At 44.0% G+C, this 215760-nt stretch overlaps 2 protein-coding genes and 1 pseudogene across 2 annotated transcripts; 2 read left to right on the top strand and 1 right to left on the bottom strand.

Annotated features, from left to right (window-relative positions):
• The first annotated feature begins 3688 nt into the window (after positions 1 to 3688).
• CCL25 (C-C motif chemokine ligand 25) lies at positions 3689 to 21706 on the top strand. The gene is made up of 5 exons (XM_036750008.1): positions 3689 to 3749; positions 12761 to 12878; positions 13942 to 14081; positions 20714 to 20812; positions 21660 to 21706. Exons 1-5 carry the CDS (start codon positions 3689 to 3691, stop codon positions 21704 to 21706), a joined length of 465 nt encoding a protein of 154 aa, XP_036605903.1.
• Positions 21707 to 27491: 5785 nt separating this feature from the next.
• FBN3 (fibrillin 3) lies at positions 27492 to 128986 on the bottom strand. Its single transcript, XM_036767837.1, has 62 exons — positions 128823 to 128986; positions 127493 to 127575; positions 126842 to 126940; positions 118698 to 118793; positions 106977 to 107174; positions 106271 to 106396; positions 103573 to 103725; positions 103002 to 103199; positions 102319 to 102462; positions 101821 to 101940; positions 100887 to 101012; positions 99219 to 99341; positions 90317 to 90592; positions 89807 to 89860; positions 88921 to 89046; positions 87875 to 88000; positions 86762 to 86881; positions 86482 to 86619; positions 85595 to 85645; positions 84810 to 84935; positions 83895 to 84119; positions 83659 to 83784; positions 82484 to 82612; positions 77441 to 77566; positions 77221 to 77346; positions 76056 to 76178; positions 74199 to 74324; positions 72673 to 72798; positions 72383 to 72505; positions 71846 to 71968; positions 71369 to 71494; positions 70918 to 71040; positions 70082 to 70204; positions 69301 to 69462; positions 67756 to 67824; positions 66231 to 66356; positions 64818 to 64943; positions 63571 to 63720; positions 61103 to 61174; positions 60552 to 60677; positions 59484 to 59609; positions 58429 to 58554; positions 56434 to 56550; positions 53276 to 53404; positions 50973 to 51092; positions 50180 to 50305; positions 47779 to 47931; positions 47018 to 47083; positions 45728 to 45853; positions 43973 to 44092; positions 43492 to 43614; positions 42557 to 42688; positions 41249 to 41374; positions 40375 to 40581; positions 39171 to 39296; positions 38005 to 38127; positions 37153 to 37269; positions 34154 to 34282; positions 33687 to 33806; positions 32375 to 32603; positions 29958 to 30129; positions 27492 to 27830 (listed from the first exon to the last, which is right to left on the bottom strand). The coding sequence occupies exons 1-62, from the start codon at positions 128984 to 128986 to the stop codon at positions 27492 to 27494; spliced, it is 8355 nt and encodes a 2784-aa protein (XP_036623732.1).
• Positions 111695 to 112197, top strand: LOC118853896 (annotated as a pseudogene).
• Positions 128987 to 215760: the final 86774 nt, after the last annotated feature.

The raw sequence follows: 215760 nt of genomic DNA, 5'->3' as shown, positions 1-215760 counted from the left end.
GGTGGCAGGGAGGACAGTGGTGCCGTCAACAGTAATAGGGAAGTTGGGAAGAGGGCAGGGTTTGATGGAAAGATAATAAGTTCAGTCTGGCATGAGTTAAGTTTAAGATGTCTATGGAACATCCATTTTGAGATTCTAAGGGCAATTGGACATGGGAGACTGGGGTTAAGAAGAAAGGTTAAGGCTGGAAAAATAGATTTGAGGATCATCAATATAGGAGAATGAAATCACCAAGTGAAATAATATCAAGGGAAAAGAGAAGAGAGTCCAGGACAGAGTCTATGAAACACTCACTTAGCAGTGTGACACTTTGCGTGTAAATAAAACAGAAACTACATGTAATTTGGCCCTGATGATAAAGCCAAGGGCATGTTCTGGCTTCTTAGGAAATCAGGAAGCATTCGTTCCTTCACTCTCTAAACAGTTGTGGACGCCTGCCACACTGGCAAGGCCACTCGGGGATTCCAGGACAGCTGAAGACAGGGCAGAACAAGAACAGTGTATAACGTATACACTTGAATAGAAGTTCCAGGAAAATGAAGAGTCTATGGAGCTGACTGGAGGAGAGAGCTGGAGGACAGGTTCAGATGGGGCTCAGTTCTTGGCTGGGGTCAGGGCTCTGTCCTTTTCTGTGTCAGGGCTCAGAGTTCAGTTTTTGGCGGGATTAGGGCTCAGGTTTGGGTAAAAATTCGTTCCTTAGCTGAGGGTTGGGTTTGGGTTGGAATCGGGCCTTATTCTAGGTTCAGGGCTTAGTGTAAGGTCAAGCTCAAGTCTCTGTCTCAGAATAGGAACTGGATCTAGAATTAGGACACAGTCTAGGGTTAGGGTTTAGACTGGGGGTGGGGAAACAGAACCAAAGAGAGCTGAATAGCCTTGAGTTTGGCCTCAATTGTATTGAACTTTAATCTCTGAGGTATAGGTAATCTGAGGGTTCCAGATTCAAGTTCTGGGCCAAATTAGGCCCCTTAGACCTCAGGGATGAGATTTTTCCAAATATGTTTTATTTTTTCCTAATTAGTTGGCACTGTATAATAGAAAAGGTGAGGGCAGAGAAGAGAAGAGAAAAGGCTAGACACGGCCAAGCGGGACAACTTTGAAAGCTACAAGCTGAACTCATATACTTAAAAGAAAAGCAAGCTGTGCATAATAGAGATCAGAACAATAAAGAAATCTCTGAATTTGTAATTAGGAGAAACCTGCCTCTGATACTTACCATCTCATCCTAGGCAACTCATTTACCCTCTCTGAGCCTCAGTTTTTTATCTGTAAAATGGAAATCATAGTGTCTGCAGTACATTCCTCACAAGATTTTCGTGTGCCCCAAATGAAACCTTAAAACACTGCCTCATTGTCACCGTTTCTTACCCAGGTGTCCTACTTAGATCAACCAATAGTTTTCATTGAAAGAGATTGTGAAGTCAGGAGGACCTGAGTTCAAATCCGGCCTCAGACACTTGACACATGTACTAGCTGTGTGACCTTGGGCAAGTCACTTAACCCCAATTGCCCTGCCAAAAAAAAAAAAGAAAGAGATTGTGATAATTGATGGAGTTAATTCATAGGGACTCCCTACATGTGGATGCCAGATCTCCTGACCCAGGAGATGATGATGCTGTAGCCTCTTCACCTATAGATTTGTTGGTTCTGGTCTAGTATGTTGAGTCAAGAAGGAGGGGGTTGAATTCCAATTCTGCCCCTGACTCACTGTGTGACCTTGGGCAAGTCAGTTCATCTCTCCAGGTTTCAGTTTCTCCCTCTGTAAAATGAAGGGGTTGGGCAAGATAATGTTAGTCACTGTTTAACTTTTGTATGGCACTTTAGGGTTTGTGAAGCACTTTAAATATTGCTTGATACCGTGCAAAGAGCACTGAATTTAGAGGCAGACTACCTGGGCTCTGTCAGTCAATAAACATTTATTAAGCCCCTACTATGTTTGAGGTACTGTGCTAAGCACTAAGGATACAAAGAGAGGCAAAAGACAGTGCCTGCCCTCAAGGAGCTCACAATATAGTGGAGGTGGTGGTGGGGAACAGCAAGCAAGCAAATGTGCACAAACAGGCTATATACAGGATAAATAGGAAACAATGAATACAAGGGAGGCAGTAACATTAAGAGGGAACAGGAAAAACTCATGCAGAAAGTGGGCTTTTAGTTGGGATGTGAAGGAAGCCGGGGATTTGGGGAGGCAGAGAAGAGATGGGAGGGTATCCCAGTGGTGACTGTCACTACCTGTGTTAACTTGAACGAGTCACTTCAGCTCTCTGGGTCTCAGTTTCTTTGTAAATGAAGGGATTATAGTAGGTAGCCTCAGAGACCCCTTCCTTCTCTAAATCCAAGATTCTATGACCTCATTTGGTCATTTACGTGATTGCTTGATGTGTGTTATGCTGTTAATGACATTCTATGTCCTAATGATCATCCTAGTTGACATTCAGTGTGTGGAGCAAGTACCTGTACACAAAGCACCTTGTAAACCTTAAAGAGCTACGTAAATAACAGACAGTATTGATCTATTATTAGGATTTCTCATGTTCTAAGGATCCTCCCAGCTCTGATCCTGTGTTCTAAGGACCCTCTCAAACCTAACATTCAGTGTTCTAAGGGCCCCCTCAGATGACATTCTATGTCCTAAGGACCCTCTCAAACCTGACATTGTATGTTCTAAGGACCCCCAACTCTATTTGCAATTGTGTGAGGCCCTTGTTCTGACTGAAAAAGGGAGGCATAAAGTTCCTTCTTGTGGGGGAGCCAGAGGCCAGTGAAAGACAGGTGGTTTTGTCCTTCTAGGCCACTCACATCTCCACACTCCCCTTGGCATGGCTGTAGCACGCACCCATAGGCGCACAGGTTTACAGGTGGCTTGTACAAAGTCTTCCCATCAAAAGCTGCCTTTTCTTGGAAGAGAAGAGGGTCAGCTGCTGAGGGGAGGGCCTTTGTTTGCTGGGACCTGTTAGAACAGAGTCCATGGTGGGTGGGAAGCAGGGGAGGGAGGGAGGCCCTGCTTATAAGGAGGAAGCCTCCGCTAGTACCAGCTGCTTCCAGCCTCTGGGTACGGCAGGTAGAGATCATAGTCGGCTACGAGGTCCAGGACAGCTCAGAGCTCTTGGTGAGTATAGTGGCCACACAAAACTCAAGGGTTAGAGGAGAAAATGTGGCATGGTGAGGAAAACCACAGTTCAAATGCTGACTGTACCTTACTAGCTATGTGACTTAGGCAAATCCTTTTCAGATTCTTGAGCCTTGGTTTTCCTCATCAGCAAAAATTAGAGGGTTGGACAAGATTGTCTTTATGATTTCTTGTAGCTCTGAATCCTGGTATTTCAAGGACTTAGCATGACTGTCTGGGAGTTTCTGTCACATGCCCATGTAGGCAAAAAGCCCCAAACTGAGCAAGTGTTGAGGAGGGGGTGAGTAATCAGGGATATAGAGCAGGGGCACCCACTTTCATTTCTCAAGCAATACTCTAGAGCCCAGGAAGACTTCCAGGATTTAGGTCCTTATTTGGGGGTGATGGGATGGGGGATTCAACCTTACCTTCTCTCTCTCTCTCTCTCTCCCTCTCATCTCCCTCTCCTCTCTCTCTCTCTCCTCTCTCTCTCTCTCTCTCTCTCTCTCTGTGTGTGTGTGTGTGTGTGTGTGTGTGTGTGTGTGTACAGGACTGTGAATTCTTCTCCAGGGAGCCATCAGAATGAATCTCCAGCTGCTAACCTGCCTTCTGGTGGCATTGGCCCATGCTGTCAGCAGTCAAGGTACCCATCCCCCAACAGTCATGAAGCAGGGGAACCTACTCCCTACCACCTTTTCCTGGGACATCAGAGTCTATGTGAATCCATTTGGCTATTACCCCAGTGTAACCTCACCACACCTGACAGTCACCAAATGTTAGACTTAGGGGAGGAAGAACTCAGAGGGCATCTAGTTCATCTTGGATTCATATAGGACTACTACTCCCTCCCTCACCCATGACAGATGCAGTATGGTATAGTGGATAGGGGCACTAGACTTGGCATCAGGAAGACCTGGGTTCAAATCCTGCCTCAGATACTTAATATTGCCCTAGGCAAGCCATTTAACTTCTCTATGCTTCGGTTTTCTCTGTTAATTTAATCTGTTAATTTAGACCTGATGGCCTTTCTGGGATCTATGATCCCAGAACAAAAAACAACATAAAGTAGCTAATATTTGTATAGGATTTTGGATAACAAGAAGTCATTAAAACTCAGCCTGAAGACCTCCAGTGAGAAAGACCCCCCCACACACACACTTTTGGACCTCTGCAGTAGGCTGCAAGTCCCCCCCCTGCCCCCCACCACATCAAGCCTCTTTGCATCTTCCCCCAGCTGAATCCTGGTCTTCTCTTTATCCCTTTGCCCCTGCTCCTTTCCCCTGCTTTTCCCCTGCCTAGCTGATCAAAGCTCAGCCACCGACCCTTGGAAGCCTCTCCCCATTTTTACCCCACCCTAATTACCCCATAGCTTTGGACTCTGTACCACCTCAAGTTATTTGGTGCAATTTGTTCACACCTCCCCCCTTCCCTGCTCTCCCCCATCCCCTTCGACACCCTCAAAAGACTTTCATCCCCTCTCCTCCTTCTCCAATTAAATGCACTCTGGGCTTTGGGGCAAACAAAAAGAGGAGAGGATGCTGGGAGGGAGTAGCTGAGAAGCAGAAGGGTCCCCAACAGCCATTTAGTTCAATGCCTTTATTTTGCAGGTGAGGAAGCAGAGACATGGAGCAGTTAAGTGACTTACCCAAAGTTTACTAGCGTAAACGACAGAAGCAGGCTTTGAACCCAGACTTTGTGCCTCTAAAGCCAGGGAGGGGCTTTCTATTGTACCATACTGCCTCTCAAGTCAGGAATCCTGGGTTCTAGTCCTAGGTCCCCTCTGACTTGGGGCATAGCTTTGGCAAATCCCTTCTGTCTTTTTTTTAAATCTAACTTTTCTTTTAACTTATGTTTATTTTCTCTATCTTCCCCACTAGGGAAAAAACAAAGCAAATCCTTTCTTAATCTATTACCCCATCTGTAAAATGAGGTGCTACAGAGGCAGTGAAGTGGAGTGGATAGTGCTGTATATATTTTGTAATTCATTTTCCATGTATGGTTATTCTCCCGCTAGTAGTATATAAGCTTCTTGAGGGCAGGAACTGTTTTTTTTTTAAATCTTTGTATCTCTAGCATCCAGCACAATACCAGGCACATGGTCAATGATTTAATCCTTGTGTCTCTAGCATCTAACGCAATATTGGGCACATAGTCAGTGCTCCAATCCTTGTATCTCTAGCATCCAGCACAATGTTGGGCACAGAGTCAGTGATTAATAAATGTTTATTCCAGTGAATTGGATAGCACTTGGAGCCAGAAGACCCAAGTTCGAATCCTAGCTGTGATATTTGCTACCTCTGTGACCTTGAGTGGATCGTCTTGACTCTCAGTTTCTTTATCTGTAAAACAGGGTGGTTGGATTATGACTTTCCAACTTTAAATCCAGCATTAATGTTCCTTCCAGTTTATTCACCTGTAGCTCAGTGATTCTTGCTGCTTGGGGGATTGATACTTCAGTGGGGAGACTAAATGAAAGCATGAGATCCAGTGCTAAGATATAGGCAGGGGTCACTGAGAAGCTGCCTGGTGGGTGAGAGTCCTGCATTTGGAGTCAGAAGAGTAAAATTTTGAATCCTAGATCTGTACTTACTGATTATGTGAATTGAGGCGAATTCTCCCTCTGGGCCTGCTTCCTTATCTGTAAAACTTGAGGTGGTGGTGTTTAGACTAGGAGATCTTTAAGATCCCTTCTAGCTCTGATATTCTGTGGCTGCCTCTGATTACTTTGGGCAAGTCCCTTTAACTTCTCTGGGCCTCAATCTCCCCAGTTTCATAGGCTTGAGGGTCCCATGATCCTAAGGGTAGCTTATCCCATGAGATCCTGAGAGGCAGGAGGAGGAGTGACTGGTGGAGCTCAGAAGGTAGCTGCTAACCTAATTCCCTTTTGCTATATTTCCTCAGAGCCATAACCCTAGGGAAAACCAGGGACTGAACTTCCATTTTATACATGGCGCCTGGTATCGCTGGGCAGCCTTACTTGTTCCAGGTCCTTGGGGCATAAGCTCTATCCCTTCTTTCCTCTCTGACCCCAGCTCCCCATTTTCCCTAGGTTTCCAGTGCCTTGTCCCAGGACCTTCATGGAGGGCAGGAAAACCCTGGTTTAGGGGACAGGCCTGAGGAGTTCTTGGATCCTTGACTGCTTCTTCCCTTGGCCTTTGATCAGGGTAGCGACAGGGGCTTCTTATCGGGCCCAATGTCCCCCATTCCCCCTCCCCACAAGTCTTATCATCAGGTGAATTGCTGATTATAGGAGGAAGAGCCCAGAGAATAACTTTAAATACCTTTGATCCTCCTAAAGGGAGGAGGGGATGGTCTCTGAACCCAAAATACTCCTCAGTGTCTTGGAGTGAAGACTAGAACTCATTATTACTGTTATAGAACATTTATAGGCCTCCCGCTCAGAGGTCGTGAGGCTGATAGAGTCTCAGTCCTCCAGGAGTTCACAGTCTGATAGGGAGGCCAGGCTCATATAGAAGAGAAAAAGTAGCCACCAACACTTGGGAACATGGAAGAGGCAGTACTGTATAGAGTGAAAGACCATGAGTTCTAGAGTCAGAGGCCCTGGATTCAAATCCTGTCTCCAAAATTAATTACCAGGGTCACCTTCTATCTCTTGTTCTCAATTTCTTCATCTGTAAAATGGGCTAGTTAGACTAGTTCAGAGGTTCTCATAGACCCTTTGGAAGTCTGGTGAGGCCCTTCGCAGAATCCTGTTTTTACCCAATTGAAGGGAGTATTAAATTTGTTAGAGGTTACTGAAAATAAGGATCTAATTTCTCCCCATAGAAGTTCTCCTAAAAATCTGGCATCTGTGGACCCAAGGCCAAGAACCTTTGGACTAGATGGTCTCTTTAAGTTCTAGATAATAATAGCTAGCATTCATATGGTGCTTTAAGGTCTACAAAACGCTTTATATGTATTGTCTCATTTGATACTCACAGCAGCTTTGGGAGGTAGGTGCTATGATCATTCCCATATCACAGTTGAAAAACTGAGGCAGACAGAGGTTAAGTGACTTGCCCAGGGTCACACAGCTAGTAAGTGTCTGAGGCTAGATTTGAACTTAGGTCTCCCTGACTCCAGGCCCCAAACCTTTTCTACTGCACCATGGTCCTGTGACTTATGACCTTAGAACATAGGACCAGAATACTACACCTGGAAGAGACCCCAGATATTCCCTAGTCTAACTTTTCCATCTTACAGACGAGGAAATTGAGGCTGGGATGTATGTGCCTTGACAATGGCAGAGCTGGGATTAGAACTCAGGTTTTCTGACTCTAAGTCAGGGTTCTTTCCTGGAGACCAAGTGTCCTGGTTTCATAGAGGAGCAGGAGGGACTTGACTTGGGTCTCCTGAAGGAAATTCTTGTTCTTCACTTAACCACCTCCCCTCTCCTCACCTCTCCCCTCTTCTCCTCCCCTACCCCTCCCTGCCCCTGGCTGGAAACTTATCTGAGTTTCAGGCCTTTTCCTACAAAGAGCTGAAGGAGCAGCTGTTGGGCAGTCCCTTCTCTCCCCGCCACCCCCTCCCAGTATCCCATTATTGGTTGTAGGAGATGATGACTTGGGGACAACTTCCTTATTCCTACCTATATTTTAGCTCCCCTCGGTCCAGAGACAAGTCTGGAGGACAGGGCTGAAGGAATGAGGCAGTCTTGACCCTGACCTTCCTTGTGTTCTGGCTCAAAGACCTAGAGTATCTACCACTCATCCTTAACCCTACTGGGTCATAGGATCATAGATTTCAACCTGGCAGGGCCCTTAGAGGCTATAGAGTTTACTGCCTCCCCCCTTCCCCATTTTACAGATGAAGAAACTGAGGCAGGCAGAAATTAGGTATCTTGCCCAGCTGGAGCAGGATTTGACCTCAGCTTTTCCTGACTTTAGAGTCAGAGCTATATGCACTGGTCTATCTAGCTGCCCTCATAGTTCAGATGGAAATCAGAGCTGGGGAAAGGGAGGAGCAGTAGGGAGCTTTGGGGAGGCTTGTAACCAAGGAGTTAATTCAAGAGAAAACAGTGGGGTAGAGCGGAAAGACTAGACCTGGCATCAAATACTGCCTCAGCCACTTAGTATTTGTATGATTCTGATTGAGGCTCTTTCCCTTCCTGATCCTTAGCTTCCTCATTTATTTTTTTAATTTTGTTTAATTTTTTTTAATTAACAAACTTCCTTATTTACAAGTCAGTATTCCCATTATCCTAATTCTTTGAAAGAGGACTGGTTTCCTCCTGATCTTATGCCCTAAAGAAGAGACAAAGTTGGCGCCTGGTATCGCTGGGCAGCCTTACCTGTTCCAGGTCCTTGGGGCATAAGCTCTATCCCTTCTTTCCTCTCTGACCCCAGCTCCCCATTTTCCCTAGGTTTCCAGTGCCCTGAACACAGGCATCAAAGACTGACTCTGACTTGGGTCACTTTGCTATATAGTCTCTCTTGGGAAGGATGGTCATGGAGGGGTAACACTAGGGAGTTGAGAGGATGTGAGAAAATGAAGATAGCAATGGACCTAAAAGGAGGAAACCTCGCCTGAGATCACAGCAAGATCACAGTTTTGGAGCTGGATTTGAGGTGTCTCCCATCTGTTCCCTATTCTGACATCCCGGCAGTGTGGTCCTGGGCGAGTCACAGACTCACAGATAGAAGGAACCTCTGAGGTTATCTATTCCAACTCTTTATTTGAGCGAAGAACAGAAAACAGAGACATGTTAAGAACTTGTCATGGGTTACACAGCTGGTAAGTATCTGAGGCTGGATTTGAACTCAGATCTTCCTGACTCCAAGTTCAGTACTCTATCCACCATACCAGTGGTGTTAAACTGAAATGAAAAAAGAAAATCACAAACTAACATTATCTATGTTGTATTGTATTTTTATTTATTTTTGTTAGACATTCCTCCATTACATTTTAATCTGGTTTGGGTGCCACTCTAGGACTTCTACATTATGATGAACTTTATAAACATCCCAGTGCAAGGATGTAGGAATTCCTTCATAGGCATCACTGAGATATGGTGGATTGGGACATGTGACCAGGGTGTGGCTCTGAAAGGATGTGTCTTATTAAAAAAAGATCAGAAAAGAGATAAAAATACAGCATTGCATATTAAGAAAATATTCTGGGGCAGCTGGCCCTGGAGTCAGGAGGACCTGAGTTCAAATCTGACTTCAGACACTTGACACACTTACTAGCTGTGTGACCTTGGGCAAGTCACTTAACCCCAATTGCCCCAACTCCCCCCTCCAAAAAAAAAAGACAGAAGAAGCTTAATTAAAAAAAAGAAAAAAAGAATAGTAGCCGGGGTGTAAAAGTTCAGAATGAGCAGAGGCTGGTGAAGAATGCTAACTATACCCCCAAAAGGAGTGGTGGGTGAGGGGAAGAGGATTAGATGTATTAGGGGACAGGAGGATGAAAGAAAGCTTATTGCTCAGGTGAAATGGTTAAGGAATCATGAAGAGATTCCTTCTGTTTTCCTGCCAGAGAGACTGATGCTTGTCCTAGAAAGGATGGAACAAAAATGGCTAACAGAGAATTTGAATTCAAGACAAGAAAGCAAACACTAAGAATGCCCCAAGGGCTGCCCTGGATGAATTCAAGTTATCTGGCCCAGTGGACTGAAAAGATTGGCACATGAGATCGTTGAGCTATTGTTGGTGACCTTTGAAAGGTTGTGGAGAAGGGACACAAGTGAGAGTACAGAAGGGCAGCTAGGTGGCACAGTGGATACAGCATTGGTCCTGGAGTCAGGAGGACTGCGTTCAAATCTGGCTTCAGATACTTACTAGCTGTGTGACCCTGGGTAAGTCACTTCACCCTGGTTGCCTTAAAAAAAAACTGAAACAAAACATGATAGAGGGCACATACCTTTATTATCCAAAAAAGATAATAGTAACAATAACAGCTCACTTGTACTAGGTCTTTAAGGCTTAGAAAATATTTTACATGTATTATTTTTTTGGACCTTCACAACCTTTAGGTAAGTATTATGGCCTCTTCCTGCCCCCGCTTTTATAGATGAAGGATCTAACGTTTAGAAAGGCTAAGTAAACTTCTCCCAAGGCCAGCTAGGTATTCAGTAAAAGCAGCAGGATTTGACCTCAGGGGTCTATCTGTTATGACGTTCTGTTTCTCAAGAAGAAAGGAAGAGAATGGGGTCTGGAGACTATAAGCCACTGAGTTTGACTTTGATCTCTTGGTGAAATTCTCCACAAAATTATTAAAGAAAAAGGTGGAGAACATCTAGAAAAGGAAGCTGGATTCACAAAGAGCCTATATGGTCTCATCAAGCACAGGTTATAGCAGACTAATCTTATTCCTTTTTTTTGAAAGGCTTGGCCTCCGCTATTTAACATTTTTATCTGTGACTTGGATAATTGCAAAGTTGGTGTATTTATCAAATTTACAGATTACACAAGGTTAGGAGGGCTACCTCCCACATGGGATAACAGGATATGTAAAGCGCTTTTGCAGTCTAGAACAACAGACCAAATATAATAATTTAATAAGGATACATTTAAAGTCTTACACATGGGTTAACAAAACCAATCCCACATGTTGAGGCATGGCTAGATAGCAGTTTTCCTTTAAGAAAAAAGATCCAAATCTAAGACAATTCCAAAAGACTCATGATGGAGAATGCTATCCACACCCAGAGAAAGAACTACAGAGTCTGAATGCAGATCAAAGCATAATATTTGCTCTCTTTTTAATTTTTTTGTTTCTTCTTTCTTGTGGTTTTTCCCTTTGGCTCTAATTCTTCTTTACAGCATGTCTAATGTAGAAATATAATATGATTGTACATGTGTAGTCTATGTCAGATTGCATGCTGTCTTGGTGAGGTGGGGGAGTGGAGGGAAGGAGAGAAAATTTGGAACTCAAAATCTTATAAAAGTGCATGTTGAAAATGAAAAATAAATACATAAAATTTTTAAAAAAGACATAAAAAGATCCAGGGATTCTAGTGGGTTCCAATTTTGTTTGGTTATATTTGTTGGGTGTATTAAGAAAGGAATAGTGTCCAGAATGAGCATAGGGTTTTAGTCCCTCTGTCCTAGTGATACCTCTTCTAGAGGACTGCATTCAGTTCTTGGAGACCGTTTTAGGAAGGACCCAGATAAACTGGGGAATGTCCAGAGAATAGTGACCAGAATAGTGTAGGACTTTGAGATCATCCCATATAAAGGACAGGTGAAGAATCTAGTGATTTAACCTGAAGAAGAAAAGACTTGGGGGTGTGGCAATCAGAGGATCATAGATTTAGAGCTAGAAGGAACTTAATAAGTGCCTTATTTGGCAAATGAGGAAATTGAGATTCAGAGAGGTTGACTTATCCAGGCTCACATAGCCAGTAAGTATATTCTGAATGGAATCTGCAGGAGTTCTCCCCACTATGCCAAACTGCCTCACAGCGGAGTTAGACCCAAAAGGAGACCTTAGAGGCTATTGAGTCAAAACTCCTCATTTTAGAGGTCAGAGAGGGTAGAAGTTACTTAACCATGGTCACATAGCTAGTTAATGGTGGGATTTGAACCTGGGTCATCATGACTCCCTGTGTCCATCTCTACCCTATCCACTATGCCATGCTGACTCTGTTATCAAACATTGTAAAGGCTTTCATGGGGAAGAGGGTTTAGCTTTGTTCTGCTTGGCCCCAGAGGGCAGAACAAGGCACAACAGGTGGATGCTGCAGAAGCAACTCTGAATTCCTACAGAAATAGTGTAGCATAGTGAACAGAATGGTGAACTTGGAGTTAGGAAGAAACGGGTCCAAATCCTGCCTCGAGAACCTGTATAGTCATGGCTGAGCCTCGGTTTCTTCACATGTAAAATAGGGATTAAAAATGTCATCCTGACTTCACTTTATTACGAGGAGCAATGAGAATGTATGGAAAAGCTTTGTAACCTTTGGAATGCTATGTAAATTACACTTGTTACAAAGAAAAAAAAAGATTTCCTAATCATTAGAAATATTCAGAAGTAGAATGGCAGTGAGCTGCCTCAAGAGGCGGTGAGTTCCCCATCGTTGGAGGTCTTCAACTGAGAATTGGATGGTCATTTATTGGGAATAATATCCTGGATCCATTACAGGTTGGACCAGTTAGGCCCTAAAGCCCAGGTACCTCTGCATTCCCTGAGATCCTATGATCTTAGCTTTTGTCCTTGACTCTTGTGTGACTTTGCCCAAGTCCCTTCCCCTCCCCGAATCTCATTTCCTCATTTGTAAAAGGAGGTTTATTGGACCAGATGGTGTCTTGTCCCTTTTGCCTCTGAATCCCACATTCCCCTGCCTTCTAGGAATTGACAGTCAGAAGCCTTAACCTGGGGACATCTAGGTGGCACAGTGAATAGAGCACTGGCCTTGGAGGCAGGAGGACCTGAGTTCAAATCCCACCTCAGACATTTGACACTTACTAGCTGGGTGACCTTGGGCAAGTCACTTAACCCCAATTGCCTTGCCTTCCCTCCCTCAAAAAAAAAAAAGAAGTCTTGATCTGAAAGTCAGGAGACCTGGGTTTTCATCCTATTTCCACTATGTGAACCTTTTCAGGACTCGTCTGTAAAATGAATGCGTCCAACTATCTATTTCTTCTCATTCTGACTCTCTGGTTCCATGGTTCTAACCAGTGGTCCCTGGGGGGCGGGACATGTTGTTCATAGGCACCTATGAAGACTGCTGTTTGAAATATACTAAGCACAGGAAACCTGCCCTCTTACGGCACATCAGGCACTATAGGATCCAAGAGGTGAATGGGAGCTGTAATCTTCGAGCTGTCATGTGAGTGCCCTATTGACTGTGGGACCTTAGGAAATTCCTTTCCTTCTCTGGGCCTTTTTTCTTACCTGTCTAAAGTGGGGAATGGAATCAGTGATCTCTAAGAGTCCTTCTCCCTTGGATTGATTCTACAACTCTAAACCTGCCTATTTAGTTCTAGGACGGCAGAGAGGGATTTGGAGTAAGAAAGGGAGAAGGAGGGAAGTCCAGTGACGGGCACAAAGCTGCCTAGGCTGGTGCCTGCTCCAGTACAATTCAAGGCTCTGGGGAAGGACCAGAGACTAAGACTCCTGCATTTGTAGGTTGGTCTGGACTGGAAGAAGAAACTTTAGTTTGTTTCAATGTTATAGTAAGGCTTCCTTCCCCTCCCTACCATGCCCACCTTCATCCCAGACTCAGAAGAGCCCTTTTCCTCCCTGGTTCCATCCCGGAGGTTAGATCCCTCTCTGGGAGACTTATGGGCTTATTCTCCGCAATCAGAGCCCCTCAAATTTTGATCACCTGATACACTGGACCCTTCCTTCTAGACATTCAGATGCCAGTTACTGGTTCTCTAAGTCTCTTGGCATATAGCCCCTTGACACTCTGCCATGCTGCCCCTCCCCACTTTTGTTCTCCTATACCTTGGACTCCAGACTCCCAAGCCCCAAAACTTCCTAGGCCCAGCCCCTGATTACTTGAATTATGATTCTTTTGGCTTCAAATCTCTCAGTCTCCAGACTGCCAGGCCTTGTTATTCTTGTCTTCCAGATCTTCAGCCTCCAATTTTCCTGACCCTGATCCCTGGTCTCCTCGGTTCCTCAAATCTCCAAGTCTTTAACCCTTTGGTTATTTTGTGTCTTTGACTCCAAGCCCACAGTATCCTATCTCCCAGTTGCTAGTGCTCTAAATCCCTACCCCCTTGCTTACTGATCCCCAGAGTCCCAATTTCCCTCAGCTGTCCCTCGGGTCTCTAGGATGCCATTACTTTGCCTCTCAAACTCCAGACTCCAAGTGATCTGGTTCCATACCCCTGATCCCCATCCCTAGGCCCTCCCATGCTAACGAGTGACTCATTTTATTTCAGCTTTGAGTTTCGGAGGAAGAACAACGTCATCTGTGGCAACCCTGATGAAAAGTGGGTTAAGGATAAAATCAGAGAGCTGCAAAGCAGAAACTACTGGGCCTACTGGAAGCTCAGAGAGGAAATCAAGAAGGACCATGGAGGTGGGAGAGAAATGGCACTAAAGGGCCTAAGAAGAGAAGGGTGGAGCCTATCTTTTTTCCATTCAGATCCATGTTTAAATTTTTTAAAATTTGCCTCCTAATCTATTGACATCTATCATTTTTATATTCCATTAGACTGTGAACTCCTTGAAGGCAAGCACTCTGCTTTTGCCTTTCTTCATATCCCCAGTGCTTAGCACAACGGCCCATTAAGAAATGCTTAGTGACTGACATATCCCCTTCATTTCCTAATATGTTCCTCTCCCCTCCTCCACCCATTGGGCTATCCCTCGTAACAAAAGGATATTCATTCCTCAACCATCGTACTCCATTCCTGAGAAGAGGGAATTGAGGTATTATTTCTTAACTTTTTTCACCCCATGGCCGACCTTAGTCATTATAATTTCATAGCTCTGAGATTCATTTTTTCCTTTTCATTTATATTGTTACCCTATTTTCTTGGTTTTGCCTACTTTACTCTGCGTCAGGTCATACATCTTCCCATGCTTCTCTGGATTTTTCATATTCATTATTTCTTATGGCATAATAATATCAAATTATGTTCATGTGCCAGTTTGTTTAGTCATTCCCCAATCAATGAACATTTACTTTTTTAGTTTTTGTTTTTTTCCCTATCATCTCTCTTGAGAATCCTTGATTACTTAACTATGAGGCTAGGGGAACAGGGTGGAAGGATTATATATTAATTTATCCTTCCTTCTTTCCTTCCTTCCTTCCTTCCTTCCTTCCTTCCTTCCTTCCTTCCTTCCTTCCTTCCTTCCTTCCTTCCTTCTTCTCTCCCTCATTCATTCAACAAGCATTTATTAAGTCAAGTAAAGAAAGCATTTATTAGGTGCCTACTATGTTCCAGGCGTTGGGGATACAAAGAAAGGCAAAAGACGGTCTCCTGTTCTCAAGGAGCCCACGATCTAATGGGGGAGACAACAGGCAAATAATCATGTACAGAAAAGATTTGTACAGGGCAAACAAGAAATAATAGAGGGAGGGCACTAGAATTAGGGGGAAATGGGAGAGGCTTTGTGCAAAAGGTAGGATTTTAAAATGAGACTTAAAGGAACCCAGGGTAGGCTGAAGATACAGGGGTCAAGGTAGGGAGTAAGGTGTAAGACTGGAAAGGCAGAAGGGGACCAGATTATAAGGGACTTTAAAAGCCAGACAGAGGATTTTATATTTGGTCCTAGAAGTAATAGGGAGCCACTGGAATTTTTTTTGGAGGGGAGGGTGTTGCCTATGTGACATGATTAGATCACTTTGACAGCTGAATCAAAGATGACTCCATTTTTGAAGTACCTGATGTGTGCTGAGTTACTGGGTTCACCGTCCAGTGGACCTGATAAAATGTATACATGATGCAAATTAGGACATGATCACTGCAAAAGCGTACAGCCTGCTAAGAAGCTGGAGGTAGGAAACATCAATTCTGCCTGGAAGGTGGGGGTGGAAAATCAGAGGCAGTGACATAGGCCTAAGTGGTCCTTAAAGTCTTTTCTGTTTCTAAATCCCATGGCACCCAGAGAGAATAGGAAAACGTGGCCTGTTAGTCCCAGAAGGCTTCCTAGAGGAGTCAGGACCTGAAAATCCACCTCTCACTTCTACTTTTGGCCAGATACAACTGACTTTCCAGTTTTGAGCCAAACGTAGAACTGAGCTTTGGGAGCACATATTAGCAACTACTGGGGTGGAGAGGAGGAGGGTAGATGAAAGAAGTTCTTCCAGGCAGGGTGCCAGTAGACCTCTGCTCCTACCCACCAGCTTCAGGAAGGAAAGTAACCACAAGGAAATTGCGAAATGCTGGGAGAATTCATGGGGCCCTGGGTATAATGGTGAAATAGATATGTGTAAGGACAAAGAGACAAAACCAGCTCCTAGTCCATTTACAAGGACTTCACGGGACAGAGAACTTTTCTATACGTGGACTTTTTTTTGTTGGAAGGGAAAAGGGCATTGGCCTCCAGGTCAGGAGATCTGGGTTCAAATCTCCTTGAGCAAATAATTTCATCTCTGTGGATCTCAGTTTCCTCAGCTATAAAAGGAGCTTAGCATGGTGCCTGACGCATAGAAAGTGCTTATTAAATGTTTTTTGATTAATCGATGTGGGGTTTGGATTAGATGACCTCTGAGGTCCTTTCCTCAGGAAGAAATGCCTAGAGGTAGCTGGTGGCTCAGTGGTTAGAGCACTGGTCCTGGAGTCAGGAAGACCTGGCTTCAAATTTAGCCTTGGAGACTTATTAACTTTGTGACCCTGAGCAAGTCACTTAACCTGTGTTTGCTACAGTTTTTTCAGCTTTGAAATGGGGATCATAATAGCACCTACCTGCCAGGATTGTTGTGAGGTTCAAATGTCATTTTATAAAGCTCTTAGTGAATGGCACATAGTAGGCACATTAATCAATACTTATTCCCCACTCCCTGGATTCTCTTTCCAGCTTTATGATCCTTGAAGGACACCAGTCAGCCAAAAAAGGAGGAGCTCCGCATTCCTGTTTCAAAGGATGACATTATTAAAGACCAGGGAGCCAGTGTATGTAGGATATGTTTCAGGGGATGGTGAGGAATGCAGCTTGGCCTGAACGGTAGGGTGTGGTGCAGAGCAAGGTTGGGGCAGGAGCTTGGAGGGCCTTGAACACCAAGCTAAAGAGTTTGGACTTCTTTCTGAAGACTATGGGAAGTTAGGTGTCTCAGTGGTTAGAACGGTGGGCCTGGAGTCAGGAAGAGCTTAGTTCAAATCTGGCTAGCTGTGTGACCCTGGGCAAGTCACTTAACCTCAGCCTGTCTCAGTTTCCTCAACTGTAAGATGGGGATAATCATGGCATTTATGTCCCAGGGTTCTCAGGAGGATAAGATATTTGTAAAGTACTTTGCAAACTTTAAAGTGTGTGTAAATGCCAGTGATTGCAATGATAGGACAATTATGAGCAGAGGATGGATGTGATTATATGGGTCCTTTGTTTGAATGCATCGTGCTTTAGATCTGTCTGAGGAATGCAAACTTGGGACATATTTTCACCCAGACTGGCTTGTTGGGGTCCTTTTCTTCCCCAAGGATCCCGTAGACAAGTCTCCACTGACCTTCAATCCTCTGTGCCTTTTCATGTTCCCAACTGGATTTCTTCTTCCTGGCCCCTGCCCAGGGAACATAATGGGAGACAGATGGATAGACAGACCCCCAAGGTGATCTATAGAGATGCCAGGATGACCAAAGTGTCACAGCTCTTCTTTGTCTTCACCGGGAGTGAAGGGGGTCAGAGATGTTAGGCCTTAGGTTTAACCCCTGCTTAGCTTGTTTTCCTCTTGGCAGGGGTGGGGGGGCAGTGTTAGTTCTTAGTCATTCATTTATTAATTCATATATTCATTAAATAAACATTCCCACCTACTATGTGCAAGCCCTATTTTAGGAATAAAGGGAGAGTCGATGTTTCACTACGACCTGGTCTGTGACTTTAGGATCTTTAGGAAGGAGGGGTTCTTTCTTAGTGACTGCACTTAGGTCTTTTTTTCAGGAGACAGTGAGACACCATACTGAATTGTGAAGAGAAGGAATGAACAGAGCTGCAACTGATCATGCAGTGTCCAAGACTTGCCTGGGGCACCAAGAGTGACTAGCAGAGTTGTATCTCAGCCAGTATGTGTCTGAGCATAAGGCCATAGATTTAGATCTGGAAGGACCTTAGGGGTCACCTAGACCAACTTTCTTATTTTACAAATGAGGAAAAGGAGTTCTAAGAGGTTAAGTACTTTCCCCCCCGTACCACAATGTTTTTTATAATGTGTTAAGGTCATAAGTCATAGATCTAGAGTCATAGGGGACCTTAGAGGTCATCTAGTCCAACCCCCTCATTTTATTGAGGCTAGAGAGGTTAAGTGATTTGCTCAGGATCACACAGTAAGGCAGGAAGTGTCTGAGCCAGGTTTTGAACCCAGGTCTTCCTGACTTCGGGTCCACTATTCTTAATACAGATGAATGACCTTAACCTAGCCTGAACTATCTCCTAGGACAGTTTAGTATGCCATACTGACTTTTCATTGGTAGTAGGAGTCCCTCAAGCATGTGAGGCCACAGTTCTGGACTATAAAAAAAGAGAGAGAGGGAAGGAGGGAAGGAGAGGGAGAGGGAGGGTGGGGAGAGAGAGTGGTGTAGGTCAGCCAATCAGTCAGTAAGCATGTATTAAGTGCACACAACATGCCAGGACTGTGCTAAGTGCTGGGGATATAAAGAAAGGCAAAAGACAGTCTCTTCCCTGGAGGAGCACATAGTCTAACATGTAAACAAATATCGACAAATAGGATATATACAGCAGAGATGGAGATAATCCACAGAGGGTGAACACTAGGGAATCAGGAAAGGTTTCTTATGGAAGATGGGGTTTTAGATAAGACTTGAGAGAAGCCTGTAGGAGGGAGAACACTCCAGGCATAGGGGTTGGCCTGGAGATGGAGAGCCCTGTGGGAGGAAGAGGCAAAAGGCCAGTCATGGGATTAGAGCACATGGGGGAGGGTGTAGGGTGTAAGAAGGCAAAAAGTAGGGGGAGGCAGGGTTATGAAGGGCTTTGAACACAAAACAAGATTTTATTCTCAATTTAGATTCTGGATGTGATAAGGAGGCAATGGAGTTTATTGAACAGGTGGATAATTACCTGATCTGTGCTTTAGGAAGATTCATTTGGTGGCTGAGGGGAGGAGGAGTGTGGAGAGACACTTGAGGCAGGAAGACCCACCAGCAGGCCATCGCAACAGTCCAGGCAGGAGGTTATAGAAGGCGCACTGGCCTGAGAATTAGGAGGCCTGAGAGCAGCGTCCTCACTAACCCAATGCGTAAACTTGGCTAGATCAGCTTGCCTTTTTGGGTCTTGGCTTCCTCATTTGTAAGATGGGGCTAATCCACCTCTCAGAGGTGTTGTGGGAAAGTGTCTGTAAACTGTAAAGTGCTGCATAGGAAAGTGAACTGCTGTGATAAATGTGAGTTACAAACCCCAATCCCAAACCCTGGCTAGGGTAAGCTTTAGGCAAATCACTTCCAGAGCTTGTTTCATAGGATCATGGGAACAAGACCACAGACGCCTTCTAGCTGAAGGCTAGAGGCTTCGAGTGTTTAATTGACTTGTTTGATGTCACACAGGCAGTAAGTACCAGAGACAGGACTTGAACCCAGGTTCTCAGATTGCAGGGCCAGGGCTTATTCTACTGTGCCATGATAGGGAGTTGGGCTAGATAACCTCCAATGTCCCTTCCATTTATTTATCTATCTATTCATTCATCTGTTCATTCCTTTATCCATTTATTTATTACCCTGTCTATCCATATTCTTTCTATCTATCTGTCTGTCTGTCTGTCTGTTTGTCTGTCTGTCCGTCCATCCATCCATCCATTTATCTATCTATCTATCCATCCATCTATCCATCTATCATCTCTCTCTCTCTCTGTCTATCCATCTATCCATCCATCTATCTATCCATCTATCTATCTATCTATCCATCTGTCTGTCCGTCTGTCTATCCATCCATTCATCTATCATCTATCTATCTATCTATCTATCTATCTATCTGTCTGTCTGTCTGTCTGTCTGTCCGTCCATCCATCCATCCATTTATCTATCTATTCATCTATCCGTCTCTCTCTCTCTCTGTCTATCCATCTATCCACCATCCATCCATCCATCTATCTATCTATCTGTCTGTCTGTCTGTCTGTCTGTCTGTCCGCCCATCCATCCATCCATCCATTTATCTGTCTATCTGTCTGTCCGTCCGTCTATCCATCCATTCATCTATCATCTATCTATCTATCTACCTATCTATCTTCTATCTATCTCTATATATCAATTATCTCCCCCTTTTTCTATTCTGAACTTAGCAAACACCAAACAGAATGGACATTTGTATATATATATATATATATATATAATATATATATAATATATATATAATGTATATATATATATAATAGAACAAAAAAAGAGAAGATTGCACAGGATACTGTAGTTTTCCATTTTGGACAGCTGGCTTTCCTTAATAAGCATATAATAAACTCAACCTAGAGCTTTCAAATCTGTTCTGCTTGTCTGTGTGTGTATATGTATATATGTATACATATATTATATATATGCATATGTGTATGTATATACATATACACTCAGAGCTGGTATTTAGTGCCAGGCCTGAGGTCAGGAAGACTCATCTTCCTGAGTGCAAATCTGGCCTCAGACACTTACTTGTTGTGTGACCCTGGGCAAGTCACTTAACCCTGTTTGCCTCAGTTTCTTCATCTGTAAAATGAGCTGGAGAAGGAAATAGCAAACCGTTCCAGTATCTTTGCCAAGAAAATCCCGAATAGAGTCATAAAGAGTCAGACAGGATTGAACAACAACAAAAAATATATATACCTCATTGACCTCCTTTCTTTTATTTTCTCCTCTAATGCTTATTCCCATTGGACCTCCCACCCTCTTCCCATTGAGCCTCTATAAAGTCATTTTTAGCTCTAAATCTCAGGGTTTTATGACCTTCCATCGTCCTTGGCATCATCATCACTCCACTCTGATGCTAGATGCCACTTCCTCTCCTCTCCTCTCCTCTTAGGACCCTCTGTCCCTCACTTTGTCCTGTGTCTCCCCAGGAAACATCAGCAACTCAACCAGGCTCTTGGCCCAGGGTGTCCGGGCTCATCAAGCACATCGTGCTGGAAGGAACCAGACGAAGGTGGAACGTGTCTCAGGTATGCAGAAAGCTGGGCAAGGAGCTGTGTTGGGAAAGAGCAGATTGTGAAGTTTCTATTCGAGTGTCGGACAGGTTGCCAGTCCTCATGCCTGGTGGGCCTAGATGTTTTGACCCCAACCAGCTCAGGTTATTTCCCATCCTGGATCCCTATATGAGAAATGAGAAATGGTTATGTTTCCGTATTAGGAGACTGAGTGATAAAGAGGAAGTAGGTTAGGGGAGGGGAGTGCCAAGAATTAACTGGGTACTTCCAAAAAACAGGAGTGAAACAAAAGTCAAAGACAATTTCTACTAAGCATGCTTAATAAGGGTAATGCATATTAATGTTCATGTCCTGAAGGAAGAGTTAAGCGCCACTTTTTGAACATGAGACACCTGAAGCAGGAGGGGGCACATGTCAAGGGGAATCTGTAGTAGGCATTCCAGGAAGTCTGTGAACTATGCTGACTGCTACCAATGAGAGTCAGCTAGGAGGGACATGTGGCCGGGTATAGGGTTAAAAGGCTTACTCTCACTTCTATAGTGTGTGTGTGTGTGTGTGTGTGTGTGTGTGTGTGTGTGTGTGTGCAAGTGCTCATCTCAAGTCCCGTACCCGATTCCTACAAGAACGTAATAAAATTTTAACTGCTTCATTCATCCTGTCCAACTTACTATGCGGGTTCAGGCACAAGAGGCTATTTCTAACACCTGCTTTCTACCTCAGGGGTAGAGAAAGAAAGGAAGGAACCTCCCCTGGAAAGGATAAGAAAGAGGCCTGCGGCAGCTATGGACAGTCAGGGTGAAGGAGAATTACTGTTACTCACCTTTTTCTCTCTTTTCTCTTTATTATTTTTTTTCTTTTGCAGGATCCATGAAGTTCGCCCCTACTCAGAAATCTTCCCTGGCTCCCTAGGGAAAGGATGAGCCTGGCATTTAAAGTCCTCCACAATTTGGTTTCTGCTTGCCTTTCTGGACATTTAATATCACTCTCCTTCATAGTATTTACAATGAAACTAGCCCATTTACTGTTTCCTGAACACTAGATTTGGGATAGAAAGACCTGGATTCAGGTCCTGACTCAGACGTTTTCTAGTTGTGTAGTAAGCATGTTTGTTGAAAAATTGATTGTGTCTCATCAGAATGGATACATGAGTTAGACATAAAGGGATAAAGACAAGAGATAGAGAGCATTATGGGATGTAAAATGGATAATTTTGATTACATTAAATTAAAAAGTGAATACACAAACAAAACCAATGGAGCCAAGGTTAGAAGGAAAGTAGAAAACTGGGGGAAAATTTTACTCCAAGTATCTCTAATAAAGGCCTCATTTCTTAAGTATATAGATAACTGAGCCAAATTTGTAAGACTACAAGTCATTCCTCAATTGATAAATAGTCAAAAGGTACGAACAGGCAATTTTCAGATGAAGAAATCAAAGTTATCTGTTGTCACATGAAAAAATGCTCTAAGTCACTTGATTAGAGAAATGAAAATTAAAACAACTCTGAGGTACCATCTCATATTTATCAGATTGACTAGTAGGATAGAAAAGGAAAATGACAAATGTTGGAGGGAATGTGGGAAAATTGAGACACTAATCCACTGCTGGTGGAGTTGTGAAATGATCCAACCATTCTGCAGAGCAATTTGGAACTATGTGCAAAGGGTTATACAACTGCTCATACTCTTTGACCTAGCAATAGCACTGTATCCCAAAGAGATTTTAAAAAAGCAAGAGAAGGAAAAGGACTGATATGTATACAAGTATGTCTAGCAACTCTTTTTTTGTGTGTGGTGGCAAAGAATTGGGAATTGAGAGGATATCCCTTAATTGTTGAATGGCTAAACAAGTTGTGGTGTATGACTGTGGCAGAATACTATTGTACTATAAGAAATGACTAGCATGATACTTTCAGAAAAATCTGGAAAGACTTACATAAACTGATGCAAAGTGAAGTGAGCAGAACCAGAACATTGTACATAGCAACAGCTATATTGTAAGGATGAACTAAGACAATTCTGAAGGATTCATGATGAAAAATGCTATCCACCTCCAGAGAAAGAACTGTTGGAGTTTTAATGCAGATCGAAGCATACTTTTAAAAAATCCCTTTTTTCTTTTTATCTTGGTCTGTGTTTTCTTTCAAAGCATGACTGATGTGGAAATATGTTTTGCATGACTGTACATATTTTACCTATGCTAAATTGCTTGCCTTTTCAGTAAGGGGGGAAGGGAATTATGGAGAGGGAGGATTTGGAACTCAAAATTTAGAAAAACAAATGTTAAATTTTTTACCTGTAATTGGGAAAAATAAAAGACTTTTAAAAATTAAAAAAGGTTGATTGCATTAAGAATCAGTAGAGTAATGAAAAGAAATGCTAGAGAAGGTGGCCTAGCCATACCAGATATTAAACTGTACTACAGAGCAGCAGTCATCAAAACTGCCTGGTACTGGTTAAGAAATAGGGGTGTGGATCAGTGGAATAGGATAGGTACACAAGTAGGAGAAATCAACAAGTTTAGCAATCTACTCTTTGCTAAACCCAAAGAGTCCAGCTTCTGGGCTAATAATTCACTATTTCACAAAAACTGTTGGGAAAATTGGAAAATGGTAGGACAGAAACTGGGCATAGACCAATATCTTACACCATATACCAAAATAAAGTCAAAATGGGTTCATGATTTAGGAGTAAAAGCTGATATTATAAGTAATTTGGGAAAGCAAGGAATAGTTTACCTATCAGATTTATGGAAAAGTAAAGAATTCATGACCCAACAAGAGATAGAGAGCATTACAAAATGCAAAATGGATAATTTTGATTATGTCAAATTGAAATGTTTTTGTACAAAAAAAGCCAATGCAACAAAAATTAGGAGGGAAGCAGAAAATTGGGAGATAATCTTTGCAACTAGTATCTCTGATAAAGGCCTCATTTCTAAAATATACAGGGAACTGAGCCAAATATATAGGAATACAAGCCATTCCCCAATTGAGAAATGGTCAAAGGATATGAACAGGCAGTTTTCAGAGGAAGAAATTAAAGCTATCTATAGGCATATGAAAAAATGCTCTGGATCACTACTGATTAGAGAAATGCAAATCAAAACAACTCTTAGATACCACATCTCTCCTGTCAGAATGGCTAAAATAACAAAACAGGAAAATGATAAATGCTGGAAAGGATGTGGGGAAATTGGAACATTGTTACATTGCTGGTGGAGTTGTGAGCTGATTCAGCCATTTTGGAGAGCAATTTGGAACTATGCCGAAAGGGCTATAAAAATGTTCATACCCTTTGACCCAGCAATACCACTTCTAGGGTTGTATCCCAAAGAAATCACACAAGCGGGAAAAGGACCCATATGTACAAGGATATTTGTAGCGGCTCTTTTTGTGGTTAGCCATGAATTGGAAATCAAAGGGATGCCCATCAATTGGGGAATGGCTGAACAAGCTGTGGTATATGAAGGTAATGGAATACTATTGTGCCATAAGAAATGGGGATGATACGGACTTCGTAACAACCTGAAAAAACCTACATGATATAATGCAACGTAAGGTGCAAGGACAACTCCAGGGGACTCACAATGAAGAATGCTATCTTCATCCAGAGAAAGAACTGTGAAGTTTGAATACAGATTGAGGCACACTACATGCTCGCCTTTTTTCTTCTCTTTTGTTTTTGTTTTTGGGTTGGTTTTTTTTTTTTTGGTTCTGTCTCTTCTTTCTCATGATTCGTTCCATTGGGCATAATTCTTCTCCACAACTTAACTAGTGTATAAATTAATTCAATGCAAAGTTATACATGGTAGTTATATGAGATTCCATGCCATCTTGGGGAGGGAGGGGGGAGGGAGGGGAGAACATCTGGAACTCAAAATTATGTAGAACCGTGTGTGATAAACTAAAAAAAAAGAATCAGTAGAGTAAATGCCATCTATTTGGGGTCCATCTGAACCAGGGACCATGGCAGATTCTGGCCCCTGGGTTCTAGTCCTAGTTCTGTCCTATACTAGCTGTGAAACCTTAAGCAAGTCACTTAGATCCCAGAATGTCAAAGATCTAAGGGACCTTAAAACACAGAACACAAAAAGCACCCTCTTTAGGCTACCCACCCAACTTGCTCTCAAAGATTGAGACCCCAGAGAGTGGTTGCTACCTCCAGTTTGAGGGTTAAGCCTTTTAGTCTGCACTCTTCTAGTTCATGAGCCCCACTTGGTGTGCTTCCCATCAACAGTCAGCCAATAGACACAATTAGTTCTTGGCAAAGGCATTTACTAAGGTGGCGTAGCAAGGATAGTAAACTATCAAATGTCCTGCTCATCCCAAACTGGGTTTCTTTCACCTTTACAAAAATATACATAATATCTGTGGAAATAGTAGGCACAGAACAGAGTTGAAGTGAGGCCAGCATATGGCCAAGAATGTTCATTCTGCCCGTATGGCTGTGCCCCAAAGTCCTTTCTAATCTTGTACAGTATTTTCTGTAGCCCAGCTTTCAGTTGCCAGGGCTAGCTTTGTTTTGAGTCTTGTCTCTTTTCTTTTGCCTCAAAGCTGTTTCCTCCTTCCAGTGACTGCCTATTTGTATCCATGTCTGTCTAGAGTGTGTCTCCTTAACTGTACCTCAAATTCTCTTGAATGAACTCCTCAGCAGTTGGATAGGGTATCTTCTTCTGGGTGAGTAGCTCCCAAGGGTCAATGGGGAAGGAAGAGAGAAGAGAGTTTTCCTCTTCCCCCATTCATTATCCCCCGAGTGAAGAGTTGACTTCCTCCCTGACTGCTGTCTCCTGCCACCAGCCTCCAAAGTTGGAAACTCTCTAACTCTTCCAGTTTTAGCTATTTAAAGCCTTGCAAAGACACAACCAATTTTCACTAATGACTGATCAGAGAAAGGGGTTCACACCTCACAAAGGGGTTCATACTTCAAAGAGTTTTAATGCTTAAAACATTAACACATTAAAACTTTGCGACCACATCCCAAGTGAGCTGGGGGAGTAGGGAATCAAATTCCCCTTTCCTACAGATAGAATGCTGGAGTGGAAAGGGACCATTGAAGAATTGGAACACAGGCACACTAGATCTGGAAGGGACTTAGAACATATTAGAGCTGGGGACACCCTTGGAACATATATTCTCCCATTTGGAAGGGGCTTCAGAGGTCACCTAATCTCACCCATATCCAAACAGGAGCCTCATCCTCAACATACTAAGTGATCTCCATGCCAGATCATCTCCAGTCATCCTGGTGAATATCAAGCCACCGGACCCAGATGGCTCTGGGGGAGAAAGTGAGGCTGATGACCTTGCACAGCCCTCCCTCCCTCAAATCAAAGTCAACTGCAAGTCATGTCATCATTTCCCTGATGTCATGGTCCTCTTCGAAAACGAAGAACAAATGCAACAACCACCTGTAGAGACAGAGAACTAACTTTTTTCCTTCTGAGTCAGCCAATATCATTATCGGCCATTGGATGGGAGACAACAAATGTTGGAGGTAGTGAGTGGAATGATGAGGGCAGGGTACACAGAGTGAGATCAGAGGCTTCACCAAGAACTCACAAGTGGACAGAATTAACCCAAAATAATTTTATTGTTGCCATTTCTTTTAATACAAAACAGGGTCCCCAGAGCCCTGCCCCAGCCTTCCTGGCAGGGGAGGGTTAGGGTGGGGGGTGGGAGATGGGGATGGGGACATACATGCCCCCAAATCTGGCTTCTTTCGCTAATAGCCCGATGCCCCAATCCCTACCCCCAGCTGCCTTGAGGAGCTCCCAGGACTGGCATTCACATGAAGCTCCTTTGGTCTGAATGAAGCTCCCTCAGAAACCGGCCCCTGACCCTCTGACTCCCTGGGGCCGGCCTCAGTGCGATACAGACATTTTTCAAGTCTGAGAATAAACCAAGATACAGTAAACACAGGTTGGATAAGGATGAAGGGACAAACTGGTGAGAGATGGGAGATGGATGGGACCTTTGGGAGGAGAGGAGACAGCGTAGGTGTATGCATGTCTGAGGGAGGGCAGTGATGCTTGCAAAATCGGGGGCTGCCTTTCGGAACTCCCAGATCTTATGGCTGATGTCCACTGGCGGGTGGTGGAGAGTCAGGTCCTCAGGAATATTGGGGGATAAGCACCGAGATAAGAAAAAAGTGGAGCCTGGGCTGAGTGGAACTCAAAGGCCTGCTCTTTCCCCCTGGCAGGAGCCTGGATCCACATTCCCAAAGCAATTTAACATGGTGCCCTCATAGCTCCAAACTGGGCAAGGGGATAGAGGCTCCCCATAAGCTATAGCCTCCAGCCTGGCCCTGTCCAGCAAGGTGGGCAGGGTGGGTCTCTCCAGAAGCCCGGAGGTAGCCTCTATAGCAAAGAGGGAGGCCAGGTGGTTTGGGCTCAGCGGGGTGAAGGTGGTGGCCAGCAGAGAAAGGACAGGGTAGAATAAAGGGAGTGGCTTGCCAGGCAGGAGAGAGGGCCAGGGGCGGGGGAGGGGGTTAGGCTGCGCTGTGTGCAGTGGGCAAGGATGGTGCCCAGGCAGAAAAGACAGTATGGAGTAAAGGGGGAGGGCAGTGCCCAAGATTCACAGGGGTGTGTGCGTGTGTGTGCATGTGTGTGTGTATGGAGAAGGGGACACGGATAATGTGGGCCAGGGGAGTCAGGGTCAGGGTCAGGGTCAGGGCCGGGGCATGGGGCCTCCAAGCTAGTAGAGCAAAAGCTGCAGTTTCAGCCTCAGAACTTGGCCTCCCTCCCCAGCCGGCTCTCCCAGCTCATCCCCTGGCGGCCTGGGCACACTCATGACCTCCAGCTGGTAGGCACCAGGGCCAGGCTTCTTGCGACCCAGACGCAGGTAGCTGAGGCCCTCCTTGTGCTGCATGCGGAAGAAGCCTCCCTCGTTGCCGTGAGCAATAATGTACAGCACCCGGTTCTCCAGGGCCTCCAATGCAGGCAGCAGCTCCAGGATGTGTTCTCTGGGGCCCAGGTTGGAGAGGTTCAAGGCCATGGCCAGTGGGGCCTCTGTGTCCACACTGGCCATGCTCATCTAGAGGGGAGGGAAAAAGAGAAGCCAAGGGAGTCAGAGAATAGGCCCTGAAGATGCCACAGAGAAGACTCAAGCCCAGACCTTGGTCCCAGTCCCAGCTGTGTGAGCCTGAGGCAAGTCACTTTCCTCTTGGGTCTCTGTTTTCTGTTCTCTAAAATGGGCTGTTGTGAATGTGCTTCACACATTTTTAATCACTATAGAAATGAGAATTATTATCATTAACAACATATGATAGTAGTAGTGATAGTGGTGGTAGTAGCAGCCGCAGCAGCAGCAATAGTTATGGTGGACTTTGAAGCACTCTCATCCAGTGGAAAGTGTGCTGGATTTGTTGTCAGAGGTTGCTACTTAGGACCTGTAAGACACTGGGCAAGTCGCTTGCTCTCTGGGTCTCTGTTTTCTCTTCTGTAAAACTGTGACCTTGCTGTCCCATGATACAACAGTCTGTTCCTGTGCCTTTGTCAGCCTGTCGCCCTCTTCTCGAATGCTCTCTCTCCTCTTCTCTGCCTCTTAGAATGTCTAGCTTCCTTCAAAATGCCACCTTCTATGTGAAGCCTTTCCTGATTCCCTTCTCCCCTCCACAAATGACTTTGTGTTTGTTTTGTCTCTCTTTATATATATATATATAGACAGGTTATTTCCTTCAATAGAAGGTAAGCTCCTTGAGGGCAACAACTGTTTTGTTTTTATCTATGATTCTCAGGGCCTATGACATAGCAGATGCTTCATAAGTGCATTTAATGGATTGAAAATTTTCAGTTTTAAAGTGGGACTTCCTGTTGTTATTAACAACATAGGATAATTACAAATCTTCAGACTTTCTAGAAATGTGAGTTGTTATTAACAGACTGTGAGGTCCACAAAGGCAAGGGCCATACCTTAATTATGTTCAACTATTATGCATAATTATGCCAAGCTTAATTATGCTCCCCTGAGTGCTGGGGACAGGGCTCTTCTGCACACAGCTGGCACTAAATAAATGTCTGTACAACTTGAATTTCAATTTAGAGAATCAGACTGAACCACATAGACCCCACCCAGGGCTGACACCCCATGAGGATGAACTAGAAACAATCTTTGGACTGGTTTCTACTCATCTGAACTATAACCAACAGTCTGTTTCCCCAAATTAGAGTTTCTAAGGGTGTTTGGTTCCTTGTGGGGTGTTTCTGCCCAGAGAGTGGATTTGTAAATTAACCCAAGAAGAAAGACTATAAGTAAGTGATACAAGGTGGGTGCTAAGTAGGATTATAGCCCTTGAAGGGCATCAGGTCCAGAACTGACACCCAGAGATGGTAAGTGACTTGCCCAAGGTCACACAGGCAATGAGTGGGAGGCCCAGCATTTGAACCCAGCTCCTTCCACCACAACAAGATGCCCCAAACATTTTACATATCAATACTTTTCTGTGACAGAAGGGAGATGGCCCCAGCCTGTCCTTCCTAAAGTGCTAGGATTAAGATGATTTCCATATGTTCTAGATGGGCTAGGGGCCCTCTGGCCTGGGGACAGAGATGTGACACAGCCCCTTAGGGGTTCAGTGGCTCCCACTTCGGATACCACTGATTTAGTCCATTTTTATAGTTTGGGGAAACTGAGGGCAGGAACTTGCAGGGTTTTTGGCCTTTCTTTGTATCTCCAGGGCATAGCATAATACCTGACACATGGTAAGTGCTGAATAAATACTTGTTGAAAAGACTCTGAGACTCCAAGTTGCAGAGTTGGTGCTAAACTGTGTTGGTAGAAGGCGAGGAAATAAGCATTTATATAGTGCCTACTACATGCTTTACACTTTACAATTAGTGTCTCATTTATCCTCACAACAGCCCTGGGAAGTAGGTGCTGTTATTATCCTCATTTTACAGTCAAGGAAACTGAGGCAGAAGGGGTTAAGTGACTTGCCCTGGGCCACACAGCTAGTAAGTGCCCGAGGCTGGATTTGAACTCAGGTCTTCCTGACTCTGTTCCCAGTGCTCTATCTACTGCACCACCTAGCAGCCTGGGGGAACTGGAGAAATCACAGGTCCAGTCCCTACCGCTCACCTCTCTCCCCTTTCCCCGGCTCCTAGCACAGTGGCCGACACATAGCAGGTGCTTGTTGACTCCTCCCTCCCTCCCTCCCATCACCTGGTGCCTCTGGGTCCCATTGGTGTGTCGTCGCTGCCGGCTTCTCTGGGAATAGCCATTTATCTTGCACTCGTAGCAGGTGTCAGGAGAGAGCAGGTTCTCTTCATCCTCCTCCCCAGCGAGGGTCGGCAGATAGGAATTCTTGTCAAAGCCAAGTCCTGAGATGCAGTGCCTGGGACCAGAAGAGGCAGCTGGGGTCAGAGGAGCCTCCAGGTCCTAGAGAAGCCAACCCCTATCCAGCTCAGACACCACTATTACAGGCCCCTCTTCGGGTACATTCAAATTACCCCCTTTTCCTCTCCATACGCTCTACAATCCAGTCACACAGAACACTTTGCTGTTCTTTGTACACAATCTCCACGTAGGTGCACCGGCAGTCCCTCACCCTTGGAAGGCTCCCCCTCCTCACCTCCACCTCCCGGCTTCCCTGAGGACTCAGCACAAATCCTGTCTTCTGCTGGAGGCCTTTTTTCCGGCCCCCAGCTGCTGGTGCCTGCCCCTCTGACATCACCTTCTGTCCATTCTGTACGTATCTTGTATGTAGATAGCTTTTTTTTGGAGGCATTAAGTGACTTGCCCAGGGTTACATAGCTAGTAAGTGTCTGAGGTTGGATTTGAACTGACTCCTGCGCCAGTGCTCTATCCACTGTACTTCCTAGTTACCCCTACATATAGCTTTTTACATGTTGTCTCCTCTATTAGAATATAAGCTCTTTTGGAACTGGGATTTTCCCCTCCTTTACCTGTATCCCCAGGGCTTCACACAGTGCCTTATACATAATAAGTCCTTAACAATGCCTTTCGACTAACTGTGAATTGGAAGCTCACAGATCTGGCCCAGGAAAGGAAGGGAGAGAAACGCCGAGGATGGAAACACAGAGAGGGGCCTCCTTCTGGAAATGTTGAAAGAAGCCCCCTGTATAAGCAATGCTCATGGCCGCAGAGGGAGGGTTTGTGTACGTGTGTGGGTAAGCGCACAGGCCTGTCCGTGGCTGTGTGTGCGCATGCACACGGGTGTTTATACCTGCATACATGGGGCCGGTGCAGGTCATCAACTGCACGAATCTAGAATCATAGAACCTCAGGGTCTCAACCCTTTCTACACCATCACCAAATGGTCACCCAGCCTGCAGCACAGGGGACAGTGTTCTGAGTCTGGAGTCAGGCAGACTTGAGTTCAATTCCTGACTCATGTTTACTAGCTGTGTGACCATGAGCAAATCACTTAACCTCTCTGAAAGTCAGCTCCTTCATCTATTAAGTGAAGGGAGTGGACTATATGGCTTCGAAGGTCCCTTCCAGGTATAGATCAATGATGGCGGTGATGGCAACTAGCATTTCAATAGAAAGAGAAATAATAGAAAAAGCACAATCGTGCTTTTATGTTAGCAAAATGTTATGATCCTATGGCTGCTCCAGGGAGCCAGTTACACATTTGGGCAACTCTAGTGACTAGGACAGGGGAGATCTAGTTAGAAGACAGTTTGCTTAAAGATCTAGGGGTCTTAGTGGACCCTATGCCCAATGATAGGACAAGGTGGATGAGATCTTAGATCTCTACAAAAGGGAGATAGTGTCCAGACCAAGGAGGTGGTCATGTGTCATACTCTATTCTGGTCAGATCCAATCTGGACTCCTGAGTGTGGTTTGGAGGACACAGCTTAGGAAGAATATTGCCAAGTGGGAGAGCACCCAGAGCAATGAGAATGGAGTGGTGAAGGTCTTGAGTTCATGCCACATAAGAATTAGTAAAAGGAACAGGGAATGGCAAAAACAGGGGAAGACAACACTCAGGTCAGGATTTCTTAACCTGAGGTCTATGTATGTGTGTGTGTGTATGTGTGTGTATATATATACATACATGTATGTATATATACATATATGTATATATTTTATAACTGTATTTTAATACGTTTGGTTTCCTTAGTAATGCTATAAATTTTATTTGATGTATTTAAAAATTGCTTTTGAGAAGGGTTCATCAGACTGATTGCCCAAAGGGTTTAGGACACAAAAAAACTTCAGACCCTCTGGCTTAGGGGGATATTGTATTTCTCTTTAAGCATATGAAAGCCTGCCATAGGGAAGAGGGGCTGTATTATTTTCTCCTTGGCCCTAGGGGCCAGGACTGGAAGCAGTTGGTGGAAATTGTAGTGGGGTAGTTTGGGTTCAGTGTTATGAAAAGTTTCCTAATGATAAAGTCTAGCCCAAAGTGGAGGGGGCTCCTTCCTGGCTGAGGCTGTGAGCTCCATGTTCATGGAGGCCTCTCGGCAGAGGCCAGATAAAAAGGATGTCCTAGAGTTCTCATATGGGATGGGTGGGATTAAATGACTCTCATAACTTTTCTATGGGTCTACGTAGGAGGACCTGTGTGAGTGTGTGCAGACACACATGTTGGAGGAGAGAACGCTACTTACCCTTGCCCTGCGCGGAAGTAGCCACCTGGGCAGCCACACAAGTAGCCCCCATTGGTGTTGGAGCAGCCGTAGCTGCATGGGCTGCCCCCCATGCACTCATCTACATCCCGGCAGCCCCCAAAGGCCTGGTCGAAGTCGTAGCCAGAAGGGCAGACACACTTGAAGCTTCCCAGGGTGTTGTAGCAGGAGGCTGAGCCACAGGCTGTGGGGCTGGAACACTCATTGTCATCTGGAAAGAGGAGGCCGAGTTTGGGACAAAGACCAGTCTCAGGGCCAAGGACAGGGCCAGGGCCGGTACAGAGGCTACCCAACCCAGATGGACTCTGGGCAAAGAAGCTAGTCCCTTTGAAAGGTAGGGTCCAGGAAGATGAGGACGGAGTAAAGGCCATTAAGGGACCATGGGGAGTCTCGGGGAATATAGTTTCACCAGAGCTATAACTAGCAGTTTTGGTGCCCAGAGCAAGCTTTTTTCAAACTTGCCTGAGAAAAGCATCATGAAATGTACTGCCTTGTGGGAGAGGGAGATTGACTCCAGGAAGAGACCTGGGGAGCACTCAAGACTAGGGGATGAGGTTTTGTACTCATTTTCTTTCTCTTTCCTGCCCCCGCCTTAATGTCTTTTCTTCTCTGGGATAAATTTCCCCAGTTTTTCTGGCATGATTTCCCTTTTTTTTTTAAACTTAAAATGTTTTTTTGAGGCAATAGGGATTAATTGACTTGCCCAGAGTCACACAGCTAGTAAGTGACCGAGGCCAGATTTGAACTCAGGTCCTCCTGACTGTAGGGCCAGTACTCTATCCACTGTACCACCTAGCTGCCCCTCTGGCCTGACTTCTACCCTTCCCACCCTATTGTCCTCCCATCAATATCCATAAGTATTTTGGTTGCTTTCCTCTGATCAGAGCTTAGTTTGTCAGGGTCCCTAAAGGGCATATCATCTCTTCCAGCTTCTTTTTCTTTTTCGTTTTTAAAAAAATTTCTTTTGATGCTTTTTATTTTGATACATTTTCTAATGTAGATTGTTCCCCCACCCCCTTCCCACCCCAGCTTCTAACAGGCAATATTGTAGAGTAGAAAAAGAGCTCTTAATTTGGGTTCTGGAAACCCAGGTTCAGATCCCAGTTCTGCCACAGACGTCCTGTTTGACCTTGGACAAGTCTCTATACCCAGCTGGAGGCCTCAGTTTCCTCCCCTGGAATATTAGAGGGTTTGACTTTATGGATTAATTAATTCCTGAGATCCCTTACTGGCTCTAAATTGTACCATCCCAAGATGTCTCCTCTTCCCAGGACCTGGGGGACCAGCCACTCACCCACACACTGGTCCCATTGGGAGTGCGGGGTGAAGCCGTTGGGGCAGCCGCAGCGGTAGCTGCCCACCATGTTCCGACAGCCGTGCTGGCAATGGTGACTCCCGTCACATTCATCTATATCTGTAAGACAACCGCCCATTGCCCCATTCAGCCTAAGGCTGTCCTAGCAGGCCCACATTCTGCCATCAGAGGGCTTTCTCCATCCCTGTCAGGCCCTGCTAGTGCAAGAGAGAGACTCCTGAGCCCCAACTGCAGAGATGAGGTCCTTGCATATGTGATTTTGTTTGCTATTCACATCTTGGTAGGATGTCAGAACATTCAGAAAGTTCTCTTTTTCTGGTAACAAAAATCCCCTTTTCCCCTAACCCCCAGCCCTTCTCAAGTCTCCATTTGCCCCTCCCTGGTCTCCAGCTCCCTGACTAGGTCCCCAGGTCCTGATCCCTTTACAAGGACCCATCCCTCTCTACCTTCACAGCTGAGGCCCGTGCTATCCAGGGAGAATCCTCGTTGGCACTGACAGTTGTAGCTGCCCGGAGTGTTCTCACACTGTCCTTGGGCCCCACAGAGGCCTGGCTGGGTCATACATTCGTCACTATCTGCAACAACAGAGATTTGAAGGCATCCCTGAAGGGCCAGGATGGGGCTCTGGGGATGCCAAGAGAACTATGGAGATGGCCCTGTGTCTCTGACCAGGCGATGGGGCAAGCAGTCAGAGTTTTCTCTCTGTGTCTCATAGAATGGATATACCAAGTGTGGGAGGGAGGGGAAATCCGCATGCAGCCTTCTCCTTCCCCCTTTGGAGGATTGTAGCTTGGAGGTCCATAGTGGCTAAATGGTAATTGTCCCCGCCCCGAGAACCCCAGGTTCTTCCCTGCCTCCAGCCTCCACACCCTCTACCTCTGACTTGAGGAGCTTAAAATAATGAAGTTTAGGACCTGCTGCTATCCATGCCCCCATGCTTGGCTCTGCCTCATCCAAATCTCTTACATCCATGCCTTCCTCTTGACTCACTTAGTCACCAACCTAGATCATGGCCTCATCCCCTCTCATCTTAACTATTAGAATGCTTCTATACCTGTCCTTCACACAGCTGCCAAATTAATCTTCCTAATGACCAGGACTAACCATATTGCTCCACTCTTCAAAAATCTCCACCGGCTTCTTATTGTCACTAAGACAAAATGTAAACTCTACAGTCCGGCATTCAAGACCGCTCCACAATTTGGGCTCAACCTTTCTGGCCTCATCTCATGCTACTCCTATTCATGGTGATGCTATCCTGGTCAAACTGAAACACTCTTTGTTTCCCGATCTAATCCAGTTACAGCCCCCTGTGCTCCTAAGCCTGGAATGCACTCTCTCCTCATCTCTGCTTTGGGGAAATTTCTCCTTCTTTCAAGGCCCAGGTCAGCTGTTATCCCCATTATGGAGCCTTCTCCGATTTCCCCTAGAACTGAAAGTGCTTTCTCCCTCTAAAGCTTTCCTTTAAGTCTGCATCTTGTCTTTGTCTCTATGACAGCCTATTTTGTATTATATTTATAAATATACAAGCCGTAATTTCCCTAGTAGATTGTAAGCTGTTTGAGGGCAAGAACTATATCATCTTTCTAACTCTGTACTCCTAGACTACAGCACAGGGCCCCATTTATAGTAGGCAATTACTTGATTATCTATCTATCTATCTATCTATCTATCTATCTATCTATGCCTATTTATCTGTCTATAATTCCATCTCTATTTCTGTCTATCTATCTCTGTCTATCTATCATTCTATCTTTGTCTTTCTATTTCTAGCTGTCTCTATCATTCTATATTTATGTATCTCTGTCTATCTATCATTCTATCTTTGTCTTTCTATTTCTAGCTGTCTCTATCATTCTATATTTATGTATCTCTATCTTTCTGTCTCTATCATTCTATTTCTATGTATCTATCTCTGTTTGTCTATCTATCTATCTATATCTTTCTATCTATCTAACATTCTCTCTATCATTCTGTCTCTATATATCTCTGTGTATCTATCATTCTATCTCTATCTATCATATCTATCATTCTGTCTCTATTTATCTGCCTAATCTATCTATCCAACCATCATTCTATCTATCTATCTATCTTTCTATCTAAATATTCATACACATACATGAAATCTAGAAATATCTGCATCTCTATCTCTATAAAGCTAGAGCTAGAATGGACCTCACAGACCATCCAGTCAACCCCCTCATTTTACAGATGAGGAAACAGAGGCTCACAGTGACTTGCCCAAGGTCACCCTGATGGTAAATGGTAAATCTGTAATTCAAACTCGGCTCCCCTGACTCCCAATTCCATGCCCTTGACCTTGTATCCTGCTGTCTCCCCACAAATGTCTGTTGCCTTGAACTTGAGGGAGGAGAAGCTGCTGTGGCAGAGTGGGCTGAGGAAGCGCTGTAGTGGACAAGAGATCACATACTGACTGTGCCCTTTGCTCCCCATAGGACCCCGGGCCAATGGCTTATACCCTTCAGGCCTCTTCTGGGAAATGAGGGGTGCTGGGCTGGAAGGCTTCTAAAGTGCCTTCTCATCCCAAATTCCGAGATGCGTGGCAGATTGCTATGATCCTCATTCAGGGACTCCAAGGACTAATCTCACTCTAGGGGCAAAATTGGAGAATTCTCATGGAAGTTTATGGTCCAACCTCTTCCGCTTCACCCTACCCCAGCTCCTCAGCTGAAGACCATGGGCCCTTCCCTCCTGACTCCCCTTCTCTGGTCTCCAGCTCCCACAGACCTCCAAGTTCCTGCCAGTCTGCCTGGGCCTTGGCCTTAACTGTTTAGTCTCCTCTCTACGTTCTCCTGGTTACTGTTTGGTTATCTGATCTCTGACCCATGGATGCCTTGTGAACCTTGCTTCTCTGTTGCTGGTGGCCTCCCCTCTTTACACACTAAATTATCTTGCATTTTTGGTGGTTGGGAGGGGGAGGACTGAGATCTCTGATTTCTTCAGCACCATGCAGGCGCTGCTGGTGAGGGACCTCCACTCTCCATGCAGATGAGCCCGTGCTCTGACACTGGAGGGTCTTTGGGGGTTGCCTGGGTACATTGGTGTACAATGTCTTACCCAGGATCACATAGGTCTTGAAACAGCTAACTCCGAAGCCACCTTTTTACCTTGCACTTTCTTTGGACACATCTTCTATATGCTTATATGTATACACACATTGTTCCCCAACAGAATGCAATTCTGAGGGCAAGGACAGTTTTGTTTTTTTCTTTGTATCCCTAGCACCTAGAGCTGTGATTGGTGTGGAGTAGGCGCTCCATAAATGTGTGTTGATTAAATGATAGAGTGGTCAGCTGGGCTTGACCAGCTTAAATAATAAAGCTCTGAGGGGGAAACCAGGCCCGGAGGGCATGGAGGCAGTGAATTCCACCCTTCCCCTGTTCCTCCCCCCCCCTCCCCCCCGCCCGGGTGGTGAGTGACTCACCGAGGCAAGAGTGGTGATGCTGTGTGAAGCCAGGGGGGCACTTGCAGGTGAAACTCCCCACGGTGTTGACGCAAAGGAATTGACAATTGTGTTGTTTGGTGGCACATTCATCAAGATCTAACGAAAATCATGATAATGAGAATAGCCACTGGAAGTCTTAAAGGGCTACACAAACACACCCCATTGTACACTAACATGCTCACCAGAGGTTTAGAGCCGGCACAGAATTCAATCCCCTCATCTGTAAGATGAGGAAACTGAGGACCAGAGATGGGAAAGAGGCCTGGCTTCCAGTGTCAGAGCCAGGGTTCCAAACCCAGGTGTTCTGAGTTCAAGTTCAAGGCTCTTGCCACACTCCTCAACCCCATCCTCCCTTCCTATCCCCCTACACCTTCATTACACCAAATTGTGTCTAAGGCAATGAACGATCCCCATGTCGTCTGGCCTCTGGTTCCAGTTGCTATCCTCAGACATACCTAAAGAAGGCATGTGCTCAGATGAAAATGGTGGAACTGAGACATCCTAGGGGAGTGGTTTGGGTATCCAGAGGGGGCCATGTGTAGATCACTCTCATTTCCCGGGCCTAGGTGAGGGAGTGGGGGCAGTCCAAGAGGAAAAAAAAACCCTGGGCAGGAATGGGCACACAAATCCTCCTCCCTGTGCCCTTCTACCAAGTGTTCCATGGGACCCCCAAGGAACAGGGCCAGAGAGGACTTCCAGGCCCAGGAACTTCCTGGGAGGTTGGAGAAGAACAAACGACTCTTATATCTAATTGCCCTTGTCCTTGCTTTTCCCTCCTCCTAGGTCAAGGCCCTCCCACTGCCCTGCTCAGGGGAGTGAAGGTTCAGTCACCTTTACATGTCTTGCCATTTCCCTGGAGGAGGTAACCCCGGGGGCAGGAGCATTTGAAGCTGCCCTCCGTGTTTTTGCACAGGAAGTTACAAGGCTTTGGAGATTGTTCACACTCGTCCACGTCTGGATGGGGGTGGAGGAGGGATGGAGAAATCAGATCATTCAGGCACCAGGAGGAGCTCCTCCACCCCACAGGCCTCTGTCCCCCTTCCCTGGGCTCATCTGTGACTCCCCTATTCAGAAATCTCCGGTGCCTCCCAAGCTTGGCATTTAAGTCTGGCACTACCCTCCCTTTTTATTTTATCTTATATTCCTCCCTTCCATGCACTCTATGCTCTAGTCAGACTAGATCACTCTCTGTCCCCCAAACATCCCCTAAACTCTCTAACCACTTCTGTGACTTCATTCACTCTATTTCCTACGCCTGGAGTGCCCTCCCTCTTTCCCTGTTAAAATACTATGCAAAGCCTATCTATCTATCTATCTATCTATCTGCTTTCTCTACAACAATCCTGGGAGGCAAGGAGTGCAAATGTTATCACCTCCATTTTATGTTTTTTGTTTTTATTTTTTAGGAGAAAATTAAAAGGAGTTTATTTAAAAACACCGAGGTGAAAACACCTTGTGGGATGGCCAGGAGGGCCAACGGGGGCCTCGAACTGCCAGCTGCTTTTTAAAAAAATATATAATTAATTAGTTAGTTTCAGTTTTCAACACTCACTTCCATATGATTTTGAATTTTAAATTTTCTCCTCCTCCCTCCCTTTCCCCCAGGATGGCGTGCAATCTGATATAGGCTCTATTTACACATCAAACATCTTTTCACATAAGCCATGATTTAAAGAAGAACTAGAACTAATGGGAGGAAACATGAGAGAGAAGAAAGAAAACAAAACAAAAGAAATAGTATGCTTGCTTCTGCATTCAGACTCCAAAGTTCTTTCTTTGTCATCTCCATTTTATGGATGAGAATACTGAGGCTCCGAGAAATTCAAGTGATTCGCCCAGTTGGTAAATGTTAGAGACAAGGTTTGATTTTGTTCTCTCCTGACTCTGAATGCAGTGCTTTTCCCTCTACGCTGTGTTTTCTGGCCTTGTTCTCATTTTCCAGGATTCCTAGCCTGGACTGGTCAGCTGGGGATGGAGCCCACCGGGCTAGGACTTACCCACACAGGCTGTGCCAGCGATGTCGGGGGTGTACCCAGCCTCACAGTGGCAGCGGAAGGAGCCGATGGTGTTGATGCACTGACCGTTTGGACAGAGGTTGGCAAGAACTTTGCACTCGTCAATGTCTGCAAGGAAGAAGAGACTCATCCCGATTCACCTGCCGTACCATGGCCCCCATAATCCTCTGGGGATCCTGGCATGAAGTTCCAGGCATGTAAAGAATTCCCCCACCCCCACCCTCCTACTTCTGACCTTTAGAAACTGAGGTTGAATTTCTAAGTAGATTTCTACCATGGCTCTTTCTGACCTGACCTGAGTTCCCAGCTTACTCTCCCATCCCCCAATGATTGCTTCTATTGGAATAGTGAATGGAACTCAGGTCTTCCCAACTTCAAGTCCAGTGCTCTATACAGTAATCTAGGGGTGGGGAGCTTGAAGCCTTGAGGCCACATGTGGCCTTCTAGGTCCTTGGGTGCAGCCTTTTAACTGAGTCCAAGTTTTACAGAACAAATCCTTTTATTAAGGGGATTTGTTCTGTGAAATTTGGATTCAGTCAAAGGACCGCACCTGAGGACCTAGAGGGCCACATGTGGCCCTGAGGCTGAAGGTTCCCCACCCCTGCTAATCCATACTGTCTCTTGATGTAGGACGTGGCCACTGATGGACAAGTGATGTCTCCCCAGAGATTTTCCCATCCCTAAGACACATAAACAGGACTCTCTCTCCTGGGTTTCATTCTCCAAACTGAAAGAACAGCAGATTCCAAAACCACCGACGGTATAGAAACTGCCCTAACTTCTCAACCCCATTTCAATTTAGCAGACATTAAAGAGACCCTAAGGATTCATCAATTGATCTGGCATGTCTTTGAAGAAAAAGAAGGCAGCCCTCAGCAGTGACGAACATTAAAGTGGCTTTTTGAATGGGTCTATAATCATCCCTCTAGGAGTTCGCTGAGGGTCTGTTTCTGTGTGGGTATCGACCCTGGCTGAACTTGCTGTCCTGAATTAATCTTGCCTGAATAAGAGACCATAGATGGGCACTGATGTGTCCCCAAGGCAAGAATAGTAATAACCCTTTCTATAATAACTGATGATTTCCAAAGTGCTTTCCTCTAATCAGGAGGTACGCAGTGCAAACATTATCATCTCATTTTTACTGAAGGGGAAACTGAGACTCAGAGAGAGCCGGGAGGCACCTAACCTCTGCCGTCGGTGGTATAGCCAGGACCATGGGGGCACATCTTCCTGTAGAGGGCAGTGCCGGGGAGGGGGCAGAGCTCGCAGAGGGAGCCCCAGCCTCGGCCCCCATCGCAACAACACTCGGCCTTGGTGACAGGGTTGTGGTTGGTGGAAGACAGCTGACATGTGGTCTGCAGTACCTCGGTGAAGCAGGAACCCTGGCGGGTGTCTGGGAGGAACCAAAGGCAAAGGGCGGGAGAAATGAATAATGACGCTCCACATTTCTAAAGTGCTTTTTTTTTTTTAAACAACATACTTTCCCCCAAATAGCCTGAAGTAGATAGTATATTTTTTTGGAGGGGGGGATGGGGAGCTCTGGGCCTCTGGTTTCATCTACTCCCAGTGTGGAAACTCCCTCCTATGGATACGGATTGGCAACTTGTCTTTGACTTGTATTATGAGAGGTAATACGGCCATGGTCACAGAGCTAGAATGGGTCAGAGGCAAGCCTTGAAATGAAGTCTTACTGACACCAAAGCCGGTTCTCTTTCTGCTACACTAAGCTTCCCCTACTGTAGGGATAACAGTACAGGTCATTAGTGTACCCATTTTCCAGACGGAAAAATCGAGGCCCAGAGAGATGAAGTGATTTGTCCAGGGTCAAATAGTGAGTGACAGATGGGTGTCAGAGGTGGGGACTTGAACCCAGGTTCTTTGACTCTCAAAGTCCAGAGTGCTTTCTAGGACCATGGCGGCTTTTCAGGGATCACTGAGAGGCAGAACTGGAAACATTGTGAGGGGAAGAGGCTGAGTTGGGGGAACCCTGAGGGAAGCCGGCACCCTTGGAGATCTGTCTGTCTCTGGTGGGGGTGGGGGGAGCATTCAGAGGCACCTACCTAGGCACTCAGTGCCTGTGGGGCTAGCCTGGAAGCCCTCATTGCAGTCACAGTGGTAGCTGCCCACGGTGTTCACACAGCGGCCGTTGGAGCAGAGGCCCGGCTGGGTTCGACATTCATTCTCATCTGAGAGAGGAGAAGACACCAACCCGCGGTCACCCAGACTCTCCCATCCCTGATCTATTCAAGGTCTTTCCTCTGCTTTTAGGACAGACAAACAGCTCCCATCTTGGTTCCCACGTTCTCTCTTGGCTGCCCACTAGGGTTCAAGGGGTTCTTCCTTGTACCCGGCTTTAACGAGCCCCATTTTCCTCTGGTTCTCTGTCTTCCATAGACACGGAAACCAGCTGCTCAATGTCTCCTTCAAAGAAACTCTTCCTGCGTTGGAGGATGGTGATGATCTAGACCTTTATCTTTCCACAGGGAATCTGTCTCCTAGCATCTGGGTCCCATCTCAGATAAATATTGCCCTCCAGTCTAGGAGAGGGGGTGCTGGGTGCGAGGAGAAATTAGATGAGAGCTGTTCCCTTGGAGCTCATGGTCCAGGAAAGGGGTATGCCACATCCATAGATAACTAATGTCTGCTGGTATCATGTTTAATGATAGACTAGTTCTCTGTGGAAAGGCTAAGGGTCTGGACTGCTTTCTCTGAAGAAGAGAAGGTTGAGGGCTGATGATAAATGCTTATTTGAAGGGATGCCAGATCTCATCCTCTTCTTATCCCCCATTTCTCTGTCCCCCATTTCCAGTCCTCAGCCTTTTGTCCCCCCTGTTCCTAGTTCTCCAGGCCCTGAAAGCTCAGTCAGCCACCCAGCATTTATCAAGCGCCTGCTATGTGTCAGGCACTGCTCTGAATGTTGGGGTGGGTTGATAGAAAAGGTAGGGGACAGAGATGGGCAAGAGAGAAAAGGAGGACAGGGCTACGGGGATTAGGTTGGGACAGAGATAGGGTGAGGGGATGAGGGGAACAGAAAAATGGAGAGCAAATGTTAGAGGGACAGGAATGAGACAGAGATGGTGGACAGAGTTAGGGAATGAGGACAGGGCACAGCGATGGGAGATCAGAGAAGAAGAACAGAGGGGAAGTCCAAGGAGGGGAGTGGAGCTCTGACCCCAACCTGTGCAGGGGCCCTGGGCTATCGGCAAGAGTTGGGAGGGGGGCAGATGGGACCAGGGGTTGCAGGGCAGAGAAATGGGGAGAGAAGACTAGGGGGACAGGGATGCAACAGAGACTTGGGGGCAGGGAACAGGTCCAAGGATGGGAAGCCAGGTGGTGTACAGTGAGGGGTCTGGGGCTCTGGCCCTTACCTGTGCAGCCTTCGCCATGGGCCCGGGGCTGTAGGCCAGGGGGACAGATACAGGTGAAGGTGCCTATCAAATTCTTGCAAAGCATTCCCCGGGCTGGGCAGTCATGCAGGCCCTCAGCACACTCGTCCAGATCTGCAGTCAATCACAGGGCTGGGTGGGACTTTTCCTCCCCTGCCTGCCCTTACTTCCCATAGCTGTATCCATCCATCACACAACCACGCTGCATGGGTGCAGCCCCAGCTCCAGTTGTGACTCCCCATGGGAAGGGGTTCTCCCTAAGGAGCTGTTGGAGGCTCTGGGCTTCCTGAGGGTCTGACCCGTCAGGCAGGCCTCTCCCCTCTCACTAGCAAACAATGCCAGAAAATCCTGGCCAAGCTCCCCCATAAGATTCTCTTGTCCTAGTCCACCCTGAGGGACTAAAGTGACAACCTTGTGAATGGTCTGAGCAAGTTCTGCCTCTGTTCCCATGAAATATCCTCTTCACTGGCAGCCTCCCAACCCTTCTCATCCACCTCTCCGTCAGGCTCCCCTACCTGCAGCTCCCTCACCTCCCATCTGGCCTCCTTCTTATACAACCTCCTCACTTCCCATCCAGTCTCTTTACCTCATCTAACCTCCTTTCTCACTCAGCTTCCTCATTTCCCATTCCTCCTCATTTCCCACTCAACCTCTCAATGTCCAGTCTAGCCTCTTTTCCCTTTCGGTCTCCTCACCTCCCTTCCAGACTCCTCATCTCCCTTCTAGCCTCCTCACCTCCATTCCAGCCTTCTCACCTCCCATCCAACCTCCTCATCTTCCATCCAGACTCCTACTTCCCTTCCAGCCTCCTCACCTCCCTTCTAGTCTTCTCATCATCCATCCAACCTCCTCATGTCCCTTCCAGCCTCCTCACCTCCCATCCAGGCTCCTGCAGCCCCAAGAGCTCCCAAACTAACCTTTACACATGACTCGGTCCTCTCTCAGCATGTAGCCAGAGGGGCAGGTACATTCATAGGAGCCCTTGGTGTTGATGCAGCGGAAGGCACAGAGCAGGGGGTTCAGGGAGCATTCATTAATGTCTGTGGGGACAGACATTATGGGGAGGCCAAAGGGAGGCTGGGGAGGAGGTAATGTCAAGACCAAACCAGCCCTAGAGCTGCCAAGGTCTGAGCTGGCCTTCCCAGCCTCTAAGCAATCTCAGAATCTCAGACCATCAGAAAGGTCAGTTGAGTGCAAACTCCTTGTACTAGAGAGACTGAGGGTCAGAGATGGGGGGTGGTTTGCCCAAGGCCACATGAGTCAGTGAACCCAGGTTTCCTAGCTCTGGATCACTGTACCTTCTCATGGTGGGTGTGCTTGCCCTCCCCAGGATGCCCATTAGACCCTTTCAGGCTGACCCTCCCTCTCCCCTCCATGGCCCCTGGGTCCAGTTCTTACCCTCACAGGTCATCATGGGCCCTGGCTCAAAGCCCTCATCGCAGGTGCACTCAAAGCCTCCCACAACGTTTGCACACACTCCATTCCCACAAGGATTTCCAACCGAGCACTCATCCATGTCTGTGGTTGAGAGGGATGTGTTAGCTGGTGTGTAGAGGTATCCAGACTGCCCAACAGCCCACCCTCCTGCTGCTATGGAGTTGGGAGGGGTGGGCATAGGGGTTATTTCTTGTGGGCCCACTTGATCCTGATTTATCAGGGTTTGAGAAGCCTTTACCCTGTACCCAATTCCTGGGGCAAGAGGGGATAGAGGAGGGATCTCCTAAAAGTCTGTGATTACAAAGCTAGAATGAACCTTAGGACCTTTTCTACAACTCATTGATTTCTCAGAGGGAGCACCTCTCACTCCTCCCACCCTTCCCAGTTTTCCCTGTCCATCACTTCTGCTTTGGCCTCACTCTATTCCCTAGTGAATACTAGTGAGCTTTGCAAAGCAATCCTTTTGCTTGTCCCTTATTCATTCACCAGCACACCACCCTACTTGCTCTGTTCTCCTACCGTGACATTTCTCCCATCTATCCCCTTCTCTCAACTCATATGTCTACTGGCCCTCATCAGGTATTTCCTGGATTTTTGAACTAGCCTCCTGGTCGGTCTCCCTGCCTGGGGTCTCTTCCTTCTCCGAACCATCCCATCTAACTTTCCAGATGGGTTCCACAATGCATTCCCTCATACACTCTCATGTTCCCCTTAAGTCTTCTGTTCGCTAGCACAATGTTCCCAGTTTCTTCAACTGAGCCTCATGTAACAGGGTCTCTCATTCTTTCTCCATCCTGATTGCCCTTCTCTGGACTGGTTCTAGTTTGTCAATATCTCTTCTACATGTGGTCCGTGGATTGAACACAACACTGTAGGCCTGGTCGAGGAATCATAGGATTTTAGAGCCAGAGGAATCACCTGGTCCAATAACCTTATTTTACACTTGATTAAAAGAAGGTTATGACCAGGACAGAGGACTCTGGGACTATCACTTAACTCATTTTGAACATTATATCTCTATTAATGAAGCCTAAAATGGCAGCAGCTTTATTGGTGGGGGAAGGGCAACCTCAGAAAGCACTGTTAGCTTGTATTACAGTAAGACCCTCAGATCGTTTTCATATGAAAAGATGTTCCTTTCATATATTCAGTAGGGACTCCCCCAATCTATTATTGGGACTACTCCACCTCCTCATCAGCCTCCTTTCCCACCTTGAGTGGCCTTCGCTGTGGGGCCTGTCCTTCTGACTGATGAGTCTCTGGCCAGGATTAACATTTCATGAGGGGCCCCTCATGAAAGTGAGCCAAGCTCACTTCACTGCCACTAACACTCTGTACTTCTCCAGCTCTTCATCAAGCCTTGAGCTCATGCCAGTATCCTTCTCCCAACCTTCCCCTTCACTCACATTTTCCAGCACCCCTTTATGTTTTATACTCTCCAAATAGAATAAAAGAGCTCTTTGAGAGTAGAGACTATCTTGTTTTCTTTTATTTAGTACTTAGCAAATGCTTAATAAATGCTTGTTCTCTCTCTCTCTCTCTCTCTCTCTCTCTCTCTCTCTCTCTCTCTCTCCCCCTCGCTCTCTCTCTTTCTCTCTTGCTCTTGCTCTCTCTCTCCTTCTCCTTCTCCCTCTTTCTCTCCCCACTTTCTGCCTAAAGTGAGATTCTAAGGATCCAAAGTCTGAGGATACAGTAGCAGAAATTGGAGACACTAACCCACACAGTTGACACCAGTGTAATCCAGGCTGTAGCCAAAAGGACACTCGCATCGGAAAGAGCCATCTGTGTTGATGCAAACCCCATTGACACAGATGCCAGGGTTCTCTGAGCACTCATTCACATCTGTAGAGACAGAAGGACAGAAGAGGAGACAGTGAAGATCACTTGCCAAGAGCCTCAGCCCCATAGCACATTAAGGGATCCAGCGTAGGTGTATATGGGCAAGGAGGGCAGATTCCAGGGAAGAGCTAGATCCAGCAAAGGCAGGGACACATCCTCAAACACCTTGTTCTGCCTTAGGTGTGGGCTTGGAACTTGGTCCAGGGCCACAGAGAAAGCTCTGGGAAGAACAGGATAAGTTACAGGTGTGTATAGGCTCAGAACTTGGCCCCCTTGGCTGAACTCCCCAAATTAGGGCACCGGGATGAGGATTGTGGGAAGAACAGCATGGCCCAATTGCCAATGTGAGGGGCTGCAGCCTCCCTAATCCCATTCTTTTCCCTCTCTACGATGGATAAGGGTAGAGCTGCCAACAGAAAATTCTGTCTTGAATGAGTCTGTGAGCTGCCATCATCCTAGGCTATCAGTCTCTGGTTGGCTTTCTTGGCCAAGACATATGTTCTTGGGTACTTCCAGTGCCAATGGTCTCTACACGACCCAACACAATTCCTCTGGAGAACTCTACTTCTAAGAAACAAAGGTCAGATATGCCTGACCCAGACCAGCAGTACCCTTGCTAGCCACAGCCAGAATAGGGATGAGAGTGTTGGCTACCCAACACTTCAAGGAATGAGGAGGTCCATCCAGCAAATACTCATATGCAGACTCTGAGCCCAGAGCCTGAACAGACTGAGACAGCTGGCTCCCAAGTGATGAGCATGCTGGGCAGGTCTCCATCACTGGCTCTGCCTGTGCCCAGACATGTGGAGCCACTGCTCAAAAGCTAAGGGGCCCATTTGTCTGAAGGATTCAGCCTTGGCAACACCACAACCAACATTACAGTGGTTTGCCTAGAGGGGCCATAGACCATACAGAACTCTCATAGACTCATATATAGGGAAGGGCCTTAGAAACCACTGAATCGAATCTTTTTATTTTGTAGAATGGGAAACTGAAACAGAGAAAGGAAGGCACTTGCTCAAGTTCACAGCGAGTCAGGGGAAAAATCAGGACTAGACCCTGGGGCTTCTGATTCCCAGCCAAGGGTTCTTCTCCATACATGGTCTTGTCTCTGGACTCATGAAACAGAGATACCAAAAATTATTGAGGACTGAAAACAGGGCTTACCTTCCCGTGAGTCATCTGGGCCAGGCACAGCGCCATGGCCAAAGGGACATAGCTCTTGGAAGGCACCTGGAGGACAAGGGACAATAGACACTGTGAAGATCCCAACTCTCTGGGTCAAATTGTCCAATTACCCTGAGGGGCACCAGGGAAAGTCTGGGAGTTTCTCAGAAATTCTTCAGATCTCTCTCTGGAATCCAAAGGCTAAACCGAACTCTGAAATGGGCCCTGGTTTTAAGTTCAAAGAGCTCTCCTAGATCTGATATTCTATGTCCTAAGGGGTCTCTGAAATTATATATATATATATATATATATATTTCTATCTATCCATCTATACATAAATGTATGTATATATGTATATAAATATATATACATATAATATTTTATTTTTCCCCAGTTACATGTTAAAACAATTTTTTTAACATTTTAAGACAGTAAGCAAACAGATATAGGTTATACATGTGCAGTCATGACATTATATATTCTAAATGCCCTCTCAAGTATATTCTAGGGGCCATCCCAGTTCTGACATTCTTTGTTCTAAGGGCCCCCTTAGCTCTGACCCTCTTCTAAGGAATTTCTACCTGTCCTTAGACAGCACCCTCCCCTCCCCTCTACCTTCCTCATATATTTATCTAAATGTCTGAGGTAAATATCTGGTGTCAGAAAGGTGCATCTTCTGCTTCCTCTACTCCCTCTTTTGGCTCCCCCCAGCTCAGCTCCTTAGGGTCTCTGATCCACAGGGGTCAATAAGGGCTACTCACCACTGCCCTCCTGGGGACACAGTTCACACGGGTCCCCCCATCCTTCTCCAGGCATCTTACTGCAACAGCATCGGGCCTTGGTAGTGTTGAAGGCTTTGGGGACTGAACACCTCCCATTCTCAAAGCGAGTGAAGCAAAAACTCTGACGAGTGTCTGTGGGATAGATGTCTTGATATCACCCCAGGGATGTGGGGGAGGATGGGAATGGGATGGGTCCCATAGAGCCAATTAGGCAGGGGTTCTTAATCATTTTGTGTCCTGGAATACTTTGGTAGTCTAGTGAAGCCTATGGACCCATTCTCAGAATAATGCTTGTAAATGCATAAAATAAAATATATAGAATTACAAAAGAAACAAAATATGTTGACATACATTTATAAAAATGTATTATAAAAAGGTTTGTAGGTCCCAGGTTAAGAGTCCCTGCAAGAGAGAAGACACCCACTGTTCTAGAGAGAAAGGACCTTCATCAGAGAAAAGCCTTCCTACTATGGAAAGAAACCTCCCATAAAGACATACCCCACTCTCCCCAACTGAACTCTCCTCTAGCGACAAGGCCTATCTACCTTGGAAAGGAACCTGCTCCCCAGGACCACTTCCTGCACCCCACAGTGCCATCCTGCAGTCATCCCTAGAGAAAGGTACCTTCCCTACTTCTGAGAAAGAAACCCCTCCCATGGAGAGGAGCACTCTCAGAGAAGATTCTCTCTGTGCTCCCCCCATTATGGAAAAGCATCATAGAAAGTCCTCTCTCTCCAACCAGAAAGGATCCTCCCTGAGACAATCCCCAACTCCCTACCCTCAATAAGAAACCTCTTCCTAACAAGAGAGCTCTCTCCACTCTTCCCTACAATAGAAATTTTCTATCAGAGAAAAGGCTCAGCAGGTTTGCCTGCAAAGATTAGAATTCCTACTTAAAATTCCAGGAAACCTGATAAGATGTGGACAGCTTCTGAGGCCAAGGGGAGAAGACTACTTTCAAGGCACAGCCTAATTGGATCAGACTCATTTCAGTGAGTGTCAGTGAGGTGATGACAAGTTCTCTGGCCTCTGTCCCTTCCTAGGGGTAGAGCCAAGTATGGGAGGGAGACAGAGCACCACTCCCCACCCCCACCCCCCACCCCCCCGGCTTGTATCTTCTGAAAGGCATTGGCTCTTTGTCAGGTCCATGGAGACTTACAAATGTCACTTTCTCTCCATTTACTCTGTATATACCTTGCTCTCTTCTCCATTAGAATATACACTTCTTGAGGGCAGGGACTTTTTGCCTTTTTTTGTATCTTTGGTGCTCAGCACAGTGCCTAGCATATAGGAGTTGCTTAAAAAAAATGTTTTGACTGACTGACTCTCTATTCCACATTTAAGGAATCATTTGCCTTAAGACCTGTGATTTCTTGTCTTCATGTCAGTCAATGGTACAAGGGTAGGGTAGAAGAGCCACACTTAGGCAAAAGTTCATGTAAAAAGATCTATTGGTCTTGTGACTCAACCATATAAAATGGCAGCCAAATAGAGAGTCTTGGCCAGAACTGGGAGAAACAGAGTTTAAAATGAGGGAGGTGATGTAGCCCATCAGGCCACAGCTAGACCAATGTATTCAGTCCTGGGTGGCCTACCTGACAAAGTGCATTATTGACAATCTAGAATACAGTCAGAGGAAAGCAGTCTTGGAGGTTCAGGGCTTGGAGATCAGGCCATACAAAGATCGAAAACTGAGGATATTGAGTCCAAAGAAGAGGAGGCTCAGGGTGGAGGTGGGAAGGGGCATGGGTGCTGTCCTGAAGTCTTTGAAGGGCCATCATGTACAAGAGGGATTGCATCTGAGGTTGCTTAAGTATGGGTAGGACTAGATGGCATCTGAAGTCACCTTCAACTCTTTGAGATTTTGGTCCTCACCTCGTATGCATCTTCTTCTCCAGCAGTACAAAGGCTTAAGTGGTTGTTTAGAGAGGTACACACTGAACTGCCAGCGAACCCCCTTCCTTAGCCTCATCCCACATCCGGAACCTAGGGGTCACCTCCAGACACTCCAGTCTCGGGGTATACATGAGGAAAAGTCTCAGCATCTTCTGACCTCATGTTCCAGGCTTAGTCTACTGCTAATTGTCAGCCTCACCCATCGCAAAGCATTCATAATAATTTATCCACCTACCAAGAGAAAAAAGCTTGCTTTTTGTCCCAGAGGAGAGCTAGACTCAAAACTCCTGATTCTTATTTTTTGAGTAACCTCAAAACCAAGCTCCAGACATAAATTCACATTACTGGCTATCAGGGAACTTGGTCCCTTCTCTTCTCTCCTTTTTTCTTCTGGTTCTGCCTTAGACTTCTGGGTTCTTCCTCCTGCCCACTGCCTGCTTGCCTTCTCTTTCATCCAGGCCCCCCATCAAGACCAGGTTCTTACCAAAGCAGCGTCGTCCATTGTCAGAGAGGACAAAGCCGGGTGGGCAGAGGCACTGGAAGCTCCCAGGGCTATTGGTGCAGGTGCCAAATAGGCAGAGATTGGGCTCCTCCTCACATTCATTGATATCTAGAGGAAGGGGGACATTGGGGTGGCAGATCTGTTGGCCTTTTCCACATCCGAAGGTTGATGGGATGGGTGCCTCCAGCACACGGCAAAAGGTAGGGTTAGATTGGGGTGGGGGATAGCCTCAATTGAGCTCTTGTGTGGAAGATTTGGGCTTGAGTCTTGGATCTAACACTTTCTGGCTGGATGACCCTGGGGTAAGCCAACTAACGTCTCAGTCTGTTTACTCATTTGGCAAATGTTGACAAAACCAAGGGAGAAACATATATTTTCAGGTATGGCCAGTGTGAGAATTTGTTTTTTTTTCAACTACGTATGTTTATGATTAGGGTCTCATTTTTGGTTAGTTTTTTTTGTTTGTTTGTTCAATGGAGGCTGTGGGAAGAACAGATTATAAATGCATGCAAAAATAAATTTTTAAGAAAGACTTTTAAATGCTTGACCCATCAATTGATTATATAATTATGAGTTATTGTATTCTTTTTACATGCGATTTTGGGAAAATCCCTTGTCCGCTTTGGGTTTCAATTTATCCTCAGTAAAACAGGGAAAAGATATTGAGTCAGATGACTTCTAAGATCCTCTGACTGAAAATGCCCATACCCAGAAGCAGCCGTGGAGATCAGGCCTCTGGTAGGTTCTTTGATAAGGGTTTGGATCAGGGACTCACCTATGCAGCTGTCATCTTGCACTTGGTAGCCAGGAGGGCAGATACAGCGGAAAGCTCCATCCAGGTTCTGGCAGGTCCCAGGTGAACAGGTGCCAGGAAAACTCACACACTCATTAATGTCTGGCAGGGAGAGAAGCCGCTAGCTGCTTTATGCCCAGAGTCAGAGGGTCAGGGTCCTCTGCTTAGGGATTCCAGGATGGTGAAGAGCCCTAGCCTCCAGGATACCTTCCATCTAGGAAAGTCTACACTGGATTAATATGAGCTAGAGGCAGGTTTTAATGCAAGGAGAGAGCCCACCACCCAGGATACAGCTGGGACTCTGGGGAGCACCCCTCTGCGTCTATACACCTCCAAGCAAGTTGCACTGTGAGCTCTATGAATCTCAGAGCGGCAGGAAGAGAGATCGTTCTTTCTTCCCCAGGCCACCAGGTGCCAAGGAGAAGAGCAAACACTGACTAGAAGTCCAAATCACTTCCTTTGGTTGATTTTTGGGGAGAAAAATGAAACACTGATTTTTCAAAAAAACAAGGAGCTCAATCTCTGGTTAAGAAATATAATTAGCAACTGAGAAAAATACAGATTTCTATCACCTCCTGTTAGGTCTTCCTGGCTTTGAAGTCAGCCCTCCATCTACTAAGCTACCTGCCCCTCTTATTTCTGAAATAAAGGCATATTACTCCAGAAACAGGCTTTGCACAGAGCAGGAAGGACTTTTTATTTTAGCTGTGGCTCTGCTACATGGAATTTCCATTTAATGCCTGATGGTGACATATGGAAACAACATTCATTTTATTGTTTAGACTCAGCAGGGGTGGGGAATCTGCGGCCTCGAGGCCACATGTGGCCCTCTAGGTCTTCAAGTGCAGCCCTTTGACTGAATCCAATGCCAAAAGGCCACATTTGAGGACCTACAGCTGCACTTGAGGACCTAGAGGGCCGCATGTGACTTCATGGCTTCAGGTTCCCCACTCCTGGTTTAAAGCCTTCCCCCCAGTCTCACTCCTAAAATAAAACTCAGTGCTTTGGTCTATCTAGGCCAGGGATTCTTAACCTTTTTTGGGGGGTGGGAGTTGGTGGGTCATGGACCCTTTTGCAGTCTGGTGAATCTTATGGACCCCCTTGCAGAATAATATTTTTAAAAACTTAAGGAAAAGTATATTTCAGTTAATAAAATTTAGTGAAAATAGAGATACAATTTTTTCTATCCAAATTTACAGACTCCTGGAAATCTATCCATGTATTTATGGGGGATTTGTGGACTCCAGGTCAAGAATCCCTGATCTGGGCCTAGAGGATTCTCTAGAATTTCTGTATAGGGGTAGAGGCGAAAGTATGGCAGGGAATAAAAAATCAAGCCATTAGAAGTTTGTTATGGCTTATAACTTTTTGGCTGCTTTTATTGGATATTATGTTCTAGAAGGGTCAGCAACAGCAGCCCTTAGTGGAATCATGCCCTGTGTTGCAGTGAAAACTGCGGATTTAAATATCTGAAGGATCACCTCAGACCCTGAGAGGGACAGCCCAGGACCCTGAAGCGTGGGAACAGAAAGGCTTGTAGTCCAGTGCCCTCAGCCATCCTCCTGGGAAGCAGCCCTTGTGGACATGCAGCCTGGCACCTGCTCATGCAGCTGCGTTCTTGTCTCCAAAGTCCTTGACATTGTCAAATGGCTTGACATCAGATCATTTGATCAGTGGAAATGACATCACAGAAGTGGCATTACCATTACCATCACAGAATCCCTAAGGATTCTAGGACTTTTCCATCAGACTTGCAGCCGAAACCTTCTATATGTGTTGTCTCCTCCATTAGAATGTGAATGGAGACCGGCTTACTTCTCTATTTGTATCCCCAGCATAGCACTTTACTCATAGTAAGAGCTTAACAAATGCTGTATTCATTCATTTATAGAAATAAGATTAGGCTTGTTCCATATTGCAGTCAGGAGAACTAGGTTTAAATCCCAGCTTTTCCACTTCCTAGCTATGTGACTGAAAAAAACCCCACTGAATTTTGCTAAATCTCAGTTTACTCATCTCTAAGATGGGGATAACAATACCCACCCTTCAAAGCATTACTGTTAGGAAAACATTTTGTAAACCTTAAAGTGTTAAAGAAATGGGGCCTGTCATTAATATCATCAATATTCTATTTATTCCCACACAAAAACACGAGGGCCAGTGGTTTAAGAAGAAAAAATGGTAGTTCTGGCAACTAGCACTTCGCTATCTATAACCATGAGCTGGGCCCACTAAACTGAGAACTTGCTGCCATGCCAGTTGGCACAATGACTGCCAACACTCACCCACACAGTTTTTGCCATCTGCGGTCCTTTCATAGCCCTCATGGCAGAGACACTGGAAGGAGCCAATGCTGTTGATACATTGTCCATTTCGACATACTTGCCCCGTGAGGGAGGTACACTCATCAATATCTGCAGAGACACAAGATCCCAAGATCCCAAAGAGTCTGAAGGATGCTGAGGATAGTCTCCAATTCAATGCAATTACTCTGATTGAGGCCCTGATCAATCACAACTTCAGAGGACTGATCCTCCTCTCAGAGAAGGAATGGTAGGCTGGAAGTGTGCATGGTTGGACATGGCCAATGGATTAATTAAATTTGCTTGATTATACCTATTTGTTACAAGGGAGAATATTATAGGGTGATGGACCACATCATTGGGTAGTGATAATAATAACAAAAAGAAAGTAAAGAGCATCAATAAAACATTTAAATAGAATAAAAAGTTCAATTCCATTTGGAAATGAGCAATTGGTTAAGAAGCTGGCATCTGTAAAGAGGATTTGGATTTCTGGACCATGAATTAAAATAATGATGGGCTCTTGGTTGGAGATAGAGTATCTCAAATAACGATGTACTTTTAAAAAAATGTATTTGCCTACACTCTTTCAAATCAAATTCAAAGGATCTGAAACTGAGAAAAAGGACCGAGGAAAACTGGACTAGTTATCATAGATAGTTGTTGTAGTGTAGGAGGAAAAATAATGGTAGAGATTCCCAGAAATACACAGGAGAAAAGATATCCAAGAAAAGAGCCTTCAGTAAAACCCATAGTCTCAGGTATCTATGAGAATATGCAAAATGTGGGTAATAAGCAAAGTGAGCTAGAGATCATAATAAAAATATGCAAATAGAGCTGTAATGTTTTTCCCATCCAAGTTCACAGATCCCCTGAAATTTCTCGGGTATATATTACTAAGACTGTGAGTTCCTTGAGAGCAAGAACTGTCCTTTGCCTTTTTTTTGTATCCCCAGCACTTAGCCAAGTGTCTAGGACATAGCAGGCATTTAATAAATGTTCACTGACTGATTTACTTAACGAATTCTTACTGACTAAATGATTGAATTCATAAAGCTCACCACAAGCCCGTAACAGAAGTATGATGTCATAGGGATAGGGAAGACCAATTGTCCAGACATCTGCTAGAGTTCTTTCTTGTCAGAGCAGCAAATAATTCCATCTCTCAAAAAGTGGTAGAAGTAACAAAGGGATTTGTCATTCTGAATTCGTAATTCTGAACCTAACTCTCACCAGCAAAGAGGAACTTGCTGTTAAGGCAGAAATGAAGGGAACTGTGGTGGAAAGTGACCACTCTCCACTGGAACTGGTGATGGAGAAGGAAAGAAAATTGGGGCAGAGTTTGAAATGAATCCCAGACTTGGAGAGAGCATTTTTTAAACGGTTCAGAGAAAGGAAACATAGGATGTCATGGGCCAAAATTACACAGAAGTTCACTTAGGGGGAATGGGAAGCTCTCAGGAAGGACATTCTGATAGGAAAACAAAAAGGAACATCCAAAGTAGGGAGAAAGAGGAAATTGTGTAAAAAGGTCCATGAGGCTGCATAGGAAATAAATCAGCCAACAACTTCAGATTTGTAAAGTGCACGTCTAAAGGACAGAAGATGCGAAGGAAGGGCACGTACCTAAGAATGAAATCCAAAGCGGGGCATGGGCAGTAAGAATAGGGCCAGGAATGCCAAAGCTCCGAATGAGCTGAGTTAGCGAGGAAGGCTAATGACAACAAAGAATTTTTATTTTTTAATCTTTTTTAAAGATATATTGAGGGAAAGAGGAAGATGAAAGAAGGGGTCAAAGCAAAGTGGATAGAATGATGAAAATAGGTGACACAGAAAATGCAGAACTACTCAACTCTTTACTTATTTTTCTTCCTTTCTTTCTCCCTCCCTCCTTCCCTCTCGTTCCTTCCTTCTCTTTCTTTCTTTTCCTTCCTTCCTTCCTTCCTTCCTTCCTTCTCCTTATCCTTCCTTCCTTTCCCTTCACAGTTCCTTCCTTCCTTCTTCTTTCTATCTTCTCCTCTTCTCTCTCTCTCTTCTTTTCCTGTCCTTCCTTTCGCCTCTCTCAGCTCCTCTTCTCTACTCTCCTTTCCTTTCTCTTCTCCTCTCTCTTCTCTTTCTTCCTCCTTCCTTTCCTCTCTTCCTCTCTTTCTTCTTTCTTTCTTTCTTTCTTTTCTTTCTTTTCTTCTTTCTTTCTTTCATTTCTTTCTTTCTTCTTTCTTTCTTTCTTCTCTTTCTCAAAATAGGGGAAAGTGGCATAATAGGAGGTTGAAAGACCAGATAAGGAAGTGACTCTCTAAGAAAACACCTAGCTCACCTTGATGAGTTCAAGTTACAAGGCCCAGATGTATCAGCATCTGTTGAAGAACAACTGATGTGACTCGTTGAGGTTGTCCATGATTTTTGATAACTAATTCGTCTCATTAGGGCCAGCTCTCAAGCCCTCTGCCCTCACACAGATGATTATAATAATGGGCAGGATGTGATGGTGATTAAGGAAGGATCTAAGCAAAGACTGCCAGGGAAAATTTGAAGAGGGAGGATTTACTTTGAGCTGGGAGGAATGAGAAGGATTCTTGGAGGAAATGGCCTTTGAGCTAAATCTTGAAAGAAGAGTAGGATTCCAAAAGGCAGAGAAAAGGAAGGAGAGAATTCCACAGTTAGGGAATGTGCATGTGCAAATGTGTGGAGGTGGGAATTATCAGGAGTCTAGTTTGTCCAGAACTCGAGGTGTGTGAAGAGGAGCAATGTGAAATCAGGTTGGAAAGGAGGGTGGGTTGGACTCTGTGCTGCAATCATGGATTTAGAATGATGATTGTTGATTGATTGCTCCCCACCTTTCCCCCACAGCCATTTCCACATCCCTTTATCCTCCCATTAATCCCCTATCCTTCTCGCCCACTTCTCCATCCCTTCTCTTCTTCTCTCATCTTTCTGTTTCTATCACATTCCCTACATCCTCTCAATCTCCAGTCTCTGGACAGAAGAAAGGCCTGGGGCTCCTTAGTGGGCAGAGAAGATGGCTGGATTCATTCCAAGAGGAAGACCTCAAGACCAAGACAGGGGAAGCCTACGCCTGAAGGTCTTTCTTGAGCTCCAGGTCTCCAGGCCTTCCCGGTGCAGAGCTCAGGGGGCAAGCTTACCCATGCAGTCACTGTTGTGTGTGAGCTCGAAGCCAGGGAAGCAAAGACAGTTGTAGGAGCCCACGGTGTTCTTACAGGTCCCATTACCACACGGCTGCCGGTCACACTCGTCAATATCTGTCCAAGCAAACCACTGAAACTTATTCCTCCACTCAGCTCTGTATCCCCTGACCCCCAGTGATGGGTAGATGGCCATCCCTCTGTCTTTCACTCTCTTTGGCTCTGTCTGTCTTTCTCCAACTGGGTGTCTGTCTCTCTTCTCCTCTATCTTTTATCTTTGCATCTATTTATTTTTCTGTCTCTCTGGGTGTGCAACTCTCTTTCTTCTATTTGTATCTCTCTGTCTTGATCTTGATCTGTCTCTCTCCTTCTCTTTGATCTCTCTCTTTCTCTGTCTCATCCTCTGTACCCCTCTCCTCTCTGTCTCTCTCCTTCCTCTCTACCTCTCTCTATCTTTTGTTATCAATATCTTTCTCTCTTTAAACTCCTTTTCTCTGCCCCTCTTCTCTTTCTTTGTCTCTTTCTGTCCGACTTTGCATGTGTGTCTCTTTCTCTTTCTCGATTCTATCTCTGTTTTTCTGTTTCTCATTCTCTCTATCTCTCTTTCTACATCTCCTTCTATCTCTGTGTATCTTTCTTACTTTTCTTACTTTTAATCTCTCTCTTTCTGCCTTTCTCCTGTCTACTTGTTTCTCTCTCCTTCCTATTTCTGCCTTCTTTGTCTCTTGTCCTCAATATCTCTCTAATCTCTCTTTCTTCTCTCTGTTCTCCTGTTTCTTTGTTTGTCTTTCTGTCTGTCTCTGCATATCTCTCTGACTTTCCATGTCTCCATCTCAAGTCTGTCTTTCTCTTTGTCTCTTATTCTCCATGTCTCTGTCTTTCTGCCTTTCTCTGTGTATATTTCTGTGTCTCATTCTTTATGTCTCTTTGTCTTTCTCCTCTCTGTTGTTCTCTCTCTGTCTCTCTGTCTGTTTCTCTTTCTCTCTTCTCTTCTACCCAAGGGCTGGCCTGAGTCCAAATAGGTCACAATCTGAGGATTGGAAGCCCCTGGGGGGCAGGGGATGATGGGTGATAGCAGAACAGACTGGTGTCTGACACAAAAGGAGAATCAAGGTCAGACTGACTATGTACTGCAAATGTCGCATCATTCCTCTCTTGGGCTTTTGCTTGGGTGTCTCTCCTCTCTCTGCCCCCTCCCCTTCTGCTCTTTTTTCTTTTTTGTCTTCCTGGATTAGAAAGTAAGCTCCCTGAGAGGAGGACATTTCTTTTTTACTTGTATTTGTATACCCAGCATTTAGCACAGTACCTGGCACATAGTAAATGTTTAATGAATGTTTATTGCACTGAGTTGAACCCAGAACAAAAGGGGAACAAAGGAAAATCGGGATCTGTGCCAAGACAAACTTGCACTTTAAGATGGGGACCTAAGATGGGGAGCAGGGCAAGAACTCTGGGCCATCTGAGTGGCACTGGCTCCATTCCTCCTTGACTGGGGGAGCTGGCCCCCTCCTGGTGGCAAGGGTCTCATTCAGCTAATAAAGTGCTACTGTTTGCGTGGCCAGACCCCACGTCTCAGCTCCATCTCTCAGCACAGACCCAGGAAGATCCATGTTTGACATGGGTTAAAACAAGAGCTCTCATTTCTCTTGGGTTTTAACAAAGAAATTTCCTCACACTGACCCCCTCAGACATATTAGCTCCATTCTTAACAGATGAGGAAACTGAGGCTGAGCAATGGGGAGATCATTTCTCTAGGTTACACAGCTCATAAGCACCAGTCAGAGTTTTGACTCAGGCCTCCAGACTCCAGTTCCAAAGCTCTTTACCCCCGTAGCAGAATGACTTTCTCATTTATGGGAGGTACCTAAATCTAGAGCAGTACTCAAGTTGGTAGGGGCACCCATATAGGAGAGGATTGTTGGTAAGGGACTGTGACTAGTGATCTTAGCCCCCCTCAGTGATTTAGCCCAGGGGGACAAGTGAAAGGATGCTTACCCATGCACATAGTCTGGTCTGCAGTGGCCTTAAAGCCTTGGTGGCATATGCAGGCATAGCTTCCCTCAGTGTCCACACAGTCACCATGGCTACACACGTTTGCAATCTCTTGGCACTCATTCCGCCCTATGGAGACAGGAGTATGGGTGAGGGAGGTCCAGGCAGAGAGGGCTTTAGTCAAAAGATGCAGGGCTGGTTACACTGGGTTTCTGCCCCAACCCTGGCCAGGGGAGGCTGAGCCTCTCACAGAGCCATAAAATCACAGAGTCTCAGTCAGAAAGGACCACCTAGTCTAGCTTGTGTCTAAACAGGAATCCTCCCTACAACATCCATGACCAACCTACATCTGCCTCTTCACCAATCCTTGCTCTTGGTTCTGCCCTCTGGGACAAGCAGAAAGAGGCTCCCCCCTCAACCCTTCACTCCCCTGCACCACAGCCTCAAACTCCTCCAAGACAACCATCAGGTAGTTGGCTTCTCTTCTCCAGGTTAAAGATCCCCAGGCCTTTCAATTTCATGCCCCCTCATCATTGTGTCTACTCCCCCTCTCTCAACATAATCCAGATGGTCAAGAGCCTTCCTCAGATGAGGTCCCAGAGCTGAAGAAAAGGTAATGGCCTGAGAAGACTGTCTCCCATGTTACTGAACTTAGGCTTCTATTAATCGCAAGATAAGATTAACAGTTTGGGTTTCCATGTCACACTGTGGTAACTCATATACTTTAAATTCCCTATCTCTCCACCCCCATCTTCTTCAGATAAATTGCTGTACAGCCATGCCTTCCCCATCCTGTATTTAAGAAGTTGATTTTTTGAAACCAGGGCAGAACTTGGCATTTTTCTCTATTATACTTCATCTTATTAAATTAGACCCAATATTCTAGCTTGTCTAGATTTTTTTGGATCCCGATGCCGTCATCCAATGTACTAGCCACCCTCCTATGTTTGTGTTATCTGCCTATCTCATAAGCACACCATCTGTCCCTTTATCCAGGTCATTGACAAAAACTTTAAATCAATAGATACCCACACGGTCCTGCATCCTGGCTCACTCACCCACACAGGCTCCGCTAGGGGAGAGCTTGTAGCCACGGGCACATTCACAGCGATAGCTGCCTGGGATGTTGATGCAGTCAGCATGGCGTTGACACGGACTCTCCCCGCTGCTGCACTCATCCATGTCTACAGGGGGCAGAGAAGATGAGGGGGAGTCCTCTAAGGTCCTACCAGGACCCAGACCCAACCTGTTCATTTTATAAGTGGGGAAGCTGAGGCCCAGAGAAGGACCCAAGATCAGGCAGCAAATCAGGGGCAGACCCAGATCGCCTGCTTCCCACTGCTGTTCCTACTAAACCCAGTTCCTGAGTTTCTGGGAGGGACAAGGAGCAGCAGGGAAAGGTCAGATATAAATGAGACCAGGGAGGAAAATGCTGCTGAGAACCAGAGAGGGTCCTTTGTCTGACAGCTGGCAGCTACAGAGAATCCCGCTCTGTGTCTAGGTGCTTAGAGATCTAAACACCCACAAATAGGCTCCTGTGATTTGCTCATTAACTGTAGGACCCTGTGAACCTGATCAATGCCTAATTAATTACTGTAAAAGTATGCTACTAGTCCTTGTCCTGGGAATTAGGATTGTCTCTGTACTAATGAGAATGCGCCTCTGTGTCCCTTTATGTGTGTGTAGGAGTGCCTGTTGGAGAGTTCTCCCGACCATTCCCTCTTCTAGTGTCACAGGGTACACTTGGCAACAGCAGAGGTGTGAGAGCCCGGGGGTGGGGTATCTTCCTTGAGGAGGAGGAGGGCAGAGGCATTCCCTAGAAGATGGGGTGGGGGAATCTCTTGGGGGCAGGGAAGGATAGGGAGAGTCTCCCCTGGGCATCCCTGTGGGATTGTTGAGGTTCCCCCAGAAAAGAATAGTGGGAGAAAGATTGGGGGGATTCAATGGGCAACTCCCAAAAGGTCTTCCAGGTTGGATTGGAAGGATCTACCCAGGGAGTAGGGTCAGGGGATTGGGGGGAAATCTAGAAGACTGGGGAAAAGTCTCCTGGGAGGCTGTGGGTGCTTAGGGGTCTTTTTCTTGGAGAGGATGGGTTTGAGTCTCCAGAAAGGGGGGAGCTCTGGTACCCTCGCAGACAAGCAGGACACTGTTGTAGCTGAATCCAACAGGACACTCGCAGCGGAAGCTGCCGATCTGATTGATGCAGACGCCGTTGGTGCAGATGGCTGGAATTTCGCTGCACTCATCGATGTCTGAGGATGAAGCAGGGAAGGGGAGTAGTGACTAGTCAGGGGCTGGTCAGAGGCATGGAGCAGCAGAGCCCAGGAGTGCCCAGGCTTGGAAAAGGGCCAGGTGGGAGGCCCTGCCTGAACCTGGCAGTTTTGCCCTCCCTGCCTGGGAGTTTAGACATGCAGCTCCCTTGGTACATAGGCCTGGCACAGCCAGGAAAGCCTGGGTGAAGATCAGGATGGACAAAAGCAGGCAACAGGCTGGGAGAAAAGTAGGCAACAAAGATTGAATGTTATAATAAAAGGCAGAAGACCAGAAAAACCAACATCATCATCATCATCATCATCGTCATCGTCATCAACCACAAAAACAAACATTTGGCCAAGTGGCCAAACATCTCTGCTTCTTCAGAAAGACTCTTACACCCAGGCCTGCTTGGAGTACTCACCAATGGGTTTCCCTGTGTGGATGTCGATGATGAAGCCAGGTGCTTGGTTCCCACACAGGATCTGGTACTCAGCTGGTGAGAGAAGAAGCAGAATTGTGGGCCAGAGGGCTCAGAAGGAGACCCCAGCCTCTCATCAACTTCACACTGATTCCCTCCCTCTTCTTTTTGGAGTTGCCTCACCCACCCACCCATGGGACCCTCCGTCAGGCTTGTGCTTGCTTTCCAGAAACACACAAGAATCCCTCTGGGTCTCAGTGTCCTTGTGAGGGGGTTAGGCTAGATAACCTTTAAGGTCCTTCCAGCTCTATATTTATGATTCCGGGATTAAGACTTAGTCTCTGCCCCAAGAGTACAGAGGAGATAAGATAAGGACATGTGAGGAGTAATTAAAGCCTGAAGAACAGGGCAAAGGGAGAGAGGTAATATAGTGCAATGGAAGACCTGGGTTCCTGGCTCTGACGCTAACTCATTGTGTAACCTTGGTAAATGTCACTTCCATTTTTTGTGCCTCAGTTTCCTCACCTGTACAATGAGGGAGTTCGACTAGCTGATCTTAAAAGCTTTCATGTTTCTCTTACTCACCCAAATCTTCTATCTAGGTTATCAGTGTCCTTCCTAAAATGTGGTGCCCAAAATTGAACACAGTATTCCAGATATAGTTTGACTACAGCAAGGAAACATAGTACTATCACTTACCTCTTTCTAGACACCCTGACTCTCTGAATGCAACCTAGGATTGTACTGAGCTCCTTGGCTGCCATGTCACACTCCCAAGAACCTAATATGTTTTTCCACACAAACTTTTTTCTTTCTGTCTTATACTTGAGAAGTTGGCTTTTGGAACTCGTGTTAAGACCTTACATTTATCCCTGTTATGTTTTATTTGACAAGATTTGATCCACCATTCTAACCTGTCAGGACCTTTTTGAGTTCTGATTCTGTCATCCAACTTGTTACCTATGTTTCCTAGCTTTGTGTCATCTGAAAATTTGACAGCCATGTCATCTCTGTATCGATCCAGATCGTTGCTAAACATGTTAGCATGAACAGCCGCAGGGGAAAGGACAGATCCCTAGGGTACTCTACTAGAGGCCTCCCTTCAAGCTGACATTGATCCATTAAGGACTACGCCATGGGGTCTAGTCATTAGGCCAGGGAGGAGTTCCCTGACTAAATTCAACTGGTTCTAAATTTACCTAATTATATTATTATCCTGTCCACTTGTCCACAAAGGTCACTTAAAATACTTCATCAAATGCTTTGTTGAAATCGGGGCAAACTGTCTACAGCCCTCTCCTGTTTGACTAGTCTTAAAAATCTTTATCTAAAAAGGAAACGATGGTGGTATGGCAAAAACTTATCTCACTGGCCCTTTGTGATCACTGCTTCCCTTATTAAATGTTTACAAACCATGCCTTTAATAATATGTTCAGGAATATTTCCAGGAGCCAAAGTCAACATTTCTGACCTATCAGCTTGTACATTATGTTCTAGATGTTTGGTTCTCCATAATGAACTAGCATCCACTCATGGTAGTAACTTACATTTCTAGAGTACTTGAAAATTTACTAAATGCTTTTCTTATGGCAGGGCGGTCCAACCTTAGGTTTTTATTGAAACAATAGACAATATATTTTGATTTGCCATTTTAGTGAGAACTCCATGGTAGTTCGGCTTCGTTTACTAAAGCCTTTATGTAAATTTCTATGCTTGTAGGTGGGCCACATAAATCATGTTGCAGGCTGCATTTTGGACAGCCCTGCTTTATTGTGTACTTATGAAATAGGTAGTAAAAAATTACTATTCAATTTAGATGTGAGGAAGCACAGGTTCAGAGCTTAATTGACTCACATCACAAGATGTGGCTTGGAGATAGGATTCAAACCAAGAGGTGCTAACTCTAAGGTCAAAGTTCTTTGCCCCATATCATGCTGCCTTTTATATTTATTTTTATGTTTCATTTTATTTATATTTATACATTTTATATATTATATATTTTTACATACATTTTTATATGTAGTAAGCTTGGACCTTCTGAACCATTTAAGACAGGTCCACTGAAAATGACAGATATCTATGGCCTGGCTACATTTTTATTTAAAAATACAGATTTTGTACTTTTAAATTCTTCATCAGAATAATCCACCCACCCATCACAGACACCTATACCCTTGATTCTGCTCCTTCCCATTCCTACTCAATATCTCTCCATTTCTCTCTGCCACTATTCCTGCCTCTCCCTATCTCTCATTGGCATTTAGAAACAACCTTTGGCCCAGACCACAGATGTTAAAGATTTCTTGTTCCTAAGGAGTTTATCTTATTCTTTCATGATGTCTCCCCAGATAGCTCCTGAGGGGCAGGAACTGTTTAATTTTTGCCTTTATATCCCTAGCACTTTGAACAGTGCCCAGGACATAACGGGTGCTTAATAAATGCTTAATGAGGGGGTGGGGCTGCTCACTCACAGCTGGCTGGAGCAGGGCAAGGCTCACAGGGCCGGTTCCAGGCCTTTCCAATGTTGTAGGAGCAGCAACACATCTTCCTGGTCATGTTGAAGGCCAGCTCGTTCTCACACGTGTCATTGTGGTGCCGGTAACACACGCTCTTCCGCACGTCTGCAAAGCCAGCAGCCCAAATGTGGTTCTAGCCAGGGTTAGGGTAAGGAGCAGGGTGAGGCCAGAGAGAAAGGGGTGGGGGGAGAGGGTCAAGGAAACAGAGAGAAACAAAGGGAGAGGAATGGGGAAAAGATGGGAAACAAGTCAGGGAGAGACTGAGAGAAGTGAGAAGAAAGGGAGGGAGAAACAGGGAGGTACTGAGGGAGAGGTAAAAGGGGTCAAGGAAGACAGGGTAAGAAAGGTCAGGGAGAGGATGAAGAGGAGAAAAGGTGAGGGGAAGACAGGAAGGAAGAAAGAAGGGGAAGAAGAAGAAGTAGGGATGCAGAGAGATGGAGAAAGATGAGGAAAGAAAGAGTGATGGAGGAGGACAGAGAAACCAGGAGAGGAGAGAAGAAGAGGGGAGAGGAAAGGAGAGGTAGGAAGAAACAAGGGTGAAAAGCAAGAAATATGGAGTGAGAGAGAGAGGGATGGGGAGAAGGATGAAGGGAAGAAAGGAAGAGGGTGAGAGAAGTAGGCAGAGAGAGATGGGGAGAAGGAGAAGGGAGGTGAGGGGCAGAGACGAGGGAGATAAAGAGAGAGCAAGTTGGAGGTAGATGTAGAGAGAAAAGGAGAGGAAGAAGCAGAGAGTGAAGACATGGTGCCTGAGTATAGAGAAGGAGATGAGAATTCAGGAATGGAGCAGAGATGGGGAAGGAAAAGAAGGAGGACAATCCCACAGGCGAATCCCATGGGAAACAGGCAGCCAAGATCTGAAGAAATTATCACAACCAACTTTCTTTTTCTCACTCTCACTGCTGCCCCTGCTCTCCAGGGGCCAGGCCAAATGGGCTTTGATTTGTTCTATTTGCTAGTTCTTCTGCTGGGATGACCTCCCTCATTCCTTTCTCCTTGCTGGGGATCACAACCATGTACCCACGCTCTGCTCCCTGCCAGTCCCCCTGGTGATCACACACACTCCAAACTTAATGCTGGTCTCCTGGCTGATCCCACTTCATACTCACACATAGCTCCCTGTAGTTTTCCCTCTTGATCCTGTGATTATACTCCATCCCCACACCGAACCCCTTTCTGGTCCCCCTGGTGATCATACTTCTTACCCATGCAGTTGTTACCACCGTTGACCTGCATGTACTCTGGGGGGCAGACACATGTGTAGTTGCCCAGAGTGTTATAGCAGGTCCCAGGACCACAGATGCCAACATGGGTGGAGCATTCATCAATGTCTGCAAGAAAAAGGAAACAGACCAGACCTTCCTTTACACCTTAGAAAGCATTTTGTACCTCTGTTCTGTCCTATTCATCGTCTACATGATGGCATAGTTATTCAGCACCATCCATCCATCCATCCATCCGTCCATCCATCCATCCATCCGTCCATCCACCCATCCATCCATCCATCCATCCGTCCATCCATCTATCTATCCATTCATTGCAAGGGACAAAAACTCTGCTCTGGCAGTCACATTTGAATTTAAATCTTGGCTCTTTCACTGACTCACTGGTGACTTTGGGCAATTCTTTCCCTTCCCTGGGCCTCTATTTTCCATTCTATACAATGAAGGGTTGGGATTTAAGGATTTCTAAGGTCTCTTCCAATTCCAGGATGTAGGAAATGGATGATTCTTGTTACCCTGAGCTTATAAAGGTGATGGGGAACAAATGGGGAAAAAGTGAACAGTGGCCCATGAATGGAATTGGACCATAAGAAATAACAGATATGAGGAATTCCAGGAAATCTTAGATGTACTGTGTAGACTAATGCAGGGTGAAATAAGCAGATCCAGGGGAACAATTTATACAAGGAGTAGGATGACGTAAAGGAAGACAGGACTGAAAATGACACCAGGACTCTGATCAGGGAAGCCATTAATCTCAATTTCACCCGACTGCCAGTGAAGTGTATCTCTTGCCTCTTGGCCCAGAGGTAGTGGACAACAGGTGTGGAGTGAGGCATGCTTTGTTAGACACAGCAACCGTGGCAGTTTGTTTTGTTTGGCCATGTTTCTTGAGGACAAAAGAGGTTCTATTGGGTTGTGTGGGGGAGGGTTGGTTATTGGGAAGTCACAGATATGCAAATTAAAAATAACATCAACAAAACATGATTAAAAAAAGAGAATAAGGGCTCTAGGCTAAAGACATTGATAGTAGGATCATAGATTTAGAGCTGGAAGAGATATTAGAGGTCATTGTCCAACCCCTTCATTGTGCAGAGGGAAGCTGAGGCATAAATGGGGCTTGTTCAAAATCACACAGGTGGTAAGCAGTATTTGAACTCAGCTCTTCTTGACTCTGGGTCCAGCAGGCCATCTCTCTTCTCCTACTGTGTCATTATTCAAGTTTCACACACGCCCCTCCTCCAAGACTATAAGGTCCTAACCCTTGATTATAGCTGGATAGGAGCGATTTTAGCCCCACGGACCAGACCAAGAGCCCTGCTAGAACCCTGGCCTCAGCCTCTTTAATTGCCAAAAGCCTGGTGCCCCAGAATGGTCTAGGCAGACAGCACTCACCCTCACAGATGCGGGTATCTTCATTGAGGTAATAGTTCAGGGGGCATTCACACTGGAAGTTGCCAAAGGTGTTGACACAATCTCCCCCTTGACACAGACCAGGGAGCTCTTGACACTCATCGATATCTGCAGGGGAGACTCATGTCATATTTCCCAAAGGCTGAAGGCCCCTGAGAGACCCTGAGCCTTGGTGCTTCTGGGCAAGAATACTCATGCTTGGTAGCTGGGAGTAGGGAGAAACTGGGGAGGGGCAGCAAAGAACACCCTCCTTAGTGTTCTGCTGCTCTGAGGGGCTGTCAGAGCCCAGCATTGGCTCCTCCAGGGGCTTGGGGCTACAGGCCAGTCTCCACCTGCCCTTGCTTCGCCTCTGTTTTGAGCAGTGTGCCCAGACAAGGGTGAGGAGAGCCCCAGGTGAGCCGAAGCCTAGTTAGTCTCGAGTCTCTCTAATTAGTTTCACTGCCTGGAGCTTCTCTCTTTTTCAATCCATCTTTCACACAACTACCAAATTGTTGTTCCTCAAGCACAGTTCAGACTGTGTCATTCCCTTGCTAAGTGGACCCCAGGGGCTCTCTATTATCTTCAGGATCAAATATAAACAAATATATACCTTTCCTGCTTGAGTATATATTATTCCCCTTTACACGCTCTCGGGTGGAGTCATATTGGCCTTCTTGCTCTGCCTTACATGTGGCATTCCATTTCCCACCTGGAGCATTTGCCCTGGGCCAGGGGTGGAGAACCTGCAGCCTTGAGGCCACATACGACCCTCTAGGTCGGACCTAGGCTGTCCCCCATGTCTGGAATACTCTACCCCTCCCCCATCCATCTCTTAGAACCCCTAATTTCCTTCAACATTCACCTCAAATACCACTTCCTACGTGAAATTTTCCCAAATCTCTCCCAGTAGCTACTAGTCCTCCCCCAAATTAATTGCATTTTTGCATATCCTTTACATGTACTTAGTTTTGTACATGTTGTTTTCCCCAATAGAATGTAAGTTTCTTGAGGGAAAGGATTGTTTGGTTTTTGTCTTTGGATCCCCAGCTCTAGCACAGCGCCCAGCTCAGAGAAGGCATTTAATAAATGCCAACTGATGCCTGCTGGAGACAATGGCTTCCTCTGGTTCCACTGCACCCAGGTTGGTTTCCTTGGGTTCCCATTCACTAGCCATGCCCTTAAATATCCCTGTGGAATTGCACTAATTGCTCTCCTTCTCAGTTACTGCTCCAATGGGGAGTAGTGGGGAAGGAATGTTTCCTGGCAGACAGAGATATCTGTTTATGTTTTCTTCTCTGAAGTCTGCAGCATCTCAATCTCTTGATGGCCTTCCCAGTAATGGGAGTCACATGCTCCAACCTCATTCCTCTGCTGTCTAACAGGTGGGTGCCATATGCTGTTTTCATGCTCTGAGAGAGTCAAGACCCTCCCCCCACCCCACACCTCCAGGGGCCACAGAATTGCTTCCTTCTGCCATTCAGGGAGTCCCACCACTCCTTTTCATTGGAGAAGCTGAGTCAGAACTCACCCTCCAGGATGACTGTGATGGGGTTGGGTCTGAAGCCTTCTCCTCCAGGGCACAGAGTCTTATATTCAGCTGTAGGAAAATGGGGATCAGATCAGGGGCCTGAGGCCCATAGCTAGGAAGGGGGGCGTGAGACTGAGCCCAGCAAGGGAAGGAAGAATTCAGAAAGAGATCAGGTCTCCACAAAGTTCTATTGGGCTTCCTGCCTGTTCCCCACTATCTCTGTGTGTAGCCTCACTCCTCCCCTGACCCCCACACCCTCTATGTGCAGCACCCCTCCCCACCTGTGTCCCCACTGCCTCTATTTTTAGGCCCCCCTCCCCATATGCCCCCACTGCCTCTAGGTATAGCTACCCTCCCCACCTGAACCCCACAACCTCTATGTGCAGCCCCCCTCCCCACCTGTGTCCCTACTGCCTCTATTTTTAGGCCCCCCTCCCCATATGCCCCCACTGCCTCTGGGTATGGCTACCCTCCCCACCTGACCCCCACACCTTCTATGTGAAGCCCCTCTCCCCATTTGTGTCCCACTGTTTCTGTTTGGGTGTAGCCACCTCCTAGTTCCCTCAGGGTTAGATGCCATACAAGAGCTTACAAAAGAAGAACCATATTCTAAATTATATTAAAATTGCTTCCATTGGGCCTCAGATATCACTTTGTGACTGTATCTCTCTTCTAGGGACATGTTTATTTACATGTGATCTTTTTTATCCCAAACCCACTTTCTGTCAAAGGCACAACCATTCTTGTAGACTCCCAGGCTCAGCCTGGACTCCTCCCTTTCCCTTCCCTCCCATATCCCATCAGCTGTCCAGTCTGGCCTTTTCTACTTCCCCCAAATCTCTCCCATCTGACTTCTTCCCTCTACCTACAACCATCACCTTATTTCAGGCCGTCATCATCTCTCCCCCAGATAACTGCAGTGGCTCCCTAATTGTCCTCCCTGCCACAAGTATTTTCTCATTCTGGGTTATCCTCCACAAAGCTGCCAACTGGAGTTTGCCTCCATGTAGATATGACCACATTGCCACCCTACTCAACTCCAGAGGCTTCCTATTATCTCTAGAACAAGAGTTTTTAACCTGGGGTCCATCAATCCCCAACTGATTTGCAGAGAGATTTCTGGGGGTCCATGAACTTGAATGGGAAACAAAGTTACATCTTTATTTTCATTAACTTAAAAAAACCACCATTTATTTATTTTTAACATTTATTTAAACATTTTTTGAGTTCTAAATTCTTTCCCTTTCTCCGGCCCCTTTGAAAAGGCAAGCAAGATGCTATCAACTGTATGGGTGATTTCACTAACTTCTAATGGAAATTTTGCATTCCCTTCATTTATTTAAAAACCTTATTTTGAGAAGTATTCTCTAAGTCTACCCAAGGGGTTCCTGATAAAAAAGGCGAGGAGCCCTTACTGTAGAGAGAAGATGACACCCCATAGGGTGCCTTCCAGCTCTGAGGTGCTAGGATCCTCAGGTCAGTCCTCTATGGGAGGCCGGGCTGCTGGGCTGGGCACAGCCTGGCAGAGACTTTGCCTATACTCACTTGTGTTCCCTGGAGGGCAGAGCTCACAGGGGTTGCCCCAGGCCCGACCTAAGGAGCAGCAGCAGGAGGCCCGGGTGACACCGACTCCAATCTCTGCACTGCAGGAGATGCCCCCATCCCCTCGGTCCTGAGTGTCCAGGAAACAGTTCCCGACACGGGTATCTGAGTGGGCAGAAGGAGACAGGTGTGGCAGGAGTGTTTTAGTCAAGAGAGAACCTGCACCAATGCTTGGCTTCAGTGATGGGGGAACTGAGCTCCCAAGACCAAACAGGGGATCACAGAGCTTAATTTAATCCCCCCGCCCCATATCAGGAATCTGAAGTCCAGAGATGTATATGATTTACCTAAGGTACCAGTGGCAGTCATGACTAGAGCCAAGATTTGGCTCCAGGTCTCCTGACTTTGGGCAGTTAGGTGGTAAAGGAGAGAGAGTGCCAGGCCTGGAGTCAGGAAGACCTGAGTTCAAATCCAGCCTTAGCCACTTACTGCCTGTGTGACCCTGAGCAAGTCACTTAATCATGTTTGCCTCAATTTCCTCAGATGTAAAATGAGCTGCGAAGCAAATGGCAAATGGCAATATTTTTGTCAAGAAAACCCCAAATTGGATCATGAAGAGTCTGAAATGACTGAAAAGCAACAATTTCTGGTTTCAAATCCAGCTCTATTTTGACTGCTCAATGCCTCTGGGAATGGACACAGACCAGTTTTGCCTTCATTGTAGTTGAATCCTACTGGTGTTTGGCTGCCAGGAAGAACAGCAAGTTCTGGATTGACCACTCACCCACGCAGCCCACACCACTGGGGTTCAGTTCAAAATCCTGGGGGCAATTGCACAGGTAGCTGCCTGGGGTGTTCACACACAAGCCATTGATGCAGTTGACAGGATCCGCACACTCATTGATATCTGTGAAGACAAGGAGGGGCTTTATTAAAGGAGAACCAATCCCAGGAGCCCACCTTGGCCTCCTCTACAGATGCCCACCTTCACCTTAGATTCCAGTCCTAGCCTCTACCTCACGCTCCCACTAGACTTCAGCTTGGCCTCTGCCTCTAGTATCCCAAACCGAGAATACTCTCCATCTCTCAGATCCTCTATCTCCCCCCATTCTGGCTTAGCAACTTGACCCTGGTTGCATGGCCTATCCTATGCAATGCAGTGTTAAGGCCTTCCCCTGTTGCCCTACACCTGCCAGTACTCCTGAAGCCTAGCTGCAAGACTACCTCTCCCCACTGAATGATCATGACACTATAACAATAATGATGGTGATAGCTGGTGTTTATGCATGGTATTAAGATTTGGAAAGTGCTTTATGTCTGTTTTCATTTGAGAATGCTCCTCTGGGGGAGGTACTGGTATTATCTTCATCTTACATATGAGGGAACTGAGGCCAGGGGAGAGTGACTTGCCCAGGATCACAAAACTTATAAGGGGATGAGAATTTATTAAGTACCTACTATGCACCAGGCCCATTTTACAAACGTCATCTCATTTGATAATTAGTATCTGAGGTGGGATTTGAACCCCTGTCAAGCCCAGCACCCTACCCTCAACATCTCCCTTTCCAGAGCACCACCCCACCCAGGACCTTCCCCTCCTCACAGGAGGGCCCTCAGGACCTGTGCAGTTGCCTCCACTCCGGTCAAGCTCATAGCCATCATCACAGACACAGCGGAACATCCCAGGTAAGTTGTGGCAGCTTCCAAAGACGCAGATGTTCTGGAAGGTGCACTCATCGATGTCTGCGGGGACTCGGTGTCACTGAGGCCCTGGCTCTGGTCCTGGCTTTGGCCAGAGCTGGGCACAGTGATGACTGTCCTCTGTCCATCCCATGTTGAATATTCCCATCCCTGGATAGGCTCTAGCTTTCTTGTCCATCTCCCAGGGAGGGACCCACCAAGGCTAAACCACAGTTACCATCTCCCACCATCGAGGCTGAGATATCCCAGGTTACAGTGGTACTCCAGCCCTTAGGGGGAGGGAAATTGGCCTACCAAGCTAGAAGGGATAGACTTCCCCTCCCTGCCCTTTCCTTGACCTAGCTCGGCCCAGTACCCCAGAAGCCCTCACCCTGGCAGGCTCTGCTGTCTTCAGTGGGGTTGAAGCCCATCTCACATTCACATCGGTAACCACCGGGAGCATTGAGACACTGCCCATTTTCACAAAGGTTCACGTTGTCAGCACACTCATCCCTGTCTGAGAGTCACAGGGTCATGTACTCACCGTTTAGGGTGACACATCCTGATCATTCAGGGACACCCCCCGCCATTACCCAGGCTCCTCCAGTCACTTGGGGCTCCCCAGTCATTTACGGCATGCTTTGATTACTCAGGATCTCCCCTGTCACTCTGGAGGTCTCAATCACTGAGTTTCCCAATAACTCAGTCTCCCAGTCAATCAGGAAGCCCCCAAAGGACTAGTTCAGGCCCCAGCTTCTCCCTCTTGTCTCCATTCTCCTTTCCCCCAAAGCCCCCAGAAGTCAGGGTGTAGGGCTAGGTCCCTTAGGGTGAGCCAAGGGACAGAGGAGGTTTGAGATCCATCTCTCACCCACACAGGAGAAGCCATCCCCAGAAAAGCCCTCTCGGCAGACACAGCGGTGGGAGCCAGGAGAGTTTACACAGTCAGCATTTACATGGCACCCGTGGTCTTCTGTGGCACATTCATCCAGGTCTGAGGGAAAATCACACAATGAGTGAATGAATACCTTGAAAGGGGCTTAGGGGCCATCTCTTCCAACCCTCTCAGGTGTCAAGGAGAAACTAAGGGATTTGCCCAATGCACCCAGGTAGTACATGGCTGAACTCATGTCTTTTGACACTAAACAAAAGCTCCCTTTCTACTTTCAATATCACATTAGTCCTGTCTTGTCCATCCCAACTTGGCCTATGCACAAGGAAGGAGGACCCATGCCTCCCACTCCCCAGGGTGCTCTGTGTTCAGAGATGTGGACAAAGAGACAGGGGTAGATAAGCTCAGTGCCACCCCATGCCTACTGTTCTCTTTACCCATGTAACCTTACATCCTGATAACTTCTCCCTGCCCACCCACAATCATGGCTCATCTTGCCAGTCTCTCAAAACTTACCATGGCACTTGAAGCCATCACCAACCCAGCCTGACTGGCACATACAGCGAAAGGTGCCAGGCACATTGATGCAGGAGGCCCGGGCATCACAGTTGTGGGCCCCAACGGCACACTCATCGATGTCTACAGTGGAAGGAAGAATAAGAAGGGAGGTAATGATATCCTAGGGCAGAGGGCCCAAGGCTATAAGGCCAGGACAGGAGGCCCTTTGACCAACCTTTGAGGGTTGTTCCCCTGAGCTTTGGATGTTGGCTGTGGTTGCTGGCTGGTTCCAGCAGGGTCTCACTTACCTGTGCAACCTGTTGTGCCCTTCTTGACAAAATAGCCCAGCTGGCAGTGGCAAATGAAGGACCCCTTGCTATTCTCACAGTCTCCATGGAGACAGATGTTGGGATTCAGGTCACACTCGTTCACATCTGGGAGAAAGAGTTTCTTAGTTTCTTGCTGGAAAGTCTCCTCTTTCCCTGCCCTTCCCCCCTGCTCTGGGGAAATGGACAGGACCCTTAAAGCCAAAAGAAGAGATATCCTGGGCCAGGAGCATGGGGTACCTGCAGCAGTATAGGGCCAGGTATCCTTCATGGAGGGTGGGAAAGGAGGCTAGGGGGTGGGAGGGGAGGCAGATGGGATAAATGGAAAGTATCCTAGAACCCTAAAACCACAAAGATAGGAAGTACCTCAGATGCTGCCTAGTTCAACCTCTTATCCCATGCAGAAAACCCCCTCATGGCTTTTTCAGCTTCTGCTGAGATACCTAGTGACGAGGAGCTCACTCCTTCCTAAGGCAGCCCATTCCACTGTGGGACAGCTTTAGATTTGAGTAAATTTTACTCCCCTTCTAATGAGATGAAATTGGCTTGCCTACAACTTGTCCTTATTGTGTCTAATTTTGCCCTCTGGGGCCAAGCAAAATGAGTATAAACTCCGTCACTGTGATAGCTACTCAACAGTGATCACCCCCTGACCTAAGCTTCAGGCTCAGTATCCCCAGTTTGTCCAATGCCCTTCTTCAGTCCCCTTACCTCCCTGGCTGACCTCTTTTTGCTGCTCTACAGCTAGTCTATATCCCTCCAGAAGTGACCACAATATTCCAGGCACATTCTTACAGAGTAGCATGGCACTATCTTTTTCATCCTGGCCTGTGTCTCTCTTAATGAAGACTAAGATTACATTAGGTTATGGGGCTGCTGTGCCATACTGCTGACTCCTACTGAGCTTGTGCTCACCTAGAACCCCAAGCTCTTCTTTCTTATTTCTGTTAAGTTTTGATTCCCTATCAAAGATCCTAGAGCCATTTATGCTCCCATGGATGGGAGGGAGGGGAAGGGGCAGAAGAAGAAAGAGGTGGGGGAGAGGAAGACAAAGTAGGTCATGGGGAAAGGGGGAGCTGAGAATGTATAGGCAAAAGCTCCAGAAAGGTCTCCTGCTGGTCTGTGGGTAGTTGAGTAGAGGTTCCCCCCTCTGCCCTCCACCCACTGAGGTCCTGTAGGGCCAGAGTCAGGGTAGAGAGCAGAGCTGGGAAGACTATTCTGGCCATAGCCAGGATGAGAGGCAACAGGAAATGCCCCAGATTGTGAGCCAGAGGAGCTGAGTTTGAAAATGAATTCTGTCTCTGACTCAGTGTATGACTTCTCTTTTTCCCCATCTGTAAAATGGGGATAATAAACCTAGCCCAGCCTCCCTTCTGTTTCAAAGCCAAGATGAGAAAATGAAGGTAAAAACCCTATCCAAAGACGGACATTGGAGATCTTCATTACTCCTGGAGCCTCCCTCCACACCCTCCCCACCCTCCCCACCTTCCCCATCCCCAAATCCTCACCTATGCAAGTCTTCATATCAAGGGTGGCCATGAAGCCATCATAGCAGAGACAGCGGTGCTGGCCAGGCACATTGGTACACTGGCCCCCGTCGCAGATGTCTGGGTTCTCCTCACACTCATCGATGTCTGGGGTGGGGGAAGGAGGACAGAGGTTAGGGCTGGCAGCTGGGGAAGAGGCTAGGTTTTGGGAATGAGTTTAAGGTTGGAGCTGGCCAGAACTTGAACTAGGGCACAGCCAACAGTGTTTTGCTCCAGGGTGAAAAATTTAAGGGACAGCATTTAAACTCCTTTAAGGAAGGAGATGGGTAGGAAAGAGGTATGGTGTCCCAAAGCCAGTGACAGGAGAGTGAATGGGGGCAGCTTAACTGTGGCACCATCTCAGGAGCTGCATCTCCATAGGTTCTTTCTCCATAGGAGGAAAGAGAGGGGGAGGCCACCACTGAATCACCAGAATTCTAGCCCAGAATAGCAGAGGGGAAGGAAATCCAGTGCACCTCAATGTCAGGGGAGAGGAGCTGCCAGGATGCCCAGGAGCCCAAGGATCAGTGGCAGGTTGGGGAACATTCCCCACTGGCCCCCAGAGAGGAGAACCTTTTAGCAAGGCATGGCTGGGAAGGGGAGAGTGTACTTCAGCCCCTGTTGGAGAGCCATGCCTTCTCCACTCTGGGGTCTTGTTCTGGAAGTCTTATCCTCTCTGGCTTCTCCAACTTTCCTGAGTCTGGGCATGAGTAGGGGGATTGGTTTGAAAGGTGGTAGAGTACCGCATGAGCCGAGATAAGGAGACAGTGGAAGGGTTCTCTGGGGGGGTGGAAGGGAGGTAGATCACTGCCTCTGGTCTCAGAATTCTGTTGTCGCCTGTAAGTACTGTCTATCCTGGGAGAAAGGGCAAGGATGGGGGTGTAAGTTGGAGCAAGATCCAGGAAAGGAGATGAAGTATCTTGTATGGGAATCTTGTCTTTTAACTTTAGTTTTGCCTTCCCCAGCTTCTTATGCTTTCTTGCTGAACACAGCTAAGCATGGAGAGGTCCATCTGGGGCCTCAGTGGGTATGCCCTCACACCCATTCCTCTTTGGCTGCTTGTCCTGAGTCACAAAACCTCTGGGAAGGCCTACTCCTCACCCTCACCTCAATGGAGCCAACCCCTTACCTCCAGCCCTGGGCCCTCAAAGAAGGCCAGATTCCAACAACCCAGCTGAAAGACGGCTGCACTTGGCATAGGGGATGGGGGCAGAAACCATAGGCACATAGGTTTAGAAGGTGGAAGTTTCAGATACTAGGCTCCCACTCTGATTCTAACTGCGTATTTTTTCCCTCACTAAGGTCACCTCTAGCTCTAACAAGATTGTGGGAGGGATCTGGGGGTAGTGGGAGGACTGGTTTTGAGTCTTCCTTACCTTCCTTCCCCCAAAGATCTTATCTAGATCTTGGCTGGAATGCTCACTCCTTTAGCCCCACCCATCCCCTGCAATCAGGTTTCCTGGATGCCAAGTGTGAAGAAACAACTGACCTTAGCACCCAGTTATCAATAATAAACATTTAAAGTTGGAAACAGCCAGATGGGGTTGAGGGATAGGGTAGGGTCAAAAGTTGTCAGTTTACTCGAGAAGTGGCTTCTTGGTGTCCTGGGGTCACCTCCATCACGGCCTATAAGGGGATGTTCTCACACATCCCTTCTCCCCTACAACTATCAAGATGACTTTCATGCTGCTCAACCCAAGCACAGTTTATGATGTTCCAGGTGCAAATACACTGGTTCTGGGACATGGGATGGGCTGGGCTGGGGCAGGATTGGACTGAGGAATCACACGCAGGAGGGCGGCTCACTTTCCCACCGAAGGCCAGCTCCAGGCCACCTACCTGCACAGGCTCTGCCGTCAGGCATCAGGGCATAGCCCTCCCCACAGCTGCACTGATAACTGCCTTCTGTGTTGGTGCAGTGAGTCTCACAGCCCCCATTTCCTACGCTGCACTCATCGGTGTCTGTGGGAGACAGAAGGTGGGGCTGAAGCTCTTTGGAGCCAGGTCAGCAGAGCCATTGTCCAGGCTGATGAGGAGAGGGGAGAGAAACTGAGAGAGGGGGACGGGGACAGGAGTGGGGAGGGACAGGGGATGAAGATGGGGATAGTGGGAAAATGATGGCTTTGAACTCTGAAGGTAGGGATTCCTCTGCTTTCACTTCAGCACCCTCAGCACCATGGGCAGCACCTGGCACGTAGTAGGTGCTTAACAAACGCTTGTAAAAACCAAACTGAATCCTGTGAAATTAGAATAACCCAACTTGGCCCCATAGGAGAGCTTTAAGAATGGCCCTCCTTCCCTTCTTTGTAGATCGGGGGAGGGGGGATGATGGCTGTGGAGTGATGCAGATGTTAGATTTGGCTAATGTTTTGGCTAGTTTTGATGAATTGTTTTTTTTTTTCTAGTTCTTTTTTATAAAGGATGGATCTCCTAGAAGAGGAACAGAAGTGAGAGAGTTGTTGGGAGATACATGTGATATAAAAGCAAAAGATAGCAATGCAAATTAAAATAAATACAAAATTAAGTGCTTGTTGAATTAGACTGGGATAGACTGGGTGAAAATGAGGATGAGGTAGACTGAGGCAGGCTTGGTCATGGGATAGACAGCTAGAGATGTCAAGATGAGGGGATGGGGTGGATGAACTGAGTTAATGAGAGGAAAGGAGATGGGGATGGGAAAGAATGAAGCAGATAGGACAGGGTAGGGGTGGGATGTGGTTAAATTGAGGCAGAACTGGAGCAGAATAAAGTGGAGCAGGGATGGGGACAGGATGGAAATAGGATAGACAAGGGGTAAACTGAAAAAATAAGGTATATGATGATAGGAATGGAACAGAGACAGTCAGAGATGAGGGAAAGACTGAGCTAAGGATGAAGACAGAGATGGGACGAGGATTGACCGAGGCAGGGATGGTGGTTGGGGCACAGTCCTGTCATATGTAGGGCAGAGGGTAGATGATCTCTGCCTGGGTCCTGAGTCTTCGGGCTCAGGAGATAGCCTCACCTATACAGCCCTGTCGGTCCAGGGTAGACTGGAAGCCAGTGTCGCAGGCACACTGGTAGGTGCCAATGACGTTCACGCAGCGCCCATGCCGACACAGGTTGTCTCGGAGGGAGCACTCATTCACATCTAAGAAAGGAGCAACCAACAGCTGGGGTGCCAGGGCAGGGAGCAAAGGCCTCTTTCCCCAACCCCCTGCCCATGTCTTGGTCAGGCCACTCACCCTCACAAGCATTGCCATCAACTGACAGCTCATGGCCAGGAGGACACAGACAATGATAGCTGCCATCACTGTTGACGCAGGTCCCTCCTCTGCAGAGCAATGGGTCCTGAGCACACTCATCAATGTCTGGAAGGAGAAGCAGACTTAGTCAGGGGCAGAGTGGGTGGCTGTCTGCAAACAGGCATTTATAGGATGCCAGGTCCGCCCCCTGCCTCAATGTACCTGCACCCCACTCCCAATCCCATCTGAGACATTCCTTTGGGTTAAATGACAAAGGGCCTTCCCTCCCTGGAGACTTATTTCCTTGTCTGTAATAATAGGGGCTTGTACAAGGTGGCGTGGGGGCTTGGAGCCAGAAAGTGTCGAGTTCAAATCCTGTCTCAGGCACATCCTAGCTGTGTGACTCTGGGGTAGTCACTTAACCTCTCTCGGCCTCTGTTTCCTTAAATGCAAAATGGGGATGATAATAGTACCTACCTCTCAGGGTTGTGAGGATCAAATGAGATAATTATTGTAAAGTCGTTTGCAAATTTTAAAGGGTTATAAATCTCTCTTTCTTTCTCCTCCCATTCCCTCTCCCTCCTTCCTCTCTCTTCCCTCTCCTCTCTTCTCTTTCTTCTCTCCTCTCTCACTTCTTTCTCTATTCACCTCTCCTCTCCTCTCACCTCTCTTCGCTCTCCTCTCTCTTCACCTCTGCTTCCTCTCTTCTCTCATCTCTCTTCTCTTTCTTCTCTCTCTTAACCTTCATTTCTCCTCTTTTCTCTCTTTCTTCTCTTTTTGCTCTCCTCTCTTTTCTCTCTTCACCTCTCCTCTCTCCTTTCTTTTATCTCATCTCTCTTTTGTTCCCTCTTCTCTTCTCTCCTCTCTTCTATATCATCTCTTTTCTTTGTCTTCTTTTCTTTTCTCTCCTCTCTTCATCCCTCCTCTTTCCCCAACTGTTTCTTTTCTTTTTTCTTTCTTCTCTTTCTCTACCTCTCTGTTCACCTCTCCTCTTCCTTTGTCTTCTCTTCTTTTCTCTCCTCTCTTCATGCCTTCTCTCCTCTCCTCTCTCCCTCATCTCTTTCCTCTCTTTTTTCTTTCTTCTCTTTCTCCATCTCTCTCGTCATCTCTCACTCTCTCTTCTCACTCCTCTCTCTGTCTCTTTGTGTGTGTCTGTCTCTGTCTCTCTATGTGCCTGTCTCTGTCTCTCTGTTTCTGTCTCTGTCTCTGTCTCTCTCTCTCCCTTCTCTGCTGGATTATCTCTAAAGTCACTTCCAATTCAACCATTCTGTGAAATTCTGAGCCAAGGCATTAACTGTGTGACCTTGGAATGCACTTCCTACTCTAAGCTTGTTCTCTCATCTGTGAAATGAAGATAATGTTTGTACCACCTACCTCATAGGAATGCTATGAGAAAGTGCTTTGTAAATCTCTGTTTCCTGTCTTATTTCATCTTATTTTCTTTCACGAACTCTGTGTCCCAATCAAATTGACCCTCTGGCTGCTTTCGGGGCTGGCTCCAGCCTACGTTGCAAAGCTTACTGTACATTACTCACTTTCACACATTCTACTTTTTAGCCAAATGGAACATTCCAGTTTAGTTGGAATAGAGAGACCAGGAAGGGATGTAATAATGTAAAATCAGTCTGCAAAGAGAGGTTGGAGCCTGATTGCAGAGGGCTTAAAATACCAAACAGGAGAGCTTGGATTTGCTCCTAGTGGCATAACGAGCCGTGGAAGCTTCTTGAGTAGGACAATGACACAGTCAGAACCGTGCTTTAGGAATATCAACTTGGCACCTTCGTGAAAGATAGAATGCAGAGAAAAGAAACCGGAAGCAAGAAGACCAATCAGGAGGCTGCTATGACAGCCTGGGTCAGAGACGATGAGGGCCTGAACAAGGGCGGTGGCTTCGTGAAGGAAGAGAAGGGGGCAGGTACAAGGAAAGCGGAGAGAGAATCAATAGGGTGAGGCAATTGATTGGCTGCGGGGCCACGGTGAGGAGGACTTTCTTGGAAGGAATAAGGGATGAGGATAAAAAAAACCAATAATTACTCCCGTTTCTATGTAATTTTAAATTGATACGGTGTCTTCCTCCAGTGGAATTAAGAAGTTGTCACCTTGGGAGGCAGAGCAGGGACCAGGAAGGCACGAGGGATTATAATGATTCGTGCTAACATTACTAACAGTAATAACAGACATTCCCACGGCGCCTCAGAGTTTACAAAGCCCTTCGAGCGCACACACCGCTCACTTGAACCTCACGATGACCATCTAGAGGAGGAAGCAGGTACAGGCTTTATTGTGCTCTCTGAGTCTCAGTTTTCTCTTCTGTAAAATGGAGTGGGTGAGTGCACTAGATGACCTTCCATCTCAAAATCTGTAATATCCAGCATTATTATTTCCATTTTGCAGATAGGGAAACCAAGGTCAACAGGGGGGAACAAACTTGTCCAAGGTCACACAGTTAATTAGCAGCAAAGCTGTTGTTGGATCCTGTCTCCTGACTCCAAATGCAACTCTTTTCGCTGCATCAGAATCACAGAAACTCAGAGTTGGGAACTGAGTCTCACCCCAACTGGATCAGAAATTCTCTCTGCAATGGCCTCAACAAGCGTTTGTCCAGGATGATGGTGGGGGAATGAATGACCTTCTGAGACACCCCATTCTGCTCTGTGTGAGTATGAGTGGGATGCTTTTGGGGGGCACACGTTAATGCCAGCATTTGGGAGGTAGGAAGGGAAAGAAGGAGACCTCTCTGTCTCCCCCCAGGAGGCACCCTAGGGCTCTTAGGGGATGGCTTCTTTGGTTACAGAGCCAGTGGTCTGAGACGAGAGGCAGCTCGTAGATGCTGGCACCTTAGCCGCTGGAGGTGAGGACTAACTAACTCGGGCATAGACTGATGATAAGCCCCCAGGTAAAGATGCTAACAATGAAAATGACAGCTCCTACTTCTAAAGCCCTTTAAAGTTCACGAAGAGCCTTCCTATCCATAGGACTGGAATTACTATAACCATTTTACAGATGAGGTGGCTGTGCCTTTTTCTGTAGTCAAAAGAGAACAGGATTATAGATTTAGAAATGAAAGGGATCTTAGAGACCATCTTTGACTGTCTTCCTCAGCTGAGGCACTGTATTAGAGTAAATTGCTGAATTCAGATTTGGAGGACCAGGGTTCAAGACCCAGCTCTGCCACTGATTACCCCTGTGACCTGTGGCCTCAGTCTTCTCAACATAAAATGAGAGGGTTGGACCAGATGACCTCTGAGGCCCCTGCCAGCTCTAAATCTATGAAACTTTTATTTACACCCCACCCCCAATTACCAACTTGTTTATAATGTATGCCATTTTAAAAAAATCAGAATCATTTCCCCAGATACCTTACCACCATCATGGAATCCTCCCTTATAACAGCTAGGTGGCACCCCAGTGCTGGACTTGTCAGGAAGAATTAAGAAGAATTAAGAATTAAGTTCAAATTCTGCCTTAGACACTTACTGGCTATGTGACCCTGGGCAAGTCATTTGACCTGTTTGCCTCAGTTTCCCAATCTGAGGGTAATAATAGCACCTACCTCCTAGGGTTGTTGGGAGGATCAAATGAGATAACATATGCAAAGCACTTTGCAAACCTTAAAGAGCTATGTAAATGCTAATTATCATCATCACCACCATCATCACCACCACCATCATCATCACCACCACCACCACCAACATCATTATCATCATCACTACCATCGTCATCATCATCACCATCATCATCACCACCATCACCACCACCATCATCAAAGAAAAGTTGGAGCAAAACCCAACTGACAAACTCCATTATTTTGCAGATGAAGAAACAGATGCTCAGAAAGGTTAAGTATATTCCCAAGAACACACAGCTATTTCTGGCAAAATGGTTTAGAACTCAAGTCTCCTGACTTCACATCTGGTTATTATTATAATAATATAGTAATAATAAGTAGGTAATAATAATAATAATTTGTCAGTATGAGGGGCATAGTGGATAAAGAGCTATCCTTGATGCTGGAAAGATATGAGTTCAAATCCTCCCTTTGACGGAGACAGGTTGTATGACCCTGTACAAGTCCCTGACCCTCTCAGTGCTCCCAGGCAATGTGCTAAAGCTGTAAGTTACAGAGAAGGAACTGACTTGCATTGATAGTTTCCTCACCTGTAAAATGAGAGGGTTGGATTGTACGTCCCTACTGAGGTTCCTTTTGTCCGTGAATTCTATGATCCCATAATCCTAAAGTCAACTTCCCAGGGATCCAAGCAAATGGCTGGATGGGCTGGAGCTGGACTCCAGGAACTGGGCAAAGATGCCTGCCACTAGGGAGGTGTCTCTAAAGGGGACATTTCTAAAGTTGGACTGGGCTAGACTGTGTACCAATGGAGTGTTTCTGCACTTTGCCAATCCGTGTCAAGCTTGCGCCCTGAGATTCTTCACAAATATGTCAAAGAGATGCATTTTAAGCAGTTGGCTTGGGTGTGATGCTGCAAGTGACTCACTATGAGGAGGGTGGGGGTAGAAGAGAAAAAAAGCCCAAGAACTGCAACTGCAAAATAATTAATATAATAACAAACATTTCCATAGGGTCTTCAAGTTTACAAAGCCCTTTACATAAGTTATCTCACTTGGCCCTCACAACAATGCTGGGAGGTGGGTGCTATCATTATCATTCCCACTTTACAGATGAGGAAACTGAGGCAGAGAGCATTTAAGTGATTTAACCAGGGTCACACAGCTAACAAGTGTCTGAAGCAGGGTTTAAACCCAGGTGTTCCTGACTCCAGGCTTCATACTCACTCTATCCATGACACAATCTAGCTGCACAAAGAAGAGGTTCCCCCAAGGCTCAGGTGATGGTCTCAGAGGTGATGGAAAAGACAGCAACCTCAGGTAGCCATTAACCAGTCTAACTTTCCAGGAGTGTTTTAAGACTTCACACACCCTCTGCTCTGGTCAGATTTTTGTAGATTTTTGGACTCATCTTTCAAACCATGATGAGAAATCTCAGGATAAGACGTTAGATCTCTTCCCTTGACCCCAGCATACCCATGCAGTTCTTCATCATCATAAAGCCACTTTCATAACCCTGGAAGCATTCGCACTCAAAGCTGCCCAGAGTGTTGACACAGGTTCCGTGGCCACAGAGGTCGGGGGAAATTCGGCACTCATCGATATCTGGGAAGAGAGGAAGCAGTAGTCATTGGAGGGGGAGAGGAGACACTGGCCAGGGGCTGTCACTGGTCATTGGGGAGGGAAAGGAGACATTGGTTATGGGAGTGTCACGGGTCATTGGGGTGAGAGAGGAGATACTGGTTGTGGGAGTGTCACTGGTCATTGGGGAGAGAGAGGAGACACTGGTTATAGGAGTGTCACGGGTCATTGGGGTGAGAGAGAGGAGACACTGGTTGTGGGAGTGTCGCTGGTCATTGAGATACTGGTTATGGGAATGTCACTGGTCATTGGGGAGGGAGAGGAAGCACTAGTCATTGGGGAAGAAATACTGGTCATTGTAGAGAAAGAGAGAGAAGATACTGGTCATGGAGGTGTCACTGGTAATGGGGGAGGTAGAGGAGGTCAGTGTCTGGGGAGAAAAGACTAGTTACTGTCAGGAGTGAGGAGATATTGCTCAAGGTATATAGGGAACAATACACTAGTCAGTGCCAGAGAATAAAAAAATCCTGGTTAGTGATTGCAGAGAGGACATGCAGGTCAATATTAGGGAAGAGGGTTTTGTGAAAGCCAAGAAGAGAGGAGACACTGGTCATTGTGTCTGAGGAGAAGAGATTTCTCAAGGTGCAGAAACCACTAGTCAGTGTCAGAGACTAGATAATAGTGTTTAGAGTTTGGGGAGAGAGGACACTGGTTAAGGTCAAAGGGACAGGGACATGGGAATCAGGGGATAGGAGACACAGGACACACAGGTTATCAATTTAGGGAGAAGAAACACCGCTCAGCGTTTGGATGAGAGAGAAGATATTAGTTGATATCTGGGGAAAGGAGATATCAGCATTTGGGGGACAGCAGATATTGGCCAAAAATCCAGGGGAGATGAGACACTGGCCAAGGTCGCAGAGAAGAAATTCTGGTCTGTGTCAGAGGAGAGGAGATAACTGGTCAGTGTCTGGGAGGCAGCTACATAAACCAGATGCAAATCCCTGTGAATTGTTTTGATGTCCTCCTTTGGGGCATGGCCTCTGAGGACAGAGCTGCCAGAAACATACCTGTGCAGTTCCTCTCCTGAGCATCGAGGGCGAAGCCATTGCCACACACGCAGCGGAAGCTGCCCACCGTGTTCCTGCATGAGCCATGGGTGCAGAGGCCGGGGAAGGCCTTGCATTCATTCACATCTGGTGTGTTGTTGGGGAAGGGAAGGAGGAGAAAATGGGAGAAGTCACACTTTGTCCCTCAGAGAGAATCTCCTTCCCCTTTACTGGAGCCTTGTCCTGAGTCTTCTCACCTTTGTAGAAAGGCCTGCCAGAAAGGAAATCCCTGCTGGCAAAGCCAGGGCCCCGAGGGCAGATGAGGGCGAATTCTGGGGAGCCAGGTTCTGGGCATGCCTCACAGTCTGCACCCCAGGCAGCCCCCACTGAGCAGCAGCACATGTCCATCCGATATTTTCCCGACAGCGGGGCAAGGCATTCGTCTTCATCCCACTTCAGGAAACACTGCTCTACCCTCACATCTGCCCAAGGTGAGGGGGAAGAAAAGGGGTCACTGTGAGGCACATCTGGTCCAAGGTGGGCATCATCACCTTCCTGCCATCTGGAATTGCTCTACGTCAACATAGCCCTCTACCCTGTTGTGCCCTCCCTTATCATCCTCCTACCCACACCCACCTATATACCCACCACCCCCACTCACCCCCACATACACAGCCAGTGTACATCTGAGACCATGTCTTAGTCATCTTTGTGCCCTAAACCCTGACGACAGGGCCTCACACATCTTAGGCACTCAATAAGTATTCATCGAAATGATGCGAATTGCTAGCAGAATTTGAGCTTCAGGATGAGGTACAAAAGCTAACATTTATTTTTGCTTACTGAGCTTAATAAAAACTCATTCACTGACTGCTTTCCTGAGCCTATAAAGGACCTTGTATACAGTGGGCACCTAATACATATTTCCTGGATGGAATATTCAAATCAAGGTTCATTTGTAAGATCAGAACTAAGGTATAGTCTAGGAACAGTTAGAAGTCAAGGAATAAAAATGCCCATTAGATCTCTATCTCGATCCCTAAAGATACTGAGGACTTGTGAAAGATTCCGGGATGGGTAAGCATTCCTATGACCCCTGGGATGTCCCTTCTTGGGTCTGGGGAGCGAGCCCATGTCTTGAAGGACCAAGCAGAAGTGGCATCCTCACTCACCCACACACACTCTCCCTGTGCTGTCCAGGGTCAGGCCCTCAGGACACTCGCAGCGGAAGGAGCCAGCGGTGTTGAGGCAACGTCCATTGGGGCAGACACCAGGGAAGACCTCACACTCATTCACATCTGCAGATGGGGCAAGAGAGACAAGAGAAGGGGAGAGTTGAGGGTGGAGGGGGGTAAAAGAGGACCAGGAAGGCCTGGGGGATGGAGGTGAGTGCTGTGGGTACCTAAAAAAATCTGAGGCTAAACTTGGGGCAGGAAGGCAGGTTTGGGTGATCTGGTCGAGGTCCAGCTCCCTGTCTGGGGAAGCACAGGTTTTCTTTTGTAAGAAGATGTGATAATAGTGCCCTGACGATGGGGATGAGAGGACAAGGGAAAGCCCACTGTAGCAGGAGAGTAAGTGAAGAAGGGACGGGGGACTTCTGCCTTCAGCCCAGGGGATATAATCTGGAGGTGAGCACCTTAGGGACTGTGGCCTACTACAAAGAGAATAAAGGACTGCCTTTCTCTACTGTTTCATGGCTTACAAAATGCTTTCCTCATAACAATCCCAGAGAGGAAGGTAGGGTGAATAGTATCCTCTTCTTATGACAAGAAAACAGAAGATCAGAGAAGGGTAGCTACTTACCCAGGGTCACAGAGCTAGGATGGAGCGGAAGGAAGAAGGGAAGGTGATGCACAGCAGGGCCTGGGATTCATGGCCCCCAGCCTTAGGAAGGGGCTGGTCTTCCTGCCTGCCTTGGGATTAGGGTGCGAAGAGGGGAGGGACAAGGGAGAGTTACCTTCACAGGTGAGGCCTTTCATACGAGCAAATCCTCGGGAACAGGCTGGGTCTGGGAGGAGAAGGAAAGGGATTGATTCTGCTGGCTTCTGCTCCCCCGTCCCCCAAGCTGGTTGGCCCTGATGTGATCTCCAAAGCAGCAAACTCTTCTTCCATCTGACCCTCATGCCCCACCCCCTCCACAGAGATATGGTCCTCAGAGAATACTAGGTCAGTGGGAAGGAACATTTCCCTGGCAGTCAGAGGATCAGAGGATTTGAAACTGAAAAGAAACTGAACATCATCTGGTTCAATTCCCTCATTTTACTGAGCAAGAAACTGTCCCAGAGAAGGGAAGGGATGTGGCAAAAGTTAATCGAGGCAGGGAGTGGTAAAGCTGGGTCACTTTGCAGCCTGACACTCTCCCCATCTCCCTCATCTCCCTCTCAGGCTCCTCAGACCTCTCAGGCAGCCCTTTGGCCCTGGGCTCACCAACCTTGGCCAGCCCTGGGAAAGCCTCACACCTCAAGTCTCAATGTGATGAATATGGCCTGATGAGGGTTCACTACTATGAAGGCCCCTGTGGTAACATCAGGACTGGCCTTGGCCCCAGAACAAAGAGTCAAAACCTCTTAGGTTTGGAAGGTACTGAAGGGGCCACCCAGCCCAAGCTAAGCAGGAGTCTGATCTATAACATCATTGACAACAAAATGACTTTCCAGCTTCGGCTTGGAGAGCTTGAGTGATGGAGAGGTAGACAACCATTACATGCTTGGATTGCTCTCACCGATAGGAAGTTTTCCCATGTACTGAACCTCTGCTCACCCTTGCTTCTGAGTCTCTTCTCCAGCCCCTATAGTCAGCTCCCTGGTCTTCATCCCTCCCCGCTGTTTTGGACCTACCACTTACCTGTCTCACAGAGTTGGCAGGGGCTGCCCCAGGCAGCTCCCAGGGTGGCACAGCACTCAGACCTCAGCGTGGCACCATTGATGTTGGCTTCACAACGGCCATCCTGAATCTGGAGCCAGCATGTGCCTTTCATGCTGTCTGTGGGGCAGAGATGGAATTAATGGAGCAGGGGTGGGGTCTGGAGCTATCACTGGGGCTCCTTCATCCATGGCCCACATGGGTTTGGAAGATGGGCAGATGGATGGATATTCCATCAAGGGAGGAGGTCAGTAGTGCTCACCCACACAGACGTTGCCAGCAGGGTCCAACCGGCTGCCTGGGGAACACTCACAGGCAAAGGACCCTGCGTGGTTACGGCATAGCCCGTTCACACATGGATTGGATAGGCACTCATCAATATCTGTGGGAAGAGAAAATTGGGCCCTGGGTACAACCCCGGGGATCGGGGAAGCTCCTCTGCCCCAAGAGAACCCTTGTAGACCCTGGCCACGGCCCCAGCCTCTTCCCCAGGGTGCTCAAAGGAAGCTCATCCTCACTCGGCAGCAGTATGAGACTAGTGGGTACAGGGTCACATGTGTTTGTGCAAATGTGTACATGTACATGAGTGTGAAGCTCTGAGCGTGTAAGGGTACATGAGAGTTCACGTGTATTTCTGTGTGTGTGCTTGTGCTTGCACAGAGGAGGAGGGGCCATGGTCATGAAGGACCTCGAGATCATTTTATTGAAGATGGGTCAAAGGAACTAGTCAAGATTAATGAGAAGAGAAAGCTCTGGGGCCACATGATAGCTGTCTCCAGAGACCATATGTTCATAGGACTCTATACTCAGAACTGGAAAGGACCTCGGAGGCCACTGAGTCTAACCCCTTTATTTCTGTGATGAGTCCATGGGGTTAAATAATTTGGTCAGGGTCACACAGCTTATAAAGGTCTGAGGTCGGATTTGAACTCAGGTATCCCTGACCCCATACCCAGTTGTCTATCCAGAAGGACCTTCCCGTGGAAGAGGGATTTGATTTGTTTTGCTTGGGCCCAGAGAGCAGAACTAGGAACAGAGGGTAAAAGTCAAAGACAGGAGGATTCTGGCTTGATGTCAGGAGAATCGAGCTGTCCTAGAGCAGAATGGGTGGTCTTTGGGGTAGGGGCTCCCACCACTGGACTGGTCAGCCAGGCAGTGGCTAGCTGGCCACTTGTCAAGACTGTGGTAAAGGGCATTCTCTGTTAATGAGATTGAGCTAGAAACTCCTCTGAACTCCTCTCAGCCCTGAGACTCTACTAGTAAATGCACACAGCTGAGGATAGGGGTGTGTGTGTGTGTGTGTGTGTGTGTGTGTGTGTGTGTGTGTATGTATGTGTGTAGCTACTGTGTGTGTGAAGGGAGCATGGCCACGCACCTTCGCAGGAGTCTGTTTCAGTCTTGAAGATGAAACCTGTGGGGCAGGTACACGTGTAACTACCAGGGGTGTTCCGACACAGCCCGTTATCACAAAGGAGGCGGTTCAGGGCACACTCATCCACATCTGGGGAGGAAATCATGAGGTTTACAGGGATAGCACAGGAGGATGAGAAAAGAACCCCTCCCTCTCCCTAGCATTTGATATGGAATTAGAAAGGCACAGCTTCTAGGGATGGGGATGACTCCTGACCATCCCCTCTGGTTCCCAGCTCTTCTTTCAGCTCTGGCCAGTCCAGTCTTTGGCCTTTCTCTAACCCTGGTCTGGGTGAATGCTCTGGGTCCACCAGAGAAGCAGAGCTCAACGGGGGATGGGGCTGGTGAGATGTTTGCATGCGGTAAGCAGGACTGATATAAGAAGAAGAGAATGGGGGATAGGAGGGTGATAGACAGGAAGACAGAATGATAGAAGGACAATGGGATAGGGAAGTGTGTGTGCGTGTGTGTGTGTGTGTGTGAGAGAGAGAGACAGACAGACAGACAGACACAGAGACAGAGATAGAGAGACTGAGAGACAGAGTCAGAGACAGAAAGAAAGACAGAGGGATAGAGAGAGACAGAGAGACAGAGACAGAAAGAGAGAGAGAGAGAGAGAGAGAGAGAGAGAGAGAGAGAGAGAGAGAGAGAGAGAAATGGTAGTAAGCAAGGAAAGTCGGGTGGGTACAATAAGATAATGGGGTGTGGGGAAAGAGGGATGGAGGGTGAAGAGGGTGTAGAGGAAGAAGACTGGGGGATGGGACAATTAAGGTTAAGGGGAATGTGAGAGAAAGAGAAGAATAGGAGGAGAAATAGGGGTTGAGGGCTGGAAAAATGGAGGGGGAGGGAAAGGGACACAGAAGGATGAAGAGAATGGGACAGAACAAGAGGATATCAAAATGAGGAGGAAGGTTAACAGAAGAAAAGAAGAATGGGGAGATAGGAGGACAAAGAATGGAGTGGTATGAAGGATGGGGTTGCAGAGTAGTGCCTGCTCAGACTTATACATACCCACACATTCCTTGCCGGGAGGATCAGCCTCATAGCCCAGGTGGCAGATGCATCGGTAGCTGCCCCGAAGGTTCTCACATACACCATTGGGGCAGATGTCAGGGTTCAAGGCACACTCATTGATATCTGGGGTGGCAAAACAAAGGAAGCAATTTTACATCTCTCTGGGAAGCTGCTTGAGCCCCCCACCCCTACCCTTCTACCTCCACACTTAGCAGATTGGCCATAATATCCCCCTTTCTCCCCTGAGTCTTGAGTGAGAACTAACAGAAAACTAATAATGGTAGCTAATACTCCTAGAACACCTTAAGGGTTAACAACTATTTTCCTCCTCTTTGGAAAAAAGAAGAGGTTAGATGACTTTCTCAGTCCTTACCCTCAGGCAACTTCATCATTTTGTGATTTTTAGCCCCCAAGAGTCATTCACCTAGGGTTCTACAAGATCAGTGACAAAGTCAAATTTTTGGACCTAAACCTAATATTTCTTCCTCCCTTCCTTCAGCAATTCTACAACACTTAGGTGAGAAAACAGCTCTATGGAAAAGCCATTGGGTGTGTTTGTACTTGTGGTCTGTGAGAAAGTGAAAGACTAGGTTCACATTTAAGATTTCATTTCCTTTCAAGTTTCAAATTCGGGAATTTTGCACATTTAGTGCAGGGAAGAAGGATTTGGCAGCAGCTGTAGCCTGTTCTTACTAACAGTATCTCCCTGTGATCCAATAAAGGAAAAGATCCGAGGCCCTTTCTATCATCCCTCCCTGGCTCCACTTCAGGATTTTTCAGCCACTCTGCCTGGTCTAGACCATATCCAGGCAGGACCACAATTCCTTTCCTTATAAATTCTATCCACCCTCAACTCTGAGGTTCCTGGGCAGCCAGCACTTACCTCTGCCATCTGCTGTTATGCCAAGGCCACTACTGCAGAGAGCCTGGAATTCATCTGGAGAAGAGAAGAGGAAAAAAGGGAACAGGGGCAGGGACCTTGGTTCTAGCCCAAAGTACTGACCGTGGGCCTATAAAAATCACCTCTCTTCTTTCTCTACTCCCTGAGTCGAGTGAGTGTCAGAGAGTGAGCAGCCCTTGGAGAAGGCTCTAGGAAGTGACTTCCCTAGGGGAATGACTGTCTCCAGAAGAGCAAACTCCCCTATGAATGAGCCTTCCAGCAAAAAGCACCCCCATCAAAGTTCCCCCTCCTAGAGAGTTTTGCCCATATGGGAGAAAGCCACCCCACCCCAGGGCCTCAGGAGCCATAGATGGTTCCAGGAGCAACCAAGTTCTCAGAACCCAAATCGATGTCAGCCCCTGAGGACCTTGGAGCTGGGGCCAGGGCCAGGGCTGGCCACTGAGGACACTAGAGATAGCATGGGGCATGAGGGCAGAGAAGGCAGGGTCTGACCAGAGTTCTTTGCTGGGCAGGGCTGGCAGGGCTCGCCGAAACCATGGTCAGGGCTGGTGCAACAGCATTCGGACTTGGTGACAGCCCCAGGAAATGGCCGCGCGCAGGTGCCTTTCTTGATGGCCCCATAGCAAGTGCTTCGCATATGAGTGTCCACACAGACCCGGCCATCTGCTCCGATGGCCAGGCCCCCCACACACTCGCAGCGGAAGGAGCCTTCCGTGTTGATACACCAGCCATTCATACAGATGCCGGGCGTCTCACACTCATCAATGTCTGTAGGGAAAGGAGAGGGCAATGAGGGCTGGCAGTTGGGACACTTCCCTTGTGGTTACATGATGCAGGGCCAACTAAGAGAGGAAAAGAGAAGGAGAAAGGCAGAGAGGCTCAGGACTGGGGCTCAGGCCAGAAGAAGGGCAAGATGGAGTAGGGTGAAGCTGACTCAGGAGCAATGCCCAAGCACCCCCACCTGCTCTGCTCCCACTCTGTGCCTCTTCCCTTCCCCATCCCTCCTCTCTCCATGTCTCCACCATCTTTATTCCTCCTCCTTCCCATCCCCTGCTCCATTCATTCTGCCTACTCCCCTTCCTCACCGCTATCCTCCCCTTCTCATTCCCCCTTCACTTCCTTCTTCCTTCCCTCTTCCTCCTCTTTACCATGTTCACCATCTTCATTCCTCTTTTGTCCCCTCCATCTCTCCCCTCCTTGTCCTTCCTCCCTGCCCTGTCCTTCTCCCATGTTCCCACCATCTTCATTCTATTTTGGCCCCTCCACATCTCTCCTCCTTTTCTGTCTTTCCTGCCCTGTCCCTTCCACTCTAATTCCCCTCCTTCCTCTCCTTCCCCACTATCTCCCTCTTCTCCTGATTCCTTCTGTTTCCTAATTCCTTCTCACTTCCCTGTCCTTCTTTCCTCCCATGTCCCCACCATCTTTTTTCTATTTTGACCCTTCCATATCTCCCCTCCTTCTTTCCCCCCTCCTTCTCGCCTCCTGTCTCTTCCATTTTGTTCTTTCCCTCTTCTCACACTCCTTCCTTCCTCTCTGCTATCTTCCTTTATACTCTTCCCTCCTTCCCAAGAGCTTCTCCTTCCCTTTCTCTCCTTTCTGGACCCTTCTCCTGCTTTCCCTTCCTCCCTCCCCCACCCCTGCACCCAGGTCTACAGAGAACCAGAGAGTGGCATGTCTAACCTGTAATCTGTATGACCTCCCAGACAAGTGGTCATCCAGTCTTTTACGAAGATCTCTGGTGACGGAGATCACTACCTCCCACAAAGCAGCTCACTTTGCTTTTGTTAGTAAGTTTTTCCTACTGAGCCAGAACCTGCCTCTCTAGGCCCTGTCTCCATCACTGCCAGTTCTGCCCTCTGGGGCCAAACAGAACAAGTCTAATCTCTTTTCCACATGACAGTCCAGGTTAAACACCCCCAGTTCCTTCAACTGATGCTCATACTTTCAAGCATTCCAGGACAGCCATTAGCTGTGTCTGACTTAAAGGAACAGCAACACAGAATCATGGCTTCTAGGGTGTGAAAGGGGTATTGGAGATCAGGAGTACACTCTATCCACAGCATCCTGGATGACCACTTCTAGAGGCCGGGAGCTCTCTACTCTCAACTCAACACTAATTAAGCGCCTATCATGTCTGAGGGACCTAGATGACGCAAAGTCAAAGCTAACGGACTTGGAAGCCATTGTAATAGTCCAGGCAAAAGGTGATGAGGGCCTGCCCTAGGGTGCTGGCTGTACATAAGACATGCTGCGAAGGTAGAAAGAACATATTTTGACAACAGATTGGACATGTGAGGCAAATATGCTTATGTAGAGGTTGTGAATCTCTAAGTTCTCTCCTACTCAATAAACTCAGTGACTCTCTATTACCTCCAGGATCAAATGGGAAATCTTCTGTTTGGCATTTATATTTGTATTTTGCTCTCCCATCCCCCTCACATACTCTATGATTCAACAACATGGACCTTCTTGCTTTCCCTCTCACAGAACACTATCTTCTGACTCTGGTGGGCTTTTGCACTGGTTATCCTTTTGACTCATAGAATCTCTACCTTGATTTAAGCATTACCTTCTACATAAGTCTTTCCTAATTTCCTCTATCTCTAGTACTGTCTTCTCCTAACTATATTGTATTTATTTATTCTTCATACACAATAAATGCACATGTTATCTCCCTGATGGGATGTAAGGAAGTTCCTTGAGGGTGAGGGTAGTTTCATTTTTGTTTGGGGTTTTTTTTTGTATCTCTATGCATAGTGAATTTCAAATAGTTGCCTTAATAAGTGCTTATGGATTGATAAATTTATGATCCCATGATCCTCCATTCTTACTGTCTGCTTTCCCTATGTCTTTGTTTGTACCATCTTCCACTGGGGACGGGGAGGGACTTTCCTAAAGACTTAATTTTTCGAAGTCCATTTTTTTCTTCAAGGTCCAGTGCAGGTGCTACCTCTTCCTTGAAACCTTCTCTGTCTCCTCCACTAGGTAAAACAAAGCTCTCATTCCTCAGATTCCACACAGCAAAGAGTCTCTAATTGGAGGAGATGTCAGAAGTCATCTAATCCAACCTACACCTCAGTAAACATCCCTGAACTGGATTTAGTATTTCAGATGCAGTCTAACAAAGGTAGAATACAGTGAAATGATCACTTCATTGGTTTTAGATATTATACATCTATTAACCAAATCTAATCACTTTTTCTAAGAATTACATAATACTTTTTTTCTCATCTTGAATCTCAAACATCTCAAAGTTTGAAAGGACCTCACAGGATATTTAATATAAACATCTACATATACTGTTCACAAAAATAGGATGATAGGATTCTAGCAAGTTTCTTCTATGATGCAAATATGGTTTTGGTACCTAAGGTCACAGGAGAGACAAGACAGAGAAAGAAAACCATAATCTAATATCCTTAATGAATATCAATGCAAAAAATTTAAATTAAATGTTAGAAAATAAGTTAAAAAAGAGTATGTATCACAACTAGGTTGAACTTATGCCAAACTCAGAGTTGGTTCATTAGGAAAATTATAAACATAAAAAAATCATATTAACAACAACAAAGAAAGAAAAATTACATTCTTATATCAAAAGATGCAGAAAAATCTTTTGCCAAAATATAACATCCATTTCTATTAATCTTAAAAAGCATAGGAATAAATGGACTTTTCCTTAATATAGTAAACAGTAACTATTTAGTATGAAGAACCAGAATTATATGGAATAGAGATAAACCAGAGGCCTTTTCAAGAAGATCAGGGCTAAAACAGGGATATCTATGATCACTATGATTATTTGACAGTGCTATAAATGCTAGCTAGAAGAAGCACAGAAACAGCAAAATTATCCATTTTTACAGGTGGCCTACCTAGAAAACTCTAGGGAGTCAACTAAAAATTAATTGAAACAATTAACTTCAATAAAATAACAGAATATCAAATAAACCCACATAAATCATCAGTCTTTCTATATATTACTAAAAAATTAACCCAACAGGATAAGATAGAAGGAGAAATTCAGTTCAAAATACCAACCAAATGTATAAAGTATTTGGTAGTTTGCCTACCAGGGCATATGGAGAAGCCATATGAATACAATTACTAAATACTCCATACAGAAATAAAGATAGACCTGAACAGTTAAAGAGATATTAATTGCTCATTTTTGGTGCCAAAATAATAAAAATAACAATGATACCTAAGCAAATTTACAAATTTAGTGCCTCACCAATTAAACTATCAATGAATTACATTATAGAAATAGAAAGACTAAAAAAATTTGATTAAAGCTCATCTCAGAAGAAATAATGAAAAAGGGGAGGGGATAATGAAATGGAGCTTATCAGCAATAGATCTCAAATTATACTATAAAGCAATTATCACTAAAAACTATTTGATATTGTTTAAGGATAGAGAGTTCAATCATGTTAGGTATACAGCATACAGAAGCAAATGAGCATTAAAGCCTGGTGTTAAATAAATCCAAAGACCCTAACTTCTCGGGCAAGGATTTACTATATAACAAAAATCTTCTGGGGAATTTCAAAAGCAGTCTGGACGAAATTAGGCTTAGATGGAATACCTTATGCCAAAGGTATACATGACTTACATCCTTAAAAGGTCCCATGATAAATTAGAGGAGCAAGGAAGGAAATAGAGGAGTTCATGACCAAACAAAAGATGGAGAGTACCACAGAAGATAAAATGCACAATTTAGATTACATAAAAGTATGTTTTTGCACAAACAAAATTAATGCTATTAAAATTATAAGAGAAACAGTAAATTGGGTGGGATAAGACTCTGATATTCTATATATGGATGAGACTTTTATATTGTCAAAAGATATTAATAGGCAGATCGTAAAGGAAAAAAAATTGAGCTATCAACTACCATATGAAAAAATATTGCAAATAACTAATAATTAGAGAAATACAATTTTGAACAACCCTAAGATTCCATCTCCCATATATCATATTGGCAAAGATGATAAAAAGAAAACGATCATTGTTGCAGGTACTAAGGAAAAATAGACACTAATACACTTGGGAGAGCTGTGAACTGGTCTAGCAATTCTGGAAAGCAATTTGGAACTATATTCCCAAAGTCACTAAATGGTGCAAGATCTTTGACTCAGCACTACCATGATCAGGCTTATACTCCAAAGAGATCAAAGAAAGAGGAAAAAGATCCATATGTACCAAAAATACTTTTAGCAATTATTTTTGGAGTGGAAAAGAACTGGAAACTAAGGGGGCTGCCCATCAGTTGAGGAATGGCTGGACAAATTATGATATACTAATGTGATGGAGCATTATTGTGTCATAAGAAATGATAAAAGGGACAGTTTGAGAAACATCTTGGAAGACTTGTGTGAATGAATGAAGAATGAAGTAAGCAGAACCTACAGAGCAATTTATATAACAATAATGTGGTAAATAAAAACAACTAGAGAATGACTTAAGAACTTTAGTCAATTCAATGACCAATCATGATGCCAGAGGCTTGGTGATGATGCTGCCCGTGTCTCCATCTTTTGCCTTTAAGGTGATAAATTCAAGGTGCAGAACAAGATCCATATTTTTGGATGTGGCCAATTTGGGGATTTATTTTGCCTGACTAGGAGTATTTGATACAAAGATACTTTTTTCCTTCTTTCAATGGGGGGCGGCGCAGAGGGCCACAGGAAAACAGGGTTCAGGGGGAAAAGGATGGCTAGTATTAGGATTACCAACATGAAAAAAAGAAAAAATAAGAAAACAGGGTCATTGAAAGATTTAAAAAAAAATACACAGGGCAGAATAGAAGATTAAAAGGAAACACAGACAAGGAGGGCAACTTTGAAAATAACGTGTTGAATTTTTGGTACCACTTTGAAAATAATATGTTGAATTTTTGGTACACTTGGAGGGGGTGTAGCTTCATAGCTGTGTGTAGGATTTTTTTCTGTTCCGTGAAGCATACAGAGACTCTCATTTTATTTGGGGGTTAATTCAGTTAAAAATAAAAAAAAATTGAAATGAAATAAAATTAAATTTTAAAAAATTACCCTTTTCCTAAGACTTCTCTGAAAACTTGACAAGTGGTCCAATGCCTCCCCTCTCTTAATTACCTCCTATTTATCCTGCCCAGAGCTTGTTTTGTATGCAGCTGTTTGCATACTATATCCCTTATTAGATTGTAAGCTCCTGAAGGACAGGGACTCTCTTTTGTCTTTCACTGTGTCAGTGCCTGGCATATAGAAGGTACTCAAATAAATGTTCATTGATTGAGTAAGTGGTCTTTCTTTGCTTATAGACCTCCAGTGAGAGACTGCTGCTTCCTGAAATCTGTCTCCTTAAAAATTCCATCCATTGCTCCCAGTTCTGTGTGCTGCTGCCAAGCACAAATCTAATACCTCTTACATCAACTATTGGAAGAGAGCTCCTGTCTCTCTCTTCAGGCTTCCTTTTTTGCAGGCTAAATATTCCAAATTCCTCCAACAAATCTTCTTGGGCATGATCCCAAGATGCACTGCTACCTCAATTGCCCTTTATTTTTAGTGCACCCTCTAGCTTATCAATGTCCATCCTAATGTGCCCTTAGAACAGAACACAGTACTATAGATGTGATCTGAATAGGGTGGATTAAAATAAGGATATCACTTCCTAAATTTTGTATGCTCTTTTAAAGCAGTTTATTATTGTATTAGGTTTTTAAAGAAAATTGGTTGGGTTAAATAATAATAATCATAATAGCTTTCTTGGTTGCACCATCATACTGCTGATCGGTATTGAGCTTGGGGTCTACTAAAGACCCCCAGATCTTTTTTCAGAACAACTACTTTGCAGCCATACCCCCCCAACATACTGCACATTTGACACTGATTTTTTTTTAGAACCCATGAATTACTACCCTTTGGATCAGGTCATTGAACAATCTCCAAATTTACCCATCTCTATTATTATTACCCACTTGCCCATCTTGTCCATAAAGATAACCTGAGTCTTTGCCAAAAGCCTTGCTGGAATTAAGATACCATACATGAGGTTGATGGTCTTCCCTGGAGGGATGTTGAAAAAGGAAATTCTCTATCATCTGACCATACAGCCAGCCAGCTTCTATTTCTGGACCGACCACTAGCCCACTAGGACCACTAGTCCCTCTGTGAAACGACAGGCTTGCAATAAGAGCTGCTTATGTCTCTTGGTGACGGATGCTGAGCCAGGCAGGCTTGGGTATCAGTAGCAATTGTGCTCGTACACGGTTCGGAAAGTGAAGGAGAGAAAGAAGGCACACGACTCAGAGATCAGCAACAGTATAGACCTTGGCTTCCAAGGAGGAGCTACAGATGAGAAAGGACTTCCTTGTCATCGTGGGTGGATGGGAAGGGAGCAAAGTCAGGGAGGCCAATCAGGCAACTGTTGTAATAGTCCAGGTGCAAACTGATAAATGTTAGAATTAGGAATAACCACCCTTCTTGGATGAATGCTTTTGCTTTCATTGCTGTTAGCTGTATCTGAGTGGTTGCTACATGCTGGGTGCCCGACAGGAGGCGCTCTAGCACACAGAAAAGAACACTGTTTTTGAAGTCTGGGGGTGCTAACATTCATAAAGCTACTGACATCAATTTAGACATGCAGTACAATCATTTCTAGTGGAGTGATTCAAATACCTCTATGCAAGCTTGTCTGCTTCCTAGAGGCCCTCTAACCCAGGCCAATACAGTTTCAGAAACTTCCTTTGGGCCAAGGATTTCCAAAAATCCAAATTCAAAGAGGGAAGAGTTAGAAAGTCTGACAGCTAAGATTTCCTATGTAGAGAATGTAAAAACAGCACAAATCTTTGTCGCAGGAAAGCCTTTTTGAGCTCAACTTAGGGTCATTTGAGGGAAAAAGTGTCAGAAGTTTTTTTAATAAAGTTAATAAATGCCCTGAGGCACAAGTATTTAAGACAATCTATTAAAATACCATATGAGCTTAAACCGATTTATAATTGTAAAGATATATAATGATAGTCAGCATTTAACTTGCCCATAGTCAAAAGAGTCAGGTCTATAGTGCTTTAGTACAAGGTTTTCCTATTCCATGGGATGCACCAACAATCTCTATGGAGGATTCAAGTATCATGAAGCCAATGGTATTTCATGGTACCTGTCTCTCAAATATGGCCCCTTCTCTCCTCTGACAATGCCATCCCTCTACTATAGATCTTCATCACCTCACACCTGGATTACTGCAATATCCTGCTGGTGGGTCTGCCTGCCTCCAGTCTCTCCCCACTCCAATCCAACCTCCACTCAGCCACTAAAGTGATTTTTCTAAAGCATAAGTTTGATCATGCCATCCCCCCTCCTACTACTCAATAAACTTCAGTGGCTCCCTATCATCTCCAGGATCAAATGCAAAATTCTCTGCTTGGCAGTTAAAGTCCCTCAAACCCAGCCCTCTCCTCTCTTTCCAGTCTTCTCACACCTTGCTCCCCATCATGTACTCTCCGATCCAGAGACACCGGCCTCCTGGCTGTTCCACAAACAATTCCCTCCATCTCTCAACTCTGGGCATTCCCTCTGGAATCCCTGGAATGCTCTCCCTCTCCCTCCTCCTCTCCCTCCACCTGCTAGGCTTGATGTCAGGAAGAGCTCTCTGACCCTGAGAGCCATCTCAAAGTCAGACATGCTGCCTCCGGGGGGTGGGGGTAAATGGCGCCTTTTTCTCTCACATATGGATTGGACTAGATGCTCTCTAAGGCTCTTTTCAGCTCTGAGACTTTATGACACTAGATCAGCAAAATCTTTTCCTCATCTGCCCTTTCTTCCTTGATAACCCCCTAGTGTAGGTCGTTTCGTCCAACAGTTTCTGCATTATTGTCTTAGAGAGAAGAGCAGAGTGTGTATTTGACCAGTAGGAGCAGGGGGTCTGGGTACAAAAGCAACAGCAGCTTTTCTGCCTGTAGGGAGGTGCCCCCTCACCCCCACCCCATCATCTCTGCACCTTCCCCCTGCTTTCCTCTTGATTCTTGCCCTCCATTCTCCTCCTTCACATTCCCTTCCCTCCTCGTTAACCCTTGTGCCCCCTCCTTCCCACTGACCTTGATACCTTTTCCTTCCTCCCACCCCACTTCCCTCTCCCTTCTCTGTTTTTCCTTCCCATCTTTCTTATTCCTTTCTGTTTCCTTCTTCCTCCTCCCCTACATCCTGTCTTCCTCTTTCCCTGTCCCTATTCCCTCATCCTTTTTCCTTGTTTTCCTTCCCACTTTCCCCTCCCTTTTTCCTGCTTCTCTCCACTATATGCTGTCTTCCTCCCTCTCCCATCCACCCCCCCATCCTTCCCTTTCCATCATCCCCCCCCCTCTCGCCCAATCCCCACCTCCCCCTCCCTGATCCCTCTGCACACACGCAAACACACTCACCCACGCAGTAACGCCCGCTGGGATCCAGCAGGAAGCCGGGTTTACACAGGCACTTGAAGCTGCCAGCTTCATTGAGACACACACCATTGAGGCACATGGTAGTGGTTGCGCACTCATCGTGGTCTGTGGGGACGGACACAGGGAGAAGCTGGGCCCAGGTGGGTATTTCAAGCAGCCCCAGAATCTACACAGCTCCCCTCCCCGCGAGGATCGCACTCCAACAGGGCTGTCTACATTCCTGGATTCCGTCTCCCTCACCAGCTGTCAGGGAAGAGCTGTGTGGCTCTCTAGGGATTTTGTGTATGTTAGAGATGCCTGGATGAACCTCTAAGGCAAGAGGAGAAGCCCCAGGCTTAACTCTGAGCAGTCATCCCCAGAGTTGTGTGCTCGAGTGAGAACATGTCTAAACATATGGGTATAAATGCATGTAAGCATGTTAAGCATTTGAGTTAATGGATAAGGCTGACTGGTACAGAGCTGGCCAGCACAGAGCACCCCTGCCACGACCTTCAAGAATGTTCTGTTCCCTCCTGGCCATGATGAGACACTGGAGGGACTGAAGAGAGGTCTTATGCAGTTAATCATAGGGTCGCAGAATCAAAGGCTCTAGTCTAACCCCCTCATTATAAAGACGAGGAGACGGAAGCCCAGGAAGACGGCTCCCAGAGGGATAAAGTAACTTGCCCGAGGTCATCTAGGCAGCAGCAGAACCAGAATTAGAACCCAGGTCCTCTGACCCTGATCACTATACGTCACTACCTCTATATTCTAATTTGTAACATAATTGAGAGGCAGTGTTGTGTAGTCGAGAGAAGCTGACTTGAGGAAGAGCCAAAGACCTGAGTTCAAGTCCTACCATAGACACATACTAGCTACGTGCCACGAGACAAATCACTTCGTCCCTCAATGCTCTAGGTTGGAGAGATCAAACACTCAGGCTGGATGTGGCCCATTTAACCATATTAAAGTGTGGTTGGGAAATACTCAACAAAATAAATAAAAATACAATAAAGTATAGATAACATTACATTTTAAAATTAAATTAATATGCAGCCAGCAGGGATATTTATGTATGGTTGGGTTTCTATTTATGTTTGATACTGGTGCTATAGCAATCCTTGTAGTCTTTTATATGCAGAGAAGGTACCAAGCTGAATGGTTAGAAGGAGTTTTCTCATCTGAGGGCTCTCCATGTCAATGAAACCACAGGTCCAGGGCCTCTCCTATCATAGTTACCAAATAGACCTTGAATACTACAAAGGCAGAGTGAGGGTCTTGATACTTGTTTCTTCCTCACGTTAGTTGCACGATAATGTTTGCTTCATAAGTGGATGGATGGGTAGGATTCTGTTGTGAAGTTCACAAATCGTTTCCTGAGTAGCTCAGGTCCTTGCCTCTTGCGTCAAGCCTTCCCTGACCACTCTAGCCCTCAATCTTTCATAACAGAACACAAAACATAAGGGCTAGAGAGGCCCTTGTAGAGGAATTGGTGGTACTCACAGTGGAAGGCATCGTTTGCCCAGAGCCCTCCCCATATGCTTTTGCTTCCCTCCCCACTCTCAACCCCACACTTGCTTTCCAATCCACCAATATCTGGAGGCTTTGCTGTCACTGGGTGTGAGCACCAGAACAGGTCTTGCTCTCTCCCTCCCCCCACAGCCAACTTACCCACACAGTTCTTGCCATCTGGAGTGATCTCAAAGCCCGCATTGCAGATGCACTGAAAGCTTCCCTCTGTGTTAATGCAGCGCCCATGACGGCACATCCCACCGTTTAGGATACACTCATCAATATCTGTGAGAAGATGGAGTTGTAAGTGGGTGGGGGGCTGGAGGTAGGGGAGAGTGCGATGGAGGAAGCTCTGTGTATATGTGTATTTGAAAAAGGGAACGTGGTGGCCTATGGTGCAGTGGATAGACCATAGCCCTGAGGGGTCAGCAGTAATAACAGTAACAATCATTCTTATTTTATGCCTGTTTCTTTAGACTTTTCAAAGCATTTTCCTTCCAACAACCCTGAATGACACAGCGACTCGCCCAGGGGTCCGCATCCCTTGAGTAGCAGAGCCTAGGTCTCCTAGCTACCACTCTAGGGCTATTCCTTTTATACCAAGCAGCAGCCCTAGAGATGTCAGACCAAAAGATCATAGGATTTCAACCAGAAGGGGCCTTAGAGACCATCCAGTCCAACTCCTTTATATTCAGATGATGATGATGATGATAAAAAAACAACTACCATTCATATAATGCTTTAAGGATTACAGAGTACTTTACACATAATAATTTAGTTAATCCCAACAATCTTGGGAGGTAGGTACCATTATTCTCCCATTTTACAGATGAGGAAGCTGAGGCTGGAAGAAGTTAAGTGACTCATCCAAAGTCAAACAGTTAAATATGGGAGGCAAGGTTTTAACTCAGGTCTTCCAGACTCCAGGTCTAATACTCTACTCACTGTAGCATGTAGTCACCTATAGGCATCTTTCCTCAGATGAAGAAACTAAGTCCTGGAAAGGCTGGGTGATTTGCCCACAGAATTATGGGCTCTCTCTCCCCCACTAGACATAAAGATGAGCTGTGCACCCTTCCCAGGGGGATCATACCAACGCAGGACTGTTTGGTGGGGGTGCTCTGGAAGCCTTCTTGGCATTTACAATGATAAGAGCCAGGCGTGTTGACACAGTCTCCATGGACACAGGGGCTGCTGGAACACTCATCTACATCTGTGGAGAAAGTCTCAAACCTCAGTTACCCGTCCCCATTTCCCCAGCATCTCACAGAGACCCAGGTCCCTCCTTCCCTTCCTCTGTTTTCTCAGGACTCAGTAAGAATCCAGGCCCCTTTCCCTCATCCTTTAAGAACTTTATGGGAACCCGAGTCTTCCCCCTTATCGTCATCCTTCCAGAACTTAACAAAAACCCAGGTTCCTCCTCCCTCACTTTCCTCTGAAGTCTTAACAAACCCTCCGGGTTCCCTTTCTTGACCCTCCAGAGCCTAAGGGGCTTTAGATTCTCTCTCCTGACCCTCAGTCATCTCAGGACTCAGGAGGAGCCTAAGTGCCCCCTCCCCTCACTGTGTCCGCCCCTGGGCTTGGCCCTCACCAATGCATTCTCCACGCACGTCCTGCTTGTAGCCCATGTTGCACTCGCACCGATAGCTGGATGAGGTCGGGAGGCATCGCCCATTGAGGCAGAGGTTGGTAAAATGCTTGCAGATGTCAATAGTCTGATTCAGTGTGGCTGTGCCTAGAAGCAGGGGTCCATGAGGACAGGGGCCACCAGCTTCGTCCTAACCCCTTCATTCCAGAGTCCCAGAATCTTAGGGCTGAGAAGGATCTCAAAGGAGATCTGGTTAAGCCTGGTTAAGCCTCTAGCCTCTGCTTGAAGACATCTAGTGATGGAAAACTCACTCTCTCTCATTCCACTTCTGAAAGCTCTAATTGTTAGGAAGTTTTCCTTTACATCCAACCAAAATCTACCTCCCTACAATTCCCTCCTGATACTGACTCAGGTTCTGCCCTCTGGGGCCAAGCAGAAAAATCCTAATCCTTCAGTCCCTCCCTGCCTCACCTTACAACAGAGATGTCACGTGAAGCACCAGTCAAATGATCTTGGGAGGTAGGCAGTGAGGGGGAGAAAGGAGCTGAGTGTAGGGGAGGAAAGCAACATTTCCCCTTCAGGGCCAGCTCTCTGAAGTATCACCTTCTGCCCTTCTCAAGGCAGGAGAGGTCTCCTAGGCATCAGTGTTTGTAGTGGCGATAAGGGAGGAGAGGGTTTGTCCTTACCGATGCTGGAGCTGCCAGGGCCCAGGCCAGGAAGGCTGGGGAGGGCACCTTGTCCATTGGTACCATGAGGGCCATGTCGAGCAGGCCCAGTAAGGCCAGGACCCAGACCATTGGGACCAAATCCTGGAAGGCCTGGGAAGTGCCCAGGGTAGGCAGGCAGCACAGGAGGACCCTCAACACACAGCCGGCGAAACTCATCTACAAATCAGGGAGAGGGATGGTCATTGGACCTGGGGCCAACATAGAGGAGGAGGCAGAGCAAAAGTTGAGCTTTTGAGTCCTGGTCTCTTTGGGGCATGTAGACAGAGGGAGCTGGGGGTGATGGAGGATCAGGGATCTATGTTGAAATATCCATTGGCTTCTGTTCTTGGTGGTTGCCACGCCAGAGAAAAGATCCTTAGCAGAGAAGGTTTGGGGACCAATCCCACCTCTCTCCTTTGGGGGTATGGATAGAGGAGAGGCACAGTTACCCTTGCCTTCTATACTTCCTCCCTTTTCTCCCTCTTCTCCTCCTTCCCCTCCCCTTTCCTCCCAAGACTCCCACTATAGCTCCATTCCCAGATCAGCTCACCTGAGCCCCTTTGGGGGCACATCTCTGGCGTTGACCCCACGGCCCAGCACCGGCCCCATTCACAACAGCACTGCCTCTTGGAAGCTTGGCCTGGCAGCTCTCCAGCACAGCGGCCCCCCAGTAATGCTGAGAAGCAGGTACCTACTCTCTGATCTGTAGTATAGAATCACAGAGGCCATGAGCACCAGAGACACTGGGCACCAGAGGGAGATGGTGCTGAATCCAAGGAAGTCAGTCACTCATGGTGTTGTCTTGGGAAAGAGAAGGCTGGTCAAAATGAGAGGAGGCAGGGAGCCTCAGCTGAGGGCTTTGGGGTCACACTAGGAGAGAGAATGACTCATAGTTTTGGGTTGGAGGAATGGGGAGCTATGAAGGTCAATAGCACTAGAGAGTGTTTCCTGGAGGTGCTTGACCCCTATTGGTGAGACTGATAGAAAACCTGGTGCAGGGAGGTCAGATGGGAAACAATCTTACAATACTGTTCAGACATTTCAAATTCTAATGTCCCTCCAATCTCTGGCATCAAGTCCCTCCCAGCTCTGGTGTTCTGTGTTCTAAGGCCTTTCTAGCCCTGACATATGGGGTACTTTCAATGTTCTGAGATCACTCCCAGGTTTGGCATTCTATGTTTTAAGAAGCTCTAATATACTTTATCCTAAGGGCTCTCCCACCTCTGAAATTCTCTGTTCTGAGGGTCCTCCTAGCCTGGACATCCTCTGTTTTAAAGGCCCTCCCAGCTCTGACACTCTGTGTTCTAAAGGCCTTTTAAACTCTAACATTCTGGGTTCTAAGGGTCCTCCCAGCTCTGAAATCCTGTGTTCTAAGGGTCTTTTTTCCCATTTAGAAGATGGAGCCCAACCTTTGAAGCCAAGTACCCACTATCTGGGGCCCACCAATAAAAAGGCTAATAACATACCACCAGGGGAAAAAGGCCTCAGGTTTGGGAGTGGAGCAGAGCTGAGGTCTGTGGGGCTTATAAGAAAGAGGGAGCCAGGACCCCATCCTTCTCACTGAGCACAGAGCAATTAGACAGCATTAGGAGACCACAAGTCCTTGGCTAACATCCTAACATTCATTCAAGGTCTTAATCAGAGGGTGAGTCAATAGTCTTGCACTGAGGGTACCATAAGCCCTGTGCCTGAACATCAGGTACCAGGAAGGTCTCTGGTGATGGGCAGGATGATCTGGCTGTGGACTGAGGATGGGTATATGAGGATGGGTTGGGAGAGTCTGGAACCACCCCCAGGATCCCAAGGCCCTGAGAACCATCTTACCCAGGCAGTGAGAACCATCAGCACTGGCCATGAAGCCTCGGGGACAGGTGCAGACGTAGCTCCCCACCGTGTTGGCACATTCTCCACCTTCGCAGACACCAGGGATGGTGCTGCACTCGTCCACATCTGGATAGGGCCAAGGGCAAGGGGAGCTCATGAGATAACCTCCTCATCCTGAGCCCTGTTCTCCTTCCTCCATCCCCTCCATTGCATCCCCCTTTTCACAATGGCTCCCGTTTCAATAGCACTGTCCAAACACCTGCCTCCAGCCCTCTGACAGTGGGAAGGATTTCAAGGACTATTCCTCCCATTTCACAGATAAAGGTCAGAAAAGGGTCCAAAGTCACCCTTATTCTCCTCTCTGCCCAGGCCCTGTCACCAATATAGTAGAAATGTCCTGGTATAATAGAGATAGTGTTGAACTTAGAATCAGAGGGCCTTGGGTTCAAGGCTGGGCTTTGACACTTAACTAGCCGTGTGACAATAAGGGAATGACTTGCCTTCTCTGGGCTTCAATTTTCGCAAAATGGAGATAAAAATTCTTGCCCCACTGACCTCAGGATTATTGTGAGAAAAGTACTTTGTAAACTCTAACATATCATCAAAACGGGAGTTGTGACTATTCCAGAACTCTGAGCACGGGAGGCAGTGTGGGGTGATAAAGAGAGTCCTTTTTGAAACTAGGAAGACCTGGGTTTAAATTCTGCCTCTGATGTCTACTGGCTGTGTGACCGTGGGCAAGTTACTTAACCCTGTACAACTATACATTGCAGAGAAGGTGTCGATCTGCATTTGTGGAGGGAATTTCCTCAGTAGGAGCTCCCTGTGCTGATGAAATCACAGGTCTGATTTAAAAAAAAATGGCCAGGAAATAAGTCTGAACTCGTGCTAGAAGGATCTGGTCTCCAACTGAAGATCACAGGTTTAGAGCTAGAAGGAATCATCATTTACAGTACAGCTCCATCATTTTAAAGGTAAGGGATCTGAGGCCCAGAGAGAAGTGACTTTCCCAAGGTCACTCATTTAGAAAGTGGCAGGATCTGGACTCAGGTCCTAGCTACCGCAGAGGCAGTTAGGTGGTCTAGTGGATAGATCACTGGGCCTGAAGTCAGGAAGACCTGAGTTCAAATCTGGCCTCAGACGCTTACTAGCTGTATGACTCTGGGCAAGTCATTTAACCATTGTCTGCCTCAGTTTCCTTATCTGTAAAACGGGGATAATAAGAGCACCTACTTCCCAGGGTTGATTCAAGGATCAAACGAGGTGACATTGGCAAAGCATTTATTTAGCACAGTGCCTGGCAGAAATTTGCTCCCTTTCGCCTCCAAATCCAGCACTCCGCCTCCGCATCTCTGTGTCAGTCCTTCACCTTTGCCCCTGCTCCCCTGAATTCATGCATGTCTCATCCCTCCTGCTTCCCTTACCTTCACATTTGTGGCTGGCCTCACCCAGCCGGTGACCAGCGGGACAGCGGCACTCAAAGGAGCCCACGGAGTTGATGCAATTCCCTCCTTGGCACAGGCCTGGGATGGCCCGGCATTCATCCACATCTGCGAAGGACAAAGAGAGACAGAGGGTGACCCCCAAAGTCTGGCCCAGAGTCTAGAAATGGGGCCCCTCCACCAAGATACCCCACCACCCCACAACAATTCGTACATCCAGATCCCCTTTTCACCAGCTCTCAGATTCGGTCCCCTCCTGGACCCTATTCCATAGGCCTCCACCATTCTGATCCCTACCCACTGTGAACCTCCTATCACCCCCCATATCTCACAGGACTCAGAGTCTTAACAGGGAGTGTTCCCCTGCTCCCTCTTACTGCCCCCACACCCCCAGGCTGAGGGTCTTCCCAGTGAGTCCTCTCACACAAAGGCTTCAGGGTCTCTTCAATGAGTCTCCCCATCCCACAAGGCTCAGGGCCTGTCCAATGAGCTTCCTTCCCAAGAGGCTTAGTATACATCCTCTCCATGGGGCTCAGTTTCTCCCTAGCTATTTGCCCTGGTAGGGCTCAGGGGTTCAAAGTTTCTCCCCTTGCCCTGTCACCACCCTCCTCTCCCCCAGTATCTAGCATCCCCCTGGTCATTCTCCACACCATCATTTTAATACATGATTCTTTGCCCTCCTCTTTACCTTGACAGGCCCCAGTTCGTATGTTTGGGATGAAGCCTCTGCGGCAGGGGTGGGGCTGGGCAGGGCACGGCTCACAGGGGTGACCCCAGGCACGACCCACACTGGCACAACACATGGTCTTGGTGCAGACGAGGCCACTCAGCTGGCCCTGGCACACCTGGTTGTTGACTTGGGTGAAGCAAGGTCCGGTGCGGTAATCTGCCAGGAGGTGCAGGTGTTCAGTGAGAAAGACCAGGGCAGGGCTCCAGTCCTAGGCTCCTCCCCACAAATTCTAGCTTCGTCCTCAGCTGCTCTGGTCCTGTCCCCTCCCTCTTGGTGCCATCCTCTCAAATTCCTTTGAATTACTTGGCCCTCCCTCCCTCTCTCCCTCCATTCCATGAGCCCCATCCCCTCAAACCCTGCCCCCTACTCATATTTATAGATCAAAACTTGGGGAAATGATAAGCACTCATTTCAATGTGGCAGCTAAGTGGTGCCATGAATAGAGTTCTGGGTTTGGAGCCAGGAAGAGATGAGTTTGAATCTGATCTCAGACACTCCTTATCTCTATGATCTGGGCAAGTCACTTATAACCTCCTCAGTTTCCTCAACTGGGAAATAAAACACCTACCTTCTAGGGTTGTTGTTAGGATCAAATGAGAGAATATTTGTAAAAAGCCCTTAGCACATATGAAAAATGAGGAGCAGACCAACTTCATTATAACCTGGAAAGACTTATATGAACTAATGCTGAGTGAGGGGAGCAGAACCAGGAGAACATTATACACAATTACAGACATACAGTGTCTGAAAGGACTAACTTTGATAGACTTGGCTCTTCTCATCAATGCAAGGTTCAAAGACAGCACCAAAAGACTCATGATGGAAAAAACCATGCACATCCAGAGAAAGAATTACAGTTTGGACGCAGATTGAGGCAAACTATTTGCTCTTTTTTTCCTTCTTTTTTGGTTTTGTTTCTTCTTTCTCATGATTCATTCCATTGGTTATAATTTTTCTTTACAACTGGACTATTATGTAAATAAGTTCATGCGAAAGTATATGTAGAAGTTATATCAGATTACATGCCGTCTTGGCGGGGGGGTGGGAGGAGAAGGAGGGAGAGAAAATTTGGAACTCAAAAACTTGTGGAACTTAGTGTTGTAAACTAAAAATAAAAAAAAAATTAAAAAGCCCTTAGCACAATGCCTGGCATATAGTAGGAACTCATTTAAAATTGAAGGGGAATTTTAATAGGACCATAGGATGATAGCTTGTGAGTAGGAAGGGATTTCAAAGGTCATCTAGCCCAGGGGTCGTTAACCTGGGACCCTGGGGTCTGTGCATAGATTTATAGGGTCTGTGAACTTGAACAGGGGAAAAACTAAATCTTTATTTTCACTAAATACTAACTGACATTTAGCATTTTCTAAAATTATAAATTTTAAAAACTCCACATTATTCTGAGGAGTCCATATGCTTTTACCCATTTGACACTTGACACACTTACTAGCTGTGTGACCTTAGGCAAGTCACTTAACCCCAAATTGCCCTGCTTTCCCCCCTCTGAAATAAAAGAAAATGATCCTTTAAAAAACAAAACAAAAAAAACCTGTCAAAGTGGTTCATAACACAAAAGGTTAATAATCCCAAACTAGCTCAGCCTCTCAATTTTATTGTTGAGAAAACTGAGGCTAGATGGACCTTTGAGGTCTCTTCCAACTCACCCCAGTAGAGGTTAATGGACTTGCCAAAAGTCACACTGATTGTAAACGATGGAGCCAGGATTTGAACTCGAGTCCTTCCACTCCATATCAGTCACTTTTTTCTATTACATCATGTTGCCTCCCTTAGATGAACATCTCAGCACCTCAGAGGAGGTGCATTGGCCCAGGCCACCCAGCTAGTGAAGCATCAGATCCAGAACTTGATCCAGGCATCCTCCCTCCCAAACCAGAGCTCTTTGCATTAGAGCCCAGTGCCTCTGGATATCTGACCCTCCGAAGACCTACTGTGTGCTCAGTGTGAAGGGATGGAGAAGAAAGAAGGAACAGAGGCCATTTCTCTAACAAGCTCAAGCAGGGATATGGCCCAAGGACTCTGAGCCAGGGCCAGAGGACAATTCACCTCTCTGGCCTCTGCTACCTCATCTGTAAAATGAAGAGATTGGACTAGATAGTCTCCAGGACCCGTCCTAGGTCCAAGTCTGTGATCTGATCACCCTGTGACAGGGACCAGCTTTGCCCCTTGGTCGATCAGAACTGGGTACAGCAGCACTCCTTCGAGGAGTCACCATCCTGGGGGCAGAGACAACTCTGCCCAGGGGGGCATAGCTCCTGCATCAGCTCTTTGGGAAAGGGATGGTCTGCAGGCGTCTCAAACTCAGCGTGTCCCACATAGAGCGCAGCAGCAGCCACTCTGCTCCCAAGCCGGCCCCTCTTCCCAAACTCCTTCTTTCTTCTAGTCGCCCACATCTGTAGCTTCAGGGTCATCTCTGACTCTTCACTCCTCATCTCCCATATCCATTTAGCTGCTAAATTGTGTCATAAATCCAACTCCTCTCTACTTGACCAGCCTCATTCAGGCCCTCAATCTGCCTTCCTCTGGATCATTGCAATAGCATTCAAACTGGCCTCCCTGCCTCAAGGGTTCTTCCCTCCGATCCATGCTCCATCTAGCTGCCAAAATGATTTTGCTAAAGCATAGGGGTGACCGTGCCACCCCCCTGCTCCATGAGATAGATCCTGGTCACCTCTAGGTGACTTCCTCCGCCCTCCCCAGCCTGGCTCCGACCGACCTACCAGCTTTCAACCTACCTACCTTGCCAGCTTTCTTACACATCACGCTCATTGCTGTACTCTGTGGTCCAATCAGACTTGCCCTCTTGTTCCCCATAAACATGACCCTCCATTCTGTATGCCCATGCCTTGAATACACTCCTTCCTCCTCTTTACATTTCTACTTACCTTCAAGGTGTTGCTCTGACAATTAGCCCTGTATGAGGTCTTTTCACATAGGCAGCTAGGTGGGGCAATGGATAGAGCACCAGATTGGGGTTCAGGAAGACCTGAGTTGAAATTTGTCGTCCGGTACTTCCTAGATGTGTGAACTTGGCCAAGTCACCTAATATCAGTCTCCTTAACTGTAAAGCGGGGATAGCAATAGCACCTACCTCCCCAGTGGAAACACCAGCTCAAGTAGGTGGCACAGTGGATAGAGTACTGCGTCTGGAATCAGGAAGACTCCTCTCCCTGAGTTCAAATCCAGCCTCAGACACTTCCTAGCTGTGTGACCCTGGGCAAGTCACTTAACCCTGTTTGCCTCGGTTTCCTCATCTGTAAAATGAGCTGGAGAAGGAAATGGCAAAACATGCTAACATCTGTGCCAGGAAACGAGGTCACAAAGAGTCAGACGTGACTGAAAATCTACTGAACGACAACAATCCTTGGGAATGGTTTTCTTAATACCTTTGGACTCATCCCAAACAAGAAGCTACTCTTTACATGGACCAGAAAATTACTTCCATTTGAGGTGTTTCCATCTTACGCTAGGTAGTGCAATGGAGAGAGGACTAGATCTGAGTTCAAATTCAGCCTCACTGGGCAAGTCACTTCATTGTTCTCTGCCTCAGTTTCCCCATCTGTAAAATGGGAACAATGATGATAACACCCACCTCTAAGCTTTGTTGGGATGGTCAAATGAGAATATATTTATGAAATGCTTTGCAAGCCTTAAAGCACTGTATAAATGCTAGACACTATCATCATTATTATCATTACCTGAGCTCTGCAAGAGGTTTAAATACTGATATTTACTAAGATCACTCTATTTTTTTGATGCAATCATAGATAAGTGATTTGCCCAGGGTCACACAGTAAGTATCTGAGGCTGGATTTGAACTCAGGTCCTCCTGATTCCAGAGCTGGTGCTCTATCCACTGTAGCACCTAGCTAGCCCAAAGTACTATCATTCTAAAAACATTTTTATCTACCACTTCTATGACACAAGAGGATGATTCAATGTTAAGTACAGTCTAATCTGGGCAGCTCGGTGGCACAGCGGATAGAGTGCGAGGCCTGGAATCAGGAAAACTCATCTTTCTGAGTTCAAATCCAACCTTAGATGCTTGCTAGCTGTGTGACCCTGGGTAAGTCACTTCACCCTGTTTGCCTCAGTTTCCCCATCTGTTCAACGAGCTGCAGAAGGAAATGGCAAACCACTCCAGTATCTCTGCCAAGAAAACCCCAAATGAGATTACAAAGATTCGGATGTGACAGAAAAATGACTAAACACACAGTCTAATACGGTATTCACTTAAACAGTCAGCATTAGATGTAAGAGAGTATATCTAAGAAGGATTATTCTATTTGAGTATAAGTACCAGCTACTGTTGTCCATCAAAGACCTCCTTCTATGCCTCCCAGTGGCACGGCAGCGTCCCTTGGCTCAGGAAGGCTACACCACCAGAGAATACGATGTGGAGCATTGAATGTTGACTAGATGCACGGTTTTGCTGAACTTTAAGCATTTCACAGTTTAGTGAACCGCCCCAGTGAGGGTGACTAACCCAGGGTTACACAGGTAACAAGTTTCTAAGGCAGTATTCAAACACACATCTTTCTGACTCCAAGTCCAAGATGAAGTCTTCCTGATTCCAGGTCTGGTGCTCTATCTACTGTGCCACTCAGCTGCCACCTACCTTGCATTCCACTAAAATCCCCACATCTTTTTCAGGCAAAATGCCATGTAAAAATACCTCTTTCATCTTGTACTTGTGAAGTCTAGTTTTTGAAGCCAAGGGTAAGACTTTACACATATCCCTATTAAATATCCCTATTAGGGGTACAGCATGTCCTTGGTCAAAGGAAAAGGAACTAAGGACAGTGGTTAACAAGCACACTTGAGCCAGAGTCAAACTCACAATAGCTGATGTTGAAAAGGACAAGAGGATTTTTTTTGTTCAGAAGCATGCACAGTGCCACACAATTAGAAAGGGAGGCAAGCACAGGACTGGACCTCATCAGAGTGGACTCTTTGGATAAAAACTGGTCTGGCTCCAGGATTCTTGGCACAGATGCCAACAAAAGCAAAGGCATCGTCTGGGGCGAGGATATGCTGACGGAATACTTGGAAAACCCCAAGAAGTCTATCCATGGAACAGAAATGATCCTTGCTGGCATTCATAAGAAAGGAGGAAGGGCAGAATTGATAAGCATATCTCAGAAAAACTACCAATGAGTAATGGCCGTTTGCTGCCTCCCTTACAAAAAGATGCCTCGTGACGAGATTTCCTTTTTCTTTCCTTTTAACATATGCCACAACCCTCCCCTATTTAAATTGTTTTTATCAACCAGAGAACTTTGATCATGAATGGTTGCTTTAAAATTGTGTTCAGCAGCTATAATTTAAGGAATTATGTGGATTAGGTAGGTTTGTGTTTAAATGAACATAATTATGTTTTCTCCATTGTGGTTTTAAGTCTAGCCACAGAAAGCAGGATAACAATGAATAGAGATAGCTGGCCTCACAGAGAGGAAGACCAGGCCTCAAATCCTGCCTCATATACAAACATACATGTATACACATATTTATATACTCACATGTATATGTTAACATACACACATCTATTTATACATAGATGCAAGTGTGTACTGGCTATGTGACCCTGGACAAATCATAACATTTCAGTGGCTCTAGGCAACTAATACTATAAATTATAAAGAAAGTACCAACCAATACCAGTAAAGGGAATCGTCATCAGCTTCTCTTTCTCACCCCATATCTAATTTGTGGCCAAGACCTGAAGATTCTACCTCTGCAACACCTTTTGCACATGCCCCCTTTTCTCTTCTGTCCCTGCCAGGTCCTCATCACCTCATGCCTGGACTTTTGCTATAGCCTGCTGATTGACCTCCCTGCCTCAAGTCTTTACCTACTACATTGTATTCTCCACTCAGCCACCAAAATGATCTTCCTAAGCTTCAGTCTGACCATATCTCTCTCCTGCTCAATAAATTCCAATAGCTCCCCTTTTGCTTCCAGGATCAAATGCAAAATCCTCTGTTTGGCTTTTAAAGTTCTTCATAAACTGGCTTCATTCTGGTTATCTTATCCCTTCCTTTCCTCCATGTACTCTACAATCTAGTGACACTGGTTTCCTTGTTGTTCCTTCAAAAAGACACTCTATCTTTCACCTTCAGGCACTTTTACTGGCTATCCCTCATGCCTGGAATTCTCTTCCTCCTCACCTCTGTCCCTTGGCTTCTCTGGTTTAACTTCAAATCTACTAAAATTCAACTTTCTGTGAGAAGCCTTTCATGGTCCTCCTTACTGTTGGTACCTTTCCTTGGAGGTTATCTCCAGTTTATATTCTCTCTCTCTCTCTCTCTCTCTCTCTCTCTCTCTCTCTCTCTCTCTCTCTCTCTCTTTGATGTAGTTCGCTAGCTACATCCATATATATGGATACAGATAGATCTCTATCTATCCTGCTTATACATAGTGGTTTGCATGTTGTCTCTACCTATTATGTTGTGAGCTCCTTGAGGGTAGGAATAATTTTGGCCTTCTTTGTATCCACAATACTTAGGACAGTGTGATGCACAGTAAGTGCTTAATAAATGCTTGTTGGCTTTCCTCACCTGAAATGTCTCCATACCAATGAAATCACACAGGTCTTGTTCTTATCCTGATTATTAATTCATTTAGAGTGAGAAGATGTAAGTATGTATCATCATGAATTTGTAATGTTGTGATCATAAGGCTTAATTCAACAATGAAATATTCCTCAAAATGTCTAGGATAGATTTCCTCTTGTTAAATTCAGCCTCAGATTCCAGCCCACCAGGATTATTTTGGATCCTAACTTTGTCAGTCAGGGTGCTCACTCCCCCTCCCATCTTTATTTCTTCTGCATGTTTGATAAGCATGCCTTGTTTGCCTTAATCCAAATCAGTGATAAAGGAAAAGTTAAATGGTCTAGGACCTTGCCTAGTTTGTGAGTCCTCCAGTGGAGGTCTCTCTTCAAGCAGATGTTGAGCCATTTGCTGCTCTTCTTTGAGTCTGGCCACCCAACCAGCTCTAAAATTATCTCATGGTCTAGACCATTGTCTAGACCACATGGCTCTATTTTTTTCCCAGAAGAATAATATGAAGTCCTTTGTCAAACCCTTTACTCTAATCTAGGGTCTATAGCATTTTCCCCTTCCTCTACCATCTATAAAGCCCTGAAGAAGCCACATGGAAGCCACGCTATTGTGAAGACAAGTTGTCAGATAATGAAATGAGTCAGTCTTCAGGTTGTGTCAAAGTGGGCATAGCTAACCAAGCACCTCAAGCGGACTAAAACAGGGAAACCTCCATTGCTTAAAAGGCCTTAAGCACTCAGCATCCTGGGTCTTGAGGCCAAGCAAATGGTTATTACAATTTGCAATATCCATAAAATTGCACACTCAATCTTACTGCCACCTTTTCAATGTTCTTAACAGCATAGATGGGTAAAAGAAAGATGCCTCCAATATCCTTCCATCTTACCCCCCAAGTAACAGGGAGTGGGTGTGGGTGCATAAGGATATGTGAGTAAGGGAGCCTGGACTCAGAGAAAGGGAAAATGAGCAGAGTAATGACCAACTTAAATCACAGTGGCAATTCCATTCTTTGGAAGTGACGATGCATTATACCATGTATACCCACAGCATGTTTCTCAGAGGCTGATGTTACTTGCTGCAGAACATCTCTTGGGAGCAGAAGATGCTCCCTCTAGGATTTCAACAGTACTCCAGCTCTTGGCGCCAGATGGTGTTCCTAACGGAGGATTGGAAGGTGCTTCCTGATGGACATCTCCCAGAGCTAGATAGTGTTCCCCATAGGACACCTTTTGGAGCTAAAGGTATTCCCTCTGGTAAGGACATTGTTGACAATTAGAATATACTGTCTGTAAGATGTCTCCTAAATCTTGATGGTGGTCCCAGACAGTAGCTCTTGGAGCCAGATGGTATAATTGAGCCTTTCTAAGAGTTGGAAGGTGCTCCTCACAAGATGTCTCCCAGATCTTTAAAGTGCTCCCTATGCATTAGTTCTTAAAGCTAACAGGGTATTTCCAAGAGATGTAAGGTACTTCTTATAGGATATCTCCCTGAGCTAGATAATGCTTCCTGAGGGCATCTCCTGGAGCCAGACTTTATTACCCTCAGGACATCTCTGAAAGTTGGAAGGTGTTCCCTGCAGTACACCTCCCAAAGGTGGATGCATGCACAACATCTTTTGGAGCCAGATTGTGTTCCCAATAGGGCATCTCCAAGACTTAGGATATATCCCCTGCAGATTGTCTCCCAGGTCTTGATGGTGCTCCCCATGTAGTATCTCATGGAACTAGATGGTGTTCCTAATAGGGCACTTCCAAGAGCTCAGTGTACTCCCTACACGGAATCTTTTGAAGTATTCCCTCCAGTCCACATCTAAGAGTTAGAAGAAAATCTCTGCAGGACATCTCCCAGAGACGGAAGGAGCTTCCTAGGGATCGTTTCCTGCAGAACCTGAAGGAAGCAGAGAACTGCTTCATGGGGTATTTCCCAAACTGGTCTAAGACTGCTAAGCTCACTGTGGGCTGAATCTTTTCTTCAAAGATCTCAGGAGACTAAAGTCAGCCCTGGGATTTCCAAGTCCACTGGGGGAAGAATAGGATCATAAGATTTAAAACTGGGACAGACCTCAGAAGACATCTAGTCCAAGCCCCTTCTTTTGAAAATGAGGAAACTGATCCTCCAACAGGGGAAAGTTCTTGCCCAAGATCACACAGATATTAAGTGGCAGAGCTGAGACCAGTATCCAAGTCCTCTTAGGACCAAGCCAACATTCTGTTACTCCGCCCAGCTGATAAAACCCCTGAAATGTTGAGACCAACCTGCTTTTCAAGTACCTCTTGGGTCAGTGTGGGCCTGGCCCATGATCTGGGGAGGTTGGGAGGCAACGGAATAGGCTATTCCTCCAGCCCTACCCCCACCATGACCTTTCTCACAAACTCAAGCATGTCTAGTGAACCCCCTCCCCCACTCCTTGCTCTGATCAGTGCCCACTCTATGTGTCTTGGTGGAGAACAGCTGGCTGCACAGCTGGAGAGTCTGTCTGATTTCTGGCCCCAAGCTCAATTTAAGCCCATCCACCAGCGCTTTGGGAAACCTCCTGTTTGAAGACATTTTATGCATACAAGATGTCGGCAAAGGCTGCACAAACAAGCAAAGGCCCCTTTGTGTCTCTAGCCTCACATCCCCCTCCCCACTCCCTTTTATAGAAGTGATTTCCTTTCTGATTCTGCTTGCCAGATGTTCTTAATAAAGCAGCTTGACCCCAAGAGGAAAAGGGCAAGGACAATCTCAGTTCAAGTCCCAATTCTAACACTTACTAACTGCATGACCCTGAAAAAGTGGCAGATCTCTGAGCCTCAGTTTACTCACCTGCAAAATAGGGATAATGAGTTTTGTACTACCTACCCCAGAGAGTTGTTGTCAAGAAAGGACTATGTAAACCTTGAAACACTAGAAATGTTAACTTGCTATTAATATAACTGCTGTTATTGTCTATTATAACTTGAGAAATCAACACACACATATACACATGTGTACACACACATGTATATGTATATATACACAGATATAGGTATATATCTGTGTATACACACACGCATAGATACATTTTTATATATGTTTACATACACATACACATGGGATACACTAGATGGATGAAAAATGCTTATTGACCAGATGATGAGATGCAGTTACGGGACAGTTCATCAAGTTGTCCTGCTAGAGAGACATTTCTGATAGACAAATTAAAGCACCCAGAGTTTGATCGAAGAGGAACCAAGATTAAATTTAGGAAATTATGCCATGTTCTTTCAACAATCTCAAGCTGTTGCTGGTCCCCAAGCCTATCTTTTTAGCTTTTAAATAAGACAAGAAGAAGTAGTAAAGTGTCATGGAAAGAGTACAGGGCGGAGAGACAGGAAAGACCTGAGTGCAAATCCTGCTGCTAATACTCATGCTCTCTTTGACTCTGGGCAAGAAATTCTCTCTAATCCTCAGTTTCTACATGTGAAAAAAGAGGATAATGACACATGTAGTGCCTACCTTACATGGATGTTGTGAAGGTCATAGATAGGGATAGAGAATGTGCTTTCATTGTTAATAACAAGAACAACCAAAAATAGCTACTATTTATATAGTACCTACTATGTGCCAAGCACTGTGCTAAGAGCTTTACAAGGATTGACCCTCACAAGCACCCTGGAGAGTAGGTGCTGGTATTATGGCTATTTTAGAGTGGAGGAAACTGAGGCCAATAGAGGCTGATCTTGACTGAAGTCTTCCTGGCTCCAAGGCTGGCTCTCTATCCACTGCACCGCACCATCTTTAGGCCACTTCATAAACATTTAAGAGTGATATCAGTGATGGCTGTTATTATCCCATGGAACCCTCAGATCACAGAACAATTAGACCATCAAAAGAGCCAGAAGAGGGCCTTTCACATGTTGGATAAACCCTCTAGGGAGCATTTAAGGAGGAAAAGGGACAAGAATTGCCCAGGATGAGAAGGCATGGCTAGGTTATGATCTTCATGAGTGGAGGAAATGCCACCACCATTCGGGTCACAGATTCATTGAAACATCATGGGGCAACCAGGTGGTGCAGTGGATAGCACACTGGCTCTGGAGTCAGGAGGACCTGAGTTCAAATTCAGCCTCAGACACTTGACACTTACTACCTGTATGACCCTGGGCAAGTCACTTAACCCTGATTGCCTCCCTCCAAAAAAGATTTTTAAAAAGTCACAGAATCTTCAGTTTAGATCTGCAAGGGAGCTCAGATCCTTCAAAGTCCAGCTCTTTACAGATGAGGAAAGTGAGACTTGGAGAGGTTTAAATGGACTTGCCCAAGGTCATGCAGGTAGTAAGCATCATGGAGAGGATTTGAATCCAAGCCCTCTGACTTCAGATCTGGAGCTCTTTGCACTAAACTATGCTTCGGCCCTTGAAAAAGTCAAGGCCTCTAGGAGGATCAGGATAGGAAGAGGGCTGCAGGGCTCAACCTGAGGGGCCTGAAGAGCCTGACCTGGGCTGGGCAGCCTCTGGCAGGTCACCCTCCCAACAGTAGAGGCTGGAGACCATCAGAGGAGGGCAAAGCCCAGTGTTCCAGCCTCAGTGCATTTTCCCAGGGGCTCTAGAGCGGGTCCCAGAGGAGGAGGAGGACCTGTAAGGGGAGGATGGGAAGGGGCAGAAGAAGAGGAAAGGTGGAAGAGGAGGAGGAAGTAGAAAAGGAAGAAGAATAAGAAGAAGGGGGAAAGGAGGGGTGCGGGATGGAATGACACAAATCTTCTTGCTTGCACTTAATCTCCAGGCTAAAGTACAATTGAGTCACACTTGAAAATGTACTTTTTAAAGGCGAAAGCTGTTAACGGCAGGGAGAAGACTTGAAGGGAGAGAGGAAGCTGGGTACCTACACCCCACAGGGGCCAAGGCCTCAGCACTTCCAAACCACGGTTTCATTCCCCCAGCCCAGCCCTCCCCTACCCACCCGGCTCAGTCCTGTCCAGGGTGGTTCCCAAAAGCCCCGCCCAAACACCCCTCCTCCACCTATGCCTCACCTACTACCAGTCCAATCCTCAGGCATTCATAACTCCTCCCTCTCCCGCCCCTCATCCCCACTCCGGATTCCTCTGGGCTCACCCCCTGGCACAAGGCATTCTACCTACCTCTCTCACACTGGGGCCCGGTGAAGCCATAGACACAGGCACAGCGGTTGGGGCCAATGCACCGGCCCCCATTCTGACAACTCTGGTCACACACAGCTGGAGGGAGACAGAAGGAGAGCCATGTTAACCAGTAGGGGCCTGCCTGGGGTGGTAGCATGGACTCCAAGGGCATCACACCCTGTTCTCCTAGGGGAAGGGAGGGCTGGTCTGGCCTCTGGCATCCTCTGAAAAGCTGCCAGTAACCTAGAGACAAGGACTCTTAAAGCCTTGGGCTGGGAGGGAACATCATCCATCTTTGGGTGTGTGTGTGTGCATGTGGGGTCCATCTATTTAGCATAAACCCTTCGTTTCATAGGTAGCCAGGTGCTCTGGTGGCTTGAGGGCCAGACTTAGAGTCAGAAAGGCCTCAGTTCAAATCCCGCCTGTGTGAACCTGGGCAAGTCACAACTCAATTCCCCCATCTGGAAAGTGAGAACAACAAAGACATTTCCCTCACCGGGTTATTGTGAGTACCAAAAACGATGACGTACATAATGTGCTTTGCCAATCTTTAAGCCCTAGGTAGATGTGAGCTATTACTAGCTATTATCATTATTATTACAGATGGGAAAGTTGAGGCTCAGAGACTAGAAGTAAGGGCAAGGGGTTTGAGCCAGGTCATCTGACCCCAAATTCAACAGTCTCTCCACTGGATCTTATTACCACCCAGACTTTTCTTTTTTCTTCAATAATTGGAAAAGAAAGACACTTCCCTCTACCAAATACCTAAGGAGTAATCATGCCACTTTTTCTTAAAGGCCTCCGGAAGAGAGGCAGCCCACTGCTTCTGGAAGCAGCCCATCCCACTCAGGGCCAGCTCTCACAGTTGGGAAGTCTCTCCTTCTATAAAGTCTAAATTTGCCTCCTTGCAAATTCTACCCGTTGGTTTTAGTACTACTCCAATGTAGGCCGACCAGACGGAGCACAGAAGGACTGTCACCTCCCTACTCCTGGACACTATGTCATCAGCAGAGGTTAGCTTGCAAATTACCATTTGGACTTTGGCAGAATCACAGAATCTCAAAGATGGAAGGGACCTCTGGGGCCATGTAATCTGATTCTTCCCAGTCCAAGAATCCTCCTTTACCACACTGCCAACAATTCATCATTCAACCTTTCCTGGAAGACCTCCCAAGGAAGGCACCCACCTATCTCTGGGAACAGTCCGTTCTATTTTGGGACGATCTCATTGTTATATTTTTTTAATCTTTCTAAAAATCTTAGTATAGAAACTGGTCCTTTTTATTGGGAAAGCTTGGCCTTCTTTGTAATAGGTGTTTGAGAACTGGAATGCTGGGATTTGTAGTTTAATAGGGCAAGAATTCCCCCAGCCCGGAGAGTGATTTGGCACTATGCCAAATCCTTGAATCAGAAGGCAGACTTGAGCCATGCCTGGGAAATTAAAAAAATATCGCACACAGTTTTTGAAAAGTCAGATTGAAAGGAAAGAGTGGGGAGATGGCAAGATGGCATCCTTGTAACCTCACAAAGGATTTAATGAGCTGAGCCAGACAGCATAGGAAGCAGAAGAAATGAGGAGAAACCAAAAGGAGGATGGAGAGATCAAAGTGTACTAGGAAGTTTCTGCAGGAATCTTGGAAGAGGAGATTTGGGTTGAAGCTGCTGATTGTACCTATCTCTTCAAGGGTTGACAGAAGTTAAAAGAAAAAAAAGAAAAAAAGTCTGCTCTTTCTCCAGCCTCTCCTCCCTATATGCGTTTAGTAGGAGATAATATAATGTGTTTTGCTTACTCCTAGAAAGAGCAGAGCTGAATTCCAACTAGTTCTTGATTGTCTCTCCCCACCCTCCTCTTAATTTCTCACATCAGAGGCTATGATTTAATACTTTACATCCTGTTACTAAAATTAGCTTCCTTTTTAGCCTGGGGCCAATATGAAGGTTTTCAGGTCCCCTCCTCTGCTGCTTTATTGAGTTTAGGTCAGATGAAAGTTATTAGTACAATCGTAATAGCTGAGAGCCCCCAGTTAGGAAAATTCCTAACATTTGGACAGAAGTTCGGCTTTAGACCTTAATTTAGATTTTTGTGTATCTCCAACTAAGTCCTGGCTTCTCCATATTTGAGACAAATCAGGACTCCAGAAATGTTTAGATAGGAGAAGCAAGCAGAGAGCATTTTACAGTGTCTGTTACTGGACAGGCACAAAAAGGGGAATTTAGGTGTAAAAAAAAGACTTGTTTAAAAAAAAAGCTATCCTTAGTCCTTGAAGAGATGAGTGAAAGTAGAAGCTTCAGCCTGAGTCTTTGTCCCCAGATGCCCGCAGAAGCCTGATGCTGCACCTCCATCTCTTCCTTCTCTGTCATATCTCCACCCTCCTTTTGGCTTCTCCTTTTAGCTTATTTTGTTATTTGTCCCTGTGCCAATGATGCTTTACAACTCAGTTTATTAAGCGCTTGGTGGGGCTGAGGACACCATTTCCCAGCTCCTTACTCTCTGTCTATTCTCCTGAGGTACATGTCCTTTTACAAAACTTCCAGGTATGACTCAAGTCTACCTTCTAGCAGCCTCAGGGCAAAGAAGAAATTCTTGTCCCCCTGAACTACAAAACCTAGAAAGGCAATTGATCCTCAAACCCTTCTTATATAACCTTGACCCTTCATTCCCTCACCTCCCACTTCCAATCAATTGTCAAATCTTGTGGATCCAATCTTCACATCTCTTGTATCCACCCTCTCCTCTCCACTCCCATGGCCACCACCCTGGCTCAGAGCTCCATCACCACCTGGGGACTATTATAATAGCTTCCTAACTGTCCTTGCTACCCCAAGTCTTGCTCCTTTCCAGTCTATTCTTCAAGAAGTTCCTACAATAATCTTTCTCAAGGTCTTATTATGGCACTCCCCTGATCAAAAACCTTTAGCGGCTCTCTAGGATAAAATGTAAATCCTTAAGTTTGGCATTTACAGCCCTCCAGGGATGATCTGTCTCTAACCCATCATTCTAACCTGATTTTTCCTCTACTTCCCTTTGTATATTCAATGATCCAGCCAACCTGGACTCTTCTCTGTTCTCCACTCCTATTCTATCTTATCTGGCCTCAATGCCTAGAACACAGATCTTCCTCATCTCTGTTTATTGAAATTCTTCTCTTTCTTTAGTGACTGCCTTAAGTACCACCATCTCCATTGACATTTCAAGGTTTCTCTCTCTTCAAATTTTCCAAGTGTTACTTTGGGTCTTTCCTCTTTCCCTGTCCCATTATACCCAATGTCCTATTTATCAGTGAACATATATTATTCTCTTTAATAGAGCACAAGCCCCTTGAGGCATGGGGACAGTGATTTAAAAAAACTGTATCCCCAGTATAAAGCACAGTGCTTTGCACAAAAGCAGACATTCTAAGTGTTTGTTGATTTGTAGAAACAGTTGTAAATATGTGGCAATGCATCAGAAAAGGAAGTTTTCTGTCTTTCCTGATCTTAGTCTTTCAAGGGAAGTGCTAGCTCACCTTACCTTCAGAAAGATTTTAAGAACATATCAGGGTAGGAACAATAAAAACAGGCCTTCTATTTCACAAGGACCAGGGGACTAAGAGAAAAGTAGGGAGGGAGAGATTGGGAGTGGAGGGAAGATTATCTAGTGGGCCTCTTGAATGACCGAAGAAATATTACTAAAAAGAGATAGATTTCTTAGGCACATACGTGAAGTAAGGCCAAAGATAAGTTGGACTCTATAATCACATTATGTGCTTAACATTTGCTAACCAATATAGAGTTTGTGTTCTACAGGAGCATGTTAGAATGAAAAGAATGCCGAATTTAGAATTGGAAGACCTATGTTTGAATCACCTCTCTAATGCTTATTAGTTCATCTCTCTGAACCCAAGTTTTATTCATAAAATGGGAAAAATAATATTTATATTCCATATATCACAGGATTATTATAAGAGTTATGTAAAACTTTAAAGCATCATAGAAATGGGAGATGATGATGGTCATCACCATCATCTTATTCTTCTCATTTTTTTGATGGGGCTCAAATAGAAATGGTCCTGGGGCATGTTGTTAGCTCACTATTATTCTTTTATATTTCATGTTCTGTGGGATATTGCAAGGTGGATAAAATTACTTTTTTTATAACTGAATGAAAATGTAAGGATGTAGACTCATCCCTTATACATGTCTTGTATATACCCACATATGTATATGTTGTCTCTCCCATAAGAAAGTAAGCTCCTTGAGGGCAGGGATTGTTTTCACACTTTCTTGCTATCTCAACCACTTAGCACAGTGCATGGCAAATAGTAAGTGCTTAATAAATACTTGTTGGTTGATTGTAGGCTCACTGAAGGAAACCTCCATTCCACCCTAGTAGTAGACAGGACAACAAGGATCGGTACCTTGTCCCATTCCCACATAGTTGTCTGTCTCATCTGCTAGATCTATTTTGAAGTTATTTTGCTCTATGTAGATTGAAAACTATATTACTTGGTATGGTAACATATATTAAAATGTTGCTCTTAAGTTTTTATGTCTAGGCAACTAGGCAGCAGTTTAGCTTGTTCAGTCCAGTTCTAGTAGAGTTTATTGGGATACTTTGAGGGCAGTATTTGTATTATGGGGATTTTCCATCTGTTGGTTCATAAAAGACAACTAGCTACTGAAGTGTAATTTTAACCACCAGGTCATGTCTTGCTAGGTTTTTGGTAAGTAGTAAATTTTTACAGCCTCTAACAATGTGTTGTACAGTTTCTGCTATTTCCTAAAGTGATCTACATTGGTTGCTAATTTCAGTCTTCTTAAAGAACTCTTTTGTAATTTCCGGTGGCAATGGCATGGTTCTCAATTACCGTCATAAATTCTTCCATTTTTACAAACAAATACACATGGATAAACCATTTGTTTGAGGCTTGTCTTTCAGCGTATTGTTGGCTGAGTGCACGACGATGTCATCTATAGAGGTCTTTTTGATTCCACTCTTGGATCGTAGTTACTTGACAGGTTCCATCTGGTGGTAAACCACTTTTGATTATTATGTTCAACAAATATAATGGTGCAGACCTTTATCAGCCTTTATATTACTCAGAGAAATGATTTCTGCTTGTTTCAGAAGTATTTTAACAAGTCTAAAATGTAGTCTAAGAATGCCTATCAATTTTCTTTCTCCTTTTCGTAAGGAATTGTTCATCTTTCTATAACTGCCCTAGGGTCTCATGTTTCATTAATATTGTACAGGTTTTTGTTAAGATGCTTTCCAAATCTGTTAGGGTCCATTATATAGATCTGAAAGTATGTGCATCAAGACGGGTGTCACATAGCTGTTAGTCACTTTAAACACATTCTTCCCATTCAGCTTTGATTTCAGGATGGCTAGAAGTCTCTTAAATTTTTGCTGTTGTTTAGTTGTTTTCAGTCATGTCTGACTTTTCATGACTGCATTTGGGGTTTTCTTGGCAAAGATACTGGAGCTATTTGCCATTTCCTTTTCCAGATCGTTTTACAGATGAAGAATTGGAGGCAAACAGGGTTAAGTGACTGTGTTGGTAATCAAAAATGGGCTCCTTAGCACTTAGTCAACAAGTGCCCTTGAATAGTTTGGCTTTTTCCCCAGAACTAACTGAACGCTGTCTGTATGTTGGATTGGAGTAAGCTTGTCAGCCCCTTCACCTTGCTTCCCTTGACTAAGCAGATTGAAAGAACCTATGCTTTCCCAGTCAACCCCTTTACCTTGCTTCCCTTGGTTAAGCAGATCGAAAGAACCTGTGTTTTCCCCAGCATACCTTACACCCCTGCAGAAGCTGCTAGCCAGATGGTTAAAAACAGCTTCCGTTGGAGCCAGAGACAGCTACAGCTACAGCCGAAGCTGAAGCAGGAGCTGCCGGTAGCAGAGCTGACCTACGTGTGGACCGAGGAGTGCTGAGCAAGGACTTGAGGCCAATGGGTAATCTTTTTACCGTAGAGGGGGTGCATGTATATGATTTTGCTTTATACCATCATGCTTTTCTGTGGCCTCCTGATTACTCTTGTGAGGCAGACTTATTGGGCCTGGAGGCTTTTGATCAATATATCAAAATGGGGATGCTGGTTTGTGGGTTTGTTACTGTGGAGCTTAAATATATGCTTTGATTTTTCTGCCTCCTACTTTGAGAATTCCTTATATCCGGTGGTTCCAAACCTTTCAGACATATATATGATCTTCTTTGAAATTATAAACTCTGCTCTCATAGTACAGTGACTTGGCCAGGGTGACATAGCTAATAAGTGTCTGAGGCCAGATTTGAATTCAGGAAGAAGAATCTTCTGACTCCAGGTCTAGTGCTCTATCCACCGTGCCACCTAGCTATCCTGCACCACCTAACTGCTCTTAACATATTTGGCCACAGCTTTTTCTTTCATCCCTTCACACTCAATATGTCTTACTTGGAGGTATTACCTATATCCACTGATTCAATGTCACCTCCCGATTGAAGTTCAAAGCCTTCAGTTTCTATCTTGCCTTGGCAAAGTTACTAATTTTACACTTATTCAATCAAAATGACATTTTGATGTTATCAGGGAAAGATTCCATGAGATAAATTATTATTATAGCTACAATCTCATTAATTTCATCCTTTCCTTTTTATGAGGTTCAGATAGAAACAGTCTTGAGACAAGTCTATTCTGTTATATATAATGTTCTATGGACTCTTGCAAGGTATGTAAAAGAACTGCTTTCTGTAGCTGAACAAAAGCATTAGGATATATTAGCATCCTCAATAACAGAGCTTCTTAATTTGGGGTCTGCAAACTATTAATTTTTTTTGTAACTGTATTTCAACATGACTAGCTTTTTGTAATCCCATATATTTATTTTATGCATTTCAAAACATTATTTGAAGAAAGGGGCCACAGGCTTCACCAGATTGCCAAAGGGATACAAGATACAAAGAAGGTTCAGCATCCCTGCCTTATAGGCTCACCAAGGGAATCCTTGACATAATTCCAGAAGGAGAAAGGAAAACAGGGGTGATAAGCACCCCTCGGCCCAGCTTTCCATTCCATGTGGCTTAGAAATTGTGAGTATTTGGGGTGTTAACATCTATTAAAAATTCTTCTTGAATTTTTATTAATTAATGTTATAGTCAGGTGATAAAGTCAGCCTTTGTGGGGCTTGGGACAGCAGTGTCTGTGTTTGGCCTTCAGTGCCTATTACTTATTAGCCCTATGGCTAAGTAATCCCATAGAAGTACTATAACTTAGCAGGTAGTTACTTTTCCACTCCTGCTGGCACCTGGAGGCAGCTAGGAGGTACAGTGGTCAGAAAGACCCAAGTTTGAATCTGGTCTCTGACACTTAGTAACTGTGATTCTGGCAAAGTCACTTAACCTTTCTTTGCCTCCGTTTTCTCAGCTGTAAGATGGGAATCATAAAAGCACCTACCTCCTTGGGTTGTTGTAATGAGACAATATTTGTAAAGCCTTTAGCACAGTTACTTTTGGACAGAGGCAGAATTCCTCATTTCAGGGCCTACCATTTAATACTGAGGAAGGAAGTAAGAAGTGGTCTGAGGAGGCTGCTTATCTCCCAGTAGCAGGGCAGCCAGACCAGATAGACCAATAGGGAAGAGAACAGCATTAGCCATGTGTTTGGGCCAGTGTCAAAGACCAAAAATGTAGGTCATCTTGATCCCTGCCTGCATTCTAGACCAAGTCCTAACATACTATGTAGTCCTGAGCAAATCCCTGTCCCTCATTCTCTCCATGTGTAAAATGAAGGTGCTGGACTAGATGATCTCCTCTCACCTCTGACATTCCATATTCTAAGGCCCTTCCCACACCGACATTCCACATTCCCTCCCAGATCTGACATCCTGTGTTCTAAGGCCCTTCCCACCCCTGACATTCCATGTTTTAAGGGCCCTCCCAGCTCTGACATTATGTCCTCTAAGGATGCTCCCAGCTCTGACATCCTGTGTTCTAAAAGCTCTCCCAGCTCTGACATTCTCTGTTCTAAGGTCCTTTCCAGCTCTGACATTCTGTGTCCTAAGGGTCCTCCCAGCTCTGACATCTTGGGTCCAAAGAGATCCCAGCTTGGACATTCTGTCTTCTCTAGCCCCTCCACGCCTCCCTTTTCCCTCACCTCCTACCCTCTCTCCTAGACCCCCTCACCTCCACTGGCACCACAGCTGGGGGAGAGCTGTCCATTGGCACAGGCACACAAATTGGGTCGGGAGCAGAACCCTTCCCCACAGGAATTCCGGCAAATAGCTGTAAAGAGGAAAAGAAGGAGATGGTGAGGACAAGGTTGGCCACTCCATCTGCTGTACCTGCTGGCACACTGTGGCAGTGGTATCTGGAATCAGGAAAGGATTCCCAGATGGGGAGTGAGGAGACCTGAGTTTGAATCATGATTCAGAAACTAATTTGCTGTGTGACCCTGGGCAAGTACCTTCCCCTCTTCAGTTCTCAGTTTTCATATCTGTCAATGGGTATCATAATACTGGTTGAACTGATGTGAAGTTATAGTCAGAAGGATGTATGGGACATTGTGAAGAACTTCCCTGGGAGAAGAGGAATGATTATGGAATCCTGTTTCTTGGAGGCAGCCAAGGCAAAGAGAAATGACACTCTTTGAGAAGGATAGGGGCCCGCCTGCCCAGGTCTAGAAAAAGGAAATGACTCTGAGAGTGCCTTTCTAACTTCTCCCATTCTGTTTGTAGAGTGAAGCCCGGTTTCCTGTCCTAGAAGGGGGGCGATGCTGCAGGAACCCCTTCCCCACCACTCCCAAGTCCAGAGCCTGAACAAGAAGCTCTCACTTACGGACAATGCACTGATTTCCCCCAGGGAGGGTCCTCCATCCTGGGCAGCAGTAAGAATGAAACCGGGAGCCACAGACATTAGGCCTGGAAAAGAACAAGGACACAGAATGAATCCTCACACATAAGCTCCCGGGCTCCAGCAGAACATCTTAGATCCAGGGGGCAAGGACTTTGAATGAAGGAAGGAAGGAAGAAAGGAAGGAAGGAAAGAATAATGGCCCTGCCTCAACCCCCAGAACATAGGGAGAGCAGCCTTGATCGTTCCCTCAGGACCTACAGAGTGCTCTCTGGGGTCTCATGATGGAGGTTATAATCAAGTTGAAGAGCAGCTAATTAACTCTAGGCCAACGTCAGCAGACCAAGGCCCAAGGGCTAAATCCAGCAGGTAACCCGGCCCATCATTAAACTTAAGAAAAAAGCTCAGGATCAGCCAGATCCTGCCTTCAGGCCGTAGTATGACAACTCCTGCTCTAGGCACATGGTATCAATCTGAAAATGTGGGAAAAGGGGCACAAACTCAGAAGTCACTTTGGATTTACTCACACAGGGCATTGTGGGCACCATGCATGGGGCATCCTGGACAGGGTGCCCATAGCACCACCATTACAAGGTGTTCAGACCCAGAGCACCTCAACCCTTGTTTGCAGGCCCAGGCTCACTATTTAGACAGAAGCTGTAATATCAAAATGAGGTAATATTTGTAAAGCATTTTATAAACCTTGAAGTTAGCTGTTACTAATAACTATCTATTGTAGTCAGCTAAATGGCATAGTGGATGGCAAGCTAGGCCTGGAGTTGGGAAGACCCGAATTCAAATTCTGCCTTAGATACTTTTTAACCATGTGACTCTGGGAAAATCACTTTAACCTCTGCCTGCCTCAGTTTCTTCAACTGTAAAATGTGGTAATAATAGCACTTATCCCCCAGGGCTGTTGTGAGGATCAAGTGTGATAATAATGTAAAGCTTAGCACATAGTAGTGCCTGGCACATAGTAGGTGATTATATAAATGGTTATTCTCTTCCCTTCCTTAATGTCCTGTTCTGTCCACTGTGTCCCAGGGGCCTCTGGTTTCCTTTGCTCTCCCCTGTTCTCTGGCTTCCCTTATTTTTATGCTTCACTTCCCTAATCATTTAATCCCAGATGGGGAAAGAGGGAGGAATTTAAGGTAGAAGTGGGGAGAAGGGAGTTGTTACTAAGGGACCTTTGAGGGAAAACCTGAAGCCACCCCCTGAGGGCCAGAGTGGAGGGGCCCCTGATGGTGTCCACCTTTTTATCTCAACAACCTCTCCCATTCCCCTACAGACGGGAGGGAGCCTGGTATGAACGTACCCTCTTAAGGTGTCAAAGCCTCTTCTTCGAACCCGGCTCAAGGCTGGTGTCTCCTCAGAGCCAGCAGCCTTGTCTGTCCGAATGGCCCCTTCCCATTGGGCCCAGGCCACGCAGACCAGCATTGTCCAACCCAGCAGGATCTGGGTCAGCCGGCTCCCGGCCATGGTCATGCCTCTTCCCCTGGCCCCGTCTCTTACGGCTTAGTCCCCAGAGCTGGTCGTCACAGGCTCTTGTCCTGTGTTGGAAGGGAAGGAGGGGGAAGAAGAAGGACTTAATGAAATAACAATGACATCCAAGCACTTCCAGAGGAACAAAGGACTTTTCTCTCAATACTCCGTTGAGGTTGCAAGGGTCACTATCCCCACATTACAGAGAGAAAAACTGAATTTTAGAGCATGAATTGTTGCAAGCCACAGGAATAATAAGCAAGTCAGACCTAAGCCTCAAGTGCAGGCCTCTCTCACTCCAAGCTCAAGGCCTTTTTCCATTATGTCATTGTTACATGGAGTCAAGTTAGCTTCCACATGTACTCTCCTGATCGAAGCCCCTCCATCCTGGGACAAGCTAACACTGTTCTCTGGATGAGAGTGCCACCTTCCTCAGACTCTGTTCCCTTCCCCTTCCCCAAATTCTACAGATGCTTTTAGGCTGAGCTTAGCTCAGGCACCACCTCCTCTGCTCCGAGTCCTTCTTGATCCCTCTAGTCATTATGAATACTCTCTCCTTTCTTGAGCAGTAGAGTGCTGAACCTAGAATCACAAGACCTGGGTTCAAATCTCACCTTGGACTCTTTGCTGCTTTATGACTCTGGACAAATCACTTAACCTAGTGAAGCCTCAGAGAATTCTCTGAGACTCCAAGTTCCAGATGGGGTATAATCTGTGTGGTTAGGGGGAGGATGACGAGATCACCAGTCTTTGAAACACAGAATGTAAGCAGGGACCATTTAAAATTTTTACCTTTGTATTTCTTTGTTTAAAAAACATTTGTTGAATTAAATTCATTCCTCCAATAAATATGTGGTGATATCTATTGGGTGACAAACGGTATCCTCATATTACAGAGGGATACAGACACATAAATAAGGCTCACGTGACCTGGTCCAGCCATTCTGGAAAGGAATTTGGAACAGTGCCCAAGAACTATTAAACTGTGCATGCCCTCTGACCCAGGAATGCTCCTACCAGGACTGTACTCAAAGAGATCATAGAAAGAGGAGAAGGACCCATATGTATAGAAATATTCATAGCAGATCTTTTTGCGGTGGCAAAGAAATGGAAACTGAGAAGCTGCCCATCAACTTTGGAACGGCTTAACAAGTTACGGTGGTATGAATGTGATGGACTACTATTCTGCTGTAAGAAACGATAGAAGAGATGGTTTCAGGAAAAGCTGGAAAGAGTTGTATGAACTGATATAGAATGAAGTAAACAAAACCGGGAGAACAATTTATATAATAACAACAATATTGTAAAGATAATCAATTTTGAAGACTTACTAACATCAACAAAGGCAGCGATCACAGTTCCAAAGGACCAGCGATGAGGCACGCTACCCATCTCCAGATGGAGAGCTGATGGACTCAAGAGTGAATACTGAAGCATATTTTCTTCCCACCCGCCCTCCCCCCATTTTTTTTTTGCAAGGGGAGGAGACATGCCTAACATGGGGATTTATTTTGCATGACTATACATGTTTATAATGGGTTTTATTTTTCTTGCCTTCTCATTGGGTGAGGGAGGGGGAGGAGGCAGGGAAAGAATTTGGAACAGAAAATAGAATAAATTGAATTTAATACATAAGTACAACAGAAATATCCAGAACCAAATGTTCTATGAGAGCCAATGCTTCTTCATACCTAGCAGGATGTCACATTGGGTCTGGGACTTACCTTGGCTAAGTTACTATCCAGGCCTTAGTTTGAGCACCTTTGAGGTGTGGAGGGTACACTCAGTGATCCCTCCAGGTTTAAAGCTATGAACCTGTGAACATCTTTACTAATGGGGGAATCCAGGAAGTCTTCCTGGAGGAGGTGGCACTGGATTAAACTTTTAAGGATGGTTAGGAAGTCCACGAATTTAGAAATCAGTATGAAATAAAGCTGGATGAGATAAGCAGCATGAATACATACATACATATATAAATATATGTGGGGGAGAGAGAGAGAGTGTTAGTTAGTTCTAGGGAGGATCCAGGGAAGAAAAGATCAGTTCTACCTGGGGCGAAGGGGAGGGAGAGTGGTATAGCAATCAAAGAAGGCTTCCAGGAAGAGATGACTCTTGAGTTGGGCTTGAAAAGTGGGTAGGATTTCCACAGGTGGAGATGGGAGAATGGGAACAAGGAGACTACCTGTTGGGGTGCATGAATATGCTGGTACAGTGGAGAGAGCAACGGACCTGGAGTCAGGAAGACCCGAGGTCAAATCCAGCCTCAAACACTTACCAGCTATGTGACCCTGGGCAGGTCACTTAATCTCTGCCTGCTTCAGTTTTCTCATCTATAAAATGAGATAATAATAGTTCCTACCTCCCAGGGTTGTTGTGAGGATTAAATGAGATATTTTTAGAATGCTTCGCATACCTTAGAAATGCTATTGTTATAAGTCCATTTTAGCTGGTTTGTAGGTTGTGTTGGGGGATGCTGAAGGAAGAGGGGGAGATTAGGTGGGGACAGACATTGGAGCCAGAGCTGGGAAGACTTTTAAGATTCTGACAAATCTCACTTTTTTCAGGAAGCTTCCTTGAATCCTGTATCTACCCTCCTCTCCCCTTTCTTTCTCTGATCTAGAGGATTCATTGCCCAGACCCCAAAATTCTGAACCAAGAATAAGAATCCTCTCTCATTCCTCCAGCACTTTATACTTCACAAAGGGCTTCCCTCACAACAGCATCATTAGGCAGGGCAGGCAAGTATGGGTATCCTCATTTTACAGATAAGGAATCTGAGTCTCAGAGACAGCCAGAAAGTGTCAGAGCCAGGACCGGAACCCTGATTTCCTGACTCTCGGTGATAAGGATCCCACAGCTGCCTCTCATACTCCTTCCCACTATCATTTGTTTATTCATTCATTGAACATATATTTATTAAGTACCTCCTGAGTGCAAAGTACAAACCAGTACTGGCAGGCTGGGTGGGAACCAGATTAAAATGTAATTGGGAAATATTTAACAAAATAAATAAAAATATGGTGGGACATAGATAATGTTCATATGTGGTTTTCTAAATCAACATGCAGCTCATAGGAATCCTTATGTAAGGTTTAGTGGTCCCTGTTTCTTTGTTTGACACCCCTGTCTTAAAGCACGTCATAAACTTGGGCCAGCTGATATACTAATTATTCAGGGAAGCCTTTCTTGATACCTTTCTCACAATAGTCCTTCCCCTCAACAGCTTTCATTTTACAAATGAGGAAGCTGAAGCCCAGGCAAGGGAAGTTTGTCTTACCTAAGGTCCCAGAGGTGATTAAATGAGAGATTCAAACCCATGTCCTTCAATTCCTTTGGATTCACCCGAATATTTGCAGAGGCAGTGTGGCTCAGTAGAAAGACTGTGGAATTCGGAGTCAAGGGAGGTGGGTTTGAATCGCTGCTTTGTGTGACTTTGGCCAAAGAGTAACTTCTCTGAGCTTCAGTTTACCTATCTATAAAAGGGGGGGCAGTAATTGCACATACCTCTCTCAGGGTTGTGGCAAGGGTCAAGCGAGGTGATCTTTGTAGTGTGCTTTGCCCACCCTTCAAGCACTTTATAAATGCTACCTGACTTTCAACGTGACCTATTGAAAAGAACCTCATCTCTCAGTTCATTTTCTTTCCCTGTAAAATCTAGAAAACAATGCTTCCAAGGCTCGACCCAGAGGACTGCTGTGAGAAAAGCATTTGGCATGCCTTAAACGGGTCAAGAGAGGTAAGCAGTCTTTGCTTTCCTGGGGTTTAGCCTAGTGGTAGGAGACACTCAAATACAGGATGTTATATGATACTTGCATTAGGGAGGTGTAATCAAACCTGTGCAAGGTCAGCTGGGGGTGGGTTTTTTATCGACTAGAGGGGATGCGGCAGGCTCGTTGGAGTAGTTGGCCTTTGAGTTGGGCTTTAAATGATGAGTAGTGATTCAACGGAAAGAGAATCCTAGAAGGTCAAGTGTTTGCATGGGTCTTGTCCTTGAATTGGGTGGGGAAGAGAGAAGCTTTTTCAAGTCCCGAATGACAGAGCAGAGGATCAGTTAGTATTAGGGATGTAAGGAGCTTTGATGACCGTTAGCTCTGTTACTGACTGTGTGACACTGGGGCAAGTCACTTCATCTTTCTGTGCCTTATTTGGGGTTAGATGGTCTCTGATGTCCTTTTCAGCCATTCTCATTGGACCTCCCTTGACCTTCCTTGCCTCTCAGTAAGATAAAACTCTATGGCCTCTGAGGTGCTTTCCAGCTCTGCAGCTAGTCTTTGACCTTGCTGGGTCTGTTTCTTCCTCTATAAAAAAAGTAGGTTGCGCTAAATGGTTTCTGAGATCCATTTCTACTCTAGATCTATGATCTCATCATCTTTTGACCTCCTTGGGCCTCAGTTTCCCTCTCTGAAGAAGGAAGGGGTTGGTCTGGATGCTCTCGAAAGTTCCTTTAACTCTGAATCTATGAGACTGTGATCTCATCCACCCAGGGTCTTGATGTGGCTCCCAAAGAAACTCCCTTACGGAGGGTCTGGGCACTGAGAGGTAACAGCCCCATCTAGCCCCAACCAAATTAGCCACAAGCCTTCATGCTGAGGGTATGGGAAGGGATTACCTCTTCCTTCCCACTCCCCCAGCCCACCAGGGGCTCCAGCTCTCTGGAGTCATGAATGCAGGGAAACGGCCAACTCCTTGGGGTCTAGCAAGGAAACCAATGCAGCATTTCCTCCCTGCAGGCCGGGCCGGGCCTCCCACTGACAGAGCTCAGCAGCTGGAGCCAGAGCAGGGAAGGGGGTCCCCAAGGACTTCCCCACTTGGCTCAATCTCGAGGAGGGCCCCTGGAGTTCCTTATGGGAAGGGAAGGAGCCGGCTGGGAGGGAATGAGGGCTGGGAGGGATGAAGGAGAGGGCGGGGCAGTCAGGAGTCAGCCTCTGTTCAGGGGAAGAGGCCCCGGCCCAGGACTCTGTGAAGTCCCAGTTCTGGGCTGGGCAGGAGGAAAGGGGAGGGAATTAGAGACTTTCCAGCTGAAAAGGACCTCGGAGATCATTTAGTTCAACCCCTTCATTTTACAGAGATAGAAACTGAGCCCTAGAGATGGGAAGTGGCTTCCCCAAGGTCACATTGAGGGGACTGGCAGATCCAAAGCCAGGTTCTTTGACTCCAAATCCAGGGAGTAGAGATGGGTAAAGAATTCTAACTCGGGAGCCAGAGCTGGACGCAGGGACCACACCGCTAAGAGACTGGAAGGGAAGGCTGAGGGGATCGGGGCACAGGACGTTGTCCCTGATTGGCCTCTGGGAAGGGCGCAGAGACAGCCTGGGAGGTACGAGGATGGGAAGTTAGAGATCCAGGGAGAGGGAGTGAAGGGGAATGGGAGGGGTGGGGGGACAAGCAAGGATGGAGGGAATGTGTGTGGGATGGTGAAGAAGATGGAGGAAGTGGGAGAAAAGGGGTCCCCTGCAGGGAGCAGAGGAGAGAGAGTGAGAGGGAAGTTAGGACAAGGAGAGTGAGAAAAGGAAATGGGAGGAAGGGGCACTAGAGGAAAGAGACGGGGGCCTTAGCCCCAGTGGAGACAAAGAGACTGGCCTTCCTGGCCTCGATCTCAACCTTGGTCCGATCTGGGGCTCCCCAAGCCGCCATCAGAGCCCCAGGCAGAGAGAGCACCGTCTCAGCCTCCCTCCCTCTGACCATCTATCCATCCTGTGGGAGGGGAGGAGAGGGGAAGGAGCCTCAGCCCGAACTGCCCGGGCCTGAGTGTGCCCCAGCTCTGGTGTCCTGAGATCCCCCGGAGTAAAGCCGGGGTTCTCACCTGCCTGGTGATCCTAGGCTGCAGGCGGACTGACTGGGGCTCCCCGCACCAGTAAGAGCAGCCGCAGCAGCTGCGGGGGCCCCGGGCTCCGCTCCGAGCTGGAGCGCACAGCGTGCGCCCGGAGCGGAGCAGCCTCCGCCAGCCCCGGCTCAGAGGAGGGGGCTGGGCAGGGCTAAGCGGGGCTTGGGGCTGCTAGGGCTGGAAACAAAGAAAAGCTTCCCTCCCCCCAGCCAGGGGCTCCCTCCCTCCCTCCCCACCCTTCCCACCACTCGCTCCCCCCATCCCCCTCCCCGCAGTGTGGCCCGACAGCTCCCTCCCTGAAATACCTGCGGGACCAGGCCGGGTCCTGAGGCTGCAGGCTGGCAGGCTGTGGACTGTGGGGGCCCTGGGCTGGGGCTGGAGCCGGGGTGTGTGGGGAAGGGACGGACTGAGGGAGGGAAAGAGGGAGAGAGGGAGGGAAGGAAGGAGGCTGCAAGGTAGAGTGTAATCCAATTTGGGCGGGGGGCGGGGGCCTGGGCGGGGAGGGCCTTCTCCCTGGGAGAGCTGGGGGGCAGAGGGAGGGAGGGGAGCAGGAGGCCAGCCCTACCACATTCCCGAGCCAAAAGGCTGAACCTTCAAGGGGGAGTTGGGGGCGGGGTGGGGGGAGGCTTAGGGCTGGGAGACTTTGGAGGGAACTGACTGGAGACATTAGCACCTACCAGTTCCCAGGAGCAGAGGCCTGGCAGGCTGGAGAACTTATGGGGCCTTGGCAATAGGGGCGACTCGGGGTTCAAGATTGGGGGGAGGACTAGACCAGAGCTAGGGGGGGACTCAGATGTAGCTGCCCCAAAGGGTGTTGCCTACCTGCCTAAAGGAGGCAGAAAGAAGTTAAAATTTGGAGGTGGAGTGGGGACTCCTGTGGAACCCTGAGTCTTTGGGGATGGAGCAGAAGCCACTAGACAGAAGAATGCCAGAGCTGAAAACTACCTTAGAACATAGAATATCAGAGATGGGAGAACCCTTAGAACATGGAATTTCAGATCTGGTAGGGCCCTGAAACACAGGTCAGAACTGGTATTGATAATAGAACACAATATGTCAGTACTGGAAACGTCCTTAGAACACGGAATGTCAGCACTGTAAGGAATCTCAGGATCAAGAAGAACCTTAGAACATAGAACATCAGAGCTAGGAGAAGCAGGGGCAGCTAGTTGGTGCAATGAATAGAGCAGTGGCCCCTGAGTCAGGAAGACCTGAGTTCAAATATGGCCTCAGACACTAGCTAGCAAGTCACTTAACCTTATCTGCTTCAGTTCCTCATCTGTAAAATGAACTGGAGAAGAAAATAGCAAACTCCAGTAACTTTTTCAAGAAAACCCCAAATACGGTCATGAAGAGTTGGACACAACTAAAATGACTCAACCGTGACAGGAGAGAGGCAATCCGTGTGTCGGGAAGCACAGTAGATTTGGGCTTGGAGAACCTGGGTTCAAATCTAGACTCTTACTTTTTTTGTGTCCTTAGGCACATCACTTAACACTCTAGCTCTGGGTTTCCTAATATGTAAAACTGAGGGGATCATTTCCAGCGTTTAACCCTATTATTATGAAAATAGATTTGGAAGGATCCTTATAGTTAAATTTAATGAGCGTCTCTAATGAACTGGATGTTCAACCAGGCACTGTGAGGAGAGTAACTACACTTTCCTCATAGAGTTGTTGTGGGACTCGAAGGAGACTATAGAAAGTGATACCTAGCCTTTCTATGGTGTATATAAACTTCAGCTATATACACATGAGCTATTAGGCAGTAGGCACCAAGGATATAAATAACTAACGTTTATTACACTTAAAGTTTTGTGAAGCACTTTTTATATTACCTCATCTGCTCCTCCCAATAATCCCTGTGATGCATGTTTAATGGATATCATATTGTCAATGGATGGGGCAGGGAGAAAATTGGAAACTCAAAAAAATTTTAAATGAATATTAAAATAATTATGAATGTTAAAAAAAATCCCTGTGATGGAGGTGTCATTATTATACCCATGGGACAAATGAAGAAACAGATTTAGGGAACATGAATCATTTGTCCAGGGTCCCAGAGCTAGTGAATGACTGAGGCAGCGTTAAGCTCTGGTCTTTCTTCAGCACCCACAACTTTACCCACCTCGTCTATGGGTCCTATCTACAGTCCTCGCCCCCCATCTTCCAACAGTCCCTTGCCCTCAAGAAGCTTTGCATCCTACTTACCTTCTTGCATCTAATCTCAACCCCCACTACTTTCATGATGGACAAAGGCCCAGAAAAGGGGAGGGATTTGCTAGAGGTCCCCTGGTCATTTAGTGGCAGAACAAAGTAGATAAAAGCTGGTTCCTAAGCTCAAAGCTATTTCCGTTTTACCCACTGCCCTCTTTAAGCACTTTCTGATCTGTGTGATCTGAGTTGGTTCCTTGTCCTAAATTTCTTATGACCTAAGGCTTTGTCTGCTGTTCATGATCACAGCCCCTGTCGTCTACCCTTTCTTAGAATTGACCCCCATTAGCATTGTACAAACTCTCCATCTGAAGTGAACATTTTACAAATTTACATGGGGGTTTTCTCACCAATATTTATGCCAGAGGCGAGCATGGATACTACTGGAGAATCAGTTTCATTTACATGCTAGGGGACCTGGTGACATCAAGAATATAGGGTGTCATCATTGATTATTCAAATGGAGGAACACCAAGTGGGGAAATGTAATCTCTTGGAGGGCACGAACTGTTTTTAAATTCAACTTTGAAGCTCCAGCCCTGAACATAGTGCCTCACATTCAGTACTTGCTTAATAAATATGTGTTGGCATTGGATTGGACTGGAGATGATACCAGATTCCAGAGACAGTCACTGGGAAAGGGAGAGTGTGTGTATGTTTCAAGGCTGTGTGTGTGTGGTCTGTGTGAGGACAATTTTCATTCTAGGAAGGTGGAGGCTAAGAAGGGTCAGAGTCTACAAATTTGGGAAGGGGATAGAGGTAGAGAGAATGTGGATTTGTTGGCCAAATCCTGACTCTAGAGCAAGGGGCCCCTTGAAGCATGAGAGAGGTTAAGTTTATGACAAGTAGAAGAAAGGCAGGCTCATCTGATATACAGGTGAAACCAAGTTGGGAGGGACAATCCATGAAGGCTTAAAAAAAACAGACTTTCGTTCAACAACCCACAAGCTGAATTTTAGCAGTAAACGTTTGTGTTTTCAACAACATTAGCAAAACAGAAACTTGATTAAAGCAGTAAGCCTGTAACCAGCATTTTATTTGGAGCTGATAAGACATCCTTCAATTTCAAACTGTTTCCATTCCCCCTCCCTACCTCCCGTTTTCAGTGGTCTGGACAAGATGCTGGGAAACTTGGTGCAAACATTTTGGGACTGAGGAGGCATGAGCTTCCCTCAATGTTCCTGCAAATACCTTTGCTGTTTGGATACCTCCCCAAAGTCAGCGCTTGCCAATCTCTCCTAAACAAGGAAAGGAGAAGGACACGGCTCTAAAGCTTCCTGTGTTGGGACCCCAGACTCCCACTTCTTCCTCCTCTCCCTCATTTTGCTCCTCCCCAGCCTTTGACCAGTTACGTCCCGAGCTTCCAGGAGCCCCCAGCTGTAGAGAGGACTAAGGAGGGACCGGAAAGTGGAATGAATGGATATTCCGCCGGGGAGGAGAGTTCCTGCCCGGCTCACTGAGGCTAATGGATTACAGATGTCTTGCATACTTCCCGCCTTCCCCAAGAACCTCCCCGTGTCTGGTCTGGTCTGGTCTCTCAGACTCTGTAAGTGTGGTGTGTGTGTGTGTTGGGGGGAGGTAAAGCCGAACACTGCACAGGAGACATACCGGCGACTTTTAGTCTGTGACTAGGGGTTTCCAGAAAGCATATTCAGGGGCTGTGGCCACGGTTCTATGGCCAGGTGAAAAGCCAAGAGGTGGCCGAGAAGTTTGCTATAATATAGTTCTCCCTATGGGCAGTGGATCTTGAGGTAAAGGACCAAAGAATGTCAAAATGGAAAGATCCTTTGAACACAGAATGTTAGAGCTGGGGAGAGAATTTAAAACGTGAACAGTCAGAGCTGGGAGGGGCCTTAAAACATGGAAAGTCAACTCTAGCTGGGGCCTGAAAACAGGGAATTTCAGAGTTAGGAGTACCCTTAGAACACAATATCCGAGCTGAGAAGGGTTTTAGAAAACAGCTGTCAGGCCTTGGAGGGAATTTAGAACATGGAATGTCAGAACTGAGAGGATCCTTAGAAGACAGAACATCAGAGCTAGGTGAGCCCTTAGGACACAGGATGACAGAGCTGGGAGGGTCCTTAGAACACAGAATGTCACAGCTGGGAGAGCCCTCAAAACAGAGAATGTCAGAGCTGAGAGGGCCCTTAGGACATAGGATGGCAGAGCTGGTAGGGTCCTTAGGACACAGGATGTTAGAGCTGGGGAGGCTGTAGAACACAGGATGTCAGAGTTGGGAGAGCCCTTTAACATTGCAAACCAGAGGGAAGGACACTAGAAATAATCTTGGCCAACCTCCATATTTACATGTGAGGAAACTGAGGCCCCAAATGGGAAAGGGCTCAAGATCAAACAGCCAGCCAGTGGAAAAAGAGGGCTAGAACCAAGGTGTCCTGATTCAAAGCCAAAGCTCTGTCAGGGGTACCTCACTGCTTCCCTGAATACTCTATCACTCTGCAGAGACAACCAAGGTCCTGGGCCACACTGCAATTCTGACCCCAAGAGGGCCTTTTATCCAGAATTCTTCATGAAAATGTGCATGTGGTCTCAAAGTGTGGGACCCTGAAGCTAAGATGCCCATATTCATCTTCCCAAATCATTCTTTTCCCAGTATCCTTCCCCTGCTCAAATACCTTTAAACGGATTTAAATTGTTGTCAGCATCAAATGCAATCAACACACATCTGTCAAGGACCTCTCTGTGCCAGACCCTATGCTGGGCCTTGTGGATTTGAAACAAGTGATGGAGTCTCCACCTTCAGGGAATTCATATTCTACCGAGAGGACACACATCATATCCAAAGATAATAAAATATGAGATTCTAAATGTAATAATAATAATTAGTTTTTATATCGTTCTCAAAGTGCTTTATACATATTAGCTCATTTAATCCTTACCAGAATCCTGAGAGAGGCAGATGCTATCATTATATCCATTTTACAGATGAGGAAAGTGAGGCAGGCATCACCCAGCTAGTGTCTGAGGCTGGATTTGAACTTAGGTCTTCCAGACTCCAGGTTGGGAGGCAGGCAGTAACAACTGGAACAATCTTTTAAAAGTAGTAGCTCTTGAACTGAGCCTTGAAGCTAGCCGGCCTATGAAGGGCCATCAATGGAGTGGCCAGTTGGGATGGAACTTTAGGTTCGTGATGGGGAGTTACATGTCCTAAGCCCGGAAAAGTAGTTTGGAGTCAAATGAGGCAGGACTTTAAATGTCTACCTGGGAACTTGGGGTTTTGTGCTAGAGATAACAGGAAGCTGCTGGAGGTCGAGCGTGGGAGTGATTTTATTTCACATACTTTAGACATAGGGGTGTTCCAGAGCCAGCTCGAATGTGCTCTGGAGAGCCAACTGTTAAAATTTCCACGGAAGCATTTACACCTTGGAAATCAGCAAATGCTGCAAAACAAGGCTTGATTTGTTGTTTCGTTGGTTGCCTTAAGAAAGTAACGGAAAAAATGTTAGTAATGCAAATTAAACTTAAAAGTGTTTTGCGGGTCCTTCCCCCTCCCCACCTCCTGAAGGCAGTTGTTGCATACCACTGCTAAGAAAATCAATTTGGTGACTGGGCAGGGTATAGATTGGAGAAGGAGAAAAGCTAGATTCAAAAAGAACAGTTAAGAAGTTCATGAAAAAAGATGTAATGGGGCAGCTAGGTGGCAAAGTGGATAGAGCATCAGTCCTGGAGTCAGGAGGACCTGAGTTTAAATCCTGTCTCAGACACTACCTGTGTGACCCTGGGCAAGTCACTTAACTCAGATTGCCTCCAAAAACGAAGAAACAAACAAATATTATATGAAGATAAAATCAACAAGACAGCAATTGTTTCAATATGGAGGGAGTGGAAGTGAAAATAAGGAGATGAGATTGATTTCCAGCTTGTGAACCAAGTGATGGGAAGGATGAAGATTTGCTAAAAAACATAAGAAGTCAGGCAGTTGGGTGGTAAGATAATGAGCTCGGTTTGGGATGGATTGAGGTTGATATACCTGTGGGACAGGGGGATCTCCAACTGGTAGGCAGTTGGATACTTGGCGATGAAACTCAGGAGAGATGTGACGACCTGAATTTACCTGGTAATGAGATGTTTTCCAGTGGCTGTTAATAGATTAGTCGGGATACTAAGAGCATGGTTACAAAAATGAGCAATCATTTTTCACAGGGTCCCGGCTTTCAGAACTGGGCCCAGTTGGCAAGTGCCCGATTGTAATGTTCACAATTATCTGTGAATGAGATCTCTGAGAGACTATGGAGGCAGAAGGGAAGAAGGTAAAAGATAGAGCCCTGGGGTATATCCATAGTCAGGGGGTGGGACATGGATAATGAGCCTGCACAAGAGGTTTGGACATAGGAGGAGATATGACAGGGCAATAAAAACCCAAGGGGAAGAGACTATCCAGAAGATGGGAGTGATCAACAGGGTAAAGCATTGAAAAGAAGTAAAGAAGGATAAGGACTGAGAAAAGGCCGCTGGACTTAGCTATGAAGAGATCATTGATGACCTTGGAGAGAGCAGTTTCCATTGATAGGTGAGACTGGAAGCCAGATTACAAGAAGCCAACAGAAGATAAAGTGGAAGCATCTCTCTCTAGGAGTTTGATTGTGAAAGAGAAAAGAGAAGAAAGGAGGAAAGCTGGAGGGTAGATTAGGGTCAAGAGAAGCTTGTTTTTTTTTTTAAAGGCTTGGGTAGACCTGACTCTGTTTGTAGGCAGCCAGGTTGTATTTAGTGTCTTAGGACCAAAGATTGAGCTCTGGGCCTGAAGTTGGGAAGAGCTGAGGTCCAAACCAGACTCAGATACCTGCCTAGCAGTACTTTTACAGAATCCAGATGCTAATTAGCTGTGTGACCCCAGGTAAGTCACCTAACTTCTATCTGCCTCAATGCTTTTCATTTGTAAAATGAGGATAATAAAACCACCTACCTCTCAGACTTGTTGTAAAGATCAAATGAGATATTTTAAATTACCTGGCACATAGTAGGCACTTAAAAATGCTTGTTTCCTTCCTTCCATGTGTATTTTACATATTTTTATAAAGTCTGGGATACTTTATATTCAACAATCTGACCTATGTTCTATGTTTCTGTCACCTATGTCCCATGCTCCTCATTCCAAGACTCTGGACTCCCATGGACTGAGTCCAATCTTGGGAACTGACCCCAAAGGATCAATTTCTCTTTTTGGCAAATTGCACTAGGAGAAAATCTCCTAGTATTCTCATAGCATAGCTCAAGTCTAGACTTGGTTCCTGTACAAGCATTCAAGGTAACAAGGCAACATAGGAAAATTGGATATGGGAAAATCTTTAATGCAACAAAAAATGAATGTTACAAGGGTCTCATAGGAGGTCATAAACAGATATGGAAAAAGATATAAAGGTCTCAAATTGCCCATCAGCTCTCCTAGAAGGAAACTGAACTTGAGATCATTATTGGGGTAATCCTTTGACATTTTTTTCTCATTTTCCCTTTTGCAGAATCCTACACAGTCTCTCCAAGATTTATAATACCACCCTGTGGTTTAGACTTCTAGGGGCTAGATGGTAAACATGCTTTAGGGGTTGCTAAGCAGAGCAATTTCCTTCTCTATAAGAATCTCACTGTAATTCACAGGCTTTGCTTTCCACGTTGAACACTGAATAGGAATCATGTGAGCAATCCTTCTTTCTCAACAAAACACATTGCAACGGGACAATCCCCTGTCTCTCTAGAGAGTGCAATAACTGAACTATTGAGTTTGTGGTTGCCCAGACAATCCCTCATTTCTAATTAGAAGATTAGATTCCAGGATTATGTTGCCCAAGGAATTTGAAATCCCTCCGCCTCTGCACAAGAATTTGGGGTTCAGCATCACTATCTATGGACACCCCTCTCAGGCCATACGCAAGAATGTATCTACTCCTCCCTTAGACTTCTGCCACAAGCTGTCACCAACTGACCCTGGGGGACAAAACTGTGTAGAAGCACAAGGTCCCTGCTCCCTCAGCATGCAGGTCCAGCCTGCTGTATGCTGGTCTCTCTTCTCTTACTCCAAGCATAATGACCCCAGAGGGCAGAGCTAGAAGCAATGGGTACAAATTGGAGAGGTACATTTAAGTGTATCTAGAAGTGGAATGGGTTACCTGATGAAGTATTGTGTTCCCTTCCCTAAAGGCTGGGCAACCTTTATCAGGTGTGTCATGCAGAGATCACTTTTTCAGGTATGGCTTCTGTGATCCATTCCAACTCTGAGATTCTATTATACCACATAAGTGACTTATGAGGATTGAGAAGCTAAAATGTTGTAATGTATGAACATTGTTATCTCACTTTCCCAGTGTAACCGCCTGTTACAATAATTAACTTGTTTTAAGTCTAAGATCAACATAATGGCCTCTCAGGTCTCTGTGCCTCCTTCTTCTACATCTTTAGGGAATTTATTTTATGGTTTTTTTGTATATTTTAATTTTGAGTTCCAAATTCTTTCCCTTCTTCCACGTCTCCCTCACCCTTGCTAAGGCAAGAAATATGATATCCATTATACATATGAAGTCATGCAACATATATTTCAACATTAGCCATGTTGCAAAAAAGCAAGAAAAATAAAGTGAAAAAATGCTTTGATTTGTACTCAAATTTTCTCTTCAGAGCTGGATAACATTTTTCATTATGAGGCCTTTGGAATTGTTGTGGATCATTGTATTGATCAGAGTAGCTAAGTCTTTCACAGTTGATCATCCATTGCAATCTTGCTGTTACTGTGTACAATGTTCTCCTGATTCTGCTCACTTCAATTTGTGTGAATTCATATAAGACTTCCCGAGTTTTCTGAAACCATCCTGCTTGTCATTTCTTATAGCACGATAGTATTTCACCACAATCATATATCACAATTTGTTCAGTCATTCCAAAATTGATTGGCATCCCTTCAGTTTCCAACTCTTTACCACTACAAAAAATATCTGCTATAAATCTTTTTGTGCACATGGGTCCTTTTGCTTCTTTTTTGATCTCTGGATTACAGACCTAGTGGTGGAATTGCTAGGTCAAATGGCATACACAGTTTTATAGGCCTTTGGACCTCATTCCAAATTGTTCTCCAGAATTGTTACGCTAGTTCTCAACTCCACCAATAGTGCATTAGTGTATCTATTTTTCCACACTCCCTCTAGCATTTGTAATTTTCCTTTTCTGTCGGGTTAGCCAGTTATATTAATTTTTATTTCCATAATTATTAGTGATTTAGAGCATTTTTATGATTGCTGATAGCTTTGGTTTCTTCTTATGAAAACTCTCTGTTCATATCCTTTGAATATAGATCAACTGGGGAATCTCTTATTTTTTTTATAAATTTGACTCAGTTCTTTATATATTAGAAAAATGAGACCTTTATCAGAGAAATTTGCTGTAAATCACCTCTCCCTTCCCCAGTTCCCTGCTTTCCTTCTAATTTTGGCTACATTGATTCTGTTTGTGCAGAACCATTTTAATTTAATGTAATCAAAATTATCCATTTCACTTCCCTTAATCCTCTCTATCTCTTGTTTGGTTATGAACTCTTGGGATTTATTTTAGATGAAAACTTAGGAACACAATCACAATGGCCGTGAGGCCCCCAGTTAGGAAAATTCCTTACTTTTGGGCAAAGGTTTGTCTCTGCCTTAGGAGTATGTAAATATAGATAGAGAAATAGATACATAGAGATATCTCTAGAGATAGATGATCTGTCTCTCTGCATATATAGGTATATATGTATATACATATACACATATGTACATATGTGTGTGTATATATATACATATACATATATATGTATATAGAGTTACCCTGGACTCTTTGTGGTTGGGACAAAATTCAGATTTTGAATAATGAAGCAACAGATTGCATTATAGCGTCTATTGTCAGGCACCCGGAAGGGAATTTGGGTAGAGGGCATGCCTTTTTCTTGGAGCTTCCCTTCATTCTTGAGTAGGTGACGTCAGACTGAGGGTGCTGCTCTGAGATGCCTGAAGATTCTATGGCCCTTCCTCAGAGCTCACATCTCTGCTATACCTCAGTCTTATCTTCTCTTTCCCCTTTCGTTGGCTGCTCCTTGGCTCTAGGTACTTTCCTCTTTACTTTCAGAAATCTGAAGTCTCTAACAGGTTCTGAGACAGTTCCTCCTTTTTATACAAGCTCTGTAGAACAGTGGCCTAGTCTCTCAGCAATCAATGACTTTGATTCAAGGGGGTTTACAGGCCCTATTTACACTCACTTCTGGTTGATTGATTCAATCAAAAAGTTTTCTTTTTTAACACATTTTCTTACTTAACAAAGACAATTATTTTTAATTCAGGGTGAGGAGGGGAGGTAAGTAGGACAATAAAAGGAGACCCACAATTACACCAACATATAGTTTATTATAGTTATTTGCTAATGTCCTTAATTTCCCTACTACAGGATGAGCTCCACAGGGCCAGGGACTGTGCATTTTTCTTCTTTGTATCTAGCATAATGCTTTGTACATAGGTTGTTGTTGTTGCTCAGTCATTTCAATTCTGTCTGACTCTTCATGACCCTATTTGGGGTTTTCTTGGCAAAGATATTGGAGAAGTTTGCCATTTCCTTTTCCAGCTCATTTTACAGATGAGGAAACTGAGGCAAACAGGGTTTAGTGATTTGCCCAGGGTCACATAACTAGTAAGTGTCTGAAGTTGGATTTGAACTCAAGAAGATGAATCTTCAGGTTTGGCACTCTATTCACTGCACCACCTAGCTGCCCTGTTTTCACATAGTAGGTACTGAATAAAACAGTCCAAGGAAGGATAAAAGTGCAGAGGAAAGTAGAGGGACAGAGAATGAGAGATTGAGAGAGGTAAGATAAAGAAAGAGACAGAGAAACAGAGACAGATAGCGAGAGTGAGATGAAGGGAGGGAGGGAGAGAAAAAGAAGTAAAAGAGAATACAAGAGAGGGAGAAAGACAAAGAGAGGGAAAAGGAGGGAGGAAGAAGGAAGAGAGAGAGAGAGAGAGAGAGAGAGAGAGAGAGAGAGAAGCTTACAGATCTCCGAGGAACCTCAGGACCCAGTAGCTGAGATGAAGACTTATCCATTATTGATGTCTCATTTGGTCCTTAACTTAGTAGGACTAATCCTAGAACCTTGACGGGGAGATGTAGTGTCCTAGTTTTGGGGGTAGTGAGTCCAGAGATGGACTGCTCCAAAGGTAATTGGAAAACTTGTCAAATTGATCAGGCACTATCCTCTCACATTCCTTCTGACCCCTAGGCAGGACCCATTGGGGGAATCAAAACCTCACAGATTTAGAGCTACAATGGAATTCAAAGGTCATTTAATCCAACCCCTTCATTTTACAGATAAAAAAACTGAGATTTAATGAGATAAAGGCACCTAGGATCATAGGATCGATCATATATCTAGAACTGGAGGAGAACTTAGATGCTATCAAGTTTAATGTCTTCATTTTCCAGATAAGGAAACTGAGACCCAGAGAGGTGAGATGATTTGTCTAATTACTTAAGAAATTGTAGTCAGCCAGCTTTTACTATTGACCTACCATGGGTTAGGCTCTGGGGATACAAAGCAAGGCAAAAAACCAGATCTTGCTCTCAAGGAGTTCACAGTCTAATGTGCAGAAAACATGCAAATGACTATGTACAAAGGAGATAGAGATAAGGTAAGTGTGGAGAAGTCTCAGATGGAAGGTGCTAAAATTAAGGACCGGAAAAGGCTTTTTCCAGAAATTTGTTAGGGGCAGAGTCAGTATTTGAATGTAGCTCCCCTGGAGCTTGGAAGCAGCTTGATGTAGTGGATGGAAAGATGGTCTTGGAGCCAGGAAGATCTGGATTCAAGTCCTGCTTCATATTGAGATAGACTATTTGATTCTGGGAAAGTCACTTTAATCACTGAATTTTGTTAATTGGATCCACTACAGATTTTTGCTACATTATCTCAACTGAGTCCTCCCTGCAGAAAGACACTCCTTTTACACCCCCACCCCCAATTAATTTACTATGTCATTCTCCCCAGTGGCTATTCCAAAATTTTTTCATCCTTTCTCAAGATTCCAGTGGCGTTTCTTCCCTGACTCTTTCAGCCTTTCTCTCTCTCTCCCTCTCTCTCTCTTCTCTCTCTCTCTCTCTTCTCTCTCTCACACTCTCTTCCCTCTCTCTTCTCTCTCTCTCTCTCACACACACACACACACACACACATACACGAATCCATTCTCTGAGACCTCTTCCTCCTTCCCTCATCTTCTCATATCATTTAAACATCCTACCCCAATTTCCACCATCTCCTCCTTTACTCTTGTGTCACCTAAGAGGTGACCCTTCTCCTGGCTAGATCAAACCCCTGGACATTCACTCTTGATCCCATTCCCTCTGTCTTGTTTGGCAAATTGTCCTCTCTAGTCTTCAAACTCTCCTCATATACTGGCTTCTTCCCCAATGTCCCCAAACATACCCTACCCATGTCTCCCCCATCCTTTAAACAAAAAAACCCCAAAACCCTCATACTTGATCCAGTCATCTCCACTAGCTATCATTCAGAATATTCCCTTCCCTTCCCTGGTTGAATTCAGAAAGCTTTCCACAAGTAGTTCCTTCAATTCCTCTCCTCTCACTTTTGAAAACTCTGCTATCTGGCTTTCAACCCACTCATTTAACTGAAACCAGTGACCTTCTAAACGCCCAATCTAATGGTCTTGTCTCAGCCCTCAACCTCAAATTTTTGGCATCTTTTGACATTGTCAATAATACTCCCCTCCTGAATACTCTCTGCTCTAGGTTTTCATGACCCTGCTTTCTCCTCAATCTCTTCCCACCTATCCAACCACTCCTTGTCTTCTTTGATGTTCATCCATGTTACCTCAACTGACCATGATTAATGTCTCCCAAGGCTATGTCCCGATTCCTCTTATCTTTTCCCTTTAGATTATCTAACCTAATGATCTTATCAGCTCCAACTATTATCTCTATGTGGAGGTCACCTAGACCTATATAACTAGCCCTAATCTCTAGAACTTTACTCTTGCATCAACAACTAACTCTCAGAGATCTCCAATTAGATGTCCCTTAGGCATCTTAAATTTAACTTAGCAGAACTCATTCACTTTCCCATCCAAACCCTCCCCACTCCTCAATTTTTCTATTACTTTTCTTGGAAAACACCATCCTCCCAGTCACTCAGGCTCATAATCTTGGTTTCATCCTGGATTCCTGACTGGACCTACAGATCTGATCTGCTACCTTCACAATATCATTCAATACAGACACATGCAGATGTATGTACATACACACACTTAAATATATACATACATATGCATATGTATTAAGAGGGCAGAGTTTATAATCTCAAAGAGGATCATATATATGTCTGAAAGGTTCGGAACCGCCGGATATAAGAAACTCTCAAAGTAGGAGGCAGAAGAATCAAAGCATATATTTAGGCTCCACAGTAACCAACCCATGAACCAGCATCCCATTTTGACATATTGATCAAAAGCTTCCAGGCCCAATAAGTACGCCTTACAAGAGTAACCAGGAGGCTACAGAGAAGCATGATGGTGTAAAACAAAATCATGCTTCCCCCTCTATGGTAAAAAGATTACCCACTGGCTTCAAGTCCTTGTTCAGCTTCCTCCCATAGGTCAGCTCTGCTACTGGCAGCTCCTGCTTCAGCTTCGGCTGTGGCTGTAGCTATAGAAGCCTCTGGCTCCAACGGAAGCTGTTTTTAACCATCCAGCTTCTGTGGGGGTGTAAGGTACGCCGGGGAAAGCACAGGTTCTTTCAATCTGCTTAAGCAAGGTGAAGGGGTTGACCGGGAAAGCACAGGTTCTTTCCATCAGCTTAAGCAAGGGAAGCAAGGTGAAGGGGCCGACAAGCTTACTCCAGTCCAACATACAAACAGCATTCAGTTCAGGGGAAAAAGCCAAACTAGTCAAGGGCACTTGTTGACTAAGTGCTAAGGAGCCCATTTTTGGTTGCCAACACACTCCACCCCTTGTTATAGGATACATAATCTAATCAGCCATGTATCCTAGAACATATATTGTGATCCAATTACAAAGGAAACTAAAACATATCATTCATAATAAAGCAAAACCTATCATTTGGTGACATTCCTAAACATTGGTTTACGATTCAAATGTGATCCACCCCTAGGTCCCAGCAAGATAATCTCTTCAATCAATCATCCCAAAAATAATTATTAATAATTCAAATGTCCACCCCTAGATCCTTGTATCCATTACATAGGATCAATAATATCATAACAATAAAACAACATGGCAAGGATAACACAAAATAAGTAAACAGAACACTATCATCATTCCCACCACCCTTGAACGATTGGGGCTCAAAATCTTGGGGTAAGGGGTGAAGGTCTCATTTTCCATAGCTTCTTCTTGCTGAAATTGGATGTAGAGATGGCCCTGCCCCAAAAAGTCCCATTCCAGAGGTCAGTTCTTTAACGAGCTGGCAGGAATTCCAAGAATGCTACGTGCTTAGGCAGTCACCGGAAAGTGCAGGGTGCTTAAGCCTTTAAATAAAATCATCTCCAGTTTAGTTGAAATTTCAGTTATGCAGAGATCCAATATCAGAGCCAAATTCAGATGGGAAATGTTTCTTTTTAAACGGAACACAATGAGGAAACTAAGCAAGAAGATCCCACCCTAGATGGAGACCAGGATTGTCCTCCCAGCCTTTCCCCAGATGTACAAGGGAAACCAGGAGGATCCCATCCTAGATAGACTAGGATTGTCCTCCCAGACTTTCCCCAGATGTACAAGCTTTCATCCGTTAGTCACACAAAGTCACCTTCCCTCTGAGTGGCTTGTGTCAATTACCAGCATCAGCCATACCTGTGGGGTCCGTGAATCTAATATTATAGCCCTATTCACGGTAAAATATATGGTTCAGGGGCACGATTTGGTAATTATCTTCCCCTGAATAGACAACTGTTACAGTGTTGTTCTTCCCATGGGCTATGACTTCTGCAGCCTTTGGAATATCATCTGGCTTCCGTTTTACCCATACCTTAGCTCCCAACTTTATTCTATCAATGGAGCAAGCCCCTTTTGCCCCTCTAGTAGTTATTTTGGGAGGAGGGTCAGTTTTCACAAAGGGTATTTTTTCACAGGGAATAATAATCACTTGAACTATCCTATCATTTCTACAAAATTGTACAGGTTTTTTTACCCATATTCTGGAGTGTCACAACAATTTCTTTTTGATAATTCGAATCTATCACTCCAGCCAATACATGTATTCCTTGAGCCGCTAATCCTGGTTTAGGTAATATCCGTCCAAAATGATTCTTGGGGATTCTCATACATTCTCCAGTAGGGGTTTTTCTTATCTCTTTCCTATTCAACCTAAAATTCTCTATACAATGTAAATCATATCCTGCTGAACCAGGTGTTCCTGGACTTGGTAGGGGGACATCTTCCCTCACAGTCCAAAATTCAATGTTTTGGATCTCACATGTTTGCTGTTCTCTAATCTGCAGATTTGGGGTCATCATTCTGGCTAGAGGTGTACTCCCCCCAAGGGCCCATTATTCAAATTACGTAAGGCAATAGACAAATTATCCTTCCAATGTTGATATGAATTATTAGAGCTTACTTTTCTCAGCTGTTCTTTCAACAATCCATTCATTCTTTCAATTAGCCCAGATGCTTGTGGGTAATATGGAATATGATATATCCATTCTATATTATTCAACACACAATATCTTTTCACTTCTTTGCCCTTGAAATGTGACCCATTGTCACTTTGAATCTGCATTGGGGTTCCATAATATAAACTTACAATATCTAGAGTTTCACAAGTGTTTTTCTGAGTTGCGTCCTTATAAGGACAAGCCACTAGTACACCTGAATAGGTGTCGACACACGTACATACATACTTACATCCTTTATCCTGGGGTAGTGGGCCAATATAATCTATCTGCCAAATTTGGGCTGGAACTTTTCCCCTTGCTATTTCTCCAGTAACTGTCCTAGGAAGAGTTCGTTCTTTTTCTAATTGGCATATACAACTCTCCTCTGTTATTTGTTTTAACAACGCATGAGAAATACTGATACCTTGATCCTGTGCCCATCGATGGGTGGCCTGGACCCCTAAATGGCCAGCAGTCTGGTGGACCCATCTTGCTAAGGCTGGGTCATCAGTTGGAGTTGGAGTAGGAACAATACATTCAGTAGCAATCTTTGCTAGTCGATCCGCATGTGCATTGTACTCACGTTCTGGTGTGGTCAGGGTCGCATGAGCATCAACATGAAAAACTGACAGATCTGTAACCAAAGACATGTCCCATATATTTTCCCATAACTCTTTACCCCAAACTTGTTTGCCATGAATCTCCCAATTCTGATTCCTCCATATAGGCATCCAAGTAGCTAATCCATTAGCTACCGCCCACGAGTCAGTAAATATATGACACTGTGCTCCTTTCTCTGCTCTGATGGCCTGATGCACTGCCATCAGTTCAGCATATTGGCTACTTCCACCTATCCCAGAACTTTCCAGAGTTTGCCTTGTACAGGGGTTATAGGCTATTGTTTTCCAATGTCTCTTCTGTCCTAAATATTTTGCTGTCCATCAGTAAACCAAGCATGTTTCTTCTGTTCTTCATTTAGTCCGTCATATCCATTATTCCATTTCACTAAGGATGGTACCACCTGTTGCTTAGATTCAAGGGGCTTTTCATTCCTCTCAGTATCAATGTTCGCCACAGATTCATGTAGAGCAGAAACTCCATTTTTTCCTGCTCTGGACCTATTCTGAATATACCACTTCCATTTGATTATGCTTGCCTCTTGTGCATGTCCAATTCTGTGAGAAGCTAGGGTACTCATTACCCAAGTCATAATTGGAATTCCAGGCCTTAATACCACTTCATGACCCAGAGTTAGTTGCTCAGTTTCTACTAAAGCCCAATATGCAGCTAACAGCTGCTTCTCAAAAGGTGTATATTGCACTCCAGATGAGGGCAGTTTCCTTGACCAAAAGCCTAAAGGTACACTTCGGCTTTGTTGTTTTTGCCACAGACTCCAATTTGCATAGTCATCTTGTACAGTCACTTGTAACTCCACTGGCCCATTTTGCATAGGCCATAAGTCTAGAGCTAATTGGATAGCAGCCTTTGCTTCCTCAAAAGCTCTACTTTGTTCAAGTCCCCAATAAAATTCATATTTCTTTCTGGTGACTTTATACAAGGGTTTTAAAATCTGTCCCAAATGTGGGATGTGGTGTCTCCAATAACCAAATAGCCCTATGAATTTTTGGGCCTCTTTCTTATTGGTAGGGGTGGGAAAATCCTGGATTTTTTGTCGAGCTTGTGGGAGAATTTCTCGCAGTCCTCTATTCCACTGTATCCCCAAGAATTTTACAGTTTGACCTGGCCCTTGAACCTTTGCAGGGTTGATTTCCCATCCTTTGCTTTTCATATGGTCAATTAATAATGCTAAACTCTCCTCCACTTCCTTTATATTCTTTCCCTGTATCATGATGTCATCTATGTAATGTGTAAGCTGTACACCAGGTAACTTTAATTCATCCAAATGTTCAGCTACAATCCTGTGGCAAATAGTTGGGCTATGAATATATCCTTGCGGCAGACATGTAAATGTATACTGTCGGCCTTGCCAAGTAAAAGCAAACTGATTCCATTGCTTGGGGTCTATTGGGATTGTAAAGAAGGCATTGGCCAAATCAATAACTGCATACCAAGTCCCTTCATGTTTTTGTATTCTCTCTATTAAAGTAACCGTGTCTGGAACAGCAGCATACAAGGGAGGAGTCACTTTGTTCAGCTGTCTATAATCTACTGTCATCCTCCATGTCCCATCTGACTTTTGGACTGGCCAGACAGGATTGTTCCATTGAGTAGTTGTAGGGACTAACACTCCTGCCTCAACACATTCTCTTATAGTGTTGGCAATTTCATCTTGCCCACCTGGCACACGATATTGCCTCAAAGTAATTATTTTAGAAGGTTTGGGCAAAGTGATTGGATCCATCTTCATTTTCCCCACTAAGACTGCATTAATGCCCATTTTCCTCACAGCAAATTGGTATTTCCCTTCGGGTAAATTTAAGGTCATACCCTTAAATATGTCTATTTCAATGATGTATTTGGGAATAGGCACAATAACCACACTATATTCTTTCTTGGGCAACTGTCCAATTTTCATCATTAATTTAACTTGCATGGCTGATATTTCAGTCTCTCCTAGTCCTGTAATGGTAATAGGAATTCCATGGCTGAACTTGTCTGGATTTCCATAAATAAGGGTGGCCTCAACCCCAGTATCTATTAATGCCTCAGTTACCGTACTTGACCCATTTTTCCAATATATGGTCAAGTTAATGTGAGGTCTGCAATCCAGCCTGTGTATTTCCTTAATTTGGACTGGGGCTCGGCCTGTTCCCTAGTATTCCCTTTTATGTGATTCACTTGGGTTTGAAGGTTCAACATCTGTAGCATTTGCAGGAGCAGTTCTTATTTCCCTATCTCTCCTGTTATCAAGTCCTTTATCCTGGTACATTCTGTACAATTCATTGGTTGGAATGCCATCTATCATTTCAAAACCTACCCCTGCTCTCAATAGAGCAGTAAACATTTCTTTCCTTGTTACTCTCTTTTGGCGCCAAGTTTGCTGGTTATTTACCCTTCTCTCTCGAGGAGATCTATCCCTTCCCCAGTCACCTAAGTCATGTAACTGTAAAATCTTATTTATCACTGTTGTAAGATGGCTCCCTACTTCCCCAAGTAATAAATTCAAAATTAGTTGTTTATAAGCAGGGGGAGCTGTCCTAATTATTAAATTCCTATGAGGCAGTCCCATTGGATCATTGTAATATTTGTCTGCAGTTCCTATCATGATAGCAGTCTTCATTACCTCCTCCTTTAGTCTCATGATACAATCTCTAAGTGAATACCAGGGTCTGTGCTCAGTGGGCCACATAGAATCAGTAGCATATCTCTTATTGCATCCCACAGCGGCTAATGCCAACAGAGTAGTCCTGCTATCACCATCTCCTTGCTGATGATGTTCCCTAAAAGCTTGTTGAACTAGAGGATCATGGCTGATATCTATGAATCTCATACAGTCTGTCATATCTACTGATATTCCACTGGCCCCTTGATCACTGAGTCTTACCATCCAAGATATTAATGGTTCTCCTATTCTTTGGCTGAATCTACTCAAAATATCTGTGACCTCTTGCGGTGAGAAATCCTCCTGAATTTCCCTTGTAACTGAGTCATCACCTCGGGTTTCTGTCTTCCTCCTTTGTATGGGTCGAGCCCTGGTCTGATCATTTAACCATCTCCCATTCTCTGTGTGAGGGACATCCTGAACCCTAGTAGTATTTTGTGCCTCAGCCCTTAATGTTGTCTCATTTTCCCCCCACTTGCTTCCCCTGCCACCATGGCAAGGATGAAGCAGGCAGTCAGGCTCAGTCTGGGCTGGATTGGAATGCACTCTGGGCTTTTTTGGTCTCCTGTTGCTCCTAGCCACATTAATAGAAAAGTTCTCACTTGCATCAGTTTGTTCTCCTGCTATCTGAGATTCCCCTTCTTGCCGTGGGGTAGGAGTGACCCCATCTCTTTCACTTAATCTCAATCTTTCGTATACTAGCCGGTAGGCTGATAACACTATCCAGCTTTGCCTAGATAGTGATGCCCCTGACTGAATCCCAACTTCTTGTAAACACCTTTCCAAATCCCTAGGAGCTCCTCTCTCTAGCCTTGGTTCCCAGTTTTCACAGGGTCCAGCTTTTTTAGCCAATTCTTTTGCTAGGGAGGAATAAAATGGATCCTCCCACCCTGGGATATTCATCTCTTCCTCTAAAGTTCTTCTGCTTCTAAATAGAGATCTTATACCTAGCGATCCCATCCTCGTTGCCAAATGTATTAGGAGGGCAGAGTTTATAATCTCAAAGAGGATCATATATATGTCTGAAAGGTTCGGAACCGCCGGATATAAGAAACTCTCAAAGTAGGAGGCAGAAGAATCAAAGCATATATTTAGGCTCCACAGTAACCAACCCATGAACCAGCATCCCCATTTTGACATATTGATCAAAAGCTTCCAGGCCCAATAAGTACGCCTTACAAGAGTAACCAGGAGGCTACAGAGAAGCATGATGGTGTAAAACAAAATCATGCTTCCCCCTCTATGGTAAAAAGATTACCCACTGGCTTCAAGTCCTTGTTCAGCTTCCTCCCATAGGTCAGCTCTGCTACTGGCAGCTCCTGCTTCAGCTTCGGCTGTGGCTGTAGCTATAGAAGCCTCTGGCTCCAACGGAAGCTGTTTTTAACCATCCAGCTTCTGTGGGGGTGTAAGGTACGCCGGGGAAAGCACAGGTTCTTTCAATCTGCTTAAGCAAGGTGAAGGGGTTGACCAGGAAAGCACAGGTTCTTTCCATCAGCTTAAGCAAGGGAAGCAAGGTGAAGGGGCCGACAAGCTTACTCCAGTCCAACATACAAACAGCATTCAGTTCAGGGGAAAAAGCCAAACTAGTCAAGGGCACTTGTTGACTAAGTGCTAAGGAGCCCATTTTTGGTTGCCAACACACATACACACACTTAAATATATACATACATATGCATATATACACATATGTAAGGTCCAGAATTCCCCCACTTTGGGCATTCTGCATCTTCCTCCCAAACAGTGGGACAAGTCTGATATCAACGGAAGAAGCCAAAGAGCACCAGACTGATTATAGGTAGTAGTTTAATCAATTGGGTTACTTACATTGGGGCCAGGACGATGGATCCCTGCCAAAAGCTCAGATAATCAGTGGTCTGGGGTGGTGGCCAGACAAATGAATCGCTGAAGAAGAACCCCAAAAGTCTTCGTGGGAATTATAGAAAACAGACAAAGGAAGGAGGAGCTAGAGAGTGTATCCCTACTTATTGGTGGATATTTTTGGTTTTCTGTTTCGTAATGAGTTTGGGAGTTAAGCCAATGTTATGCCCAAACATAAGTTTGTGTATTGGTCATATATGGGTCACATATGAGTCACAATATTCTTGTTATGGTATTCATTATGTCATGGTGTCTAAGTTTTGACTCAGCATCTAAATTATGACTCAGTATCTGTTATGATTTTTAACATCTTTGGGCATCCACCTTTCACAGAGTTTAAGATTTTATGGCTTTTATCCAATTAGGACGCCACAATATACATACATACACACATGTATACACACATATCCCCATTTCTCCACTCACTACTTTGGTACAATTTTTTATCACTCCCTACATGGAATATTTCATTAGCCTTTCTGATTGGTGTCTCTGCCTCAAGTCTCTCCCCATTCCAATCCTTCTTCTACTCAGCTGTCAAACCGATTTTCCTAAAAAAAGTACAGACTGGTCTAACCACATCATCCTTCTTCTCATTAAACCCCAGTAACATCTCATTACCTTGAGGATCAAATATAGTCTTCTGCTTTTTATTTAAAGCCCTTTACAACCTGGTCCCTTCCTACCTTTATCATCTTCTTTACTCCCCTCCAAATGCTCTGTCATCTAGCTCCACTGCCCTCCCTGCTGTTCCTCTCACATGACTCCAAGAATTTATGTTGACTGATCCTCATACCTATACTGTTCTCTTTCCTTGTCTCCACCTCTTGGCTTCCCTTAAGATTCAGCTTAAATACCACCTTTTGTAGGAGGCTTTTCCCTCTTCATTCTACTTCAGAACCTCCCCTTGAAGATTACCTTCCATTTATGATATATGCACATGTTTATATGTATATGTATATACACATACATATATGTATTCATATCTATATCTACATATCTTGTATTTGCATATTGTTTCCCCTATTAGAATGTGACCTCCTTGAGAGCTGGGATTGATTTTTTTTCTTTCCTTTGTATTTTCAGCATTAAACATAGTGCCTGGCACATAATAAATTCTCAATAAATGCTTGTTGACCGACAGACAATCTCTCAGTGCTCTAGGCAGCTCTCTAAAAACTATGAATTATAGAGGTAGGGGGGCTTTCCTTATTTGGGAGTTCTCCAAACCAGTGGGGTATGTGGGGTGTTCAGGGAGGACTAGCCCCTCTATTGATTGTCGTAAGGGCTGCTGAGCCCTTTTCAAGGCTGCTTATCTACCCTTGGTAACCACCTGGCACCCAATCTTCACCTGTGGCTCCAGTAAGTTGTAGCATGTGCAGTAGCTACTCTCTGGCAAAACTGTGTTGGCAGGTAGGCTAAACAAGGTTGAGGGTAACTGACAGGTCTCATACCTGTCAGTGAGTTAGGTGGTATGCAAGGAGGAGAACAGTTTGTTTCAATGAAGCAGATACTGGAATGCTTAGAGCTGATTCAGACATTGAAGATGCCAAAGTAATCCATTGCATCCTGCTGCATTGCCAGTTGTCTTGACTTTTGTCCTGCCCCTGGATGTCAATGACTCTGGAAGAGCTCATCCGTCCTCTTTGAAAACAAAGGACAACAAACCAATGAAATTACCGGTTTAGTCCCTATGGCTCTGACTCCAAACCCAGTGTTCTTTCCAGTATGTACCATACTGTCTCGGTTACTGGGAGCAGGGGTGGCAGATTTTGTCTGTATAAGGAATGACTCCCTTATGTTGGGCTGCCCCTCAATAGAATAATATTAATTCACATTTCAATTGTCCTTTCTGGCTTGTGAAGCATTTTTCTCACAACACTCTTGGGAACGATATAGGGTAATTATTACTATCCTCGTGCTGCTGAGGAAGAAACTGAGTCTTAAAGAAGTGACATGGCTGGATAAAAAGTCCTGAGTTCACAGAAGAGCCAGAGATTGAAGTCAGGTGGGTCTCTGATTCCCAACCTAGTTATCTCTGTACAAATGACACCCTAGCATCTCTGAAAGCTATGGGATTTGTTTCATGAAGGAAAAGTTCTTTGTCTTTGAAAGTTTTCAAGAAGGGCCTGTGGGAGAAGCTGTAGAGCAGATTTTTTTTTAACCAGGAATAAATAGTAGGATGGACTTTCACAAATTTGAAAGTTTAGGATGTTCTAATTCTTTCCCATGACACTAGAGGGTGTCAGGTCATCACAAGAGGGATGGCTGAGCCTTAATCAGACCAGTTCTGTGTAGATGAGGTAATAAGAATGATATTGGTAATTATAACGATAGTCAGCATTTGTGTAGTGCCTTAAGATTCGCAAAGTGCTTTCTTTACAAATATTTTATGATTTGATCCTCACAACAACCTAGGAAGGTAGGTGCTATTATTATCCCTATTTTATAGATGGGGAAACTGAGGTAAACAGAGGCAAAGTGACTTGCCCAGGGTCCCACAACTAGAAAATATCAGAGGATGGATTCAAACCCAGGTCTTCCTGACTCTAGGCCCAGCGCCCATGCACTAGCTGCCTCTAAGAGATGATCTATAGTTTCTCCTGATACCATCTCAGGGCGATGTGTGGAAATAAGCATGATCTCAGGCTCCCTTCCTCTAGGTGCAGGTGCAGGGGAATTCTCTGTAATCCAGAAAAAGGCCTTCCTGGTGCCTTAAGTTGTGGGGATGTGCTGTATCACCAGGACCAATAATGTTGTAAAAGTCTCAGACTTTGCATCACAAAACTTGAGTCCAAGTCCTGGTTTTGTCACTGACTGGCTACGTGACCTTGGGCAAATCCACTTTTTGCTTTTGGAGCCTCAATTTCTCAATTTGTAAAATGGGCATAATCATCTTTGCACTATTTACTTCAGAGAGGTATGCTAAAGAAAGGTATTTCTCACTTTTAAAGAGCTCTAAAAAGGCAAGTTCCTAGGGTGGATAAATTAGTTTTCTCCACACACAGACTATGTCACTTGTTTGTTGGGTGACCTTGGGCGAATCATTCTCTTGGCTTGGGTCACCTCCTTTTTTGGCAGGTAGGTCCCCTGTAGAAGCTACCTCGTGTTCAAGATACTCCAAATGATAGTTCATGAGACCATACAGATGTACTTACTTGTGCCAGCCAGCCAGAGGACCCATTCACGCAAAGAAAAGACATCTATATAAATAGCACAACAAATAAAGTAGCAAAAACATTCCCAGCCCCCTCATGAAAGTATTGGAGTATACTCTCCCATAGGTAACCCCATCACCAATGGGGCAGGCACACACATAAATGGCCTGTGTGGCTATGGCAACTTATTTTTAAAAATTGATTATTTATTTTTAACATTAATTTTAAAAACAACTCTGAGTTTTCAATCCTCTCCCTCCCATCCGTTCTCACTCATTGAGAAGGCAAGAAATGTAATATCAACTATATATGTGAAATCATACAAAACATATTTCCATACCAACTACGCTACAAGAAAGGTCAAGAACAATAAAATGAAAAAAATTATGCTTCAATCTGTGTTCAGACTCCATCAGTTCTTTTTCTGGAGGTGGATAGAATTTTTCATCATGTTGGATCATTGTATTGATGAGAATAGCTAAGTCATTCACAGCTGATTATCTTTGCAATATGATTTACTATGTACAATGTTCTCCTGTTACTGCTTACTTTACTTTGCATGAGTTCATATGAATTTTCCCAGGTTTTTCTGAAACCATCCTGCTCATCATTTCTTATGGCACAATAGCATTCCATCACAATCATAGACCACAACTTGTTTAGTCATTTCCCAATTGATGGACATCCCCTCAATTTCCAATTCTTTGCCACCACAAAAAGAGTTGCTATGAATATTTTTGTGTGTGTATATATATACATACATATATATATGTATATGTACATTTCTTTTTTCTTTGATCTCTTTGGAATATCGACCTAGTGATATTGTTGGGTGATAGGGTATGCACAGTTTTATAGTCCTCTGGGTTTAGTTCCATATTGTTCTCCAGAATGTTTGGATCAGTTCATATATCCACCAATACTATATTAGTGTCCCAATTTTTCCACCTCACTTCCAACATTTGTCATTTTTCTCTTCTGTCACATTAGCCAATCTGATAGGCATGAGGTGGTACCTCAGAGTAGTTTTGATTTGCATTTCTCTAATCAAAAGTGATTTAGAGAATTTTTTCATATGACTATAGATAGCTTTGATTTCTTCTTCTGAGAACCCCTTGTTCATATCCTTTGACCATTTATCAATTAGGAAATGTCTCATAGTCTTATAAATTTGACTCTGTTCTCCATATAGTTGAGAAATGAAGCCTTTATCAGAGAAACTTGCTGTAAACCCCACCCCTCCCAGTTTCCTGCTTTCCTTCTCATCTTGGCTATGTTGAATTTTTTGTGAAAAGCTTTTTTAATTTAATGTAATCAGAATTATTGATTTTGCCTCCCTTAATAGTCCCTCTCTCTTGTTTTGTCGTAAATTCTTCCCATATCCATAAATCTAACAGGTAAAATTTTCCATGCTCCCCTAATTTGCTTATGATATTATCTTTAATGTCTAAATCATGTACCAATTTTGACCTTATGTTGGTACACAGTGTGAGATGTTGGTCTATACCTAGTTTCTACCAAACTGTTTTCTAATTTTCCCAGAAATTTTTGTTAAATAGTGAGTTCTTATCCCAAAGTTTGGTTCTTTGCATTTATCAAATGCTGTATTACTATAGTTATTTACTACTGTCTTGTCTATCTAATCTATTCCACTGGTCCACCACTCTATTTGTTAGCCAGTATCAAATTGTTATCATGGTTATCACTTTGTAATATAGTTTGAAATCTGGTACTGCTAGTCTCCCTTCCTTCACATTTTAAAAATTAATTCCCTTGATAATCTTGACCTTTTGTTTTTCCAGGTAATTTTGTTATGAATTTTTTCTAGCTCTGTAAAAATAATTTTTAACACTGTGGTATGGCAATGAATAAGTATATTAACTCAGGTAGAGCTGTCATTTTTATTATATTGGCTCAGCCTATCCATGAGCAATTACTATTTATCCAATTGTTTAGATCTGTGTGTGAAAAGTGTTCTGTAATTGTGTTCACATAGTTCCTGGGTTTGTCTTGGCAGGCAGATGTTAAGTATTTTGTATTGTTTGCAATTATTTTAAATGAAATTTCTCTGTCTTTTCCTGCTTGGTAATATGTAGAAATGCCGATGATTTGTGTTGTTTTATTTTATATCCTTGCTAAAGTTGTTAATTGTTTCAACTAGTTTTGTAGTTGACTCTAGGATTCTCTAAGTATACAATCATATCATCTGAAAAGTGATAGTTTTGTTTCTTTGTTGCCTGCTACAATTCCTAAATTTCCTTTTCTTATTGCTATAAATCTAGAATTTCTAGTACAACATTGAATAATAGTCGTGATAATAGGCATCTTTGCTTCCCCTCTGATCTTATTGGGAAAGCTTCTAGTTTATCCCCATTACAGATAATGCTTGATGGTGGTTTTAATATGTATCATTGAAAGGAACGTTCCATTTATTCCCATGCTTTCTAATGTTTTTCTAATAGGGTTGAGTGTTGTATTTTGTCAAAAACTTTTTTTGAGTCTATTAAGATAATCATAGGATTTCTGGTTTTTTAAAAAATTGATATGGTCAATTATGCTGATAATTTTCCTAACACTGAACCAGCCTTGCATCTCTGGTATAAACTTCACCTAGTCATAGTATTTGATCCTTATGATATATTGCTGTAATCTCCTTGCTAGTATTTTATTTCAAATTTTTGCATAAAATTCATTAGGCTAATTGTTCTGTAGTTTTCTTTCTCTGGTTTTGCTCTTCCTGGTTGAGGTATAAGCACCATATTTGTGTTGTTAAAGGAATTTGGTTAAGATTCCTTCTTTGCCTATTTTTCCAAATCATTTATATAGTATTAAAATTAATTGCTCTTTAAATGTTTGGTAGAATTCACTCCTGGATCCATTTGTCCTGAGGAACTTTCTTAGGGACCTCATTTATGGCTTGTTTAATTTCTTTTTTTTAAGATAGGGTTATTTAAGTATTATATTTTCTCTTCTGTTAATCTAAGCAATTTATATTTTTATAAATATTTATTCATTTCACTTAGATTATCACATTTGTTAGCATATAAATTATATATAAAGTATATATAAATATATGTAATATATATTTATATAAAAATATATAAAATAGCCCCTAATAATTGCTCTAATTTCCTCTTCATTGATGGTGCAGTCACCCTTTTAATTTTTGATATGGGTTTGTCTATTAACTAGCTCCTAGTTTTATTTGTTAGTTCAATTGTTTTCTTACTTTCAATTTTTTTAATCTCTGATTTTCAGGATTTTCAATTTGGTGTCTAATTAGGGATTTTTTATTTTTTTCTAGCATTTTTTAAAAAAATGCTATGATCAATTCATTGATCTGCTCTTTCTCTATTCTATTGATGTAAGCATTTAGAGATATAACTTTCTCTATAAATACTGCTTTTTACTGCATCTCACAAATTTTGGCATGTTGTCTCATTGTTTTCATTCTCTTTAATGAAATTATTGATTGTTTTTATGATTTGTTCTTTGATCCTCTCATTCTTTAGGATTAGATTATTTAGTGTCTAATCAATTTTTAATCTATGTTTCCATGGTCCTTTAATGAATGTTATTTTATGCATTATGGTCTGAAAAGGATGCATTTTCTGCATTAATTTGTGAGGTTTTTAATGCCCTAATACATGATCAGTTTTTGCAAGTGTGCCATGTATAACTGAGAAAATGACATATTCCTTCCTATTTCCATTCAATTTTCTTTAAAGGTCTATCATATCTAACTTTTCTAAAATTTTATTCCTTTCCTTAACTTCTTTCTTATTTATTTTATGGTTAGATTTATCTATTTCTGAGTGGGGAAAGTCAAAGTCCCCCACTAATAGAGTTTTACTGTCTATTTCCTTTTGTAATTCATTTAACTTTTACTTTAAGAATTTGGATGCTACATTATTGGGTGCATATATGTTTAGCATAGATATTACTACAGTACCTTTTAGCAAAATGTAGCTCTCCTGTTTATCTCTTTTAATTAGATCTATTTTTGCTTTTGCTTTATCTGAGATCACAACTGTTACCACTTCCCTTTTTCTTAACTGAAACATGATAATTCTGTTCCAGTGCTTTACATGTTTCTCTCTTTCAAGTATGTCTCTTGTGCACAACATACTGTTGGGTTCTGGTTTCTAATTCATTCTGATATCTGTTTCCAATTTATTCATGAGTGCTTCCCATTCCAAGTTATGAATACTGTGTTTTTTCCTCCATCCTATTTTCCGCCTGTTTCTCTCTCTCTCTCTCTCTCTCTCTCTCTCTCTCTCTCTCTCCTTGTGCTTGCTCAAAAGTCTGTTTTACTTCTGACCATTGTCTCCCTTAAATACACCCTCCCTTCTCTCAGTCCTCTTCTTCCTCTTATCCGCTTCCCTACCAACTTCCCTGTTGGGTAAGATAGATTTCTACGCACAATTGAGTATGTATGTTATTCCCTCTTTGAACCAATTTTGATGAGGGCAAGGTTTAAGTATAGCCCATGTTATGATTGAATTTTAACAAAAGGGCAAACTGAGGCATATTTCTGAGCAAGATCAATGCTAAAAGGAAGCTCAGATGTGGATGTGTCTGGTGATGAAAGAAAAGTCTGATGCTGTAAAGATCAATATTGCAGAGGAACTTGGAATGTGAGATCTATGAACCAAGGTAAACTGGATGTGGTCAAACAGGAAATGGAAAGATTAAACATTGACATCTTATTGACATTGAACTTATGAATTCAGGTGATCACTATAAATACCTCTGTGGGCAAGAATCCCTTAAAGAAATGGAGTAGCCCTCAGAGTCAATAAAAGGATGAGAAAAACATTACTGGGGTATAATCTCAAATATAACAGAATGATATCTATTCTAATCCAAGGAAAACTATTCACCATCACAGTAATATGCATCTATGCTCCAAGCACTGATACCTAAGAGGTCAAAGTTGATCAGTTCTATAAAGACTTACAACATCTTCTAGAAATAACACACACAAGAAAAGTATTACATTCATTATAGGGGATTGGAATGCTAAAGAAGGAAACCAAAAAATAATTGGAATAACAGGCAAGCTTGGCCTTGGAGTACAAAATGAAGCAGTGAAGAGACTGATAAAATTTTGTGAAAATAACTTCCTGGTCATAGCAAACACTCTTTTTCAACCAAGCAAAAGGCAATACATGGACATTACCAGATGGTCAACATCAAAATGTCACAAATAAAATTCATAGAGACAAAGTTTCCTGGTATTAAAAATCAATTTGTTAATTAGGCTGGCCAATAATCAATAAATTGATGGTCAGTAGTCTCTCTCAGTAACCAAAGACACTAAGGAAAATCCCTCACCAGTATAAATTCAGGTCCGTCTTTCTGACAGCAAATCACTGGGAACTGCCCTGACAAGAGAAAAGTAACCCCTGATTGGTGGATATTAAATGAGGAGGTGGGCTAAGAGCTCTCATTTCCTCCTGATTACTTATCTTTGGTGGGGGCAGGTCAGCTGAAAATGTGGCTTGGTCATAAGGTGGCTGGAAGATAGAGAATATATTGGGAAATAAAAGTCAAAAGATAGCAATAGAAAATTAAAAACAAAGAAATATTGCATGCATCTTGCTTGAGTGAAGGTGACAAACAACACTTTGCACATCATCAATAGCACACATAACAGCAGTGTATGGATTAAATTAAGGACATATATCCCACAGCAATACCAAACACAGAGCAGTACATATGTAAAATGAGGGAGTGGGACTATATTCCTCCAAGGGGTCTCTCAGCTCAAAACCTATGATCCTATGAAATGAGTTGCATAAAGGAACTGAATGCATAGATTGCATGCAGAAATATACCATACCTTGGTATTGCTAGAATAAATGCATAACCTGGCATGTTAGTATATATAAAAAAGCATAACATCGCCAGAAAAATATGCTGCAAAGCAAGATAACACTTAATAACATGTTCAATAGAAAATACATATTATATGCACTTTAATAACAGTTGTCTTTTGACTTTCTGCATAAAGACTCCTCCCTTGTCTCCTAAAGGATGCTAAGTGTCGTTCCCATAGTTTTAAGCACCACAAAGTCAGTCCTTTATCCTATCAACAGGTGGCGCCATTGTACTCAGCCGAGTGTCTTGGAGGCTGGCCTAGAGTTTGCAATTGCAGACTGAAACTCACAAGGACTTCAAACTATCAAGGCAGTGAGCCGCCTAATGGGACCTTGAGCTGAGCAGCAGATTCACCTAATAAACATCTCATGAGTTGAATGCATTTGCTATGAGCAGCAGGTTTTAGTTAGCTGCTAAAATTCCACCTTCTGCAAGAAGCCTTTCACAATGCCCGTTCATGCTAGTGCCTTCCCTGTCCTGATTATCTCCAGTTTATCCTATCTATAATTTGTACCTGTGCACCCTCATTAGATTGTTAACTCCTTGAGATCCAGGATCGCCTTTTGCCTTTATTTGTATCCCCAGAGCTTAGCACAATGCCTGGCACAATTAGAGGAAAGGAAAAGAGAAAGAATAAGCATTTATGGTTTAAAGGTTGGTAAGACTTGGATGGCTTGTGCTTTCTGGGCTGTTCAGCGTTCGTGAACTGGTGCAGAGAAAGCTTTATTGCATCCTCTAGTAGCTTGGAACCCAAGGAGTTGCTTTAGTCACACTAGTGTGACTAAATTCTTATAAGGAGGGAAGAGAGGCAAGTGTTTCAAATAAAATTAGAGAACCAAAAGTGACCTTCTCTTACCAGATCTTGTCCAACCCCTTGGTTTTAGAAATGAGGTACCTGAAATCCAAGGAAACTAAGTGACTTGGCCAAGGTCAAACAGGAAGTAAACATCGGGTGGAGGGGAGGATTTAAACCCAGAACCTCTGACTTCCAAGGCTGTCCTCTTTTCACTATACCATGTCGGACTAAATGTCATTCAACAAACTTTTACTGAGTCCTTGGATGGACTTGAGAGAGCTGGAGGACGGGGACCATCTTTTGCCTCTTTGGATCCCATTGCTTGGCCCAGTGCCTGGCCCTCAATTAAGGTTTATAGTGTTGAATTGAATCTAAGGCCCCTTCCAACTCTAAATCAATGATTCTGTATGTTCTTGTTGTCTCTCCACCTTCTCCCAACCAATAGAACGTAAGCTCATCGAGGGGGGAGGTCCTGTTTAACATTTTGTCTTTTTACCTGTGAGGCTCCGCAGACAGCCCACCTGAATATTTCTGCCCTAGAGAAGCTTACAATCAGGGTGATAGTAGGGAGGCTGAGGCAGGGGGAAGGTTCCACAACTTATACATGTACATACATCCATACATATATACATATATATGTAAATACAAATAATAATGACCCTAATGATAGCTCTAGCATTTACACAGTGCTTTAAGGTTTGCAAACCTTATACTGCATTACAAATGTTCTCCCATTTCATCCTCTCCACACCTCTGGAAGGTAGGTGCTATTATAGAGCAGCAGAGAGAGGGCCAGGCCTGGGGTCAGGAAGACCTGAGTTCGAATCTGGCCTCAGACACTTACTAGATGTGTGACCCTGGGAAAGTCCCTTAACCCTATTTGCCTCAGTTTCCTCATTTGTAAAATGAGCTGGAGAAGGAAATGGCAAAATGTGCTGGTATCTTTGCCAAGAGAACCCTAAATGGGGTCGTGAAGAGTTGGACATGACTGAACAACAAACAATGGGTACTCATGTTATTCCCATTTTATAGATGAAGAAATTGAGGCTGAAAACAGTTGAGTGATCACAAAGCTAGTGACTTCAGGAGGCAGGATTTGAATTCAGATCTTTCTGACTCTGATTACAGCACCAATACAAAATAGGTGTAGGCCCAATCGACCGCAGGGTCTTCTGGGAAATGTAGTTTTTCCAGCTGTAGGAAGTAGTGGGGGTTGACCGAAATCTTTTGAGAGAGGCCTGTCCTACATAGGTACCGTATAATGAGGCGAAGGTACTGCATGAGTGTTCAGGTGACGAGTAAGTACAGGAATGCAGTAGGCACTTAATGTTGTTGTTCATTTGTCCTTTGTTTTCAAAGAGGACCGATGATGTCACGAGGTGATGTCAACTTGTGGGTGAGAGTTAAGTGAGGCAGAGTTGCACAAAGTCATCAGCCTCCCTCTCTTTTCTAGGGTCCTCAAAGTACCGTGGCAGGACAAAAGTCAGGATGACTGGAGATGGCTCAGGCTGCAGTGGAAAACTATGGCGCCTTGGATGCCTAACTAAGCTCTAGGGAGAAAGCAAGGGACTTCCAGAAAAACATCTCTGTCTGCTCCACGGACTACATTAAAGTCTTTGATTGTGCGGACCAAAACAAAGTGTGGTAAATCCTTAGAGACAGGACCACCAGATCATCTTACTTGTCTCCTGAGGAATCTGTATGTGGGCCAAGAACAACAAGAACCAAACAGGGAACCACTGATTGGTTTAAGATTGGGCAAGGAGTATGACAAAGTTGTCTATTGTCACCTTATTTATTTAACTTATATACAAAGTACATCATGTAAATTGCCAGGCTAGATGAATCGAAAGCTAGAATAAAGATTGCCAAGAGAAATATCGACAGTCTCAGATATGCAGATGATAACACTCTGATGGCAGAAAGTGAAGAGGAATTAAGAAGCTTCTTGATGAGGGTGAAAGAAGAGAGCGTAAAACCTGGCTTGAAGCTTAACATAACCCCTCCCCTCCAAAAAAACCAACAACCAACCAACAAAACAAACAAAGTTTAAGATTTTGGCAACTGGTCCCCTCACTTCTTGGCAAGCAGAGGAAGAAGAAATGGAAGCAGCATCATATTTTATATTCTTGGGCTCAAAGATCACTGCAGCCATGAAATTAAAAGACACTCACTCCTCAGAAGAAAAGCTCTGACAAATCTGGACAACATACTAAAAAACACAGTCATCACCTTGCTAACAAAGGACTATAGTCAAAGCTATGGTTTTTCCAGCAGCATTGTATGGCTGTGAGAGTTGGACTATAAAGAAAGCTGAGTGCCACAGAATTGACGCTTCTGAATCGAGGTTCTGGAGATTTTTTGTGGTGGGGGGAAGATTTTTGAGAGTCCCTTGGATAGTAAGGAGATCAAATCAGTCAATACTTAAAGAAATTAATTCAAACTATTCACTGGGAGGTCAAATAATAGAGCTGAAGCTTAAATACTTTGGCCACAAAATGAGAAGACAGAACTCACTAGAAAAGACCTTAATGTTGGGAAAGATTGAAGGAAAAAGGAAAAGGGGACAGCAGAGGATGAGATGGATAGACAGTGCCATGGAAACAATGAACATGAACTTGGACAGACTTCTAGAGATAGTGAAGGATAGAAGGGCCTAGTTGGACATGACTGAACAACAAAAAACTGAGGCAGATAGGTTAAGTGACTTACCTAGGGTCACACAGCTAGTAAGTATCTGAGACTGGATTTGAACTTAGGTCTTCCTGACTCCAGCCCGGTGCTCTATCTCTGTGCCACTGAGCTGTCTATAGATAGTTAATGATGGATATTTCTATAATGGAATAAAGTCAAATACAGCCATATTTGAAATAAATGAGACTAGATACATGTCCAAAATGTGTAACTAGATTATCTATAGTCTTCTAGATCGGAGTCCTTAGGGCCCTCTAAAGTGGCCCTGGGGTCTTAAGAAGGCTCGTCCTTTCAGCTCCTTACCTCCACCTGGGACTTCCTTTCCCATGACTGACTTCCAAATATATCCCTGTGGCTTTCCATCTCCCTAATAACGTTCCTTTCTGCCTGATGTTTGCTGAGATCTAAGTGTGGGATTTTTGCCTCCTTGGTAGTGTGTGTTTATCTTTTTCTATAGGTCCAGATTTTGTCCAGTTCTGACAACACTAGCTCAGTTTGTTCAGGCATGCATGGAGAGGAAGGTGATCTCATCATTAGAGGGAATATTGCTGATAACCCAGAACTGTTTGAGTTTTAAAAGATGGTGGTTTAGGGGCAGGAGGATGGGCAGGTGCTCTGCTTCCAGCAGGACCTCCAAATCTTCAGGGACCTCATTGTTCTATTTATCTTTGAGTCAGCCTGTCTAAAACTGATCTCCCTAAACCAGCTTCCTCTTCCAATTTCCCACTGCTGTCCATGACAATGGATAACAGGATCCAAAAAGTTATAGTGAGAGAATTTTGGATTCAGTTTAATAAATAACTTTCAGCAGTCAGCGCATAGAATGTGCTGTGTAACTCTCTCCATCATACCAATGATCACTTGGTATGGAAGTTTGTAGAGGGCATTCTGTTCAAGTTGGGCTCTTGGAAGTCCTTTCTGGTTCTAACATTCAAAGATTCTGTATCCAGGAAAACTGTGAAAAATTGAAATAATTTAAAAATTATGAAAGAGGTAGTAAAGATGATAAAGGTGAACTCCGAATGAGGAACAAAGTTGATAACAAAAGAGGCTAGAGGCTCAGAGACAGTAAATCCTAGTCACTTAAGTTTTATTATTCCCATCTCTGGGCCTGATTCTCTTGGATCTGCAAGGAGAGAGCCTAATCAACTTAGTCCAGCCCCAGGCCTGTATCCTGAGTCCCTTCTCATTGGTTCAGGGAGCTGATGGTTCCTTCTTGGCCTCCATGGGGTTCTGGGGGCTCCCTAATCTCTCTCTTCAGTGGCATCTGCATGGATAGAACAGAACCATTAACCTGGGGAAGGTCTAAAGAATCTTCATTCCCTCCCCAGCATCACCCCTATGAAGGCTTGTAATACATGGGAACAGTGCTCAGCAGTCAGGCCAGGAACACTGGCTCAAAAAGAAAATCATTAAACTCATCCTAAAATCCCATGGAGAGATTGCATGCTTCTCCTTTTTTCCTTCAGGTTTAACAGAAGTGGGGATGGACTGAGAGATAGGGAGAGACAGAAATAAAGGTTTATGGTCCAGAACCAGTCTTGTTCTGTAGAGTCCACACCCAATAAGAATCTGGGAGATTTCCCATAATGACCTAATCCTTAGAAGACCCATCACCCATGTTTCATCCCTCGACTGGGGAATCTGTTGGCCTTAGGTGAGACCAGGCTATGCTGCTGGAACAGGCACATTGATCACTTGGGACCCCCACTCCTCGAGCCCGGAGGAGGTTGCAGGAGTTGGTATCATCATTGGACTGAAGCTGCCTGTTCCTTTGCCTCTCCGTCTCTGCCTGCTCATCACTTGTGTCTTGTTCCTCCAAGTCACTCCTCACGTCAGTCTTCTGAAAATCAGAGGCCAAGAAAGGAAGTGGATCAAAAAGAGAGGAAGAGGGATGGACAGGTGGAAAGTAGCCAATCGGAGGTGGTACAAATAAAAAAAAAAGAAAGACAGTCCCTTCCCTCAAGGAGCTTACTCTCTCTTGGGGGAGATAATACACAAAAGGAAGTTGGAAGGAGAATGGGACACCAGGTCAACAATTTTTTTACATGGATTTGAGACCAAGCAGGGCTGCAGATAGTAGAGGGAGCTGCAAAATCCAGGTTGTACTGCTATGAAGTAAAGCTCTGGGTGGAGCCGGGTGCTCTGCCCTCCAGGATTCCCTTCTGCTAGGACTGCCTAGGTGCCCATTAGCACTAGCATTGCAGTCCTGAGTCCTCATTCCCACTATTCATGCACCCTCCCCCAACATATCTACAAAGGCCTCTGGGGCTGGGATTCCTGTTTACTTGCCCTTGAGATGCTTAAGAGGTAACTGAGACAGGAAGCTCATCAAGATATAGAGGAATCAGAAACCAAGATTAGGGCCAGCTTTCTACATACCTTTTTACTCACAACAAGTGAATGGACTATACGGAGAATGAAGTGGGACCAGAAGACATGGAGACCCTGCAGGACCATTAGGAGGGTAATGACTAAATAATATCCAAAGAAGGGCTTTAACCCTGTGGAATAATAGGCAAATTGGATGATTCTGCAGGAGAGAAAGAAAATTAGGTCACTTTGGGGACCTTCTAGACAACCCTTGGTCACTAGTAATACAAGCCCCCAGGGAGGAAAGAAGAGCACCAAGCCTCAACAGGTCCCCATCCCAACTTTCCCATCAGCTTTTTAAAGGTCAGATCTTGGCAACAGGAGGTCCTATAAGAGGAGGACTTCGGGGCCTAGGTTTCCCAGGGCTCACAACCACTTCCCACAACCCTCACCATCTCCTGAGAAAGAGATCACTTGTTTGGGAAAAGAATGAGCCGGCTAACAAAGAACACCACAGCAAAGAGGATGAAGAGTATATCACATGTATGTTTCCACTGTGCATAATGGAACACCTTACTGGCCTGGGAGGGGAAGAGAAAGAAAATCTTAGAATCACATAACGTCAGTTAAGAGAGGCCTCAGAAGGTATTTAGCCCAATGCATACTTGATCAGGAATCTCTTTTACAATTCCTTGACAAACTGTCATTCACATTCTATTTGAAGACCTCCAATAATGTGGTCTTGCTACTTCTAAGAGACCACCCATTCCACCTTCATTTAGCTCTGATCTTTAGTAAGTTTTTCCCCTTGGGTCTAGCCTTATCCTCACTTCCCTCACCCCCCACTGTTCCTAGTTCTTCCCTATAGGACAAATCAGGTGATAGATCAATTATTACTTATTAAGTGCCTACTATGGGTTAGGTGCTGTGACATAATTGAAAACAGACTATTCCCTCAATATAACTTAAAAGTCCAGCTTGGGGAGAGAACACGGGCCTGTGTAGATATATAAGACATAGATGCAAGGTGTTTTGATAAGATAGCTCATTACCTGTGATATCATTGGTTCTTTTTGAAAATGAAGGATGAACAACAGTAACAGTGAGTGATTTTTTCTTGTGTTCCCAGAGTAAGTTGATCGCCCACCAGAGAAGAAGGTAAAGGGATTAAAAGAATACCTCTCCACACTCCAGGTTGATAGGGAGAATGAAGGACACCCAAAAGAAAAAGATGTAAGGCATTGATTGGGGAAAAAAAGGATCTGAGGTGGAGTAGAAAAGACTTGACCTTTGTCAGGATGATGTAGTACAGAAGACTGTTATAAAGAGAAGAAAAGGAAGGAAAAGGACGGCTGTACAATTAGAGCTTAAAAACTGCATAAATTTGAGGATCTTCCTTCAAGAAGACCTGGATGCCCCAAGGCAAAAGAAAATCATCAGATGAGAGATCATCTTAGGAGGGGCTGGTTGGTTGGCTGGTTGTTGTCCTTCATTCTAGAAGAGGAGCAAGATGACATCACTATGCTAGAGTCAAGTTTCAATGTGTCCGACTGTGGCTGATCAGACCATTACGAGCTCGGAATCCTCCACCACAGGTCGGGCACAAATAGTCGTGTGTGAATATTTGGGGTGGATACACCAAATTTGCACATCTTGTGTTTCCTTTGAGTTGTCTCGGTTCTGTTTTGCTCAGAGAGCACACCACTTTCTCTGCTTGGGCTTGCCATGCTCAGCATCCTGTGCCAGTGTCTCCCATGTCACACAATTAATTCCAAAGTTCTTAAGAGAGACCTTGAGAGTGTCACTCTATAAGGGGCAGATAAAGAAGAGAGGATCGTAGTAGTAGATGATACCCTGCTTAGGAGCATTTGTTAACTTGATAATAGAGGGATTTTTGGTCTTCCTGGAGCATGTAGCCACCACATAACAGAGAGCTTCCCAAAACTTATAAAAATGGATGACAACCACTGACATTTGGTGATTCGTGTGGACACAAATGATACTACCAGAAGGAAACCAAAAAGTATTGCCAGTGATTAAGAAGCCTTGGGTGAGAAACAAAACCAAAATGGTATTGTTGCTCTTGCTGTTGTCTGTTGGAGTCAAAGGATATGGAAGTAAAAAAAGACTATTTTGGGAAATGAACAGCTAGCTAAGAAGGTGGTGTCTGGTAATGGGATTTGGATTTCTGTATTACAGTTTTTTAATTTTTTTAATTTTTTAATTTTTATTTTAGGTTTGCAACACATGGTTCTACATAATTTTGAGTTCCAGATTTTCTTCCCTCCCTCACCCCCTCCCTCCCCAAGACAGCATGGAATCCCATATAACTTCCATGTATAACTTGGCGTTGAATTAATTTACACACTAGTCAAGTTGTGGAGAAGAATTATGACCAATGGAATGAATCATGAGAAAGAAGAAACAGAACCAAAAAAAAAAAAAAACCTCAACCCAACAACAAATACAAAAGAGAGGAAAAAAAGGGGGGGAGAAAAAGGTGAGCATGAAGTGTGCCTCGATCTGCATTCATACTTCATAGTTCTTTCTCTGGGTGTAGATAGCACTCTCCATCGTGAGTTCTTTGGAGCTGTCTCTGCATATTGGGTTGCTGAGAAGAGCAAAGTCTGTCAGGGTTAGTCATCAGAGAATCCATATATCTGTGGTTGTGTATAATGTTCTCTTGGCTCTGCTCTGCTCACTCAGCATTATGTCGTGTAGGTTTTTCCAGGTTGTTATGAAATCCGTATCATCCCCATTTCTTATAGCACAATAGTATTCCATTACCTTCATATACCATAGCTTGTTCAGCCATTCCCCAATTGATGGGCATTCCTTTGATTTCCAATTCTTAGCTACTACAAAAAGAGCCGCTATAAATATTTTTGTACATATGGGTCCTTTTCCCACTTGTGTGATGTCTTTGGGATACAACCCTGGGAGTGGTATTGCTGGGTCAAAGGGTATGAACATTTTTATAGCCCTTTGGGCATAGTTCCAAATTGCTCCCCAAAATGGCTGAATCAGTTCACAACTCCACCAGCAATGTAACAATGTTCCAATTTTCCCACATCCTCTCCAACATTTATCATTTTCCTGTTTTGTTATTTTAGCCAATCTGACAGGAGAGAGATGGTATCTAGGAGTTGTTTTGATTTGCATTTCTCTAATCGGTAGTGATTTCGAGCATTTTTTCATATGTCTATAGATATCTTTAATTTCTTCCTCTGAAAACTGTCTGTTCATATCCTTTGACCACTTCTCAATTGGGGAATGACTTGTATTCCTATATATTTGGTTCAGTTCCCTGTATATTTTGGAAATGAGGCCTTTATCAGTGACACTAGTTGTAAAGATTTTCTCCCAATTTTCTGCCTCCCTCCTAATCTTTGTTGCATTGGCTTTTTTGTACAAAACATTTCAATTTAACATAATCAAAATTATCCATTTTGCATTTTGTAATGCTCTCTATCTCTTGTTGGGTCATGAATTCTTTTCTTTTCCATAAATCTGATAGGTAAACTATTCCTTGCTCTCCCAAATTGCTTATAGTTTCAGCCTTTATTCCTAAATCATGAACCCATTTTGACTTTATTTTGGCATATGATATAAGATATTGGTCTATGCCCAGTTTCTGCTCTACCATTTTCTAATTTTCCCAGCCGTTTTTGTGAAATAGTGAATTCTTAGCCCAGAAGCTGGCCTCTTTGGGTTTATCAAAGAGTAGATTGCTATAGTCGTTGACTTCTCCATCTTGTGTACCTATCCTATTCCACTGATCCACGACTCTGTTTCTTAGCCAGTACCAGGTAGTTTTGATGACTGCTGCTCTATAGTACAGTTTAATATCTGGTATGGCTAGGCCACCTTCTCTAGCACTTCTTTTCATTAATACCCTAGATATTCTAGACCTCTTCTTCTTCCAGATGAATTTTGTTATTATTTTATCCAGCTCTGTAAAATAATTTTTTGGTAGTTCAATTGGTATGGCACTGAATAGATAGATTAATTTAGGTAAAATTGTCATTTTTATTATATTAGCTCAGCCTAACCATGAGCAACTGATATTATTCCATTTATTTTGATCTGACTTTATTTGTGTGGAGAGTGTTTCATAATTATGTTCATATAGGCTCTGGGTTTGTCTTGGCAGATAAACTCCCAAATATTTTATAGTGTCTACAGTAACTTTGAATGGAATTTCTCTTTCTATCTCTAGCTGTTGGGCTTTGTTAGTAATGTATAGGAATGCTGAGGATTTATGTGGGTTTATTTTATATCCTGCAACTTTGCTAAAGTTGTTTATTATTTCAAGTAGTTTTTTACTTGATTCTCTAGGATTCTCTAAGTAAATCATCATATCATCTGCAAAAAGTGATAATTTAGTTTCTTCTTTGCCTATTCTAATTCCTTCAATTTCTTTTTCTTCTCTTATTGCTACAGCTAACATTTCTAGTACCAAATTGAACAGTAGGGTGATAATGGACATCCTTGTTTCACCCCTGATCTTATTGGGAATGCATCTAGCTTATCCCCATTACAAATAATGCTTGTTGATGGTTTTAGGTAGATGTTATTTATAATTTTAAGGAAGGCTCCATTTATTCCTATGCTTTCTAGTGTTTTTAATAGGAATGGGTGTTGTATTTTGTCAAAGGTTTTTTCTGCATCTATTGAGATGATCATATGGTTTCTGCTAGTTTTGTTGCTGATATGGTCAGTTATGCTAATCGTTTTCCTAATATTGAACCAGCCTTGCATTCCTGGAATAAATCCTACCTGGTCATAGTGTATTATTCTCATGATAAGTTGCTGCAATCTTTTTGCTAATATTTTATTTAGAATTTTTGCATCAATATTCATTAGGGAAATTGGTCTATAATTTTCTTTCTCTGTTTTGACTCTACCTGGTTTGGGTATTAGTACCATATTTGTGTCATAAAAAGAATTTGGTAGGACTCCTTCTTCACCTATTTTCCCAAATAGTCTACAAAGTATCGGAATTAATTGTTCTTTAAATGTTTGATAGAATTCACATGTAAAACTATCTGGCCCTGGAGATTTTTTCCTAGGGAGTTCATTGATGGCTAGCTCAATTTCTTTTTCTGAGATGGGATTATTTAGAAATTTTACTTCCTTTTCTGTTAACCTGGGCAATTTATGTTTTTGTAGATATACATCCATATCTCTAAGGTTGTCAAATTTATGGGCATATAATTGGGCAAAACAATTCCTAATTATTGTTTTGATTTCCTTTTCATTAGAGGTGAACTCACCCTTTTCATTTTTGATACTGGTAATTTGATTTTCCTCTTTCTTTTTTTAAATGAAATTGACCAAAGGTTTATCAATTTTATTGGTTTCTTTCATAAAACCAGCTCTTTGTTTTATTTATTAATTCAATAGTTTTCTTGATTTCAATTTTATTAATCTCTCCTTTGATTTTCAGTATTTCTAATTTGGTATTTAATTGGGGATTTTCAGTTTGTTCTTTTTCTAGCTTTTTCAGTTGTATGCCCAAATCATTGATCTCCTTTTTCCCTATTTTATTCATGTAGGCATTTAGAGATATAAAACTTCCCCTAAGAACTGCTTTTGCTGCATCCCATAAGTTTTGGTATGTTGTCTCATTATTGTCTTTCTCTTGAACGAAGTTATTAATTGTTTCTCTGATTTGTTCTTTGGCCCACTCATTCTTTAGAATTAGATTATTTAATTTCCAATTAATTTTTGGCTTATTTTTCCATGGTTCTTTGTTACAAATAATTCTTATTGCATCATGATCTGAAAAGTATGCTTTGACTACTTCTGCCTTTCTACACTGGATTGTGAGGTTTTCATGCCCTAGTACATGGTCAATTTTTGAGTATGTGCAATATACCGCGGAGTAGAAAGTATATTCCTTTTTATCCCCATTTAGTTTTCTCCAGAGGTCTATCATATCTGCCTTTTCTAAAATTCTGTTCACTTCCTTAACTTCTTTCTTATTTATTTTGAGGTTAGATTTATCAAGTTCAGAAAGGGGAAAGTTGGGGTCTCCCAATATTATAGTTTTGCTGTCTATTTTTTCCTGTAACTCCCTTAACCTCTCCTCTAAGAATCTGCATGCCATACCACTTGGTACATAAATGTTAAACAATGATATTGCTTCATTGTTTATGGTGCCTTTTAGCAGGATGTAGTGTCCTTCCTTATCTCTTTTATTTAAATCTATCTACTTTTGCTTTGTCTGAGATTAGGATTGCTACACTGGCTTTTTTTTACTTTAGCTGAGGCACAATATATTTTACTCCAGCCTTTTACCTTTACCCTATGTGTATCCCCCTGTTTTATGTGTGTTCCTTGTAAACAACACACTGTAGTATTATGGTTTTTAATCCATTCTGCTATCTGCTTCCGTTTTATGGGAGAGTTCATCCCATTCACATTCACAGTTACGATTTCTATCTGTGTCTTTTTCTCCATCCTATTTCCCCCTGTTTATGCTTTTATTTCTCCCTTTCCCCTTCCTCTCCTCAACAAAGTTTTGCCTTTGACTGCAGCCTTCCTCAGTTTACCCTCTCTCTTTATTGCCCTCCCTTGTGTTACCATTTCCCACTTGCTACTTCTCCCCTCCCTTCTGAACACCCCCCCTCCCTTTTTTTCCCCTTTCCCCTCTTACTTCCTGTAGGGCAAGTTAGATTTCTATACTTATCAGGGTATGCTATTCCCTTCTTGAACAAGATCAGATGACAGTAAAGATCAAATACTGCTCTTCTCCCTCCCTTCTTTCCCTCTACTAAAATGTGGTTTTTTTTGCCTTTTCATTTGGTGTAATTTACCCTTTTCTACTACCTCCTTACCTCCTCTCTCAAAGCCCTCCCTTTACATCTCTTAATTATGTTTTTTATCCTTATATCAGTTACTTTATACAGACATTCACAGTCTATGCGTATCCCTTTCAATTGTCATAATAGCTGTACTATTCTCAAGATTGACATATATATATATATGTATACATATAAAACATACATAAGATGATGTAATTCTATATAAAGATGCAAATAATTTGCCCTTATTGATTAATAAGGTTTGTGGGGGTTTCCCCCCCTGTTTACTTTTTTATGTCTCTCTTGAGTTTTGTATTTGGAAATCAAATTTTCCAATGAGTTCTGGCCTTTTCATCAGGAAGGTCTGGAATTCCCTTATTTTGTTGAATGTCCATCTCCTTCCCTGAAAAATTATGCTTAATTTTGCTGGGTAGTTGATCCTTGGTTGTAGTCCCAGCTCCTTTGCCCTTCGGAATATCATATTCCAGTTTCTCCTGTCTTTTAAAATGGAAGCTGAAAGATCCTGTGTGATACTGACTGTAGTTCCACGATATTTGAATTGTTTCTTTTTGGCTGCTCTCAGTATTTTCTCCTTGATTTTGTAATTCTGAAATTTGGCTATAATATTTCTTGGAGTTTTCAGTTTGGGATCTCTTTCAGGGGGTGATCGGTGAATTCTTTCAATGACTATTTTGCCCTCTGATTTGGGCAGTTGTCTTTGATAATTTCTTCGAAGATACTGTCAAGGCTCTTTCCTTCATCGTGGATTTCTGGTAGACCAATAACTCTTAAATTGTCTCTCCTGGATCTATTTTCCAGGTCAGTTGTTTTCCAATCAGATATTTCACACTTTTTTCTATTTTTTCATTCTTTACATTTTGTTTGACTACTTCTTGATGCCTCATAGAGTCATTAGCTTCCACTTGCTCAACTCTAATTTTTTTTTGGGGGGGGGGATATAAATTTTTAAAATTTATTTATTTATTTTTAGTTTACCACACACGGTTCTACATAGTTTTGAGTTCCAGATTTTCTCCCCTCCCTCCCCCCTCCCTCCCCAAGATGGCATGGAATCTCATCTCATATAACTGTCATGTATAACTTCGCATTGAATTAATTTATACACTAGTCAAGTTGTGGAGAAGAATTTTGACCAATGGAATGAATCATGCAAAAGAAGAAACAGAACCAAAAAAAAAAACAGCCCAAAAACAAAAACAAAAGAGGAGCAAAAAAAGGCGAGCATGTAGTGCTCCTCGATCTGTATTCAAACTTCACAGTTCTTTCTCTGGATGGAGATAGCATTCTCCATCGTGAGTCCCCTGGAGTTATCCTTGCCCCTTAGGTTGCTGAGAAGAGCGCAGTATGTAAGGGTTGGTCCTCACGGAATCCATATATCTGTGGCTGTACACAACATTCTCCTGGCTCTACTCCGCTCACTCAGCATTATGTCGTGTAGGTTTTTCCAGGTTGTTACGAATTCTGCATCATCCCCATTTCTTATGGCACAATAGTATTCCATCACCTTCATATACCACAGTCAACTCTAATTTTTTTTTTAAATGCAATTTATTTATTTAACATATTTGGTTTTCAGCATTGATTTTCACAACATTTTGAATTACAAATTTTCTCCCCATTTCTACCCTCCCCCCCACTCCAAGATGGCTTATATTCTGGTTGCCCTGTTCCCCAGTCAGCCCTCCCCTCTATCACCCCCCTCCCCTCTCATCCCCTTTTCCCTTCCTTTCTTGTAGGGCAAGATAAATTTCTATGCCCCATTGCCTGTGTATCTTATTTTTTAGTTGCATGCAAAAACTTTTTTTGTTTTTGAACATCTGATTTTAAAACTTTGAGTTCCAAATTCTCTTCCCTCTTCCCTTCCCACCCACCCTCCCTAAGAAGTTGAGCAATTCAACCTAGGCCACACATGTATTATTATGTATAACCCTTCCACAATACTCATGTTGTGAAAGGCTAACTACATTTTGCTCCTTCCCAACCCATCCCGCTTTATTGAATTTTCTCCCTTGACCCTGTCCCCTTTCCAAAGTGTTTGTTTTGATTACCTCCACCCCCGTCTGCCCTCCCCTCCATCATCCCCCCACCTTTTATTTTTTTTTTTATCTTCCTCCCTCTTCTTTCCTGTGGGGTAAGATACCCAACTGAGTATGTATGGTATTCCCCCTCAGGCCAAATCTGATGAGAGCAAGGTTCACTCATTCCCCCCTCACCTGCCCTCTCCCCTCCTCCTATAGAACTGCTTCCTCTTGCCACCTTTATGCGAGATAATCCACCCCATTCTATCTCTCCCTATCTCCCTCTCTCAGTATGTTACTCTCTCATCCCTTAATTTCATTTTATTTCTTTTAGATATCTTCCCTTCATCTTCAACTCACCCTGTGTCTGCTCTCTCTCTTTTACATATATATATATATAAACACATATACATATACACATACATACATATACACATAGATATATACATACATACACATTCACTTATATATATACATAAACATATATATATATATACACATACATATATATATATATATGCATATTCCCTTCAACTACCCTAATACTGAGGTCTCATGAGTCATACTCATCATCTTTCCATGTAGGAATGTAAACAAAACAGTTCAACTTTAGTAAGTCCCTTGCAATTTCCGTTTCTTGATTACCTTTTCATGCTTCTCTTGATTCTTGTGTTTGAAAGTCAAATTTTCTATTCAGTTCTGGTTTTTTCACTGAGAAAGCTTGAAAGTCCTCTATTTTATTGAAACTCCATATTTTACCTTGGAACATGATACTCAGTTTTGCTGGGTAGGTGATTCTAGGTTTTAATCCTAGCTCCATTGACCTCCGGAATATCGCATTCCAAGCCCTTCGATCTCTTAATGTAGAAGCTGCCAGATCTTGGGTTATTCTGATTGGGTTTCCACAATACTCAAATTGTTTCTTTCTGGCTGCTTGCAGTATTTTCTCCTTGATCTGGGAGCTCTGGAATTTGGCAACAATATTCCTAGGAGATTTCTTTTTGGGATCTATTTGAGGAGGCGATCGATGGATTCTTTCAATTTCTATTTTGCCCTGTGGCTCTAGAATATCAGGGCAGTTCTCCTTGATAATTTCCTGAAAGATGGTATCTAGGCTCTTTTTTTGATCATGGCTTTCAGGTAGTCCAATAATTTTTAAATTATCTCTCCTGGATCTATTTTCCAGGTCAGTGGTTTTTCCAAGGAGATATTTCACATTGTCTTCCATTTTTTCATTCCTCTGGTTCTGTTTTATAATATCCTGATTTCTCATAAAGTCACTAGCTTCCACTTGCTCCAATCTAATTTTTAAAGTAGTATTTTCTTCAGTGGTCTTTTGGACCTCCTTTTCCATTTGGTTAATTCTGCCTTTCAAGGCATTCTTCTCCTCATTGGCTTTTTGGAGCTCTTTTGCCATTTGAGTTAGTCTGTTTTTTAAGGTGTTGTTTTCTTCAGTGTATTTTTCAGTATTTTTTGGGTCTCCTTTAGCAAGTCATTGACTTGTTTTTCATGGTTTTCTCGCATCCTTCTCATTTCTCTTCCCAATTTTTCCTCTACTTCTCTAACTTGCTTTTCCAAATCCTTTTTGAGTTCTTCTATGGCCTGGGGCCAGTTCATGTTTTTCTCGGAGGCTTTTGTTGTAGGCTCTATGACTTTGTTGTCTTCTTTAGGCTGTATGTTTTGGTCTTCTTTGTCACCAAAGAAAGAATCCAAAGTCTGAGACTGAATCTGGGCGCGTTTTCGCTGCCTGGCCATATTCCCAACCAACTAACTTGACCCTTGAGTTTTTCAGTGGGGTACGACTGCTTGTAGACTAACGAGTTCTATGTTCTATGTTTGGGGGGGAGGTGCCAGCTCTGTCAGAGCCGCACTCCTCCTTCCCCAAGGACCCCCAGTCCAGACTGGGCTTAGATCTTCAGCAGGCTGTTGCACTCCTGATCTGATCCGCCACTTAATTCCTCCCACCAGGTGGGCCTGGAGCCGGAAGCAGCAGCAGCCGTAGCTGCCCCACCTCCGCTGCCCCCGGGGCTGGAAGCCGAACTGCGAACTCCTTCCACTCCCGCAGCTTTTCCCACTAACCTTCTCTGCAGTCTTTGGTGTTTGTGGGTCAAGGGGTCTGGTAACTGCCGCAGCTCACATATTCAGGGCGCTAGGGCCCCCTGCGCCCAGCTTCTGGTCTGGATGGTCCACGCCGCTCAGGCTGGGCTCTGCTCCACTCTGTTCCCAGCTCCCAGCTCCCAGCTCCCAGCTCCCAGCTCCCAGCTCCGTGTGGAATAGACCTCACCCAGAGACCATCCAGGCTGTCCTGGGCTGGAGCCCTGCTTCCCTCTGCTGTTCTGTGGGTTCTGCCGTTCTAGAATTGGTTCAGAGCCATTTTTATAGGTTTTTGGAGGGACTCGGGTATGGAGCTCACTCTAGGCCGTGCTTACCAGCCGCCATCTTGGCTCCCAACTCTAATTTTTAATGAATTAATGTCTTCATTTTGCTTTTGAGTCTCCTTTTCCAGTTGGTTGATTTTACCTCTCAGGGTGTCATTTTCTCTCTTAGATTCTGAATCTCCATAGCCATTTTGCCAATCTTATTCTTTAGGGACTTGATTTCATCAGTGGATTTTTTTTTTCCATTTTTTCCATTTTTTTTCCATTTTTTTTCCATTTTTTCTTTTACCTCCCTAATTTGGTTTTTAAAATCCTTCTTTAGCTCTTCCAGTAATGCTTTTTGGGCTGGAGACCAGTTCACATTACCTTTTGAGGTATCAGATGTGGGTATAGTGTCATTGTTATCCTCTTCCAAATTGGTATTTTGATCATGCCTGTCTCCATACAAAGAATCAATGGTCATCCGTTTTGTGTTCTTCATGTTGGTTAGCCTTTTCCTGGCTTTACAATAAATATCTGCTTTTGGGGCTCAGGGCTCTCTGTCCCAGCTTTCTTATTCTTGGGATTGTGAGTCTTGTTGTTGGCTTTGTGAATTATAGCCTTCAGTTTCCTGAGGTGTGGGGGAGGGGGTCTGGTTGCCCAAAATGTCCTCTTCCCCTGGGGTTGTTCTCCAGCACTGTTGCTCTTCAGCAATGGTCTCAGCTTTTTGTTGTTTGAGCTGGGTGTCTGGCACTTCCCCTGGAGGAGCAAGATTACGTCTGGGCTCCTGGTGTTGACCCCTGCTGGCTCTGCCCCTCTGCGACTCAGGTACTCCCACTACTCAGCCACTGAAGCCCCACTTCTGTCTCCTCTATTCTAGCGTTTTTGTTCCCCCCCTCCCCAGGAATTCTCTGGGTGGGGAGGGGAGGGATGAGAACCATTTACCTGGCCATTATGTCTCCTGGAAGTTCAAGAAGCCGAGTTTCATACCTTTGGGCTGCAAGCCTCAGGAGTTGATATCTCACAGTCAGTGGCATTGCACTGCCTCTCGTCGCTTCCACAGAGTGCCGTCCTGTGTTGGGAGGCCTGGGGATCTCCTCTGGTTTCGGGCGCCTGACTTTCTCCCAGCCTGTCTCCCAGACAGCTGCTTTCGCTTTGGTCCCGTCTGGAGCAGCTCCTCATGCCGAGTGCTCTCCTAGCCCACAGATTCGTTCCTTCGGCCTTTCAGACTCTCCTGGCTGGAAAATTTGCCCCGTTCAGACTGCTTGCCATTTCTAACTCTCTCAAATCTGCTCAAATTCACTTTTTTATAGGAATCTGACAGAACTTGTGAGAGAGCTCCAGTAAGATGCTGTTTTCATGTGGCCATCTTCTCTGTATTACAGTTAACAACATAGGATTTATAAATTCCTGACCAGAGGTGAAGTGCACCTAACAAAGGCTGATAAGAATGTATTTGCGGGTCTTTTGCAAATCTCATCAAGAGGGTTTTAAACAAGGTGGAGAGAGAAGACTGCCTGTGTATATTCTCAAATGTAGATACTATGAAGAATAGCCATATAGCAATGGAGACCCAGGAATTCACAAGAGACACAACTCCAAAACAGTAGCTGGTAGCAAAACCCTTGGCCCTGAGTGTCTCTGCACTTGAGGCAGCTAGGTGGCACATTGAATAGAGCTTTGGGCCTGGAGTCAGGAAGACCTGAGTTTAAAACCAGACTCAGACACTTACTAGCTGTGTGACCCTGGGCAAGTCATTAAGCTTCTGTTTGCCTTATAAAAAGGTAGATGGTAACAACACTTACCTTTCAGAATTGTCATAAGGATCCAGTGAGATATTTACAAAGTGCTTAGCATAGTGCCTGGCACATAATGGGCACTAAACAAATGCTTATTCTCACACATGCACACACGTATGCACACACGCATGCGTGCACACACACACATACAAACACACACAGGGGCAATAAAGCTTAGGCAACAAACCAGCAATTCAACTTAACTAAATTCTGACTTAGTGCTGTGGAATGAATAACTGGACGATGCCTTTGGGTGAGTATCTTATTAAAAATATAAGCAAAAATCCCTAGATATAAAGAAGGGTAGGTGATATTATATGTTAAGAAGGTATATTTTTGTGAGGAAACCTGGGAACCAAAAGAAGGAAGGAGCATGATGGTCAGCATTTGGATGGAGGTTAAAAAGGAAGGACGAACAGAAGTAATTTTGTCATTGGACTATTTTACAGACCATTTGTACAGAAATAAATAAATGAGGAGTTTGAGAAGTAGATCCCAAGCCTGCTCTAGAAGTATGGTATAGTAGTGATGGGGGACTTTAGTTATCCAGATATCTGCTGGGGATTCTCTCTCTACCAAAGGCCAAGAAAAAAAGACTACTTAATTTGCCTTAGGGGTAACCACATCCTTAAAATGCTAGAAGAACCAACAAAGGGGAATTCTGTTTTGGATGTGATTCTCATTAACAGAGAATGATAGAAATGATGGGAAACTTGGGAGGAGATGACCATTCTATCCTAGAGTTTATAAAGAAGAAAAAAACTGGGCATAGTCTGACATGTATCCTAGATTTAAGGAAAGCAAATTTCAGTGGATTCGGAAGAAAGATAGGATCCAATGGACTAAAATGCTCTGGAGAAGTTTGCCCAAGAGACATAGGAAACACTCAAGAATTAAATTCTAATGAGACAAAAGGAAACAAATCAGTTGAAGAAAAATGGTTTTTTTTCTAAAAAGCATGATGCAGAAAGGAAATATGCAGAAGATGGAATTAAGACCAGTTAACAGAAAATCAATATAAAAGCGAGGAAAAGTCCTATAAAAATCACATCAGGAAAGCTGAAGAATGAACTGAGCCTGTTGAATGAAACCAAGGATAACAAAAAAGACCCTTTATGTTGAGAGAGGAAAAAAAGGAGAATCAAAGAAGGGTTAGAACCTCTGCTTAGGATGGATGGATCAGTCAGATGGATGGATCAGGCAACAGATAGAAGGTGGAGCTGCTTGATTTTTATTGTGTTTGTTTTCTCTGCAAAAAGAATGGCCTTTTCACCAAAAACAATAGAAGAAAAATGACAGGAAGAATAAAAATGACAAAAAATAACCAAGATATATTATGGACTAGTACGGGAACATTTAGCTGTTCTTGATGAGTACAAGTACCTCAGGTATCTGCCCTAGCCTGTCAAGATCTTTTTGAAACTTGACTCTACCATCCAATGTATTAGCTATGCCTCCCAGCTTTGTCATCTTCAAATTTGATGATAGCATTCACGTATTTATGTCAGTGATGAAAATATTATACACCACGGGGTGAAATACAGATACCTGAGGTACTCCACAGGAGACCTCCTCTAATGCTGGCCCTAAACAATTACCAACTACTCTTTAAGTATGGTCATCCAATCAGTTGTAAATACATCTAATAAAATGAAGTTCCATAGGCAAGGATAAACATAAATATAAATTTGGGTACAAAGAAAACAACTTTGTAATTATAAGGTGTGGAGACATGGGTAGATAGTTGTGGTTCTGAAAAGAATCTAGAGTTCAACATGGGCCAGCAGCATGACGTGGCAGCCAAAAATCTAATGTGATTTTGACCTCCATTAAGAGGGGCCTAGCCTCCAGAAATAGGGAGGCAGTAGTCCTGATGTACTCTGCTTTTGTTAGACTTCAACTTCAGTTCTGAGCACAGTGTGGAGAGGAAGGCAACCAGGACAGTGAAGGGTTCATGACACATGAAGATTTTTTTTGAAAGAAGTAGGCATTTTTTAGCCTGTTCTAAGGAAGACTCATGGGCACCATAATAGCTATGGTCAAGTATTTGAAGGGCTGTCACGTGGAGGATGGTTTGGACTTGTTCTGTTTGACCCCAGACAGTGGAGCAAGGAACTATGGATTGAAGTGACAAAGAGGCAAATTTGGGCTTAATATCAGGAAAAACTTGCTAACCATTAGTGTTGTCCCAAAGCACAATGGGCTATGGCTAGAGCTGGTGAGTTGTCCTCCTTCAAGGTCTTCAAACAGAAGTTGGACAACCACTTGTTGGTATGTCAGAGTGAAGATTCCCTCACCTATGCATTAGAGTAAATCATCACTGAAGGTTCCACCCTGCTCTAAATTCTGTGATTCTGACAGTCATTGCAAAGACACAGAGATCGGAAATGTGGTGCTACATTTGAATGATGAATGATTGAAAAAACATTTATTAAGCACTTAATATATGCAAAGCACTGTGTTAACCACTTGGGATATAAACAGGAAAGACAGTCCTTGCTTTCAAGGAGCTCCTATCATAATGGAGATAGCACATAGAGGTTTCAGCTGTGAGCCGGATGGAAAAGTCCAGTGGTCCTTAGGATGCAGAAGTGAAACGGATGCTAATGCATCTCTTAATAGCATTCCCATTGATAAAACTACTTGTGATGTTGAACCACTTGAACAGCAAGAACTAGCAAGTTTGCCTAGACCACATCGTGTAGAGGGGAGAAATGTGCAACAAGATGAGAAAAGAATGCTGGCACCATGTTGTGACATGTTGAATTGCCAAAACAGAATAGTGTATTTGATCCCAGACATAATAGGGAGCCACTAGAGTTTATTGAGTAGGGGAGTAACAGCCCAAATTTGCACTTTAGGAAAATTTGTTGACCAGCTTAATAAGGTTGGATTAGAAAGGGTAAAGATGAGGTGATTAAAAGGCTATTCTCCCATGTCACAGACCTTCAAATACCTGATATCAGTTATTATGTCTCACTTACTTTGAATTCCAAGTTTTCTCCTCTCCAAGTCAAACACCCCCAATTCCTTCAATTGATCCTTGTTTGGCTTGGACTTCAGTCCACTACCTCTCCTGGTCACCCTTCTCTAGAATCTCTCTAGCTTGTCTGTTCTTTGTATGGATTCCTCACTGCTGATACTCATGTCTAATAATAACAATAATAGCTAGCATCCATATTGTGCCTACTATGTGCCACACACTTCTAAGTGTTTTTATAAATATTATCTCATTTGATCCTCACAACGACTTGGGGAGATAGATGCTATTATCACCATTTTACAGCTGAAGAAACAGAGGCAAACAGATGTTAAGTGACTTGCCCAAAGTCACACAACTAGTAAGTGTGTGTGTGTGTGTGTGTGTGTGCGCGTATTTTTAGATTTAAACTCAGGTCTTCTTGACCCAGCACTCTATCCACTGGGCCATCTAGTCGCCTTATCCTTCCCAAAATGTAGGGTCTAAACCTGTACACAGTACTGCAGAGATGTTTTGTGCACTTCTATAGGACAGTAGCTCTTATCCCCACAAGACTCTCAGAGACTCAGGTTGATTCCATCTGTACTCACCCTGATAAGAGAATGAAGGATGGCTCACTAACCTTCAATAAGATGTCAGTTATGTCATGTAGCAGCAGCACCAGGGCACCAAAGTATATCAGGTTGTAACAATAGGAGAGGAACATCAAGGTGATGACGATAAAGTGATGGATGACCCGCTCCTTGGTGTCCTGGGAAGAGGAAGGCAACCATCACATTATGACCTTTAGGACTTCCCTGGGTTCGAAGCTGCCTGGCCTTGATCAAGGTAGATCTAATCCATACTTTAGTTACAGAATAGCAGATACCAGTTCCACCCTGACTACATGGGCATCCTCTAGGGGAGGTCTAGGTCTGTCAAAGGGAGGTAGAATCACATTAAGTGAGATAGAAGTAGAAGATGTGATGCCAGGATACATGTGACATCAACAGGAGATGAAGGTAGAGGTGGTAGAAAAACTACATAGTAGGAGAAGTAGAAACCTGGTGGGTTTACGGTATATACTGGTTGTGGAATTAAACTTAATTGATGTGGCACCTAAGATGCAGCCTCCTCCCCTAACCTGATCCCACACACCCTGCATCTTGTTCAGCAGAGCATAACGAGTTAATATTCACCAAGACTGTCGTTGCTTCTATGAGGCCATCTGTATGGTCCTGGGGAATGACTTTCAGGGCCATGGCTAAGCTTGACATTTTCCCAAGAGGGTAAGGATTGGAAGTGAGCCTTCTTTTTAACTCCTGTTCTCTACTCCCATCTAGCTAATTGTGGTGGGGGGTGGGGGACAGGGATTTTCACTGAAGCTCAACTTCCTCTTCACATCAAAGGGCAGAGTGAGCAGCAAAGAGTGGTAGAAGCTAATCTCCAGCAGGACCCAGCAACATATACCAGTCTTCAGAGGCTTAGGGTCAGAGCATCATGTGGTCAAATAATGTTGCAAACCCAACACACCAAAAAGCAAACAAAACTAAGCCAAGACCCAAACCCCACACTATAGGTTTCAAAAGGGAGACAAAAATGCATCAGGATCCATGAGATCAAAACTATGTCTTGTACCTTCTCTTTTCACAATCCTTTGGATTCCATAGAGTCAGACACTTGTGACTGGTCAGATAATACCAGACTAACATAATTGGGGTTACTAGACTAACATCTCTCAACTCTAGGAAAAGAAAGACCTCAAAATCTATCTGATTGAAATGAACTCTTTCTCCCTCCCAACCTGGAAAACCCTTAATCTTTTCTCAAATTAAAAATCAGATTACCTAATTTTGTATCCTGGCTTATATCCTGTTGATTGTTTTCTTTTAACTATTTGGTCTTATTTGATTAATCGTTTCTAATACATAAAAATTTGTCTCACTCTGTATTCAGAGTCTTTGGACTGACTGGGGAGTCCATTGACCTGTTTATTACACCTATTTTGCCAACAAATCATATAGCTCAGATTGTTTTCTCAATTATTATTAATTATCCACCACAATACTAAAGTAGAAATTCAGAAAATCAAAGACAATACTAACAGCATTGAAAGCCAACACTGAATTAATAAGTTTTTTGAAAAAAATTTAACATAACAGATATAAAATTAGCTAGTCTGATTTTTTTTAAAGAGAGAAAAGCCAAATTGTATCAAAAAAGAAAAAGGAGAATCCATAAAATTGAAGAAATAAAGGAATTTTTGCCCAATTAAATGCCAACAAACTTGATAACTTCAATGAAATAGACAAATATTTACAAAAATACAAAATACCTTAACAAAAAAGAAATAGGTTATTCCAACAACTGAATATCAGATAAATTGAACAAACCAAAAATGAATTGCCAAAGAAAATACCCTAGGACCAGATGGATTTACAAGTGAACTCTACTAAACATTCAAAGAACAATTTCAATATTATGTGAATTGTTTGCAAAAATAGGAATAGAGGGAAATCTTTCAAACTTGATGATACAAATATGATCTTAGTACCTCAACCAGGGAGAGAGAACAGAGAAAGAAAAAATATGGAATAAAATATTAGTAAAGACATTACAACACTATATTTAAAAGATTATGTATTACTAAGATGAGAAATGCAAACCAAAACCCTGTTTCTACTTTGTAGCTAGCAAATAGTCAAAGATGACAAAAGATAGGAATAGCCAACGTTGAAGGGGTTGTAGAAAGATGTACTAACATGTGTGAACTGCTAGGAATATTCTGGAAAGCAGCTGGGAATTATGTTAAGAAAGTGACTAAAATGTCATGCCTGCTGACTTAAAGATTCCACTGTTAGGTATACACCCTCAAGGAGTTCATTAACAAAAAGAACATTTGTAGCTGCACTTTTCATGGTAACAAAGAATTGTAAACAAAGTAGAAATTCACTAAACGGGGAATGGCTGAACAAATTGTAATACATGAATATTATGGAATTAGTAGCATATTGTCATAATAGCAATTTAGATTTGAAGATCTTTCCCACCCATTAATAGGCCATGTAACCTACTTACATCACAGGAAGCCTAAGTCACATGTGGTGGGAGGAGCTTGCTGAGAGGAAAAAGAAATTGTGTCACATTTCCTGTTGAGAGAGCAGTTACGACAGTTAGAGCTGAGAGAGAGAGCAGATGTGTGGTGGCTGTGAGTGAGTTTGTTTTTGGGAAGGCCCCCGGGGTGGAGGGAAGATGTTTTTGGGATGGCGAGGCTCTATGCTGTGATACTGTGTTTTAAGTTCCTTGCTGTTATGATAAAGTGGGCCTACTGGTTGTGCGAGTTGGTTGTTTGGTTATGGGATCTGGTTCTCTGGTGTTTGAATAAATGGTTTACTTCTACACTCTATGTGGAGAGTCTTGTATATTTTGTGATACAGAACCACACAGGCATTTTGACAATTATCATCTATATTGTGATTATTGCCTTGCTGATACACTTGTATGGAACAAACATGATAAATACAGAGAAACATGGAAAGAATTATAGGAACTAAGTTAAAGGGAAGTAAGCAGGATCAAGAAAATAACCTAAACAATGACTGTGACAATGCAATAATTCAAAAATTATTGAAACTGAATGTTGCAAAACTGCAAAGAACCAGTTTGGCCCCAGAAAAGGAATATGAGAAAACAGTTCCTTCTTTTTTGTAGTGGTCAGTGTGTAGAAAGGTAAGGTGGGTCTACTGGTGAGGAACATTGCATATGTTAACCCTATTTTTATGTATCACACAGTTTTTCTGTATATTTTTCATCTTCCTTTTAAAACAGTTCTTTGTTATAAGGGAAGGCTTTCTAGGAGAGGGTGTGGGGGGTAAAGGAAGATATCTATATGATGTAAAAACAAAAGATATGAATAAAATGCTGTTTTGTAAAAGTATTATTGTTTTGTATTATTTATAAAATAATATTGCTTTGTATTATTTGTAAAATAATATATATTATGACCAGGTTGGACTTTTATCAAAAGTTCATTATTAGGAAAACTACAAATAGTAGAGCATAGTAATAACAAAAATAATGAAAATGGCATATTATCAACAGATTTAGGAAATTTTTTTTGTCGAATCCAACACTATTTTCTTGAAAAAAAACATTAAAAAGTATAGGAATATATGGACAGTTCCTTAATAGGATAAGTAGTATCTATCTAAAACCTAAAGTTAACTTTATGTACAATGGAGAAAGGTTAGAAGCCTTTCCAATAAGATCGGGGGTAAAACTAGGATGTCTATAATCACTAATGTTTGACAATTCTAGAAATACTACCTATAGAAATAAAACAAAAAAGAAGAAATTGAATGAATAAGAGGCAAAGAAGAGACAAGAACTCAAATGAGTTAACTAAAATTATTTTAAAATAACTAGAAAAGGTACAGGATACAAAATAAATCTACAAAAGCCACCAGCTTTTCAGGATCTTACCAACAAAACCCATCAAGAAGAGAGAAATTCTATTGAAAGTAACTTCAAAACGTATAAAATATTTGTAAGTATCTACCAACACACATGCAGGCGTTGTATCTAAACAAATATCAAACATCCTTTTTAGAAGTAGACCTAAATAATTGTAGAAATATTAATTAGCCATAAGTGGGTCATGCCAATGTAATAAAAATAGACTGATGTAAATTAAATAACTTATTCAGTGCCAAGTCAGTTAAGCTGCCAAAGGACTGCTTTATAGAGGTAGAAAAAAAATAATGAAATCCATTTAAATGGAAAAAAAGGTCAAGAATCTCAAGGAAAGTAATGAAAAAAGTGGAAAGGAATGGGGAGCTAAATGAACCAGGTCTCAAACCATACTACAAAGGAATAATCATCAAAACTACTTGTTGGTGATTAAAAAATATGTTCATCAGTGGGACTGATTAGGTATATTACATTTAGAAGCAAATAAACATAATAGCATAGTGTTCAATAAACTTTGAGACCTCAACTACTGGGGTAAGGGCTCGCTATTTCACAAAAGATGCTCAGAAAATAGTAATGCAATCTGTCAGAAATGAAATATAGCCCAATATCTCACACCATACACTAAGATAAACTCCAAGTGGACACATGATTTAAATATAAAAGATCATATAATAAATTAGAGGAGAAAGAAAAAAAAATACCTCTTGTATCTATGGATAGGTAAAGAATTCATGTCCAAAGAAGGGATTGAGATAATTAGAGATGATGACATGGGCAGTTTTGATAACATAACATTTAAAATTTTACATAAACAAAACCAATACAGTTAAAATTAGAAGAGAAACAGTTAACAAGGGAAAAATTGGCAGTAATTTTCTCTAATAAAGGCCTTATATACCCAAAATATATAAAGAACTACTTCAAGGAAGCAGAAAATGCAGTGCTTGGAATCAGAGAGATCTGAATACAAATCTTAGTACAAATCTGAGTACAGACCCTTCATATTTGTATGATCCTGAATAAGTCACTTGACCTCTGGATGCCGCAGTTTTCTCATCAGTAAAATGAAGCTGGGGGCAGCTAGGTGGAGGAGTGAGTAGAGCACCAGCCCTGGAGTCAGGAGGACCTGAGTTCAAATCCAGCTTCAGACACTTGACACATTAGCTGTGTGACCTTGAGCAAGTCACTTAACCCCAATTGCCTTGCCTTCCCCCCTCAAAAAAACCCAAACAAACAAAGAATGAAGCTAGTAATAGGACCTTTCCTACAGCCTTGCTCTGAAGATCAAACGAAATAGCGTGCATGGTTCTTCACAAACTTTAAAGCCTATATAAATGATATTATTCTCATAAGAACAAGAGCCATCTCTTAATAGATAAATGTTCAAGGCATATGAACAATTTTCAAAGGAAACCGTCCAAGTTGTCAACAACTACATGTAAGCAATGTTTTAAAATCACTAATAATTAGAGAAATTAAAATTAAAGTAACTTAGCTTCCACCTCACACCCATCAAATTGGCAAAGATAATAAGGAAAATGATCCTTATTGGAAGCTTCAGAAAAAATATACACTGTTGGTAGAGCTAGGAAATAGTCCTATCATTCCTGAACGCAATTTGGGGAACTGTGGCCCCCCAAATCACTAAACTGTGTTTACACATTGGCCTAGAGATGCTACTACTAGGCTTATACCCTAAAGAGATAAAAAAGAGGAAAAAGACATATATACAAACATATTTATAGCAGTTCTTCTTGAGGTGGCAAAGGCCTAAGAAACTAAGAAACAAACTAATCATGGAACAGTTGAGCAAATTAGAGTATAAGAATTGATGAAAATGATGAAATGGACTGTTTCAAAGAAATCTAGAAGAGTTATATGAACTAATGTAAAATGAAGTAAGCAAGACCAGTAGAACAATTCATACAGTGACAGCAAACATTGTCCAGAAAGAGCTTTGAAAGACTTTGAAGAGGGGCAGCTAGGTGGCACAGTGAGTAGAGCACCAGCCCTTGGGCAAGTCACTTAACCCCAATTGTCCTGCCAAAAAGCAAAAAAAAAAAAAAAGACTTGAAGGCCTCTGATCAATGCAATGGCAATGACCAACCATTGTCTCAGTGTACCAACTATCAAGCAGGCTCTCTACTTCCTAGCAGAGAAATGATGACCTCAAGATACAGAACAGGATGCAAAGTGGGAATTTATTTTGCTTGCCTATGCATATCTGTTACCAGGGTTTGGCCTTTATTTTATTTTTTCTGTTGGGGCCAGGGTTTATGGGAAAGGAATGGAGCTAGGGATAAGAGTTTCCAAGAAATAAAGAAAAGAGGGTCATTAAAGTATTTTTTAAAATGTACAGAGGAGAACAGAAAGAAGGCTAAAAAGGGAGTCACTGATAGGGCATACACATACATGCATATATTATATTTCATATATATTATTATTTATTATATTGTTATACATATATATAAATATGCTTAAAACTAGTTGTACATAGCTGATATTCAGTTTCATGTACAATTCATTCTGTTCTAATGTGTGTGAGGAAATATTCATTTTATTTGGTATTAAGTTCAGAATTTAAAATATATAAACAAATCAAAGATAAATGCAAAGTCTTACATCTTAGTTAAAAATCAGCTTCACAAATAATGAGATGATATAGGATTGACTGGATAATAATTTATCTAAGAAAGATTTTTTTTTTGCTTACTATGAGTCAGTAGTGTGATTTGGCAGACAAAAGTGCTAATGAGATTTTAGGTTGCATGAGAGTTTTCAGCATGAGGAAGATCATAATCCCACTCTACTTTGACCCTTCTGGACTAATCTGTTTAGGGCTGGGTGCCATATTTTAGGAAGACCTTTTCGGATCCATAGAAGAACAACCGGATGGTGAGAGGCATTGAAATCATATCGTACCATGATCTAACTGAAAAAACTAAGGAGTTTTAGCTTGGAGAAGATAAACAAAGGAACCTGATATTTGTCTTTCAATATCTGAAGGCATTTTATGTGGAAAAGAGAGAAATTAGACTTGTTCTGATTGGCCTCAGAAGACAAAACTAGATGCAAAGGGTGGTAGATGCAAAGAGGTAAATTTAATGTAACAAAAATCTTCCTAACAATTAAAGCTGTCCCTAAATGAGATGAATTGCCTTGGGAAATATTGGCTTTCCCTCCCCGGATGTCTTCAAGTACAAGGTCAATGAGCTCTTCTTAGGTTGTAGAAGGCATTCCTCTCCATCATTCCTCATGTAGAGTGTACTAGATGGCTTCAGAAGTTCTTTCCAACTCAGATACTCTGATTCTGAGTAGGAATGTGCTTCAGCTTCTAAGACCCATTTTGATGGGCGACTCTGATACCCACCCTTGTCCTGGCATGCTCACCTGCTTGGGGTATCCCTCAAAGCATCTCGAGGGCTCCCAAAACCATGTCTCCTGGAAGAAACAAAGAACAAATCACAGGGAAAAAACCAAACTCTTGGCAAGGCTAACGTCCGCAGGCATCAGCTGTGCCCTTATTAATTCCCCAGAGAACTCCAAGTACTTGACAGGAATCGTCCCATTCCCACTTTGGAGCATTCCTTAATTCCTCATCATTATTCTGGCTTCACCTTTTCTCTCTTCCTCAGGTCGGGACACAATCAGAGTCAAACCTGCCTGGCAAAGGCTCTGGTGAAAGGAGAGGTTTTTACCCCAATTCTTGTTCTTGTTTCTTCCTCCTTCTGCGCTATCAGGACCTGAACCCTGTCTTATCTTTGACATAGCCCTGGGTGGGGGAAGACGAGGGTGATCTGCCAAACTAGCAGCTCATCAAATAGGACCCTGGCCAAATTGTCTGCCTTTCGACTGGTGCATACATCAATACACCCAAGCACCTGAGTTTGCCTATTTCCTGAGCCCTAGGTTAGCCCTTTGCCTGCTCAGCTGCTTGAGGTATCTCTCAAAGCCTGTCTTGGGCTTCTAAAACCATGTCTTCTGGAAGAAATCTATCTCCATTATATACCACCTCCCAAACAAACCTCTTCAGCCTGGTTCTGCCACCCCCACAAGTCTTACTTCAGTGGTTTAACACCATGATTTTTGTTTTGGTTTGTGTGACTCAGGGTTTCTAATCCATCCTGTTTGCTGGTCAGGCCATTCCCCATACCCCCACATCCCAAAGGGACTTTGAGGGAAGGATAATATAGGGGAATGGAGGACAATGTGGGGTGGACTGAGGGAAAAGGTAGAAGTGGAAGAAGGAAGATAATCAATGAAACAGCTATTATAGGGAGGGAACAGGAAAGGATAAAGATGGTAGGGAAAAGTGGGGATAGATTAGAAGGCAGTGTAGAATAGAGGGGAATGGAGGGACAGGGAGAGTGATCAAGAAGAAGATGAAGATTAAGAGGACTGAGGTGACAGAGGGGTATGGAAAGGACAGGGGATGGAAGGGAAAGAGAGAGATAAAGAGGGTGTTCAGGTAGGGCAAGAAGGTACAGGGAGGAACATGAGTTCAGGTGCTTGGGAATTTAGAGGTGGGGTCACATGGTAAATATGGGAACTGGACCAAAGAGAACAGGAATGGAGGAAATGAGAAGGCGAGGTGAGGAGAGGGAGGAAGATGGTTAGGGATAAAAGGGGAACTTTTGGACACAGCCAATACAGGAATTTGTTTTGCTTGACCATGCATATTTGTCACAAGAGGTTTCTTGGGGTTGGGGGGGGGGAGTGGAAGGAAGAGAAAATATATGTTAATTGAAAAAAATTAAACAAATGACATAGTACAGTGGAAAGGGTCAGAGGGATAATGGGGATATGAGATGAAAAAAGAGAGGATGAAGGGAGAGAGGGGGTGGAGAGGCCCGATGGTGGGGATGGATATACTCACATTGTAAACAGTGAGGATGCCACCAAAGAAAGAAGAAAAATAAAATAAAAATCTCCAACTGAAAATACAGAACAAGGGAGAGGGGATAAGGGAAGTTTGGGAGGATGAGATGTACAGATAGGGTCACTGTTGTGGGGGGGTGGACAGGGAGACAAACAAATGAGTCCCCTATCTTCCCAGTGAAGTCTAGTCCCAAAGCTCCTTGACCCGAACCTGCTCCACCACTCTGCTGTCCTGGTCTTGGTTCTAGTCCTTCAATAGCCCTCCACCCTTCATCCCACCCCATGTTACCTGGATTCACAGAACTTCTTCATCAGATTTGGTCGCTCTTGGTTCCTCTGTCTTTGAAACCAGCACTGGGTCTGCCGCACAGAGAGGCCACACTGACTGGCCAAGTGACACAATTGAGCCTAGGGATCAAGGGAAGGGGAGACCTCAAATTTCAGTAACTAGTGGGGACCTCAGCAGATGTTAAATGTCCACTATGTGCCGGGTATGGTGCAAAAACAAAACCAAATATTCTCTTCCTTCAAGTGCTTGTTTTCTACTGGGGGTGGGGCATGGTGCACATATGAGAAGAAAATTCCAAGTATATACAAAATAAACATGAAGTAATTTGGGGAGAACACGAATTATGCATATTCACAATTATCGCTGATGTTTTTCTTTATTGCCATGCTAATACAAGGTGACACTAGAGTTCACCCCTGAAGGGAGCTAAGAATTGTAAGAGGTGGAGGTGAGTACGGAGAGCATTGCATGAGTGTCAGCTGGCCTATGCGCTATGAAGGGCACTACCATTCTCCTAGTCACCTATCCAGGCTCAAGATCTCAGGGGCATCTTTGACTCCTCTCTTGAATGCATTCCACACGTCCAATCTCTTGCCAAGTTTTATTTTTATCTTCACAACATTACCTGTCAAAGTCTTCTCTCCACTTACACAGCCACTGCCCTTGTAAAGGCCCTCATTCAATTAATTCATTCAATAAACATTTATTAAGCACTTACTATATATGAGACACCATGGTATGTGGTGGATATACAAAAAGGGGCAAAAGACGGTCCCTGTCCTCAAGGAGTTTAGAATCTAATAAGGGAGATGACACAGAGACAAATATATACAAAGGAACCTATAGACTGGAAAAATAGGAAATAATTAACAGAAGAAAACACTGGAATTAAGTGCGGGAGGCTTCCTGCAGAAGTATTGCAGTAGCCTTCTGGTGGGTCTTCTTGACTCAAGTCTCTCCTCATTCCAAGCCATGCTCCACTCAGTTGCCAAAGTGATTTTCTTAAATCTTAAGTCTGATTATGTCATCCCCCTCCCCCTCCCAACCTCACTCAACAAACCTTACTAGTTTCTTAATAGTGCCAGGACCAAAAATAAAATCCTCTGGCATTTAAAGCTCTTCTCAGCCTGACCCCTTCTTATATTTCCAATCTTCTGACACTTTACTCTCCTTAATATATTTTGTGATCCAGTGACATTGCTCTTTTTATTTTTTTTGAGTGTTATATTTATTTCATTGTTTTCACTTCATTTTGGTTTCATTTAGATGGATCCTATTTAATAGTTCTTTTAATTTGTGGAATAAAACAAACATTTCCATTACATAGTATAATGAAAAAGATAATTGCACATGAAACTGTAAATCTACTATGTACAACTTGCTATTCCTTTTAAATATATAATAAAGTTATCATGTAAATTTATTTTTTTCCTCCCCCCCACCTTCTTTGTATCAGCTCACTCCCTTGCCTGGAATGTTCACCTCCACCTCCTGGCTTCCTTCAAGATAAAGATCAGATTATACTTCTGGAGGCCTTCTTTCCTGGTCCCCCAGCTACTGGTGCCTTCTCTCTGACATTACTTTCCATTTGCACCAGCTCCATCTTGTATGATGGTTATTTGTGTATTTTGTCTCTCATTAGAACGTCAGTTCCTTGAGGCAGATTGAATTCCTATTACTTTGTACAGTACCTCTTACATAGCACTCAATAAATGTTTGTTGAATTACTAACTGTGCAAAAAGGATGGAGAAGAGGAAAGCTGTGCTGGAAAATAGTAGGTAGACCAGTTTAGTTGGCACACTGAGCGTTAGAGAGGGAGTAATCCTTCAAAGACAGAATGGAGCCTTGTTATGAAAGGTTTTAAATATCAAAAAGAGTTTTCATTTGATTTTAGAGCCAATAGGAAGCCACAAATGCTTCTCAAGAGAAGGAATAACAAGGCCATATCTCTATTCTAAGAATATAAGTTTGGCAGCCGTGCAGAGGATAGATCATAGAGGGAACAGACTGGAAGCAAGAAGATCAATCTGGAGGCTACTACAAGAATGAAAACAAAGCGTAATGAAGCTCTGAATTAGGGTAGTCGTGTATAAGCGGGGAGAAGGGGATGTTTGAGGTGCATGAAGTCAAGACTAGACAACTGAATGAATGTGGTGGTGAGTGAGAGTGAAGAATCAAGGATGCCTTTTAATGAGCAAACCCACATCCACAGAAAGAGAATGTCAGATGTGTAAATGATATTAGAAATCATGATGTCCAACTTCCTAATTTTGCAGGTGAGAAAACTGGCTCTTAGGACAAATGGATTGGCTAAGGTCACATGGCAAGTCAGTGGCAAAGCTGAGGTTAGGGTCCAGTGGAATGCCAGTTCTCTCTGGTGTCAATTAGATAGATGGAAGATGATACCACAAGGAATCTGTGTCTGAGCCGGTCCTGGGCACAGAGTTATCCATCTTCTATCTATTTGCTGTTCAAAAATCAGAAGACAATAGCTGCTCCTGAAGGTCTTTGGAGGCATCTCTGATTTCTTAGTGGCATTCAAATCAGAGGACTGCTCACCTCTTTGGGATTCCAAGTCTGAGTCTGGAAAAAAGACTCCAGAATGAGGTTGGGAGCAGCCTTTACTCTAAGGTAGTCACGAACACCCATGATCCCGCTCAGAAGTACCCCAATGTTCCTGCAAGAGAAGAAAGGAGGAGGTGAGTAGCCAGAAACCCACATCAGTCCTCTTTTACCATTTCTGACTTAGAAACTCATGTCCATCCTCCCTCCCCCATGATCTCTGACCCAAAAGCTCATGTCGACCCTTTCTGCCCCACGCTGTCTCTAGCCATTTGGGAGCTTCCTTTGCCAAATCTTGCCCACCAATTGGCCCAACCAAGATATCTTGGCACAGCCTGAGAGAGATGGGGGGATGTGTAGAAGCTACATGAAGGGTCAGGGGTGTCTCCATGGGAGCACATATAGGGTGCTGAACCTGGGGAAAAAGAAATCCATCATCCTTATTTATGGGAGGGGTGCCCTTCAAGCTCTCAGGAAGGGCATAAGAACATGCCTGCAAATGAGTTCTTAATCAGAAAGGCTACCCGAGAAGCTGTGCCTCAAGCCAAAGAGCAAATATTCTCCTCCCCTCAAATCCAACAAGCTTTGTGCCTACTGTATACAAAGTCCTTCTTGATGCTGAGATGTTGGAAATACATCCATTAGGTAAGATATCATTTTTGTCCTCAGAGAGTTTGCAGTCTACTGGGTAGGGGTTTGATATCCATACAGATATTCCTAATATTACAATATAAGTGCATTGGGGCACCCAAAAAATAAAAGGTTAGAATTCTGGGAAGACAGAGTAGGTCAGAAACCTTTCGGCTCTCTAAATTTCCTCCACAAAAAAGGCAGAACATCACCTCAGAAGAACACAGAGCAGCTGAAATAAACAAAAGTCTGGGTAAAGCAGTTGTTCTCCTAAGACAACTTGAGGAGATCCCAGGAAAGACCTGACCTCCAGGAGTGGAGGTGAATCCTACAGAATCAACAAACAACAAGCCTGGAGGCAGCTGGGTTGGGAGGCACCCTCAGCCTTAGAAACTTTCATCTCTCAAACAGTGTTAGGGTTTGATGGCTGAGTAGGAGAAGATTTTGAAAGACCTTCCACTGTTGAGGGATGCCAAGCACAGATATGCTGACCAGATGCATCCTAGGCTGTGGCTGCGGGGAGAAGGAACTAGTGCACACCTGGTGCGTGCAATAGCGGAGGAGTAGGACCTTTGCTGGCTGTGGGCACTTGCAGGAGAGCAGAGTCTCTGGTTTCAGTTCTGGGGCAGAGAGGATAGCTATACTTTGCAGCCACCAGGGGGGGACTACAGGGAGCAAGATCATTTGCTGGACAGTGTGGCTGGTGGCCTTAGTTATGGCTTAGGAGTGGAGAGAAGAGCCCAAGGTTGGGCCCTGGGACAGACCTCAGAAAATAACAGTAAGAAGGACCTGAGGCTTGCGGAATCATTCCCCATACCTCAGGACCAAAACTTGATTACACTAACAGCTGCTAAAAACAAAAAAAAAAATGAATATGCAAAAGAGAAAGAACTCAACCATAGACAGCTACTATAGGGATAGAGAAGATGTAGGTTCATATTCAGAGGAAGATAATGGAGCTACCAAGCACAAAAAGAGTTCTTGGAAAAACTTAAAAAGGACTTTAAAAATCAAATAAGGCAGATTGAGGAAAAATTAGAAAAAAACAGCAATCCAATAAAATCAAGAAACTTATGAAAAGAAAGTCAACCACCTTGAAATAAAGAATCAAAAACTTAAGGAAGAAAATAATTCTGTGAAAACCAGAACTGGGTAAGGTGAAACTAATGATGTTCCTAGACACCAAGAAATAATAAAATAAAATCAAAAGAATGGAAAATAGAAGAGATGTAAAAGTTCTCATCAGGAAAAAAAATACTGATCTGGAGAACAGATCAAGGAGAAATAACATAAGAATAGCTGGACCACCTGAAAATTATGATTAAAAAGAATCTTGATACAATATTACAAGAAATTATCAAGGAAAATTGCCCTGAAGTTCTAGAACAGGAGGCAAAGCAGAAATAGAAAAAAGTCCACCAATCATTACCTGAAAGAGATCTTAGGAGGAAAATTTACAGGAATATCATAGCCAAGTTTCAAAGCTCCCAGGTTAAGGAGGAACTATTGAAAGCAACAAGAAAAAAACAATTTAAATATCATAAAGCTATAATAAGGATTACCCAAGATGTAGCAGCTACTAAGTTGACAGACTATAAGCCTTGGAATACTATATTTCATAATACTATATTTCATAGAGCAAAAGAGCTGGAGTTACAACCAAGGATAACTTACTCAGCAAAGTTAAGTATAATCCTGAATAAAAAAAGGACATTTAACAAACTAAAAGACTTTCAAGTATTTATAACAAAACAGTAGCACTTAGACATATAACATCCAGGAGAAATATAAGGTAAACATTAAAGACCAATTACAAGGGATTCAATAAGGCCAAGTTGTTTACTTCTTATATATGAAAATATTATCAGTACTTTTATGACTATCATTAATATTTGGTTAGTTTGAAAGTAAGGCTTGAGCTGAGCTGAAAGAATAAAATTCTATAGGGAGAGATAAATAGGAGTAACTATCTTGTACAAAGGAGACATAAGAGGAAAAATTGATACAGAAGAAGATAGTAGGGGGAAGGGCAGGTAGTGCCTTATTCTCATCAGGAACAGGTTGAAGAGGGAACAACATATATATCTAGAAGGGTATAAAAGTCTTTGAAATTCAGAAAGAAATAAGAAGGCGAGGGGATAGGGTGGGGAGAGACGGTTGGGTAGGTTAAAGAATAGGAGGGCAAGGTAGCTGGTAAGAAGTAAAATAAAAGAGTGAGGAGGGATAGGAATAGTGTGAGAAAGCTAGTGAAGAAAAATAAGAATGAGGAAAATAGACAAGTAATTATAACTTAGAATATGAATGGGATAAATTTACCCATAAAATGGAAACAGAGCAGATTAAGAATTTGAATTAAATAACATGCTGCTTCCAGTAAATGTTATAAAAATGAGAGATACACACAAAGATAAAATAAAGATTAGGAGTAGAATTTGTTATGTAAAAAAGCAGGGGTAGTAATCACGATCTCAGGCAAAATCGAAGATAAAACAGATATAATTAAAAGAGAAAAATAGAGAAACCACACTGTGTCAGCAATATTATTCTATGTTGTTTAGACCACTTAAAATAACTAGACAGTACAAAACATCTGAGAGTATACCTGCCAAAAGAGACACAGGGACCATATGAATATAAACATAAAACACTTTTTATACAAATAAAGTCAGATATAAATAATTGAAACAATATTGTTGTTCATGGGTAGGTAAAGCCAATGGAATAAAAAAAAAATTCAACCTGACCTATTTATTTAATTTCATGCCAATTAAATTACTAAAAGAATATCTTACTGAGTTAAAAAAAATAATAAGAAAGTTCATTTGGAAGAACAAAAGATCAGAAACTTCAAAGAAACCAGAGAAAAAAAGATGTAAAGGAAGCAGATACAGTAACATCAGACCTTAAACTGTATTATAAGGTGAGAGCATTGTTGAAGTAGAAAATAGATAATTTTGATTACTTTAAATTAAAATTTTCTTGTGTAAATAAAACCTATGCATCTAAGAATAGAAGGAATGCAAAAATTGGGAAAACTTTTATAGCCAATCTCTCAAAAAGGATATGATTGAGTTGGAATATTGCTGTGGTATAGGAAATGATAAGTTGGTTGATTTAGAAAAACATGGAAAGATTTGAGCTTATGAAGGACAATGCTATCCACCTTCAGAGAAACAGATGACATGTGGAAATAAGCACACTATAGTCTTACATATATGTGCATGAATGCATATGTGTATGTTTATATCTATCTATCTGTCTATCTAGGTATAGATCTATCTATCTATATCTATATCTCCGCCTTTAATTGTAGCCTTCTTTAGGGTGGTGGAGTAGGGAGGGAGGGGAAAATAAAGTAAAAAGTGCACAGCAAAGAACAAAAGAAAACCTGTAAGGAAGCAAAAAAAAAATCTAGGCAGCTTTGAAAACAATGTGCAGTATTTATTATATAGGCTTTCTTAAAATGGAAATTTATTGTTTTATATTGAATCCTTTCTTATGTTCTGCTATGTGCATGGCAAAGTTTTTTTTTCTTTTCTCATTTTGTATTTAAGTTTAAAATAATAAAAAAATTCACACACATATACACAAAGAAAAAAATAAGAGGGCACCTTTAGATAGGCAAGATCATTGCCACTAGTGGGAGGGGGAGGAGGAAGATCAGCAACAGCTTTCTGGAGTAAGTAAGAAAGTAGTGTCAGATTTTGGCTTCTAAAGATTCAGGATAATTCAACATGTGAAGATAGGAGGGAGAACATTCCAGGTATAGAGAACATAGAAGAGGCATGGAAGTGGAAGGATGTAGGAGTGTAAGTGAGCAGGAGGTCTAGGGAGAGGGACAGAGAGAGTTGATCTGCAGAATCATCCAGCTGAGGCAGCTAGGTGGTACTGTGGAGAGCACCAGGCTTGGAATCAAGATGACCTGAGTTCAAATCCAGCCTCAGACACTTACTAACTATGGTCTTGATAAGTCATTTAATCTCTGTTGCTTCAGGTTCTTCTACTGAAAAATGGTGACTATAAGTCTATATATAATTAGGACTATCGATATCTAAGTATATGTATGTGTAAGTGAGTGCATGTATGTACAGATATGTGTGTATGTGTATATCTATATATGTATATGCCTATGTATGTATGTATGTGTACATATCTATATATAAATATATCTACCCTTAATGGTAGCCTTTGGTGGGGGAGGAAGGGGGAAAAAGAACAGAGTAAAAAGTGCACAGCAGAGGACAAAAGAAAATTTATAAGGAAGCAAAGAAAAGAAAAATGGTGGTAGTAATAGCACCTACCTAGTAGGGTTGTTGTGAGGTTCAAAGAATATTTGTAGAGCATTTGGTGTAGTACCTGGCACATTATTGATGATGATGATGATGATGATGATGATGCTAGAATATAGAGCACATGGAGGACAGTCATGAGATAAATGCCACTTCCATTTCCAATGGCCTAATAATATTCCATTATATTTATATGCCACCATTTCATAGAATTACTGTGAGGAAAGTACCTTGTCAACCTAGCTAACTTCTTTAAATCACCTGGCATATAAATTGTGTATCCCTTTGACTCAGAGATAACTACTAGACGGAAGACATAAAAGGAAAAGGATTCATACATACAAATATGTATACATGTACAAAAGTAGTTCTTTTTTGTGGGGGCAAAAAACTGGAAACTGAGGGGGTCCACATCAATCAAGGAATGGCTGAAGGAATCATGGTATATAAATGTAAGAGAATATCATTGTGCCTCAAGAAACGATGAAGGAGCCAATTTCAGAGAAATCTGAGAGGACTTGTATGAACTGAAGCAGATGGAAGTGAGCAGAACCTGAAGAACAATGTACATTATAGCAACAATGTAAAAATGAATAACTTAAAGAACTCTGATCAATGAATGACCAACCATGGTTCTAGAGAGCTGATGATGAAGTTTGCTGCCCATCCGGGCAGAGAGGTGATGGACTCGATCCAACGAGACGTATTTCTTTGACATGGTCGATAAGGGAATATGTTTTGTTTGACTACGAATATTTTTTTTTATTTTTTTTTATTTTTTTTTTTAGCATCCAAATTCTTTTTTTTGTTTTTTAAATTAAATAAATTTCTTTATTTATTTTTAGTTTACCACACACGGTTCTACATAGTTTTGAGTTCCAGTTTTTCTCCCCTCCCTCCCCCCTCCCTCCCCAAGACGGCATGAAGTCCCATATAACTGTCATGTATAACTTCGCATTGAATTAATTTATGCTCTAGTCAGGTCGTGGAGAAGAATTTTGACCAATGGAATGAATCATGAGAAAGAAGAAACAGAACCAAAAAAAAAAAAAAACCCAAAAACAAAAACAAAAGAGAAGCAGAAAAGGCGAGCATGTAGTGTGCCTCAGTCTGTATTCAAACTTCGCAGTTCTTTCTCTGAATGAAGATAGCATTCTCCATCGTGAGTCCCCTGGAGTTGTCCTTGCCCTTTAGGTTGCTGAGAAAAGCGCAGTATGTCAGGGTTGGTCCTCACGGAATCCACATATCTGTGGCTGTGCACAACGTTCTCCTGGCTCTGCTCCGCTCACTCAGCATTATGTCGTGTAGGTTTTTCCAGGTTGTTATGGACTACGAATATTTTTAACAAAAGATTTAGTTTATGTTTTGGGGGGGTGAGAGGAAGAGAAAAAATGCTTGTCAATTTGAAAAGATTTAATTTGAAAAATAAAATGAACAACGTGTTTCAGTGGAAAGAACAATGGAATTGAAATCAGAGGAATAGAGCTGGAATCCTAGCCTTGTTTTTTTTTTATTTTACTATTTTATCTTATGCAAATTATTTGACTTGTTGGGGCTCAGTTTTCCAAGAAAATGAAGAGTTGGACTAAGACAAATGCTTACTGAAGGCCTTGTAGAGCTAGACAAGAAACAAGATAGTATAAGTGAAACTAAGCAGAAGGACATAATCCTGTCTTAGGACAGGAATGAAAATCAATACAAAAGAAATAAATGAAGGAAAAGATAGGACAATTAATGATAAAGAATAATTTGCCAATACCTATATTGTCAAAGGACATAATTCTCAAACATGTTTGGTAGACAGTGGTTGGCATGTCATAAGCATTTGATAAATGCTTTGTCTTTCAAAAGAAGAATTGTAAGTTATAAAAAAGCTATATGAAAGCTTATTCCAAATTGCTAGTAATGAGGAATGCAAATCAAAACCTCTCTGAGGTTTCATTTCAAACCCAGCAAATCATCAAAGATGACCGAGGATGTAAGAGGTCCATTTTAAAGGGCTTATGGAAAGACAGATATGCTAATACAATGTTGGTAAGTCTAAGAATTGTTTAAACTGTCGGGAAAAACAATTTGGATTGGTTGGGAAAAGTCATTAACTGTTCATACCTTTTTACCTAAACATCTGAGCACTAGTTATATATCCCAATGAGCTCCAAGGCAGAAAAAAGTCCCATAGATAACAAAATATTCATAGTAGTACTTTTTGGAAAGCAAAATTGAAAGCGTTAGTGATTCCCCAGTGATTGAGAATATGATAAATTGTGGTATGTGAACATGTGATGCATGTTGTCCTGTCCCCCCTCCCAAAAGAATTCCCTTCTTGAAGGGAAAGACTTTAAGTTTTTTCTTTTATATCTCAAGTGACTAGCACAGGGTCTGGTACATAGTATGAATGAATGAATGAATGAATGAATGAATGAATGAATGAATGAATGAAAAAGCATTTATTAAGTGCTTATATGCTCAGCACTGGGGACATAAATAGAAAAGTAAGCCAGTTTCCATTACTATTCCAGTGGGGGAGATAATACATATGGAAGGTTTCCATTGCAAGTTACATGGAAAAGTCTGATGGTCCCTCGGGTGCAGCAGAAAATTAGATGACAGGTGTGTAATAAATCTTTCTTTATTGATATCAATATAATTCAATATTATACTATAAGAAATAACAATTGTGAGGAATTCAGAGAAACTTTGCAAAACTCTCACAAACTGAGGTGGAATGAAGGAAGAAGAAGCAGGAGATAATTACAATCATCTGAGTAAAAAGACCATTAGCAAGAACTCAAATGCTATGTAACTGGTAGTGACCAGTCTTGGCCTCTGAGAAAAGATGAACCAGCACAGAAGTGGAGGACTACAGGTGCAGGATGCTAGTTATATTTGTTGCTAGATGAAGTCCCATCATTTGTTTTTTGTTACATGGGAAGGCTCAAGCTGTACTGTGGGGGAGTTAGAGGGAAGAGTACAGTATGACCAGTAGCGACTTGTGTAAAAACAAAACGTATGAATAAAATTTTAATTTTGATGGAGACAGACAGAAAAGGAGAGACAGACATGGAGAGAAAAGGAGAGAAGTGCATAGTTGACTCACCTCTCGAAGCCATATCGGATGATCACTAAGATAAATGCCAGGGGAATGGTTGCCAGGAGATCCTTGGTGTGAGGGTATGTGACCCCGTTGGAATCCTCCATGTCAGCCCATGTGTACCCAGGAGGCAACCAGTACTCATCCTTCCAAAACCACTGGTACAGGTTGGCCAGCATCCTGGGGCCAGAAGGCCAAAAAATTTTACTGTAGATGTCTAAAGAGGCTGAAGACAGAGCAAAACTCTGGTTAACTTGAAGTCAGTTCACATAAATCACCAATTTTAGAAGCTGAGAATGTCAGGTTGCAAGGGGCCTAAAGGAAATGCTGTCTCCTCGTTTTCCAGATGTGCAAACTGAAAGGACTTACCTGAGCTCATGAGGTGAGTCAGTGGCAGAACTGGGCCTCAAAGCCAGGTCAACTTGACTCCTTATCCAAAATTGTTTCTACTGAACCTTGCCACCACCAGGCAACAGGGAGGGAATTGGCTGGATGGTATTCCTCAAATGTGCTGCCTACTGCCTGAATCTTTCTTGGCATAAGAGACCCAGGTGTTTGAGATTTTGTCCAGCACTGGCCTGCCCCTGGCCTAGCCTCGCCTAGAACTGTTCCCTGTGGCAGCATGGATGGGGAGGTGCCATGGGGTGGGAAAGGCAGCTCTCAGGCCAGGAAAACAGACCCTAGAACCAGGGAGGGGCCTTAAAACAAGAATTGTCAGAGCTAGAAGGGCCTTTGGAACCTAGAATATCAGAGCTGGGAGGGCCCTTTGAACACAGTGTCAGAACTGGGAGATCTGGAAGATTGGTAGTTAGTTGGGAGGAACTCAATTAGACCTTGCAATGCATAGTCAGCTCCATTACTGAAGATATTCAGTCAGAAGCCGAGAGATTCCTTTGCTTTAGGAGTGAATTCCAGTTTCAAGTGAAGGTTGTTAACAGACACTGTTAGAGGGCCCTTCCAGCACTGGCCCTCTAGGCTTCCTCTCTGACTTGCTCAGCACTCGCTCCATCTTTGTGCAGTGACCCCTCTGCAGTCCTGCTACTGAGGAAAATATATGAGATGGCCTCTGTGACCTCACCTTCCCTGGGTTCAGGATGCCTTCCAAGGTGCCCCCTTCCCCTGAATCTCCAAGCAGCCAGAAGTGGAGAGATCAGAAAGACATCTGGGACCAGTCACTGGGAAGGCTAGGACAGCATCTGGCTGCCAAAGAAACATCCTGACTTTCCTTATGTCAGATGAGCATCCCTTCCTCTACCCTCTTCTGGTAGCATTTTTTCCAGGCAGCTGGTCTCAGACTAGCTGTATGATCTTAAGCAAGTCACTTCACCTCTGCTTGACTCAATTTCCTTAAATGTAAAATGAAGATAATAATAGCCCCTACCTTCCAGTGTTATAGTGAGGATCAAATGATACAATATTTGTAAAGTGCCTGGTACACAATAAATGCTATAGAAATGTTATTTAATTTTTATTTATCTGAGGTGTCCCCAGACTTTGGAAGATCTGTTTTCAAAGTCCAAAGAGGACAGGGGTCTAACCTCTTCCTTGGAGACTCTGAAAGGAAGGATGGCTCAAGCTGAGAGGGTCAGGGAAGGAAATGTCAATGAAGAGAGTATGGTACAGAAGGAACTCAGAATCTGGAATCAAAAGACTTCAGCTCAAATTTTAACTTTCCTGCTTACTAGTTAGTTGTATGACTTGGCACTTTCCCCTTTTGATCTCAATCTCCAAGGTCTCTTCCAATTCTAAATTCAATGACCTGAAACAAAGGGGAAGGTATCCTAATGAGCCCAACATAGCTACATAGACTCTTAAAAGTGCCTGGATCACAAATGGAAACCAGGGAATGTAATTGAGGAAGAATTTGAAAGGCCTGAGAATTGTATCAGGAAGGCCACAGCTCAGAATGAGTTCAAGCCTGTGACAAATGCTCAGGATAACAAAGAGCTCTCTGTCTCTCTCTGTCTTTATCTCTCTGTCTCTCTGTTTCTCTGCTTCTCTCTCTCTCTCTGTCTCTGTCTCTGTCTCTCTCTCTCTCTCTCTCTCTCTCTCTCTCTCTCTCTCTTTCTGTCTCTCTCTCTCTCTCTGTCTTTGTCTCTGTCTCTTTCTCTTTTCTTTTAAGTTGTGCTAGAAGTCAGAAAAGCAAGCAAGGGGCTTGTCCACTGCTTGGGAGAGAGACAACTGGAGTATTATGTTCAGTTCAAACACCATGTTTTGGGAAGCACTTGGAAATGGACAAACTGGAGTTTTCCTGAACTGTGAAGCAAATGGAGATATTTAACCTGGAGATGTGGGAAAATGTAGTTTGTGTTGAGGGTGGGGTAGGAAAGGACAAGGTGGGTGACATCTGTCATCATTTATTTAAAATTCTGCCAATTAGAAGAGGGATTAGATGTGCTCTCCTTCTCCCCAGAGGACAGCAATGGATTCATCTCCAGGCCATGATATCTTAATTAACAGCAAGTGATTGAATGCAAAGTCATCCTGCCCACTACAACAGGGTGACAGAACCTAGTTGCCTGGAGCAGCACCCAAATGTCCACTATGGCCCTCTTGCAAACCTTCCTATGAAAATAATAGGTCAAATTTCCAGGGATGTTTAAAGATTCCAGAAAGAGAGCTACTGCAAGGATTGCCACAGGACTGTAAGAATTCAAACTGGAAAAGGATTTTAGAATTCATATAGTTCTATTTCATTACACAGAGGAGGAAACTTAGGCTCGGTGAGATTAAATAATTTGCCCAAGGTTGCACACAATTATACCATTTGAAGTTGGGTCTTTCAAAACAAATGCTCTTTCTCTTACATCCTGTCTTCTTCCATTGCTAATCTGATTTTATAGATGTAGAAAATAAGACTTAGAAGAGGGATGTGCAAAAAAGGGCAAAGGACCTATTGGTACAAAAATATTTATAGCACCTCTTTTTGTGGTGGCTCAAAATTGGAAGTTGAGAGGATGCCCATCAGTTGGGAAATGGCTAAACAAGTTATGGGATATGATTGTGATGGAATTTATTGTGCTATAAGAAATGACAAGCAGGATGATTTCAGAAAAACCTCGAAAGACATACAGGAGCTGATGTAAAGTGAAGTGAATAGAACCAGGAGAGCATTGTACATTAACAGCAATATTGCACGATGATCAACTGTGAATGACTTACATAGTCTCAGCAATATGATGATCTAAGATAATCCCAAAGGACTCATGCTGAAGCATGCTATCCGCCTCCAGAGAAAGAATTAATATTGTTTGAATATAGACTGAAGCGTGCTATTTTTCACTTTCTTTCATTCTAGTCTTCTTGTACAAAATGATTAAAATATGGATGTTTTACCTGATTGCACATGTATAATCTACATCTGATTGTTTACCATTTCAGGGAGGAAGGGAGGGATAGAATTGGGAACTTAAAAAAATGAAACGTTTAAAAAAATTGTTTTAAGATGTAATTGGGGTAAAATAAAATATTATATTAAAAAAAGAAAAAAGGGATGTGAGTCACTCAAGATCTCATAGCTAGTAAATGTCCTGGCAAGAATTAGACCTAACTCTTCTTACTCCAAGTTCTTTTTCCTCCATCTCCAAAGCCCTTTTATCATACTTCATTGTTTCTCTGAATCAACTTAGAAGCCACATTGTTCCAACCCTCAAGGTCTGTCTAATTGGCTTCAATCCAAACTTTGCCTCCGGACCTTCAGAGCTCTCCTCCCCATCAGCCCCAGGCTCACCGCAAAGAGAACTGGATTTGTAGTCAGAGAACCTGGCTTCATTCCAGGCTCTGCCAATTCTTAGCTATGTGACCTCAGACAAATTCCTTCCCTTCTCTGAACCTCAGTCTCTATCTCTGAGGCCCCTCCTAGCTTTCAATTTTATGGCCCATTATAACCCACCCTTCTTTTCCATCAATCTCTCCCTCCTCCAAGAAGTCCTACCTGCTTCTCCATACCCAACTCTGCCCATCTTGAGGCAGCCTAGCATGGGAGATAGAAATGAAAGTGGATAAGCTGGAGTAACCAAAGAAGGGCAACAAGGATGGAGATGGGCTCGAAATTTATGCCGTGTGATGACTCACTGAAGCAAAGGGGGATGTTTAGCCTGGAGGAGATGAGGGGTGTGTACTGGGGGTGGGGGAGGAAAAGACAGGGTGGGAGGACAGCTGGGGCTACCATGGTGAAGAACTAGGTTCAGATTAGCTGTATGATCGTGGACAACTTCACTTAACCTCTCTGTGCCTCAGTTTTTTCTTTTGTAAAACAGGAGAAAATAATGATTATAACACTTATTTCATAGAGTAGTTGTCAGCGAAGTACGCTGAAAGTCTTAAGAGGAGCCTGATTATATTCCCTGTTCTCTATGGCTTCAGTTTGTCTTCATCTACTGTTTTATCCTGATTTTCCTCCAGGTTCTTATTTGGGCAGCCTGGGGTCAAGATACCACTCTAGGAGGGTCAGATTATTAGGCAGGGGAAAGAGAGAGAAGGAAATAAACATTTATGAAGCACCTACCAGGCTCTATGCTAAGTGTTTTACAAATATCTTAGTTGATCTCAGGTTCTTTCACGTGGAATCCCAACATCTTAACTCGGACAAGAGCCCTCCTCCCTAAAACCCAAAAGCTCTAGGAACATTCTGTCATATCTAACACCAAGAATAGTGATAGTGTTTTAAGGTATGCAGATATTATCTCATTGGATTCTCACAACAGCCCTGGGAAGTAGGTTATTATTATTACCCCCATCTTACAGACAAAGAAACTGAGGTATAGAGAAGTTAATTGACTTGCCCAGGGTCCCACAGCCAGCTTAGTGTCTGCGGCCATGTTTGAACTCAGGTTTTCCTGAATCAGTCCATTGCTCTATTCACTTCACCACCTACCCGCCTCAATGAATAATCACCAAGCATTTATTAAGGGTCTATTATATACCTTGCGCTGTGCAATTACCTCTCTCTTCACCAGTCTTCACCTTTTCCTGTGACCATGACTCTGTCTCTTCCCTTCTCTGGCTTTGATACAAGTATGACAGAGATGTGTGTGACAGGTATGTGTATGTTTAACACAGGGATGTATTTAGGATATGGGCTATCTGACATTGTTCTCTGTGTGATAGAGGTATTTGTGTGTGTGTGTGTGTGTGTGTGTGTGTGTGTGTGTGTGTGCGTGTGTGTGTGTGTGAGAGAGAGAGAGAGAGAGAGAGAGATGGAGAAGGAGTATTACTGGGCTGCCAAGATTATGGCAGACAGAGAGAAGGAGAGTAAATAGGGGACCCTGCCGGGCACTGTGCTCAACACTGGGGATATAAAGAAAGGCAAAAGATGGCCCAGCTCTCAGGGAGCTCCCAGTCTTTACAAATGCGATGTAGACAGGATCAGTTGGAGATCATATCAGAGAGAAGGCACTAGAATTAAGAGGGCTTGGGAAAGGTTTCTTAGGAAAGGCTGAGATTTAAAGGAAGGCAGGGAAGCCAGGAGGTAGAGTTGAGAGAGGGAATTCTAGGCAAAGGGGACTGAGTGAAAATGCCTGGAGCTGGAAGATAGAATGTCTTCTTTGAGGAAGAACAAGAAGATCAGAGTCTCTGGATCCTATAGTGAGGCAAAAGCAGACTGGAAAAGTGGGGTGGGGGAAGGTCCTGAAGGATTTTAAAAGCTAAACGGAGGATTTATCACCTGGAGGTGACAGGGAACCAGTGCAGTTTACTGAATAGGACGATGAAGGAGGAGTGTGTGACATGGTCAGATCTGGGCTTTAGGAAGAGAGGATAAACTGGAGTGGAGAGAGACCTGAGGCAAGAAGATTGAGCAGAAGCCATGAAATGGTCTAGACACAAAGTGATGTGCCAGGTTCATCCCAGAGTCCGAGGAGAGAAGGGGAGTGGGAGAAAGGACAGGATCTGATGAGTGCTTGGATATGAAATGTGAGAGAGCATGTAAGGAGGTGAGGATGACACCTAAGTACTTGAGCCTGGGTGACTGAGAGCCTGGAGATACCCTCAACACTAGAAGAGAAGTTTGGAAGAAGGAACAGTTTGGCGTGAAAGATGATGAGTTTGGTTTTGGACTTATTACCAGAAAGCCTCCCTTAGGTGGATGGGAATGTATCACTGACAGAGCAGATCTTTAAAGGCTCTAACATCACCTCTGCTTTTGCAGGACTAGTCTGAACAAGAAAGATCTGGGCAAAGGGCAGGAGGGGTTGAGCTGGGGGAATGGGTGCATGCAGGGAGTACCACTTACCTGCACACAGACAGACAGATGTTGGAACGGAGGCTTCCTGAGGCTCACCTGCTTCTGCTGCTGCAGGGTTTTCGTGTGTCTGACACCAAGCTTTATAGTTACAAGCTAACCTTCTTGTTTTTTCAGCAGGAAGCCAATAAATCACCAAACTGTTGCTTCCTGCCCAGAGGCGGTGCCCAGAGAAGGAGGGAAGGGTTAGGGAGGGACTTGGGAATAGGAGGAAGGAGGTGGAGGATGCTGCTGAGCTCCCTGGGGTGGGAATCAGTCATTCATTCAAAAAGCAATTTCTTAGGTGCCTACTATGTGCTAGCTGACTGTGCCATACTCTGAGGGTACAAAGGCAAAATAGTCCCCGACCTCAAGGAGATCTTAGTCTAATGGGGAGGGGAGGGGCATTTGTATCACTGTGTGCAAAAAAGATAAATAGAATAAATTGTAGATAATTACCAGACTGGGGTGGGGGAAGATGACTGGGAGACTCTGGAGGGATCTGGGGACCCTGGGACTTTGGGGTCTTGGAAAAGTATGGAAGAGGCATGAACTAGTGGGGAGAGGCTTGGGAGGGTGGAGGAGGCCCAGAAGAACAGGAGGCAGGCTTGGGTTCAGTCGAAGGGTGAGATGCTAGGACCTACCTCTGAGGACTGCAGGGCTGAGGTGGATGGCCTCCTCCACCTGTTAGGAGAGTGCCAAGAAATTCTCAAGTGAGTTCAAGAGGCAGTCTTAGAGGAGAGGTGTGAGTCAAGAAGCAGGAAAGAGGCAGTGCCAGATACAGGTGCTTCAGAAGGGACAGAAATGGAAGATGAAGGAGTTAAGTGAAGGTCAAAAGTAGGGCCACTGAGAGCTCTGGGTAGGAGCTCATCATCGGTCCTTGTCTATCCCACCTGGACCCAATCTGCATCCAGTTACATAAGAGGGAGGGAGCCATATCCTTGCAGCCTCCTGGAACATCCACTTTGGGCATCTGTTGAGGGCTAAACACAGGGATTCAGGAATCCCAAGACTGTAGTTCCCAGGGCAAGGTTGTTGGGGGGGTACCCCTCAAGCACCAGAGCACTAGAGAGGATCAGGGCTGTCTGGAATAAATTCATGATCTCAAGCATTCTTTAAGTCAAGGTGGCAAAGAAATTATTACACTTTTCAGCGGGCAAGAGTTCTTAGGGAACCTGCAACCTTACTGGGGTGCAGGTAAACTTTATATAGTTTATATTCTTTTTTTGTTTTTGTTTTGTTTTGGCAGGGCAATTGGGGTTAAGTGACTTGCCCAAGGTCACACAGCTAGTAAACGTATCCAGTGTCTGAGGCTGGATTTGAACTCAGGTCCTCCTGACTCCAGGGCCGGTGCTCTACTCACTGCACCACCTAGCTGCCCCTAACTTCATATATTTTATTCTATAGTAAAACAAGTGCCAAATATGTTAATTAGGTGATTCAGGGCAGGGTTAGGGAGTGGTTAAGGAGTGGTCAGTTCTTAAAGGAACATGCACTTTTTGTATCTACTGTGCAGGTATCTTACCCAGAGTTCACTGGGAAATAGCCCAAGGCGGGGCTATGTGGAGGTGTGGTTTTAGGCCTGAAACATCACTAAGTCAACCAACAGTCTGAGCTGACTGGGAAATACCCAGGCTGCTCCCATCAATGACTTGTTAGATAAGATAAGGGAGTATACATATATCTAGGTCTAGCATGCATATGATAGGTCAGTGAGTAGTAAATATCTCTATGACCCGGTACAGTACACAGCCAGTTCAGCCAGTACACAGATGGTTCGGAACTAATAAATTCTATAGGTACAGCTGGCTGCTGTATCAGGAAGACAGATAAATATTTTGCTAGGGTATTCTGTCCTGTTTTGCTAGAGAGAAACTGCTAGGGACAGTGTTTTGAGGCTACGGAGAGATGTGATTTTGGACCTGGAGTCCAAGCACAGGCACCCAAGCACCCCATCACATCCATGATTCAAGGAACCTGCTCCAGCCCACTCCCTCGGCCATTTGGGCTCTCCTCTTCACTCACACAGTCCCTCTCCATTCAAAACAGCTAACCACAGTCCAGCTCCATTTCCTATACAAAGAGGACTACTCAGAAACTGGGATACCCAGCCACGGCATTGTTTTACTTTCTCTCTCCCCACCTCCACCCTCACTTCTATTGTTCTTTCACCTTCCCTCAAGGAACCTTCTTTCCTTTGGGGGGTGGAGGGTGGGGGCAGGAAAAATATAGCACATCATTGGAGATGGGAATTTGGGGATGATCACATTCTCATTCCCTAACTCACTATGTGTTGTACTTTGTAAAAAGTGAAACACAATAGAAAGCAGAGTTATTCTTTTTATTTCTCATGCTTCTTACTGTCTCCCCAAGTTTATAGCCATCTCCAATTTTCTTCAAGCAAAAGGAAGAATACAGAAGAGACAGAAGCAACAATAGCAGGGTCACGTGCTCAAGACCCGTGTGGCCTAGTTGAATACATAGAGGCCCTGGGTATCTTTCTTGTCTTTTATCTTGGAAACTGCCAGTCAAGAACAGGGACCACTTTTGCTTTGGTTCAGGGGTGGCCTTGAGGCCACAGGTTCCCTACCCTTGAGGTTCTTTTTGAATGGAACACCAGTTGATCAAAATTGACTTCTCTTTGCCACATGGTTAGTGAACCAGAAGTAATTACAGAACACCAGTATATAGCACAAA

The sequence above is a fragment of the Trichosurus vulpecula genome, chromosome 1, assembly GCF_011100635.1.
Source record: "Trichosurus vulpecula isolate mTriVul1 chromosome 1, mTriVul1.pri, whole genome shotgun sequence".
Lineage (NCBI taxonomy): Eukaryota > Metazoa > Chordata > Mammalia > Diprotodontia > Phalangeridae > Trichosurus > Trichosurus vulpecula.
The sequence above is the reverse complement of the archived record's forward strand: the minus strand, read 5'-3'. Positions and strand labels throughout refer to the sequence as shown.

Bases quoted from the DNA above. Each gene is read 5' to 3' on its own strand.
- CCL25 (XM_036750008.1), top strand. From the start codon at position 3,689: ATGAATCTCCAGCTGCTAACCTGCCTTCTGGTGGCATTGGCCCATGCT. The intron at 12,879-13,941 runs GTGAGTGCCCTA...ATTTTATTTCAG, and splicing joins TGTAATCTTCGAGCTGTCAT to CTTTGAGTTTCGGAGGAAGA. The intron at 20,813-21,659 runs GTATGCAGAAAG...TTTCTTTTGCAG, and splicing joins GAAGGTGGAACGTGTCTCAG to GATCCATGAAGTTCGCCCCT.
- FBN3 (XM_036767837.1), bottom strand. From the start codon at position 128,986: ATGGCCGGGAGCCGGCTGACCCAGATCCTGCTGGGTTGGACAATGCTG. The intron at 102,463-103,001 runs GTAAGGACAAAC...CCCTGCTTCTAG, and splicing joins CCCTGGCAGCTCCAGCATCG to GCACAGCCACACTGAATCAG. The intron at 45,854-47,017 runs GTAAGCCCTGTT...CTGTCTCTACAG, and splicing joins CCCAGATGACTCACGGGAAG to ATGTGAATGAGTGCTCAGAG.